The sequence below is a fragment of the Chlorocebus sabaeus genome, chromosome 9 (assembly GCF_047675955.1).
Source record: "Chlorocebus sabaeus isolate Y175 chromosome 9, mChlSab1.0.hap1, whole genome shotgun sequence".
Taxonomy (NCBI): domain Eukaryota; kingdom Metazoa; phylum Chordata; class Mammalia; order Primates; family Cercopithecidae; genus Chlorocebus; species Chlorocebus sabaeus.
Window position 1 is genome coordinate 21,529,181 of NC_132912.1, and position 246,984 is coordinate 21,776,164.

The 246,984-nt window shown below is 40.5% G+C and overlaps 2 protein-coding genes, 2 non-coding genes and 1 pseudogene across 23 annotated transcripts; 1 reads left to right on the forward strand and 4 right to left on the reverse strand.

The window, feature by feature from the left end:
• Positions 1-9,459: 9,459 nt before the first annotated feature.
• On the reverse strand, positions 9,460-20,646 carry SKIDA1 (SKI/DACH domain containing 1). Of its 4 annotated transcripts, none has more exons than XM_037983394.2 (5): positions 20,521-20,646; positions 18,248-18,436; positions 15,948-16,038; positions 13,392-14,221; positions 9,460-12,476 (listed from the first exon to the last, which is right to left on the reverse strand). In XM_037983394.2, exon 5 carries the CDS (start codon positions 12,361-12,363, stop codon positions 9,634-9,636), a length of 2,730 nt encoding a protein of 909 aa, XP_037839322.1. In that variant the 5' UTR covers positions 12,364-12,476; positions 13,392-14,221; positions 15,948-16,038; positions 18,248-18,436; positions 20,521-20,646; the 3' UTR covers positions 9,460-9,633. The 4 variants fall into 4 exon arrangements, with proteins under 4 accessions (XP_037839322.1, XP_037839321.1, XP_072874871.1 ...); XM_037983393.2 differs by having other exon boundaries at positions 20,131-20,646; XM_073018770.1 differs by having other exon boundaries at positions 18,705-20,646.
• Positions 20,647-28,370: 7,724 nt separating this feature from the next.
• LOC103237988 (protein AF-10) lies at positions 28,371-240,905 on the forward strand. Of its 17 annotated transcripts, none has more exons than XM_073018774.1 (25): positions 28,371-28,456; positions 29,269-29,428; positions 33,804-33,883; positions 48,645-48,750; positions 80,289-80,343; positions 89,271-89,380; positions 111,745-111,848; positions 114,165-114,258; positions 116,436-116,531; positions 144,733-144,828; positions 163,759-164,014; positions 166,627-167,196; positions 174,628-174,672; positions 175,517-175,549; positions 182,130-182,177; positions 210,412-210,590; positions 222,553-222,670; positions 224,138-224,210; positions 227,496-227,650; positions 229,776-229,964; positions 230,383-230,471; positions 230,603-230,964; positions 231,920-232,016; positions 237,317-237,523; positions 239,222-240,905. In XM_073018774.1, exons 3-25 carry the CDS (start codon positions 33,810-33,812, stop codon positions 239,264-239,266), a joined length of 3,201 nt encoding a protein of 1,066 aa, XP_072874875.1. In that variant the 5' UTR covers positions 28,371-28,456; positions 29,269-29,428; positions 33,804-33,809; the 3' UTR covers positions 239,267-240,905. The 17 variants fall into 17 exon arrangements, with proteins under 17 accessions (XP_072874875.1, XP_008000654.1, XP_008000660.1 ...); XM_073018772.1 differs by lacking the exon at positions 28,371-28,456 and adding an exon at positions 28,850-29,137; XM_073018773.1 differs by lacking the exon at positions 28,371-28,456 and adding an exon at positions 28,850-29,111.
• LOC119618840 (U6 spliceosomal RNA) lies at positions 59,720-59,826 on the reverse strand. Its single transcript, XR_005235205.1, has one exon. It is a non-coding gene; the product is annotated as a U6 spliceosomal RNA (small nuclear RNA).
• Positions 123,937-125,813, reverse strand: LOC103237987 (heterogeneous nuclear ribonucleoprotein R pseudogene; annotated as a pseudogene).
• Positions 155,006-155,112, reverse strand: LOC119618838 (U6 spliceosomal RNA). Its single transcript, XR_005235203.1, has one exon. It is a non-coding gene; the product is annotated as a U6 spliceosomal RNA (small nuclear RNA).
• Positions 240,906-246,984: the final 6,079 nt, after the last annotated feature.

The following is a 246,984-nucleotide window of genomic DNA, read 5'->3' on the forward strand; positions in this document are numbered from 1 at the left end:
GGAAAGGGGAAAAAAAAAAGAGATCCCACCTCTCTTTAAAATCAGATAAGAAACATTCCGGTAGTAGTGATGTACACCCTTTTAATTATCAATCATAAATGTTTAAGTTTGTTTAAAAAGTCTTTATTATTAACAGAAAAAATAAAAATTGGCTTCCTGAAGGCCAATTTGCCGCATGATGTATAACACTGGGAACAAAATTAAAAGCATCTCTTTACATTTGCATCTGGCAATGTGCTCCATGTTAGAACCATAGCCATGTGTTTATGGAGTGCAGCTCTCCTGGTCTTGAGATACATGCTGTTTTTTATAGCCTAACCAGAATAGCTCAGCACATGCAGGACAAGAGGCTGGAAAGCCCTGGCCCCTCACCCCAGCAAGGAAGCTCAGGATCACTGCAGGCTCCCACACTGCTTCTCTCAGCATTGGTTTAAGTCCAGATCTTACCCTCTTTCCACTTCTAGGGCAAATATTACTAAATATGGGTATTTCCCAACGTAGCCTTCACCTGGGTGCAAGGGTTAGGTAGGGGGAAGGGAAGAAGGGGAAAAGCTGAGAGAATAGGAGGAGAGAGAAAACAGAAGATACAGGGAAAAGGAGAGAAAGGTAAATAAACCTGTTCAAGGCAATTCCCATTATATCATGCAGGTTTGACTTTGAATGGATAGGATAACTAGACATCTGAAAGCTTAACCAGCCACACTGGTCTGCATATTTGGACCCAACGTAGAGGAAGAAAACTAATCTCAGACATTTGCACCACTGACAATCAGGGTATTCATTTGAAGGGAGGCGGTGGCAGGGCGGGGTGGGTGGGGGGGGGAGAGATGAGAGAATGAATGTAAAATGTGTCTTTATTCCTAAATATCCAATAATCTAGGCCCTTGCTGAGAATGAAACCCCTGCCTACTGACCAAGTGGTAGCCTTCAGAGCTCTTATATATCTAACTTTCACAGGAAAGGGGGAGGAGGTCAGCTACCTCCACTCAGTGCAGCCTCTCTTCCACACAGTGTTTCCTTTCTACTGCTCATCACTTACCACAAGTATTGTGTTTTTCCTGGAACCAACTTAAACTGATCTTAAAGAGGGCAAGCACTAACAACAGAAATTCCATTTCAACCTCCGGTGCCCTACATGTGCTTCTCCCAGCCTCCCGGAGAATTCTGAGTTTGTTTGTTTGTTTTGGTGGCTTGAGGAAGAGGAGGGTAAGCTGCCACTCAGGTGGTTTCTCTTTTTTTCTTTTCCCTCCCTTCCTTCTGTGCACTGGGGCTGGAGAAGGCCTTTGCAGAGCTGCCCTCTGCTAGCCTGGTGATATTTTAGGGTCTAAGTCAACTGACTGCTGAGCCTTTTCCATGCAAAAAGGGTCCAACACAAACGTGTTGATGGCAATGATTAGATGAATAACTGCATCTTACTGGAAGGCCTCTAGACTGCCTGCTACTATCTCTCCACCTTTTTCTTTCTTGTTCCAGTTATCTACTCTGAAGGAAGATCCAGAGAGCAGGAATTAAGGAATCAGGGACACCCTGGTATCCTAGGTATTGGGGTTGTTTCCCATATATTCTTTTAAGACTATATACATACACATCTGTGGGCAGCAAGCTCTTCTGATTCTCTTTTGGAATCTCTCCCACCGCCCCCGCCCTCACACCTCTACGGCCTTAAACATTTCTTGCAAAAGGGGACAACCACTGCCCTTCCCCGCCTTGTCCCCCTCGCGCCCGCGCCCCCGCCCCCGCCACACGCACACACCCGGTTAGGCACCAGTCGCCCCGCAGCCATGGCCGCAGCCCGAAAAGAATAGAGAGCTCGCTGTGCTGCAATCGAAGCAGCTCAGCTCTGGGCGAAGAAGACAGCGTGGGAGCTAAGTAGTGGCACAGGATAGGGCTGCTCCCTGACCAGTAAAGCATTTATTCAGCTGAGCAAACGTTTTCGGAGCGTGGCACTGCTAGGTGCTGCTGTTCGGTCCCAGGAAAATAAAGAAAGGGAGATGGTAGTCCGCAAGGCAAATGTGAGAGGAGACCTGTACGGAAGCCATCGACAAGAGTTTCACACCACAGGTTTTGGGGTCGTGTTTTTCCAAGCAAACCCGAGTGATCTTTAGGGAAAGCCAAATACACTAGACGAAAACATCCTGTTTTGAGAGGCAGGAACGGTGGAAGCACAGCTATCTGAGAGTGCGTTAATCAGTCAGGATAGGGGCTTGGAAGCCCAGGGCTTGAATTTGGTGAATTCGAGCAATTTGGAGCATTTCGACTTAGTATTGATCCCTAAACTCAATTTTGAAAACAGCCTCCATTGCAGAAGTGTGGGTTGTGTTATCCCAGTATTTGCACGCATCGATTGGGCTAAAATAAAATGCATCATACTCTCCGCAAAGAAGGAAGAGGCAAGGACAGTCACAAGAGGAATAGCAGAAAGTGCATAGTTAATATGGGTTGTACGCGAATCCGTGAAACAAGTGCCTTAAACCCAGGGGGATTTCACGTAATAGCTAATTTGGTGAGAGCTAGCGCGCAAGCAAGCAGAGGGCCATCTTAGAAGGGAAGGAAGATAGCTGAATATAGGCTTTTCCGACTGGAATTAACATCTCCTTGTGATTTGCATTAGCTGATGTCTAAACCCTCACATGCAGCCCACCTAACCCAGGTTTTCTTCCACCCTTGTAGGCCCAGTAAGGAATTGTCTTGCTTCTAACTGCACTGCCAGAGCTCAGAGGCTGCGGAGAGGCGGCTGCTGCTTTTCCCCTGACCCACCGGGTCCTAAATCCCGGGAAAGGCCTCGGGGCCGAGGCCGGGGAGGCACTCTCCGCTTGTCCTCTCCCGTCCTGCAGGACCCCAACGGGTCGTCTCCTCAAAGTTAATCCAAGGAATCCAGCGCCTGCCTGGTTTTGCCCATACCCTTTCCAGGTCCCAACTGGGTGGAAAGGGAAGTGGAGGAGATGGGAAAAGGAGATAGGAATATTTTATCTTAAAAAAGACATTCTTTTTCCTTGTTCAACACACAAAACCAAAACCCCTTTCTCTTATTTCTCGTCTTCCGATTCCATTTTAGTTTCTAATGGAGTGTGTGTGTGTGTGTGTGTGTGTGTAAGAGGGAGAGAGAGGGAGAAAAAGAGAGGGCGAGAGGGGGGAAAGAAACAGGGGGTGAGGGAAAGAAGAGAGAGATGGAGATCCCTTTAAACAAAAGACAAGAGGCCTGAGCTGGGGTCTGGAGCTGTCCCCGGAGCCTGCTCTGTCCCGCAGACCCTGCGGTCTCCAGGCCCGGTAGGCATTTTTGGGTTCCGCAGACCTGGCCGAACCGGCCCGATTCCGCGTTCCAAGCGTCTGGAGAACTGGAGACAAAGCCCAAGATCTAATCCCACCGCAGCGCGGCTCGAGCCGTTGTCCTGGACCCGCAGGCCTAGGCGCGACCCCCCGCGGCCTGTGACCGAAGAGGGGAGCCGGGGCTCCCTCCGCTTCCCCGTTGCCCTCTCGGCCGGGGTCCCCCCGGCGCGCCCAGTTCCCCCTGCCGCACTCAACCAGCTGCTTTTGGGGGCCTGCGAGTTCCAAACACGCCTTCCCATTAATTAAAACCTGGAAAGCCTGACCACTTTCTTCCCAGGCCGAGGCAGCATCTCCAGAGGTCCCCGAGGCACTCTCGGCCGGCGACGGCTCCCGCGCGGGACCTTGGAGGCCGAGCGGCCATTTACTGCCCTGTGATTGCGCCGAGGACCAGGTTAGCTCATAAAGCCTTTCACACTCAACAATGGGGATTTTCTCAACAATTAACAAGAAACAACATAATAAAGCCATTTACAAAGACCTTGCTATTTACTATAAATTAGGCACTCTTTAAGAGACCAGTGCGTAATTTCACACACTTTACAACTGGGGCTGCATTTTAAACACCCGGGAAAACAAGCTTGTTGCACTTTCCTGTGACCTAGCTGCGGTGCACCTCTGTTTCCCCTCTTCCCCAGTAGCAGCTTTGTTTGCATTGCTGCACTCCAACCTCCCCAACCGAGGGTGGCTTTCCAGGTCAGTGTCTCACGTTTCCCGTTTCTAGGCCATCATTCCCCTTGCAGATGCACGGAGAGGTACCCAGGGACGGGAACCACGCGCCAAACCCAGCCAGCCGGGCCTCATCCCATTTCTCCCACTGTGGGAGTTGCGCCCGGCCCTGCCTGCCCCCCCCGCGCCCTCCCCACCACCCAGGGCCTCTGGTCTTGGGCCACTTCCCAGAAGGCGTTCGCGGCCACGCTGGCCCAGGGGAAAGCCGCAACCCTTTGCCACTGGCGATCCACACGCGCCTTTTGGAGGCCTTGGCCAGCCCTCCTCCCAATGCGAAGAGCTGGGCCCCATTTGCCTGGGGAGCGGAGATGAGGCCTAGGCGAGAAGGTGAGAAACGGCGAGGCTGCGTGTGCGTGTGCCAGGGTGGGCGATGACTTCGGGACACACAAAAGGAGCGCCAAGTGAGGGGAGGCGTTCCAGGCCCCGAGGGCCGGCCCCCGCGCGCCCTGCGGCCCCCCGCTCCCGCCGGGCCTGGTCCCAAGGCCGACTGGCCTAGAGGCTGCGCGGGAGGTGCCGCGGCGCGGGCCCTGTCGCCCGCCCCGGGGGTCGACATCGTCACCCATTTAGAGGACAGCAAGATCTGGGCGGGAAGACAAAAGTCACAAAGAAATTTGTTTGCCACCATGCAAAATGGCGGCACTTAAACATCTTTCTTGTGGTGGTGGCCCTGGCCAGAGAGCCCGGAGCTGCCCTAGGTTTAGCGCGGTGCGTCCTAGAGCTCGGCGGCCGGGGGCAAGCGAGGGGTAAAGGGACCCCGAAACCCCCACGGCCCCCAAGCCGGCCCTTAGCCCGCAGCCCATCGCGCGATCAGCCGGCCCCTGCCTTCCCTCCCAGCTCGCCAGGCCCCAAGCCAGCGCCAGCAGCCCCCGGCCACTGACCGCTGTTTACAAACACAGCCTGAGGGCGGGGTGGGCCGGCCGGAGCGCGGGCTGGCGGGGTGGGGGCGGCCGCGCGCCCCGGAGGACGCCACCAGCAGAGAGGAACGAGGAGTTGGTGCGAGCGAGCGGGCCCGGCAGCTGGAAAGGACTGAACGCCTTGTTTTTGAAACTGTCAATTCCCTCAACCCCTATTGTGAGGGCTTCATGCAAAACATCTCAGGCCTTTTAAAGTAGGAGCTTGTGAGGCCGCCACAGTTTGAAAAGGAGCGAGAGAAGAGCGGGGGCCCAGGGCATGGGCGAAGAATGATAGCTGAGTCCCCCTAAGCCCTCCCCACCTACTCTGTGTTTTTTTTTTTTCTTTTTTGCAAAGGAGGGCCTGCCAAACAGGTAAAATACAGCCCTCCCCCACCTCCTAGATCTGCCCTACGTCCCCATCCCCCAGGCTAGTTTGCAAAATGCCCTTTGGCCTAGGGAGCAAACCAAAACCAAAGCTAGCATCAAAAATAGTTCTTCCTTACAGGGAAGGGGAAAATCCTGGAATGACTGGGGTGACCGGGTGGACTCGCTAAGGTGGATGCCCTGTTCCTCCTTGCCAATTTCCTGAGGTTAGTTGATGGGAAGCATTTTTTTTTTTCCCTTCCTAGTTTGGCTTTGGGAACTCCTTCTTTTTACATCCTTCCCAGCAGGAAGTTATTTTTAAGGTGAAGCAAAACTCACCACATTTTCTTTATTTTTTTTAGATGCTAATGCTTTATTTAAAAAAAAAAAAAAAAAAAAAACTTTACCATGAAGGATTTTTGTTTTTGTTTCTGAAAGAAAAAAAAAATGCTTTTGAGGAATTAGTTTCTACATCTCTTCCTGCATGCAAACAAAACTGTCATTCTCATATCAGCAGAAACTCCCAGTTTTTGTTGATTAGAACTTTGAGGAATTTCTAGACCATTGAAAGTCACCCAGACACACAAAAGATAAAAATCCAACACCAGCCCCATGTAGTTTGTGTTATTGTTGTTTAGTGGTGGCTCCTTGTTGATTTTCAAGTAAGCAACCATTATTGAGATTACTCCACTGTAATCAAGTAAGCCAGCAGAAAAGAACACCCACTTTAAAAAGTAAATAGTTGAAAAAGACCAAGCTGCATTTTCTATAAAGGCGGATAACCTAACTGTGGAAGACAGAGTACACATATCTCTTAAAAAAAATTTAAATTTTCATTTCACAGTCTTACCAGGAAATTACTTTTATAGGAGACCAAAAATAAGTTTGTTAACCCAAAAAGTTAGAAAAAAAGCCTTTTCCTGCTTTTTTCCCTCATGTCTCTGAATGTTGGACTTGACTTTAGACACAGGAATCAGTCACCCTGGAGCCATATAGTGCTTGTTTTTTTGTTTGTTTTTAATTCTATGCCCTGAAAACATCTAAATGTAAAAATGTAATCTATCAATGGAGTTAACTTGTTTTTCTCTCAATAAGGCTTAACTTTCTGAACAAATGGGACATTTATAGCAGCTTAGAAAAGTCTAGATATTGTCATTAATCATAAAACAACCAAAATAATATAAACAGTACTGAGAATAATTCCCACATCAGAATGGGGAAACAACTAAGGGGCTAGCAGGAATTGAAAGAATACCTTGTATTTGCAAGCTACTGCATACTATTTGGTACTCTTTCCTTACGGAAGCACTAACTCAGGTTTTGCTGTGGTTGGCTGGCTTATAGTAGTACTGTGGGGTGAAATTTGTGTTGACTATTTAATTTCTTTCCTTTTGATGGTATCACCCCGGAAAGCCTCGGCCTCCATGCTGTTCATTCTCCAGCTCCTATAAACTGAAACTATTGATTCTATGAGGGTTACAGACTAAGTGTCAAAGCTGCAGGCCAATATTTTATGTCAGAAATTCCATAGGGTATATTTGTTTTAAATTGTGCTTATTCCATCTTACAGTCCTTCCACACCCAAGATCTGTAGACTTCAAATATATTCTCGCTTTATAATTTAGGAACAATGAGTCCTTAGCCAACTAGAGAAGTACTAGTGTACATGTAGTAGTCACCGTACTTTGAACTTTCTTAACTTAGAAGTAATTAAAGAGTAGAAATTACACACTTCCAATGTGTGTGTCACACTTTTTACCAGATTGATTTTTCAGGACAACTTACTGCACCTAAATTCTGTATTGCCTTCCAAAGAGAAAAGAACTCAGACTATAAAGCCAATTGTTTAGCTTTCTGGGGCTTTAACTATAACATGGACTGGTCTTTGGAATTATATACAAACAAGAATTCAAGGATACCATCCCCAAATTTTTACTTTGACCATATCTACCATTCCAATAAAAAATAATCCAGTGAATCTACACCTGGCATGGCAACATTCAAGAAGGAAAGAAAGGAAGGCAGTTGAAAGCATCTGTTTACTCCATCCAAATATATTTGGATGCAGGTATTCTCAGCCTCAGTCCTTTACAATAAGAGGAAAACCACACAGCATATTCAGCAATTAGGGGCTGAGACCATCCAGATCTATCTGAAACATTTATAGACAAAAGGAAAATTTCAAAGGGAATAGGAACTAAAAGGTTAAGGAAAAACAAAAACAATAGACTGAATTTCCATGAGAAATAGTGACTTAAATTCACACAGTAAACATTTCATTGGTGTTTTGTTTTGTTTTGTGATTTATGATCTATAGATGCAACTTCTTAGATTCAAGATAGCAAGGATCTGAGATACATAAGTTGTCAGACTAAAGGAGGTGGGCCAGAAATTATTAGATTCAACTTTCATTAAAACAATCACTGATCTCTGCTTCACTTTCTTAAGCCTGAAACTTTTCCTACTTGATTTGTAACAAGTTTGTAAAGGTTTGTTGTTACTTAGAAAGAAATCCACCAGTGTTTTGCACAGAACCTGACTGGCCTCGGTCACATAATATTACAACAAAACACTACACCCAATAAATGCATTTCTTTCAGGTAAAAACATTACAAGTGAAAATGTCAACAAAACCATTCAATCCTGTTAACTGTTCTTCAATCTGGAATAAGTAGAAATGTATGGAACCAGGAATTTTAAACAGTGTTTTTAATTGAAAATAAAGCTAAAGCATGCTTTTCAACAGTGCAAATTTCCATAATTTTGATTTACTGCTTCCATCATCACAACACAGTACACCAGCATGGCCCTTATCCAGGGCTAGACCCTAGCATTTGCATGTTGAACTACTTTGATTTTAAGTGCAAATATAGATAGTCACCTCTGATTGTCACTTGCAGTAGAAACTCTCCTGCTCTATACACAGGATGGTCTGAAAACAGAAGTTCTAGAGAGATGCAGAAAAAATATAAGGTAATAAAATCCAAGTGCCTGAGTTCTGGTACCAAAAAGCCCTGAAAAAACTGTTATTTTTCATTTGGGGTATTGCAACTCTGACCTCTCATTTTCTTTTTCTTGGTTGTATTTACTGATTTGTCACTATCAAGAGTTCAACCATAAAATATTCTGCTATTAAGAGAAATATTTCAGCCCCGGCATGGTGGATCACACCTGTAATCCCAGCACTTTGGGAGGCCGAGGCAGGCGGATCACCTGAGGTCAAGAGTTCGGGACCAGCCTGGTCAACATGGTGAAACCCTGCCTCTACTAAAAATACAAAAATTAGCCGGACATGGTGGCGCGCACCTGTAATCCCAGCTACTCAGGAGGCTGAGGCAGGAGAATCATTTGAACCTGGGAGGTGGAGGTTGCAATGAGCTGAGATTGTGCCACTACACTCCTGCCTGGGCGACATAGCAAGACTCTCTCCTAAAAAAAAACAAACCAAAAAAACCATATATATATATTTCAATTGTTTTGGGAGTTTGAAGAGTCATGTTCAGACCACAAGATAAGTAGGACTATAGTAAGAGTCACCTTATTTAAAACCTTTGGGTGAGAACACAAAACGGACTTTTCCAATTGCAAGGAGTGGCTTTAAAAGTAAAATCACACCCTTTACAAAAAAAATACAATTCCATATTTATTTTACTCAGTATGTATGAGGCAGCTTTTACTAGCATTTAATCAGGACTCACACCCCAATCTTTCCACTAAAAAAAAAAGTTAAGTGCAACTACTCTTGAAGAGAGAATGAGGGGAGTCAAAAGAAAAAGATACCCCACAAACAAGAGCTCCAGAAAATAACATTTTGGGCTCACAGAAACTTCTTGCTACCTCACCTCACCTCACTGTGTAACCATGTAACCTAACAAACTTTCACTGAATTAACAGTTACACTTTCAGCTCTGAAATCTAGTGCATAAACTTAATGGCTCATTGTAATATTTATTATTCAACCTTTTGACATTTATTTGTAGCAGTTGAATTGAGGTACCGGGTGCATTATTAGCATTGAAACAGTAAAGTGTTCCAGCTCTACGGTAATAACTGAGTTTTACTTGAGTCTTTAGCCTGAAGTAGTCTGTGGAATGTAAACCAACCCTTCTCCCACCCCACCCCCACCCTACTCCAGAAAAAAAAAAAAAAAAAAAAAAAAAAAACCCACAACGGAAAAAAAGTAATCCGATTTCTGTCTTCAAAATGCGATAAACCAGGACTCCAAAGGGGGTGTAACACATTAACGGACTTGTACAAACCATCCTGTGCAGTTTACAACAAAAGGAAGGTAATATGCTTCAAGAAAATATCTTCCAAAACATTTTTATGAATTAAATTTCCTGAATTTGTGACTAGGTGGAAGAGGTATTGCAGAACCGCCCAGCTGCCATTTCCATATAGGATGGGCCTTGTGAGGAGTTTGAGAATCCTTAGTGGTGTTTAAGGAATACGCCGGCCACAAGTCCCCATCTCTCCCAATAATGAGTGATGGTGGACAAGGAAAATTTGCCATGAAATTAAATGGCCTTTTCACTGCTGATGCTACATTGCTGGCTACCTTTTTGCGTCTGTTTATAACTGTAAAATCATCCAGTGTTCCTTCATGTGTCTCAGTTTTACCTGTAGGACGAGGGCTTCTAGCTGATTTCAAATTTGGTTTGACTGGAGGTGTCTGAAGGACAGGTCGCTTTCCCAGTACTAGTGTCCGGTAATTTTTTCTTACCCTGGCACCAAATTTATATTCCCCATCCTCAGGTTTTGGAGAACCTAAAGTGCATGAAAGGCCCTGACTTTGAGCCAGTGGATTTAAGGAAGGAGTGTCTTTTTCAGGGCATGCAAAACCTTCCTTGGCTGTGGTTAACAAGGCGTCCTCCTCTTTACTCTCAGTCACACTGTAAAACTCACCCTTTGTATCATTGCACTCGCACTTTAGCTTATTTGTAAAAAGGTGAGGTTCATATTCTTCATTAGCACTACTGTCTTCTACTTTGATTTTAATATTGTGCAGAAATGGCAATGTCTTGTCACCTGTGTCAGTGCAGGGATTCTCGGCTTTAGTTGCTGCTGCTCCTGCAGCGTTCACTTCAGGATCAGTCTGCGAAGAGGGCAAATCCGTAGCAAATTCAGGACAATGAAGGATTTTGGAATCTTTTTCTGAATTTGCTTCTGCTTCTGAAGAATCATTATTTAAGAACCTAGCAGCTATTGTGTTGTTATCTGCACAGTGTGTAGTAGGAGTTGCTTGTAGGCATTTCCTAGCCTCCCGGAGTATTCTTTGTTGTGGAAATGCATTGTTTGTCTTTGGGCTAGGTGAAGAGGCCCCCTCTGCCAGGCAGTTAATTGTCAGGTCAGTTCTCTTTACAGTATTAGAAATTTCAGAGTGTGGGAATGTAATCTCAGATACCCTATCGTTCCTTATCTCTGCGAAACAACTCCCCAGGCTGGCCGGGCAGTACACCGGAGACGCTTTGGGGGCCCAGCTCTGCAGATTCCACTCCTCCGGCGACTCCGCTTTGACACTACTCTTGAGGTCGGGAAGTCTGCCGGCATCCTCGAAAGCAGCGGGTTTGGTTGCAGCGGCGGCGGAGGCCAGATGGTACAAGAAGTTGGCCTGCGCCTGCACGCTGGGAGGCTTGCAGAAGCTTGTACGCCTGAATCGGATGCTCTGCACTGACACTTGGCTGGAGCCGGAGCTGGAGTCCGACTCGGTGGACGAGTCCTCCTCCTCCGAGCTGACTTCACTGGAATCCGAGGCCCCGCTGCCCCCCTCCTCCTCCTCCTCCTCTTCCTCCTCCTCCTCCTCTCCCTCCTCCTCCTCTTCCTCCGAGGACACAGAGTTGCTGGAACTGGACAAACTGGAGCCAAAATCCGAGTCGTTGGCCGCGTGGTCCGAGTAGGAGCTGGACTCGGAGTCGCTGCTGCAACTCTCGGGAAAGCTGCCCAGATGGGGCTGCGGCCGGTGGTGGTGAGGGGGGTGGTGACTCTGCTGCGGCGGCTGGGCCCGGTGGTGGTGGTGGTGGTGGTGATGGTGGTGGTGGTGGTGGTGGTGCGGAGGCGGGCAGAAACCGTTGACCAGATGAAACCTCTCCAGGCAAGTGGCCCCGGCGGCAGCCGCAGCCGCCGCCGCCGCCGCCGCCGCCGCCGCCGCGGCCGCCTTGGCTTTGTAGGACCTGGGCAGCAGCAGCAGGCGCCGCGCGCCGGCGTGGGGCGCGAGCAAGCAGTCCTTGGTGCCGCCGCGCTTGCGTTTGCAGCGGTAGCTCAGGCTTCCCGGGCCTCTGGCGCCCGCCGCTGCCTTGGGCTGGGGCCCGGCCGCGGATGCCTGGTAATAGGCGGCAGCGGCGGCGGCGGCGGCGGCGGCGGCGGCGGCGGCGGCGGCGGCGGCGGCCGGGTGCTTGCTGCACAGCAGGCTCCGAAAATAAGCCGGGTCCGAGGGGAAGGCGACGTAGTTTCCCTGGAGCGGGGCAGTTTCATAGTTTAGAGGGGGTTTGCAGGGCGAACGCACGATCTCCGGGTAGTGCGAGCCGGGGTATTTGCTAAAAATCTGAGGTAGATGGGCGGCGGGGCGCGCGGCGGCGGCGCCCGGGCGCGGGGACTGCGCGCTGATTGGCAGGGGCCGCGCGGCTCCGCTCAGGCCCCGCCAAAGTTGGTGCTTGTCCTTCCAAAATCCCGGGCGGGGGCTGGCGGCGGCGGCGCGCTCTGGCGGCGGCGCCTTTGTGGCCAGGGCCCGGCCGACCCGCCTGCGCTTGGTCTTGAGGACCCGCTCGGTTTTGCAGGAGGTGTAGAGCGCTTCCACGTCTTCTCGGGAGATGAGTGTGCATTTGGCTGCGTGGAAGGCGATGCTGTTGATTGCCTTGAGTTTCCGCAACTCCTCCAGATCGCAGTGGTGCTTCTTCACTTTCAGATGATCCATGCGCTTGTGCACGGTCGTCCTCGGGATGTTTTTCAGCAGATCTGTGAAGACTTGGGAGAGGGCAAACATTTGCTTCCCTTTAATGATGAGGTAGCCGAGCCTCACGCCATCCACCTCTTCAAAACCTGACTTCAGGTCTCCCATCTCGGGCACTAAATGATCCCCACCATTTGCAGTAAATATATACGTGACGCATACATACACATGTATGTATGTTAATCCTCCGCCAGATGCTGCGTGTGTCTCAAGGCATCCTGCTAATAAAATAACAAAGACTGTTATTCCCGGCGAAGGAAGTGCCAAACTCTAGGCGAAATTATTGGGGGGGGGGGGGAACCCCATGAAATTACACTGACTTGATTCTTGCTTTTTTGTTGTTGTTGTTTTCGTTTTTTTAAAAAAGAGGGAAAAAACCATCCGGTTTCTGATCTGCCAGTGTGTTGGTCTGAGTCCCCGATGCAGATCAGTACCTGGGCCCCTCTATTCCTTCCTTCTCCATTGGAGCACTATGATAATGGAATGTGAAGGGAGAAAGAGAAAAGAAATGCAGCTGCTATTCCCGCCGCTGCTTTAGCTACAAATAAAATGACAGAGTGAAGTGAGCTCGTCCGGAGACACCTTCATCAATTAATTCCCCTAAAGCCAGCGCTGATTGGACACTCCTGACAGGTGATGCAATAAAAATTGATATTCCACCCCTTCCCCCCAAAATCTCCCACTAATTAGCATACCCTTATACTGCCACCTCCCCTCCCAAAGTAAATAATACAGTCGGTATATAAATCTTTCCATTAAACTATCGGAGCTCAGAAACAGCCTGACTCACAGACTTCATCAGAAGCAGTGTGTGTACGGTTAAGGATGGAAAAAAAAACCAAAAAAAAAAAAAAAAAAAAAAACCCGCACCGTATATTCGCCTTTAAAGAAATACTGCCTATTTTTTCCTTTATTTGCATTTTACCGATACAGCTATTATCATTTCAAAGAAAAGCATTTAAAAAACATTATCAAGCCGAAAGAGATATACCCCACCCCCTTTTCCTTTTGGAAAATGGAGCTTAAGCGAAAATGTGCAGAATAGCCTGGTATTTCCCTTACAGGAGTGGGGAAGAAGACCGACTAGGAGCTCCAAAGTTAAACCCGCCCCGTGAACCACCCCAGTGCGGACTTACGTTTGGAATTTCTCTCGATTTTCCTTTTTTTTTTTCCCCCCCCTGAAATGCCTTTTTACAACCAGAAACAAAGTTATTTGACCAGGGAAGCAGTTCAAGGCTCCAGCTCTGAAACACTGTAACAATTCAACTAGATTTCGGTTCTCTGCTGGGGGGTGGGGTGGGGAGGAGGTAGTTTCACGTCAGACCCATAACAAAGCATAGATAAGCCAGAAATGTGTACACTTTTCCACAATTAACCGTACTGGATTGGTGGCGGGATCGTCCAAGAGTCCCCAGCAAAGCCTTTGCCAGGGTCCTGTTCACCACAGGTCAGAATTCCAGGGAGCAGATTGCTTCCTTCTGCAGCAAAGAAAAGAAAATGTCAAACGCCCAAGGTGCTTCCAGAGGTTTTACGTAATAACAATGAAAAGAAAGTGCTGATGTACGATGCAGACTGTTTCAGTGGTTTGTGATGCTTTGGGTTGGTAGTTTAGGTGAATCTTCCACAACTCCCAGTTTTTCCATCAAAGTCAAGCATCTGCTTTAACAAATCACTTTGGATGAAAATCAATGTGGTTTAACCTCTTCTTAGTCAAATTAAGGCATATTTTGGTGTCATTTTCAAGGATATCCAAAATATTGCCAAATGAGAGCAAGGGTCCTCCCAGTCGCATTACCACGATCCCAAGGCGGCTCGTTGGCTGCTTTGCAAAATTCGGCAAAATCTTCTTAACTGTTCGGTCTTTGCAACTACAACATAAATGCAACCCAGGCATTTATGTGTTTCCTTGTTCCTCCAAAAATAGACACATCCGCGTGATTAAAAGAATAAACGGATATTTCTGAGCCTGCAAGAAAAAAAATTATACAATAATTTCTTTCTTCACATTCAAAAGTTCCAGCTTCCTCTGCTCTGGTCTGGCTGGCACGAGCAGGTATGGCCCAAAAAAGAAAACAGAAAGATAAAAACAGAGGAATCAGACATACAAAAAGGTAGTTTGCTTGACAAGATGAAATCTCGGCCATAATTCCCCACCCCCACTCTCATCTCCTTTGTAATTTCCCAGGAATTTTGAAGAGAATTGGGAATTTCAAGAAGTGCATCCGGAAATTAAGGAAGTCTATTTAAGACAGTCTGTAACTCAGGAGGTTGGGATTTGAAAAGTCAGCCCCTGAACTACTGTTGCACTCAGCACAGATGTAATCGCCGCTCTTCAACTTAATCAATGTGTGTACAAACCGCGATGTCTAGTTCTTGCCTTTGAAATCTAAGGCTAGCATTTCCATCCAAGAAATCAGAGCTACAGCAAATTACATTTTTGTCCCTTGAATGAAAGAAGGATCATTGAATGGATCTCGTGATATTTCAGGCTTTAAACGTAACCGAGAGGCAGCAATGAACAATGCCTCGTCACAGCTAATACCATCCACCGAGTTGGCTTTCTTTTGCATCTGGATCTATTACACCGCGTTTTTCTCTTTCACTTTCACAAGAGGCAAAATGCACAAGGTTTAAGCAGAAAGCGAAGTTTTCAGGAAAAGCAGATGCTCGTGTTTGTTTCTAAAAGTAGAATGACCAGAGTCTTTCTATTGCCAGCAACAATAATGTCGTTTTAAAATTCCTTCTGATGCACTTATATAGTACTGCCAGCCCTCTCCCTCCCACCCCCACCCCCGCCCATTCCCCTCCCCCAGCTTTAAGATTTAGACCAAAGAGTCAGCCAAGAAATAGTAAACTCAGAAAAAGCCTTTGAGAAGACAGTACAAAAGGTTGGCTAGAGCATCTTTTTTTTTTTTTTTTTCCAGGTAGTTTTAGTTGTTCTCCATTCCTGTTTAGAATTTCTCTCTCTCTCTCTTTCCCCTCCCCCAGTCCTCCTACACATAGCAACATGATTTAGTAGCCATTTCAAAACTACCTTCTTTTCCTTTCTCTTCCTCTCTTTCCACCTTTAAAATTATTGGCAATATAGGTAGTTTTGAAAACTAGCAGCTTATTAAGTTTTTTTTTGTTTGTTTTTTTTGTTTAACTAAGGGCAAATCTGTTGGGTGAAATAGAGAAAAATAAAGGCTAGGGGATTTGACTTTGTGCAAGTATCTATATGTACACTCAGATACCTTTACACTTACACATTTTTAATACTACTATTACACATCTTTCTTCTTAATACATTCTTTTGTTCCTTTAACTTCCCCATCCTTGTGTGTATGTGTGTGTTAGGCTCCAGCACTCTTGCTCGAGTGAGTGCATACGCACACGCACACATACACACACAAACACAGAATGTGACAGACAGCTTTCTTGTGGCCATCAGCACACGTTGCATATCCGGGGTCTTCTCCAGGCACATTGGGGGTCGATCCCGATAAAAAGATCTAGCAGAGGCCCCTGAGTGCTCACACATGAAAGGCAGGGGACTTTAAGATGGATTTGCATGCACACCGGGGATTTCGATCAATAGCTACCAACATTTATGGCTTAGATTATTAATGCGAAAGCTGGCCAAAAGAATGGGGATGAAAAATTAAAGGTGTCTGTTATCAATTATGCTTAAAGTTATGCAATAATTTACTTACTTTGCCTGATGTGCAGATCCAGAGTATAAAGTACTATTCTTCAAAAGCCAGGGGGTTTCTTTGATAAATTTGTTGACCATGTCAGCTGCCTCTACAATCAAAGATGAACCCAATTCAGATAACGGACTGTATTCAAATTCTTTTTAAGAAAAGATGTATCAACTTCTATGTTTTTCAAATGCATGTACATATGTGGATAGATATGTCCAAATTAACATTTATATCTATATCCTTCTCTGTGGGTCCAGGGAATTACTGTGAATTTAGGCACATGTATAATATGCATTGAGTTTAATTAAATGTGATTATTTACTCAGTGAGGAATGCCTAATCTACACACTATTGTAAAAAGTGCTTTAGCTTTGAAAACAAAGCTGCTTGCAAAAGGAAAATCCTCTTTAGCAAATACAGATTGAAATATATTCCTAATGTTCACTTACTTCTGCATTTATTGTAAAAAATCAGCACTTTCAGTTTTTAAAGTGAAGGGCCATGAAAATATGAACATATTTGTCTTTACTTATCCCATATGAATGTGCTAGATTTACCTTCAGATGCTCTATTTTGATTTATTTTCACTGTATTTTATGTTTAAATACCATTGCAATTCAGTCTGACCTCTTTCCTCTGGAGCGAAGTAATGCACACGGCATTTACAGTCTTTTAAATGGTTAGCTGGAAAATGCAATAGCAATTTGCAGGAGTAGTTTACTAATGGGGAAAGTTCTTTTGAAAACCTGAAGGAAAACCTAAGAGTACTTTTGCATTTCTACACTACAACTGTCATATAATTAAAGTATTGAAGAGCATTAAAATAATCCTTTTCCTTCCAAGCTTTCACCCATACATACATAATTTAAATGAGGATCACCGCTCCCCCCCCCACTCCCCCCCCCCCCCCCCCCCGCAACTCTTCACCATATACATTTGTTTTAGTGATTGCTGGGCACATTTTGTTCAAAGTGAATTCAGACAGAAAAGAGTAAGGAACATCACAAAGGCCTCAACAATGTAAGTATGCTGGTTAAAAGAATAAAAGAAGCCCCATGTGCTGTTAACTAAAAGTAACTATAATATTCACAAGATAAAAGTTTAAAATAATCATAAAGTCTCATACGGCTCAATTAGTTGAGGATATAAGACAATAAAATCTTAACAATTCTTTAGCTAAGTTTGTCTAATATCACATCTTCTCTGCTTTTTGGGACGGGAAAATGGGAATGGAGGAGTAGAAAATGGCTAAATTGAGAAACAAATGATAACTTAGTATATTTCCCTTAATTTTTTTTCTTTCTGGTTCATTTAAACAAATCAGGGTAAGTTTCCAAAAGGGCCCATCCCTCTGTTCTTAGGCATTTAAAAACGCTGTCTTTAACAGAAGTTTGGGACACAGGGTATATGCCATGTTGTCTACTGACCCATAATCAAAATGCAGTGACCTTCTACCCTTTTTTTGCCCCCTGACCCATCTTGAATTCAATGCAGCCTTTATAAATTTGCAAATCCTTGGAGGTAAAGGGGTTTTTGTGAGGCTTTGTTCTGAAAAAGCCCTAAGAGTGTGCTCTCTAAATTAGACAAAGGTAAAGCAACAAATCCTAGTGGATGAGACTTTACACAGGTGAGCAATAGGCACCTCCAGATAACATATATTGCAAGCTAAAAACCAGTTATATACATAGGAGACAAGGAGGTTATGGATTGCATCAAATTAGAGAGAGGTACAAATCACTTTCATGATGTAAGAAACAGGCTACAATCTTCCTGCTCTTCTCATCTCAAGGGCTGTGGGGGACCCTAGTGACCAAGGAAGGAATGGGGAGGGTGGGGGGAAGGGGACAGGGAGGAAAAGAAAGAAAGGAGTGAGACTTGATCTGAATCTGCAAGCACATTCCCTTATCTTTCCTGCTATCAGCCAGTTTAAAGGACACCATAATTATGATGGTGATAAAACAATGCCTGCTTATGTGTGCTGAATAAATAAAGAATGTTTACAGCTCAAGAATCTTTTAATTCCAATTAAATGCTATCAAAGAAAAGCCACTTTTCCTACTGCAACCGCCTTTCCCCCCAATTATCTTGTTTTGTTGCAATATTTTCCTATGAGACACAAGGGCCTTTCACAATTGATCCTGAATGCAAAAGAAAAAAAATCAGAGAAAGTAGAGTTTGACCTTCAGATATTAAATAATACACAAATACCCAGAACCACAATTTGTTAGGGTTGCCCAAGTTTTTGTTTATTTTACACAAGGGCCAAACATGTAGAGACTGAAGTGGTGACACCAAGCATTGAGGCCTACCTATGGGCTGCTCAGCCATACTGAAATCCTGAGCCACCACGAGGGGAGAGAGGAGAGACAAGACATGAGGAGCCTGATGGTCTCTGGAAAGGGAATCCTCTTCTGGTTCTGTTCCCCTGGCTTCAGCCCAAATCCTTCTAGGAGCACTGGAGCCAATCACTGTCCTTCACTGCTGCAGCTACTGGGAACCTACAAAAAAGCGGGAGATTAAAAAAAATAAAATAAAATAAAAATAAACAAAAAAATCACAACTTCGAATTTATGGATATACAAGTATCATTTCATATTCATGACATCAGCAAATCACATCATAATCAGATTTGAGCAAGGTTTGGGCACTAAGGCCCAAAAGGCTGGACACTCAACACTGACAGTATCACATATTAACCAGAAAATTCGCTTTTTTATTATGGAATCATAGGGTGAAAATTAAGTCTTTTAACTTTGAAAAGCTTACTTTTCACTTCTGAGGCCAATTTTTACACTAATAAATTTCAAGTAAACGTCTCCTTGAAAGTTGTTCCACAACATTTTAATTCAAACTTCTACTTCCTTTCTCAGTTGGGGTAGTGTTTTGCTTGTTTAAAAAAAAACACATGGCACAACAAACGTTAGGGAAAACGCACTCATTCCGTTAAATGCCGATACAAACCTGCCTTTTACTCCATCTGTCTAAGTAGCGCATTGCTAAGTATAAAGTTAAAAAAATACTTTTCTCAAAGACATATCTATTATTTACTGGCAAATACTGTTTGGTAATGTGGTGCAAAAATACAACGGTAAAAAATCTCGGGATATTTGTAAGTTTTCTGGAGAGTTGCAGGCCCCTTTCCTTTTGAAAGTTTAGAGCTCCAATATCCTCAATTCTACTGGCAGAATTAGGATGGACTTAGAGGGTCCTAAACGTGACCGATTCACTAAGGCGGGGGTGGGGGTGGGGGGGGCTACAGCTTGCAGCAACGTGCTCGGCAACTTAATCCTACGCTAAAAGAGGGCAGAGAGCGAAAAAGAATGGAATACAAACTCTCCCGACATCCATAGTTACTTTCAAGGTGGATTGTGTATTTTAAGGCTGATGGGAACGTCTGGTTTTTGGAGCAAAAAGAAGAGAAGGTAAGTGTTTGTCCTTGTATCCACCAGTTCGTAGAGAAACAATGAAAGAACAAAGGGAACCACTTCCCCATCTGAACATTTTCTGTATCTCCCTCTGTTTCAAGCCAAAAAGCTTGGGAAGGGATGCGCTTTACTCTACCTTAAGTAGTGGTTGCTGGCTTGTTGAACTAAGAATGAGAAAAAAGTTGAGAGGCAGATATAGACTAAATAACAATAAAAAAGGCTTGCTGTGGCGGATCTCCACCGCGCCAGTCTCAGCAACTTGCAGCAGAAGTTGCTCAATGCACGGAGGCAAAGCCCAAGGAATACCCTTTGCACACCAGATTTCGAACTCAGTCATTTAAATAGTCTTTCTTGCTGTTTGAAGGGGTTTCTGCGCACAAAATGTGTAGGTAGTGGCTATGGGAGAGATGTACTATCTAGGTCGAAAAATGAGCTTATGGCTATCTGGAAAAGAATTTTTAAAAAGGAAAGGGGATTCAAGTATCACGTTACTGTTTGCTAATAGAAGACATGGCAGCTCTGGCTGGGAAAGGAGACGGATTCGTACTGAAATGCATTTGCTTTGGGGTACGCTGGTTATCCGCGTTCTGGCTTTGTGGGTCTGCGTGGCTGAATAAGTGACCGAGTGCCTTCGGCATTATATAAATGGATCGATGTGTGGGAGAGTCCCCAAAGCCGTCGAGCACGTGAAACGCGATTTTTTACTGCCCTCCAAGCGGCGACCAAGCCCCGCTCCACCCCAGCCCACCTCAAAATCCGTATATTACCTGCCCTGTTACAGTGACACATGTTTATGTTTATAGCCCTGGTTTGTAGTAGTGTCAAGAGCCGCAGCAAGAGGAGGGGGAGGAGAGAGGAGAGGGAGGAGTAAATTCAACCACCCCCACTTGTTGTTAAAGCAAATTTACTGCGTTATTGCAAGCTCGGGACGGGGGGCTGGGATGAGAGTTGAGAGGAAGGGTTGAGTTGGGAAGTGTGTTGGCGGTGGAAGAGGGGGTGGGGTTAGGAGATCCGCAATGGAGCTCCTCTCCCCAGCAGCCCAGGAAAAGCAGCTCGGTCAATAGGGGAGCATGCTGGCGCGGTTGAAAACAAAAAGGTTCCTCCTGCTCGCTGCGTTCACGTGGGGGGCTCTACTCGCGGGGCTCCAGGGCCCTGACCTCTGACCCCGGCTCCTCTCCGCGCTCTCCCGGTGCCGCGCGGCCACTTTTTACCCAGGATCCCTCGCGCGGGCCGCGCTCGTGCCGAGCTGGAGTCCTTCCTAATCCTCCATTCCCGGCTCTCCGTCCCCGCCCCCGCCCCCGCCGCCAGCCCCGGGGGAGGATTCTCCGGCGGGGAACCCCCGCCCCACCCCCACCCCGACTGCCCCGGCGGAGTCGGCTGCAGCGAGTCCGCGTGGGGCGGGGAGGGCTGGGCCTCCCCTGCCGCGCCGGGCCTGCGAGGGAGGGGAGGGACGGGGAGCCGAGGGGAGGGGGCGCCGGCCTCCCGGCTCAGCTGCCCCACTGAGGCCTGGACCTGTTGACTGCGATTGCCCCGCCTCATCCCGCGCCCTCTCTCTGCCCGCCGCGGCCCCATCCCTTCCGCGGCGTCGCGGGGAGGAAATGGGAATGGCTGCCCTCCTCTCCGCCTCCCTCCAACTTTCCTTTTTTTCTTTGGGTGTGGAGTTGGGGGGGTATGAGAAAGCCCAGGCAACTCCACCGCCGCCCCATCCTGCCTCCAAAAGTCTCGTCACGCCCGACCCGCCGCCGCCCTCCCAGCCCCCACGACTTAAAACCGCCTCCCCTCCTGGCAGCGGCGCCCCGGCCCGGAGCCCGAGAGCCCTCGATGCCCCCGCCGTGCCTCCCCCGCCTGGCCTGGCCCAGCGGCGTCCCCAGCGAATTGTGTCGCTTTTCTGCCCTGGAAGCTCCCTCGGCCACGTTCCTCTTTTTTCCCCAGTCCCAGGAGGCGTAAGATAAAACCTCTGATTTGCTGCGTGCTGCCGGGCACATTCTCTGCCGTCTCGTCCGAAGGCACTGGATGGAGAGTTTAAAATAATAGCATTTACAGGAGGAAATAAAGAGCGAGGGGATGGTTCTTTGGCCGGTTTTAAGACATACATGCGTTTATTATTATTTTTAAAGACAAGATGTCTTAAGGGTTAAAAGCGTTCTGGGGTTTGCTGTATTTCCTTCTAGATTTGGGGTTTCCTGAGGAAATCTTTTCCGGAGGGAAAATAGCAAATCAACATTAAGATGGAAGCGAGACTTCTCAGCCACTTTTGGAAATCAAGGGGGAAACTGTAAAAATACATTCAGAAAAGGGCGGGAAGGCGGCGGCTGGGGGGAAGAAGCTGGAGTCTTGGGAAGAAGCGCCGTGGGTCGGTGTCGGGGAAAGGAGGGCCAGCCAGGCCCGGGCGGGGAAGAAGGCGTGCGGGTGGCGGGGCAAGCGTCGGGCCGGGCAGCTGGAGGAAGGCGCGGCGGGACGGGCGAGCGCGTAGAGGCAGGCGGGGAGGGCCTCGGGGGGCGGGGGCCGGTCGTGGGTCTGGCGTGGCGGAGGAAGCGGGACTCGGCTCTTCGCGCCCGCCGGGCCGCCCCCATTGTTCTGCCCTAGCGCCGCCGTTAGCCGAGCGCGTCCTGACCGAGGGAGGGGTCCAGCGGGCCAACCCGACCCCCGCCCGCACCTCCCCGGGCTCCTGAGCTCCGGCCGGGTCGGGTCGGGCCGGCGCGGCAAGTTTTATGGTCAGACTCAGCCAGCAAGGGGGTTCCCACTTGAAGACATCGGAGGAAGGAGCCTTTACAGCGTGCTGCGAAATTGAAGGAAGCCGGGCAAGCCTGCAACGCACACATTATGAGAAAACGGGAAAGCAACGTAGATATGTTTATAAAGTGATAAATAGATAAGAGACACACGTGGGCAGTTGTTGTTCTGGATCCGGAAAGTTACAGTTGATTATATAGTGTTGGAAATATCTTGAAATGTATGGATTCAAAAACCCATTTTAAAAAAAAGCTTCAAAGGAATTCGAAAAAGCACGTTTCGCTATCCTTATTACCGACTACGCAGCTCTTCTTTGTACACAAGAAGTCTAGTTTTAAAAGGAAAGGCTGAGCTAGCTCTTTCAAAAACGGGCTTCCTTTAACGTGAAGTGCGTTTTCAAAATAGGGAATTTCAAAAGGGAAAAACGTTTAAGTTGCTTTTAAGCCACGTTTTGGAAACAAATAATTGCAATCCACTTAATAAACTGTTTTCCTTTGTGAGGCATGTGGAAGAAATATTTCTGGCCAAAGTCACAGTTGTTTTTTTTTTAAATGAAGATTTCCAACAAGTGCTTGCGAGTCTTGTCGACAAGACCAAAGTCATCGTGCGTGAAAGGCCAAGAAGAAATAATTTCAATCCTGTGGTCCAAACCTTTGTAGGGCAAGAGGGTAATTTCGACTTAGGTTTATGATAGACTTTGCGGAAATTCCTTCTAAAATACTCATTACTAGTCTGTGTGTTATGAAGCACTGTTTCCCAAGGTAGATTTTAAAAAACCAATTAGAATTGATCTTTAATGGAATATTATATTTACACGTCATCATGAAAACATTTGACAGAGTTTTGAATTACAAGAAAGAAGTTAACAGATGATGCTCATAAATAGCATCTGTTTGAAAAGACCCCTTAAGAGTCAGTTAAAGGTAGTGATGGTTGTATTTTTGCATTTGAAATGCTATAGAAGTTGCTTGCATTTTAACACTTTCATTTTGCGGGTCTTCTTTCTAAACTTGCATTTCCTCATGGAAATCATTCAGTTATTTCGAGATACAGGGAGAAATGCTTATGCAAGAAATCATTTGAGGCGTAACTATGGAAAGGTTTGAACAGAAAAAAAAAATCGGTGTTGAAAATCAAGTATTTTCAATCTATTCATTCGTTCCACACTCATCCTCCCACAGTTCCTCCATCAATTTACATTTTTTATTTGTAAGTCTTTGAATATTTAGAATAGCTTTACATGTTTATCTGTTATGTAGTTGATAGTAAAAGGTGAATCGTTTTATATCATTCACTGTTTCAGACATTTTTTGTTTCATTTAAAGTAAAAATATGCTTAGGAGTCATGATATTCTTGTGAGAAAAACAACAAATGGATGGAAAAAGGGCATGAATGGGGGTGGGGATGGAGAGGGACAAGTAGCATTCCTGGTCAGTCTTTGTGATACCTTTCTTTAATTTTATGTCATTATATTTTCCACTTCTGCTTGTACCAACGATCATTGCTTTTTTAATTGGGGTAAAGTGCCACCATATAAAAATTACCTACCTTCTGGCTCTCAAGCGCCGCAGTAAAATAAGGCTGACAAAAAGTGATCCGAGGCTTGTGTGTTTAATTCGCCAGGAATGTTAAGCTTCATAAGATTCACCCTATGGGGTCATGTTGGTCCTTGGCACTGTTACTGTACAGTTTCAAGAGGTAAATATGCACATTATAGATTTAAAAAATCTAAGATGTACTAGACAAACAGTTTATTAATCGAAGGAATAAAAAATGAATTTGTCAACCTCATTCTTTCTGGGACACAATGCACTTAATTAACATATTCTTGGGCTTGTTTCTGGATTTGGTAAGCAGTGGCCCCTTTTGGAGAGGAAAACATTTAAATCTTAAAAAGTGATCTTCTTTGGTCCCAATTGTATTTATAAATTCAGTTTAATTTCTTCTTTTTTTTCAGTCTAAGATATGTTGCATTTCTTTCAAGGTTCTCTTCCATTTCAAAAACTGATTTTCCTCTTTTCCACGTCCAGAATCTTTTCACTTAGATAATCTTACGTAGCCTATAAACAGACACCTAAATATGTCACTTTAATCACACTTTAATTATAACAGAGATGCAGATCTTCAGTGTCAGTAAAAAATGAGAACATGGACCTTACAATACACACTGTATTGATGATACTCTGAAAAGTCAAAATATAACACCTTTCAGTATTGCTGCATCATGGAAAAAAAAAGTTCAACTCTGAATCGTTACGAGGTTTATGTAACACCTAGAATACCTAAAGGCATCTTTTAGATAGCATTTTTATGTTGATAATTACATGGTGTTTTACTCAAAAAATGTAAATACAGCCATTTGATATCAATTTTTGTAGCAAAACAAATAGCTCTGAGGCCAAACACAGTTAACCAAACCAAACCTTTTAAATATTAGACCTTGATTCTTAAAAATATTTTTATTTAGATTACACACAATTTAAATTTCAGAATTATCTACCAAACTTTCAGAAAATTAAGTGTATCTAACAACAATATTAATTATAATTGATTCTAAGTTGGAGCCTGTTTTGTAATAAAATGATGACTTTTACATGAAAAGGTGGCCAACATTTGAGGGCTATTTAGAATAGCCAATTCTAAACTATCTGGTAAATAAAAACTGATACTAATTTCAACTACTGAAAATCTTCAGAGAAACCAATTCACCTGAAAATTTTTGTTAATCATTACTTACAAATTTTAGTTCAATTGTACATACAAAATAAAATCTTGCTTTACTTTGAAGAATAAAACTCAGAGTGTAATTAGCTTTTAAACACCAATTTAGGACATTAAACAAACATTTACTCTGGACCTACTACGTGCAAGACACTTGCTAGGTGTGATGGTGAGTAAAAAATAATCACCTAGTAAGATTTACAAGTTTCATTAAGTAGATTTTTGAAAAAGCTGTTAACAGAATCTCAATTCAAAACCTAATTGCAAAGAATATTTTGATATGAAATTTCAAATAGTCCTCCGTGATATAGGTGCCATGGTGGTTTTGCATCTATAAAGACACAATACTCATTTATGGTGACATAAATAACAATGCTAGTTTCAGAAACACTTCAGTATATTAATCGTACTAGCATAAATATATGGCTCATAATAAACTTTTAATGTAAAAGGTAAAAACTCTTCGGTACCAAATGAGCAAAACAAAAAACAGAGATTCCTTTATGTAAAAGAGGATATATCTGAAAGTCTGCACAGATCATAAGAGAGTGTCTTTTTGAGTTTTCTAACTAATTTGTTTAGAGACAAGATGATAGATTTCAATGAGGTTTAGCAGATGCAGGAATTCTAATTGCTTTTTGTTTAAAAAACTTAGTCGCAGAGCCAATATAGAATTTTACACACTATGGAAGTCAAGAATCTGAGTTCAGGAAAGTGTATCTAGCCTCAGCATTACAGAAGTATACCTCATATGGATGTAGAAATAGACCTCAGTTTCTACACCCCATTGTAGAAATTTATATACCTTGACAATGGGTACAATAGAATAAATATAATATGCACAAATAGAAGGCAAATACAACTTTAATTTACAAAGGAGATAAATATGAATAGTACTAACCTCTGAACTGAATATGGTTTTAAATATTTCTTTCATAATACCTACTTATGTAAATATGGAAAAGCAAATACAGAAATTTGGTGCCTACCTTAAAGAATAAAGAAAATTATCGGAAGATATATTACCCATAGAGCAAAAATACATCTTCCCATTATAGTAGGGTTAGAGGTTACATCATAAAATACTTTTACTTGAGTTTTTTGTGGTTTCCCTCAGATGATTAGTTTGGAGAGACAGACGGGCTGGTACTGAGTTAGCTGCTCTTATGTGAAGCAATATTTAGAGACAATAGGGTTTCATTTTATCCTAGAGGTACTACATATACTTTTTTGAAGGATATTTTGAGAATATAAAATATTTTGAGAATATAAAATTTTAGGTACATTTTATGACTGAAATTGTTCTTTTTTACAGTTATTTTATAACTCCTATGGTAATTTATTTTCATATTGCTAAGTGTTTTAAAAAAGCATACTTGCACTTTAACAACTCTGCCAATGTAATTACAAGTTTTATCCATTTTGAGGTAGGAAAATTAGCATATTCAGCCAATTGTTACATATATGACTATATATATATGTCTCACAAAGGACAAATACAACTTTTTCATTGCTATATTCCCCATATCCAAAACAGTCCCTAGTACACAGTAAATGTTCAATAAATATTTACTGAATGAATAATTAATTGCATATTTGAACTGTTTTACTGTTTTATACTGTCTGCTTTTCTTCCTTTTCACTTAACATTTTATTGAAATATACAAAATATTATACTTCAGATATATAAGAAAAAGTTTGGTATCTGGTACATGACTTAAAATGAAAATGAGTTATTTACACGCATGTTTTTTCATATACTTTTCATACTCAACGTACGAAACAACATACGTTATTTACACGCATGTTTTTTCATATACTTTTCATACTCAACGTATGTTAAAATTTGTTTTGAATAATTTGAATTATATTTTGTGAACACTTATGTATACATCTTTAACAAAATTTGTTTCAGATAGTATTGTTTATATACAGGCCTGTTATGAAATAATATATTTTCCCTATCTTTAAAAATGTCTGAAACCTCTTACAAATGAAAAATTTTTTTGTTTTGTTTAGGAAATAGCAAGTGTTTACTTACATTTATTTTAACTGTTAAAGAATAGGGCAAGGTACCCATCCTTCTTTACATACAAATTCATTCCTTCACAAGAACTAAGCTCCAATGCATTAAAAATAAAACAAATGTATTTTTAAATAATTTAATGGATTAAGGCTTGGCTGCAGTGTTTGGGAGGGGAAGTTTCACACTGATTTTTAACTCAAAATTGCTCTATAGTAAGAGTCTGAACAGGACTTGGATATTGAGCTGGTGTCCTTTGTATAAGGGTGAAGATAAAATATATGGTTAAGATACACAAAACAGTATAGTTTTGTTTGAAGGCCGTTTTACTTTTATACATTTTTAAGGCAGTTAAAAAAATATAATTATTATATATCCAGAAGTGTATTGTTGTCCCATCCCAAAAAAGAATTCACATTATGTAGTCTTATAGTCACCTTTTCTAAATGCACTATGTGAATTCTCATTGTTTTAGTGTACGTTTTAATTGCCATTACTTTGTATATTTCAGCTTTTAAAACCTCTGAATTTGCTATATATGCTCTCATTGTGCTGTATACCTATTATTACTCTTGCACAGATTTCTAGCAATTTGAAATAGAAAAACAGTCATGATACCTTTTCTTCCCCCCTTTATCAGAAGAACATTTAGAAGGCTTTTAAAGCCCAAACCATTATATTATCTTTTGGTGACCGACTAGGAGAACTTGGATTCTCTATGCTTTAGCACTGCAAAAGTGCATCTTCCAGATCAGCACATTTATAATGCGAATTCCTGAGAAAGAACCATTTTGTAACTGCAACGTATTAATCAAAAGTCATGAATTCGCCTTTTAACTGGGCTTGTCATTTAAACAATCTATACATAATTCTGATTTCATGCTAAACTTTTCTAATTAGACATTTTTTGCTTAAACATCAATATTAGGCTTATACGGATGCATAAGGAACAGGGCGACAGTGGAAGATTTTAGTTTAAAACTGCTCAGTATCCAGCTAATTAATCTATGCAGATAGGCCTAATCCATTTTCCATTTGTTTGTGAGGTGGGAGCTCTCATCTTTCTGCCACTTTTAAATGACCTCACATTTCCAAGTGTAAATTTGGAGAAAAGACCCGGATCAGAGGAATCCTCCATCATAACTGGACGCCACTGTCTGATGGCGTTAATTATCTTTTAGCGACTGACTAGGAGGGCTAGAGTTCCTTCTTCCTTTTGGTGTAGGACAACTGCATTTTCCAGATCATCATACTATATTGCTAATTCCTGATAAACAACCATTTGTCCTGCACAGCGAGCTGAGGGGCTCCTTGGTGTTCCCTCTCCGAGTGCAGCCCTAACCCGGGCTTTTGACCTTCAGCCTGTGATGCACTTTCGTTTGCCACTGGGGCCCATGTAGTGCGTAAATGGGCGGCAGATTTGTAGGACTTCCAGCGGGAGAACTTTGGGAAGAGTCCAGGACGTGAATTTAATGGGTGGAGAGGCTGCGGCAGCCCTGTGAAGTTAGCGCGGCCAACTGCAGGAAGCCATGCTTCATTACACCCTTCATGGGAGCTGGCACACTCGCCCCACCCTCGTTACCCACGGGCCAGTCCTGGAGGAAAAGGCCGGCAGGTAGGTTCCCAGGGCAGGGAGATGATGCCCCCCGGGGAGGCCCCTCTGGCGATTCTGAGAAAACCCCTTCCCAGCCCTGGTCGTCCGCCTCCCCCGCCACCTCCCAGGCCTCTTCCCGACTAGCACACGCGGCCCGCGCCACCAGCGCTGCAGAGGGCGGCCCTAACGTCCCCGCCCCCGCGTGCGCGCCCCCGCGCCCTCGCGTCGGCTCATTCCGGCCTCCGCGCGCCGCCGGCTCCCCTCGCGCCCACCCCTAGCACACCTCGGCGGCGGCGAACGGCGCGGGGGAGGGGGACGGGGCCCCAGAGGTAGGCCAGGGGCAGCCGGCCGGCCACGGCGGCGCGCACGCAGGGCTCGCCTCGCCCGGGCCTCCTCCCTCACGCCGGCCGCAGGGCGGGCGCGCACGCCGAGTGACGCTCGGAGGAGGAAGCGCAGCCCCCTTCCCCTCCCTTGCTACCCCTGGCCCAGCGGGAGCCCCCCCAGTGCGCCTGTGCGGAGGCCTACTTGATTATGTGTGCCCTCTCCGGGCGCCCGCGTTAGCGGCCGGGTGGAGGTGGGGAGGGAAGACGCTGAGGAGGAGGAGGAGGCGGAGGAGGCGGTGGAGGGGAGGTGGGGGGAATCAGCAAGGACATGGCTCCTGACTCCTGTGCGGAACGTGAGTGACTGAGCGGCAAAGCCCGAGTGAGCGAGCGGTGGGCGGCAGGGCCGGGCCGGGCGGGGGACGCCGGGGCGGGCGCGGGGGGCTGTGTGTGGGGGGGAAGTACTAATCGCCTTGCATGTGTTTTTTAATGGTCCCCCCAACTCCCTCTTAGATGGTCTCTAGCGACCGGCCCGTGTCACTGGAGGACGAGGTCTCCCATAGTATGAAGGAGATGATTGGAGGCTGTTGCGTTTGCTCAGACGAGAGAGGCTGGGCCGAGAACCCGCTGGTTTATTGCGACGGGCACGGCTGCAGCGTCGCGGTGCATCAAGGTAAACACCCAACCGCCCGCCGGGGTGCGCCGGCCTTCGTCCAACGGTCACCGCCGCCCCAACCTGGGCCGCAACCGTCGGCGCCCCTGCCCCGTGCCGCGGCCGCGGGAGGGACGCGGAGGGTCCGCGCTAGGGCGCGGGGGGTGTGGGCCGCGCATGTGGGAGAAAGTGCGTGTGGCCCGGACTGTCATGTGATTCCGCTCTCACTCAAGTGTCATTCGGCCGCCGCCTGTGCCTGGGGCCGGGGGCTGCTGACTCGGCGGGGCGGGGCAGGGCGGCGGCCGCGCCCTCGAGATCCGGGCTGGTTGGGGGCGGGGGGGGGGGCGGCGCGCGCCCCTCCTGGGGTCGCTGGGGCCATGGGGGGTGGGTTTGGGAGAGTGGAGCGCCCTTCTCTCCTCTGGCCTGCCGCCGCCTGTCTGCCGCAGTGTTTGCAGACTTCCTGTGGCGTGGAGACGGGCTCGGGAACTGGGCGCTAGGGCGGGGAGGCCGGGAGTCGCCTCGCCTCTTTAGATGGGTAGGGATGCGGGGCCCGTTGCACCCCGAGCCAGGCTCGGGCCCTACCGCCGCCGCCCGGTAGCTGCCTGCGGAGGAGATGGCAGAGTCCGTTGCTGACCGTGCGGGAATGGCGGGGCTGCTGCAGCGCCTGTGGGGTGGCCGCGGCAGGCCACCACTAGCCTAAGTGGCTGAAGAGAAGAGGTGGCGGTGCTAAGTGATTTTTGGGGAGCCTCTTAGTTTATTTCTGGTTGTTAACAGTTGGTGAGGCTTTTGGATATACAAAAAGGCCGAGGACACTAATAAGATACTTTTCTGGCCTTTGAAGTGGCCGACTTGTCCCCATTTCCCGTGGTAAGGAATCCAGGACAAAACAGTCTACGTTCTTTTTTGGTGGCTCCATGTCCTTTCGCATTTCTGAATCTGGCATTAAGTGATGCAGATATTTTTAGTCGTCTATTGGAAAGGACTACCACCAAAGGGAAGACAGAAAAATTTGAACATGTGCTAAAGTGCATTTTGTAGAGAAACGAATGTCACACTTGGGAAGGGAGACTTAGATGCAGTGGTGATGATTCTGAGGTAGTGAACTAACTTACTCTGAGAATGCTGTTGTTCCCAGACTTTTATTTTTTTACTTTTTGTTTTGTTGAGACGGAGTCTTGCTCTGTCAGACGGAGTCTTGCTCTGTCACCCAGGCTGTAGTGCAGTGGCGCCATCTCAGTTTACTGCAACCTCCGCCTCCCTGGTTCAAGCGATTGATTCTCCTGCCTCAGCTTCCCGAGTAGCTGGGATAACAAGCACACCCTAGCACACCTGGCTAATTTCTTATTTTTTTTTGTAGAGACGGGGTTTCGCCATGTTGGCCAGGCTGGTCTCAAACTCCAGACCTCAGGTGATCCTCTTGCCTCGGCCTCCCAAAGTGCTGGGATTAACGGCGTGAGCCCCTGCGCCTGGCCATAGACTTTTAAAGAAGAGCAAAGTTGCATGTCTTGCTTTTTTAGGGAGTGAGTACAATGTGTGACAAAACCAGATACTGATTTTAAGGTCATCTCGTGTTCACTGGCATTTTGAAGGCTATTTTTTATGAATTGGATGATAAACTATCAAAATTTGATAGTAATTTCTGTCTTTCAGTATAGAAAATTTTCATTGAAATCTTAAATTTTCCTTCGTAGCAGTACACCTGAATAAAGTTTTGGGGCACTGACGCTGTGTTTTGGATACCTATGCCGTGTTTTTGATACCTATGCCGTGTTTTTTGACTGATAGAACATTTATAGTCAGACACATTTTACAAATTCTCTTTTTTGGAGACAGGGTCTCACTTTGTTACTCAGACTGGCATGCAGGATGCTATTACAGCTCACTGCAGCCTTGACCTCTCAAGCCATCTTCCCACTTCAGCCTCCCCGGTAGCTGGGACCACAGGCCAGGACAGCCATGTCCGGCTAATTTTGCATTTTTGGTAGAGATGGGGTTTCACCACATCACCCAGGTTGGTCTCGACTTTTTTTTTTTTGGAGACGGAGTTTCGCTCTTGTTGCTCAGGCCGGAGTGCAATGGTGCCATCTCGGCTCACTGCAACCTCTGTCTCCCAGGTTCAAGTGATTCTCCTACCTCAGCCTCCCGAATAGTTGGGATTGCAGGCATGGACCACCATGTCCAGCTAATTTTTGTATTTTTTTTGTAGAGATGGAGTTTCTCCATGTTGGTCAGGCTGGTCTTGAACCCCTGATCTCAGGGTGATCTGCCCGCCTTGGCCTTCCAAAGTGCTGGGATTACAGGCACGAGTCACTGCGCCTGGCCTAGTCTCGAACTTTTGAACTCAAGGGATCTGCCTGCCTTGGTCTCATAAAGTGCTGGGATTACAGGCATGAGCTGCCTTGCCTGGTCCTACAAATGTTTAATAGGAAATAGAAGTTTAGCTTTTGGAGAAGTTTAACTAGTTGGAGTTTTAAAAAGTTATACTGAATTCATGTTCTGCCGTGATCATACAGGGGGTAGTACTCCGCTTTGTGAATTTATATTCTCTCTCTCTTTATATTTTTTTGAGGCAGAGACACCCTCTGTTGCCCAGGCTGGAATGCAATGGGGCAGTCTTGGCTCACTGCAGCCTCTACCCCCCAGGTTCAGGTGATTCTCCTGTGTCAGCCTCCTGATTAGCTGGGACTACAGGCACCGCCACTACACCTGGCTAATTTTTTTTTTTTTTGAGATGGAATTTTGGTCTTGTTGTCCAGGCTGAAGTGCAGTGGCATGATCTCGGCTCCATGAAACCTTCGCCTCCTGAGTTCAACTGATTATCCTGCCTCAGCCTCCCAAGTAGCTGGGATTATGGGTGCCTACCACCTTGCCCAGCTAATTTTTAAAAAATTTTTAGTAGAGACGGGGTTTCACCATGTTGGCCAGGCTGGTCTCGAACTCCTGACCTCAGGTGATCTGCCTGCCTTGGCCTCCCAAAGTGCTGGGATTACAGGCATGAGCCACCGTGCTCGACCTGAATTTATATTCTTTAAATGCTTTCCAATATTTAAGATATTTTCAGATTTTTGCCTAGCAAGCTCATACAAAAGTCTGCTTGGTTATTAGTGTTTTTAGAATTTTGGAAAATTTTCAGTTTTGAGCTAATTATTAACTTTGAAAACCAATTTTTTTTTTTTTTTTTTTGAGAAGGAGTCTCACTCTGTCACCCAGACTGGAGTGCAGTGGCCGGATCTCAGCTCACTGCAAGCTCTGCCTCCTGGGTTCACGCCATTCTCCTGCCTCAGCCTCCCAGGTAGCTGGGACTACAGGCGCCCGCCACCACGCCCGGCTAATTTTTTTTGTATTTTAGTAGAGTCGGGGTTTCACCATGTTAGGCAGGATGGTCTCGATCTCCTGACCTCCTGATCCGCCCGTCTCGGCCTCCCAAAGTGCTGGGATTACAGGCTTGAGCCACCATGCCCAGCCTGCAAACCAATTTTAAAACAAGACTGTGATTAGATTTGTGATGTATACTTAGATCATTTGGAGCATTCACATCATTATGTAGTTAGAAATAAACATACTTTTTTTTTTTTTTTTTTTTTTGAGATAGTGTCTCCCTGTGTTGCCCAGGCTGGAGCACAGTGGTGTGATTATGGCTTACTGCAGCCTTGACTTCACAGGCTTAGGTCAGCCTCCTGAGTAGCTGAGACTATAGGCACATGCCACCATGCCCAGCTAATTTTTTTTTTTTTTTTTTTTAAATTTGAGACGGAGTTTCACTCTTATTGCCCAGGCTGGTGTGCAATGGTGCCATCTTACCTCACTGCAACCTCTGCCTCCCGGGTTCAGGTGATTCTCCTGCGTCAGCCTCCTGAGTAGTAGGATTATAGGCATGTGCCACCACGCCTGGCTAATTTTATATTTTCAGTAGGGACAGGGTTTCTCCACGTTGGTCAGGCTGGTCTTCACCTCCCAACCTCGGGTGATTCGCCTGCTTCAGCCTCTCAAAGTGCGGGGATTACAGGTGTGAGCCACTGCGCCTGGCCTAATTAAAAAAATTTTTTTTTTTTTAATGGAGATGGAGTCTCACTGTATTGCCTAGACTGTTCTGGAACTCCTGGGCTCCAGCAGCCCTCCCACCTCCACCTCCCAAAATGCTGGGATTACAGGCATGAACCATTGCACCCAGCCTTGATTTGTTTAGATGAGGTAACACAAAAGAGTTGCATTTAAAATTTTTACTTTTTAATTAAGTAAGCTGTATATGTGATAAATAGGATATGAACTGTTTTACTTTGTAAAGAGGTAGTTTACTTGAATGGTGACAGGTAGATTAATAGGGCTTTGAAAGGGTATTTGATTTTTCCATAGTTCTTCAAATCTTAACATTTTAATACATTTCATTTTTCAACAGCTTGCTATGGCATCGTTCAAGTACCCACTGGACCATGGTTTTGCAGGAAATGTGAATCTCAGGAGAGAGCAGCCAGAGTGGTAAGGACTATTTATCAAAAACATTAAACTTTAGTGAGTAGCTTTGGAAATTAGGAACTGCACTCCTGTTGTAGTTTGCGGGGTTGTCCGTCATTTCTTCAGATATCATAATGTAAGAGATAATTTAGGACAAATATTGACTTGGAGTATTAAACAGATTTTGTAAAACTGAAAAACAAATGGAATCAAGTGAGTATATTTTGGATACTTTGAAAACATAGAAATATGTAGTCATATTTGGACTTTGTTAACTAGTTACAGAATCAAGAAAGCTTGAAGTTTGAAGGTTTCTCTGGCAAATCATAGTTAAAATATAGTGGAAATAGAAACATAAGAAAGTTACATTGTTAATTCTGTTAGGTTTTGTTTAATGGGAAAAAAACAGTAATTTCAGTGACTATCATATTCTTTTTACTGTATCTTTGGGTGTATAGTTTAACTTTGAACAGTCACTGATTTCAGGCATTCATTCCCTTTGGCAAACCAACATAATAATATTTTTTGTTGTTGTTGTTTACTTGGGTGGCTACCTTATTTCAGAACTTTTGTAAACCTCTTATAAGAATGAAGGAGGTGCCGGGTGCAGTGGTTCACACCTGTAATCCCAGCACTTTGGGAGGCCAAGGCGGGAGGATCACGAGGTCAAAAGATGGAGACCTCTCTGGCCAACATGGTGAAGCCCTGTCTCTACTGCAAATACAAAAATTAGCTGGATGTGGCGTGCACCTGTAGTCCCAGCTACTCAGGAGACTGAGGCAGGAGAATTGCTTGAACCCGGGAGGCAGAGGTTGCAGTGAGCTGAGATGGCGCCATTGCACTCCAGCTTGGGCAATAAGAGCAAAACTCCGTCTCAAAAAAAAAAAAAAGTTGGCCGGGCGCGGTGGCTCAAGCCTGTAATCCCAGCACTTTGGGAGGCCGAGACCATCCTGCCTAACACGGTGAAACCCCGTCTCTACTAAAATACAAAAAAAATTAGCCGGGCGAGGTGGCGGGCGCCTGTACTCCCAGCTACTCGGGAGGCTGAGGCAGGAGAATGGCGTGAACTCGGGAGGCGGGGCTTGCAGTGAGCTGAGATCCGGCCACTGCACTCCAGCCTGGGCAACAGAGCCAGACTCTTGTCTCAAAAAAAAAAAAAAAAAAGTTAGAAAAATTAGCTGGGCGTGGTGGCATGCGCCTATAATCCCAGCTGTTTGGGAGGCTGAGGCAGGAAAATAGCTTGAACCTGGGAGGCGAGGTTGCAGTGAGCTGAGATTACGCCATTGCACTCCATCCTGAGCGACAGAGCAAGACTCTCAGGAAAGAAAAAAAAAAAGGGAGATAGGCCGGGCGCAGTGACTCACACCTGTATTCCCAACACTTTGGGAAGCCGAGGCAGAGGATTGCTTGAGTCCAGGAGTTTTAAACCAGCCTGGTCAACTTAGTCTCTACAAAAGAAAAATTTTAAAAATTAGTTGGCTCATGCCTGTAATTCCAGCACTTTGAGAGGCTGAGGTGGGCGGATCACTTGAGGTCGGGAGTTCGAGACCAGCCTGGCCAACATGGTAAAACCCCATCTCTGCTAAAAATACAAAAAATTAACTGGATATGGCAGTGCGCATCTGTAGTCTAGCTACTCTGGGGGCTGAGACAGGAGAATCACTTGAATGAGGGAGGTGGAGGTTGCAGTGAGCCAAGATTGTGCCACTGCACTCCAGCCTGGGTGACAGAGTGGCACTGTTTAAAAAAAAAAAAAAAAAAATTAGTTGGACGTGGTGGCTTCCACCTGTAGTCCCAGCTACTCTGAAAGCTGAGACAGGAGGATTGCTTGAGCCTGGGAGGTTGAGGCTGCAGTGAACCATGACTCCAGCCTGGGTGACAGAGTGAGAGACTATCTCACAAAAAACAAAATGAGGGAGGTATGTTTATCCTTTGTGGCCACAAGCATTTTTCCCATTTGCATTTCTGGAAATATCAGAAATAGATTTTATTTTTGTTAGTTATGCAAACATACTACCATTTAAAATGTGATAGTTCCTTTTTTTAAATCTTACTATGTTTATCGATGTATTATTTATTCTAAGACGTCTTGTTATAGCAAGTCCTTTCTTTTGATGGTGATTATGGAATTAGACTGAAGGCAGAAAACAAACATTACAGCTTCTTTACCTAGGCATATGGCAAAAGCAGAAGCTTTTGTATTTGCCTGGGCAATTTTTGACCAGTAGAAATAATGAGCTGGGTGCTGTGACTCATGCCTGTAATCCTTGCACTGTGGGAGGACAAAGTGGTTGGATCACCTGGGGTCAGGAGTTTGAGACCAGCCTGGGCAACATGGTGAGACCCCACCTCTACTAAAAATGCAAAAATTAGCTGGGTGTGGTGGTGTGCACCTGTAATGCCAGCCACTTGGGTGACTGAGGCAGGAGAATTGCTTGGACTTGGGAGGCAGAGGTTGCAGTGAGCTGAGGTCGCACCACTGTACTCCAGCCTGGCGACAGAGCGAGACTCGTCTCAAAAAAAAAAAAAAAAAAAAAAAAAAAGAAATAATGCTTGAGTAGCTTATAAAAGTACGTTGAGTCTCAGAGCTATTTTTATTTTATTATTTTGAGGCAGTGTTGCTCTGTTCTCCAGGCTGGAGTGGAGTGGCGCAATCATGGCTCACTACAGCCTTGAAGTCCTGAGCTCAAGTGATCCTCCTGCCTCAGCTTCCTAAGTAGCTGGGACTTATAGACCTGCAGCGCTACACCCAGCTAATTTTGTTTTTTTAAACAGTCTTGCTCTGTCGCCCTGGCTGGAGTGAAGTAGCGCCATCTCCGCTCACTGCAACCTCTGCCTCCTGGATTCAAACGATTCTCCTCCCTCAGTCTCCCATGTAGCTGGGACTACAGACATTTGCCATCACACTCAGCTAATTTTTGTACTTTTACTAGAGATGGGGTTTCACCATCTTGGCTAGACTGGTCTCGAACTCCGGACCTCAGGTGATCTGCCTGCTGCGGCCTCCCAAAGTGCTGGGATTATGGGCGTGAGCTACCACGCCCGGCCTGAATTTTATTAGAAATGAGGTCTTGCTGGTCTCGAATTCCTGAGCTCAAGCAGTCCTCCTACCTCAGCCTCCCAAAGTGGTGGGATTACAGGTGTGAGCATCCGTGCCTGGCCAGAGCAATTTTTTTATAGTTCTGATGGTATGTTTCGGTTCTGTGTGAGAATGCACTTTAGTAGAATTACAGCTGTTACTCTAATGGGATTTAGCAAATGGAGGATGAAATCAATCATAGAAAGTTGGGGACTTGGTGAAACCTTTTTTTTTTTTTTTTTGAGACGGAGTCTCGCTCTGTCACCCAGGCTGGAGTGCAGTGGGGCGATCTCAGCTCACTGCAAGCTCCGCCTCCTGGGTTTTATGCCATTCTCCTGCCTCAGCCTCCCAAGTAGCTGGGACTACAGGCGCCCATCACCTCACCCAGCTAGTTTTTTTTTGTATTTTTTAGTAGAGACGGGGTTTCACCGTGTTAGCCAGGATGGTCTCGATCTTCTGACCTCATGATCCGCCCGTCTCGGCCTCCCAAAGTGCTGGGATTACAGGCTTGAGCCACCACGCATGGCCATTCTTTATAGAGCTACTCTGACTTTTTTTTTTTGTGTCATGTTATGGTTTGTGGTGAATAGGTCACTACACAGTGGAACCTATGGTTTATTAGTAAACACTGACAAGGAGATGTGGCTGTTCCGGGGGGTGTCAGAGTAGATTGAAGGCTAGAAGAGATAAGAAATTAAGGTGGGTATTAAGAGAGAGAAGATAATGAATAGGGAGTGTCAGAATGCCAGCATCATTTGCCTCAAATGCCACTTGTTACCTGCTTCTCTTTTATTCTCTCTAAGGACATGGTCAAAGTGTCAATGTGAATAAAGTAGTTATCTTGAAAGGTGTATTAGGGCCAGGTGCAGCGGCTCAAGCCTGTCCCAGCACTTTGGGTGGCTGAGGTAGGCAGATCACATGAGGTCAGGAGTTTGAGATCAGCCTGGCTAACATGGTAAAACCCCGTTTCTACTAAAAATATAAAAAATTAGCTGGGCATTGTGGCATACACCTGTAATCCCAGCTACTTGGGAGACTGAGGCAGGAGATTTGCCCAAACTCAGGAGGCAGAGGTTGCAGTGAGCTGAGATCGTGCCATTGCACTCCCGCTTGGGCATAAGAATGAAAGTGTCTCCAAAAAAAAAAAAAAAGTATATTAGATGCTGCTGGGTGCCATGACTTGTGCCTGTAATCCTAGTGCTTTTTTCTTTCTTTCTTTTTTTTTTTTTTTTTTTTTTTTTTGAGACGGAGTCTTGCTCTGTCGCCCGGGCTAGAGTGCAGTGGCCGGATCTCAGCTCACTGCAAGCTCCGCCTCCTGGGTTGACGCCATTCTCCTGCCTCAGCCTCCCGAGTAGCTGGGACTACAGGCACCCGCCACCTCGCCCGGCTAGTTTTTTTGTATTTTTTAGTAGAGACAGGGTTTCACCGGGTTAGCCAGGATGGTCTCGATCTCCTGACCTCCTGATCCACCCATCTCGGCCTCCCAAAGTGCTGGGATTACAGGCTTGAGCCACCGCGCCCGGCTAATCCTAGTGCTTTGAGAGGCCAAGGTGAGAGATCACACCTAAGTTGGAGATCAGCCTGGGCAACATAGTGACACCTTATCTCTACAAAAAGAAAAAAAAAATTAGCCACATGTGGTGGTAGTCCTAGCTATGTGGGAAGCTGAGGCAGGAGGATCCGTTGAGCCCATGAGTTTGAGGTTGCAATGAGATATAATCACACTACTGCACACTAGTCCAGGTGACAAAGTGAAACCCTGTCTCTTTAAGAAAAAGAAGTTTTTGTGGGAGGGCATTTTATTTTAACATCATTTGGTGGGATGTGGGTGACATTAAGGATTTTTTTTTTTTTTTTTTTTGAGACGAAATTTCACTCTGTTGCCCAGGCTGGAGTGCAATGGCGTGATCTTGGCTCACTGCAACATCCGCCTCCTGGGTTCAAGCAGTTCTCCTGCCTCAGTCTCCAGAGTAGCTGGGGTTACAGACACAGATGCCTGCTACCATGCCTGGCCAGTTTTTTTTTTTGTTTTTTTGTTATGGAGTTTCGCTTTTGTTGCGGAGTTTCGCTTTTGTTGCCTAGTCTAGAGTGCAGTGGCGCGATCTTGGCTCACTGCAGCATCCGCCTCCTGGGTTCAAGCAGTTCTCCTGCCTCAGCCTCCAGAGTAGCTGGGGTTACAGACACAGACGCCTGCTACCATGCCTGGCTAGTTTTTTTTTTTTTTTTTTTTTTGGTGGAGTTTCACTTTTTTTTTTTTTTTTTTTTTTTTTGGGGACGGAGTCTTGCTCTGTCTCCCAGGCTGGAGTGCAGTGGCCGGATCTCAGCTCACTGCAAGCTCCGCCTCCCGGGTCCACGTCATTCTCCTGTCTCAGCCTCCCAAGTAGCTGGGACTCCAGGCGCCCGCCACCTCACCGGGCTAGTTTTTTTTTTATTTTTTAGTAGAGACGGGTTTCACCGTGTTAGCCAGGATGGTCTCGATCTCCTGACCTCGTGATCCACCCGTCTTGGCCTCCCAAAGTGCTGGGATTACAGGCTTGAGCCACCGCGCCCGGCCGGAGTTTCGCTTTTGTTGCCTAGTCTAGAGTGCAATGGCGCGATCTCGGCTCACCACAATCTTTGTAATATACATTATGTATATATGCATATGTACATACATATATATGTATATTGTGTATATACATATATATATTTTTTGGAGATGGAGTTTAGCTCTTGTTGCCTAGGCTGGAGTGCAATGGCGTGATCTTGGCTCACTGCAGCCTCCACCTCCCAGGTTCAAGCAATTCTTCTGCCTCAGCCTCCAGAGTAGCTGGGATTACAGACAGTTGCCACCATGCCCGGCTAAATTTTGTATTTTTACTCCACAACCTCCGCCTCCCGGATTCAAGCGATTCTCCTGCCTCAGTCTCCCCAGTAGCTGGGGTTACAGACACGTGCCAACATGCCTGGCTAATTTTTGTGTTTTTAGTAGAGACAGGGCTTCTCCATTTTGGCCAGGCTAGTCTTGAACTCCTGACCTTAGGTGATCCACCCACATCAGCCTCCCAAAGTGCTGGGATTATAGGCGTGAGCCACGTTGCGTGGCCATGGATTTTTAAAGAAGAGGCAAAAGCATAACCTTTTCTACATTCCTGTAGTGTGTGATTTTTTATATATATATATATATATAAAATATACGTGTGTTATATATATACATATATTTTGGAGACGGAGTTTAGCTCTTGTTGCCCAGGCTGGAGTGCAATGGCATGATCTTGGCTCACCGCAACCTCTGCCTCCTGGGTTCAAGCGATTCTCCTGCCTTAGCCTCCCGAGTAGCTGGGATTACAGGCATGTGCCACCACGGCAAGCTAAGTTTTGTATTTTTAGTAGAGATGGGGTTTTTTCATGTTGGTCAGGCTGGTCTCAAGCTCCTGACCTCAGGTGATCTGCCTGCTTCGGCCTCCCAAAGTGCTGGGATTACCATTGTGAGCCACTGTGCCCGGCCTGTAGTGTATAATTATAAAAGGCAGGTGCTTTGTAAGAAACAGATAAGCAAAGAAAGGGCATTGTCTTATAAGGACACAGGAGCCAAGAACCCTAACATGGAAATGTATTTGACCCAGAAAGGGACTTGAATTAGTCTTAGGAATCTTTTTTCTACTTTCGTCTGCATACCTGCTTCCATTCTTTTTTTCTGCAGATTTACTGTGCTACTTGTTCCAACAATGAGTAGCTAACTTTTTAAGTGTTTACTATATGCCACATACTGTGCTAAATGTTTTTTTGCCAGTTATTTCATTTAAGCATCCTATCACATCTATGAGGTGGATGTTATTCTCATTTTACGGGTAAGGATACTATAGTTTTAAGAGAAACAGATGTTTTATGAGAGTCTGGGATGTGATTAAGCTCTTAACCACTATGTTACCTCTTAACCACCATGCTGCCTCCTCTGGTGAAAGATGACGATAGCTCAGCTCCTGATCCCCTTTTCCATCTCCTGTCTCAAAAGCGAGTAAATTTGGTCCCAATCTCATGTTCCTTTAAGAAACAATAAAACAAAAACCCAACTTTGGTTTGGCTTGGATGAGGTACCTAACTCTGGACCATTTTGCTATGGTGAGACAATAGGGTCAAGTTACTCAGACAGAGGAAGAACTCTGTGGACTGGAGATAGTTCACTTCTCAGGGAAGGGGGATTATGACCTGGCAGTACCCTGACAGATACTGAGCAGTAAAGGTTCAGAAAAGTAAAGGAGCATTTTCAGAAAAGTAAATTGGTGCTATATAGAATGAACTTGAAAGGGAAGGTTAGAGATGGATTTAGGATGCTACTACTATAAAGATGTGGGAATAGAAAGGGAGTAGAAAAGAAGGGAGCATTTTGAAGGATGAAATGACAGAAATGGATATTAGGTAAAGGGAAGGGAATAATCAAAGATGATTCTTAGATATCAAGGTGCTCACTCATTAATGGTGATACCATTAAAAAATATTAGAGCAGTTGTAGTAGAGAAAGGAGAGCAAGTGAAGAGTAAAGAAAGACCTGTTTTGGGCATGTTGGTTTTGATGCTGCTAAGATTTTTGTATTGGAGCCCAGGCGTGGTGGCTCATGCCTGTAATCCCAGCACTTTGGGAGGCCGAGGCGGGCGGATCACCTGAGGTCGGGAGTTTGAGACCAACCTGACCAACATGGAGAAACCCCGTCTTTACTAAAAATACAAAATTAGCCAGGTATGGTGGCACATGCCTGTAGTCCCAGCTACTTGGGAGGCTGAGGCAGGAGAATCGCTTGAACCTGGGAGGCGGAGGTTGTGGTGAGCCAAGATCACGCTATTGCACTCCAGCCTGAATAACGAGCGAAACTCCATCTCAAAAAAAAGAAAAAAAGATTTTTGTATTGGAAATTTAGGATACAGTTACAGAGTGAAGTCAGAGTTGAAGCTGCATAGAGGGAAAACTGGGAACCACATGCCTTTTTTTTTTTCTAGAGAGGAGAAATGTTTACATTTGGGAGAGTAAGAGAACTGATTACCAAGGATTGATAGGGAACTGTCAGGAAAACAACCTAAAAGGTATAGTCACCACAGAGACAGCCACAGAGACAACTAGGTGTTCAGGAAAGAAAAGTTGGTAGTAACGGTGCTGCCAGGAATGCTGAAGGGCTAAGAAAAGTTTTTGAAACAGCCAATACAGCTTCTTTGTTTGGGTAGAACCCTGGTTATAGGGCATGGAAGACGTAGAGGATTTGATTGTTGTGTGGAAAATATAAGGAAAGAGAAAAATGAGAGGAAATGAGGTTGAGGAAAGTTTGGTTTTTAAGGGAAGTTCTTTGTAGATAGACATTCATTATTTAGAAAAAGCACCCTGTCTCCCAAAATAGAAAATTAAACACACTTTCTCATGACTTTTTTTGTATTTATGTATTTAGAGACAGGGTCTCGCTCTTTGCCCACACTGGAATCAGTGGTGCGAGTTTAGCTCACTGCAACGTCGAACTCTGGGACTCAAGGAATCTTCTCACTTCAGTCTCCTGAGTAGCTAGGACTGTAGGCACGTACCACTATGTCCCGCTAATTTAAAAATTTTTGATAAAGACAAGGTCTTATTATGTTGCCCAGGTTGGTCTCGAACACCTGGTTTCAAGAGATCCTTCTGTGTTGTCCTCCTAAAGTGTTGGGATTTCAGGCGTGAGCCACCATGCCCGACCTATTTTTTATTTAGTGAGCATTTATTCTGAATTACTGCAGGCTGAAGTGACTTACTAGAAATTTTATCTACTGATATAATTTTGATGAGGTACAGAGGAATTTTAAAAAATTAATTTTTTTTCAAGACAGTCCGGCTCCCTCACCCAGGTTGGAGTGCAGTGGTGTGATCTCGGCTCACTGCAACCTCTGCCTCCTGGGTTCCAGTGATTCTTGTGCTTCAGCCTCCTGAATAGCTGGGATTACAGGCATGTGTCACGATGCTTGGCTAGTTTTTGTATTTTTAGTAGAAACTGGGTTTTATAATGTTGCTCAGGCCGGTCTCGAACTCCTGGGCTCTAGCAGTCCCTCCTGCCTTGGCCTCCCAAAGTGCTGAGATTACAGGTGTGAATGACCGTTCCTGGGCAGAGAGGACATTTTAGATTTTAAATATTCTAGTTTGCTTTTTTTTTTGAGATGGAGTCTTACTCTGTGGCCCAGGCTGGAGTGCAGTGGTGCGATCTCTGCTCACTGCAACCTCCACCTCCCAGGTTCAAGCGATTCTCCTGCCTCAGCCTCCCGAGTAGCTGAGACTACAGGCACACCCCACCACTCCTGGCTAATTTTTTTTTTTTTAGACAGGGTCTTTGTCCTCCAGGCTAGAGTGCAGTGGCACAATCTCACCTCACTGCAACCTCTGCCTCCTGGGTCCAAGCGATTCTTCTGCCTCAGCCTCCTGAGTAGCTGGGATTACGGGTGCCCGGTGAATTTTTTTGTTTTTGTTTTTGTTTGTTTTGGGATGGAGTTTCGCTCTTATTGCCCAGGCTGGAGTATAATGGCGCAATCTTGGCTCACCACAACCTCCGCCTCCCAGGTTCAAGCTATTCTCCTGCCTCAGCCTCTGGAGTAGCTGGGATTACAGGCATGCACCACCACATCTGGCTGATTTTGAAGTAGATATGGGGTTTCCCCATGTTGGTCAGACTGGTCTCGAACTCCCGACCTCAGGTGATCTGCCTGCCTCAGCCTCCCAAAGTCCTGGGATTATAGGCATGAACCCCCATGCCTGGCCCTACTCCTAGCTAATTTTTGTATTTTTAGTAGCGATGGGGTTTCACCATATTGGCCAGGCTGGTCTTGAACACCTGACCTCAGGTGATCTGCCTGCCTGGGCCTCTCAAAGTGCTGGGATTACAGGCATGAGCCACTGTGCCCAGTCCTACTCCTGGCTAATTTTTGTATTTTTAGTAGAAGTGGGGTTTTTACCATGTTGGCTAGGCTGGTCTCGAACTCCTGATCTCAGGTAATCCTCCTGCCTTGGCCTCCCAAAGTGCTGGGATTACAGGCATGAGCTGTCCCGCCTGACCCCTTCATTCTTTTATTTTAATTGTGTGGTGATTTGGAGGTCATATGCTCTGTTTCTTTTCTTTTAGTGATTGCACTTAAAAGTTCTAACATGCATACTTAATGTTTTTCTGAGTCTTAATATCCGTACTCCTTTTCAACAAAGCGAAGGTCCTTGGGATGCCTTGATTCCCTTTGTTCTTTTTCCCTTGCACAATCTGTGTTATTGTTGTATTGTTGTCTTTATTATTCTACTGTTTTGTTTTGTGTTTTTTTTTAAGATAGGGTCTCACTGTGTTGCCCAGGCTGGTCTGAAACTCTTGGGCTCATGTGATCCTCTCACTTTAGCCTTCTGATTAGCTGGAATTGCTCCTTTTTTTTTTTTTTTTTTTTTTTGGTGATGGAGTCTCACTGCTGCCCAGGCTGGAGTGCAGTGGTGTGATCTTGGCTCTCTGCAACCTCCGCCTTTTCATGTTCAAGTGATTCTCATGGGTTCAAGTGATTCTCATGCCTCAGCGTCTCGAATAGCTGGGACTACAGGCACATGCCACCACGTCCGGCTAATTTTTATATTTTTAGTAGGGACGGGTTTTCACCATGTTGGCCAGTCTGTTCTTGAACTCCTGACCTCAGGTGATTCTCCCTCTTCGGCCTCCCAAAGTGCTGGTATTACAGGCTTGAGCCACTGTGTGTCTTACTTTGAATCTTTTAAATAATAATGTGTTTACAAAAAAAAAGTTATTTATAATTAGGCTTAATATTACTGATGTTTTTGTTCAACCTAGCCTTTTATTTTCCTTGTTTATGGGTTCATTTTTTTTCTTTTGAAGGTTTTGGTATTTTTTCTCAGGGTCTGAGGCTAGTACGTAATAAGAAAGAAAGCTATATTAGTCTTTTTGTGTCTACGAATTTCATTATTTTGCTCTCTCGGGAGCTAGTTTGAATCCTTTGATAATAACTATTTTCCTATAACTAAAGATTTTATTCTAGTTTGTCTTCTGGTGTCTGTTGGTTGATAAACAGTCTTTTGAGTTTGTTTATCCTGTTTGAGACTTGGTCTGCTTTTTCATTCTGAGGACTCAGTGTCCTTCCATTTTTTATATTCTACTCTATCTCTTCAAATACTGTAACCTTCTCATTAACTTTTTTCCTAGAACTTTTAGGTGTATGTTTGAGATTTTCATTCTGTTTTTCGTGTCTTTTAATTTGTTTTTCGTGTTTTCTACCTTATCTTTTTTTTTTTTTTTTGAGATGGAGTCTCACTTTGTTGCCCAGGCTGGAGTGCTGTGGCGCGATCTCAGCTCACTGCAAGCTCCGCCTCCCGGGTTCACGCCATTCTCCTGCCTCAGCCTCCCGAGTAGCTGGGACTACAGGTGCCCGCCACTACACCCGGCTAATTTTTTGTATTTTTAGTAGAGACGGGGGTTTCTCTGTGTTAGCCAGGATAGTTTCGATCTCCTGACTTCGTGATCCGCCCACCTCAGCCTCCCAAAGTGCTGGGATTACAGGCGTGAGCCACAGTGCCCGGCCTTTCTATCTTATCTTTGCATTATGGATAGTATCTTTAACTCTGTCTTCAGATTTATGCTTATTTTTAATTCAATGAATTAATTTTTTTCTGAGTAAATTATTTCTAGAATTTTTGTGTGATTTTATTTTTCAATTTGTCTCTTTTTTCAGGGTATCTTGCTTTATTGTTTGAAGAATTATATTCAGTTTTTTAATTTGAACATTTAAAACATAGTTATTGTAAAGATTCTCAGATTTTGGAATTCTTTCATTTGTTAACTCTGGTGATAGACGTCTTCATATATTGTGCAATTTTTGACTGCAAGCTAATCTTCAGGTGGAGTTGTCTTTCTTGGGATTGCTGTTCCTCTACCATGAGTTGTGAAGATGTCACTGTGGGGTTTTTGCCTTTGCTCCCTGTCTTTTAAGAATTGTATTTGGCTGACCAGATTATAATGGTTTCTAAAGTCAGGAGGTTATTCCTTTTTTTTTTTTTTTTTTTTTTTTTTTTTGAGACGGAGTCTCGCTTTGTCACCCAGGCTGGAGTGCAGTGGCGCAATCTCGGCTCACTGCAACCTGCACCTCCTGGATTCAAGCAATTCTCCTACATCAGCCTCCCCAGTAGCTGGGATTACAGGTGCCTGCCACCATGCCTGGCGAATTTTTTGTATTTTTAGTAGAGATGGGGTTTCACTGTGTTTCCATCTCCTGACCTCGTGATCCGCCTGCCTTGGCCTCCCAAAGTGCTGGGATTGTAGGTGTGAGTCACTGTCCCCGGCCAGTTATTTTTTTACTTAAAAGTGAAAGACATTTTGAAGCTTTTATGACAGCTCTCTTAAGTCATTAGGGAGTATGCTTTTTCTTTCTTCCTACTGTATTGTCCTTAGTGCATAGTTTTCATATTCAGGGTTATCCCATGGTCAAAGCACAGCAGCTGGAACTGCAGTCATTGTGACTACAAAATAAGTTCCAGGCAGAAAGAAGGGGAGAAAGGGGAGAGAGTAAGGTTCGAGTGTGCTTCTCTAACTGAGTTGTACTCTTTTTTTTTTTTTTTTTTTGAGAGAGAGTGTTGCTCTATTACCCAGGCTGGAGCACGGTGGCTGTGATCCTCTGCCTCCCGGGTTCTCCTGCCTTAGCTTCCCGAGTTGCTGGGATTACAGGCATGCGCCGCCACGCCTGGCTAATTTTTGTATTTTTAGTAGAGATGGGGTTTCACCATGTTGGCCAGGCTGGTCTCGAACTCATGTCCCCAGGTGATCTGCCCTCCTTGGCCTCCCAAGATGCTGGGATTACAGGCGTGAGCCACCGCGCCTGGCCCTGAGTTGTACTCTTAAATTAATTCTTGAGGCTCCGCTCAACAATTTATGTTTACTTTTACTGGCTCTTAATTGTTATGGAGCCTGCAAAATGCGGTCATAAAGTTGGACCCATTGATAAACTGGTTAAAGTGAGAGTTTTGTTAGTAGGGAAGAAGGAGAAAATGGACTGGGATTGGTAGCTGCAGAATCTGTTACAGTTTGCCTAATGGGGTTCATTGCTCCAGGCCAGTCTCTTAAGTTTTTTTCTTGACTTGAATTTCTGCATCCTTTAGATAATGGATTTTGGGCCCCATACCTTCTCTCAGCATCCCCTTGGATTTCTAGAATGACTCGTCTACTCATGTCTGGAGCAAGCATCTAATTTCTGTGCAGCTTCTCTAGTCTTAGTAGTCCAGGGCATGTTTTTCTAGAGTCTCTTCCTGTTATGACATGGGCCCTTATCAGCTCTTGTCCTTGTGTAGGGAACCCAGTTAGAGCTTTTCTCCGTATCTTTAGTCTATGTTGCTGTCATAGTCAGTCCTACCCTCTAAAGTATTGTTTCTGATAGCTTCGTTAACTGCCTCAGCTTCAATTAATACTGATTCCTTTAGCTGTTTGTTTTTGAGACAGGGTCTTGCCATTACCCAGGCTAGAGTGCAGTGATGCTATCTCAGCTCACTGCAACCTCCGCCTCCTGGATTCAAGCGATTCTTCTGCCTTAGCCTCCTGAGGCACTACAGATGGGCACCACCAAGCCCAGCTAATTTTTGTATTTTTAGTAGAGATGGGGTTTTGCATGTTGTCCAGGCTGGTCTCGAACTTCTGACCTCAAGTGATTTGCCTGACTCGGCCTTCCAAAGTTCTGGGATTACAGGCGTGAGCTATCGTGCCTGGCCTCATTTAGCTTTAAAATTCTTTTTTATTTCTGACACCTGGAGATTTACCTTTATTCACATAATTAAAAATTATGTGAAAACAATTAAAAATTGTTTTCAGATTTATTTTTGATTTATTTATTTTTTTGAGATGGAGTCTTGCTCTGTCACTCAGGCTGGAGTGCAGTGGTGTGATCTTAGCTCACTGCAACCTCTGCCTCCCGGGTTCAGGGGTTCAGGTGATTCTCCTGCCTTAGCCTCCTGAGTAGCTGGGATTGCAGGTGCGCGCCACCACACCCGGCTGATTTTTGTATTTTTAGTAGAGACGGGGTTTTACCACGTTGGTCAGGCTGGTCTCGAACTTCTGACCTCATGATCTGCCTGCCTCAGCCTCCCAAAGTGCTGGGATTATAGGTGTGAGCCACAGTGCCCGGCCAACTTATCTTTGATTTCTAATTGCAAGAAGCCAGGGTGAGTACCAAAAAGTACTCAGATTATATATATATATTTTTTTACATAATACAAATAACTTTTTTATTTCTGTACAAGCTTTTTAGCCTGTACACTTTAAATAGAATGTCTTTAAAGTTGAACATTTACTAAATTTTTTTTCGTTACTGCTGACTCATAATCTAGTATTCGATTTTAAATTCAGCATAATATCCTAAGTTCCTATAGCTTTCAAAGAGGTGGTTTTCAAAAATTAACAGATTTGGTGCTTACCATCATAGATAACACAGCCAGTTTTACTAGCTTGTTTCTTGAATTCCTTTTCCTTTTAATGTGAGAAAAGCCTAGCATAAGGGCAGGAATGATGTAGGTGCTTAATACTTGTTTGTATTCTTTTCTAACCTGCCTACAAAACTAGTAAGAGAGTTGAAAACATAGATATACTTTGATAAATTGCCTAGCATATGGTGTATCTGTTTATTCTGTTTTTGTGTTTAGACTTTTTTTTTTTTTAATAAGTCTAATGGTTTCTCTCTCTCTCTCTCTTTTTGTTTTTTTAAGGCAGAGTCTCGCTCTGTTGCCCAGGCTAAAGTACAGTGGTGTGATCTCAGCCCACTGCAACCTCTGCTTCCCGGGTTCAAGCGATTATCCTGCCTCAGCCTCCCAAGTAGGTGGGATTACAGGCATGCACCACCATGCCTGGGCAATTTTTGTATTTTTAGTAGAGACGGGGTTTCACCATGTTGGCCAGGCTGGTCTCGAACTCCTGACCTCAGGTCATCCTCCCACCTCAACCTCCCAGGTAGCTGGGACTACAGGTACACACCACCATGCCTGTCTAATTTCTAAATTTTTTGTATAGATAGGGTCTCACTATGTTGCTAGGCTGGTCTTGATCTCCTGGGTTCAAGGGATCCTCCAGTCTTGGCCTCCCAAAGTACTGGGACTACGGGCATGAGCTACTGTTCCTGGTTTTTGCTAATTTCGAAGACAAAAGTATACAGCAGTGTTATTACTTTCTGGTGTTAATTTTTCTTTTTTTCTCTGTAATTAATATTTGTCCTGTATTTCAACTTTCCTCGTTTTTTTTTTTTTTTTTTCCTAAGGCTATAAGATTAAATCTTTATATCTTTATATATCTTCTCACTGCTTTTTGTTTGTTTGTTTGAGATGGAGTTTTGCTCTTGTCACCCAGACTGGAGTATAGTGGAGGTAATCTCAGCTCACTGCAACCTCCACCTCCTGGGTTCAAGCAATTCTCCTGCCTCAGCCTCCTGAGTACCAAGGATTACAGGCGCCAACACGTCCGGCTAGTTTTTGTATTTTTAGTAGAGAGGGAGTTTCACCATATTGGCCAGGCTGGTGTCGAACTCCTGACCTTAGGTGATCCACCTGCCTCGGCCTCCCAAAGTGCTAGGATTACAGGCGTGAGCCACCGCGCCTGGCCTCTCTCATTGCTTGCTTAAATAATCTGCGTGGTTATTGTATTAGGTAGTTTATAGATTCCCTTTTCCTTTCCTTCCTTTTATCATCTTTCCTGTTTATTTTCTTCTTCCTCTTCTTTCCCTCTCCTCTTTTTCCTCTCTTTGATTTTATTCTTCTCTCTTCTTCCTTACCCCTTCCTCCTCCCTCTTTCCTCTCTCCTCTTACTTTCCCTTGTCTTACTCTCCTCCCCCTTCCTTTCCTTTTTAAACCAGGGACCTTCTTCTGGGTACCATCTGCTTGCTCCCATCTGGACTGTTTGCTCTTTAGGTTTGCTATATAGATACTGGAACATCCCTTCACCATTATCTTGGCATTTTCTTCTTGCTTATATTGGATTCCCTGTTTTTTAGCCCCCTACTCCCCTGTTTCTTTATATTTAAGAAGGCACATCTTCTGGCAGCTTCATAGGAAAAGGCACATGAGAAATAAATTAGGGTTTGCATGGTTAATAAAATGAGATTGCTATCTTACTTGATTGTTTGACAGAATACATAGAATTTTTGGTTGGAAATCATTTTCCTTCAGAATTTGAAGGTATTTCTCTACTGCCTTTTAGCTGTTAGTGTTACTGTTAGCAAGTCCAAAGCAGTTCTACTTTCGTTTTTTTTTTTTTTTTTTTTTTGAGATGGAGTCTCACTCTATCACCCAGGCTGGAGTGCAGTAGTGCGATCTCTGCTCCCTACAACCTCTGTGTCCCGGGTTCAAGAGATTTTCCTGCCTCAGCCTCCCTAGTAGCTGCGACTACAGGTGTGTGCCACTACGCCTAGCTCAGTTTAGTTTAGTTTAGTTTAGTTTTTTTTTTTAGATGGAGTCTCGCTCTTTTGCCCAGGCTGGAGTACAGTGGTGCAATCTCGGCTCACTGCAACCTCCACCTCCCAGGTTCAAGCAATTCTCCTGCCTCAGCCTCCTGAGTAGCTGGGATTACAGGGTGCCCGCCACCACACCCAGCTAATTTTTGTATTTTTAGTAGAGATGGGGTTTCACCATGTTGGTCAGGCTGGTCTCGAACCCCTGACCTCGTGATCCACCCACCTCGGCCTCCAAAGTGCTGGGATTACAGGCGTGAGCCACCACGCCCGGCCAGTTTTGTATTTTTAGTAGAGATGGGGGTTTCGCCATATTGGCCAGGGTGGTCTCAAACTCCTGGCCTCAGGTAATCCACCTGCTTTGGCCTCCTAAAAGTGTTGGGATACAGACGTGAGTCACTGCACCCGGCTGCAATTGTGATTTCTTTTTCTTTTTCTTTTTCTTTTTCTTTTTTTTTTTGAGACAGGGTCTCTCTCTGTCACCCAGGCTGAAGTGCAATGGCATGATCTTGGCTCACTGTAAACTCTGCCTCCTGGGTTCAAATGATTCTCTTGCCTCAGCCTTCCGAGTAGCTGAGATTACAGGCGTGTGCCACCATGCCTGGCTAATTTGTATTTTCACCATGTTGGCCAGGCTGGTTTTGAACTCCTGAACACAAGTGATCCACCCGCCTCAGCCTCCCACAGTTTTGGAATTACAGGCATGAGCCACTGCACCTGGCCTATTCTGATTTCTTTTTAATTGTTTGTGTGTGGTAGTTCTCTCTGGATTTAGTATTTTTCTCTTTAACCTGGTTATTCTGATATTCACGATGATGTGCTTTCTTTTACACATTGTACTAGGTACACAGTGATCCTTTTGATTTGTTAGCTCACGTTTCGGAATGTGAGTTTAGGTCAGAGAGAAAGTTTTTGAATTATTCCTTTGAAAATTTCCTCAATTCTGTTTTGTTTGCCTTTTCTGTATTTTTAAAAAATTTTGGATGTTGGAGTTTCTAATTTGATCCTATAATTTTTGTATTTTCTGTTTCAGTTGTATAGCTCTTTTTACTCTACTTTCTGAGGTGATTCCCCACTTTCTCTTCCAACTCTTTACTTAAAAATTTTTTTGTTTGTTTGAGACAGCATCTTGACAGTGTAGCCCAGGCTGATCTTGACAAAGGTGATTCTCGGGGTCGGGCGCGGTGGCTAACGCCTGTAATCCCAGCACTTTAGGAGGCTGAGGCGGGCGGATCACGAGGTCAGGGGATTGAGACCAGCCTGGCTAACACGGTGAAACCCTGTCTGTACTAAAAATACAAAAAACTAGCCGGGCGTGGTAGCAGGTGCCTGTAGTCCCAGCTGCTAGGGAGGCTGAGGCAGGAGAATGGCGTGAACCCGGGAGGTGGAGCTTGCAGTGAGCCGAGATCGCACCACTGCACTCCAGCCTGGGCAACAGAGCGAAACTCCGTCTCAAAAAAATAAATAAATAAATAAAAAGAAAGTGATTCTCTCAGTCTTCCATAGTGTTGGGATTATAGGCGTGCTACTACTCCTGGCACTCCTTCACTTAATTTTTTTTTTTTTTTTTTGAGACAGAGTCTTGCTCTGCCTCCAGGCTAGAGTGTAGTGATGCTATCTCAGCTCACTGCAGCCTCTGCCTGCCGGGTTCAAGCGATTCCCCTACCTCAGCCTGCCAGGTAGCTGGGATTACAGGCACGTGCCACCACGCCCGGCTAATTTTTTTTTTTTTTTTTTTGGTATTTTAGTAGAGACCATGTTGGCCAAGATGGTCTTGATCTCCTGACCTCATGATCTGCCTGCCTCGGCCTCCCAAAGTGCTGGGACTACAGGCATGAGACATTGTGCACAGCCTCAAATTTAAGACAAATTCCTAATGAGTGGATTGAAAGTTCTGTGTGAGGAGACATTATTGAGTGATAGACTTCATTATAAATGATCTTGTGGGGTTCTAAGCTTATTAAGAGAGAAATACATCTGATCATGATCACCTGTTTGGGGTTGACAAACCTGGTTACCAATATTCCTTCAGCCGGATGGATGTTGGAATTTGAGGATTTAGAATTATACTTTTATGATTCTTGTTTTTCTTCAGCTGCTCCTGGTGTCCCTCAGTCTAGATTTCTTACATTTACCCTCTCTAGAAAATTAACCTTTGCAGTTTTCTAGGACAAGTGAGAGCCAGTTACGTGTTAGTATGTAGTGGATAAGGGGATTGTTTTGATTGCTTTTCAGATGATATGCAATTCCTCTTGGTTAGCCTCATCTGGAAACGTCCCTCCTGGATACATAGAACATCACTGCGCATGCCCATCTCCCCTCTCCCCGATGCCTGGTATCTAATGTTCTTCCAGTTTCTGGTGCTCTAATGCATTGCTTTTGGACTTGTCTTTCTTACTGCAGCGGCTTTCTTTGCTCCTAAGTCATTTACCACTTGTCATATGTCCTTTCAAGTTTCCAGGGATAGTCTTTTTTATATTTATGACTTTATGCCCTTTATCTCAGTTGTCATTTGGCGTTTCAAGAAGGAGAGGTGGTAGTCTTTAAGTGGAATTAACTACTTGTGTTTCTGATGTGGTCTTTTTATGTTTCTGACAGGGTCTTGTTTTACCAAGTACTAGTCATCAGTCTATCCTGTTTACTTGATTTTTTTCCCATTCAGCTCACAAACATTTTTGAATCGTCTCATGAATTCTGCTTTCCATTTACATTTTTGCCCTTTTATCTTTTCCTCTTCACTGACAAGCTTCCTGAAAAAATAAAACTAGTTGATGTATTCACTTCTTCAAATGCCTACTGTGTTGTTATTTTTTCCCTTGTGCTTAATGATTGAGATATAACTCAGTTATTATAAGTAATAGCATATAAAATCTGTATTTGATGTAACACTTTCATCATGGACACTGTCCATTTTGTTCTTCAGTGACTCTTAACATAAAAGATCCATGTACAAGAAGTTCTTTTAATAATAAAGCATCAGGAAAATTATCTCCTTTGCATATCTGGTATATTTCCTCCTTTTTGATAGATCTGTGAAATACATTCTGTTTATCTTTTTGTCCTGGTTACCAGGCAGCCTAGCACCAAATCTGGTCTTTAGTTACATCAGCTGTATTAATATCATTATTAGTATATTTGTTCCCTCTTTCTCCTTCCATGGGGTTTAGGACTTCACCTCTTATCTCTGTTTCTCTGCGTGTTGATTTCATTCTCTCACACTACAGACTCTACTTCATGAGGCTGGAACCATGACTGCTGGCAGCTCTTGTTTCCAGCCCCTTCTACCAGAAGAAGGGGCTTTCTTGAAGAATCCTGGAAAGGACTCTGATTGGCCTGTCTTGGATCATGTGCCCATCATCTCTGTGGCTGGAGTGGGGAGGGTACTGTGAATGGCAACCCTCACTAGAACTACATAGTTGGAGTCAGGGGTAAGAGCAGTTTCCATAATGCAGGGGGGTGGGTGCTGTTTGCAAAAGAAGGGGATGCTTATGAAGCAGAAAAACAATAGATGTCTATCATACTGGCTCTTATTATTTTTCTTTTTTTTTTTTGGAGACAGAGTCTCGCTCTGTTGCCCAGGCTGGAGTACAATGGTGCGATCTGGGCTCATTGCAACCTCTACCTCCCAGGTTCAAGCAATTCTTCTGCCTCAGCCTCCCAAGTAGCTGGGATTACAGGTGCCTGCCACCATATCTGGCTAATTTTTTATATTTTTAGTAGAAATGGGGTTTTGCCATGTTGGCGTGACTGGTCTCGAACTACTGACCTCTGGTGATCCACCCACCTCGGCCTCCCAAAGTGCTGGGATTACAGGCGTGAGCTTCTGTGCACGGCCTTATTTTTCTTCTTTTAATTGTTATAATACTTGTCCTTTATTGTAGACTGCCTCAAATCCTTTTCTAGAAATTTTAGGTTTCAGTACATATAAATATCCTAAAATAACATAAACTCCTATTCATTCACTCATCAAGGGTGCAGTGAGCTATGATCCTGACACTGTACTCCAGCCTGGGTGACAGAGTGAGACCCTATCTCTAAGAAAAAAGAAAAAATCAAAGAGATCATGGGCTTAGATGAACTAAATATATGACTGAGCAAGTTTATTATCTTCTTTTTTTAAAAAAAGTTTTTTAAAAAAAATTTTTAGATTTTTTTTTTTTTCAGGATCCCCTTGACTGATTTATTTATTTTTTATTTTTTATTTTTTTATTTTTATTTTTTTAATTTATTTATTATTATTAAACTTCAAGTTGTAGGGTACATGTGCACAACGTGCAGGTTTGCTACATATGTATACTTGTGCCATGTTGGTGTGCTGCACCCATCAACTCGTCATTTACATCAGGTATAACTCCCAATGCAGTCCCTCCCCCCTCCCCCCAAATTTTTAGATTTTTAATTAAAGAACAGAGGTGGGGTTTTGCTACGTTGCCCAGGCTGGTCTTGAACTCTTGGCCTCAAGTGATCCTCCCTCCTTGGCCTCCCAAGGTGCTGGGATTATAGGCATGAGTCATCGTGCCCAACCTCTTTTCAAAATATTTTTAGTTTTTAAAGTTTTAAATAGAGACATCTATTTGTTTTGACACTATTCCTCTCAGTTCCACAGTGGCACTGTCATAAATCAGCTGTTAATATTTGTATGGATTTCTTTCTGGACTTTGTATTCTTTTTATGTGCCTTTGTGGGAGAACCACAGTTTTAAAATTACTATAGCTTCATATTAATAATAACTGGATACAAGATATCAGATAGAATTAGTCCTTCTATATTGTGTTCCTTTTTTGTTGTTATTTTAAGTATCTTGCCACTTCTTAGCTCTTTGCATTTGATAAATATTTTGAACCATAATGTTCCACAGAAATGTTGCTAGTGTTTTGAGTTTGCATTGATTGTGTATATCAATTTGGGGAGAATGGACTTCTTTCTTTTTGAGACAGAGTCTTGCTTTGTCACCCAGGCTGGAGTGCAGTGGTGCAATCTCGGCTCACTGCAGCCTCCGACTCCTGGGTTCAAGCGATTCTCCTGCCTCAGCCTCCCAGGAAGCTGGGACTACAGGCGTCTGCCACCATGCCTGGCTGATTTTTGTATTTTTAGTAGAGAAGGGGTTTCGTTATGTTGTCCAGGCTGGTCTCGAACTCCTGACCTTGTGATCTGCCTTGCCCTCCCAAAGTGCTGGGATTACCGGCATGAGCCCCTGCGCCTGGTGAGAATGGACATCTTTATAGTTTTGAATTTTTCAATCCATGAACATGGTAATCTGATTATTCAGATTTTCCTTACTCATTGTGGTAAAATACACATAATACAAAATACAGCATTTTAACCATTTTTTCTGTATGCAGTTCAGTGGCATTAAGTACATTCACAGTATTTTATAATCATCAGCAGTATATATTTCCAGAACTAATCCCAAAGAGAAATTCTGTACCCCGTAAGCATAACTCTCATTTCACCCTCTCTGTAGCCCCTGGTAACTTCTGTTTTCTATCAAGTTGCCTAGTTTAGCTACCTCATGTAAGTGGAATCTTATATTTGTTCTTTTGTATGTAGCTTATTTCACTTTGAATGTTTTCAGGGTTCATCTATGTTGTAGCATGTATCGGAATTTGAATCTTGTTTATAGCTGAATATTACATAATCCATTATTATGTATATACCGTATTTTGTTTAGCCATTCATCTGTTGATGGAAACTTGGGTTGTTTCTACCTTTTTGCTATTGTGAATAATGCTAAGCTGAACATTGGTATTCTAGCATCTGTTTTAATCTCTCTTTTTTTTTTGAGTGGGGGGGTATACATTAGGAATGAAGTTGCTGGATCGTATGGTAATTCTGTTTGGCTTTTTTTTTTTTTTTTTTTCCTGAGACGGAGTTTCACTCTTGTTGCCCATGCTGGAGTGCAATGGCATGATCTCAGCTCACTGCATCCTCCACCTCCCAGTTTCAAGTGATTCTCCTGCCTCAGCCTCCCGAGTAGCTGGGACTACAGGTGTGTGCCACCACACCTGGCTAATTTTGTGTTTTTAGTAGAGACGGGGTTTCTCCAATGTTGGTCGGGCTGGTCTCAATCTCTTGACCTCAGAAGATCTGCCGGCCTACGCCTCCCAAAGTGCTGGGATTTGAGCCACCGTGCCCGGCCTGTTTGGCCTTTTGAGGAACTGCCAAAATGTTTTTCACAGAGACTTCAGCATTTTGTATTCCTACCAACAATGCATGAAGATTCAGTTTTTTCCCACTCAAGTCTTTTTCAGTTTTCTTCAACTCTTGTTATTTTCGGTTGTTGTTGTTACTGTTTTTGAGACAGGGTCTTGTTCTGTCACTCAGCATTGAAGTGCAGTGGCTGGAACATGGCTCACTGGAGTGTCAACCTCCTGGGATCAGGCATTTGTCCCACCTACACTCCTGTGTAGCTGGGACCACAGGCACACACCACCACCACTGCCACCTCATTTTATTGATTTTTATAGAGAGGTAGCTTCACTATGTTGTCCAGGCAGATTTTGAACTTCTGGACTCAAGCAGTTCTCCTGCCTCAGCCTCCCCAGAGTATTACGATTACAAGTGTGAGTCATGATACCTGGTCAGTTTTCTGGTTTTTGATGATAGCCATGCTAATGATGTGAAGTGGTATCTTGTTTTGATTTGCATTTTCCCAGTGATTAGTGATACAAGCATCTTTTCATCTGCTTGTTGGCCATTGTGTGTATTCTTTGGAGAAATGTCTGTTCAGGTCCTTTGCCCTTTTTGTGTGACTTTCTGTTGTTGAAATATCAGTATTCTTTATCTACTTCTAGATCCTAGATCCAGTATCTAATTTTAGATTCCAGACCGTTCTTAGATATATGATTTGTGAATACTTTATCCCATTCTGTGTGTTGTCTTTTCACTCTGTTGATAGTCATGTCCTTTTATGCACAGAGATTTTAATTGTGATGAAGTTCAATTTATCTTTCCAAGAAATGATTGTCAAATTTAGTGCAGTGAAGATTTCCCCGTGTTTTCTTCTAAATGTTTCTATAATTGTTGCTCTTTTTTTCTTTTTATATGAGATGGATCCTTGCTCTGTTGCCCAGGTTGGAATGCAGTGGCGTGATCTCGGCTCACTGCAACTTCTGCCTCCTGGGTTCAAGCGATTCTCCTGCCTCAGCCTCCTGAGTAGCTGGGACTACAGGTGCGTGCCACCACACCCAGCTAATTTTTGTATTTTTAGTACAGACGGGGTTTCTTCGTGTTGGTCAGGCTGGTCTCAAACTCCCAATCTCAGGTGATCGCCTGCCTCGGCCTGCCTGGGATTACAGGCATGAGCCACCGCACCCAGCAACACTATTTTGATTACTGTAGCTTTGTAGTAAGTTTTGAAATCAGGAAGTGTAATGTCTTCACATTTATTCTTCCTTTTCAAGATTGTTTTGACTATTTGAGGTCCCTTGAGATTCTTCATGAGTTTTAGAATGTATGTTTTTTTTATTTCTGCAAAAAGCATTCTTGGGATTTTGATAGGGATTTGATTGAATGTGTAGATTGCTTTGGAGTGTAACATCTTAACAACATTAAGGTGTTACAATCCAAAAACATGAAATGTCTCTCCATTTATTTATGTTGTCTTCAGTTTATTTCAGTAAAGTTTTGTGATTTTTCTAAACAGAAGTCCTGCATTTTCTTCATTGCTGACTTATATATACTTGTTTTTTCTTTTTTTTTTGAGACGAGTTTCGCTCTTGTTGCCCAGGCTGGAGTGCAATGGCACGATCTTGGCTCTCCGCAACCTCCGCCTCCTGGGTTCAAGCGATTCTCCTGCCTCAGCCTCCCGAGTAGCTGGGATTACAGACCTGCGCCACCATGCCCGGGTAATTTTGTATTTTTAGTAGAGATGGGATTTCTCTGTATAGGTCAGGCTGGTCTTGAACTCCCGACCTCAGGTTCTTGGTGCTTCCTATTGCACCATCTTCCCAGAATCCTCTCCCTTCCTGTTGTGCTTTTATAGCCACACCCGCTTTCCTCCTGCCACCAGACTTAGTCATAACCACTAATGTATTCCTCATTTTGGTAATTTTGTTATCTCAAGGATGTTATATATTACATAAATGGGATGATAGAACTTGTAATTTTCTGGAGGCCGGGAGCGTGGCTTAAGCCTGTAATCCCAGCACTTTGGGAGGCTGAGGTGGGTGGGTCACTTGAGGTCAGGAGTTCGAAGCCAGCCTGGCCAACATAGTTTAACCCTGTCTTTACTAAAAATACAAAAATTAGCCAGGTGTGGTGGCACACACCTGTAATCTCAGCTGCTTGGGAGGCTGAGACATGAGAATTACTTGAACCCAGGAGGCAGAGGTTGCAGTGAGCCGAGATTATGCCACTGCATTCCATCCTGGGTGACAGAGTGAGACTCTGTCTAAAAACAAAACAAAACAACATGTAACTTTCTGAGATTGAGTTTTTTAACACTAGGTTTAATTCCTTGGAGATTCCTCCAGGTTGTTGCTTAGTATTTGTTACAGTTATACTGCGTTTTGTTTAATTACTTATTTGCTGAAAGATAATCTCAGTTATTTCCACTTGTAGGTTATTAAGAATAAAACTGCTATAAACGTTACACGGGTTTTCATGTGAACATAAGTCTTCATTTATTAATTTTGATGGGCATTAGTGATATCTCATTGTGTGCATTATTATTATTATTTATTTTATTTTATTTTATTTTTTTTTGAGACGGAGTCTCGCTCTGTCGCCCAGCCTGGAGTGCAGTGGCGCGATGTGGGCTCACAGCAAGCTCTGCCTCCCGGGTTCATGCCATTCTCCTGCCTCAGCTTGCTGGGTAGCTGGAACTACAGGCGCCTGCCACTGCACTTGGCTAATTTTTTGTATTTTTAGTAGAGACGGGGTTTCACCATGTTAGCCAGGATGGTCTCGATCTCCTGACCTCGTGATCCTTCCGCCTCGGCCTTCCAAAGTGTTGGGATTATAGGCGTGAGCCACCGCGCCCAGCCTATTATTATTATTTTTTTGAGACAGGGTCTTGCTCTGTTACTTAGGCTTTGAAGGGCAGTGTCATGCTCATGGCTCATTGCCGCCTTAACCCTCCGAGTAGCTGGGACTATGGGTGTATGCCACTACACCCAGCCAATGTTTTTAAAAATATGTTTTTGGAGAGATGGGGTCTTGCTATGTTGCTTAGGCTGGTTTTGAACTTCTGAGCTAAAGCTGTGCTCTAGACTGGTCTCCTAAAGTGCTGGGATTACAGGCCACTACACACGCCTCATTGTGTTTTTAATACGTATTTACTTAGTGGCTAATGATGTTGACCATCTTTTCAGGTGCTTATTTGGTACCTTTTTTTTTTTTTTTTTAAATATGGAACACTTTAAGAATTTGCATGTCATCACTGTGCAGTGAGCATGCTAATCTTCTCTGTATTGATTCAATTTTGGTATATGTGCTCCTGAGACAAGCACTAATACTTTTATATATCCTCTGTTCATCACTTTTGTCTATTTCCTTTTTCTTTCTTTTTCTTTTTTTTTTTGAGACAGAGTCTCCCCATCTCTACTAAAAAAAATACTAAAATTAGCTGGGCATGGTGGCACATGCCTGTAGTCCCAGCTACTTGGGAGGCTGAGGCAGGAGAATTGATTGAACTCGGGAAACAGAGGTTGCAGTGAGCTGAGATTGCACCACTGTACTCCAGCCTGAGCGACCGAGTGAGACTCTGTCTAAAAAAAAAAAAAAAAAAAAGGTTTGGCACGTTGGCTCACACCTGTAATCCCAGTACTTTGGGAGGCCAAGATGGGAGGCGGAGGTTGCGGTGAGCTGAGATCACACCATTGCGCTCCAGTCTGGGGAACAAGAGCAAAACTCCGTCTCAAAAAAAAAAAAAGTATTCCACCCTTGATAGGTGGAATGTTCTCTAAATGTCCATGGATCCAGTTAGTTCATGGGGTTGAATTCAATATTCTTTCTGTGAATACATGTGTAGTTTTAACAGTTGTTACAGAGAAATACTGAAGTCTCTATAGTGGATTTATGCGTTTCTCCATTCTCTTCCATCAGTTTTTCTGTCATATATTTTGTATTCTTGTTTTGGTGCACACACATTTAGGAATGTTATGTCCTCTTGGTGGATTGACCTCTCTCTCAATAAATAATTTCCTTCTTAGTCTCTAGTACTTTTTCTTTGCTCTGAAGTATGCTGTTCCTGATATTAATATAGTCACTCCAGTTTTTCTTTAATTAATGTTTGCATCATATACCTTTTTAATTTTTTTTTGCTTTCAGCATGCTTATTCGAAGTAAATTTCTTGTACACAAAATAGTGTTAGGTTATGTTTTCTTTCTTTTTCTTTTCTGTTTTTTTTTGAGATGGAATCTTGCACTGTTGCCTGGGCTGGAGTGCAATGGCGTCGTCTTGGTTCACTGCAACCTCCGCTTCCCAGGTTGAAGTGATTCTCCTGCCTCAGCCTCCCAAGTAGCTGGGATTACAGGTGCCCGCCACCATGCCTGGTCAATTTTTTACATTTTTAGTAGAGATGGGGTTTCACTATGTTGACCAAGCTGGCCTCAAACTCTTGACCTTGTGATCTGCCTTCCTTGGCCTTCCAAAGTGCTGGGATTACAGGTGCGAGCTACTGCACCTGGCCTTTTTTTTTTTTTTTTTTTTTGAGACATGGTCTTGATCTGTCACCCAGGCTGGATTGCAGTGGCATAGTCATGGTTTATTGCAACCTGGACCTCCTGGGCTCAAACAGTTCCCCCACCTCAGCCTCCCAAGTAACTGGGACCACACATGTGCACCATCACACTTGGCTAATATTTTTATTATTTGTAGGGACGAGGTCTTGTTATGTTGCCCAGCCTGGTCTCGAACTCCTGAGCTCAAGAGACCCTCCTGTCATGGCCTCCCAAACTGCTGGCATTACAGGCGTGAGCCACCATGCTTGGCTTTAGGTTATGTTTTTAAAATCCAGTTTGTCAATCTTTGTCTCTTTTTTTTTTTTTGAGATGGAGTATCGCTGTCACCTTGGGTGGAGTGCAGTGGTATGATCTCGGCTCACTGCAACCTCTGCCTAGTGGGTTCAAATGATTCTCCTGCCTCAGCCTCCAGAGTAGCTATTACAGGCACGCACCATCACGCCTGGCTAAAATTTTTTTTGTATTTTTAGTAGAGACGGATTTTCACCATGTTGGCCAGGCTGGTCTCGAACACCGAACCTCAAGTGATCTGTTCTCCTCGGCCTCCCACAGTGCTGGGATTATGGTCATTACACTGCACCTGGCCAGTTTTTGTCTTTTATTTGCTGTATTTAGGTATCTGGGTCATTTACATAGTTACAGATGTTGTCAGACTCTCCTTTTGTTTGTTTTTTTTTTTCAGACAAAGTCTTACTCGCCCAGGCTGGAAGTGCAGTGGCTCAATCTTGGCCCACTGCAACCTTTGCCTCCTGGGTTCAAGCAGTTCTTGTGCCTCAGTCTCCCAAGTAGATGGGATTACAAGCATGTGCCACCACACCTGGCTAATTTTTATATTTTTAGTAGAGATGGGGTTTCACCATGTTGGCTAGGCTGGTCTTGAACTCCCGGCCTTAGGTGATTCACCCACCTTGGCCTCCCAAAGTGCTGGAATTACAGGCCTGAGCCACCATGCCTCATTTTAGTTTTTGTTTTTTGATTGTTCTTTTTCCTGCTTTCTTTTGGGTTACTTGAACATTTTTGGAATTCCATTTTTCTTGTCTTTTTTTTTTTTTCCTACCCCAATTCACTATGCCAAAACCATTTTTCTTTATTGTGTTTTATATCTGTTTATTTTAGTTTGTTAATATGGTTTGGATATTTGTTCCACTGAAATTTTGTTTTCTTCTTCTTTTTTGAGACAAAGTTTTGCTCTCGTTGCCCAGGCTGAAGTCCAGTGGCATGATCTCAGCTCAGCGCAACCTCTGCCTTCCAGGTTCAAGCGATTCTTCTGCCTCAGCCTCCCAAGTAGCTGGGATTACAGGCATGTGCCACCATACCCAGCTACTTTTGTATTTTTAGTAGAGATGGAGTTTGTACATGTTGGTCAGGCTGTTTTTGAACTCCCGACCTGAGGTGATCCACCCACCTCGGCCTCCCAAAGTGATGGGATTACAGGAATGAGCCACCGCACCTGGCCTAAACATATTTTTTGGGAGGCCAAGGTGGGTTAGTCACCAGGGGTCAGGGGTTCGAAACCAGCCTGACCAACATGGTGAAACCCTGTCTCTACTAAAAATGCAAAAATTAGCCAGGTGTGTTGGCGGCACCTGTAATCCCAGCTACCCAGGAGACTGAGGCAGGAGAATCGCTTGAACTTGGGAGGCGGAGCTTGCAGTGAGCTGAGATCATGCCAGTGCTCTCCAGCTTGGGCAACAGAGCGAGACTGTCTCAAAAAACAAACAAAAAACAACAAACAAACAAAATTTGTTTCGGTTAATTCTGATACATCTGTGAGATATTAGAATTAAGATATCTCGATGTTTGCATTTGTTTATTGCCTTTTTCCGTTCAATTTGAAATCTTCCGAATTCTTGGTATCTTTTTTTTTTTTTTGAGGTGGAGTCTCGTTCTGTCGCCCAGGCTGGAGTGCAGTGGCACAATCTTGGCTCACTGCAACATCTGCCTCCTGGGTTCACGCGATTCTCCTGTCTCAGCCTCCTGAGTAGCTGGGATTACAGGCACCCGCCACCACACCAGCTAATTTTTTGTGTATTTTTAGTAGAGATAGGGTTTCACTATGTTGGCCAGACTGGTCTCGAACTCCTGACCTCGTGATCCGCCTGCTTCGGCCTCCCAAAGTGCTGGGATTCACAGGCGTGAGCCACTGCACCCCGCCAATTCTTGGTATCTTTTTGGTATCACAAATTTGAAACCTGGGCATTTTTGTATTATCATGAGACTATGCCTCTTACTTAAACAACTGTTTTAACTAGTGTTCTCTTACACTTATCTAATGGGTAGAGTGTTGGTGCCACCTTGTTAAGCCAGGTAGGGAATGAAGTTCAGGTTCTCTGCCTTGTCTGTGTTGACGTTTGAGGCAAACTCCCTTTTAGTTCTTTGCAGAGTTGGGAGTTGTGGCTCCCCACCTGATCTCTGTGGTGGATGTGGCCTCGTTTGTTACTGTGTGTGGGTGAAAATTCTGACTCTCTGCTAGGTCTTCTCTGCTACCACTCCAGTAGGGACAGGGAGAGATGCCTTATTACTGGCAGATGGTGGTGGAAGTCAAGGCTTCCCCACTTCTCTCCACTGATACAGTAGGGAGTGGATGCTCATTGACTAGCCAATTGGAATGAAAGTTCCAGTCTCCTGCTTAATTTGCTCTGACACTACCTGGTGGGAATCTTGGATTATTTTCATTACAGTCTTATAAGGGTGAATATCTAGGTTCTCCATGTAATCATTGCTGGTATGGGTGGGGCTAGTTTTTCTGTGGTGTTATCCTGGATTAGAGCAGTTACTCTTCAAAAGTTTTCTTTCTGGTTAACGTACTATTAACATACCACTTTACTGGTAATTTGGTCTGGAGAGAGAAGGCTTTTGTTGAGGCTTCTTTTCTTTTTCTTGGAGACAGAGTCTCTTTCTGTCACCCAGGCTGGAGTGCAGTGGCGCAATCTCTGCTCACTGCAAACTCTGCCTCCCGAGTTCAAGCTATTCTCATGCCTCAGCCTCTGGAGTAACTGGGATTATAGGCACCTGCCAACATGCCCGGCTAATTTTTATTTTTAGTAGAGATGGGATTTTGCCATGTTGGCCAGGCTGGTCTCCCAACTCCTGACCTCTGGTGATCCACCCACCTCGGCCTCCCAAAGTGCCAGGATTATAGGCTTGAGCCACTGTGTCTGGCCCTGTTGGCGGTTCCTTTTTTTTGGTCTGTGCCCATTGGTGTTTCTGATGTACTCACTTCTTCCATTCCAGGAGTAGTATACATTAGGCAAAAAGAAGAATACCCAGGGAATTTACTGCTATATTGTGCCTTGTGCCCTGTGATCCTGAGCTAATTTGCCTTCTCTCCACCTTTCAGAGAATATTCGTTTTATTTGTAATGTTCACATTTTAAATTTGTACTTAGGGGGAGGAATAGGGAAAAGTATGTCCATTCCGTCTTCCCAGAACTGTAAGTGTAACCTTTGATTTCATTGAGTGTGCCCTATTTTTCTGTTTCCTATTTCATTGACTTCTGCTCTGATCTTTCTTTTGCTCTTCTAGTTTCTTAAGGAAGAAGGTGAAATCACTGATTTCTTTTTTAATATAGTCATGTAATTGTATAAATTTCTCTTTCAATTACTGCTTTAACTGTCTTAAAAATACTTGATATTTTTGTCTTTTTTTTTTTTACCCCATGGTTATTTTATTTCATTTTATATTTTGAGACAGATTCTCGCTCTGTCGCCCAGGCTGGAGTGCAGTGGCGCAATCTTGGCTCACTGCAACCTCCGCCTCCCGAGTACAAACAGTTCTCTGCCTCAGCCTTCTGAGTAGCTGCAGTTATAGGCGCCTGCTACCATGCCCGGCTAATTTTTGTATTTTTAGTAGAGATGGGGTTTCACCGTCTTGCCCAGGCTGGTCTTGAACTCCTGACCTTGTGTTACACCTGCCTCGACCTCCCAAAGTGCTGGAATTACAGGCGTGAGCCACGGCTTCCGGCCCCCATTGGTTATTTTAAAAGTATGTTTTCATTCCAAATACTGGGATTGTCTATTGATTTTTTTTTTTTTCCTGTCACTGATTTCTAAATTAATATAACAGTGGTAAGAAAAAATTCATGGTAAGACCTGAAACCTTTTAAATTTACCAAGAGTTGTTTTTTTGGCCTGAATATGGTATATCTTGGGTGAATGTTCCAAATGCACTTGAACAGAATGTGTATTCTGGTAGTTTGTGTAGAGTGTTCTATAGTTAGGTGCGTTTGGTTAATGGTGTTATTGAAGCTTCTGTATCCTTACTGATTTTCTGTCTACTGGTCCTATTATTATTATCATTCCTTTTTTTTGAACATGATGTCACTGTGTCACCTAGGCTGGAGTGCAGTGGCATGCACAATCATAGCTCATTAAGCCTCCACCTCCTGGGCTCAAGTGATCCTCCCACTTCAGCCTCCGCAGTAGCTGGGTCTACAGGCATATGCTAGCACACCCAGCCAATTTTTTTTCTTTTTTTTTTTTTTAGATGGAATCTCGCTCTTGCCCAGGCTGGAGTGCAGTGGCGTGATCTCGGCTCACTGCAACCTCCACCTCCTGGGTTCAAGCGATTCTCCTGCCCCAGCCTCCTAAGTAGCTAGGATTACTCTTGTGCGCCACCATGCCTGGCTAATTTTTGTATTTTTGGTAGAGACGGGGTTTCACCATGTTGGCCAGACTAGACTCGAATTCCTGACCTCAGGTGTTCTGCCCGCCTCAGGCTTCCAAAGTGCTGGGATTACAAGGTATGAGCCACCACGCCCAGCCCACCCAGTTAATTTTTAAAAATCTTTTTGTAGAGACAAGGTCTCCCTGTATTGCTCAGGTTGGTCTTGAACTCCTGTGCTCAAGAAATCCTGTCTTGGCCTCCTAAAGTTCAGGGATAACGGGTGTGATTCACCACGCCTGGCCCTGGTTCTATTACATAGAGAGGTTTGCTGAAATTTTGAAATATAATTGTAGATTCTTTCATTTATTCTTACAGTTCTCTCATTTTTGCTTTATTTATTTTGAAGCCCTATTATTAATAGGTAAATAAATGTTTAGGATTTTTGTGTGTTCTTGATGAATTAAACTCTTAATGTATATAAAATGATGCTCTTTTTTCCTGATAACATTTTTATTTTTGTCTACTTTACATGATAGTATTACAACAATTTCAACTTTCTTTTGATTTTGTAGTGTGTAATAAGACCTTTTTCTTTGGCTGCATTAGAATCTAAGTTTCTGATTTTAGTCATTTTGGTCATAGTTTACCTTATTTTTTGGAAATGGGCTTTTACTCTGTCGTCTGAGCTGGAGTGCAGTGGCACAATCATGGCTCACTATGGCCTCGACCTCTTCCTGCCTTAGCCTTTCTGAGTAGCTGGAAGGACCACAGGTGTGTGCCACTATCCGTGGCTAATTTTTGTGTGTATGTTTTTTTGTTTTTTGTTTTTGAGACGGAGTTTCGCTCTTGTTGCCCAGGCTGGAGTGCAATGGCACGATCTCGGCTTACCGCAGTCTCCGCCTCCCGGGTTCAAGCAATTCTTCTGCCTCAGTCTCCCGAGTAGCTGGGATTACAGGCACTGCACCACCATGCCCAACTAATTTTGTATTTTTAGTAGAGACAGGGTTTGCCCATGTTGATCAGCCTGGTCTCGAACTCCCAACCTCAGGTGACCTGCCTGCCTTGGCCTCCCAAAGTGCTGGGATTACAGGTGTGAGCCACCATGCCATGCCAATTTTGTGTGTGTGTGTGTGTGTGTGTGTGTGTGTGTGTTTTAAGAGATGGGGTTCTGCAATGTTGCCCACACTGGTCTTGAACTCCTGGCCTGAAGTGATTTTCCCACTTCAGCCTCACAAAGTGCTGGGATTACAGGCGTGAACCACTTTGCTCAGCCACTTTTCTTCATGTTTCTAGTGACTGATAGTTCATTAAAAGATTGCCTTGTTATATATGCTTACAATTTCCATCAAATATGTGAAAGTTGTTGTCCATGATTTCTAAAGTTCTTTTTTCTATATTATTTCCTGTTTTGTGACTCTAGTTACAAGTATGTTTGGCCTCTTTAAAGTTATTTCTGTTATCATGTATTATATTTTTTAGTGTTTTTTTCTTTTCTGTGTTTCATTTAGGTTAGTAATTTTGGTTTCATGTGTTGTAAATCTCAATGTGTATTTTTCATCTTAGACTTTGTAATTTTCATCTTTAGAAGTTCAAATTTTAAAAATATTTCATATTTTTACTTAATATGTTTCTTCTAGCTTTCTGATCATATGATATATCATCATACTTGTTTTAAAGGACTTGTCTACTAATTCTATTTTCTGTTTCATTTCAAAATTGGTTTGTTTTTTGTTTCATTATGGGGCGTAATTTCCTGCTTCTATGTAAGTCTTACAAATTTTGATTGACTTTTTAGCCAGTGTGAATTTTACCTTGTTTTCTAGTTTCTCTAGTTTTGTTTGCCTTTTAAAAGTATTTGTGGACTTTGTTCTGTGGCATTATTAAGTTGCTTGAAAACAGTTTCTTTCTGTTGGGTCTTTTATGTTTTCTTTAATTGGACCAGGGCCGTGTTTAGGGTTAATTTTTCCTCCTTCTGAAGCCTTTTCTTTCGTAGTACTCCGATGTCATATCTCCAGTGTGATATAAATTGTATCACATCATTTCCTTTTGGACTTTTGGGTATGGGTACTATTCACATCCTTATATCAGTTCTGGATGCTGTTACCTCTAATTCTTTTGGTGATTTCTCACCTTGCCCTTGGATAGCTCCTTTACATTGCGCGTGCTGATTTGTCATTCAACCAAAAGTTGTAGGGTGAGCCTTTGTAGATCTCTTCATTTCTCTCTCTCTCTCCAGCTCTCTACTCAGTGCTGGTCTCCCTTGTGAGCTCTAGGCACCTTGGCCTGCTTGGACTTCCAGCTCCATTTCCTCAACTTGGGGAGACCACAGGCTCTGCCTGGGTTCCTCCTCCCTGTTCCACGACCTGGAAACTCTCTCAAGGCAGTAAGCTGGGCACACGTGTGGCCCATTTGTTTTTTGTCTTCCAGGGATCACTGTCTTTTGTTACTTGTACAATATCTTCAGTGCTGTTGTTTCATTCATTTTATTAGGCTTTTATTATTTCGCGCAAGGAGGCTAAAATCTGGTCCCCTTCATTCACTCCATCTTGACCAGAAGTGGTATCATTGTGGTTTCAATTTACATTTTCATGATAACTGGTGATATTGAGCACGTTTTAGCTTGTGTGTTGACCATTTGTGTGTTCTCTTTTGTGATGAGTTTGTTCATTTAGCCTTTACTGTTCTTTATTTTCTTTTTTCATCTGTTTGAGTTGCAGAAGGTGTTTATATGTCCTAAATACTGATCCTTTGTCAGATAAATGTTTTGTAAATACTTTCACCAAGTCTGTGTGGTTTACCTATTTATTTTACCTGTACCTTTTGATGAGCAGAAATATTTATATCTGATAAGTTTAATTTATCAGTGTTTTCTTTTGTAGTTATTGCTTACTGTGAGCTAAGACACTTTTGCCTAACCTCGAAGTCATGAAGGTAATTTCCTTTATTTCCTCTAAAAGGTTTTGCTTTTGCTAATTTATATTTAGGTCTGTGTTGCATCTGAAATTATTTTTGTAGGTTTGAGTATTTTGCATATGGCTATCCAGTTGTTTTTCACCATTTGTTGAAAACAGTCTCCTTTTCTCACTGGGTTGCTTTGGGAACATCACATGACTGCATAAGTGGTATCTCTTTTAGAAATCTTTCTTCTGCTCCAAAAGTCTGTTTGTCTAGCCCTGTTAGAGTATTCTGATTATTTTGTCACTTTATATTTGAAGTCAGAATTGCAAAACCTAAAACCTTTTTCTTCTTTTTCGGAGTTCTGCATATTCTATGTCCTTCACCTTTCCATATAAATTTTAATACTCTCTTTTCTGTCTTCTCCGAAAAAGGCTGATGGGATCATGATTGTAATTGTCTTGAATCTGTTCATCAGTTTGAGGAGAACTGACATCTTAACAACCATTGAGTCTTAATCATTAGTATAGTATATCTCTCCATTTATTTAGGTCTTTTTTGTTTTGTCTGAGCAGTCGTTTGTTGCTTTTAGCCTTTGGTCTTGCATGTCTTCTGTTTTTAAAATTACTTATTTGAGACAAAGTCTCACTCTGTCGCCTTGCTGGAGTGCCGTGGCACAATCTTGACTCACTCCATCTCCTGGGTTCACACAATTTTCCTGTCTTAGCCTCCCAAGCCACTGGGATTAGAGGCATGTACCACTAAGCCCAGCTAATTCTTATATTTTTAGTAGAGATGGTGTTTTACCATGTTGGCCAGGCTGGTCAACTCCTGACCTCGAATGATCTGCCTGCTTCGGCCTCCCAAAGTGCTGGGATTACAGGCATGAGCCACCAGTATTTTATCTTTTTTTGATGCTATTTTAAAATATTAAATACATTTTTTAGCAATTATAAAGTATTATGAAAATTTATAATGTTTTATTGGAAATAGAATTTTTGTGTATTGACTTCTTACAACCTTAAGTCTTATTAATTCTACTAAGATTACTTAGATTTTTCTAATAGATGATTGTCATAAAACACTGTTTTATCTCTTTTTTCCCCAGTTGTAATTCCTTTTATTCTCTTCCCTTACAGAATGGACTTAATCTTGTTTTCATTCTTTGAGGACAGCATTCAGTGTTACACCATCAATTATAAGTTAGCTGTAGGGGTTTTACTGATGAAGTTTATCAGATTGCTTTCAAATACAGGTCTTATTACTATTTAGATATGGCAAGGCCAACAGAACCCAGCATGACTGCCATTGAAAAGATAGTTTGTTATAGTCACAGACCCCAAGAGAAATAGTCATGCAATGCCATGGAGAATACACAGTTGAGTAAGGGCTAGCCCTAGCTCCCTGAGGGTTTGTGTCATGAATGGATATTGAGTTTTCTCAAAAGCTTTTTCTGTATCGAGATAATGCTATATATTTAAAGATATTAATGTAGATTTCATTGTTTTTTTTTTCCAAATGTTATACTAAATGCCATTTGGTGTCATGGTGTATTTTTTTTTTTTTGGAGATGGGTACAGTGGCGCAATCTCTGCTCAGTATAACCTCTACCTCCTGGGTTCAAGTGATTCTCCTGCCTCAGCCTCCCGAGTAGCTGGAATTACAGGCATGAGCCACCATGCCCGGCTAATTTTTTTTTGTGGAAACAGGGTTTCACCATGTTGGCCAGGCACGTCTCCTGATCTCAAGTGATCCTCCTGCCTTGGCCTCTGAAAGTGCTGGGATTACTTTCGTAATCCATGTGAGCCACTACAACTGGCCTATTCTTCCTATATATTGTTGGATTTAAATTGCTAATAGTAAATATTTTTGCGTCTTTGTATGTGAGGGATTTTGGTGCAGCCTTGTTACTTTTTGTCAGGTGCTGGTATTTTTGGTATATTCATTGGTATTCTTCATGCTAAACTTAGAAAATGATTTGGGAAGCCTTGTCTTCTCTGTTTTCTGGAAATGTGTGTGTGAGATTGATGCTATTTTTCCTTTAGTGTTTGAAGGAACTTAGTGAAAAAATCTGAGTCTAGAGTTTTCTTTGTGGGAAGGATTTTGATAATGAATTCAACTTAAAATGCTTCTCAGATTTTGTTTTATCAGTTTTGATAAGTTTCATTTTCAAATAATTTTTTTTTTTTTTTTTTTTTTTTGAGACGGAGTCTCGCTTTGTTGCCCAGGCTGGAGTGCAGTGGCACTATCTCGGCTCACTGCAAGCTCCGCCTCCTGGGTTCACGCCATTCTCCTGCCTCAGCCTCCCGAGTAGCAGGGACTACAGGCGCCTGCCACCACGCCCGGCTAATTTTTTTGTATTTTTAGTAGAGATGGGGTTTCACCGTGTTAGCCAGGATGGTCTCAATCTCCTGACCTCGTGATCCACCCATCTCGGCCTCCCAAAGTGCTGGGATTACAGGCTTGAGCCACCGCGCCCGGCCTCAAATAATTTTTTCTTTTCATCTAAGCTGTTGAATTGGTTAGCATAAAGTCATTAATAATAATCTTTGGCCCTCTTAATATCTTTGGGATCATAGAGGTAATTCCCATTTTATTCTTGATATTGGTAATTTGTATTCTTCCTATTTAAAAAAAAATGAATTTAGCTTGCAGATTGTCAACTTTGTAGGTCTTTCCAAAGTGCTACCAGAAAGGGGATCCCATTCCAGACCCCAAGAGAGGGGTTCTTGGATCTTGTGCATGAAATAATTTGAGACGGATTCATAGAGTAAAGTGAAAGCAAGTTTATTAAGAAAGTAAAGGAATAAAAGAATGGCTACTCCATAGGCAGAGCAGTGCCATGGGCTACTGGTTTCCCATTTTTATGAGTATTTCTTGATTGTCTGCTAAACAAGGGGTGGATTATTCTTGAGTTTTCTGGGAAAGGGGTAGGCAATTCCCAGAACTAGTGATTCCTCCCCTTTTTAGAGTATATAGGGTAACTTCCTGGCATTGCTATGGCATTTGTAAACTGTCATGGAGCTTGTGGAGGTGTCTCTTAGCATGTTAATGTATTATGATTAGTGTATAATGAGCAGTGATGACGACCATAGGTCAGTTTGGTCATCATCTTGGCTTTGGTGGGTTTTGGCCCCCTTCTTTATTATAACCTGTTTTATCAGCAAGGTTTTTATGTCTTGTATCTTGTGCCAGCCTCCTATCTCATTCTGTGTCTTAGAATGCATAACTTAGTGGGAATGCAGCCCAGCAGGACTCAGCCTTGTTTTACGCAGCCCCTGTTCAAGATAGAGGCACTCTGGTTCAGAGGTCTCTGACAAAAGAACCAACTTTGACTTGAAATGTTCTGTTACTTTTCTGTTTCATTTCTTCTGCTCTTATTTTTACTATTTCTTTTTTTTTTCTACTTACTTTGGGCTTACTTTACCCTTTTATATAGGTTCTTTAGGTAGAACCCTACTTATTTTGTTTTGTTTTATTTTGAGACAGAGTTTTGCTCTGCCACCCGGGCTAGAGCGCAGTGGTGCGATCTTGGCTTACTGCAACCTCTGCATCCCGCATCCCGCATCCCGGGTTCAAGCGATTCTCCTGCCTCAGCTCAGCCTCCTGAGTAGCTTGGATTATAGACACCCGCTACCACGCCCAGCTAATTTTTGTATTTTTAATAGAGACGGGGTTTCACCATGTAGACCAGGTTGGTCTTGAGCTTGCGACCTCAGGTGATCCGCCTGCTTTGGCCTTCCAAAATGGTGGGATTACAGGCGTGAGCCACCACACCTGGCTGCTAGTCATTAATTTTATATCTTTTTTTCTAATGTGGTTAGGGAATATAATCTGTATGATTTCCATTATTTTCATTTTATTGTGTCCTGCTTTGTGGCTCAGTATGTGGTCTTTCATGGGGAATGTACCAAGTTTACCTGAAAAGAACGTTTATAGTGGTTTTAACATTGCTTAGATGATGATGATGATGATGATGATTATTTGGTCTGGTTTTGTCAGTCACAAAGAGGAGTGTGAAAATATCTTACCTTGTTTGGGGCACTGAGTATTCCAAGTGTTTATGCCTTATGCTCATTTTTGCTTCATCTGTTTTGAAGCCTTTTTTTTAGGTGCATACATTTATAATTATTATGGCTTCTTCATTGTCTGACTTACTGTGAAATGCCCCTCCCTCTCTTTACTATGTAGCCACTCACCATCTTTTTTTGTTGTTGTTTGTTTGTTGGTTTGTTTTGAGATGAGGTTTTACTCTGTCACCCAGACTAGAGTGCTGTGGTGTGATCTCGGCTCACTGCAGCCTTTGCCTCCCAGGTTCAAGCAGTTTGACTGTTTCAGCCACCCTGGTAGCTGGGACTCTAGGTGTGTGCCACCATGCCTGGCTAGTTTTTGTATTTTTAGTAGAGATGGGGCTTTGCCATGTTGGCCAGGCTCTCGAAACCCTCAAAACCCTGGCCTCAAGTGATCAAGTGCCCGCCTCGGCCTCCCAAAGTGTTGGGATTACAGGCGTGAGCCACCGCACACCGCACACCCATCCTATCCATTTACTTTTGACCTGTTTGTCTCTTCACTTAAAGTGTGTTTCTTACAGATACCTTGTGATTGAGTTTTACTTTTCTATCTGTGCTAATAAACTAATTTTTAAAATTATTTATTTATTTATTTATTTTTTTGATTCGGAGTTTTGCTATTGTTGCCCAGGCTGGAGTGCAATGGTGCGATCTCAGCTCACCACAACCTCCACCTCCCAGGTTCAAGCGATTCTCCTGCCTCAGCCTCACGAGTAGCTAGGATTATAGGCATGCACCACCACGCCTGGCTAATTTTTGTATTTTTGGTAGAGATGGGGTTTCTCCATGTTGGTCAGGCTGGTCTTGAATTCCCAACCTCGGGTGATCCGCCCGCCTCAGCCTCGCTAACTGCTGGGATCGTAGGCATGAGCCACGGCACCTGGCTGAGTTTGTTTTTTTTTTTTTTTTTTTTTTTTGAGACAGTCTCTACATCACTACAATCAATTTGAGAATACTTGGATCCCCTCAAAAAGAAGCCCTTTGACCCATTAACAGTCATTCTCTATTACCCTACTTCCCCAGCTCCTGGCAATCGCTAATCTTCATTTCTGTCTCTATCCCTATTTGGACATTTCATATAAATGAAATCATATGATATATGGTGTATTGTGAGTGGCTTCTTTCTCCTAACGTAATGTACAAGCATCTGTTTTGTAGCATTAGAACTTCATTCTCTTTTGTTGTCAAATAATATTCTATTGCATGGCTATACTACGTTTTCTTTACTCATTCATTAATTGATAGACATTTAGGTTGTATATACTTTTGCAGTATTATGAATAATGTTATTATTATGAACATTTGTCTGCAAATCCAGACATTTGTTTTCAGTTCTCTTAGGCGTAGAATTTTTGTTTCATGCTGTCTTTGAAAAATTGATGAAGAGGCTGTAACATTTTAAATTACCAGCAACAATATATGAAGGTTTTAATTTCTCCATCTCTTTGCCAACATTTTTTATTGTTTGGCTTTTGATTTTAGCTATCCTACAGGGCATGAGGGTAGTATCTCATTGTGGTATTGATTTTTATTTATTTTTTTCATTATATTATTTTTTAGATGGAGTCTCAGTCTGTTGTTCAGGCTGGAGTGCAGTGGTGTGATATCTTGGCTCACGGCAAACTCTGCCTGCCGGGTTCAAGCGATTCTCCTGCCCCAGCCTCCTGAGTACCTGGGATTACAGGTGCCCGCCACCATGCCGGCTAATTTTTGTATTTTTAGTAGAGACGGAGTTTCACCATGATGGCCAGGCTAGTCTCAAACTCCTGACCTCAGGTGATCCACCTGCATAGGCCTCCCAAAGTGCTGGGATTACAGGCGTGAGCCACGGCACCCGGCCTGGTGTTGGTTTTTAATCCTTAATAATTAATGACGTTAATCATCTTTTCATGTGCTTATTGGTCATTTATATATTTTCTTTGGAGAAGTGTCTATCTGGATCCTTTGTTCAATTTTTAACTGGGCTGTATAGCTTTTTATTTTTGAGTAGAAGAGCTCTGTATTCTGGTTACAAACTATCAGACATGCGACTTGTAAATATTTCTTCTATCCTTTTACTTTCCTGATAGTTTTGTTTGTAGCAAAAAAGTCTGTAGGTTTGGTAAATTCTAGTTATTTTTTCTTTTATTGCCTCTGCTTTTAGTGTTATGTCTAAAAACTGTTGTTCAACCAAGTCCTGAAGACTTACCTATGTTTTTTTCTAAAGTTTTATAGTTTTAGCTCTTACATTTAGATCTGCGATTCACTTTTGAAGGGGTAATTTTTAAATATAATATTAGGAAGGGTTTCAACTTAATTCTTTTGCACATTCCTGTAGCAATTTCTTTTTTCAGTCTGTTTTTATAGTATTACCACTTATGGGTAGTATTGTACAAGTCATAAAGTATACAAAGGTTGTAAGTTGTTCTTTTATATCACCTCTTTGTTGTCAGTTTGATGCTTTTGTCATGTGTGTTGGAACTACGTATATTATAAGCCCTGGAAAACAACAATGTAATTTTGGCTTTCAATAATCATGTAATGTTAAGAACTTAAGAGCTAAAAGTCTTCTAAGTTTACCCAGATATTTACCGTTTGTGGTAGTCTTCCTTGTCTTCTGAAGATTTGCATTTTCTAGCCTCATTTCTCTTAATTCTGAAGAATTTCTTTAGCCTTTCTTGCAAGGCGTATCTTTTGGTGATAAGTTGTGTTTGCTTTCTTTTATCTGACAGTACCTATTTCACCTTTATTTTTGAAGGGCATTGTGGTTGGATATAGAATTCTGTGTTGACAGTGCTTTATCTTTTAGCAATTTAATTATTTTAGTTTCCTTTCTTTTGGCTTCCGTATTTTATGATGAGAAATCTGCCATTTATCCAGTCACTGTTCCCTCTGTGTAATGTGACATTTTCTTTTGGTGCTTCAAGATTTCTCCCTCTGTGTTTGCTTTTTAGCAAGGCATTTGACTCTTTGAGGTTTGCTGAGATTCTTAAATCTGTGGATTTGTCTTTTTTCAAATTGAAGAAATTTTCAGCCATCATTTCTTCAAAATTTTCTTTCCTGCCTCATATTCTTTCTCTCTTCTTTTTTAGGGCCTTTGGTTATGCACGTAAGACCTTTTGGTACTGAACTGTGGGTCCCTGAAGCCCTGTTTTTTTTGTTTCTTTTTTTAATCTGTATTTTCTTTTTCAGATTAGATTCTTCTTTTTTTTTCTGAGATGGAGTTTCGCTCTTGTTGCCCAGGCTGGAGTGCAATGGCGCGATCTCGGCTCAACACAACCTCCGCCTCCTGGGTTCAAGTGATTCTCCTGCCTCAGTCTCCTGAGTAGCTGGGACTACAGGTGTGTGCCACCACACCTGGCTAATTTTGTATTTTTTAGTAGAGACGGGGTTTCTCCATGTTGGTCAGGCTGGTCTCGAAATCCTGACCTCAGGTGACCCACCCACCTCGGCTTCCCAAAGTGCTGGGATTACAGGTGTGAGCCACACCTGGCCTCAGATTAGATTCTATCTATTGATATAGCTTCAAGTTCACTGACTCTTTTGTCATCTCAGATTTGTTGTTTTGAAGCTTGCCTAGTGAAATTTTCACTTCACATGTTGTATTTTTGGTATTTAAAAAATTTTTTTCTTTTTTTTTCTTTTTTTAAAAATTTGAGATCAAGTCTTGCTCTTTTGCCCAGGCTGGAGTGCGGTGGTGCGATTATATTACTGCAGCCTCAAACTCCCAGGCACAAGTGATCCTCCTGCCTCAGCCTTCTGAGTATTTGGGACTGCAGACTGGTGCTACCATGCTTGGCTTATAGTGTCTTTCTTTCTTTTTCTCTTTTTTTTTTTTGTTGCTGAGACATCCTGTTTTATTTCTTATAGGTTTATCTTCAGTGGGCAGATTTAATTAGCATTTAGAGACATTTTTCTATAAAACTTCACATTATAACGGAAATGGTATAGTTTAGAATAGAGGAAAGAAATCATTTATAATCTTACCATCCTTACCACAATCCTATTAATGTTTTTTTGTTTTGTTTTGTTTTTTGAGATAGAGTCTCGCTCTGTCACCCAGGCTGGAGTGCCGTGGCGCGATCTTGGCTCACTGCAACCTCTGTCTGCCGGGTTCACACCATTCTCCTGCTGCAGCCTCTTGAGTAGGTGGGACCTCAGGCACCTGCCACTACACCCGGCTAATTTTTTTTGTATTTTTGGTAGAGACGGGGTTCACCGTGTTAGCCAAGGTGGTCTCGATCTCCTGACCTTATGATCCGCCCTCCTCGGCCTCCTGAAGTGCTGGGATTACAGACATGAGCCACCCCGCCCGGCCTATTTTGTGTATTTTCTTTTCTTTTTTTTGAGATGGAGTCTTGCACTGTCACCTGGACTGGAATGCAGTGGCGCGATCTTGGCTCTCTGAAACCCCTGCCTCCTGGGTTCACGCAATTCTCCTGTTTCAGCCTCCAGAGTAGCTGGGAATTACAGGTGCACACCGCCATGCCCGACTAATTTTTTTTGTTTCTTGTATTTTTAGTAAGAGACAGGGTTTCACTATGTTGGCCAGGCTGGTCTCGAACTCCTGACCTCATGATCTGCCTGCCTTGGCTTCCCAAAGTGCTAGAATTACAGGCCTGAGCCACTGTGCCCAGCCTATTTTGTATATTTTCTTTTAATGTTCAGTGAATTTTTTTTTTTTTTTTTTTGAGACAGAGTCTCGCTCTGTTGCCCAGGCTGGAGTGCAGTGGCGTGATCTTCAGCTCACTGCAACCTCCGCCTTCCAGGTTCACGCCATTCTTCTGCCTCAGTCTCCCCAGTAGCTGGAACTGCAGGTGCCCGCCTCCATGCCCAGCTAATTTTTCGTATTTTTAGTAGAGACGGGGTTTCACTGTGTTAGCCAGGATGGTCTCAATCTCTGGACCTTGTGATCCGCCCACCTCAGCCTCCAAAGTGCTGGGATTACAGGCATGAGCCACCACACCTGGCCCAGTGAATTATCTTTTTTAACTTGTTTAAAAATCTTTGTAAGTAGTGTGTTAGTTACATCATTGTTATGCCGTTAGGCTTTTTTTTTTTTTTTTTGGAGATGAGATCTCACTCTGTCACCCAGGCTTGAGTTCTGTGGTGTGACCTCGACCCCCTGGGCTGAAGTGATCCTCCCATCTCAGCCTCCCGAATAGCTGGACTACAGGCTCGCGTCACCACGTCCAGCTAATTTTTTGTATTTTTAGTAGAGATGGGATTTCACCGTGCTGCCTAGGCAGGTCTTGAACTCCTAACCTCAAGTGATCCACCCACTTCGGTCTCCCAAAGTGCTGGGATTACAAGTGAGAGCCACTGCAGCCAGCCAGACTTTTATAAAAAAGTGTTTTGGTTATAAATGGTTATATAAAATATCTTTGTACATACATATTCATGTCTTGAAAGTAAAGTATATAAATGATACAAAAGACACAAAGGTAATTTATAAATGCTGTATCTTACATTATTTGCTTTGGCTCTCTAGAAGTGAAGTAATTAAATTGGATTTTTTTCTTGATTCATATTGCTTAATTGCCTTCCAAAAGAATAGGATTATGGTGTCATCGAAATCATATAAAAATGAATATTGACTGTTTTTTTTTTTTTTTTTTTTTTGACGACAATCTTGCTCTGTTGCCCAGGCTGGAGTGCAGTGGCTTGATCTCGGCTCACTGCAACCTCTGCCTCCCAGGTTCAAGTGATTCTCGTGGCTCAGCCTTCTGAGTAGCTGGGATTACAGGTGCCTGCCACCACGCCTGGCTAAATTTTTTGTTTTTTGGAGCTGGAGTCTTGCTGTGTCACCAGGCTGGAGTGCAGTGGTGCGATCTCAGCTCACTGCAACCTCCACCTCCCAGGTTCAAGTGATTCTCCTGCCTCAGCCTTCCAAGTAGCTGGGACTACAGGCATGTGCCACCATGCCCAGCTAATTTTTGTATTTTTTGTAGAGATGGGGTTTCATCACGTTGCCCAGGATGGTCTTGATCTCTTGTGATCCACCTGCCTTGGCCTCCCAAAGTGCTGGGATTACAGGTATGAGCCATGGTGCCCGGCCTCATTTTTGTATTTTTAGTAGTGATGGGGTTTCGCCATGTTCGCCAGGCTGGTTTTGAACTTCTGACCTTATGTCATCTGCCCGCCTTGGCCTCCCAGAGTGCTGCAATTACAGGCATGAGCCATCGCACCTGGCCTATTTTTTAAAATTCAATTTTTTTTTCTTTTTTTCTTTTGGTTATAGCATCAATGGGATGTTTGTGATTTTGTTCCCTTTATCCCTTCATCATGTAGTTCTTGAGTTATTGTGCCTGGAGACTGTGTCTGATTTTAGGAGTGGCTAGCTATAGCCATAACATGGAGCTTGTAATCTAGCAGAGGAGTTAATTGCATAGTTAATTGTAATTGTAATACATCCCAAGAAGGAAAGCATAGGTAAATCATAATATGTCACCTAACCTCATCTGGAGATTCAGAGACATTGTCTTTGATGAAGTGACTTTAAGCAAGGACCTGCGGGATAAATAGAAGTTATCCAGCCGCAGAAGAGGGTGTAGTGAATGATAATATTCCATTTAGAGTAAAAACAATCCATTAAAAACCTCTGAAGTGGGAATGAGCTGTGGAGAATTTATAGAATTGAAAGAAGAAAAAGCCAGCGTTGCCCATAACGTGAAATGTTGGAAAGAGGGAAGGTTGTGGAGATAGGAAAGGGTTATATGATGCAGGAAAACTACTGGAGTGTTTTTATTGTTTTGTTTTGTTTTTTGTTTTTGAGATGGATTCTCGCTCTGTCACCGGGCTGGAGTACAGTGGTGCGATCTCGGCTCACTGCAACCATAACCTCCATCTCTTTGCCAACATTTTTTATTGTTTGGCTTTTGATTTTAGCTATCCTACAGGGCATGAGGTAGTATCTCATTGTGGTGTTGATTTTTATTTATTTTTTTCATTATATTATTTTTTAGATGGAGTCTCAGTCTGTTGTTCAGGCTGGAGTGCAGTGGTGTGATATCTTGGCTCACGGCAAACTCTGCCTGCCGGGTTCAAGCGATTCTCCTGCCCCAGCCTCCTGAGTACCTGGGATTACAGGTGCCCGCCACCATACCGGCTAATTATTAATGTAAGATTTAAAAAACTGTGGCAGGAGTTTTTTTTTTTGTTTCTTTTAGATGGAGTTTCCCTCTTGTTGCCCAGACTGGAGTGCAGTGGCGTGACTTGGCTCACCATAACCTCCGCCTCCCAGGTTCAAATAGTTCTCCTGCCTCAGCCTCCTCAGTAGCTGGGATTACAGGCATGTGCTGCCACACCTGGCTAATTTTTTATTTTTAGTAGAGACGTGGTTTCTCCATGTTGGTCAGGCTGGTCTGGAACTCCCAACCTTAGGTAATCCTCCCGCCTTGGCCTCCCAAAGTTCTAAGATTACAGGCGTGAGCCACTGCGCCTGGCTCATGGCTGGAGTTTAAAAGTTAAAATGTACTTTAAAAAAATTACTTGTCCTCTGAAGGAGATCATATGTCATCGAGAACAACTGTTTGTGAAGAATGTTCTGAAATATTCTTGGGGACAAATAGTACAAATGCTGCTCTCACATTTTCAGTAGTTTTGACGTTGCAGGGAAGCTACTACATTTTGGATAATCTGAAATATTTCTTCATTACCTGTTTCTTTTTTTTTTATAGAGATGTGAACTTTGTCCCCATAAGGATGGAGCTTTAAAAAGAACAGATAATGGGGGTAAGTGCAGAGATTTCTTGAAAAAAATGTTACTGAAAACTGGGGCAGTGGCGTATTTTCAGATACCTGGTAGTTTATTTTATTTCATCAAATTAAACAGCGTTTTCTACTCATTTTTAACAGTAGTGGCTATAATTTATGAATCCTTATTGTATTGACCCACAAGTTTTCTACTTTGTGGACAAACTTAAGCATTGGCTGTTTTATGCAGAATGATCTATTAAATACATACTTCTAATTAAAATTCTTACTTTTTTGGCTGGACGAAGTGGCTCACACCTGTAATCCCAGCACTTTGGGAGGCCGAGGGAGGCGGATCACCTGAGGTCAAGTTCGAGACCAGCCTGGCCAACATGGTGAAACCTGGTTTCTACTAAAAATAGAAAAATTAACTGGGTGTGGTGGTGCGTGCCTGTAGTCCCAGCTACTTGGGAGGTTGAAGCAGGAGAATCACTTGACCTCGGGGGGCAGAGGTTGCAGTGAGCCAAGATTAAACCATTGCTCATTAGCCTGCATGGCAGAAGGCGACTGTCTCCAAAAAAAAAAAAAAAAGTATATTTTTTAAAATGGATATAGTTTATGTTAGGAATTTTTTTTTTTTTTTTTAAATGAGCCACTTTTTTTTGTTGTTGTGGTTAGACCTAAAATCTGTTGTTTTGGATTCTTTTTTTTCTCTTTTGTGTATCTCTAGACAGATGATGTTTCTAGTGAATGCTAATTTTATTTAACTCTGAGGATCTTTGTTGCTTGAATATAAAGAAATGTTGACTTTTAGGCTGGGTGTGCTGCCCAACACCTGTAATCCCAGCTCTTTGAGAGGCCGAGATAGGAGGCTCACTGGAGCATAGGAGTCTGAGACCAGCCTGGGCAACATAGGGAGACCTTGGTCTCTGCAAAAGTAAATATAAAAAATAAAAATAGAAAGACTTAGTTACACATGGTGGCACGTGCCTGTAGTTCCAGCTACTTGGGAAGCTGAGCAGGAGGATGGCTTGAGCCTGGGAGGTCGAGGCTGCAATGAGCCATGGTCACACGACTGTACTTCAGTCCCTGGGATGGGTGAGAGTGAGACCCTGTGTCCAAAAAAAAACAAAGAAAAGAAAAGAAAAAAGAAATGCTGACTTCTGTATCACAATTTGGCATACTTTCCTATGGACCCTTGTGTATTACTCATTTTCTTCTCCACTTTCAGTTATCTTTGTCAGAAAAATCATATTTTTCTACAACTCAGTACTATTCTCAAATGTGTAGACATGAGTTTATTAGACCATGGCATGTATGATGAGGCAGCTAAAAAAAGTAGAGGTTTAGCTACTGTTACTATACTCTTCTCCATTTTGGGTAGCCACCTCTAAAGTAGTTTTGGCATAAATTAGAGTAATGGTATTAGTAAATAAAAGGTAAAAATACAATGATTTTGGTTAGCTATATATATTTTACAGTTGGATCTTCAGACTATGTTATACGGTCAGATTGTAGAAAATTTAAAAATATATTGAAAACTCTTCCTGTTATTCCTGTTCCCCATCTGCCCAGTTTATCAGTAGCTTTCCTGCTACCATGTAATTACTACTTTCTTGCATATCTTTCTAGGTTTCTTTTGCATATTCAAATGTGAATAGACAAATACTTAATTACTCCCTCCATCTTTATACAAATGGGTTAATATTATATACTCTTCGGCGTCTTAATTTTTTTCACTGAACAATTTATCTTATTTTTTTTCTTTTTTTTTTTTGAGACTTTTCTTTTCTTTTTTCTTTGATTTTCTGTTTTTTTGAAGCTTCACTCATTTGCCCAGGCTGGAGTGCAGTGGTGCAGTCTCAGCTCACTGCAACCTCCATCTTTCGGGCTCAAGTGATTCTCCTGCTTCAGCCTCCCAAGTTGCTGGGATTGCAGGTATGTGCCACCACGCCCTGCTAATTTTTATATTTTTATTAGAGGTGAGGTTTCACGATGTTGGCCAGGCTGGTGTTGACCTCCTGACCTCAAGTGATCCTACTGCCTCAGCCTTCCAAAGTGCTGAGATTACATGTGTGAGCCACTGTACCCGGCGTCAACAATTTATCTTGTTTTCAGTATAGAGCTTTTTTTTTTCTTTTTAACCATGTTATCTAATATCTAATCAGTGTTGATGCACTTTTTGATCTACTTTGATGACTAACTCTTGTATATATGTCACATTGCTTGTATACAGTTTGTATACAAGCAATGTATACAAACAGTTTGTATACAAGCAATGTGACATATATATAGGATTATTAATTTCCATAGGTGGAAACATTGGGTCAAAGGAGTTTTGTAGTTAATTTTGATAGATAGTCCAAAATTATTCGCCCTGTAGTTTTACCAATATGTGTTCCCAGTTTTACCAATATATGAATAAAAGAGCTGTTCTTCATACCTTTGGTAATCTAACAGGTAAAAGTTTGTATATCCAAGCAGTAGTTTTGCATTTCTCTTAATATTAGTGAAGTTCACATCTCTTTAAAGTTTGAAGAGCAATTTGTTTTTTCTCTTCTTTGGTCTGCTTTTTGACTTGGTTGTGGATCTTTTTCTTTGTTTTTTGAGACAGTCTCCCTCTGTCACATAGGCTGGAGTGCAGTGGCTTGATCTTGGCTCACTGCAACCTCTGCCTCCCCCGTTCAAGGGATTCTCCTGCCTCACTCACTTGAATAGCTGGGATTATGGGTGCATGCCACCATGCCCAGCTGATTTTTTTTGTTTTTAGTAGAGATGGGATCCACCCACCTCGGCCTCCCAAACTGGTGGGACTACAGGTGTGAGCCACCGTGCCCAGCCACAGTTGTTGATCTTTTTAGTTTGATTTATTGGAGTGTTCATAAGGAGAGCCCCTCATATATTATTATGCTGTTTTGATATGAATTGGACTAATTTTTACCCATCTGGTTAGTCTCTATTTATATTGTGCTTTAAAAAAATTTTTTTTTTACCATGCATGAGTTTTTTATTTTAATTTTGTTCAGTTTATTAATCTATCATGACGTCTGTATTTTGAGTTATTAGTTAGAAAGACCTTCACTATTCCGAAGTTTTGTTTTTTTTAAGTGACAGATTTTCATTCTGTAGTTCAGGCTGGAGTGCAAGTAGCAGGATCCTAGCTCACTGTAGCTTTGTAGTCCCGGGCTCAAGTGATCTTCCTGCCTCAGCTTTGAGAATGTTGGAATCTCTGCACCTGGTATAAACCTTCCATTAAATGTTTTGTATTTGTCTTTCCTATTCTGATTTGTTTCACTCATTCCATTCTACCCTCTCTATTAGCTTAAAAAAAGTTAACGTTACTATGTGCTTTTTTTCCTTTCTGAATCCTCTAAAACTCTTAGGATACTGTAAATTCACTTGCCCATATCCTGACATATATTTTATTTTTGTCATGTACTTTAATTCTCTGTTTAAGAATTATAGTGGTTTTGTCAGGTGTTTGTTGAGGATTATGCTGGTCACTTAAAATGAAACAGTTTGTGTAAATTTGGTGTTATTTTTCTTTGAATTCTATATAGAACTTCGTGAGAAACCGAAACTTTTCTGGGAAAATTTTTGATAAATTTGTTTTTTGGCAAAAATATAGGGACATTCCTTTTTCTCCCTTCCCTTCCCTTCTTCCTTTCCCTTTTTCCTTTCCCTATTTCCTTTCCCTTTTTCCTTTCCCTATTTCCTTTCCCTTTTTCCTTTCCCTTTTTCCCCTTTCCTTTTTCCCCTTTCCTTCCCCCCTCCCTCCCTCCCTCCCTCCCTTCCTTGCTTTCTTCCTTCCTTCCCTCCCTCTCTTCCTCTTCCTCCTCTGCCTCTTCCTCTTCTTCTTCCTCTTCTTCCTCTTCCTCTTCTTCTTCTTCTTCCTCTTCTTCCTCTTCCTCCTCTTCTTTTTCTTCTTCTTCCTCTTCCTCTTTGTCTTTGTTGCCCAGGGTAGAGTGCAGTGAAGCAGTCATAGCTCACTGCAGCTTCAAACTACTGGGTTCCAGTGATCCTCCTGCCTCAGCCTCCTGAATAGGTGGGACCACAGGCACACCATGCCTGGCTAATATTTTTTTCTTTTTGCATTTTTTGTAGAGACAAGTGGTCTTGCTTTGTTGTCGAGGCTGGTCTCGAACATCTGGGCTCAAGCTGTCCTCCTGCCTGATCCTCCCAAAGTGTTGGGATTACAGGCGTGAGCCCTTGGGCCCAGCCTATTTTTGTATACTTAAGTCAATTTTGGTGCGCTCTGTTCTTCCAAGAAATTTGACTACTTTGTATAAGTTGCTGAAATTGTTGGACTGACGTTGCCAGTATTATTATTATTATTATTATTATTATTATTATTATTATTTTGAGATGGAGTCTTGCTTTGTCACTCAAGCTGGAGTGCAATGGTGGCATGATCTCAGCTCACTGCATACTTCACCTCCTGGGTTCAAGTGATTCTCTGCCTCAGCCTCCAAGTAGCTGGGATTACAGGCAGGCACCACCACGCCCAGATAATTTCTGTATTTTCAGTAGAGATGTCACCATTTTGGCCAGTCTGCTCTCGAACTCCTGACCTCAGGTGATCCACCTGCCTTGGCCTCCCAGAGTTCTGGGATTACAGGTGCAAGCCACCACGCCTGGCCGCCAATAGTACTTTATTATTATTTTGCTAATTTTGCTAGCATTGGCAGTAATTACCTCATTGTTATTCCTGATGTTGGCGATTTGTGTTCTGGTTTTTTCTTTGTTTTTATTTTTATTTTTTTGACCAGTCCAAATAGAATTGTTCAATTTTGTTGACCTTTTTAAAGAAAGTTTTGGGCTTTGTTAATATTTATTTCATCTCCCTGTTTTCTATTTTGTTAAACTTCTGCTCTTTATTATTTCCTTCCTACTACTTACTATATGTTATATATTCCTCTTCTTTTCTAACTTATAAAGGTGGAACCTTAGGTCTTTTAATTTAGATTTTCTTTTCTAATGAAAATATATATGCTGTAAGTTGTTCTTTATTGCTTTTATTGAATCCCAGAAGTTGTGTTGTTGTTTTTTTTTTGCTGCTGTTGTTATTGTTTTGAGACAGGGCCTTAGTTTGTCACCCAGGCTGGAGGGCAGTGGGGTGATCCCGGCTCACTGAAGCCTCGACCTCCTGGGTTCAAGCGATCCTCCTACCTTAGGCCCTAAAGTAGCTGGGAGTACAGGTGCATGCCACCTTATCCAGCGAATGTGTTTTGTATTTGTTGTAGAGACAGGGTCTCACCATGTTGCCCAGGCTGGTCCCGAACTCCTGACCTCAAGCGATTAACAGGCGTGAGCCACTGCCCCCAGCCTACCTCTGAAGTTCTGATAAATTTCATGTTTGTTGCCATTCCATTCAAGACATTTTCCAGTTTCCCTTGTGGCTTTCTCTTGAACATCTTAGTCTATCTTGGACAGAAGTAGAAGTCTTCTGCTATTTGTTCTTAACATTGATTTTCCCTCTTATTTCTTATTTCTCTTTGTTCTTTTTGTGATTTATTTTAGTGCTGTATTTTAGTCAGTTTAACAATGCAACTGGTTAGTATTGCATGTAAATTTAATTAATTATATTAAATTGCCTTAAATTGCCGCCTTGGCCGTATCTCTTCCTATATATATTCAAGTATTTATATTTATCTATATAGTGGTTGTGGTAGGGATTATAATTTTCTTATCAGTAAATTCAGTCTACCTAGTGTACCACTTTTTTTTTTTTTGTCTTTTTGAAATGGACTCTTGCTGTGTTGCCCAGGCTGGACTGCAGTGGCACTATCTCGGCTCACTGCAACCTCCATCTCCCGGGTTCAAGCAGTCCTGCTGCCTCAGCCTCCTGAGTAGCTGGGACTATAGGCACACACCACTACACTCAGCTAATTTTTGTATTTTTAGTAGAGACATGGTTTTGCTATATTGGCCAGGCTTGTCTGAAATTCCTGGCCTCAAGTGATCTGCCCACCTTGGCTATCCAAAGCGTTGGGATTACAGGCATGAGCCACCGCACCCGGCCTGTGTGTACCACTTAACATGAAATGTAGAATGAAACCATATAGACTTCTTTTATCTGTTCCTTTTCCAGTCTTTGTTATAGTTTTATACAAAAACCACATACATTCACAAACCTTTCCAGTGTTTTAATATTTAATGGTCATTTGTATTGTAAATGAGTGTGAAGGCATTATTGTTCTATATGTTCATCATATATTAAATGTACCTACATGTTTATCGCTCTTTATATTTTTCTTCAGTTCTGAACTTCCTTCTGGAATCATTTTCCTATTACTCAAGGAAAATTGTTTGGTGTTTCCTTTAATGGAAATCTTTTTTTAAAAAAATGTTTTCTGGCTTTATTTAGTTACCTAGTTTTTCGTTTGATAATTTGCCTTTTGTCTTTAAGATTTTCATTTCTTTCCCTTAGTTTTCTGTAGTTTTATTAATGTTCCTTGGTGTATATCTTATATTACTCTGATTTATAGTGGTTCTTCAGTCAGTGGCTTTGGGTCTTCTGGGAAATTTTCAGGTATTATCAATTCAGATACTGCTTTCATGCCATTTTCTCTCTTATGTTTCTCTGAGATTCTGATTACGTGTGTGTTAGACCCGTCTGCCTATTACATTTTTCATGTGTGTTATTCCATTTTTTATATTTCTTACTTTTGTGTTTTATGCTAACATTTTGGATTTCTTCTGACCTGTTTTGTTCGTACTTATTCTCTTTTCATCCATGTCTAAACCATTGTTAATCCCACCCATTGATTTTTTTTTTTTTTTCTTGAGATAGGGTCTCTATCACCTAGGCTGGATTTCAGTGGCACAATTATAGTTCACAGCAACTTCCAACTCCTGGGCTCAAGCAATCCTCCTACCTTAACCTCCTGAGTAGCTGGGACTATAGGTGCATGCCGCTGCACCTGGCTCATTATTTTTTTTTTGTGGAGATGGTGTCTCACTTTATTGCCTAGGGTTGTCTTGAACTCCTGATCAAGCGATCCGCCTCAGCCTTCCAAAGTACTGGGCTTACAGATGTGAGCCACTGTGCCTGGATGATTTCTAAATTTGCGCTTTACTTCTGGAATTTTAATTTATTATTATAGTTTTCAGTTCTTTGCATCAATTTAGAATTTTGCCTTGTGTGTACTTGATCATAGTAAGCATACTTATTTTAAAATCTTTATCTGATAACTCAAATACTGATCTGTTTTGATTTTCTTGTTTCTCCTTATTTTCGTTCATATTGTCTTGTCCATGTGTTTGGTACTTATTGTGCTGGAAATTATATGTAATTAAGAAATTTTAGGCTGGGTGTGGCATCTTATATCTGTAATCCCACCACTTTGGGAAGCTGAGACTGGCGGATCACTTGAGGTCAGGAGTTCGAGACCAGCCTGGTCAACATAATGAAACCCCGTCTTTACTGGAAATACAAAAATTAGCCAGCTGTGATGGTGGGCACCTGCAATCCCAGCTACTTGGGAGGCTGAGGCAGGAGAATTGCTTGAACTGGGAGGAAGTTGCAGTGAGCCGAGATTACGCCAGTGCAGTTCAGCCTGGGTGACAGACCAAGGCTTTGTCTCAGGAAAAAAAAGGGTAGAAATTATTTGTAGCCAAGATGATACTATTTTCTTTTAGAGAGGATAGATGTATATTTGCATCTGCTTGGTGCCTTGGGGGTTGTAATTTAAGATTATCTTGGTCAAATTTCAGAGTTTGAGATGGTCAGAGCCCTGGTGTAGTCTCTTTGAGGGTCTATGTACTTTTAGTGTATTCTTACCCCTGGTTTGCCCTTCAGTGTTGCATCTGAAAGGAGAGGGGTTTACTTGTTCCCTTTTTCTCTTGGTTGTTTGTGAATGTACATCCTTGTACTGTTAGGCCTCTGAGTCTGTCAAAAGTACCCTTCAGGCCTGGCGCAGTGGCTCACGCCTGTAATCCCAGCTTTTTGGGAGGCTGAGTTGGGCGGATCACCTGAGGTCGGGAGTTCAAGACCAGCCTGACCAACATGGAGAAACCCCACCCCTACTAAAAATACAAAATTTAGCCAGGTGTGGTGGTGCATGCCTGTAATCCTGGGAGGCGGAGGCAGGAGAATTTTTTGAACCTGGGAGGCAAAGGTTGCAGTGAGCCGAGATTGTACCGTTGCACTCCAGCCTGGGCCACAAGAGTGAAACTGTCTCAAAAAAAAAAAAAAAAAAAAAGTACCCTTCATCCTCACCACTGCTTTCTCTGAAATAGGCAAATGTCCCCCGGGCAAAAGTGGCCAGAAACTATACCTAGGACTTTCGTTCTCTTCCAGTTTTAGCCCAGAAACTCCTCACTATCATATCAGCTCTTTAATACCTTCAGTTGGGAGGCTGAGGCAGGAGAATTGCTTGAATCCGGGAGGCAGAGGTTGCGGTGAGCCGAGATTGCACCATTGCACTCCAGCCTGGGCAACAATAGTGAAACTCTGTCTCAAAAAAATATATACATATATATTTCATATGAAATTTAACACATTTCAAATTAAAATAGTGAAATGATTGTTATTACTAATATTAAAAATATTGACACTAAGATAATTTCATGTTGACGTTTAAAATGATTAAGATTAAATTATTAAATTTTATCATAAGTATTAAATTTTTAAAAACTCCTTTTATAGTGGTTCTCAGAGGTAGTGTTGATGTGAATATTTGGTCGCCTGTATAAGAAGTGTTAGTGCCGACATCTGAATTTATGAATGTTTCCCTTTATTTATATTACTGTACATCACAACTGGGGAAATGATTAAGAATGCTTTTTTTTAGTAGTGGTTTGAGTATTCTCAAGCAATGGAAGTAAGACAGCAATGAGAATTTGTTAATGTCCTTGTTGTGCGTTTGTTTCAACAGACATTTGAGGGATCTGTTAAGGAAGTTAATAATGTTAATTTGCTTTTGATAAAACTGAAAATATGACATTTATTTATTTATTTTTAGGTTGGGCCCATGTGGTTTGTGCCCTGTATATTCCAGAGGTACAATTTGCCAATGTTTCCACAATGGAACCAATTGTTTTACAGTCTGTTCCGCATGATCGTTATAATAAGGTACAGTGGATATTATTTTATTACTGTTTAAATATCCCTGCTGGGAAGTAGAAAGGAAGTTTTTGTGTTTTTAAAATTACAGGTCTCCATCAAATTTAGGGGAGATTTGGAAAAAAAATTACTACACCAAACTACAGTTATTAAAATGTTATTAATATGTTACTAAGGTCACAGGAGTACAAAGCAAGCAAAACTGTCTTACCTTTTATAGTAACTTAGGTATTTAGTATTCTACGATTTACAGGATATTTTAATCCTTAGAGATCGGCCTTTTGTGAATTATCTACTTCTTTTGTTCTTTCAAGTATCAAGAGTCTGTTAAATTTGAATTAATTATTATTTTGCATAATATTCATTACAGTGTATCCCATTCATTTTTGAAAAACAGTCCTGTATTAGAATGTTACTTGTCTCCCCTGCCAAAGTTATTTGTACCCCAAGATATGGTTTTTATTGTTGACCTTAAAAAAACAAAAAAAGTGTGCTTTTTTCCTGTATATTTTTCTTCATTTAGTACATACTATATTATTGTTTTATTCTCCTCTCCATTTTAGGTTTCACCATTACCCAATGTGCCTTTAAATATAGTTTTACCATTTAATTGAAGGTACACATTCCATCCTTGGAAGAAATAGCAGCCAGCTTTAAGATTTTAAATGTTTTTGTGTAAAAAAACTTCTTGTTATGTAATTAATATTTATTTTAAAAACTTGAAAATACAGACAAGTAAATAAATATAAGACAAAAATCATTCATAATCTTCTCATTCAAGCTCATCCAGGTTTTTTCCTGTGTATTTTTGCTTATAGTATATACTTACAAAAAAATTGAATTGTTTTTGCTTATATTTTTTGTTTGCTTTTAAAACTTACACAGCATCTTTTTTGTCAGTAAATTGTGTTTCTGCTGTATTTTTAATAGATACTTAGTCTGTAATACAGAATATCATGAGATTTAACAAACTGTAAATTTAATTAAGCAACCCTTTGTGGTTGAAGGGCCTAGTTTGATGTCTGGCATTTAGTATACACTGCTAGCATCTGTGTTAAAGTGTGTGGACATTTTGGAAGCTTCAGTAAATACATTGTGTGAAATTGTCCTCTAGAAGTTACCCTGTATTAGCTATATGTGAGATTGCTCATAACTCTATATTATGTTAGGTACACTGTGTTACCCTTTTAAAAACTTTGCTATTCTTTCTAGTAAAAAAAAATATTAAAATGTTGAATGAGTTTATTTGAGTACTGGTAAGGTTAATTATTTTAAAGTTTTTTTTTTTTTGAAGATTATTCATGTATGTTAATTGACCTTTCCATATCTGTTTGTTTTAATATTATAATTTTTTTTACAAAGTGTTTTAGAGATCATATTATTTTGTCTTATATATTTGTTGTGCGTATTTTTTCCCATAATTTAACGTTTGGTTTTTAATTTTATTATGTTTTCATAGTTGTTGGGATTCTAGCAGGTTAATTTTTTCTAATGCAGAAGTTTACATTTTTGAGGTCATTTATGCAAATACTCTTTATTGTTTCTGCCTTTGATGCTGTGCAAAGAAAATCTTTATATTAATGTACTTTTTGTTTTTTTTTAGTGCTTTGGAAGTTCATTTTTAAAAACCTTGTTTTTGTTTTTAATTTTAAAAGCATTAAAACTTACAAACAGGTTGCAAGAATAGTACAAAAGAACTCTTCCTTCCCTAAACCGTTTGAGAGTAACTTACCAATATAATATGCTGTCGCCCCTGAATACTTCAGAATTTCCCATAAAGAAGGGTATTCTCTTGGGAATATACGATATGCCATCAAAATAAGGAAATTAACAGCGATACATTATTACTGTCTGATCTTTGGAACCCATTCATGTTTCTGTAGACATATTTATAGCAAAAGAATCAAACTGCATTTTGACTCTTTGGCCTTTTTATTTATTTTTATTTTTGTACAGAGTCTCGCTCTGTCACCCAGGCTGGAGTGCAGTAGTGCAATCTCGGCTCACTGCAGCCTCCACCTCCTGGGTTCGAGTGATTCTTGTGCCTCAGCCCCCGAGTAGCTGGGATTATAGGTTTGCACCACCACATCCAGCTAATTTTTTTGTGCTTTTAGTAAAGACAGGCTCTTGCCATATTGGCCAGGTTGCTCTTGAACTCCTGGCCTCAAGTGATCTGCCTGCCTCAGCCTCCCAAAGTGTTGGGATTACAGGTGTGAGCCACCCCGCCTGGGCCTCTTTGGTCTTTTAAAATCTCAAATAGTAACTCAGTCTTTCCCTGAGTTTCATAACTTTGATACTTCTGAATATAACAGGCCAGTTACTTTGTAGAATGACCCCCTATTTGGATTTGCCTGATGTTTCATCATGATTAAATACAGTTATGTTTTTAGCAGGAGTATCGCATGTATGATTCTGTGTTCTTTTGTTTGCATCCTATCAGGTGGTACATGATTTCAGTTTTTCCTTGATCACTTGGTTAAGGTGTGTCTGTCAGGTTTCTCCACTGTGAGGTTAATCTTTTTTCTCTTCATAGTCAGTGTGGATTTTGTGGGGGAAGTTCTTCGTATATAAACATGTTGTTCTTGTGCCTTTTCCTCACTAATTTTAGCATTCATTGATGTCTCTTGACCTAATTTATGACTAGGATTGATGGCAAGTAGTGGTTTTCTAATTTCACCCTTTCTTTTACATTCATCAGTTGACATTCCACTGTAAGGTAAAACTTTCTTTACTCCCTAGTATTTCTATTAGTATGGACTTATGCTATTTTATTTTAATAAGTCATATTCCACTAATGTCATTTATTTTGATGTTCATACTATCTCAGGTTTGCCTGGTGGGACCTCTTTAAGCTGACTTCTGTGTCTTTTGACCTATCATTTCAGAGAAGCATTTCTCTACTTCTGACACAGCAGTATAATCTAAGCTCATCTTGTATTATTCCTGCTGTAGTTCTGAAATCACCATTTCTCTGAGGAGCCTTGATTTCTTTTAGGTGAGAATAATATTTAGGAGCCATAGTGGGTGCTAGGTGTGGGTTATTGCTACTCTCAGTCAGCATGGCTAGGAAGTGTGTGTGTATGTGTGTGTGCATTCCTGCAGAGATACGTATTTCTATAAATTCACATCTATATTGTTTCTATATCTATGTAGAAAACTGTGGGCCAGGCGTGATGGCTCAGGCCTGTAATCCTAGCACTTTGGGAGGCCGAAACCAGCGGGATGACTTGAGGTCCAGAGTTCGAAACCAGCCTGGCCAATGAAACCCCATCTCTACTAGTCCCAGTTACTCAGTAGTCCCAGCTACCCAGGAGGCTGAGGCAGGAGGACTGCTTGAACCCGGGAGGTGGAGGTTGCAGTGAGCTGAGATAGTGCCACTGCAGTCCAGCCTGCGCAACACAGCAAGAGTCCGTTTCAAAAAGAAAAAAAAAAAGAGTGGTACACTCAGTAGACTGAATTTACTGATAAGAAAATTATAATCTCTACCACAACCACTATATAGATAAATATAAATACTTGAATATATATAGGAAGAGATATGGCTCACGAAGTGAGATTCTGTCTCCAAAAAAAAAAAAAAAAAAAAATTGGCTGGGCCCGGTGGCTCACACCTCTAATCCCAGCACTTTGGAAGGCCCAGGCAGGAGGATCATGAGGTCAGGAGTTTAAGGCCAGCCTGGCCAAGATGGTGAAACCCCGTCTCTACTAAAAAATACAAAAATTCGCCAGGCATGGTAGTGGGCGCCTGTATTCCCGCTACTCAGGAGGCTGAGGGAGGAGAATTGCTTGAACCTGGGAGGCAGAGCTTGCGGTGAGCTGAGATCACACCACTGCACCTCAGCCTGGGTGACAGAGTGAGACTCCATCTCAAAAAAAAAAAAAAAAAATTTAGCTGGGCATGGTGGTGGACACCTGTAATCCCAGCTACGCAGGAGGCTGAGACAGGAGAATTGCTTGAACCTGGGAGTTGGAGGTTGCAGTGAGCCGAGATTGTACCACTGCACTTCAGCCTGGGCAACAGAGTGAGACTCTGTCTCAAAAAAAGAAAAAAAGAACAAGCTGTGAGGTCACACAATACTTTTGATTCATTATGTGAATATACATACACATTTACCATAAGCATATGGAGTTCAATATATAGAGATGGTTATACAGTAATAGTAACCATCTCTATATATTGAACTCCATATGCTTATGGTAACTTCTCCAAATCTAGCCCAACAAAACAGGGTTCATTTTAATTTTTTCCCCCATGTTTATGATTCTCAGACAGAAACCTGACTCTTACTATTTTTAATAGTTTATTTATTTGATCAACCTCCTGTTTTGACATACCTTCTGTTGCTGCTCCACCTAATGCAGATGCTATTCTAACCCAGTTCAGGGTTGCTGCTGCTTTCCTGCATGCCAGTCCTTTTCACCCCTCTTGGGATTTGATATTCAGCTTCAGTTCACTACTTCCACTTTGGTTGATCTTCTCACCTTGCTCTGAGATTATCCCCACCACTATCCCCAGCCCCTTAGGGGAGCCAACCTTACTCAGGCTCTTATACTTGTATTGGACTGCCCCCTCCTCCCCAACATGGATAATTACTATGCTTGAACCCACCTCGTGGCCTTTTTTTTTTTTTTTTTGAGACAGGGCTCACTTTGTCACCCAGGCTGGATGCAGTGGTACAGTTTTGGCTCACTGCAGCCTCGACCTCTTGGGCTCAAGCAGTCCTTCCACTTTAGCCCTCTAAGTAGGTGGGACTACAGGCGCACCCATCACACATGGCTACGTTTTTTGTATTTTTTTGTAGAGTTGAGGTTTCATCATGTTGCCCAGGCTAGTCTTGAACTGCTGAGCTCAAGTGATCTGCCTGCTCTGGCCTCCCAAAGTGCTAGGATTACAGGCGTGAGCCACCATGCCCAGCCCCATCTCATGGCTTCAAGACTAAAGTGTTCAAGTAGAAAAGGAGCGAGGGTAGACCAAAGAAGGAACTATTTAGATATAAGTATTTTATTAGCCTAGAATTAATTTTAGAATAGGGTAAGATATGTGCCTAACTTTCCCCTCCCACCTGGTTAGTCAACTTTTCCAACACTATTGCTGAATAATCTATGTTTTCCAGTGTGATTTGAAATATTGTTTGAATCATTACTAAATTCTTCAATGCCTGAGTATGTTTCTGGACTTTTTTTGTGTTCCATTGGTGTGTCTATTTTTATTCTGGTACCACACTATTTTAAATTGTTATGGCTTTATATACGTTTTAGTACATGGTAAGACAAATATTGTCATGTATTTATTTTTCTAGATGAACATTAGGACTAATAAAAGCACAATTTAGACTATATTAGAGTTACAGTGAAATACTGTTTTAGGGATGAATATTTTTATAATATTGACTCTTTCCTTCCAGAAACATGGTGTATCTGTTTATCAAGTTTACTTTTTTTCTTCTTTCTCTTTCTTTCCTTTTTATAGCTTTTCTTATATGCGATCACTTTATGTTTGTTGGATTTTTGTTGTTGATTTGTTTTGTTCTACTTAGTGTTAGAATAGGCTCAGTGGCTCATGCCTGTAGTCCTAGCACTTTGGGACGCCCAGGCAGGAGTATTGCTTGAGTCCAGAAGTTTGAGACCAGCTTGGACAACAAGCAAGACCCCTTCTCTACACAAAAGATAAAATTTAGCCAGGTGTGGGGAGGCACATGCGTCTGTAGTCCAGCTACTCAAGAAGCTGCAGTGGGAGGATCCCTTGAGCCCAGGAGGTCGAGGCTGCAGTGAACTGTGATTGTGCCCCTGCACCCCTGCCTGGGCAACAGAACAAGACCCTGTTCAAAAACGAACAGCAAGCAAAGAAACAAAAAACAAAAAAGAAAAAAAGTTAATGAACTGGGTGTGGTGGCTCACACCTATAATTTCAGTACTTTGGGAGGTTGAAGTGGGAGGATTGCTTGAGCCCAGGAGTACCAGACCAGCCTGGGCAACATTCTGCAACCCCACCTCTGCAAAGAAGAAAAACAATTAGCCGAGCATGGTGGTGCTTGCCTGTAGTCCCTCCCAACTACTCGAGAGGCTGAAGTGCGAGGATCACTTGAGTCTGGGAGGTCAAGGCTGCAGTGAGCTATGATTGTGTGACTGTACTCCAGCCTAGGTGACAGAGTGAGACCCTGTCTCAAAAAATAAAAAAAGTTAATAATAAGATTTTGTTCATATATATTCTTTATGCCTAATAATGGGGCATGCAATTCTGAAATGACAGGAATGATTGCAAAATGGTTTTGAAGACATCAGTCCTTAATGGATGATAGGTAATAAAGGATACGTTTGGGAACATTTATTTACTGGGCATTTGCTATGGGCCTACTTTGTATCAAGCATTGTGTTAGATACCAGGAATTCAAGGATAAATAAAATAGGGGGTTTCCCCTCCTCAAGTAGGAAGACAAGTAAATAAATGTATGAAAATTAAAATATATATTACATAACAATAAGGCTGAATGGAGTATTATGGGTAAATATTGAAAGGAGGGATTATTCTTGTCTCAGGAATTGAGTAAGGCGTACAAAGAGCTTCTAGGGCTTTGCAGAATAATTAGGCATTTGACCTGTGCAGAAAAGGATCAAATAAAAATTCCAGACAGAGAAAGTGACATAACCTAGGGTAGCAGGTGCAAAGGGAAGAAGTGGTAGGCATGTTCAGAGAATAAAAAATAGTGCTATGTGACTAGAACGTTGTGGAATTTAGAAAAAATGAAATTTTGTGAGTACTAGGAAAACAATTTGCTGGAATATCTTTATTGTATATCTAAATAGCAGAGAATTCACTGTATTGACCTGTGAAATTTTTTACATGTTGTTAAATATATAATGGCCAGTTTTAAAAATATTTATTAATTTTAATAGGTTTTGGGGGAACACATGGTGTTTGGTTACATGACTAAGTTCTTTAGTGGTGATTTCTGAGATTTTGGTGTACCCGTCACCCAAGCAGTTTACACTGTGCCCAATGTGTAGTCTTCTATCTCTCATCCCATTTCCACCTTTACCCCAAATCCGCAAAGTTCGTTGTGTATCATTCTAATCCCTTTGTATCCTCATAGGTTAACTTCCTTTGTTTATTTGGTTGGTTGGTTGTATTTTTTGAGACAGAGTCTTGCTCTGTCACCCAGGCTGGAGTGCAGTGGTTCACTCTTGGCTCACTGCAACCTCTACCTCCTGGATTTAAGCAATTCTCATGCCTCAGCCTCCCAAATAGCTGGGGATTACAGGCATGCATCACCACTTCCAGTTAATTTTTTTTGCATTTTTAGTAGAGACAGGTTTTCGCCACATTGGTCAGGCTGGGCTTGAATTCCCAGCCTCAAGTGATCCGCCCGCCTTGGCTGCCTCCCAAAGTTCTGGGATTACAGGTGTGAGCCAGTGCGCCTGGTCTATTTTTTTTTATAGAGACAGGATCTCCCTTTGTTGCCCAGGGAGGTCTCTAACTCTTGGTCTCAAGGAATCCTCCTGCCTCAGCCTCTCAAAGTGCTGGGATTATAGTTGTGAGCTGCTGTGGCCAGTTTTTGTAAAATTTAAATCATTGGATCCTATTTTCATATTTTTGACTGCTAATATTTTCTTCTGTTACATGCATTAACTCATGATTTCACTGACATGTTTTGTTAAAATTACCCTTTTTTTTTTTTGAGACGGAGTGTCGCTGTGTGGCCCAGGCTGGAGTGCAGTGGCGCGATCTCGGCTCACTGCAAGCTCCGTCCCCCGGGTTCACGCCATTCTCCTGCCTCAGCCTCCCGTGTAGCTGGGACTACAGGCGCCCGCCCCTATGCCTGGCTAATAGTTTTTTGTATTTTTAGTAGAGACGGGGTTTCACCGTGTTAGCCAGGATGGTCTCAATCTCCTGACCTCGTGATCCGCCCGTCTCGGCCTCCCAAAGTGCTGGGGTTACAGGCGTGAGCCACCACACCTGGCCTAAAAATTACCTTTTAATAAGTTTTCAGAAATGTGAAGATTGTGGCAGCAAAGGGATTTGGGAACTTTTTTGGGGTAGAAGCTTGTATCCTTCAGAGTCAAGGAAGCATTCATTTTTAGAAAGCTACAGTTTCCATGGAGAGTAGTTAGCAGATGATGATGAGTATATCATTTGTATTTGTATATGTGTATGTATATTCTTAAATAGTCCTTCTTTATAGTGGATGGCCCTGTAGTAAAGAGTGTTTATAAGTATAGGAAGGATGAGCTAGGCCAGAGAAACAAACAAAAACATCAAAAAACATGATGTCATCTAATTGTAAGATTAAACCTAATGGAAGTCGTAGAAATTGCTAACCTGTTTCCGCCTTATTTTTTTCCAAAAGTAATAGTAGTGGATAGCAATTAAGTTTTTATCAGTATATTTAATGTCTGTGTGAACAATTTTTTTTTTTTTTTTTTTTTTTTTTGGAGACGGAGTCTCACTTTGTGGCCCAGGCTGGAGTGCAGTGGCTCAGTCTTGGCTCACTGCAACCTCCATCTCCCAGGTGCAAGTGATTCTCCTGCCTCAACCTCCCATGGTCTCAATCTCCTGATCTCGTGATCCGCCTGCCTCGGCCTCCTGAGGTGCTGGGATTACAGTTGTGAGCCACTGCGCTGGCCAGAACTTTTTTTTTTTTTTTGATTGAGTCTTGTTCTGTCGCCCAGGCTGGAGTGCAGTGCTGAGATCTCGGCTTACTGCAACCTCTGCCTTCCAGGTTCAAGCGATTCTCCTGCCACAGCCCCCTGGAGTAGCTGGGATTACAGGCATCCACTACCACACCCAGCTAATTTTTTTTTTTTTTTTTTTTTAGGCGGATTCTCACTGTATCACTCAGGTTGGAGTGCAGTGGTATGATCTTGGCCCAGTGCACCCTCTCTGCCTCGCAGGTTTAAGTGATTCTCTTCATGCCTCAGTCTCCTGAGTAGCTGGGATTATAGGCGTGGACCATCATGCCCAGCTAATTTTTGTATTTTTGGTAGAGATGGGGTTTGCCATGTTGGCCAGGCTGGGCTTGAACTCCTGACCTCAAGTGATCCAGCAGCCTTAGCCTCCCACAGTGCTGGGATTACAGGTATAAGCCACTGTGCCTGGCCAAGTAAAAGATATTTTTGAAAGCACTAAATATTCTTTATGGATTTTAGGACTCCCCAAAATGAGGTTTCAGGTAAATAGAGAAGCGAAACATTTCATCTATCTGCCTGTTCATCTTGTCCTCATTTATGGCTTGTCCTCTTATATGTACCAGGTCTGTATAGTGGATAGATGTGCATAAATCAGTGATTGTTAAACAGTAATATGTGCAAGGATTTTTGAGGTACAGTGAATGTCCACCGAACCTTTAACAGGACTGAGGAAAGAGGGAGGAGGTATCTTAGAAAAGGTCGCAGTTTTTCCTAAGAGTAAGAAACCTCCAGGTGCTGACTGTGAAGAGAGGAGAAAGGAAGGAACACATGAGTGGCTGTTAATTTTACAGATTGAAGGAGCAAAAACTTTGAAGTGGGAAATAACAAGTACAGTGGTGAGCAGGGGGAGGGATTTGGGATGGTGGCAGGGAGAAGGGTAGTATTGTTAGGACCCTGAATGTGCTAGGCAGAATGCTGAGAGAGACTGTCAAGGGTCAGATGTTCAGGCACCTCATGCATGGTGTTAAGGAGCCTAAAGCTTATCCCTATTGAAGGGTTTTTATGTTCAGAAAGGATTTGCTTAGGTCTGTCATTCTAATGGATCAGGGGAAGGAGGATTGGGAGATGGAAGATAGAAGAGACAAGAGACCTAGAATCTGTTTAGACTCTGACAGTGTCCCAGAGGTACTAATGAGGATCTGAAGTAGTAGGAACAACAGGACAGAGACATTCAGTAATATGTAAGAGCTTCAGCTGACCAGCCTGGTGATCAATTTAATGTGACAGAGAAGAGGGAGGAAGAAATAGCAGAATGAGTTTTCCATTTCGAGAATATATGTTCTAGGTGCATCACCACTACCTGAGATAGAACACACGCGCGCACACACACAGTGAGTTAATTGAACCATTTTCTTAGAATGAAGAGATAGACACTAAGTTTTAAATTCCCGGCTTACGTTCATGGAACATATTACCCTGTTTGTAAAACAAGTCTTGTGTCTACAAATTGTTCACTGGCATATATTAACAAGATGATAATAAGGCCCCAGATATTCCCATTTGTATGAAAGCATTGAATATATTTGCATTTGTCTATATCTAATAAATGTTTAGTTTTGCTTGGCACTTTATACTAGTTACTTAGATGAGTGCTTAAATTAATTTTTCTTTTCTGGAGAATTGAATCATTTTGAAAAGCAAAATCTTGCAGTTCTATCTGTAAAAAAACTCATTTGTTCTTTTTGATATATCAGCTGATTCTCATTTTGAAATTTCCTGTTTGACTTCTCTCTGTTGTCTATGTGTTCTCTCTCTCCAGCCCCCTCTCCCCAACCCTTAGTTACACATTCTCTTATACTTGGTATTCTCTTTTTCTCAGGAATAGTAAACTATTATTCATTATATTTGTTTCTTGTGGTCTCTCCTCCCCTCCCCCACTTCTTTTTTTTCCAAGATGGTCTCTCACTGTTGCCTAGGCTGGAGTGCAGTGGTGCAATTACAGCTCACTGTAGCTTCGACCTCCCAGCCTTGAGCGATCCTCCCACCTCAGCCTCCTGAGTAGCTGGGACTACAGGCATGCATCGTCATGTCTGGCTACTTTTGTTCTATTTTTTGTAGAGATGGGATCTTACTATGTTGCCTAGGCTGGTCTTGAACTCCTGGATTCAAACAACCCCGTAGCCTTGGCTTCCCAAAGTGTTGGAATGACAAGCGTGAGCCACCATGCTTGGTCTCTTTGTGTCTTTTGTGCTTGTCAACCTGATATATTATTTGCTTTCTTACTCCCAACAATTCCAAGACTCAAAGGCCTATTTATCTGATAAGGACTGTGGAAGAATGGCACTATAATATCCCTCATTGTTATTTCTTTTCTCTTAGCTACCAAAGGCAGCAAGCATTCCAATCTAAACTTTTGAAAATGGCAGTGTATAGTAGCTAGCTTAAAATTGTTCATGAGATTAAAATCTATAATCTCACTCACCAATATTACCTGTCTCAATGCTTTTCTTTTTGTAATATTTATTTATTTATTTAGAGACAGAGTCTTACTCCGTCACCCCATGGTGGAGTGCAGTGAACAATTACGGCTCATGATACCCTCAAACTGCGGGCCTCAAGCAGTCAGTCCTCCCACCTCAGTCTCCCAAGTAGCTAGGAGTACAGGTGCCACCACCACACCCAGTTTTTTAAAAATATTGGTAGAATTGGTAGAGAGACAGCATCTTGCTATATAGCCCAGGTTGGTTGTGAACTCCTGGCCTCAAGTTGTCCTTCCACCTCAGCCCCCGAAAATGCTGGGATTATAGTTAGCCACTATGCCTGGCCCTATCTCTGTTTTTTTTTTTTTTTTTTTTTTTTTTTTTTTTTTAATGTTCGTTTGGCTTCTGGAGTACTCTGGATGATAGGTATTTATATAATTGATAAGAAATCGATTAGGAGATTTTACAAAAACTGATACTTAAGGGGAGGTTACATTGCTGAGCAACATGGTATCAAAATAAGACAGGTCAAATTTGAGAAATCTGTGATTCTTTTTTTTTTTTTTTTTGAGACGGAGTCTCGCTCTGCCGCCCAGGCTGGAGTGCAGTGGCCGGATCTCAGCTCACTGCAAGCTCCGCCTCCTGGGTTTACACCATTCTCCTGCCTCAGCCTCCCAAGTAGCTGGGACTACAGGCGCCTGCCACATCGCCTGGCTATTTTTTTTTTTTGTATTTTTAGTAGAGGCGGAGTTTCACCGTGTTAGCCAGGGTGGTCTCGATCTCCTGACGTCGTGATCCGCCCGTCTCGGCCTCCCAAAGTGCTGGAATTACAGGCTTGAGCCACCGCGCCCGGCCGAAATCTGTGATTCTACAGGTTACCCTACAGGTAACTGACTCGATGTCTCAGTCCTAAATTTCCAGGAGAGCAATTCTGGTGTAAGCACCTGGACTTAGAAGCTATTTTCACCTAGACAAACATGAGTACCTAGGCACCAGTCCATTATTAGAAATTGAGCACAGATGCTAATTTCTAGAAAAGAGAGATGGGTTGTCCAGGTGGGCAAGAAGTTGCAGTTTTGATCAGGCTGCTGCTGCTGGTAATTTTTTTCCAGCTACAAAGTTCCAGGATACACAGTTTGCCTCTTTCTCCCCTACCCCCGGCTGGCCCCCCCATTATAGGTCAAATTTATTTTTTTTTTGAAAGTTGATAGCATTGACGTATCCTGGAATTGTGACCATATAAGTTCCCAGGTAATATACCATGTGATAATCTTTTTATAGGGTTGTGTCAAGAACCTTTTGTATGTACCACCTTTTCCCCACAGTGATGAAGAAACAAAGGAATGCATGTTAGTTGCAAAAAGTCTGAGTGAGTAGACTCCTAGATTAACGAGTCTTATGTGACACTAGGGGCATATAGATCATTTTTAAGGGAATATAAGTAACTGTGATGATTAATGTTTACAAATTGGTTTTAATTTTTTGAAGCTGTTGTTATGCCATGTAATCCATTATGGTTTTCTTCACATAAACATTTAAATGGAGTTTTTTCCTTTATCTAAACTCTTAACCAAAAATTTTTTTTTCTTTTTTTTTGAGATGGAGTTTCACTCTGTTGCCCAGACTGGTGTGCAGTGGTGCGATCTTGGCTCACTGTAACCTCCTCCTCCCGAGTTCAAGCCATTCTCCTGTCTTAGCCTCCCGAGTAGCTGGGATTATAGGTGTCCACCACCACGCTCAGCTAATTTTTTTTTTTTTTTTTTTTTTTTGGTATTTTTGGTAGAGGCGGGGTTTCGCCATGTTGGCCAGGCTGGTCTCAGATTCCTGATGTCTGGTGATTTGCCCACCTTGGCCTCTGAAAGTGCTGGGATTACAGGTGTGAGCCACTGTGCTGGCCTTGATCAATTTCTTTTATCCCTGATGTAAAGAACAGCTTTGGGGCTTATTTCCAATTTTATTCAAATGTTTTCTAATTTGTTTGCTTCTGCTTTTAAAACTTTAATACTTACTCTACTTAAACATTCTTTTGTTTATTAAGAATTTATTTCTGAAATTGTCAAATATGTAAAACAGTAAGCAATAATATAACAAACACCCTGCATACATTCATCACCCAATTCTGAAACCTGACCAGCTCATAGCCAATTTTTCATACATCTCCTGTAGTAGTTTCCTAGGGCTGCTGTAACAAAATATCACAAACTGGGTGGCTTAAAGCAGCAGAAATTTCTTCTCACAATTAAGGAGGCTACAAGTCTGAAATAAAGATATCAGCTGGGTTGGATCCTTTTGAGAACTCATAAGGGAAATCTATTCCATGCCTCTTAGCTTTTGGTGATGGGTGTCAATGGTTGACAGGTTTTTTTTTTTTTTTTTTTTTTTTTTCTTTTTTTAATCACCCTAATCTCTGCTTCTGTCTTCACATTCCATTCTTCCTTTGTTTCTGTCTCCATATGGCTATCTTCTTATTAGGAGATGAGTCATATTGGATTAGAGGCCTGCCCTACTCCATCATGTGACCTCATCCTAATTACATTTGCAATGATCCTTTTTCCAAATAAGGTTACTCTCTAAGATACTGGGAGTTAAGGACTTCACATACATTTCTTGGGGACCACAATTCACGATTCAACCCATAGCAGACTGCCTTCTGGCCCCCCCAAAATTTATATTCTTTCCACATACAAAATAGATGTGCTGTATCCCAATATCTCCCAAAAGTATTAATCCATTTTGATGTAAGTAAGTCTCACATCTTACCTGAATATAATAAACTCAGAAAGTCCCAAATCTCATCTTCTGAATCATCTGAATTGGCGATAGGTTAAGACTTTGGTTAATTCTGAAGCAAAATTTCTGTCTCTGCTGGGCATCTCTGGTGGCTCGTACCTGTAATCTCAGCACTTTGGGAGGCCAAGGTGGGCAGATGACCTGAGGTCAGGAGTTCAAGACCAGCCTGGCTAACACAGTGAAACCTGTCTCTACTAAAAATGCAGAAATTAGCTGGGTGTGGTGGCACCTGCCTGTAGTCCCAGCTATTCGGGAGGCTGAGGCAGGAGAGTCGCTTGAACCCGGGAGGCAGAGGTTGCAGTGAGTCAAGATTGTGCCATTGCACTCCAGCCTGGGTGGCAAGAGTGAGACTCTGTCTAAAAAAAAAATAATAATAACAACTTCTATTTCTAAACCTGTGATACATAGAAAACAAGTTATCTTTCTGAGATGCAGTAGTGGGACAGGCGGAGAAGCATTCCTATTCCAAAAGAGATAAATTGGAAGGAAAATAGGGATTTAAAGCAGGTTTATAAGTCTGCAGGACAAATTCCATTCAGTTCTGAGACTTGAAAATAGTTCTCTGTGGCTTGATATTCTGTTCCCTAGGCCCATTGACATGGCCTTACCCCTTGGTCCTGGGTTGGCAGCCTGCCCTTTTTTTTTTTTCCTTATGCCTACATAGTTCCTATTTTTTTTTCCTACCTTTTTAATCTTAAGTACAGATGCTTCTTGAGTTATGATGAGCTTACATTCTAATAAGGCAGGAGGATTATTTGAGCCCAGGAGTTTGAAGCTTTGGTTTGTGATTATTGCACCTGTGAACAGCCACTTCACTGCAGCCTAGGCAACATAGTGAGACCCCATCTCTAAAAAAAGAAAAGAAAGAAATACACCTTACTTATCTAACATCTTGGCTTAGCCTAGCCTACCTTAAACATGCTCAGAACACTTACATTAGCCTACAGTTGGGAGAAATCATCTGGCTACACGGTTCACTGGACAAGCAAGCATTGGTTGTTTAGTCTCATGATGGCATGGCTGACTGGGAGTTGTGGCTTGCTGCCGCTGCCCAGCATCACAAGAGAATATTGTACTAATGTGTGTTGGGTTTGCATCATGGTGGTAAAGTTGAGAAACTCTAAGTAGAATGATTTTAAGTTGCATACCACCTACAGATACTTTCTAGTATACCATTTTAGTTTCTTTTATTTTTCATTTTTCTTTTATTTTATTTTATTTTTGAGATAGGGTCTTGCTCTGTCACCCTGTCTGGAGTGCAGTGGCACTGTCACGGTCACTGCAACATCAACCTCCCAGGTTCAAGTGATCCTTCCTGCTCAGCCTCACAAGCAGCAGCGACTATAGCCATATGCCATCATGCCTAAGTTTTTTTATTGTTTGTAGTGACTGGCTATGTTGCCCAGGCTGGTGTCAAACTCCTGGGCTCAAGCTATCCTCCTGCTTCAGTCTCCCAAAGTGCTGGGAGCTACAGGTGTTTGGCTTACTGGCCTGGCCTTTTTTATGTTTGAGATATATATCTCTCTCTCTCAACTCACTCACATTGAGATATATATATATATCTGTCTCTCTCAATCTCGACTCACTGCAGGCTCTGCCTCTGGGTTCACGCCATTTTCCTGCCTCAGCCTTCCAAGTAGCTGGGACTACAGGGGCCTGCCACCACGCCTGGCTAATTTTTTTGTAGTTTTAGTAGAGACAGGGTTTCACCGTGTTGGCCATGCTGGTCTTGATCTCCTGACCTCGAGATCCGCCCGCCTCAGCCTCCCAAAGTGCTGGGATTACAGGCGTGAGCCACCGTGCCCGGCCCTTTATGATTTTTAAAACGATTTTTCTTGAATTATTTTCTTAGTGGTTGTTGTAGGGCTTACTATCTTTATCTTAACTTACTTTACTTAATTTCAGTAAGATGTATGAGCATATCTTTTTTTTTTTCTTAAGCATATCTCATTTTATTGGGCTCCTTTTTATTGTAGTTCACAGGAATTGCATGGCTTTTTTCTTTTTTTAACAAATTGAAGGTTTGCGGCAACCCTGGAGTAAGCAAGTCTGTTGGTTTCATTTTTGCAACAGCATGTGCTCACTTAGTGACTCTTTGTACCTTTTTGTTAATTCTCATAATATTTCACACATTTTCAACATTATATCTGTTATGATTATGTATGATCAGTGACCTTTGATGTTACGTACTCTAAGGTGAAGTTAATAAATGTTGTATGCATTCTGACTGCTGTACCAACTCGCTGTTCCCTCATCTCTCTCTACTCTCCTCAGGCCTCCCTGTTCCCTAAGACACAACAATATTGAATGTAGGCCAATTAGTAACCCTTTGACAGTGTACATAGTCACCTAGGAGCTCTGATGAAGATGAACAAGAAAATGTTCTTTTCATGCCTGCTAACACAACATCCATCCTGCAGTCTGTGGATCCAGGAGTCAATTTGACATATAAGTCTTATTTAAGAAACACATTTCGAAAGGCTATGGCTGCTATATAGAGGGTGATTCCTCTGATGGATCTGGACAAAGTACATTGAAAATTTTCTGGAAAGAATTCACCATTCTAGGTACCATTAAGAACATTTGTGTTTTGTGGGTGGAGGTCAAAATATCAACATGAACGGGAGTTTGAAAGAAGTTGATTGTATCCTTCATGGATGACTGAGAGATTCAAGACTTTGATGGAGGCTGCAGATGTGGTGGCCAGTAGCAAGAGAGCTAGAATTAGAAGTGGAACCTGAAGGTGTGACTGAATTGCTGCAATCCCATGGTGAAACTTCAGTGAATATCTTCTCATAGATGAAGAAAGAAAGTGCTTTCTTGAGATGGAATCTATTTCCTGTGAAGATGGTATAAACATTGTTGAAATGACAACAAAGGTTGTAGAATATGCCCCTATACTTAGTTGATAAAGTGGCAGCCAGGTTTGAGATAATTGACCCCAATTTTGAAGAAAGTTTTACTGTAGATAAAATGCTGTCAAACAGCAGCGTATGCTACACAGCAGTGTTTTATGAAAGGAAGAGTCAATTGATATAGCCAACTTTATTGTTATTTTAAAAAATGGCTAAGAGTGGTAGTTCACACCTCTAATCCCATCCCTTACAGAGACACTAGTATTGCTTGAAGCCAGGAGTTTGAGACCACCCAGGGCAACATAGCAAGACCTTGTCTCTACTTAAAAAAAAAAAAAAAAGAAAGAAAGATAGTGAAAGTGCCACAACCACCACCTCAGTGAGTCAGAAGCCATCAACTCTGAGGCAGGAGTTTTTACCACCAAAAAAATAAAGACTTGCAGAAAGCAGTATTCTGTAAAGCTCCATTGTCCTCTTCCACCTTTTGCTGTTGTTATAATAAACATTATATATGGTAAAAACTCAACAATATGTTGGTAAACTTACTGTTTTATATAATCTGTGCTTTTTTTTTTTTTTGAGATGGAGTTTTGCTCTAGTTGCCCAGGCAGGAGTGGAATGGCGCGATCTCGGCTCACCACAACCTCCGCCTCTTGGGTTCAAGCAATTCTCATGCGTCAGCCTCCTGAGTAGCTGGGATTATAGGCATGAGTCACCATGCCCAGCTAATTTTGTATTTTTAGTAGAGACAGGGTTTCTCCATGTTAGTCAGGCTGGTCTGGAACTCCTAACCTCAGGTGATCCGCCCACCTTGTCCTCCCAAAGTGCTGAGATTACAGGCATGAGCCACCCCTGCCTAGGTATTAATTCTTCATTATAACTTTGACCCAATCTTGTTTCATTGTATTGTCATTGTCACATTGTTACGTTTGTATATGTTACAGTCTTGGCAATACAATTTGTAGACATTGTTTAATTCAACTATTTAAATTAAATAGATAAGAGAAGAATGAAGAAGAAATACCTAATCACACTGTTTTACTTCCTACATGGTCTCTGTCAGAGCGTTTGTTTTTCATGTAGATTGCAATTACTGTTTGGTGTGTCTTGATTTTAGCTAAAAGAATTTCCTTTAGTCTTTCTTTTTTGTCACATCTGGAGCAAGAAAATCTCTAAATTTTTATTTTAAAATGTTTGTATTTTGCCTTTATTTTTGAAAGACAGTTTTGCTAGTTATAGGATTCTTGATTTACAGGTTTTTTTCTTTTCTTTTCTTTTTTTTTGGGTATTTTGAATATGTTATTCCACTGCCTTCTGACCTCCGTAGTTACTGATTGGATCTCAGGTGTTAATTTTATTGTATTTATCTTACATGTGGCAGGTCATTTTTCTCATTCTGTTTTAAGAGTTTTCTCTTTATTTTTGGCTTTTTTTTTTTTTGAGACAGTCTTGCTCAGTTGCCCATGCTGGAGTGCAGTGGCACAATAAAGGCTCAGTGCAGTTATTGATCTCCTAGGCTCAAGCCATCTTCTCAACTCAGCTTCCTGAGTAACTGGGACCACAGGGTTGCGCCATCATGCCTGGCCTGGCTAATTTTTTTTTTTTTTTTTTTTTTTAAAGTAGAGCCTGGCCTGGCTAATTTTTTTTTTTTTTTTTTTTAAAGTATAGGTGAAGTTTTGCTATGTTGCCCAGGCTGGTGTTGAACTCCTGGGCTCAAGCGATCCTCTTGCCTCAGCCTCTCAAAGTGTTGGGATTGTAGTCATGAGTTACCACTCCTGGCCACTTTCATAATTTTTAGTGTGGATCTCTTTGTTTTCATCTTATTTTGAGTTTGTTGAGATTTTTGGATGTATAATTTTTTTTTTTAATCAAATTTTGGAAGTTTTCAGCACTGGACTTTCAAATGTAGTTTCTGTCTCCCTTTCTCTTCTCCTTCTGGTTGTTGATACATATGTGCATTTAATGGTGTCCCACATTTTTTTCAGGCTATTCTTTAGGTTGTATAATCTAAGAAAAAAACTGTCCTTTAGGTTATATAATCTGTTTTGATCTCTTCTTAAGTTTGCTAATTTTTTTCTTCTCCCAATTCAATCAGCTTTTGAGTGTTTTAAATAAAATTTAAACTCTAGATTTTCCATTTGTTTGAGGTCTTTGTCTCCTGAGTCCAACATCTGGGCACTCTCAAAGGCAGTTTCTCTTCCTGTTCCTTTTTCCTGTGTGTGTGATTTTTTAATTTTTTGTTGAATACCTATTTTAGGTAATATAGCCCGTCTGGATAATGATTCTTTTTCTCCCTGTATGTCTTACTATTGTTTGTTTGGTCATTTATTTGTTCAATCACTTTGCCAGACTGATTTTCTGAAGTCTGTTTTTCCAATGGTATACACCCTCAGATGGCCCTGCTCAAACAATTGAAAAGCAAATTCCCCCCACCATTGCCCCATTTTTTTAGCTTTACCTCCTAGGATTGCCACACCTTGGGGCCACATAAACGACTTATTGTACTTAACCTTTTAGCCAGTTATATTTTCACCCTTTCCTTTTGGAGGTGATTGTTGCTTAGAGACTATTTTCCAAGGATATCAGAGGTTATTTTCCAGTCATTTCTTAGAGGGTGTACAATTGAGCTTGTACACAGTCTTTTGACCATTAGTTATGAATGTGATTTTGCTTTGAAATTTGACTTTTGAGGAATTGCCCCTGGGTCAGAGTAACTAATTTTTCAGCCAGTTTTTGATCAGAGGTTGTACTGTAGCCCCTTGAGCTTTATTGATTGATGCATTTGTATTTGGCTTGGGGAGTGCTTTTAGGTAGGTCACAAATCCTGATACAATTTCTCCCCATTGGGTGCAGCCTAGTTCATGTGCACAACATTCTAGAACCCCAGGGATGAGTGTGATCCCAGGAGGGCCCTTCTTGCTGTCTTTCTTTGTTCACTCTTTTAATCTTCTGGCTGTTCAGTTGTTGTACTTGTTTCTCCTTGTAACTATCATTCTTGTCCTAATTGCTAACAAGTCTCCATTGTTCAGTTTTTTCCCTCTGACTTTACTTAAATTGTAGTGAGTACACTGGAAAATAGACTTCAGGTACTCTTTATTAGTTTTCTTTTTTTTTCTTATTTGTTTTTGTTTGACAAATCATAATTGTATATGTTTGCAGAGTACAGTGTGATGTTTTCACACACACGCACACACACAAATTGTGAATTCTCCATTATTTTTGACAACACCCTTAAGCATGAACTCTAAGCCCGTTAAAAAGCAAAGTCTGTCCTCTCAAGTAGAACTGCTGAATTCTTTGGTTCTTACAGTCCCCTTAAGTGTACACCCTCTGCCCTGCTGCTCTGGAACTGGGGATGGGATGAATAGCCTTCTTCTGAAGAGATACTCTTGCTCTACAACAGGGTATTGAGAGAAGGGAAGGATATGATAGCTTCTTGTTTTTTCAGTTTGTTTCTCATAATACGGAACTTTCAACTCTACTAAAAGCTGGGGCAGGGATGATAGGGCCCTAACATTCTTGACTTTTTGTGAGGATGGGGATCTGTGAATGGGAGCTACCAGGTCTGAGTTGGATCAGAGACACTGGCAGCCTGGCCCTCATAGGATGAAACTATAGTCCTAGACTAGAAGCTGAGTTGGAGGGAGCCCTCATCTTCTTGGCCACGCCATCTAGAGTGCACCATTTGTCATAGGGAGCTGTTGGTGTGGGGATGCTGGGAGCAAGTTGTGGCTTAAATGCTACAGACTCTTAGTGTTATTATTGAGATTTAGTAGATTTACTTGGGTAAATTTTTTTTCTGTATGTCGGTAGGACAATTCCAGAGACAACTTGACTGTTTTTCACCTGTGAAATGGTTACTTCTCTGGGGAGATCTCCCATTCTGGATATTTCACTCCCTTTCTTTTTTTAAAAAAAATAAATAAAAATTATCATATTTTTAAGTTTTATGGGCTGGTTAAATAATGATTTTTATTCACTGTCCGCTCTTTGGAAGTTACTGAGGTATTTGAGGCCTCTTTTGCATATTTTCCCCAAATTTTGCCATATAGAATGTTACTGTTTCGGTGTGCTCTATTCTTTTTAAAATTTTTTTGATCATTTGTAGGAAAAAATGCATGCAAAATTCTTCCATTGTAACTGATACTTAGAAATACTTTTATTCAGTGTGTCTAGACAGGTTTTGTTATTATTTGGGATTTTACTTTTTAGAGGTATAAAATGATGTTTGTAATTCAGTTGAGTCTGAATCCTAGTTTTTCTTTTTTCTTTTTTCTTTTTTTTTTTGAGATGGAGTTTCTCTCTTGTTGCCCAGACTAGAGTACAATGGCATGATCTTGGCTCACTGTAACTTCCACCTGCCTGGTTCAAGCGATTCTCCTGCCTCAGCCTCCTGAGTAGCTGGGATTACAGGCACCCACCACCATGCTCGGCTAATTTTTTTTTTTTGGTAATTTTAGTAGAGATGGGGTTTCACCATTTTGGCCAGGCTGGTCTCGAACTCCTGACTGCAGGTGATCCACCCGCCTTGGCTTCCCAAAGTGCTGAGATTACAGGTGTGAGCCACCATGCCCAGCGAATTCTAGTTTTTCAATAGAGGGGTTGAAATCATGTACCTAGTTAGATAATTAGTTTTTTGTTTTGTTTATTTTGTTTTACTGTGTCCTTGTAAATATTGTTGCATGGTGTTATTTGGCACCACAGTGCAGAGTGAATGAAACCATGTGGTTGTACTGAAGTTGGGCTAGGTTATACTTTATTACTATTTATAAATTAATTTCTTTTTTGACATGTATCACCTATCATATGTAGTTAGACATAACTTTTTATATCCTCTACTTGCAGTCTGCTGATTTTATTAATTATACACTGATACTTACAGATTGTTGTTTTTGCAATTCAGTCTTCTGTCACATGACCAGTCATGATTTTGAGCTGTGAAAAGTTAATATTGCCTGTTATTTGCACATGGGAAATGGAAGATGTCAGTCAAAGTTTCTGGGAGTGTTCATTGACTTTGTATCTCTTGGGCATTTCTGACCTACTTAGGTAAAGTATCTTCTTTTGTAGCCTACATATATCAGCTTGGTGGGGCTGAATGACAGGATTCCTCACAGACAGTTGAAATAAATGACCTAAACCTTGCTCATTCATGTAGGGCTGTTCTTTGTCTCTTAGGTCCCAACACCCTATTTCAAACTGTCTTAGATACGATTACTTCCTGCAGAGGGGAAAGATAAACATTGTTTTTACACCCTTCGTACAAGAATCAGTTTTGATGACAAGGTGTTGGGAAGAAGAGGTGTGGTAGATTGTGTCCTGGCCCGTGGCCTCAGTGCCTGGGAAGAGTCTTCCTGTCTTGGAAAGTTTGTGAGACTGATGAAGATAATGCCTTTGTGAATTTTTTTAATAGGACTATTTGTATGTCTTTGTTTATATTTTTCTGTTTGTATTATATGCAAAAATTAGATTCTTGTCCAAAATGAATTCATATTTTGAGTTAAGGTAGGTTAGTTAGTATACCTGATCTTTATTTGTGAAGATAATTGTAAAATTCTGATTCATGTTAAGAACATGTATGATTTTTGTCTTTTTTTTTTTTTTTTTTTTTTTTTACCCCAAGACTTGCTACATTTGTGATGAACAAGGAAGAGAAAGCAAAGCAGCCACTGGTGCTTGCATGACATGTAATAAACATGGATGTCGACAGGCTTTCCATGTAACATGGTAAGAATGTTTCCATTGTTGCACAGAACTGAACTTGGCAAATACCTTGCATAACAATCATAAGTTAAAGACTTAGATACTCAAATATTAATTATGGTAAACTTTATTGGTGTAGTTTCTATGTTAACATTTACTTATTTGTAATAAAGATAATTCTAATAACCAAATGTATTTACCAGAGTGATTTTGCAGTAAGTGGACCCTGGTTCTGATGTCTTATTCTCTGTAAGCTTCAGTTTCATCTTATTTTAAATTTTGATATTGATTACCTATCCTTCAGTTTGTTATTATGATTAAATGAGCTAATCTAGGTAAGCTTAGTGCAGCGTCTGAATACAAGGATTCAGTGAATGATAGTACCTCCTTACCTTCTGTGTCTCAAGTGAGAAGTAGTGTAACCATTGTCATTCTGAATATTACAATGGCGACTTCTCAAAAATTTACTTAAGATATTCTTTCATGCTGGGTGCAGTGGCCCACACCTGTAATTCCAGCACTTTGGGAGGCTGAGGCAGTTGGATCACTGAGGTCAGGAGGTCCAGACCAGCCTGGCCAACATGGCAAAACCCTGTCTCTACTAAAAATACAAAAATTAGCCAGGTGTGGTGGCAGGTGCCTGTAATCCCAGCTACTCAGGAAGCTGAGGCAACAGAATCGCTTGAACCCAGGAGGTGGAATTTGCAGTGAACCAAGATTGCACCATTGCACTCCAGCCTGGAGACAACTAAGACTCTGTCTCAAAAAAAAAAAAAAAAAAAAAAATCCTTTCAGCAACAAATTTCAAGGGCAAAAATTATTTACAACAATATATTTTACATAATAGGTAACAGTTCCAAATAAAAAGGTCAGGAATAATCTGTGCACTTACTAATTTTAAGAATCAGTCTATGCCTCACTGCCAGTGTAGGTACATGCTCATTTCCTGAGTTTTTAGTGTTTGATTATATGAAATCTGTTTTATACTACTATTGTGAAATGGAAAATGGTTTTTGACTTTTATAAATTCTCTTAATGACTGTACCAAATTTCTCAAAGATGAAAGTAGTTTTTGGGGTATGAGGTCTGTATACTAATATAATTTTGGAATGTTAAAAGTGTGAAAGGTCAAATTGAAAAGATGATGATTAGAAACTTCAGCGTTTTGTTTTCAAAAATGAATATTCCAGGCACGGTGGCTTTTGCCTGTAATCCCAGCACTTTGGGAGACCGAGATGGGCAGATTGCCTGAGCTCAGGAGTTCAGAGCCACCCTGGGCAACATGGTAAAACCCCATCTCTACTAAAAATACAAAAAAATTAGCCAGGCGTGGTGAAGCGCTCCTGTAATCCCAGCTACTTGGGAGGCTGAGGTGGGAGAATTGCTTGAGCCTGGGAGGCCGAGGTTGCAGTGAGCTGAGATCGTGCCACTGTACAGAATGAGACTCCATCTCAAAAAAAAAAAAAAAAAAAGAATATTAGCTGGGTGCAGTGGCTAGCCTGTAGTCCCAGCACTTTAGGAGGCCAAGGTGGGAGGGTTGCTTGAGCCCAGGAGTTAGAGAGCAGCCTGGACAACATAGCAAGACACCTCATCTCTATGAAAAATAAAAACAAAATTAGCCAGGTGTGATGGTGTACTCCTGTAGTCCCAGCTATTTGGGAGGCTGAGGTGGGAGGATTGCCTGAGCCCAGGAGGTCAAGGCTGCAGTGAGCTTTCATTGCAGCACTGCACTCCAGCCTGGGTGACAGAACGAAACCCTGTCTCCGAAAAAATAAAATTGTGACATTAGGTTTCATTTTCATTTCTTCCATTGCTTTTGACTGAAAAGCACAATTTATGTTTATCTTGCTTATTGTGCTGTGACTTAAAGCACTTAGAGTCTTGAGTGAATGCATGTTTTCCTTGTAATGTTATGTAATCTGCATCCATGGGCTAAATACCATCACTTTAGCCCTTTAGAGGCATGGCCTTTCCGTTTGTACCTGTGACAGATTGAAAAAATAAAACAAAGTGTTAACTGATGGGGTGGGATTGAGGGGGAAGAGAATGGATCTTAATGTCTATTTGGAGACATAAAACATGTATACATCTTCATCCCAATAGAGATGTATGAAGAGTTTGTTTTAAGCCATAAACATAACTTTAAAAAAAGATCAGTTGCAGGTTGGGATGAAATATACTTGGTCACAGCTAGAATAAAGCTTTTTATTTTCTCATTTTTTTTTTCTTAGGAGTTATATTTTCTCAGAACATGAATGATTGGAAGTAAATTTTATTTGCTTATATATACAGGTACCGTGATTTTAGAATATCAATAATATACTTGACTTTTATTTTCAGCGCTCAGTTTGCCGGACTGCTTTGTGAAGAAGAAGGTAATGGTGCCGATAATGTCCAATACTGTGGCTACTGTAAATACCATTTTAGTAAGCTGGTAAGAATTTGTCTTGGATTTAATGAAGTGATTATGATTAGTGTTGACAATAGAATGACACTTTTATTAAAAAAAGCATGTAACAGTTCCTTTGTCCTTGAGTTTTTGGCTTGAGATTGTGTTTAGCATGTTTTTTATTGGAAGTAAAAAGATCTATTAATAGTAATTTTAAAAGATTTTGCTTCTTTCAGTGTATTTGTAAAAGGTGAATATTCTTAAATACTCTCATTTAGAATAAATATTAATATTAGGCCGGGTGTTGTGGCTCACACCTGTAATCCCAGCCCTTTGGGAGGCGGAGGCGGGCGGATCACCTGAGGTTGGGAATTGGAGACCAGCCTGACCAGCATGGAGAAACGTCGTCTCTACTAAAAATACAAAATTAGCGGGGTGTGCTGGTGCATACCTATAATCCCAGCTACTTGGGACTCTGAGGCAGGAGAATTGCTTGAACCCGGGAGGTGGAGGTTCCAGTGAGCAGAGATCGTGTCATTGCACTCCAGCCTGGGCAACAAGATTGAAACTCCGTCTCAAAAAAAAAAAAAAAAAAAAGAATATATATTAATATTAATAGTGAATGTTGGTATGTTGGTGTACATTTAGTGAAAAAAATTAATCTGTAGGAAACTGTTTATATTTTTAACACCTTTAGTTAATTGGATTTTTGGCACCAATTATACATTTTGTGATTATTGCTTTGTTTCTCATTTTCTGCTTGATTACTATTACCCATTTACTTATTTTCATTTTTATTTACTGGGAAATAGTAAAACTGAAGTAAGGCTCTTTTGTAACTTGCTGAAAAACCTTCAGAAAAATTTATTTAAATACAACTTTGGGAATTCTTTACATTTGGTCACTGCTGTCACACAGGACCATGGTGATTGAGTTAGTAATATTTGATTGGGTGTTACATATTTGTATCCATGTTCCTTTGAAGGGTCAGTATGTCTGATGTCCCAAGTGTCTATTTCTCATTCTTTTTAGTGGTAGATATTCATACACTGAAGATTTAAGGCTTATTTTTCTTTTAGTTTCTGAGTTTTAAATTATTATATTTCCCTTGTGAATGGTGCTATTTCTTTTGAAAATAAATACCACAAAGGGCTCCTGTCTTACGAAATGAGCAGCTTAGGCCTCTTAATATTTTGGTTTTTGTATATGAATTACTTAAGAGTGTGTATCTGTATATCCTTTGATGCTGAATGCTTTGATTTATTTTAATGACTAATAAAAATTTTGAGATTGTAAAATTGAAAATTTTTCTTCCTAGGTGTTACAAGCATAGTGAAATGTTCATTTTCTAAATGAGAGATGATATAAATAAAAAAATGGATTTTGAAGTTTGTGCAAATAGAATTTTCTTATTGCTCATTATAGACTTGATGTTATCCGATTTGATAGTTGGGAAAAATGTCTTTAATAAGATTGTATAATCTTTACATTTGCATGGAATTTAAACTTTTTAATAGTCATTTTTGTCTCGTTTATACCAATTAGATGTGGTACCACCAACTTTTAAGCACCTCAAATAACTCTCACCTTCATACTTAATTATGCAGTGGTACAAGTGTTTTAAACAGAAATGTGTGATGCTTTTTAGTAATGCTTTGAAAAATGCATGAGTCTAATACTGACATTTCCTTTAATTTTTAAATTTTTTTCTTTATATGTTCTATCAAATATAATGTGCAGGGATTATTTATTGAACTGCAGAGATAAATTTTTAGAAAACTGTATACCTTAATACTGATGGTATAAGATTAAAAGTCTTCTTGCTTTTCCTAGTGGCATAAAGTAACACTTCAAATGTTTACTTTTCTATTCTAGTCTTGGCACCCTTTTTTAATATGGCATTTTCTCTTTTTGTTGAAACTTTTTATTTTTAAGCTGATGTTGAAAATATATAGTAGCTTATTTAAAAATAGATGATCTATTTTCACACATTTTAATTAATTTACAAAAATATGGCATTAATGTTTAGATATTCTTTTATAATGCAATGGATAATATATGAATGGTGTCTAAACTGGATTATATAGATTGAAATAGACTTTAAAAAATTTCAGTAGACATTAAAAATACTTCATAGTTGAATTGGTTTAAGCCTAACACAAAGATTATTTTAAAAAGTTTTATATACATATACATATATGTATATATATTTTCTTTTTTAGAAAAAGAGCAAACGGGGATCTAATAGGTCATATGATCAAAGTTTAAGTGATTCTTCCTCTCACTCTCAGGATAAACATCATGAGAAAGAGAAAAAAGTAAGTGGATTTGTTGTTGCTAAATTTGTAGCACATTTACTTAATAGAATTTTTTTTTTTTTGCCTTTTTAGATAAAATACGTTCTTGATAGTTAAATGGAAACATTGAAATATAGAAACATTTTGACTAATGAGTATTTAATGAAAGGATAGGTTTAATGCCATATTTGTGAATATGGTTTTACCCATTGCAACTGAAAATTTAGATTATAGCTTTATTGAAAGCATGAGAGAGATTTCTTGCATGTGTTACTGTGGTCATCTTGTGAAATCTTTAGGTGACTTCAGCAATAATAGTTTGTTGCTATATATTATTAACTGATTACTTCACCTGTAAGTAATTATCAGCTTTTTTCCTTTATAATAGAACAGTTTTGAAGTTCTATATATTCTTGGCTATTTTTTCTTTTTCAGTGGTGCTAATGGTTTGTTTTTTCCAGTGGCTAAATGTCATATCTTTTGTTTGAGAATATTTTGTCTTTTAATTAAAACACTAAAAGCTTGCCTAAATACTAATCTGTCTTTTTCTGACTTGCCTGTTTTCCTGCTTACATTTTTACTTGCTTTATAGGAAATACTTTTTAATAAACTAAAAAATAATACTGGAAAATCATTTGTACTTAATTTGTTCTTTAAGAACATATTGCCATTAGCTGAGCATGGTGGTGGATGCCTGTAGTCCCAACTACCCAGGAGGCTGAGGTGAGAGGATCGCTTGAGTGGAGGCTATAGGGTGCTGGGATTGTGCCAGTGCATACCAGCTTGGGTGACAGAGTGAGACCCCTGTCTCTTTAAAAAAAATCTATTATGAATTGTTTTTAAGGAAGTGAAGATAAAAAGGACATTGTCAATTGGAAAAGAATATTTTTCTTAGAAAGTTGGTATATGCTAGTTTTAGAAATATTTCTGCAGACTGTATTTAAAATTTAGATCCTGTGTCTTTTTCATATTTGTAGATATGATTTGGTAAATACCAACAAATAATTGTTTAAAAACATTTTGGGGTGGGCATGGTGGCCCAAGCCTGTAAGCCCAGCACTTTGGGAGGCTGAGGGAGGTGGAGGAGTTCGAGACCAGCCTGGCCAACATGGTGAAACTGTGTCTCTACTAAAAATATGGAAAAAAAAAAAAAAAAAATTATCCGGGCATGGTGGTGGTTGTTTGTAATCCCAGCTACTCGGGAGGCTGAGGCAGGAGAATCGCTTGAACCTCAGAGGCAGAGATTGCAGTGAGCTGAGATCGTTTCTCTGCACTCCAGCCTGGGCGACAGAGCGAGACTGTGTCTCAAAAGAAAAAAAAAAAAGAAAACAAACATTTTGGTTTGACTTTGTGCCTTTTCTTGAGTTAAACATTTAAAAAACGTAAGTAGTTTTGAGAGTAAATTATCTATTATGAGTGAAATAATTATAACTTTAGGGTCATTGTTAGGCATTTATTTATTTGGAGACACAGTCCCACCCTGTCGCCCAGGCTGGAGTGCAGTGGTGTGATCTCAAGTTACCACAACCTCTGCCTCCTGGGTTCAAAGGATTCTCGTGCCTCAGCCTCCCTAGTAGCTCTGTTGCCCAGACTGGAGTGCAGTGGCGTGATCTCGCATTATTACAACCTCTGTCGCTTGGGTTCAAGCGATTGTCATGCCTCATCCTCCCTAGTAGCTGGGATTACAGGCACATGCCACCATGCCTGGCTAATTTATTTGCATTTTTAGTAGAGACGGGGTTTCACTATGTTGTCCAGGCTGGTCTCCAACTCCTGGCCTCATGCGATCCGCCTGCCTTGGCCTCCCAAAGTGCTGGGATTACAGGCGTGAGCCACCGTGCCTGGTGACATACCTACATACATACATACACGCACATAAGCACACATACACACACATACACACACTTTTTTTTAGCTCTCAAGTAGCAAGTAAACATATATATCTTGATTTCTTTTTGAAGTGGTTTTGTTATAAAGTGACGATAGTAGGAGCCTGTCTTTTTTATTGTTGATTAGATTGCTGATAAAAAATAGCGGGGTTGGTTTAATTAGCAGTGTTAGTAATAAGCACCATGAAAGTTTATTTAAGCTTTTTAAGCCATCCACTAGGGATTCTTACGCAGGACTCATTATAAATTGTGAAGAGGGAAACATTACTATTAATGGTCTTCTGTTCTGCCATTTCATGCATATTATCTTGTTTAAAAAGCACTTACTATATGATCGTATTTAAGATATGCCCTGTCATGTTATTTGAAGGACAGTTATTAAATATGGTATGGTATTGAGTGAGTATAGTGCTGATGACTACGTGTATAAATCTTTTTTTGCTCTGGGAATGAATTAAATTTTGTATTTTAAGAACTTTTTGTGGTCGTCGGGTGGGTGCTAGATTAAAAAACATTGGTTTAGTCAAACTTGTTTAGCTTTAATATTTAGAAGTATGTAAATACTATTTGGATTTTACTTTTGGCATATATAAGTTTAACATAACTTGATTTTTTTGCTGTCAAACTTGAATCTATTTTTACATTTTGTTTTTAACAACAGATTTACTGGTCGGCTATAAAGTAGGCACACTGTAAATGAAGTAAACATACTATAAGTTTATTGTTAGACATGCTTGCTTGGCTTGGGAATATTTGGGAAAGGACTTTAAAAATATGGGATGATTATAATGATATAAGTGATACTATAGTTAAAAGATTGAGTGTTACAGACTGTCAGACTATCTTTTTATCCTTCTCTCCTTACCTCTTTTAAGCTTTTTTTTTTTTTTTTCCTCACTTAGGCTGGAGTGTCGCCTAGGCTGGCACTCTTGTTGCCTAGGCTGGAGTGCAGTGGTGCAATCTTGGCTCACTGCAACCTCCATCTCCCGGGTTCAAGCGATTCTCCTGCCTCAGCCTCCTGAGTAGCTGGGATTACAGGTGCACACTACCACACCCAGCTAATTTTTGTATTTTTTAGTAGATATGGGGTTTCACCATGTTGGTCAGGCTGGTCTCGAACTCCTGACCTCATGATCCACCCACCTCAGCCTCCCAAAGTGCTGGGATTACAGGCGTGAGCCACTGCACCTGGCCCCTCTTTTAAGATATTTTATGTTCAGTACAGTTGTCTTGAAAATATGCCCAGTATGTTTTTAGTGTTGCATTTGAAAGGTAATGCTCATAATCCAGTCAGACATTAGTATTTTTAAAACAGACAGTTCCCAACTTGAAATGGTTTGAATTACGGTTTTTAGACTTTACAGTGGTATGAAAATAATACGCATTTATTGTGCTTCTTGATTTACCATGGAGTTATGTCAGGATAAACTTTTTGTGAGTTGAAAATACTGTGAGTTGAAAGCACATTTTTAACAGGAAATTTTCAACGTATGATGGGTTTATTGGGAGTAGCTGCATTGTAAGGTGAGGAGCATCTGTGTTGTATATTATGAGCTAAATTTTGGTGATACATTTCGTAAGATACACATTGAACCACTTTGTGAATTTTTATCTTTTATCTGCCTTCATTCTGGCACCTATTTTTCTTTTTTTTAATTTACAATTTTAAGATTGTTTGTTTATTTATTTATTGAGATGGAGTCTTGCTTTTGTCGCCCAGGCTGGAGTGCAATGGCTTGATCTTGGCTCCCTGCAACCTCCGTCTCCCTGGTTCAAGCGATTCTCCTGCCTCAGCCTCCTGAGTAGCTGGGATTACAGGCCCCTGCCACCACGCCCGGCTAATTTTCTGTATTTTTAGTAGAGACGGGGTTTGGCCAGGCTGGTCTGGAACTCCTGACCTCAGGTGATCCACCCGCCTTGGCCTTCTTGAAGTACTGGGGTTACAGGTGTGAGCCACCATACCCTGCCAAGGAATTTTTTTTTTTTTGAGATGGAGTCTTGCCCAGTCGCCGAGGCTGGAGTGCAGTGGCTCAATCTCAGCTCACTGCAAGCTCTGCCTCCCGGGTTCACACCATTCTCTTGTCTCAGCCTTCTGAGTAGCTGGGACTACACAGGCGCCCGCCACCATGCCCAGCTAATTTTTTTTTTTTTTTTTTTTTTTTTCGTAGAGACAGGGTTTCACCGTGTTAGCCAGGATGGTCTCCATCTGCTGACCTCGTGATCCCCCCTTCCCCCCTCTTTTTTTTTTTTTTTTTTTTTTGAGACGGAGTCTCGCTCTGTCGCCCAGGCTGGAGTGCAGTGGCGAGATCTCGGCTCACCGCAAGCTCCGCCTCCCGGATTTACGCCATTCTCCTGCCTCAGCCTCCTGGGTAGCTGGGACTATAGGCGCCCGCCACCACGCCTGGCTAATTTTTTTGTGTTTTTAGTAGAGACGGAGTTTCACTGTGTTAGCCAGGGTGGTCTTGATCTCCTGACCTCATGATCCACCCGCCTCAGCCTCCCAAAGTGTTGGGATTACATGAGCCACCACGCCCAGCCAAGAATTTAATTTTTAAAAAGGAGGTGAGCGAGGGGTGCCTGCTGTGTTGGACGACCCCTTCTCTCCCCCCCCGGCCCCCGCCATCTCAACTGGTGCCACAAGGGAGATGGCAGAGGCAGGGAGGTTGAGTGTGATTCCACACCCCTGCCTCATGTACTGCCCATGGGGGTAAACGAGAGATGAGAGGCCCGCAGGGCAAAAGAACACCAGTTTCGTTTTCCATGAATGTGGGTCCCTTTTCTGTCGTGCCTCAGGCCTGGTCCACCACATTGATCCTGGCATCTGTTTCTCTTTGTGTATTTAAAAATACTATTTATTGAAGTATAAATAAGTGATATTGTTATTTTATATTTAATATTAAATACTGTGGTATCCAAATTATTTAAAAATGAAATAAACAACAACTTTTAACATAATTTCATATGGTTATAGAAAAAATTTAAAAATATATAGCCTTTGCTTTGCAGAGAAGTGCTGTGTGATTCAAGCTGTATTAGCACTGGTTAGATACTACCTATAGTGCGAGCAAGGGGAGAAGAAAAGTTAATGGTGAAATATGGCTTTGAATAAGGAAGGGATACTTTGTTTTTTCTTGTTTCTTTCTTTTTTCTTTTTTTTTTGAGATGAAGTATCGCTCTGTGGCCCAGGCTGGAGTGCAGTGGCACTGCAATAGTTCACTGTAGCCTTGATCTCTGGGGCTCAAGGGATCCTCCTCCCTCAGCCTCCTGAGTAGCTGGGACTGCAAGCATGTGCCACCATGCCTGGCCAATTTTTTTTTTTTTTTAATTTGTAGAGAGGAGGTCTCCCTATGTTGCCTAGGCTTGTCTCTAATGCCTGCATAGAAGCCATCCTGCTTTGGCCTCCCAAAGTGCTGGGATTACAGGCGTGAGCCACCACCCAGGCTGATTTAAAGGATAGTTTCTGCAAAAATTGAAAATTTGGTATATATTTTAAAAGGAACCAGAGTATATATTTGAAATTAATTAAAGCCATGTCTGTCAGGGTTAAATTCAGTCACTAAGAGTTCAAATTGTGGATTATTATTTCAGTAGAATGTCTTCTAATATTTATTATGCCTGTTAATGTTAGTTGATATTGATTAGTAAAAGGAAAGCGTACTGTTGTTCTATAATTACACTTTTGACAACAATCATGTGGGTTTTTTCCTACACCAATTAATCACCCAATTCTCTGTGGACACCAACTGGGTGTCCTACAATTCAGTTCTGATATTACCTAGACTTAGTGCAGATTCCATAGATACTGGGTCCCATGAGACTGCCTCCATTTCAGTGGCCAGTTGTGAGTCCCAGATTGTCGTCTGTACTTTTGACCAGCTGGTTATGAATTAGGGATTCCACACAACCTTTTCCTTAGATTAGGTAATTTGCTACAGTAGCTCACAGAACTCCAGAACACTATTTATTATTATTTATTGTGAAGGATACAGCTCAGGAACAGCTGGATGGAAGAGACACATAGGACAAGTTATGGGGAGGTAGGTAGAGCTTCCATGCCATCTCCAGTTGCTCCACCCACACAGCATCTCATTGTGTTCACTGACCAGGAACCTCTCAGAACTTCAATGTTAAGATTTTTTGTGGAGATTTCCCATTATGTAGGCACAATTTATTAAATGTTTGGTCATTGGTGATTGAATTCAACCTCCAGCCCTTCACCCCTCCACAGAGGTACTAGGGTCCAGAGCTTAAAGTTCCAAATCTCTGATCACATGGTTGGTTCCTCTGGTGACCAGCATCTATCCTCCAAGATTTACCTTATTAGTGTAAACTCAAGTGTGCTTGAAAGGGGCTTATGATCACTAGGGGAATTCAAAGAGTTTTACAAGCTCTGTGCCAGGAATCTGAGAATAAGACCAACTATTATAACAAAAAATGCTCTTACCACCCCATCACTCAGGACGTCAAAGGGTTTTTAGAAGTTCTGTGCCAGAAACTGGGGGCGGAGATCAATTACACACACAAAGACACACACACACGCACACACAAAATATATGTCACAACTGTAAAACAGAATTGTATTTTCCTTCAGTAACACAAGTGATACATAGAATGCACAGTTGATTTGACTGTGGTCAAAATCACTAGGAATGATCTTTAGTAAGGGAGTTATTGCTGTCAAAGGACTTTGTTAGTTTTTTCTAATTCTTTTTATACCTGTTAGAAAGTTTTAAAAGCACCAACCTCACTTCTACCCCACTCAATTTGAAATGTTTTAGAAAGCCCTCTAAGAATTGTGAAGCTGTGTTTTCATGGAGAGTTTAAATGACTTGTTCAGAGGTCAATGATTTGCAGTAACTCATAGTGGTTAGAAGAAAATGGAGTTGTGTTGACTTTTAATCTATGGTTCTTTTTTTTTTTTGAATAGATTTTTTAGTTTTATTGAAATCGTACATGAACAAGAAATTGAAAATACAATCATATCAAAGAACAAATTGTCATGGCTTTTGATGTTTAAGCCAAACAAATTTTGTAGGGCAGATTTCAAAATTGCGTGAAGTTACAACAATTTAAAAACACAGTTAACCTACTTCTAAAAATGCAAAACACAATCATAGGTTATTTTCGGTACAAGAAAACTTAAATGTGTTTGCTTTAATTTCTTAAAACTACTAAGACATAGCACTAGCTTATATTTTTATTTACAGTGTACTTCATACTTCTACGTAATTTATCCTAGATCCAAAAAAATGAAACTCTTCGAAAGCGAAGGTTCTGCAAAATCATGACTTAACAGTGTGCTCAGTTTGTTTTGAAGCTAAAATGAAGCCTGAAATGATAAAAACATTATAACTCCCAGAATAAGAGAACTCTGTAAGCCTAATAATGTCCAAGAGCATTTATGAAAAGAGGAAAAATAAACGTACTTGAATATATACACAATAGTGATGTATTCAGCCCAATACAAATGGCAGCAAATTGCTACTTAAAGATGAAACAGTTAAGCAAAAAATTTTTTGAAGAATGTAGATCTAGAGCCAGTCGTATCTTGCCATTATCATTTTCAAGCACTTACTTGTCTACTTCCACTGTTGCCCATGAGTATCCTGATAAAATTCCTGGTTGTCATTATTGTAACCATAGTTACCAGAATAGTCACCACCTTGCTGAAGTGGCTGCTGAGCGATGGGTTGAGAGACCCAGTTCTGCTGGTTGGTCTGACGATGCTTGGAATCAGGTTGGTTGTAAGCATCTGCCTTCGCTTGCCTCCTACATTGCCTCCTGATTGCCCCAAGATCCACGGGAACCGCAGCCATGGCCTCTCTGCTGTTGTGCAGGACCCCCTCTGCCACCCCTAGAGCCTCTTGGTGGTCCCAAAGGTGCCCCCCTTTGTTAATAGCCAGCTCTACCTCTTGGAGGTGGTGCTCCCCTCCCCCTTGGTGGTGGTGGAGCACCCTGCCCTCCCCTTCCTCCTCTTTCTGTTACTGCATAGCCATCATCATAGCCGTAGTAGGGAGTTTTCATAACCTCCATGATAGTTGTGATAATAATAACCATAGTAATCTTCATGCCATAGTGATCTGGAGGGTAGCCATATCCACCTCTCCCCCACCCTCTAATCGGAGGCAGCATGTGAGGAGGAGGGTGTAGTGATAATCTTCATATGCAGTGCTTCTGGAGGCCTGTCTAGCAGCTTGGCGCTCTTTCCTTTTCTTGTCTGGTGGCTTGGCTAAGACTATTTCAAGTTCTTCCCCTTCTATTTCTTTGCCATTCATTTCATCCATAGCCTTAACGACTGCTCCTCTGTCTTCAGAATGAACAAATTCATAATCTTTCAACTTTTTTACTCTTTGAAGTTCTCCAAATTCAGAAAATGACTTTTCCAATATTTCGTCTGTGCCCATATTTCTCACAAACAATACTTTTACCTTAGCTATGACTTCTGGATCTGGTTCTTCACAGGGTCAGTCCATTCAGCTGTAACTGCATTTCCCCATACTTTTACTTTTCCACTCATGAGCCAGCATCTGGCTTGTGATCCTCATATTCCAGGAAGCAGAACTCCCATTTCTTCTTTTTGTCATCAGGTTGATGATAGAGAATAACGTCCACCGAACCCTCTGTGACTTTACTGAATTCTTCCAGAATATTTTCTTTAGTGTTATTCTTCAGAATGGATCCAACAAAAAGTCTGTTGTTTGCCACAGAAATGCACACTCCATGTTGTTTACCAAAGGGCAAATTTCATAGCTGTCACAGTTTCACAGCTTCCTGTGCAGCTTCCTTTCCACAGAAAGTGATAAATGCATACCCTCTATTCTGACCAGACAGTGGATCTATCATAAGACATAGATCCCAAATGGGACTGGCCTTCTCAAAAAGGGGCACCAACTCATCCTCATATAAATCTCTTGGTATTTTACCTATAAATACCTTTGTTCCAATTCTAGGTTGCACGCCAGAGTATACACTGTTTGATGGAGGCCCACCATACTTCCTCTGTTCTGTGGTTACATTCAGAGTATAACCAGTTCTCTCAAGCAAGGCCTTGATCTTTGCTTCATCAGGTCCCTTTGTGAACTCTTGCACCTAGCTCCCCTGTTTCTCTCTCTGCCTATAGGTCTTCATAACTCCACATAAAAATGCACTTTTGTTCTAAACATGTGATAAGTCACTTTCCTTGAACTGCTGTAGTACAGACAGAGCTCCTTCATTAAATTCCCTGAGAGCATCAATTGCTCTTTCATCAAGATCGATACAAGCTGTCAATCCAGGGCAAAGCTGGGGCAGATGTCTAGGCCCGTGAGAATCAGCACAAGGCACTTTGAAAATTACTAGAAATCACGTGTGCATGCTACCCTCCAAGTCTATGATTCTTATGTTTACATGGCAAAGAAGCTGAAGGGGAAACAGGTACACATGTGCAGAATGGGAGACCAAACATGAGAGGCAGCCTTCTAATCTATTCCTGCAAGAATCAACCCAGCCTCACGAAAGCTGCATTAATACATTCATGAGGATAGTCCCGTAACCCAAATGCCTCTTAAAGGCCCCATCAGCTCTCAATACTATCACTTTGGCAAATTTCAACGTGAGTTTTGGCAGGAACACACCACACTTAAACCATAGAATAGGATTACTCGTCTCTTTGAAGAGAGCTAGACTACTTTCTTCTGTGGCCCTCAGAGGAATAAAACTCTCAGTCAAATCATTGGAATGACTTTTCTATGTCTTTGTAAAAGTTTTCTAGCATTGAGTGTTACCTGGTACCTCTGTCCTTTTTGTGTACTTTCCTTTTGGAATCTTGCGCTCAAGTTGAACCTTTCAGAGTCTATTTATGTGAAGAGTTAAGAGAGGACAGGTCTTTTCAGGAACATCAGTTTAGAATGTGAGGGTAGGTTGGGTGAGACTGAAGAGTGTGGTAAGATGAGACTAGCTAAGAAGAGGCCAGTTTATGAAGAATTTATAAGGAGTTTTAGACTTCATTCTTGGGCGTTGAGCCAGACAGCCAGTAGGATTAATTTTTTTTTAACTTTTCATTTTTCAATAATTTCAAAGTTAAAGTTGCAAAAATACTACAAATAATAATGCTATACTACTCACTCATTCCAAAAATGTGAACGTTTTACCATATTAATGTTACCATGTCCTTCCCTCTACCCTCTTTTGCTGGCTTTCTTTCTCCTCTACTCTCTATAGAATCTTTCTGAACCATTGCAGGGTAAATTACAAATACAATGCCTCTTTAACCCAAGTACTGTAGTGTATAGTTTTAAAGGGAATTTCCTAAACAAAGTATAGTGATCAAAATCAATAAATTAATATTGTTACAGATTATTATCTAATCTACAGATCATATTCAGATTGCACCCGCTGATGTCATCTACACCAAAGGGGGAAACCTTTTACTCTTCCAGGTCCAGGATCCAATCCAATCACAAGTTGCATTTAGCTGTCATGTCTATTCAGTATTTCCCAGTTTGGAATATGTCCTCATTCATTGTTTTTTATGACCTTGACATCTCTTAAAGTCCTATTTCAGGTTATCTGAGGTATTGCTTTCTGTCTTTCTTAGGTCGTAACAAAGGAGTTTACAGCCATACTCTTGTTTTAATCTTCATACAGCTGTTTTCTAACAGTGGCCGAGATTTTCTCTGGGAGCCATTCTTTGATTTTAGCGTTGTTTGCTATCTGGAGAGACTGGGAATTTTTAAAACCAGCAAGGCTTGGTTCTTTTTTTGTCAATAGTCTTTCCATTAGCTTATTTCTGTACTCCTGCTTTTTACTATAAACAGTAAGAAGGAGTTAGACTGCATCTCCCACAGAATACCTAGAAATCTCCATGTTAAATTATGCAACTCGTTAAATACATTTTCTGTTTTTCATGTTACCACAGGCAATGTTGTGCCTAAACTTTCAGTTACTAATTATGAAGTATTCAGCTTCTTCCAATTTTCAGTTACCTTTTTCTCACTTTCATTTAAAGCCCTTAGTAGCAGCCTCCTAAGGACCATGAGGCTTCTAGTGACAGTGTCTTCATTGCTCATCAAGCTTTCGCTAATACTCTACTGCAAATCCTGTCAGCTTCTGTCTACTACCTGATTCCAAGCAGCACCTGCATTTTCAGGTTTTATTGTATGGGAACACCCTTCTCCTGGTAACATATACCCAGGAGTAATCTGTAAATCTGTGTTGTTAGTTAACTATTGTAGCACAGTAATTTACCCTAAAATATACTGGCTTAAAACTGCAATAAACATTTATAGTCTCATAGCTTCTGTGGGTCAGGAATTTGGATTTGGATTTAGTGGGTGTTTCTGCCCCAGAGTCTATTATCAGATTGCCTTCACGTTGTTGGCTTGGATTATAGTCATTTAAAGGCCAGACTAAAGTTGAAGGATACTCTTTTTTTTTTTTTTTGGAGACGGAGTCTAGCTCTGTCACCCAGGCTGGAATGCAGGGGTGCAATCTTGGCTCAGACTCACTACAATCTCCACCTCCCAGGTTCAAGCAATTCTGCCTCAGCCTCCTAAATAGCTGGGACTACAGGTGCGCACCACCACGCCCGGCTATTTTGTATTTTTAGTGGAGATGGGGTTTCACCATGTTGGCCAGGCTGGTCTCCAACTCCTGACCTCAGGTGATTGCCCATCTTGGCCTCCCAAAGTGCTGGGATCACAGGAGCTACCACACCCAGCTGCTGGAGGATATTCTCTAAGATGACTTATTCACATGATTGACGATTTGGTGGCTGCCTGTTTTTTTGCTGCATGAATTGTTTCTTAGGGACTTTTGAGTGCCATGTGACATGGCACCTAACTTTTCCCATAGTGACTGATGTAAGAGCAAGGCAAAAGCTGCCATGTGTTTTATGGCCTGGCCTCGGAAGTCACACAGTATCATTTTCTTTTTCTGGCTGACTGTGTTTTTATTTATTTTTTTAAAAAGGTGTTTTTGAGGTAAGAATATATAACATAACATTTGCCATTTTAACCACTTGGATTTAACAAAAAAAAATACTGTTATTTTTACTCTCTATTGGATGCATAGGTAAACGTGTTCAGTATGGGTAGGCACTGCATAGGTGCAAAGATCATTGGGGGCATGGAGGCTGTCTACCACACCCTGAGATTTGGGCACATATCCTGTTTCTTATTAAATTTTTACCCACAAGTTTTAGCATTCACTGATGAGTCTAGCCTGAAATAAATAATAGCTGACAAAAGGTAATTTTCTAATTGTATCCTTCTCAGTAGCGGGGAGGGGTGGAGTCTACAGAGGAAATAAAAGAGTAGTTTGAGTAGTAGAAGGATAAATGTTATATCCTTTGGTTTTGGCACAAAGGAAGTCGTTGAAGAGGAGTTTCAATGTAGAGTTTCAGTATATTTATTGGTAGATAAAGTGGGTGTGAGGAAGTACAGATAGTGAGAGTACTAAACTCTTAAGAATCTCAGATTTGCTGGGCTTGCATCTGTAGTCCCAGCTGCTGGAGGGCTGATGTGGGAGTATCTCTTGAGCCCAGGAGTTAAAGGCTGCAGTGAGCTATGATCATGCCATTGCATTCTAGCCTGGACAACAGAGTAAGACCTCATCTCTTAAAACAAAAAATTAAAAAGAATCTCAGATTTGAAGACAAAAGGAGTAGGCAGGAAAAATAATACTGTGTCTTCTTCTGTTTTGGTGGGGAAGAAAGAAGAGAAGCATGTAGGTGAATAACTAGGTCACTTAGATAATAGAGCAAAGAAAAGTAGATGTGGGTAGAACCCTATCAGAGATACTGCTAGGCAGATTGGGTATACAAATAAGGAGGCCAAGTGTGTTATTTTCAAAAGTGTTTAAAATAATGGATCATGAGATTGAGGTGGGATAATAGATGTAGTGGAACTAGGGAAGGGCTGGAACATAGAGTTGTAGGAGATGTTGGAGCATGGGCCTAGAGGACTCAGTGAGGTTCAAGAATAAGTATAGTAAGAGTGTGAATTAATTGCAGGATTATGAAGAAAGAGTAGATCATTGTGATTTAATGATCCTTAAACGATTGGGATATGTTGAGTGATGGCACCTTCCAGGTGTTGGAAGACAGTTCTCCATGGTTCTCACATTTATACACATTTTGTGAGTGTCAGCCCTGACTGCTTTTGTTCTTTTCAAGGTTGTTTATATAGCAAGCAAACAGCCTTGGAAAATGGAGGCACTGTCATTCAAATTTCTCTTGTAATTCAGTCCACTGTGTGTATACATGTCATCTGGCCCCAGGTCACCCTGTCAGAAGGGGGAATTTAGGCAAATGCTAACAGTCTGGCTTTTGCTATTGCCATGAGTATTAAAGTCCTCTGTGTCCAATGCAGGAGTCTTGTGTCATCTTCTGCCTACATCCATTAAACTGTGGTAGACTAACTTGTCACTTTACAAGTAGAGTAAGATAAGTCTAAGACAAGTAACTTGTCACTTTACAAGTACAGTAAGACTCTTCGTAGTTTTTGACACTGAAATGTGGTTTTAGGCATAGTGAAGAAGAGTCTGAATGAAAGCCATTGAAATTGAGAATATTTGAGGACTTTGTGAGTTGTTCATACAGTTGGCCTTAACTCGCTGGCACACCCACTCTTGTGGTCCAGGGGTGTCGGGATACTGTGGTTGAAGGTCTTACCAAGATCACATGCAGTAGGAAAGAGTTACCTAAAGAAAAGTAATGGGCAGACAAAAAGAAGAGATAAAGAGATACCTATTAATAAATGATAGAGCTGGGATTTAAAAATGAACTATGTCTGATTACAAAGTCCGTGGATTTTTTTTTTTTTTAATACGTCTTTCTGCCTTTGCTTGGAGGCTGTATTAGTCCATTCTCACACTGCTGTAAAGAACTACCCTGAGAATGAGTAATTTAGGAAGAAAAGAGGTTTAACTGACCCACAATTCTGCAGGCTGTACAGGAAGCATGGCCAGGAGGCCTCAGGAGACTTACAATCATGTCAGAAGGCAAAGGGGAAATAAACACATCTTTACCATGGTGGAAAAGGAGAGAGAAAATGAAGAGGGAAAGTTTGAAAGTGCTACATACGTTCAAACAACTAGATCTGGTGAGAACTCTTATCAGGAGAACAGCAAGGGGGAAGTCTCCCCCCATTATTCAATCACCCCACCATCAGGTCCCTCCCCCGACACTTGCAGATTACAGTTCAACATGAGATTTAGGTGAGGACACAGAGCCAAACGATATCAGAGGTAGTAATAATCATATCCCCTTTGAAAGATAAATCCATATTACAACTTCAAGGGTGTTTTTTTGTTTGTTTGTTTTAGTACAATAGTGAAGTTTTCACATGTTCTCAAAAGAATGCTAATACAGAGTATGCCTTATCAATCCTCTGTTCTGTTCCAGGAAGTTATTATTTAACTGAGTAGTATTTGGGAGAAGAAATTTTAAAGACCTCCTTGCTTAGAAGGGATAAATAACTTGTTAAAAGAAGATAAAAAGTGAAAGTAGATGTGAATAGCCTTTTTGAAATGTAGCTTGAATTCAGATGTTGAAGACAAACAGTAATAGTTTGCATCAATTAAATGGCATGTCCATGAAATAGAATTTTATGACTGAATTGGCTGAGGATTAACTTTATTTAATAGAGTTATTTTTTGCAACTTGGAAGACTGAGATGTAATGCAAAGACTCAGGTCTAATTCATTTAGGTGTTTAGAATTATATTCCAGCTATCTAATTATAGCATCATGGAGATGAAGTAATGATAGCCAGTTGTTTTCCATTAATAATATAAACTTTTAAAATGTATTTATCACCTGTGGCATTTCCATTTCTAGTTTTCATTTCCAGTTTTATAGATAAAGAATAGGGACATGAAAGTTTAATTAGATTTGATAGATGTTTACAAAGTGTCTACTGAATTCAAGACACCATGCTTAATTCTTGGGAAAACAGAATTTAAAAATCTGGAGAGTCACAATCAATATTGAACAGTTTGTTTAAAGTTTTGTATTTTGGGGGCATAACACCAGTAGAATCCAGTTTATTTTTAAAAACTTTTCTGCTCCTTTCTATGGCTTCTCTTGTTTATTTTTTCAGAAATGTAGCTATAAGCAGTGAGAGTGTTAATAGTCGATAGGTCTGATTTATCTGAAAAGCCATTTAACTGTGGTATATAATCTAATCTGCTACTGATTGTAGGATGCACCTTCATTTTATGTGCCACTAAGAAAGAAAAAAATCATGCCAAGTAAACTATGACACAGCAATATTATAATACATAACCTGATTTTAGAGATTTATTTAAATAAATAAATATCTTAGGATCTGTTAAATATGGCATGTCAGAGAACTTAGAGAGAGTTCCTTTTAACTCTTTCAGGTGTTGCATATAAAGTTAAAAGATGTGTATATGATTGTTCATTACTATAGTAGCTCACATTTAGAAATCATGTAAATTGCCCGTAACAGATGAATAAATTATGGCATATCTGTAAAATGGGGCATTATGTTATGTCTCAGTTTCTTCATCTGCATCAAGTTGATTTTAGTGCTTACCTCATAGAGTTGTTAAAATTAAAGTAGTTAGTACATGTAAAATGTCCTGGCACATATTAACTGAAAACCTGATTGTTTAGACAGAAAACACAGGAGCATCTTAGTATTAACCAACATTATTATTGTAACACTTGTGATTTAAAATCATGATTTAGAAGACTAATGAACTGCAAAGATGTTTTTAATATAAGTGAAAGATACATAGTATATTCCCAATTTGGTTAGATTTTTAGGCCAGGCATGGTGGCTCATGCATGTAATCCCAGCTGTTTGGGAGGCCAAGGCGGGTCTAAGAGTTGGAGACCAGCCTGGGCAACATGCGAGAAGCTATGTCTACAAAAAATACAAAAATTAGCTGGGCGTGGTGGCATGCACTTGTAGTAGTCCAGGAGGCTTAGGTGGGAGGATTGCTTGAGCCCAGGAAGTCGAGGCTGCAAAAGCTGAGTGAGATTGTGCCACTGCCCTCCAGCCTGGATGACAGAGACCGTGTCTCAAAAAATTATTATGGATTTATTTGAGAATTAGTTTTTCACATTGTGACACTTTTTCTCTACACAGTTAGGCATGTTATCACCTAAGAAGTTGATTCTACATAGCCACAATGTAATTATCTTAGGAAATTTAACATTAATACTGTTAACATATAATCCATATCCAAGCATCTCGTTGTTCAGGTAGTGTCCTAATTGGTAGCCAGTTGAAGAAGAAATTGATGCAGGAGTCAGGTATCAAACGTTGCATTTAGTTGTTGTCTCTTTAGTCTCCTTTAATCTAAAATAGTCCCGGCACTTTGGGAAGCCGAGGTGAGTGGATCACTTGAGGTCAGGAGTTCGAGACCAGCCTGGTCAATATGGAGAAACCCCATCTCTACTAAAAATACAAAAATTTGCCGAGTTACGTGACTCATGCCTGTAATCCCAGCTACTTGGGAGGCTAAGGTAGGAGAATCACTTGAACCCAGAAGGCAGAGGTTTCAGTGAGCCGAGATCACACCACTGCAGTCCAGCCTGGGTGACACAGCGAGACTCAGTCTCAGAAAATAAAATAGTTAGCAGGATTTTCTGCCTTTCATGACATTGACATTTTCTTGAGTTTAGTAGTTTTGCAGAATGTTCCTCAACTGGGATTTGTCTGATTTGTTTCCTCCTGAAAAGATTTGTGTTAAGCATATTTGATGGAAATATCACATTGATGATGTCTTGTTCTCAGTGTATTATATCAAGGGACACATGATATTATTTTATCCCATCATCCGTGGCACTAAGTTTGATCACTTGGTTAAGGTGTTGTCTGTCAGATCTACTGTGAAGCTTTCGTTTCCCTGTGAGATGTTACTTGAGGCTTTGAAATGTCTGTTCCCCAGTAGTCTTTCATGCAGTGTGTTTGATATATCCGTTGATGATCTTTGCCTGAATCTGTTATAACTATGGTGGTAATAATGTGATGATTTTATATTTCTATCAATGCTTCCATATTTATTTCTTGGCATGCTTTGATTATGAAGAACTTCATCTGTCCATCCAAACATCCATCCATTGACTAATCTCTCCATTATCAAGTAGACTCAAGTTTATTTTTTTAAGTTCACCGTGTTATGTAATTCCTATTGTTATTCATCTCAATGCTCAGATTGTCCCACATTAGGCCAATGGGAGTCCTTCAACTTGGCAACTGTGCCCTTTTTGAAATTTTTCAACAGTTTATAAGCATTTCCTTAATTTCTAGTAAAACAGATAATGTAGGCTTATCTTGTCTTCTTTTCTGCCCCAGACCTTGAATCAGCTCATTTTCTAATGCTGGTTTCTTTTAGTGGAGGTAGCCTATCTACTTGGAGTGTATCTCTGTCCTAGAATGGACCCTTCAGCAGTTTGAGAGGTCATACCAGTCCTTCTTACTGTGTGCCCCATACGCTTACCTGTTATTGGCCAGTGCAGAACTCTTCCTGGTTTCAGCTGCCTTTCTCAAATTGGCTCTCAATGCTTTCCAGTAAGTACTGTTGACTAAATATTTAGTGGTTTTCTTGTGGCTTCCTTCTTCCTCATGAATGCTGTTACCATGTGGGCGTTGTAACTCTTTTCCTTACCTGCTTGTATTTTGGGGTTGATGGTGATGCTTTTACACTCAGTTTTGTTGTATTATTCCATGAGTTTTTGGTTTTATTATCTATTTGCTTTGTTTGTTTGTTTTTTTGAGACAGAATTTCACTCTATTGCCCACGCTGGAGTGCAGTGGCACGGAGTCGGCTCGCTGCACCCTCTGCCTCCTGGGTTCAAGCAATTCTCTTACCTCAGCCTCCTCAGTAGCTGGGATTACAGGTGCATGCCATGTCACCTGGCTAATTTTTGTATTTTTAGTAGAGATGGGGTTTCACCATGTTGGCCAGGCTGGTCTCGAACTCCAGTCCTCAAGTGATCTGCCCACCTCGGCCTCCCAGAGTGCTGGGATTATAGGTTTTTTGCTTTGTTTTTTATATTTGGGATTCAGAAAGGGTGAGAAACTATGTTGCTGCCACCATTTTCTCTTGCTGTTTTTTTTTGTTTTTGTTTTTGTTTTGAGATGTGGTTTCGCTCGTCTCCCAGTCTAGAGTGCAGTAGTGCAATTTCGGCTCACTGCAACCTCCGCCTCCTGGGTTCAAGATACTCACCTGCCTCAGCCTCCCAAGTAGCTGGGTGATCGCCTGCCTCAACTCCCCAAAGTACTGGGGTTACAAGCGTGAGCCACTGCACCTGGCTTTTTTTTTTTTTTTTTTTTTTTTTTTTTTTACATTGCTCTGTTTACTCCTCTTCTGTCAAATCATAGCTCTCTTTGTTTTACTCTTTTCTTGCTCCTCTTGTACCCAAATTCAGCACTTAACCTAGCCTTGCCTTTCTGGTGAAGCTAGACTTCCTTTGACTTATATGACTCATACTGTATCTCTCTTTTTTGCATGGATTTTGTTGTTGTTGTTGTTTTTGAGATGAGAGTCTCACTCTGTCACCTAAACTGGATTGCAGGGGCATGATGAGGGCTCACTGCAGCTTCAACCTCCTGCACTAAAGCAATACTCCCACCTCAGCCTCTGGAGTAGCTGGGACCACAGGCATGCACCACCTGTGCCTGGCTAAGTTTTTACATTTTTTGTAGAGATGGAGTCTCCCTATGTTGCCTAGGCTGGTCTTGAGCTCCTGGGCTCAAGCTATCCTCCTCCCACCTTGGCCTACCAGTATTGAGATTCTAGGCTTGAGCCACTGTGATCGGCCCATGATTTTCTTCTATTTTCATTTCACTTTTATACTGTCTTTATATATGTATATGTCTTACTGTCAGACTGTATCACGTCTCAAAGCCGATCTATATTTTTTATGTTTTAATGTTCTTTTACAATGTCGAATATGATTTCTTTTCTTTTCTTTTTTTTTTTGAGACGGAGTTTCGCTCTTGTTGCCCAAGCCAGAGTGCAATGGCATGATCGCAGCTCACTGCAACCTCTGCCTCCTGGGTTCAAGACATTCTCCTGCCTCAGACTCCCAAGTAGCTGGAACTACAGGCATGTGCCACCACGTTGGCTAATTTTTGTATTTTTAGTAGCTTTTTAAAAAAAATCCTGAGTGTCAGGTGTGAGGTAATAGAAGAAAGGTAGTGTTGTTGACAGCTTGTGAGTACTTAACTAATTTTAGTTACATTGACTATAATATGATAGTTGTGTATACATTTATAGGCAATTAGGAATAGGAAACACAATCAGGAGGTACTAATGGAGTAAGAAATGTTTGCTGAAGTCCTGGAAAGCCATCATTTCTTTTTTCTTCCTTCCTCAAAAGGCCTTCATGGGTTCAGTTTCAATAAGAACTCTGTAGCAAGCTAATAGCTCCTTTTGAAAATGGAGTGCACTTAATAGCCATGTCATTGGAGCATCAAGTCTAAATGGAGGGCGGTGGGCGCCTGTGGATGGAGGCTTTTTTGCCAGAGGATTCAGTTGGCAAAATCATAATTCAAACAAACATGTAGCTTAAAAGCATAATGAGGACTGTGGGATTCCAAAGGTAGAGAATGTGCTTCATCTTGCTGCCTAGCTTCCAACACAGTGTGTTGGTTTTGGGCTACTCTGATATGATGCGTATTTGCAGGATAGCTGACTTTTAAAGGATAAGCAGAATGTTGAAGTGACCGTCATAGAGCCCCTGTTATTGAAAGAGTTCAGTAAGGTGTTCAGCCTACTTTTCGATGGTGAGAGTCTGAAGAGACCAAAGCTTTTCCTTGACTTCCAGAGGAATTTGGTGTTGTAAATCTGTTTCTATATTTTCCAGAAACTTGTTGAGCAGGTCTTTGATTTTTATTGGAGTTTTTCCACCAGTTGTGCTGACAGAGGAGATAATATTACAGAGCTATTGAGACTGACGCTTCTAATTTAACAGCCAATAGTGAGAGCTTTGGCAATCATAGGATAGAGGTACCGAGTCCCGACATACTTATCTGTGGCAAGTGGCAAGGGAGTTTAGGTCACCCCTCTGGGAAAGCACTTCAGACATATTGGAGACTTTGACACATGGATGTAAACTGATCTTGATCCTTGGGCATGAATGTTATGGCAAAGAGGCATTAGAAATGTCCAGAATAGCCTACCAAGTACCATCAGTCTGTGTAGTGAATTTAGTCTGTAACAGCTGGGGCTATAAGAGCAATAACTAAACTCACTTGGCACTAATTCACGGTTGGCTTCCAGCTCTTTTTAGCCTTTTTTCACTGGCCTTGTAGGGCTTTTGTGTTGAGGTATTGCATCTCTTCCTACCCCTGGAACCTTTGAGTCGTTTATTGAAGCTGTGGCTTCCCTTTGTCCTTCTGGAATCCTATGCTGTTTCTATTGAACCATCCAGGAAAGAGACATGGTTCGGAGAGTGATTTATATGTCTCATTAGTATTTCTACGTGTTGCTCTTCTTGATTGGGGGAATACCTTTTGCACTTATGGATGGGTAAAGATAAGCATATAATACAGGGGATGGCAAACTTTTCCTCTAAAGGACCAGATAGTAAATGTTTTCGGGCTTTGTGGACCGCATTTAGTCTCTCTCATATATTCTTCTTTTTTGGGGGGGGAGGGTGGGGGTGCTAAGGAATATTTTAAAGATACAACATTACTCTTAGCTCAGGTGTCATAATTTGCTGACTTCTGTTATATCATTTTCTCTTATACTATACTTCAGATGTCCAGGCAATAATGAATATACAGTTTAATTGCCCAAAGACCCCACCTACAAAGTCATGTTAGCTTCCTTACCCCCTGAGAATCCTGCCAACTGAATCCTGGGTAGGATAGTGATCTGGGTGCCTGTATCCAACAGTCTTAAAAATTTGTGTTTTCTGGCTGGGCACGGTGGCTTATGCCTGTATTCCCAGCATTTTGAGAGGCCGAGGTGGGAGGATTGCTTGAGCCCAGGAGCGTGAGACCCCATCTCTATTTAAAAAAATAAATCGTATCTTTTCCTCTCCTCAGATTCCTTTTAGCATTGCTTGGATGAGTGCATGTGGCCATTGAGGCCTCTTGGGGATAGTGAGTGCACATCCCCATCTCTAATTATTTTTCTTCTTAAAGCACTGAGGTCACCTAATTGTTACAGTGGGGTAGAAATGAAGCTGACTGCCAAATTGGTGAGGAAGTCCTCTCCACCTAACCAGAGTAGGCTAGCTGCCAGCAGAGCATCCTTGGGCAGCTCTCTTTAAACATAGTTTCTAGTGCTTAACCTGCAGCCACCTCTTCAGTTTCTCTTCATTATTCAGGCACTAAAATGAAGACCCATTAACTGCCTAGTTGACTGTACAATTTTTCATTTTTTGACTTTGCTCAGATCCCATTAATTGGCCTGTGAGGCCTTTAATTTTCCTCTTCCGAATAGCCATGCCCCTAAAGCATCATATTCTCTCATCACCAAACTGTGAGGAACTATGAAAGAGGTGGAGCAGAAAAAACAGTTTCTCCTGCTGTAGTCTCACCATACAGAATGCTTCTGTGACCCATAAATGTAGAGTGATTTCTCCCCACCAACAAGCAAGCTATCAGTTTTGCAGCAGACATCAGCTGCTTATCCTCTAATTCTGTTCAGTTTGGACGCTGTCTACCTGGAGATGGCATCAGATTACACAGTTTGGGAACTCAGTCCCACAGGACTGAGCCTCACTTTTGAAACTGATTCTAAGCCCCAGGTGCTTCTGTCCACCTGGCTATGACTTGGGGTTCAGCCCCCTCCTTGGGTTGGATTAATTTGCTAGAGTGGCTCACAGAACTCAGGGAAACCCTTACTTATGTTTACTGGTTTATTATAAAGGATATTACAAAAGTATACAGATGAATAGTTGAATAGTGTGCGGTATGTCAGGGGATAGGGAGGCAGAGCTTCCCCATCCTCTTGGGCCTTTTATATAGAGTTCACTGGATAGGCATGCTTGAAGCATGGACACCTGTATAGAAATGTGATTGGACAAAGGTATGATCTAACACTAATAGACTGAGTAGGGAAACCCAGGCAGGCCTGTATGTTCACAATGCTTCTTGGCCTCTCTGTGCAACATTATTTTCTTCTGGGTATTGGGGCAGAACCCCTTCTGAAATGGGGGTTTTATGACCCACAATCAGACAGGGTAGGTCAGAGAATTTCTTTATGTCCAGCTCCATTATAGAAAAGTAGGAGAAGTTTAGAGCATATTTTTAATTTTTATGGCCTGTCTTGGGGAGAAAAAGGAGGGCAGGAAGGGTCCGAGAGAGATTCTGTTTTCTGAGGCCTAAAGCACCCCATTATAATAAAGGACTGTCATTTCACCTTTGTTACTCTGATGCTGTTATGAAGCTGCATCAGGAACCAAGGACAAAAGGCCAAATACTTTAACAAAAGATACGCCTGTTTTTTTAGTTACTTAAAAAATAACAAGGACTATGGGAGTTGTGACTCAGGGACTGTGGACAAAACCAATATATGTATACATATATATGTGTGTGTGTATGTATGTGTATATATGTATATGTATATATCATAATATCACAGAAGTCTGTCATTTGACCTTACTTGTAAAGTATCTAATTAAGAGATGCAACTTCTGGGTCAAGAGATAGACAACTTATTACTTAGAGCAATAGCTGTAACCAGAGTATCAGTAATTTTTGGCCATTTCCCATAGGGCACTGCAAAGAGGGCCAGATAAATTCTGTTCGTGCTGTGTGTTGCATTACAGGAGAGGAGCCCTGAGCTTAGGGCACCTGAATCTTTTGTAATAGACAGTAAGCGTAGCTGACCTTTGCTTTCTGTCTTCTGAGGCTATTCACTATATGAGCAACCTTGAAAAGATAGTTCAGAATAATGGGCTGCCATTAGCCTAACTCAAACGACATGCAGAAATAGGAAAGACTCATGCAGTATGGTTTCCTGACACATGAATGATTCTCAAATTATGATTGACTTTACACAATGTTTTTGATTCACAGCTAAGTTCAAAAGAGGTGTCCTTGATGGATAGCCAACATTCTTCCAAGCTGTGAATCACAGGCTTAGGTTTCTTCCATCTTGTGACTGCCTTCTTTAAAATGCTGCCTCTATGGCTTTAATGCTTATTTTTGTTATCTATGTAACAGTTATCTATGTAACCAGTGTGGATACCAGAAATTTGGGGCTACTAAGGACCAGGCCTAGAGGTGACACACATCATTTTCATTCAGACTGCACTGATTGGAACCCAGTGCAATGGCCACATGCAACTGCAAAGGAAGCTGGGAAATGTCTAGTTACATGCCAAATAAAAAGAAATGAGTTTGGCGAATAGGCTGTCTCTACCTCATTTTCGCCCATTCTTGTTAATTTGTATGTAATTACAGAGAATGACAGAAGACAGAGCATTTAAAAAATGAAAGTTAAAAAACAAAATCCCACTACATATCTCACCATTGAGAAATAGCTATCACTTACTACTAAGTAAATATCACAGATTTTTTCTATGCATAGAGATATACATACATACATAAAAAGGATAGAAAAAAATTATTAAATTGAGTGAAACCTAGTGATGTTTTAAACACCAAAGGCAGATTTACTTGACTGTATAGAGGGAAAAGAAACCCTTTTTGTACAAAAACAACAACAACAAAATTTAGCTGAATGTGTAGTGTGTGCCTGTCATCACAGCTACTCTGGAGGCTGAGGTTGGAGGATGCCTTGAGCCTGAAGTTTGAGGCTGTATTGAGCTATGATCATACCACTGCACTCCAGCCTGGGTGGAAGAATGAGATCAAAAAAACTTTTTCCCCCTTTACCACAAGAAATACTATTTCCTCAAAGATACCTTTATGTTTAATAATAGAAATTACAAAAGCAAACAAGACGTTGAAGAGGTAAGACTGTCTGTCTAGTTGGGGTGCTTTTTAGCTGTAAGTGATGAAATACTCAGAGTGGCTAAAGCAATTCGAAATTTATTACTTCATAGAAGGTTCAGATGCTAGGCTTTTCTAAGATTGGTTAATTTAACAATAGCCAATTCAGCTGTAACACAGCTTTGTTGACTTTTTTTGTGATTTTCTTGACTTTTGCAGTCATGGTTACCAGGTCACTGCAGTTGTTCTGAGGATCATGGTCTAATGCTTGAGCATCTAAAGGCAGGAAGGGAAGACCTTTAAGAATGAGGAGAACAGCTAGAAAATTTCAACATCTGGCCTGGTGCAGTGGATCACCCTGTAATCCCAGCACTTTGGGAGGCTGAGGTGGGCAGATCACTTGAGGCCAGGAGTTCGAGACCAGCCTAGTCAACATGGTGAAACCCAGTCTCTACAAAAAATACAAAAAATTAGCCGGGTGTGGTGGCGGACACCTGTAATCCCAGCTACTCTGGAGGCTGAGGCAGGAGAATGGCTTGAACCCGGAGGCGAAGGTTGCAGTGAGCTGAAATCGTGCCATTGCACTCCAGCCTGGGCAAAAAGAGCGAAACTCTGTCTAAAAAAAAAAAAAAGAAGCAGTAGCCAGGCGCGGTGGCTCACGCCTGTAATCCTAGAACTTCAGGAGGCTGAGGTGGGCAGATTACCTGTGGTCAGGAGTTTAAGACCAGCCTGGCCAACATGGTGAAACCCCGTCTTGATTAAAAATACAAAAATTAGCCGGGCGTGGTGACACATGCCTGTAATCCCAGCTACTTGGGAGGATGAGGCAGGAGAATTGCTTGAGTCTGGGAAACGGAGATTGCAGTGAGCCAAGATTGTGCCACTGCACTCCAGCCTGGCCAATAGAGCAAGATTCTGTCTCAAAAAAAAAAAAAAGAAAGAAAGTTTTAACTTCTGTTTTATTATCCTGATTGAAACCTATTCCAGGCCTAAAGCAGTCAGTGGCTAAAGAGAATGGTTTTTTAAAATTACTTTTAATTGCCTTGGACTCTTCCATGTTTGCCTCTAGGCTGGGGAATAGATACACTTTTATGAGGACATGAGAAGGTGATTGTGAATTTTCTTAAGAAATCAGGACTTTGTCAGCAAGAAAGAGGTTTATGTTTAGTCACTGTTTGGCAGACTTATGTTTTGTTTTAATTACATGCGTCAGATTTTATATTGAGCTTCTACAGTGAAGGCTGCTAGTATCCCTATAGTCATTTTGGTTTTCCTGCTATCCAGGTTGTTTGTTTTAATTTTTATTTGTTCATTATTTATTTTTTTGAGACAGAGTCTCATTCTGTCACCTAGGCTGGAGTGCAGTGGTGCGATCTCGGCTCACTGCAACCTCTGCCTCTCCCGTTGAAGCGATTCTCCTGTCTCAGCCTCTCATGTAGCTGGGACTACAGGCACATGCCACCATGCCCAGCTAATTTCTGTATTTTTAGTGGAGACGGGATTTTACCATGTTGACCAGGCTGATCTCGAACTCCTGACCTCAAGTAATCTGCCCACCTCGGCCTTCCAAAGTACTGGGATTACAGGTGTGAGCCACCATGCCCTGCCAGGGTTTTGTTTGTTTTTGAAGACATTTATATTTTTTCAGGTAGTGACTTTCTCTTATGTAAACATAATCCTCATAGTTGTGTAGGTATTTGTTTTGTATTTAAATTTGTTAGCTGCTTACTATTAGTCTTTTTACCACGGCTTCTCCAGTAAGTTCATTGTACCTCTTAAATTGGCTGAATTTTATTATTAACTTTGTTCAAGAATAAGTTGTTAGGACTTGTGTTCTCTGATTTCTTTCATAATGGAGGGCATTTTCTTTTGCCTTAATTTTTGAACTGTATCTTGGCTGTATATAATATTGTTGGGTCACATTTTATTTCTCCTAAAAACGTAATGGTCCTGGAATATTGCTGTGGAGATGACTAACGACACCTCCCTCTCCCTGTATTCTGCTAAGTTTAACTACAGTAAGTCTTGGTGCTGCACAATCTGTAACAGAACTGTTCAGAATTTTTGTTTTCCATTTTCATTTTATGGAATTTTATGTTTGAATATACCTTCTGTTCCCCACTCATTGAATTATCTGCTTGAGGGACACATGTTATCCTTATGTTTGATTATCTCTGTTTTTTATACCTATCAGATGCTGTGTGCCTGCTTTAATACCTTTTTTAAAATTTGCATTACTGTGATTATTTCAAACCTTTCTTTTAACACTTTAAAAATTTCCGGCAATGCGTATTCCTTTCCTTGCTGTTTCTATTTTATTTGCTTATTCTGTAATGATACTGTTTTCGTCTTAAATTTATTATTTTGATTATCTCCCTTCTTACCTTTTCCTGTTTTATCTCATTCTTGAGCTTTGTTTGAACTCCTGTTATATTTTTTATTTGGCATGCGGACAGTTTTGAGAAATATCTTCATACTCAGTTCTTTATGCTTCTAGGTTGTGATTTTTGGCTATCTCATGCACGTTAGACTCTGTATTTTTTTTTGCCTGTAGTTTCTTTGCCGTACAATTTTTAAAATGTTGTTTATGCTTGGTAGACTCACTTTTGACACTTATTCCATTATAATTTAGGTAATTTTTTGAAAATTTTCTCATCGTTTTTGAGATGATGGTTTAAGGGCTATGTATTTTGCATTTTTCTGAAGCCTGTGGGAATGGGAGGGGTACAGTATAAAAGCTTGGGAGGAGGGGTGTAGTATAAAGAGCTTGGCTTAGGGCAGTATGCACTTTTTGGTATAACTCCAGGCTGGGCTCCCTTTTTTTAACACAGTACGTTATTAAATGTCTTGCACCAGGTTCTATATCTCAGGTGTTCAGGTGTATCTTAGTCTTATGGGGAATACCCTAGGATTCTGTTTTATTTTTTATTTTAATTGTGACTTTTTGAGACATGGTCTCACTCTGTCCCACAAGCTGGAGTGCAGTGGCACGATCATGGCTCACTGCAGCCTCCACCTCCTGGGTCCTCCGCCTCAACCTCCCAGTAGCTAAGACTACAAATTTGCACCACCACACCCAACTCATTTTTGTGCTTTTTGTGGAGATGGGTTCTCATTATGTTGCCCAGGCTGATGTCTAACTCCTGGCCTCAAGTGATTCTCTCACCTAGGCCTCCCAAAGCACTGGAATTACAGAGGAGAGCCACTACACTGGGCCCGCTAGGATTTTATGTAATTAGTTCTTAGCCTTGATACTTTACTTCCAGTTAGCACCTCTTCACTTTTCCTTCTCTCATCTTCAGTTTTTCCTGTTTCTCCCCTGAAGCTAATACTACTCTTTAGGCAGAAAAAGTAGTTTAGTAGATAAGAACACATGAAATTGCCTCTCTTCAGATTTGGGACTTTTGGTTATATTCTCAGAATTTTCAGGAATTAAGGGGTAGGATTAAGAGCTGAATCTTATAGCTCAGTCTAGGGCAATTTCTACTCTAACCTGTATAACTCTACAGTAGTTAGTGATTCACACAATAGAACATTTTGGTTAAAATTATCTGACATTAAGTTTGACTTGCAATATGTAATTAATTTTTTATTTTATTGAATTCCTTTTTATATTTAGCTCATCAGTTTTAGCACTTTAGAGCACACCCTAACTTTATCTAATTTTGTTGTTGTTGTTGTTAGAGGTAACTAATTCATCTATTTTTTGAGTAAACCCAGGAAAGAATTTTTTGCTGGAGTTTCTGTGCCTCTAGTTTCTGGAGAAATTCTCATGGTAGAGAAAAATCTGGTACTGTTCAGATGTGAAGTGCTATGTAAACTTTAAAGTGCTATTTTTAATTGTTCACAAAAGTATTTGGTGGTTTTTTTTTGTTGTTGTTGTTGAGACAGAATCTCTTACTGTTGCCCAGGCTCAGGTGCAGTGGCACGATCTCGGCTCACCACAACCTCCGCCTCCTGGGTTCAAGCAATTCTCCTGCCTTAGCATCCTGAGTAGCTGGGATTACAGGCGCTCGCCACCATGCCTGGCTAATTTTTGTATTTTTAGTAGAGATGGGGTTTCACCATGTTGGTCAGGCTGGTCTCGAACTCCTGACCTCGTGATCTGCCCACTTCAGCATCCCAAAGTGCTGGGATTACAGGTGTGAGCCGCCATGCCCGGCCGTATTTGGTGTTTTTAAGAAGAAAAAATATATATTTTGCTAAATGTAAATGTGGCAAATAATTACAGACTTCAGTTGTTTATTAGTATTATTTTAGACTGATCAAGAATAAAAGAGATGAACTTACTTAAAAAGAAACTCACACTAGTATTACTTGTTTGTAAAACAACACGATGATCAGAGAAAGTGATTTTTGATAGAAGTATTTGTTAATATTTTAAATTACTAGTTATAAAAAAATTATTGTATATATGGGGTTATAGTTCAAATTTAAATTGCATTTTACTTATATTCGTTTTTAGAAATATAAAGAGAAGGACAAACACAAACAAAAACACAAGAAGCAGCCCGAACCATCACCTGCATTGGTTCCATCCCTGACTGTTACTACAGAAAAAGTAAGTTTTAAGAATCATATTTTGTTTTATGTAATAAGTAGGTATTTTGCTGATTTTTACCTCTAAAAACTGTTTTCATTCCCTAACTTTTCCCAGCTTTTCAACCACATATCATTTTCAACCACGTAACTTAGAATTCTCATTTCTTTCTTTTTTTTTCTTTTTCTTTTTCTTTTTTTTTTTCGAGAGACGGAGTTTCGCTCTTACTGCCCAGGCTGGAGTACAGTGACACAATCTTGGCTCACTATGACTTCGGCCTCCCGGGTTCAAGCGATTCTCCTGCCTCAGTCTCCCAAGTAGCTGGGATTACAGGCACCTGCCACCATGCCCAGCTGATTTTTGCATTTTTAGTAGTGAAGGGGTTTCACCATGTTGGGCAGGCTCATCTTGAACTCCTGACCTCAGGTGATCCGCCTGCCTCAGCACTCCCAAAGTACTAGGATTACAGGCATGAGCTACCGCACCCGGCCTAGAATTCTCATTTCTCTCTTTTTTTTTTTTTTGAGACAGAGTCTCGCTTTGTCACCCAGGCTGGAGTGCCGTGGCACAATCTCAGCTCACTGCAACCTTCACTTCCCTGGTTCAAGTGATTCTTCTGCCTCAGACTCCTAAGTAGCTGGGACTACAGGCGCGTGCTGCCGCGCCTGGCTAATTTTTTGTATTTTTAGTAGAAACGGGGTTTTACTGTGTTAGCCATGATGGTCTCGATCTCCTGACCTCGTGTTCCGCCGGCCTCGGCCTCCCGAAGTGCTGGGATTACAGGCGAGAGCCACTGTTCCTAGCCTGAATTCTCATTTCTTACCTTATTCTACCTTCTGTTTATTCTGTGCTTGTCTCCAAAGCCTGTTGTTAAGTAAGGATAACAAGTGGGAACCATCATTGAGACAGATAATTTTGGCTGTGGGTGGACTTCATTCACCTGAGATTTTGAATTCTGGCCTTGCCACTTACTGATTGAGTCTTGAGGTTAATTAACCTTGGTGTAACTCAATTTTATCATTTGTAAAGCGGGGGAAATTATTAATGAAATTGAATGATAGACTACATGTAAAGCAATTAGAACAGTTTTTGGTTCATAGTGAGAATTAGTAATTATTAAGTATTATTAGAATTATTATCTCGTGGTTAATATGAAAACAGAGGGAGACTGGGACAGAATAAGCAAGTCGGGAACTGCAGTAGGAGATGAGTCTAGGGTGAGGGGCCCATTATGCAAAGCTGTATAAACCAGTGTGAGGACTTTGTGTTTAGTTTGATCGAAAAATGAGCTGTTGGGGGTTTCTGAATTGAGATGTAACGTGGTCTGACTTATTTTGAAAGGACCTCTGGCTGCTTTGTTTTGGACAGGCTATGGAAAGTCAGAATGGAAGCAGGCAGGCCATTAGCAAGGTATTTAGTCATCCAGAGAGAGATGGCGGTAACAATAGAGGTAGTGATAGGTGATCAGATTCTGAAAACAAAGGTTGAGCCCACATGATTTTCTTACAGATAAGTTAGAGGCATATGAAAAAGAGAGGGTCCATGGATGATTCCAAAGATTTTGGGTCAGATCACTAGAAGATACAGAGTTACTGTTAACAAAGACAGGAAAGATGGGGGAGCATACCAGGTTGAGGGGAAAGAGAGGAATTCAGTTTGGGATACTGTTTTAGTTTTCTATTGCAGATAAATTACTACAATATACCAGTTTAAAACAACATAAACTTACTAGTTGTCATCTTGTAGGCCAGAAGTCTCGGTGGACTCAGCTATTTCCTCTAATTAGGGTCTCTCAAGGCCAAAATCAAGGTGTTGGATGGTCTGGGTTTTTATCTGCAAGAATCTGTTTCTACCATTAGTCAGGTTATTGGCAGAATGAATCTGCTTATATGCTTGGTCAGGTTATTGGCAAAATTCGATTCCTTGTGATTGGTTGTAGGATTGAGGTGCCCATTTCTTTGCTGACTGTCAGGTGGGGGTCAGCCCTTGGCTTCTAGAGCCTCTCTTTATTTCCTTGTGCCATGTGTTACATGATCCCCTCCATCTCATAGGTAGCAATGGCATGTTGAATTCCTCTTGGAATTTTTTTTGCATGTCTTTTGCTTTTAGTTGGAGAAAGTTCTCCTTTTAAACTCATGTGATTAGATTGGGTCTACCTGAAAAGTCCAAGATAACGTCCTTATTTTAAAATCCATAAGTTTAATTACATCTGCAAAGCCCCTTTTGCCATGTAATATAACATATTCACAGGTTTCAGGGATTAGAATGTGGACATCTTGGTTGAGGGGTGCTGTCCTGCCTTCCACAGATATGTTGGGGTTGAGATATATCTATTAATATTAGACATCTAGGTAGATATACTGACTAGCCAGCTGAATACCTGGTCTGGTATTCAGAAAAGAGGTCTCAACTTTGAATATTAAATGTGGGAATTGTATGCATATGGAGTTATTTAAAGTCATAAGACTGAATGATACCACTAAGGGAGAAATGAGTGCAGGTAGAAAAGAGAATAGGTCTTAGGAGGCCCAGGACCTCCTATGTCGAAAGGTCTGGAAGAGGAGGTACAACCAACAAAGGAGACTGAGAAGAGGCCAGAGTTTGGAAGAAAACTAAGAGGATGTGGTGTGCTGGAAGCCAAGTTAAAGAAAGGTGGGGATAAGTGAACTGTGTCATACATTAAGGACTAGCCCTTTGATTTAGTCATTTGGAGGTCATTACTGACCTTTAACAGTTCTAAAGTACTGATTGAGGCATAAGCCTGATTGGAGTGCTTTACAGAGAGAATGAGATAGAAAAGTCAGACAGTGTGTATAAATGAGGAGTTTTGATATGAAGAGGAGCAGAAGAATAGGGAAGTGGAGATAATGAAGGGTATTTTTAAAATAACATAAATAATAGGATGTTAGGTACACTAATAGGAATGATTCAATAGAGAGGAGGAGTAATGAAATGATAGACAGGAATATTGCTACAGTGATGTCCCCTAGAATATGAGAAGGGATGGGATTTGGGGGAAAATATCTTTTGATAAATCCAGAGTTTTTTCAGTAAAAAGCAATGCTTTTAGTTGTGATGATTTGAGTAGTATTAGATTTGAGCGAAGAAAAAAAGGCATGAGATAGTTAACTATAATAATGCAAAAGAAAATTGCGATGATGTTTACTATGATTTCTGGGTAGTCACAATATTCCACCTGAGGTTCATGGTCAAGGCTTAAAAGTGAGGCAGATTTACACAGCTTTTTGTTTTTCTCTGTTCTTGTCCATCTCTATGGATGTGGGCACAAAGTAGGATTTGGTCAGGTTGTTATTTTACCATCTGAATATAGCGAATGAGTGAGGGTAAATGCCAGGGGGGTTATAATGATGGATCATTATATTTAAACCCAATGGGTAGGGAAATGAGGACAATAGATGAGGGATAGTATATACTGGTTAATGGTTTCTGGTGAAATTAAAGGATTGTTGAAGGCTGCACACAGTGGCTCATGCCTGTAATCTCAGTACTTTGGGAGGCTGAGGCAGGAGGATTGATTGAGTTTGAGACCAGCCTGGGCAACTCAGTAAGACCCCAAAGATTGTTGAAGTAGTAAAGAGTGAATTAGAAATATGAAGTGGTATTTAAGAGTATGATGTATAAAATGAAAATTATTGAGGGTTTGAGATTATTTAATCGTATCAGAATCCAGGATGTGATCAGGTCATGAGGGGCTCATGTGGGGCAGAAGAGAAGATCGTTGGAAGAGAGGCTGTCAAGGAACAGAGACTGGAGGTTATAAAAGATTGTCTAGATGTATATTGAATTCTCTAAGAAGTAAAATAATAGTAGTGTTGAAGACTGACAGTAATGTAGGTCCTAAGGCAGTGGTTGGCAAACTTTTTCTGTCAGGGGCTGAATACGAAATATTTTAGGTTTTGTAGGCCGTACTGGCTCTTTTTAGTGCTCAGACCTTGGCTGCCGTAGAACAGAGTAGCCATAGACACTTTGTAAACAAGCGAATGTGGCAGTGTTCCAGCAAAACTTTGTTTATGGACACTGGAACTTAAATTTCATATAATTTTCATATGTCATGAAATAGTCTTCTTTTGATTTTTTAAAACTATTTAAACGTGTTAAAATCATTCTTAGCTGTTGAGCTATACAAAAACAGGTGGATAGAGGGCCTGTAGTTTGCTGTATCCTACCCTAATGGTGAAACCTAATGGTTGCTAATGTCTGGTGACATGAGAATTTTTTGCTGGAAGGTTTTAGAGAGTTATAGAATTAACACTGAGGAATGAGGAAACTTACCTCATTTCCAAACCCAGTGATACAAGAGCTGTGGGAGCAAAGTAACATTGAGATAGCTACAGATTAAACAGTGGGTTTCAAGGTCGATCTACGTTTTTGTTGGAACAAGAATCAGAAGAGATGTTCAGAGAAAAGGATGGAGTACATTGCACCTTGTTCTCAGAGCACAGTGGAAGGCTTTCAGCTGTTGAAGGGGAGGGGTGGCAGGTGTGGACATAATAGGGGAGGTTCCCAACTGTGTGGGGATGAGGCAGGTGAAGATGGACCTGGAGTCCTGATGACTGACATAAAAACAGGGAGAAAGTCATTATCAGATTGACCCTAGTAGACTTCAGGCAAATAAGATGAGGCCTTGAGTGTTTGAAGAGGTTGGGTAGAGAGGTAGTATGGGCTCCTTCTTGATCCTGATGGCTGGTAGAAGACTTCAGTCATAGGTTCCTTTTGGGGGAAGGGTGTCATTTTACTGTTGGTTCACCACACTCTTCTCTTCTCTTGATGGAAAGATAGGGGTAGGTCAGGGAAAGAAAGGCTGGGGTTTTACCCAGATCTTTAGGGCTCCTTCTAGACTGTATGGATTTTTAAAAATTACTGATATATTGTAGTTGTACATATTTTGGAGGTACATGTAGTATTTTGATAGATGTACACAATGTGTAGACTCCATGGTTGATGGTGGTAGAGCACACGTAAATTGAAAGTCAAGGGAACTTTAATTCGCTACTGTAATTTTTAAATGTCTGTATCATGTAGTGTTTGCACATTTTTAACCTTAGTTTGCCATCTGTTTTGCCTTAGTAAAAAATTCCATTTCATTTATTTCTTTATTAACTTAGATTATACTGCCTTATATTTTTTAGTGCACTTTTTCTGTGACTAACCTTTAACCTTTTTGTGCTATAAATGTTTTAAAACTAGAAATTAGCAACAAGTATCTACTTCAATATTATGTTATATTAATATGTTATCACTATCACCTTTTAAATATTGCAACTGTAATTTGCTAGTATAATATTTTCACACAAATCTTTGGCAATGATGGTAGTGGACCACTGGTGATACATAAGCATTGTTCACTAAGGTTGTTATCAAAGGGAGTAAAAGTGTAAGTGTCTTTTCCAGAAACCATAGCTCTTTGTTTCTATGATTGGGGGATTTCAGTTCTTAGGTAAAAGATAATTAGATGGAACACACAGGCTTCCGTGTCAGCAGGAACTTGATGTAGGGAGTCCTTTAATATGACAAAACAAGTAGAGACAGCTTATGTTTTTAGGGAAGTGTGGTTACTCCCCTGATTTCCCCAATTTATAGTATTTCTAAGCACTTCAGACTGGTTTCCTTCTTCCCATGGTAGAAGAGGATATTGCCAAGGAAAAAAAGGGGAGATGCCAGGTGGGGTAGCTCACGCCTATAATTCCAGCACTTTGAGAGGCCGAGGTGGGTGGACCACTTGAGGCCAGGAGTTTGAGACCAGCCTGGTCAACGTGATAAAACCCTGTCTCTCCTAAAAATACAAAAAATTAGCTGGGCATGGTGACACGTGCTTATAATCCCAGCTACTCGGGAGGCTGAGGCAGGAGAATTGCTTAAACCCAGGAGGCCGAGGTTGCAGTGAGCCAAGATGGCACCACTGCACTCCAGACCAGGCGACAGAGTGAGACTCTGTCTCAAAAATAAAAAGGGAGAAAGTCTTCGTTCTTGACCAAATAGCGATTTGCTTGCTGTCAGTGTTATTTTGGTAAAGAAATTCGTAGATGCTTATAAGCCACAGTTCTGTTTTTAAATTGACAAAATTGAACATCACACCTTGTTAAAAGCAGTCTTTAACACGTTACCTTTCATTGTTAGAAGACGTCATTATTTCTGAGCATCATTATAAATAGCTCACAATTTTTAGTTGTTTGAATTTTGAGGTAATTTAGCTTTTAAAGTACAGTTTTTGTTTGTTTTAAGGAAGTTTTTCGTGCACCAGAGATACATGATCAGGTTTTGTCTCTTTCTCTTTGCAACATTTTTAAAAGAGGATAAAGTAGAACCTAATTTTAAGTAAATTTTTTCAATTAGCTGTTAAATTTTATACTGATTTTTTAAGACTTTCAGAAGAAAATTTTTGGTAAAATAAGTTAATTTTTGTGTAATTTAAAAATTTTAATGTTTCTTTAAGGATCATCTTTTAAAGAAATCTTTAGAACTTTAAAGTTATAATGAAATCCAAGTGGAGATTTAATATTTGCTTATTAAGTCACTTTATCTCTTTGTTCTTTTCTTGTATTTTACAACACAATTATATTTGAAAGTTAAACTTTTTTAAAAAGTAAATTTGATTTTGAAGGAAATACACACACGCACAATCTTAGGGCCATAAGGTATTCAAAAGTCTAATGTATCATAAATATACATGAAATGTTGCACATATTTAAAATAGAAACATTGGTAACATTTTGACATATGTACACATTAGTGAAACTATAACCACAATTACAGACAAGAGTTTCCTTGTGACTTCTTTTAATCTCCTCCCTGTCTTCACATCCCTTCCCAGGTAACTACTGATCTGCTTTTTGTCACTTTAAATTAGTTTGAATTTTCTATAATGTTAAACAATGGAAAAATATAGTATGTATGCTTTTTCTGTCTGGCTTCTTTCAGCATAATTATTTTAAGATTTGTTCTTGTTGTATGTTTTAATAGTTCAATTTTTGGCTAACTACAATTCTGTGTATGGATATACTATAATTTGCTTATCCATGCAACAATTGATGGACATTCAGGTTGTTTTCAGTTTTGGGCTGTTACAAATAAAGCTGCTATGAATATTGTATAAATCTTACAAGATATATGTTTTTATTTCTCTTGCATGAATACCAAGGAGTGGAATGGTTGGGCCACATGGTAGGTGTGACTCACCATGGTAGGTATATATGCTTTTTTTGTATGTGTGACGGAGTCTCGCTCTGTCACCCAGGCTGAAGTACAGTGGTGTGATCTTGGCTCACGGCAACCTCTGCTTCCCGGGTTCACGCCATTCTCCTGCCTCAGCCTCCCAAGTAACTGGGACTACAGGCGCCCGCCACCACACCCAGCTAATTTTTTGGTATTTTTTTAGTAGAGACGGGGTTTTGCTGTGTTAGCCAGGACGGTCTCAATCTCTGGACCTTGTGATCCACCCACCTCGGCCTACCAAAGTGCTGGGATTACAGGCATGAGCCACTGCGCTTAGTCAATATCTTCATATTTGTTATTTGTTTATTTTTAGTGAAGTGTTTTTTAAGATCTCCCCACCACCTGCCTTTTTTTATTGGCTTGTTTTCTTATTACTGACTTTTGTAAGACTATGTATTCTGGATGCAGGTCCTTTATCAGATACACATTTGTAGATATTTATCTCACTCTGTGGCTTATATTTTCATTCTTTTAATCTTTTGAAGAGCAGACGTTCTTTATGAAATTTAGTTTATGAATTATTTTGTGTTTTCTTTTATAAGTTTTTAAACTATAATTCAGGAGTATATAGTCATGAAGCCTAGACCGGTTAGCCAAATCTAAAAGAAACTGGCTTCTTATCACAACTAACATGTGAACATTGCCACCCTTCTTCTCTCCAGAATGACCATAAGAAAAGTTACTGTGGAGAAACAGAAACCTAGATTTGAGGCAACACGTAAAAACCAAAGGAAAAATAGCAATTCAGTGGTTCGTTGGTAAAAGCAGGAAAGTTGGTGCCCTTCACTGGGCTACTTTGCTCTTCTTACTCTTGCGCTTTTTTTTTTGGAGACGGAGTCTTGCTTTGTTGGCAAGGTTGGAGTGCAGTGGTGTGATCCCAGCTCACTGCAGGCTCTGCCTCCCGGGTTCAAGGGATTCTCCTGCCTCACCCTCCCAAGTAGCTGGAATTAATAGGCGCCGACCACCACACCTGGCTGATTTTTGTATTTTTAGTCGAGATGAGGTTTAACCATGTTGGCCAGGCTGTCCTCGAACTCCTGAGCTCAGGTGATCACCCTCCTTGACCTCCCAAAGTGCTGGGATTACAGGTGAGCCACAATGCTCAGCCTTATTCTTGCTCTTTTTGTTTCTCTTCTTCAGCCCATCCATGTTAGACCCCCAATAGGTTTGAACAAACCACCTATTAATTTCTTTGGAGGTTACCACAGTGCTGATTGTTCCTTGCTAGTGTATAAAAATCCTGTTGAAATTTCTGTTTATTTTGTATTCTGCCACCTTGCCTAAACTTTTTTCGAGACAGTCTTGCTCTGTTGCCCAGGCTGGAGTGCAGTGGCTCACTGCAGCCTTGACCTCCCAGGCTCAAGCATCCTCCCACCTCAGCCTCCTGATTAACTGAGACTAGAGGTGCACACCACCATGCCCATCTAATCTTTTCTTGTAATTTTTTGTAGAGATAAGTTTCGCATGTTGCCTAGGCTGGTGTTGAACTCCTGGGCTTAAGCCATTTGCCCCCGCTTGAGCCCCCAAAGTGCTGGGATTACAGGCATAAGCCACCATGCCTAGCCACTTTAATTTTTATTTCTGTGCTTACATTGGGCTTAATTGGCTCTTCTTTTTCTATTCTGAAGGTTAAGGACAGGCGCAGTGGCTCACGCCTGTATCCCAGCACTTTAAGAGGCTGAGGCAGGCGGATCACTTGAGATTAGGAGTTCCAGACCAGCCTGGCCAACATGGAGAAATCCTTTCTCTACTAAAAATGCAAAAATTAGCCAGGCATGGTGGCGCAGGCCCATAGTCCCAGCTACTCGGGAGGCTGAGGCAGGAGAAGCACTTGAACCCGAGAGGCGGAGGTTGCGGTGACCCGAGTCCTCACCACTGCACTCTAGCCTGGGTTACAGAGCAAGACTCCATCTCAGACACAAACACACACACACACACACACACACACACACACACACACACACAAACACAACCTGGTGTGGTGGATCCCCTGAGGTCAGGAGTTTGAGACCAGCCTGGCCAACATGGTGTGAAGCCCCGTAGCTACTAAAAATACAAAAATTAGCTGGGTGTGGTGGCAGACGCCTGTAATCCCAGCTACTCAGGAGGCTGAGGCAGGGAATCACTTGAATCCAGGAGGTGGAGGTTGCTGTGAGCCAAGATAGCGTCACTGCACTCTAGCTTGGGTGACAAGAGCAAAACTGTGTCTCAAAAAAAAAAAAAAGATGATTGTTCTATCTTTCTTCTTTTCTAATACATACATTCAGTGCGATAAATTCCTCTTTAAATGCTGCTTTCCCAGCATCTCACAAATTTTTATGTTTTGTTTTCATTTAGTTCCAAATATTTTTAAATTTCTCTTTATATTTCTTCTTTTACTTATATGTTATTTAGAAGTGTCTTGTTTAATCTCCATGTATTTTTGGATTTATGGCCACCTTTCTGGTATTGATTTCTGGTTTAATTTCATTGTGGTCTGAGAAAGCAAGGCACTGTATGATTTCTGTTCTTTAAAATTTGTTAAGGTGTGTTTTATGGTCTAGAATGTGGTCCATCTTGGTTAATGTTCCATGTAAGCTGGAGAATAGAAGAATGTGTCGTTTGCTGTTGTTGGATGAAGTAGTCTACAGATGTCAATTATATACAGTTGATTGATAGTACTGTTCAGCTCAACTGTGTCCTTAACTGATTTTCTCACTAGTGTATCTGTTAATTTCTGGCTGCGATATCAATTTCTATCAGTTTTTGCTTCATGTATTTTGACCGCTTTTGTTAGTCACATACACATTAAGGATTGTTATGTCTTTTTGAAGTATCAACACCTTTATCTTACGTAATTACTCTCTTTAGACCTGATCACTTTCTTTGCTCTTGAGTCTGTTCTGTTCATAATTAATACAGTATTTCTGCTTTTTAAAAATCAGCATTAGCATGGTATATCTTTCTCCATTTCCTTTTTATTTATTTTTATATGGAACACTTCACGAATTTGCGTGTCACCCTTGAACAGGGGCCATACTAATCTTCTCTGTATCATTCTAATTTTTGTATATGTGCTGCTGAAGCGAGCACTGTTTCCTTTAAACTCTACGTGTCTTTATATTTAAAGTAGGTTTCCTCTAGACAACATATAGTTGCTACTTGGTTTTGGATCTGTGACAATCTTTATTTTTTAATTGGGGTATTTAGACCATTGCCATTTAAGGTGACTATTGATATAATTGGGTTAGTATCTACCATGTTTATTACTAATTTTCATTTTTACATTTTTGTTACTGTTTTTGTCATTCACAGCTTTTGTGGTTTTTATTGAGTATTTTATATGATTGCATTTTCTTGTCTTTTTTTTTTTTCCACCCTGTCATCACACTTTAAGTGTTTTATTTCACTCTCTCCTTGATTGCATGTTTTCTGAGGCAAATTCAGATATAATTCTTATACTTGTGCCTGTGTGGGTAAGGTGTTTTCCTCTGGCTTCCTTCATGGATTTTAATCTTTGAGCGTGGAGGTGTACTTCCCTTTCCCCCTCCTTTTTCGCATTTATCTTGCTTGGCGTCCTCTAAGTTTCTTTGATAGCTGGTTTGGCTACTGACATTTGTTCGAGGGGAAGTTTCTGGATGTTATGATTTCAAATATTGCTTCTCCTTTCTTCTCCTCCTTGTATTCCCATTTTAACTATGTTATGCCTTTTGTATGCATCCCAGCATTCATGGATATTTTGTTTGCTTTTGTTTTCCAGTCTTTTTCTCTCTTTCCGTTTCAATTTTGGAAGTTTTTATTGTCATATCCTCAAGCTTAGAGATTTTTTTTCTTGAGTTGTGTCCCACTCTGCTGATGATTCCCTGAAAGATATTCTTCATTTCTGTTTATTTTTGATCTCTCTGGCATTTCTGATTTGCTTTCATTATGCATATGTTCTTGCATGTTGTCTGCCTTTTCCATTAAATTCCTTATCGTATTAGTCATAGATTTAAAAAATTCTTGGTCTCATAATTCCAACATTCCTGCCATGACTGACTTAGTTTCTAATGGCTTTTCACTTTGTTTAAACTGCATTTTTTGCCTTTTGTGTTGTTGTCTCATGTTGAACATTATGTCCTGGCAAAAGGAACTATACTATAAATAGACCTTTAGTAACACACTAGTAAATTGTGGGGAACAAGAGGCATCCTATACTTCTATAATTTTCAGTCTTTAGGTGAACCTCCCCTGGAATGTGAACTGCATAGGGGCTTCTTAGTTATTTTTTTCTCCTGCAAGTGGAACAGGATGATGGTTAGAGTCGCCTGAAGTTGTACATTTCCCTTCCCTAGGTTAGTTAGGTTCTGACAAAAACCTCCACAGGTTAGAATCTCGTTAAATAGTTTCTCCTGAAAGCAGGCCTTGTTAGGAAAAACAAAGCTCTGGTTATTTCAAAATGGTTCCTTTTCCCCCTTTATTGGAGGGATCTCTGGGGGACTCTTTCTCCGGTATTCACTCTGCGGGCCTGCTAGAGGTCCTAGAGGTAAAATTCACAAAAGTGTGAGAGTCCCCCAAGACCGGGTCCCCCTGGAGGTTTTCTTTTTCATCCTTGTCCACAGTGTGCCTCTAGCAGTTTATCAATTAAAATAGTTTAGGTTTTCTTTCCCTGGTACTGGTTCCTGCAGAGGTTTCAGCTGCTGGGTTTGCTTAGGTAAGTTGTAAGTCTCTCTGTGCATTGATTTGTCTTTCTGGTTTTTTTTTGTTTTGTTTTCTTAATTATACTTTAAGTTCTAGGGTACATGTGCACAATGTGCAGGTTTGTTACATAGGTATACATGTGCCAATGTGCCATGTTTTTTTTTTTTTTTTTGAGACTGAGTTTCACTCCTCTTGCCCAGGCTGGAGAGCAATGGCCCGATCTCGACTCACTGCAACCTCCGCTTCCCGGGTTCAAGTGATTCTCCTGCCTCAGCTTTCCAAGTAGCTGGGATTACAGGCATGTGCCACCACACCCAGCTAATTTTTTTGAGACGGAATCTCGCTCTGTCACCCAGGCTGGAGTGCAGTGGCGTGATCTCAGCTCACTGCAGGCTCCACCTCCCAGGTTCACACCATTTTCCTGCCTTAGCCTCCCGAGTATCTGGGACTATAGGCACCTTCCACCACGCCCGGCTAATTTTTTTGTATTTTTAGTAGAGATGGGGTTTCACCTTATTGGCCAGGATGGTCTCGATCTCCTGACCTTGTGATCTGCCTGCCTCTGCCTCCCAAAGTGCTGGAATTACAGGTATGAGCCCCAATTTTTTGTTTAGCAGTTTGCCCTATGACCTCTCCATTCACTAATGTAAGAGTTGATGATTTTCAGTTTGTTGAGATTTGTATTTGTTTTAGGGTAGAGCAAAGACTTCTCTCTCCTCCTCATATGCTCAATGAGTAACCAGAATTCCTAGTATTGGCATTTAATGATATAAACTTCCCTCTTAAGTAGGGCTTTATGAATTTTGATATGTCGTGTTTTCATTTTTATTTAGTTTAAAAAAATGCTTTGTGGTTTTCCTTTTCTTCTTTGACCTATGAGTTACTTAAAAGTGTGTTATTTAGTTTAGAAATATTTGGATATTCACTTTGTTACTGATTTCTAATTTAATATTTTTATATTATATCATTCCTTTTAAGTTTATTGATGCAGAACATGGATTATCTTGTTAAATATTCTGTGTGGCTTTTTTTTTTGGGAGATGGAGTCTCCCTCTGTCCCCAGGCTGGAGTGCAGTGGCGTGATCTCAGCTCACTGCACCCTCCGCCTCCCGGGTTCAAGTGATTCTCCTGTCTCAGCCTCCCGAGTAGCTGGGACTCACCCAGCTAATTTCTGTATTTTTAGTAGAGGCAGGGTTTCACTGTGTTGGTCAGGATGGTCTCGATCTCTTGACCTCATGATCCGCCCCCTCAACCTCCCAAAGTGCTGGGATTACAGGCGTGAGCCATTGCGCCTGGCTCTGTGTGTTTTTTAAAAGAATGAATGTGTATTCATTTGTAGTTGTGTGGAGTTTTTCTGTAAATGTCCATTAGGTCAAGTTGATTTATATTAAGTTGTCTATATCTTTACTTGTTTTTTGCCTGTTTGTTCTGTCAATTATTGTGAGCAGGTGCAGAAACAATTAGGATTTTTGTATCTTCTTGATGAGTACGCCACTGTATTTTGTTAATATTCTTTGTTGTGAAATCTACTGGCTGATATTAATATAGTGAATTTAGCTTTCTTTTGATTAGCTTTAGCTTGATGTTTCTTTTCCCATGCTTATACTTTCTTTGTGCCTTTATATTTAAAATAGATTTCTTTTTTCTTTCTTTTCTTTCTTTTTTCTTTTTTTTTTTTTTGAGATAGAGTCTCACTCTGTCACCCAGGCTGGAGTGCAGTAACATGATCTCAGCTCACTGCAACCTCTGCCTCCCAGGTTCAAGTGATTCTCCTGCCTGAGACTTCCAAGTAGCTGGGATTGCAGGTGTGTACCACCACGCGTGGCTAACTTTTGTATTCTTAGTAGAGATGAGGTTTCACCATGTTGGCCAGGCTGGTCCTGAACTCCTGGCCTCAAGTGATCCACCTGTCTCGGCCTCCTAAAGTGCTGGGATTCCAGGCGCAAGCCACCACGCCTGGCCTGAAGTTAAATTAACTTAAAATAGGCTTCTTTTTTATTTGTTTGCTTGCTTGCTTGTTTTGAGGGGGTTTCACTCTTGTTGCCCAGGCTGGAGTGCAATGGCATGATTTTGGCTCACCGCAACCTCTGCCTCCTGGGTTTAAGGGATTCTCCTGCCTCAGCCTCCCTAGTAGCTGGGATTACAGGTGTGAGCCACTGCACTGAGCTAAAATAGGTTTCTTTAAAGCAGCGTATAGTCATGTTTTGAGTTTATTCATTCATTGTTGCAATCTTTGCTTTTTAATTGGGATGTTTAGAGAATTTACATATAATACGATTCTGAGTGGTTGTATTTTACTATAATACTGTTGTTGTTGTTGTTGTTGTTGTTGTTATTATTATTGAGACAGGGTCTTCATCTGTCTCCCAGGCTGGAGTACAGTGGCTTGATCTCAACTCATGGCAACCTCTGACTCCTGGGTTCAAGCAATTCTCCCACCTCAGTCTCCTGATTAGCTGAGACTACAGGTGCATACAACCACATGTGGCTAAGTTTTGTATTTTTTGGTAGAGATGGGGTTTTACCATATTGGCCAGGCTGGTCTCGAATTCCTGACCTTGGTTGATCTGCCTGCCTTGGCCTCCAGAAGTTCTGGGATTACAGTGTGAGCCACCGCACCTGGCCTCTGGGTAGTTGTATTTTAATCTAACATTTGCTAATCCTTTTCTTTTTGCCCATCATTTCTCTTTCCTTCTCTCTCTCTCTTTCTCTTTCTCTGCTGTATGTTTGATTGAACCTTTTTTGTGATTCAGTTTTGCCTGATTTGCAATAATTTTTTGTTCCATTGCATTGTTTTAGAGACTACAGTATAGCATCATTAGTCTATCAGAGTTTACCTTCAAGCAGAATTATACTAGTTTACATATAGTGTAAGAACCTTGTAGCTATATACTTCTACCCTTTTGGTTTCGTGCTATTTTTATCACTTTTTTTTTTTTTAAACATATGTTACAAAACTCACAATTTATTGTTACTCCTTTTGCTCTACATCAGCTATCTTATAAAGAGTTTAAAATAGGCCAGGCGCGGGGGCTCATGCCTGTCCTCCCAAGCACTTTGGGAGGCCGAAGCGGGTGGATCACGAGATCAAGAGATCAAGACCATCCTGCCCAGCATGGTGAAACCCTGTCTCTACTAAAAATACAAAAATTAGCTGGGCATGGTGGCATGTGCCTGTAGTCCCAGCTACTGGGAAGGCTGAGGCAGGAGAATCGTTTGAACCCAGGAGGTGGAGGTTGCAGTGAGCCAGGATCGCAGCACTGCACTGCAGCCTGGCAACAGAGCGAGACTCGTCTCAAAAAAAAAAAAAAAAAGTTATGAACAATTCTTTATTATTTATCATTTTTACTATATTTGTCTGTTACTCCTTCCTTATCCCTTTTCACAGTTTCAATTACCTTCAGTCAACTGAGGTGTGAAAAATATTGAATTGAAAATTCCAGAAATAAATAAATTATAATTTGCACACTGTTTTGAGTGGTGTGATGAGAAATTTCACATCATCTTGCTTCATCTCTCTGTACTACATTTACCATTAGCAATTAATATTTCTAATGCTTGGTATATTCACATTTCATTTATTATTTACCTGAAATAGTTCTTTTAGCATTTATTGTAGTGCTGGTCTGCTAGTGATTAGTTCTTTCAGCTTTTATATCCAAAAAAGCCTTTATTTTGTACTTGTTTTAGAAAGACATTTTATAATAGTTGCCCGTGGAATTCTAAGTTGACGGTTTTTTCTTTTAGTACTCACCTGTTTTCTAGATTGAATGTTTTTAGGGAAAATTTTGCTTTCATTCTTATCTTTGTTTTTGGCATGTAAGACATCCTTAAAAAAAAAAAAAGAAAAGCCTGGTTTCTTGTAACATTTCCTCTTTATCATTGGTTTTTAATGATAAACAATTTGATAATGAACTGAGTTCATTTACTTTTCTTCATATTTATTTTTCTTGGGGTTACTTGAGGTTCTTAAACTGTGAGGTTTTTTTTTCCTCATCAATTTTACAATTTTTCCTACTATTCTTCAGTTTTGTGGGGATTTTTTGTTCGTGTGTTTTGATCCCCCCATTCTTTTTGAGTAGTCTAGTAGCATGTAAATTAGGCTACTTAAAGTTGTTCTACAGCTCACTGTTCTTTTTTTTTTTTAATCATTTTTTTGGTGATTTATGTTAGGTAGTTTACATGTTGTAGTCTCAAGATCGGCTTGGTACAAGTTTGTGGGTTTTTATGGGACACTTGAATAGTACATAATTTTATTTTAAAATTTTAACCAGTGCATTATGTTTTCTAATGGTTGAAGGCATAGCACTTCTTGTCACCAATTTAGATGACAGAGCCTTGTAGACTAATCTGAGGCAACCATACCTTTTATAAATAATCATAGCTGCTTTTTTTTTCGGTTACTTGTTATAGAGTTGTTATTTAATTTTGGATCTAGTTTTAAATTTTTGTTTGAAGTAAATAATTTTTGTTCCCACTTGATGGTATTGTGTAGGTATATTGGTGTTGCAGCTTATCTTTGGACTAATAGTTGGCCATGAAATAAAAATTACATGTATTCTGAATTAGCCTTTTAAAAGATTAAGTTGCCTATAAATCACAATGTAGAACAAAGTATTTATGCAGCACTTCAGAGACTCTCAATACAGCCAGATATCCAGTTTTATCTCCAGTAGAAAAGAACAACTACAAAAGAACTTATATTTTTCAGTAGAGCAGCAAATGAAGTAGGTTGCATTTTGTGGTCCAATTTGCATGAAAAAATTATTATGTACAAGAATTACACTCAGAGCAGTGAGATGTTCGTACTATGATAGACATTTAGAATACAAAAGTGAGGAAACAAGATTTTGTGAATTTAGTCTTGGGCTTACTCATAGTGTGTCTTTCAGCCATCTCCTACCTCCCTCTGGTCTCCTTTTACCTGTCTTTTCCTCGATTTTGAGTTGATTGTTGTATGTTTATAATGGAGTTCCCTAGGGCCATATTGTCCCAACAGCACATTATGGAATAAGTACTTTTAAAATCACTTTTAAACGTGGAATTAAAATAGAGGTTTCTCTTTGAATGAACCCTGCATTGCCTTAGTGAGTGTCATTATGTATAATTTAAAAATTGTTAACATCTAAAGCTAAAATTCATTTTTTTCGTATTAAGTCTGATTATGTTCTGAAATGTAGGTTTGGACATTTTGAAAATGTTCAGTTATGGTTTTAATATGATTTTTTGTCACTGAAATTTGATTGCTTTATTCATTGCTTTCTTTGTAATACTGTTTCTTCCAAATGTCATGTTTTCATGGGTTTTTATGGACAGATTTATACTTGAGGGTTTGAGCAAGGATGTTCTGTTAAATAAGTGGGAAAAATGACCATCTCTAATGTAGATTGTCATGTGGAAGTGAATAGTGTATTTTCATTGTAGTACTCTACCCAATTTTCTCTCCATTCTTTATTTGATACATGAACAAAAATACATGAGTGAAGAACACCACTGTGTTTTCTTAGATGACTTTTAAACTTCACTAGGTCATGCAAGGATCAGATGTGAGAGGAATGGAGAACCTCAGGATCAACTCAAGTAATTGGAAAAAGTATTTGAAAAATGAGGTGGGGTGGTTTCCAAATTGACCTGCCCAGCATGGAAAAGGTTCATATTTCTAAAGTAAGCCATGAAGTTTCATCAGCTTAAATGTGATTGGTTTGTAAAATGGGATTTTTTTTCCTTTTAAACTTACTTTGAAACGTTTGTTCTTGTTTGTGGATTGTAGTTTGTTAGAATAGTGGAATACTTTGTTTTTATGAAATATTTCTTCTATTTAATGATGCATATCCGTTATTGGCACTGAGATAATGGGGCCTGGGGATGGCAACAGGTTGATAGAAAAGCCGCAAGAAAGATTTGGTTTTCCAAACACTTAATTTTTTCTCTTATTCCTCTTTTTGAAATTGTTTTTGCTAAAAATGCCAGCCATTTTGAAACTTGATTTTATTGTCATGTTCTCGTTTTTCATATTCATCTGTTTGTGTTGAGTGGTGGCTGTATGTGGGAAAATTCACTTTTGCATATTTTCAAATTTTTTTATTTTTATAGCAGAGATTTTAGATACATACAATAAAAAAGTATTCACTTATCCAACAAAAATTTAGTGCCGATTATGTTGCAAGCACTTCGTGAACTTTATGCTGTCCATGCCTCAGATACTTTAGTGAACTTAATGGCGACATCAAAACCTTTGCCCTAGTGGACTTTATAAACCTTTGATTTCAAAACATGGTGATTAATGTGCATCTGGTATAATACACTTTCATGTATTCGCCATTATTTGGGTATACTTTGTAATAAAAATGATTGCTAAAACTGGAAACTGTTAATACAGATCTTCATCCTTTTTCCTTAACAAATGCAGATCAAGGGAATAATTGAGAACCACTTTTAGGGATAGTTATAAAATCTTACCTTTGCGATATATAACTTTTTCCTCAACATAACAATTGGAAAAATGATTTCTGTTTCAAATCTTTCTGTTTTTTTGCAAAGGGACCCTCACCTGAATTCTTTAAAAAGTTTCGCTCTGTCCTCCGCTAGCTTTATAAACTCATGGATATGGTCCTCTAATGGATTTGTAGCACGTTAGTCCCTTATTGTCACCTTCCTGTGTTGAACACTAAAGCTTATTTTAATTTCATGTCTAAGAAGTGTAGACATTGTTAAAAAAAAAAAATGATGTTGCTTGACAAATGCTTATCTTCAGTATTACTGTGTGTCACTTCATAAATATAACTAATACATACTTTTACTAGTTGTTGCAATTTGATCCTGAAACAGCCATCTTTAAATTATCTATGCTTTTTCTTTTCTTTCTTCTTTTTTTTTTTAAGTAATTATAATAGACTTAAATTGTTTTTGGATGATTTTCTTAGGTGAACTGACTTATTTTTAGAACAGAAACTTTGTGTTTATTCTGCAAGTTCTTATTATTAATGTGTCACCTATTGTTTTCTGTAACTAAAATGTAAATCAACTCTTTTTCCCTCCCTTTTTGAATCAAAATGTTAGACTTATACAAGCACTAGCAACAACTCTATATCTGGATCACTGAAGCGCTTGGAAGATACTACTGCACGATTTACAAATGCAAATTTCCAGGAAGTCTCTGCACACACCTCTAGTGGAAAAGATGTTTCAGAGACTAGAGGGTCAGAGGGCAAAGGGAAGAAATCTTCAGCTCACAGCTCAGGTCAAAGGGGAAGAAAGCCTGGTGGTGGAAGAAATCCAGGAACAACTGTGTCAGCAGCTAGCCCTTTTCCTCAAGGTATTAGTGATGTTTTAGTTAAAATACTTGTCTTTAAGATGGTTAATAATAGTTATGCTTTGTAAAAGAATTTTTTTTTTTGGGAACTTATAACTAATGGATGTTCTGGATTATTATATGATTAGTTGCTATAGTAAGATTACTTTAAAGATAGTGTTTCCTATTAAATTTTTCTGGTACTTTTTCTTTCCTTTTATAATATGATTTGTGTTTCCGGAGTTAAATTGTAATTTTAATGTTTAACTAGACGTGGAATAATGCTTAAAATTGGGGAGAAAAATAATAAAAGCTGGAGCTTTGCTTTGAGTTCTATAGAACAGCCCTTCTTTTTGTTTGAGATGGAATCTTGCTCTGTTGCCCGGGCTGGAATGCAGTGGCACAATCTCGGCTTACTGCAACCTATGCCTCTCGGGTTCAAGTGATTCTTGTGCCTCAGCCTCTTGAGTAGCTGGGATTACAGGTGCATGCCAGCATACCTGGCCAATTTTTGTATTTTAGTAGAGATGGGATTTCACCATGTTGGCCAGGCTGGTCTCGAACTTCTGACCTCAGGTGATCCACCCGCCTTGGCCTCCCAAAGTGCTGGGATTACAGGCTTGAGCCACTGTTCCTGCATCTTTTCTATGAGTGTTTTTTATTTATATTTCCTGAACATTAAAAACAATTAAGGTTGGCCAGGCATGGTGGCTCACATCTATAAGCCTAGCAGTTTGGGATGCTGAGGCGGGCAGAACTCTTGAGGCCAGCTTGGGCAACATGGTAAGACTCCATCTCTATAAAAAATTTAAAAATTAGCTGTGTGTGAACTGGGCACAGTGGCTCATGCCTGTAATCCCAGTATTTTATGAGGCTCAGTCAGGTGGATCATCTGAGCTTAGGAGTTGGAGACCTGCCTAGGCAACATGGCAAAACCCCGTCTCTCTAAAAAATACAAAATTAGCCAGGCATGGTGGCATATGCCTGTAGTCCCAACTACTTCAGAGGCTGAGGTGGAAAGATTGCTTGAGCCCAGGAGGTTGAGGCTGCAGTGAGCTGAGATTGCACTACAGCACTCCAGCCTGGGTGACAGAGTGAGACCCTGTCTCCTTGGACAGGCAAACAAAATTAGCCAGGTGTGGTGATGTGCGCCTGTGGCCCCAGCTCCTCAGGAGGCTGAAGTGCGAGGATTGCTTGACCCAGGGAGGTTGAAGCTACAGTGAGCCGTGATTGTGCCACTGCACTCCAGCCTAGGCAACAGAACAAGACCCTGCCTCAAAAAGCAAACAAACAAAAAACAAAAACAAACAAAACCCACTAAATAAATAAATACAATTAAGGTTTACATTTTTTAGTAGATAAATACTGGACAATTTTTAGGGGATTTACATAGGTCTCAGTAAATAAGTTGTTGATTAATAATGCATTTGTTACAAAGTTTGAGGTTTAACAGGTTAACACACTAACCTGTTTTCTAGGTTGTGTGTGTGTGTGTGTGTGTGTGTGTGTGTGTTTTGAGACAGGGCCTTGCTTTGTTGCCCAGGCTGGAGGGCAGTCGTGTGTTCATGGCTCACTGCAAGGTTGACCTCCTGGGCTCAAGCATTCTTCCCGCTTCAAACCCTCAGTTAGCTTTTGCCTCCACCTTTGTCTCCCAAGTAGGTGGGACCACAAGCATGCGTCACCATGCCCAGCTCATTTTTAAATTTTCTGTAGAGAAAATTAGATTAGAGGCCCGTGCCACCACGCCTGGCTAATTTTTGTATTTTTAGTAGAGTCGGGGTTTCACCATGTTGGTCAGGCTGGTCTCGAACTCCTGACCTCGTGATCCTCCCGCTTTGGCCTCCCAAAGTGCTGGGATTACAGGCATGAGCCATTGTACCCAGCCTAAGGTTCTTATATCTTAGAATGGCATGGTGGGGTACTGATGTTCTTTAAAGAAAGAATAAGCAGTGATGGCTGATGTGTTTATGAAGTTCCATGAAAATTGGATTGGGAGAATGTGAGGCATAGATTAGATTCCATATGATCATTATTTTGTCAAATCCATTTTCTATTGTGGTAGATTCAGCTGAACAATAACAATGACTGGTATGTCTTAAAACTTAGAACTCATAACCTAGGGAACGTCTTTAGGTTCTTATTGTATATTGGGAACATTTTCAGTCATACCTTCAATATTCAAGAAAGAAGTTCCCCTATACATTTAGAGTCAGATTATAGTCTTGTTAACATCTTCTTGCATGACTGTGGAAAGGAGACTACTATTCTTTAGTCCTTCCTCAGGCATACATGAGGTGTTAGGGGGAGAATTGCGGATGTTGCTGTGGCAAAAGGTAGGTGAAATAAAAAACATCTTATATCTTATAAGTAATAGCTTGCAATTCCACAGTAAACATTTAATACCATCTATAAAATGACACATATTTTTAAAGGTAATTTTAGGGATAAATTTGACTTCAGTAATAAGTTTTCAAGTCTTAATATACTGATGTCCTAAGTGTTGTAGGTAATTTTTTTAAAACTCTCTTCTCTTTAATGATTATATCATGTCTGCTGCTTATGGGAACTTTAGCATCCAATTTTTCTGTCCCCCCTCCCCCGCCTTTTTTTTTTTTTTTTTTTTTTTTTAACTACAGGCAGTTTTTCAGGAACTCCAGGCAGTGTAAAATCATCTTCTGGAAGTTCAGTACAGTCTCCCCAGGATTTCCTGAGCTTTACAGACTCAGATCTGCGTAATGACAGTTACTCTCACTCCCAACAGTCATCAACAACCAAAGATGTACATAAAGGAGAGTCTGGAAGCCAGGAAGGGGGGGTAAATAGTTTTAGTACCTTAATTGGTCTCCCTTCAACCTCAGCTGTTATTTCACAGCCTAAAAGCTTTGAAAATTCACCTGGAGATTTGGGTAATTCCAGCCTTCCTACAGCAGGATATAAGCGGGCTCAAACTTCTGGCATAGAAGAAGAAACTGTAAAGGAAAAGAAAAGGAAAGGAAATAAACAAAGTAAGCATGGACCTGGTAGACCCAAAGGAAACAAAAATCAAGAGAATGTTTCTCATCTCTCAGTTTCTTCTGCTTCACCAACATCATCTGTAGCATCAGCTGCAGGAAGCATAACAAGCTCTAGTCTGCAGAAGTCTCCTACATTGCTCAGGAATGGAAGTTTACAGAGCCTCAGTGTTGGCTCATCTCCAGTTGGTTCAGGTAGGGGTTTGCCTATTGTTTTTTTCCTTCACTCCCACCACCTCCCTTCTTCTGTCTCAAAATGTTTTCAACTGTTGTTACGATAATACTTGGAATTACTAAATGACATTTAATTAAAGTGAAATTTTTTAGTTTTTAAATTCTCTAATGGAAAATACAAAAATGTCTTAAAATCTTAGATGATTTGGTTTTTGGGAAAGATGTTCGGCACTAATTTGATTTTACTTGTGTAGGCTAAACAGTCTATTGGTCGGTCATTCATTACTTACAAAACACTTAGAATTTATTTCCTATTTTTGTTTCACCTGCACAGTATTTTTAAAAAACCAATGCAGAATTTTCATTTAGGGTGTGAGTGTTTTTACCCTTTGTTTTTTGTTTTGTTTTGAGCTCCCTTTCTCTAAACTTCAATTTTAGTCATCATTTTCTAAATGACTTCTCACACAGATATTACTTGAATTACTCTATCCTGGGACATTTTTATATCAGTGATAAATGATTTAAGTTTGTGGAATCTAGCAGTCACATTTTATTTCAGGAGGTATCCGAAATGATTTAATTTTGTTTTCAAATATACTTCATGATTTTACCATTCTTTTTATTATACGACAAGTGAGTTGATATACATTGTTATTCACACCATTGGGATGTTTCTGTAACTTGCAATTTGTGTTATGAATATTATTTTCAATTCAATTTTTAAAAATTTCTTCAAAATGCATGTTTTTAGACAGACCCTTAACAGTTGATATTAACTGAAATGTCAGCATTTATCTTTTAAATTGCATCTTGAATTTAAGATAAATGATTTTCAATAAATGTTGAAACCTTCTAGTTTTAGATTTCTGATTGTTGAAATAACAAGAAGTTAGCTAAGATAAATTATGGATTGTATTTGTTCTGTTAGTTGGTGGCAAGGGTAGGTAGGAAATGGTATGGAAAAATGATACAATTTAATGAAGAATGCTCATGTTTATTTTATAAATACAAAGTTTTAGATTGTTTTAATAGTTGTGAATACAGAGTACTAACTTCAGTAAACAAACAGAAAAAAGACCACTCCAAGAGAGAAAATATTATATGTAAAGGTCAGATGTGAGAAATGGTAACTATAACTGTGATTTGTCATGTGCCAGTTATGTTAATATTTATTATCTCATTTAACAACAGTTATAAAATGTCCTCATTTTACAGCTGGTGACACTGAGGCTTTGAAAGATAAAATAAGATGCCCAAGATCACGTAGCCAGGAGTTTCTTTGTATTCAGAAATGAGTGGAATCTATAGATGCATTAAGGATGGTTCTAGAGCAGGATTTATCAATCTTAGTGTTACTGACAATTTGGATCCGACAAGTCTTCATGTGTTACCCTGTGTATTGCAGGATATTTACCAGAATCCCCAGTCCCTGCCCCCTACAGGCCAAGAGCATCATCACACTCTCCCTTCCCACAGTGGGAATAAAAAATGTCTCCAAGGCTGGGCGCGGTGGCTCAAGCCTGTAATCCCAGCACTTTGGGAGGCCGAGACGGGCGGATCACGAGGTCAGGACATCGAGACCATCCTGGCTAACACGGTGAAACCCCGTCTCTACTAAAAATACAAAAAACTAGCCGGGCGAAGTGGCGGGCGCCTGTAGTCCCAGCTACTCGGGAGGCTGAGGCAGGAGAATGGCATAAACCTGGGAGACGGAGCTTGCAGTGAGCTGAGATCCGGCCACTATACTCCAGCCTGGGTGACAGAGCGAGACTCGGTCTCAAAAGAAAAAAAAAAAAAGTCTCCAAACATTGTTTAATGTGTTAAATGTGTCTCGGGGACCAAAACTACCTCTGGTTGAGGCTCACTATTTTAGAGGGGGAAAATATATATAAATTGTAGTGAGAAAGAAGTTCATAGAAAAGGTTTAAATATATTGCATATTTGAATGTATGCTTTTATTTATATGTTTCCTTGGAGACTAGAAGGGCTTAGCAATAAGCCCCTTTGTCACAAAAAGTACCTTTAGACAAATTTAATAAAAAAAATCGAATTTCTCTTCATTTTTAGCAAGAGGTGTAATTAATCACGTGGAGTACCTTACTGAGAAGATAAAGCTAGATTTGCTTTTGTAGGGAGACCTCTTTACTGATTTTCTGTAGTTTTGAAGCATAGTCTGAGAATTTCTAAATTTCAGAAATTACATTTGAATGCTTATTTGAAACACGTCTCCAAATTAATAAAATTAAGATATTGATTTACATCCCTGAAAATATTTTCCTATCTGTTACCGATTTGGGGAGATGTTAGGTATAAGGAGTAGTGTTCCTCATAGGATGGTTGCTTTCAGAGGGCAGTGTTTGTGCTACTCCTGTGGCAGTAAAAAAGGATTTGTATCTCTTACCATTAGGTAAATATAGTAATTTAGGGGGAAATTCTTATAAGTATTAGTTCACAAAAATAAATGACCTAAGAAATTTATCTGCCAAGAAATTTTTAAAACGTTGTGTTTAAAAATTACTCTGAGGCTGGGCGTGGTGACTCACACCTGTAATCCCAGTACTTTGGGGGTCTGAGGCGGGCGGATCACCTGAGGTCAAAAGATCAAGACCATCCTGGCCAACATGGTGAAAACCCGTCTCTACTAAAAATACAAAAATTACCTGGGCGTGGTGGCACGCACTTGTAGTCCCAGCTACTAGTGAGGCTGAGGCAGAAGAATTACTTGAACCCGGAAGGCAGAGGTTGCAGTGAGCCGAGATCAGGCCACTGCACTCCAGCCTGGGAGACAGAGCGAGACTCCATCTCAAACAAACAAACAAACAAAATTACTCTGAAGATGTTATATGTCTTGTTAAAGCTATGATCATGGAATAAGATTATTGAAAACTATTTGAGATATATTCTTTAGTTTTACATATGTTAATAAACATTTTAAGACTTACTGCAGAACATTTATTGATAATAGTAAAAAGTGTATCCTTATCCAGAAGAGGCTTGGCTTCATGCCATGAATATTTAGGAATTACACTGCTTTAGTCATAATAAGTTAAGAATTGCTAACTGCTGATGAACACTGAGTGTGTGCCACACACTGTGTTAAGCAGTTAATAAGCATTAAGTGTTATTCCTTCTTATATAGGACAAGAAACTGAGACAGAATTCTCTTAGGTTTTAAGTGATGGAGATATGCATTTTCCCTGGGTCCAGAGCCGTTTAATTAGACAGTTTAACAGGTGTTTGCTGATGAGTGTCTAACACCACACTATTGTAACGTCAGTTTTACTTTAAGCAAAGAGATCCCTGAACAAATTTGAACCAATAATTTAACTTTCGGCAATAGTGTTTCTTACTAGTATGAAAAGTTAATTTTTCCTTTGAACTAATTTGAAATTGAGAAATCGTTTAGTAATTGGGGAAACAAGAAGCTTCCCCCCCCCCCCCCCCATAATAAATAACTAGGAAGGAGAAAATGTATACAGTCATCCTTTGGCATCCATGGGGAATTGGTTCCAGGACCTCCTGCAAATAAATGCCAGAGTCCAAGATGATCAGGTTTCTGTTATAAAATGTCATAGTATTTTCATATAACCTATGCACATCTTCCTGTGTACTTAGTCGTTTCTAGATTTCTTATAATATCTAGTATCATGTAAATGCTATGTAAATAGTTGTTATACTGTATTGCTTAGGGAATCATGACAGGAAAAAATGTCTGTACACATTCAGTACAGACTCAATTTTTTCCTCCAGATATTTTCTATGCAAGGATGGTTGAATCCCCAGATGTGGAATCCCACAAATACAGAAGACAACTGCATTATGTATTACATCATCACAAATTGTTTTTCATGATGCTCTTTTTAAAAGATTGACTTTCTTGAATGACAGGTTGATAATTTAGTAATGTCAAAGATGACCTTTGTAAGCACGTTAGTTAAACTGTAACATTCACTATAATAGTCCTGAGGCTAGGGGCTGTTTCTGACATTCACAACTGTATCCCCACTTCCAACACAGTGCTTTGAACATAGTAAATGTTAAACATAATTTTTAAAAATGAATGAATACCATTAGTTTTCTCATGAGTGTATGTCATGTAGTTAGTAGTATCCTGTATGATTTTGTACTTGCCCTCTGAGTGTTAATAGCCAAGCTGTAAGACAAATTACTTTATTTGTAAAACTTTTCTTTTTTTCTTTTTTTTTTTTTTTTTGAGTTGGAGTCTTGCTTTGTCACCCAGGCTAGAGTGTAGTGGCCCAATCTCGGCTCACTGCAACCTCTTCCTCCCGAGTTCAAGCAATTCCCCTGCCTCAGCCTCCCTAGTAGCTGGGACTACAGGTGCGTGCCACCACGCCCAGCTAATTTTTGTATTTTTAGTAGAGACAGGGTTTCACCATGTTGGCTAGGATGGTCTCCATCTCTTGACCTCATGATCCACCTGCCTCAGCTTCGCAAAATGCTGGGATTACAGATGTGAGCCCCTGGGCCTGGCTATTTTTAGAACTTTTCATGTAGTATTTATTTTGCCAGTTTGTGATGAAAAATATTAAGTTGGAAAAGATCATGGAGAGGTTGAATTGTACTTTGAAGTAGGCAGAAAATGAAGGCCAGCATTACCTGAGAAGAAAGTAAAGGTCTGTTTGAGGGAAAAGCCTAATAGGAACAGGAAGCTTGTGTTTGTGGCACTGTGAAAGTAATGTTTATAGGGTAGGATGGGTTCATGGAGAAATGAATGCCAGACTGAAGAAATCAGACTGATAAGCTAATGATCTTTTTCTTAAAACAACTATTGTGGCTAATTATCGTTATTAAAGAATTTCATTAATGGAAAAGAAAAAAATCCTGTCTCATTCAGCTTACCAATGCTTATATAATGTCTTATTTGAGTACGTTTAAGTTTCTTAGGAACTCTTTAGTTACTCTCTCATTTGATCCTTGGAACAGCCTTGTGAAATAGGATAGCTCCTGTTGATGTTATTTCTCCTTTACAACTAGGATGTAAAGCAGGAGTAGAGTCAGGTTCTAATGTTGTGATTCCCTCTTGAAATTATTGGCTAGAAGTACTAGTTTTAATAGTAATCAAAATTCTCTCATGACATGTTCAAATTGTAGCAGAGTACATTTTTTTCTGGGAACCGTAGATCAAATTAGAGTAGAAGCCTAGAAAACACCTATAAAATGTTTGATTCAGAGTTTAGATTGTAAAATTTTTATTATGGATTGAAGTGTGTCCTGATAAATGACCTGTTTTATAGTGACTTGTACAAAATGGAAAATTAGTGTGTTTTAAAAAGTGATTTCTAAGAGTTTTAAGTTTGGGGCTTATAGGTTTTGTTCTTCTTTTGACTGAACTCTTTTCTATGTACGTTCTTTTGAGTTCTGAACAGTTAGGCATGGGGTCTTTTGAAACATCAAAAACCGTTTTGGAAGAGTCGACAATCTGTCCTTTCCTCCTTGCTATTTATCTTCACCACATTACAAAAATTTATGATTTACTAAAGTGAAAGTTGAGAACATCTTTTTCTTCACTAGAATCATCTTGTTATTTTCTCTGAGAAAAGTCTGATATTCATTAACCCATTTATGCCGGAGGTTGCAACTTTTTCTGTGTGAAAAATCAGACCCTGGTGATGACCTTGAGCAGTAGTATGTAAATAACTCCCACAAATTTAGGTTCCAGTAATGGAACAGGAGGCATAAAGAACTCAAAGTGCAAGAGGTTGATGGTTTAGCATTTCCTGGGACGTACTATGTCCTTTCAAAGTACAGGTTGAGTAACCTTTATTAAAAATTCTTGAGAGCATAGTGTGTGGAATTTCAGATTTTTGGGGGATTTTGCAATACTTGCATTGTATATACTTACCAGTTGAGCATCCCTAATCTGAAAATCAGAAATCCAAAATGCTGCAATGAGCATGAGAGTCATGGGAGCACTCAAAAAGTTTTGGATTTGGGGGCTACGTTTTTGGTTAAATAATATCCAAGGAATTTCCAGGTATCCCTTCTTTAAAAAACTTTTGCCAACAGTGTTAGCCATAAGGGAATACCAGTTGCTTCCAGAATTAACAAACCCAGGTCCTTTGAGTCACAGCCTTGGTCCAGTTTTATCAGTTACATTTCCCTTAGAAAGCCATATAGAAATTAAGTTCTCATACTCTGAGCAGATTTTGCTTTTAGTAGTGTTTTATTGCCTTGTTCTCTGCACCTTCTGCTTGTTCTTGTTTCAGTGGAATAAAAGAGTAAGGGTAATAATGTCTTACTCATTTGTTACCTTTCTCTTTTCTTGTTTTTTTTTTTTTTGTTTTTTTTTTTGAGACCGAGTCTTGCTCTGTCGCCCAGGCTGGAGTGCGGTGTTACAATCTCGGCTCACTGCAACCTGTTTTCCACGTTCAAGCGATTCTTGTGCCTCAGCCTCCCAAGTAGCTAGGATTACAGGCATGCGCCACCATGCCCGGCTAATTTTTGTGTTTTTAGTAGAGACAGGGTTTCACCATATTGGGCAGGCTGGTGTCAAACTCCTGACCTCATGTTCCTACTTTGGCCTCTCAAAGTGCTGGGATTACAGGCTTGAGCCACCACACGCAGCCATCTTTCTCAAAAATGAATGGTTCAAGATAGTGAGCTAAGTGTAACTTAATGAGTTTTATGCTGCTATGTAAGTCATAATGTATTTATGCTCACATATCAACTAAATTATCATACTTAAATTGTGATTTCCACATGAAAACAGTATTCAAATGTTTTTGGCAAACTCTTCCCATCTAATGAATGACCTAGGCCTAGAGCGGTGGCTCACATCAGTAATCTCAGCACTTTGGGAGGTCGAGGCAGGCAGATCACTTGAGGTCAGGAGTTCCAGACCAGCCTGGCCAATATGGTGAAACCCTGTTTCTACTAAAAATACAAAAATTAGCTGGGCGTGGTGACGTGCACCTGTAGTCCCAGCTATTTGGGAGGCTGAGGTGGGAGGATCACTTGAACCCAGGAGGCGGAGGTTACAGTGAGCTGAGATTGTGCCACTGCACTCCATCCTGGGCTACAGAGTGAGACTTTGTCTCAAAAAAAAAAAAAAAAAAAAAAACCCCGAAAATCTAAAGCGTATTAGCGTATCATGTTGTGAATCATACTTTCTCCCATTAATGAAGCCTTAAATTCTCAGACACTTGTTATACAGATTCATTTGTAAGCCCTTATGTCTTTTCTTCACTCTTTGTAAAAACACACAGATACATTCCACACACTGCCATTAAGATTTATGAGAATTCTGTCACATTTGGCTCTCCCCCTCACATCCCAATTATTAGCTTATAATTTTTGTTTTTGAAGTTCTAGTTGGCCTACTTAACTACACTTTTAGGTGAATTTCCCTCCATTTTTCCGGCCTATTTCTTTTTTTACCCTTGAGTCACTGACAATTTATTCACTGATTTCCTTTTTCCTTCCTCTCAACAGAAATTTCCATGCAGTATCGGCATGATGGAGCTTGCCCAACAACTAGTAAGTTGTCTAACTGGGTTGATAACCCAGGCCTTTTGTCTCCTCTGGTGCTCTTTCTAGTATGTTATGCCACCTGGGAACCTCTCAATTTTAATTTTCCAAAATGCAAGTTTTTCTTAATTGAACATATTTTTTCTCCTGCAGAGATAATATACTGCTTTGTCTTGTTACGGGCCCATAGTACAGTCAAATTGTGTATAAATTTTAATTATTGTTGGTCCTTTATTATGGTGCTTTTATTGCAGAACTGTAACTTCACCTCCTTCTTGAAATAATGTTTTTTTTTTTTTTTAACATTTTGTTTTCTATTCTTAATATAATGTTTCAATATTTGTATATTTGCACTAGGTGGCTTTCTTGATTAGTCTTCTACATGTGTTGAGGCTTTCTTATACTGAAGTCTAGGAAATGAGAATATTCGATAGGGTTAGATGATATAATGAGGTTTTTCTTTATGATAAATATTGTTAAGTGTGCCCTAAGGCAGATTTACCTATATAGAATTGCATCCTATAGTGACTCGCTTTTAGCAAGACATTACATTGACATAAATGTCTTTTAAAAAGTGATTTGAAATACATATTTATTACTAAGGAAATTATTGTCATGGCAATATATCTAACATATCTCAATTTAGTTGGTAATGTGTTGGCAAGTGGAATACAGTATTTAAAAATTTATACCATGTAAAAATGGAGCCAAGCTTGCAGTTTTAATGATTCAAACAATGATACATGATAGACTTACTGAAATTTTATTATACTGATTCAGTCTATGGCTATGTATTTCTTTTGTGTGTTTGAGAATGATCTTAACCTGAAGTCCTTTTTTCCTTACTTAAAAGCGTTCTCAGAGTTGCTGAATGCAATACACAATGGTAAGTTTTATTAGAATCTTCTCTAGTGGTTCGTTTATCACAAAGGTTGCCTTTTGTAGAGAATCTCGATTGAAAGCTGGCATGTTCTATTGATTAGATGAAATCCAGTGCTGCAGTGAGTCAATTGTTCAGCACCTTAGTGAAAAATTTTTGTAGATTGCCAATAAGAGGATGATAGGTCAATATGGTTCATCAGTTTGGCTTTTATTGTTTCTTTTTAAGGCAAAATGATAATAGCATTTAAAGTTTCTGAAAATCTTTTTATTTTTACAAATGGTTTTTCTAGTTCTTTTGAGATCTCTCTTGCCAGTGCAGGTAATTATTGGTACCTACGTGAAGAATTTGCTTGGAATATGAATTTTATTTTTTAGGGTTTGGGTTTATTAATATATAGAATACTTTAATTATTTAACCCCATATTCCACATAGTGAATAAATGGAAGATAGTATTTTAAATTACATCTGGTTTGGTATGAGGTTTTTTACAGTGGAGTTGTATCTTTTGCTGCATTGGGTTCTGAAATCAGCATATAAGGCAAATACTGTCTTTGTAATGTAATTATAATGAAGATTATTCTTGCAAAAAATGTTTGAAAGTTTCTTCAGTTTCCTCAAAGAACCTTCATAATCCTTTGATGTTCAAAAATTCTCATTTTGAGGGTAGTGTCAACTTTGTTGATTTTCTTTTTCATTTATTAACTGATCTCATTTATTCAAGACTGTTTATGTTCAAGACTCATTTGTTCAAGACTGCTTGATTCCAAGCAGTTTTTCAATACATTTTTCATTAACTTCATGAAATCTTGCATATTTTGCTAATGTGGTTTAATTTGCAGTCAGTATGTCTTGCGCTTGGATTTTATTGTCAGATGTTTACAGTATCTACAGCCAACAAGAGACTAATGGCATAATGAGCAGGCATAGACACTCTTGTTGCTTTAAGAGTGGGCGCTGTTAGGGTGGGAGGCTTATCTTATAAGTTATTTTTTATTAATTAATAGATTGATTCATAATTCTTACCTGCCTATGCAACCTGTGCTTGTGGAAGCTTAGATAATGAATACTCTTGATAACAAGGAGTCCCTCAACACTAGGTATCTACAGGGAAAAGTGATTGGCAGCATCCTTGAAAATAAAATAAACTTGTTACTGTTCTTTGGGAGAGAAGTATAAAAGCTGAAGTTGTTTAACATCATCTTCAGTTTGCATAAGTAAATTTAGAATTGTTCTTTTATTCTTTAATCCTGAACATCTTTAGAAAATAAACTTGGGATTCAAAGAAAGTAGACATCATGGGACCAATGTAATGGAATTATATTTTTCATTGCAAATGCAAGTGTAGGATTGACACCTAGTGAATGATGTTTATCCTGTGGGTGATTGAGGGAGAGTCTCTTGGACTTCGTTGGAAAAATTTGTACTGTATTTTCTCTTTTTTCTCCCCCAACAGTTAGCTTTTCTTTCTCTTTATTTTCTTTTGAAATGTTTTGTGTTTGGGTTTTTTTTTTTTTTTTTTTTTTCTTTTGAGACAGAGTTTTGCTCTTGTTGCCTAGGTTGGAGTGCAATGGCATGATATCAGCTCACTGCAACCTCTGCCTCCTGGGTTCTCCCAGGTGGACTCCCAAAGTGCTGGGATTACAGGTGTGAGTCACGACGCCCAGCCATACCCTTTTCTAGTTACTTAAGATGGATGGTTGGATTATTGATTGGAATCTTTTATCTTTATGAACATAGTTCTTTACAGCTATATATTTTTAGGTTATTTTTCTAAGTTTTTATTTTTTTTTTAGAAGTAAAATCTTGCTTTCTTACCAAGGCTGGCGTGCAGTGGCATGATCATAGGTCATTGCAACCTTCAACTCCTGGGCTCAAGTGATCCTCCCACCTCAGTCCCCTGAGTAACTGGGACTACAGGTGTGTACCACCATGCCTGGCTAATACATTTCTTTCTGAGATTATATCTGCCTTTTATGATTTATTTGATTAGTCCTTGATTGTTTTTCTCACAGTATTTTCTCCTTGACTCTTTTACATACTCCCTTGGAAAATCTGCATACCTACAGCTTCAAATATCTCCTGTGTTTATTAGCTTTCCAAATCTATGCCTCCAATTTAGACTTTTCTCCTGAGTTGCAAATTTATATTTCCAAAAACCTAAGAAGCTTCATTTCCGTATGGTACTCAGCCACCTCAGCCAGACTTATGCTAGGAAGTTAACCTCAACTCTGCCCTCTCATTTTCGTAGTCATCTTTTTTAAAAAAAACTTTTTTCTATTATTGATCAGTTTAACTTCCTTTTCTTTTATATTTCCACTGCCCACTTGGTTATGTCCTATATTGTCATCTGAACTGTTTCAGCAAACTCCTAACCTTCGTTCCATTATCCAGTCCCTTTTCTAGATGCTACTGGAATTAATGGTCAATCTAAAGTGCAAATCAGACCATGTCAAACTGTCTTACTTAGAGAATTTTCTGGGACTTAATGGGATAAAATTTATACTCCTTCACATGGCATGTGGAGTTTTTCTTCATCTCGTTGTAATCTGACTCTCCAGTGTCATCCCTTCTTCTCCCCAACTTTACGTTGCATCAATAGAAGCTATTTGTAGTTTCCTAATACATCATACTATTATATGCAACATCTCTGACGTAGACCTTGTTTGTATCTGTTGATGTGGACTTCCAACTTTATCTAGTAAAAGTAGTCATTAAAACTAAGTGTAGTTTTATTTACTTCCTGCAAAGTTTTTTCTTTTTCAGACTCTTTGATAGAATTAACCCTTTCTGGTCGGGTGCAGTGGCTCACACCTGTAATCCCAGCACTTTGGGAGGCCGAGGCGGGTGGATCACCTGAGGTCGGGAGTTCGAGACCAGCCTGATCAACATGGAGAAACCCTGTCTCTACTAAAAATACAAAATTAGCTAGGCATGGTGACGCATGCCTGTAATCCCAGCTACTCAAGAGACTGAGGCAGGAGAATCGCTTGAACCGGGGAGGCGGAGGTTGCGGTGAGCTGAGATCATGCCATTGCACTCCACCCTGGGCAACAAGAGTGAAACTCCGTCTCAAAAGAAAAAAAAAGAACCCTTTCTTTTTTCAATACTTTTGGGTTCTCGTATGTGATGTTCTAATACTTCCTCCAGTTGGTTTCTACTCTTTCTCTAGGCACTTATTTTTGTTTCTGTGAAATATATCTTAGTCATATTTATCTCACATTTGTGAAACTTCAAAAAAAAATCTTTCATTAGACAGTTGAAACTCTGAATTATTTTCATCATTTATTCTGGCAACTGATGCATTTCAAAATGTTTTAAATAGAACTTTATAAAACTAAAATTTATTACTTCACAAAACTTATTCTGGAAAAATTAATACAAGTGTAATGACCAAGAAAATATTGACAAGAGTCTCACTCTGTTGCCAGGCTGGAGTGCAATGGTGCGATCTCAGCTCACTGCAATCTCCGCCTCCTGGGTTCAAGCGATTCTCCTGCCTCAGCCTCCCAAGTAGCTGGGATTACAGGTGCCTACCACCACGCCTGGCCAATTTTTGTATTTTTAGTAGAGACGGGGTTTCACCATCTTGGCCAGGCTGGTCTCAAACTCCTGGCTGCAAGTGATCTGCAAGTGATCCACCTCGGCCTCCCAAAGTGCTGGGATTACAGGCATGAGCCACCGTGCCCAGCCTCTTTGGCTACTTTAAACCAGCATTTCAAAATAGTATTAAAAGTGAGAAAGGCCAAAACAAATGTGTGAAACAACTCTGTTTAGCAAAGAACCAAGTTACTATACTGAAAGAGACAAGACAGTCTAATACAAAGTTAATTCCCAAAGAAAATGAACATATTCCCAAGAATATATATGGAACTTATTCTAGGACAATGTAGCAATTAACAGCTGTTTCCATTCTTTCAACAGTTATGGCAAGCCTATTAGATGATTAGCTAAATACTGACAAAATAAGATGAATAAAAGCCAACTTCAATCCTAAATGAGTTTATAGTCCAGTCAGGAAAAAAAAAAAGCTCGTAAATAAATTATTAAAGCACCTGGCAAACACTAGAGCAAAATCATCCCTGAGACATGACAATGAAAACTAGGAGGATGATATGCTAGTTTTCAACTGGACTATAAAACTAAACTATAATCTTTTAATACATACTACTTGTTTCATCATTTTTACAAGCATTTAAAATACTTCTATTAAGTGAAATGGAGAAATTAAACTTACAATTTATTAAGATCATGAAATCTCTTAGGCTGCGTCATTCCAAGGCACCACCACAAAACCAAACATGAAATACAAGGCACTTTCTTTTATGGGCATCTGTTCAATTCTCCATATAGTATTCTTTAAGATATTTAAATAACTATGTTTTACCCTTTCCAAACTGCCTTAAAAGTTTCCGGAATTTCCTTTACGTAATATATATTTGCATACCTTTAAATATATCTTTACTTTATATAATATACCTTTTGTAACGTTTCTGTTTCCTTTTTCCTCTGTTGGGACAATAATTTTAATATTATTTCTTCCATTTTTTAATTTCCTAAATTTCTCTGATCGTATGCAATTTATCCTAGTGGACCTAAATTGGTTTTTGAAATTAGTAAGGTGTTTTCCTAAAGTACTTTTCTTTGTATCAATATTATCCTTAATTCCTTACCTGAAAACACCCAATTTCAAAAGTTTATGAAGTTATTTCACATACCGAAAAGAACCACCTTAAGTCCTAAGATCCTCTCTGAGAAAGAACAAATCAAGACATATGCTTTAATCTCAATATCTATGACTGTTAATATATAATATTTCCTTGGGGCCGTGCATGGTGGCTCATGCCTGCAATCCCAGCACTTTGGGAGTTTGAGACCAGCCTGGTCAACATGACGAAACCTCTTGTCTGCTAAAAATACAAAAATTAGCCAGGCGTGATGGCACATGCCTATAATCCCTGCTACTTGGGAGGCTGAGGCGGGGAGAATCGCTTGAACCCAGGAGGTGGAGGTTACAGTGAGGTGAGATCGCACCACTGCATTCCAGCTAGGTGACAGAACAAGACTCTGCCTAAAAAATAAATGAATGAATAAATAAATAAAGTACTAAAGAGCTTACTTAGGTCAGTTTTCACAGCAGTATATTGCTAATTGAGTTCCACGTCCCATTTATTGTGCTTTTAAATTCCCTTTAATTATGATGCTTCTGGTTCGAGACAGCTGTGCTCACTAAACAAATAGGGTTTGTTGGAGGAGGTAATGTTAACCAATTATTCATATATATGTGCTTTATGATGAGTATACATATAAATGCCAGTTGATTTTAGAGGTGAACTTCTCCCTCAAGAACAGGGTTCTACGTAGGCTTGTCAGACTAGTTTATAAGAAGCTGAATCTTTGTCCTTCATATGTGTCCCTTTTTTATTTCAGGGAAGCATTAAGTGGATAGGATTCCATGGAAGTGGGATGAGTAATACTCATATAATTGTTCCAAAGCCAATATCATTTGAGATTCACTATGTGTAATGAGATATTACTGATGGGGGATGAGTTGTCGCTGTGAGCAGTATGGAGATTGAGAATCTACTCATTCTAAATCTGATTTCCTTTTAATCACAACAGACATTTTTTCTTCTTATGAGTTAGTGTGTTCTTTGTGCTTATACAGTAAATTGTCACATCCTAGGATATATCAAGTGCTACTAAGTTTGTTTCAATACACGCAAACTGAATCACTTGGTAAGGGATAATTAGGTTAAAAAAGGGGAAGGGAACTAGGCCTTGGGCATAGTAAAGAGCTGCAAAGCCCATTGATTGTACGGGGTTGAAATGAAATTCTAAAGAAAGGCACCTGATGGGTAGTAAACCTAGACCTTAGAATTGCTGTCTTGAATCAGAAAAATGGTAAGGAGCTATGATGAGTTTGTGGGAGACAGAACACATGATGAAATGATATGAAGTCTTATGGGCAGGGCTGTGATTATGCCTGTGTAGGAAAGAGTTTGACTAATATAATACAGCCTTGATAATAAGATAGTATAAGACTTACACTATAGATAAGACTTTCCATTTCAAAGTATCCAGGCTACTTTGTTGCTCTTGGTTCCTTGAAGATAGGCTTCAAAGACTTAAGGGGTAAACACATTGGGCTGGTGAGTCCTCCACTGGGGAGAAAAAATAGTTTTCACATTTGGCTGGTGAGTCCACCACTGGGGAGAAAAAGTAGTTTCCGGTATCCAAGTTAACTTTTATAATGGAAAATGAATCTACACTGTTTCATTGAGACTACGAGAGGGGTGGAACCTGAAAAGTTCCAGCTGAGTGAGGGAAGCAGTGCAAATGGGAATGAGTTGTATAATAATTACTTTTATGTTAAATGGTAATGCCATTAGTACTCGCTTTATTTGGAGCACTGCTATTTTTTAAATTTACATAGGTTTCATGGGGATTTTAAACCCCGATGATCCACCCCCACACTGCACCCCTGCCCCCATCATAATATCTTCAGTTTTTCAACTTGTCTATCATGATTGTTTTTAGGAAGTGGTGATTAAAAAGCTGAAATTAAAGTGTGTCTTTTCTTTAGACAGAGATGACAGTTCTACACTAACAAAGCAAGAACTTAAATTCATAGGTATGTACCAAACTCCAGCATGGTTCTAAACATAATAGTGTTAAATTAATCCTATTGTAGCTTGGAAACCTTCCCATACAAAGCAATATTAGCAGTATGTACTCATTAAAAAAATGATGCCTCAAAGGAATTATCTTTAACCTTGGATGGTAGGTGGGATGAACTATAAGTTCTTATCGTTGTACTTATTTGGATTTGTCATGTTGCTTAAGTCATGGTAGATAGATCTTAGAATTTCTAAAACTTTACTTGTAAGGGCCTAGGCTCCTAGGTCTGATTTTGTAAGGACCACTTTCTACACCCATGTCCCTTCTCTCACTGAGGTCAGGAAGAATATGAGACCATATTTTATGTTTTATAATCATGATAATTCTCTGATTCTTTAACATATATCTCAAATACTCTGGATCAGTTCAGAGAGAACATGTGTATTCTGATCTACAGAATGAAATCTACTACTCTTAACCACTTGAGGTATGCATCTGCTCATTTCCCTCCCCTAAAATCCTCATTTTTAACATGTTGATAAAGCTAATTTTATAGGCTGTATCTTCAATATGGCACTTTCCTTCTTGAGACTGTCTTAGTTTTTTATCATTTGACAAGAATATATTATGTTCTTTCTTTATGTCTATATGTAAGGTCCTGGTTAGTTGCTTTGGGGAAATAAGTATACTGCAAAAGATAAATATGTGGCATATGAGTCCTCCCCTTGAGAACATACACTCTAAAAGGAAAAGAAATATATATATATATATGTCTTTTATATATATACACACACATATATATAATGTAAAAAAACATATATCTACACATATATATGCAGTAATTTCAAGGGATGTACTTATAAGAAATATAAAAGGATGTACTTATAAGAAATCTAAAATAAATATATAAGTAATAATTTCAAGGGATGTACTTATAACTTCTTTAATGGTCAGGAGGAGTTCAAGGCCAGGGAAAATTGCTTTCAGCTGAGGGAATGAGCTATCCAGGTAATGTAACATTTGACCTGATGCTTAAAGAATATGTAAAATTTTGTTATTTGGAGATATAGGGATCAGAGCTAGATTCTTAGTCTGAGCTATATACAGTTAGCATGAGCAATGGCATAGAATGAGAATACACAGGCTGTGTAAACTAATATATGTCATATGTGTGTTTTTCATATATATACACATTTTTTTTTTCTTGGCATGTTTTACCTCCAAGATACTGATATTTGACATGAAAAATAACAACATTAGCTATTAGTCCAAGGAATTGAAAGCAGTTGGTGTTGAGTTGGAAAAAAGATAATCAAACCTGTACTTTAGGAAGTTTCAACTGGTGGGTAGCATGTAAAAAGATGGAAAAGAGCTAACACTGAAACAGAGTAACCCAATAGTTTTTTGTTATAATCTAACCAAATTTATTGATGGCCTGAATGAGGATCCTGGAAGTCAAACTGATGAGATGTGTATTACCCAAGAAGAACTAGTGATGACAGAAGCTGGAAAGGACGGGTGTTCATTTACTAACACAGTATTTAAGTAGAGATGTTTAGCACAGAGCTTGGGCACCAAAGAGAATTGAAAGCCACTTAGGGGGTAGTAACTGAAACTCTGAGACTGGTATAGGCTGAGAAATGTGGATAGAGAAGACAGAGAAAGAGGTTGAATCAGGTGTATTGTAAGATAGGGAAATCTTAATAGTAGGAAGGAGATTAAGATTCAAGGAGTGATATTTCATAGAATCTGGAGCAGATGGGAAGAGATCAAGTGAACATGTAGAAAAATTAAGTTTGAAGGAAGACAGGGAATCACTGTGGAAACATTCACTGTCAGAAAACCCCCGACCAAACCGAATTAGTTTTCTAAAACCTTCGTAATTTGAATTAATGAATTTTTAAATTATTATAAATTTTAAAAATAGATTCTCCCCAAAAGAACTGATTCTTTCAGGTATGTGTAGTAACTTGAATGTGTTTACAAAAGCGTTTTCTCTTTAGTGTACTTCAGAATAGGGCTTTAATGACTAAATAGGAGTAAAGGTTATGCATCTCAGCTAGTTATTTTATTTTAAATTCTCAATATCGCCTGAGAAGTGATCTCTCTCCTCTCCTCTTGTATTTTTTTGTCTGAAATACCTCTATCCTGGAGTTACTGTTTGTGCCTGCCTATGTGTCATTTTCTCTGCCTGTTCCTTACTATTACATAAATCACCAAGTGCTGCCTTCTGAACATTTTTTCTAATTTACTAATTTGAGGCTTTCTAGACATGACTTTTATATTTAATTTTTCTTCATTGTTTTCAAAACTCATCTTTTCTTCAATGTTGGTTCAGGTGCTTATCATTTCTTGCACAGGTTATTCTACTATCCTCTTTTTACTTTTGTCAGTATACCTAGAGTTCATCAAATGGGCTTACTCAAGCCAGAATCTCAGAAATGAAGGTAGGGAAGAATGTCATTTAATCATCTATGATTTAAAAAAAAAAAATAACATAACTGCCAAGAATGCCAAATGTTGCTTGTCTTCTTCCTTATGGTAATCTTCTTGGGAAAACAAATTATAATTGGAAAGTGCTTGCTTAGTGAATCGGACATCAGAATAAAGGCAGTTTGATCATGTTTAAATATTATAATCTTGATAATACTTTTTTTTTTCACTCTTATAATGTATTTGACTGCTTTGCAGCTTCCTTTCACATTAACTCTGGTCCTGCATTTGTAGAAACTATGTCCCAATCACCTTCATTAAACCTGGAGTTGTAGACCATGTCCTCGGTGCGCTGTTTCTGTAGATGGCTGATATACTTGTTTCACACTCAGAGGGTCATTTTATTTCAGGATCTCTTGATATATATATGGATATATATCTCTGGATATATGTATGTGTCCATTCCTACCAGAATAGCATATTTATATAATAACAGCTAGGTATTTGGAATTTTTCTTCTCATACTTTTTTCCATCATGCATGCATTAGTAGCAACTAATATTTTTATTTCAAAGGTGTATTGAAAGCTTATAGCTTTGGCTTAGGAAACCAAAAAACTTTATTTCATGTTGCCAATAATATAAAATCTGATTTTCCACCCAGATTAGGTCCTTTATAGAACTATAGAGAGAAAAAAAATCAGCATAATAAACATAAGATTGAGGGAAGATAGTAGTAATTTGAAACAAAATTTTAAAAGAGAAATTTTATATATTCAGCTATATTTTATAATAGTCAAAGCAAAGAACACAGTAAAGGGGTAATAACGCAATGGTTACAGCCAAGAAACAGAATAATAAATGGGTAAATCAGATGAAGAAAATTTCCTTGAAAGAAGGAAAGTACCAAGACTGTGGTGCCAAGGACTTAATAGACTGGGCACGGTGGCTCATGCCTATAATCCCAGCACTTTGGGAGGCTGAGGCAGGCAGATCACTTGAGGTCAGGAGTTAAAAGATCGTCCTGGTCATCATGGTGAAACCTCATATCTACAAAAAGAAAAAAAAGAGCCAGGTGGGATGGTGCACGTCTGTAATCCCAGGTACTTGGGAGACTGAGGCATGAGAATTGCTTGAACTTGGGAGGCGGAGGCTGTAGTGACCTGAGATCATGCTACTGCACTCTAGACTGGGTGACAGATGAGACCCTGTCTCAGAAAAATAAAAAGCCGGGCATGGTGGCTCAAGCATGTAATCCCAGCACTTTGGGAGGCCGAGATGGGCGGATCACAAGGTCGGGAGATTGAGACCATCCTGGCTAACACGATGAAACCCCGTCTCTACTAAAAAATACAAAAAACTAGCCGGGCGAGGTGGCGGGCGTCTGTAGTCCCAGCTACTCGGGAGGCTGAGGCAGGAGAATGGCATAAACTCGGGAGGCGGAGCTTGCAGTGAGCTGAGATCCGGCCACTGCACTCCAGCCTGGGTGACAGAGCGAGACTCGGTCTCAAAAAAAAAAAAAGAAAAAAGAAAAGGACTTTAATAGAAGTGACTTCCGTTCTAAGGAAATGTACAAAATATGACAAGACTAGACATACAGAGATATTTATCATAGCAAAAAGTTGCAAGTACTGGGGATTGACAAAATTATCACAGTGGTTATATTATTATTATTTTTTTTTAATCAGTGTCTTGCTTTGTTGCCCAGACTGGTTTCAAATCCCTGGCCTCACGTGAATCCCCTACCTCAGCCTCCCAAGTTGCTGGGATTACAGGCATGAACCACCGTGCCTGACCTATTCTGCCACATCTTTCTATTATTTTTGAGACAGAGTCTTGCTGAGTCCAGGCTGGAGTGCATTGGTGCCATCATAACTCACTGCAGTCTCAATTTCTTGGGCTCAAACAATCCTCCTGCCTCAGCCTCTTGAGTAGCTGGGAATACAGGCGCACACCACTACACTCAGCAATTTTTTTTTTTTTCCTTTTTAGTAGAGATGAGATTTTACTAAGTTGTCCAGGCTGGTCTCCAACTGCTAAGCTCAAGTGATCCTCCTGCCTCGGCCTCCCAAAGTGCTGGGATTACAGGCATGAGCTGCCACACCTGGCCATAGTGGTTGTATTAAAATCAATAGTTCAAGAGTATTGTGTTGTCTTGTCTCGGTTTTCTAAAACTGAATATGGCCGTTCTTTTTTGTTTTTATTTAAAACAAAAATATTCATGAAGAATGGCAAACGATGTTGATAACCACCATATCTGATAAGATTATGTTCTTCGGCCAGGCGCAGTGGCTCAAGCCTGTAATCCCAGCACTTTGGGAGGCCGAGATGGGTGGATCACGAGGTCAAGAGATCGAGACCATCCTGGCTAACACGGTGAAAACCCGTCTCTACTAAAAAATACAAAAAATTAGCCAGGTAAGGTGGCAGGCGCCTGTAGTCCCAGCTACTCGGGAGGCTGAGGCAGGAGAATGGCATAAACCCGGGAGGTGGAGCTTGCAGTGAGCTGAGATCCGGCCACTGTACTCCAGCCTGGGTGACAGAGCGAGACTCCGTCTCAAAAAAAAAAAAAAAAAAAATTCTTTATTTTACTTGATACTTTTTCCCCCACTAAATCTTTCTTTTAATCTTTTTAAAGAAACAGAAAAAAAAAATCACTGTGTAGTATATATGTTTCATGATGCTTCTTGCTTAGGCTTATGATTGTACTCATTTAGGTGTGCCTCATCTCTTAGTTGAAGTACTCTCCTTCATTAACCTGGTGACTCATATTTTTATACTTTATTCGAGCTTACTGTTTATAGAGAAAAAGATCACACTATATAAAAATTCCTGTCATTCATTGATTCATAACAGTCGCAGCTGACATTTAAATTGCTTTGCAATGTCAATATACTTCTCTAGGAAACTTAGGGGTGTTTTTTTTTTTTTTTTTTTTTTTTTTTTTTTTTTTGAGACACAGTCTCGCTCTGTCGTCCAGGCTGGAGTGTAGTGGCGTGATCTCGGCTCACTGCAGGCTCTGCCTCTCAGGTCCACGCCATTCTCCTGCCTCCTGAGTAGCTGGGACTACAGGCGCCCGCCACCATGCCTGGCTAATTTTTTGTATTTTTAGTAGAGACGGGGTTTCACTGTGTTAGCCAGGGTGGTCTCGATCTCCTGACCTTGTGATCCGCCCGTCTCGGCCTCCCAAAGGGCTGGGATTACAGGCGTAAGCCACTGTGTCCGGTCCAGAAAATTATTTTTTAATATTTTCCTACTGATACGAAATTTTAAATTGGAAATTTTCTGAGTGTTTTCCTTGTCCAACCATAAAGCCCAATTGTTTCTGTTTTTAGTTATTTAACAGCTTCTTGAGGGCTGCACCTTTAAATTCCCAGATTGTCAATAGCCATGTACAGTATATGGAATAAGGTGAACATGAGTACATATATAAATAAAGTAGTCTTCTTAGGACTTTTAAACATTCATTTCTAGTAGGAGAGTATCTAGAAATCATCATCTACAAGTCATAATTAGGTTGTGTGCCTACTATAGTTTTTTCTATAGTGTGTGGTTTTAAGCTGCTAACTTTCTGATAATTTGTTATGTCAGCAGTGGAAAACTAATGCACTTACAGTGTCAGAAAGTAAGGAAGCAGTCAAAGAATAGCAGGGATATGTCAAAAGAACAGAGAGCCAGCTCAAGGGGGCTCCCACTGGCTAACCTGAACAATTTTGAGCACTACAATAAATCATGAATAGTAAATTATAGCCCGTAGGAATCCTTAAACACATACTGATATAAACTGAAAATCTGATGAGGAATAGAATATTACATATAGTGTCACAATTTATTCCACAAAATAATTACTAATTGTAAAGGGGGAAAGAAAACCTTTACATTGGGAAAGCCTGATTATGTGTCATTGATGATATGCACTGCAAGGATCATTTCTATAAAATTAATGCTGGGATTACAGGCATGAGCCACCGTGCCCGGCCTGGAAACTTACTTTTTGCTATGACTGTTTAATATATATATATTTTAACTCCTCATACTCTTCCTTCACTTTCCCTGTACTCAAGATATTAGATGTCTTTCCCAGGGGGGAAAAAAAAACCTTGTCATTTTTGTTTCCTCACCCTCTTTTTTTCACCATCTCTTATGTTTTCATTAATCATGCTCTTAGTATCTTTCCTCTTGAAAACAACCCCCCCCAAAAAAAAAAACAAAAACCAATTTACTTTAACTTATTCCTGTTTGTGCACCTACCCCTGAAACTGTTCTACCAGCACACACTCGTTTAAGATCATTTGTTTTATTTTTGTGATATGTCTATGTGTGACTTAAGTCTTCCTTGGACTTATTGTGCTTCCTGATTGAGAGAATTCATGTGTTTCACTGATTCCCTATGCAGTCTTAGCCATTATATTTCAAAATACAGCATCTTACCATTTTCTCCGTTCTTTCTTCCAGAAGTTTTGTTAGGCATATTTGGATTTGAATACTGCCCTTAATGTTCTTTAAGTTTTTGTAATTTCCATTTTTTAAATCTCTCTTTTATATCTGAATAATTTGTTTAGGTTTTTGTTTTTGTTCACTAATCATCTCTTCAGCTCTGTTTAATTTATTGTTTTATTAGAGTATTGAGTGAAGAATTTTAGTGAACATGTTGTTTTCAAATTTGAATTCTTTGAAGTCTCTTTTAAAATGAACCGAGTTTAGTTTTCTGTTTCTTTCTTTTTTAAAAAAGAACTATGTAGTTTTTTTCCCACATCTGAAAATATTTTTATTTTGAAGCAATCTCAAACTCATGGAAAAATTGCAAGTGTAGTAGAGAGAACTTTATTTTTCTGAGCCATTTGAGAGTAAGTTGTGCACAGTATCCCATCAGCACTGAACACTTATGTATTTCTTACAAACAAGGACATTCTCCTACAATATCACAGTATAGCTGTTAAGAACAGAAAATTAACACTGCTATATTATTACCATCTGGTTTTCAAATGCCATTCAAGTTTTGATAGTTGTCAATGTTTTTGGAGATCACGGGGTAGTTGTTTTGGATTTCATTTTTTATTACTAAATTCAGATTATGTTTTGGGGGGCATTAATTTTATAGAAATGATCTTTTTTTGTAAAGGTTTTCTTTCCCCCTTTACAATTAGTAATTATTTTGTGGAATAAATTGTGACACTATATGTAATATTCTATTCCTCATCAGATTTTCAGTTTATATCAGTATGTGTTTAAGGATTCCTACGGGCTATAATTTATTATTCATGATTTATTGTAGTGCTCAAAATTGTTCAGGTTAGCCAGTGGGAGCCCCCTTGAGCTGGCTCTCTGTTCTTTTGACATATCCCTGCTATTCTTTGACTGCTTCCTTACTTTCTGACACTGTAAGTGCATTAGTTTTCCACTGCTGACATAACAAATTATCAGAAAGTTAGCAGCTTAAAACCACACACATTTGTTAGCTTTCATTTATCATATTTTACCAGTAGAAGTTTGGGTTGGCTGGGTTCTCTGCTTAGTGTCTTGCAAGGCTGAAATCCAGGTGCTGGCCTGCTGGGCCTTTATCAGGAGGCTTCGGAAGAAACCCTTAGCTCTTAGAGGCTTTTATAAAGACCTTGCACATGTCCCTACGTCTTCAAGCCAGCAGTTGAGTTGAATCCTTCTCACACTTAGAATCTGTCTGACTTCCACTTCTGCCACATCTCTCACTTTCTCTTCTGCCACATCTTTCACTGACTTTCTACCTTCTCTCTCTCTCTCTTTTCTTTTTTTTTTTTTTTTTAGACAGAGTCTTCCTCTGTCGCCCAAGGCTGGAGTGCAGTGGCCCGATCTTGGCTCACTGCAACCTCTGCCTTGTGGGTTCAAGCGATTCTTGTGCTTCAGCCTCCCGAGTAGCTGGGATTACAGGCGTGTGCCATCACAGGCGTTTCGCCCTGTTGGCCAGGCTGGTCTCGAACTCCTGACCTCAAGTGAGCCACTGCACCCAGCTCCTCTTCTGCTTTCAAAGGCTCATGTGATTACATTGGATGCTTCTAGATAGCCCAGGATAATTTGTTTCAAAGTCAGCTAACCAATATTCTTAATTCAGTCTGCATAGCAGTACCTAGATTAGCATTTCATTGAGTAACTAGGGGACAGGAAACACCAACCTGTCTTTAGAATTCTGCCTACCACTGCAAGATATTCTTTGTTCCTCTTTTTTATACAGAGTATTCTTTTCTCACATTTAAAAAATGCATCCTCTTAGGTTCTTAATTATTTAAAATATTTATCTTATAATCTTTATTTGCCATTTCTATTTTCGAAGTTTCTTAGAGGGCAGTCTAAGTGTTCGTATCTGCTAATTTGTCTTCATGGAGATTGGTTGCTTCCATGTTTCCTTATTTTGGATTGTGAACTTACGTTTTATCCCAGGTTGAGGACATATTCCTTCAGTCAAGTTTGTGTTTGCTTCACCACCCTGCCCCTTCTTATATTAATTTAATGTTGGGATTTATCAAACCAAAGTCTACTTGAACACAGACTATGTGGCTATAAATTCATATGGCATACTTTTTGCCACTTATCCAGAGCATAGACCAAATTGGACAAGTTATTATTTTCTCCCTCTGATGTGGTTTTTGGGTGATTTTTGTGTGTGGGTTTTTTTGTTTTTTGTTTTTTTTAAGAGTGGTCTACCCTTCCACTGAAAGTGTAGCTTTTGACAGTCTCAGCCATATAAACAGGATCTCAGTTTCATCCTTCCATCCATCCATTAGAGGCCCGAGATCTCATCTCTTTTCCTTTTGGGCATTAAAACCAAAGTTCGTACATTATTGAGACAGGCTGACTCTGCTAAGGCAGTCTGTTTGACCTTTAAGTTTTATTGTTTATTTTTTGAGTATTTATTTTTTTGAGTATTTATTTATTTATTTTTTGAATTTTAAGTCTTCAAGTTTCCTTTTTTATTCTTGACCCCTAGATATTCCCTTTTCTAGTGGACTCGGGTATTCGTTTTTAGGTAATATTGTTTTCCCTATGACACAGCCCTCAGGAGATCCTGAGAACATGTACCCTCATTTTTAGGTAATTTTAATTAGGAAGGGTGTTAGGTTGTCTGGTCTGCGTTATTGCTAGAAACAGAAATTCTCCTATTGATTGATTTTTTTCAATCACTTTTTAGTGACCTCTACAACTACCACTCCAGTCAGGTCAGGAATGGCTCTCACATTGACAAGTCAGTGGGTATTTTTAGTCTTCATCTTAGATGACCTTTATGCAGATTTGTCTTTGCCTAAGAACTTCTTTTGGAAACACCTTCTATTTTAATGTTATTTTAAATTTTTTTGCTTTTGTAACATTATGCTTAGCATGAGTGTCCATCTCTTCCACAATTTCTTTTTGGTTTTCTGGTGGCTTCCCTGTATCCAAATTTAGTATCAAAATTCCCTGAGCTGCTGCTTTTCTCATTCCATAATTCTGGCCAGAATTTGGTACTTAAAATATTTTGTCTACAATATTACAATAGCTACTTAAGTCATCTCCCTGACTCCACTCTGTTGTCTTTCAGGGCGTCATCCACACTATAGCCAAAGTGATCTTATAAAACCGTAATTCTAATCATGCCACTCTTCTGGTTTTCCAGAATGGCTTTCTGTTAGGTTCAAATTTAAAAGTCCTTTATAGCCTGCGAGACTCTACACGAGTTGACTTCGTGGTTTCATCTTTGAGGATCTTATTTCTTTACTTATTATACCATTAATTAGAGTCAATTGTTACCTAATCCACAGAAGGGAATTCTGTCCAATTTAAGGAAAAAAAGAGAGAGAATTTATTAGGTGTGTATAGTTAATTTAGAGAATTAAAAGACAGAAATAGGTCGGGCATGGTGGCTCATGCCTGTAATCCCAGGACTTTGAGAGGCTGAGGCGGGCAGATCACCTAAGGTCAGGAGTTTGAGACCAGCCTAGCCAACATGGCGAAACCTATCTCTACTAAAAATACAAAAATTAGCCAGGCATGGTGGAAGGCCCCTGTAATCCCAGCTACTCGGGAGGCTGAGGCAGGAGAATCGCTTGAACCTGGGAGGCGGAGGTTGGAGTGAGCCGAGATTGTGCCATTTTACTGTAGCCTGGGCAACAAGAGCAAGACTCCATCTGAAAACAAACAAAAACAAAAGAAAAGTTTGTTGATGATTTTTTCCTACTTTTGCATGCATTTCAAATTTTAAAAATGATTGTGTTCAATTTTATAGATCATGTCAAAAGAAGCAATACATAATGAATAAAAATGTCCATCTTTAAATAAAGCAAAAATAGAGCAGCCCATGAAATAGTTAACGCTTGCCTAGAGAGATTTAGGAACACCAGTATTCCACTGAGATTGCTGAGAGTCTCAGGAAAGAAAGGTCTAACTTAAATAGTATTTTACCATTTCTAAGTAATGAATGGATTATCTCTATGGTGATATACTCTACAGTCTAGAAAGGGAAAACCAAAGATAAAGACTGTTGTATTTATTCATTAGTTGCCAAAGGAAAAGGGAAGACTAATTAACAGCAGAAGTGTTTAGTTATTGTATATATTATTCTGTTTATTTTAAAGATACTTGCTTATTTACATTTTCTTTATCGCTGTGTAATAATTTACCTATTTATGGGGGACATTTGAGTGTTTGTTACACGCATAGAATGTATACTGACCAAGTCAGGGTCTGTGGGGTATCCATCACCTTGAATGTTTATCATTTCTGTGTGTTGGCAACATTTCAAATCTTCTCTTCTAGCTTCATTGAAATATTCAATGTATTGTTGCTAACAATAGTCACTCTAGCCTTCTGTCGAACATTAAAACTTATTTATTCTATCTAACTGTTTGTACCCATTCAACAACCTCTCTTCATTTCTCCCTCCTACCCTCACACTCTTCCCAGGCTCTGATATCTGTTATTCTATTCTTTGTCTCCATGTTTTTCAGGTCTTACATATGAATTGAGCACATGTGGTATTTGTCTTTCTGTGCCTGGCTTATTTCACTTAACATAATGATCTCCAGTTGCATCCATATTGTTGGAAATGATTTCATTCTTTCTTATGGCCAAATAGTATTCCATTGTGTATATATACCATACTTAATTTATCTGTTTGTCCATTGAAATACACTGAGGTTGATTCCATATCTTTGCTTTTGTGAATAATGCTGTGATACACATGTGAGTGCAGGTAACCCTTTGATACGCTCATTTCTTTTACTTTGGTTTTAATACCTGATACTGGGATTGCTAGATCGTGTGGAAGTTATATTTTTAGTTTTTTAGATAAATATACGTACTATTTTATATAGTGGTTGTACTAATTTTACATTCCTACCCACAGTGTATAAGAAGAGTTTATTTTTCTCCACATCCTCAGCAACATCTATCATTTTTGTCTTTCTAATCATAGCCATTCTAACTGGAGTAATAGGATATCTCATTCATTGTGGTTTTGATTTGCATTCCCCTGATGATTAGTGATGTTGAGCATTTTTTCATGTATGTATTTTCCTTTTTTTTTTTTTTTCCCCCAAGATGGAGTCTTGCTTTTCTGCCAAGATTGGAGTGCAGTGGCACAATCTTGGCTCACTGCAACCTCCGCTTCCCAGGTTCAGCAATCCTCCTGCCTCAGCCCCCCTAGTAGCTGGGATTACAGACACGTGCCACCATGCCCAGCTAATTTTTGTATTTTCAGTAGATACAGGGTTTTGCCATGTTGGCCAGGCTGGTCTCGAACTCCTGACCTCAGGTGATCCACCCGCCTTGGCCTCCCAAAGTGCTGGGATTACAGGCGTGAGCCACCATGCCCAGCATTTGTATGTCATCTTTTGAGAAATGTCTATTTATGTCCATTGCCCACTTGTTAATGGTATCTTTTTTTTTTTTTTTAATTGTTGAGTTGTTTGAGTTCCTTGTGTATTCTGGATGTTAGTCTGTTGTCAGGTGAATACTTTGCAGATAATCCTATTCAACAGTTAGTCTCCCTCTGTTGATTATGTCTTTTGCTGTGCAGAAGGTTTTTAGTTTAATGTAGTCCGATTTTGTCTATTTGTGATTTTGATGTTTTAGCCATAAAATCTTTGCCTAGACCAGTGTCATGAAGTGTTTTCCCTGTGTTTTCTTCAAGTAACTTTATACTTTCAGGTCTTATGTTTAAGTCTGTAATCCGTCTTAGGTTGACTTTTCTGTATGGTGAGAAATGGGGTACAGTTCTATTCTTTTGCCTACAGATATCCAATTTTCCCAGCACCATTTTTGGAAGAGGATATCCTTTCCCTGGTGTATGTACTTGGTGCCTTTGTCAAAAATCAATTGGCTGTAAAAAAGTTTATTTACTGGATTCTCTATTCTGTTTCATTGGTATCTGTTTTTATACCAATACCATGCTATTTTGGTTACTGTAGCTTTGTAATATATTTTGAAGTGAGGTAGCATGATGACTCCAGCTTTGTTCTTTTGCTCAGGATTACTTCAGCTATTCTGACTGTTTCTTGGCTCCATACAAATGTTAGAATTGTTTTTTCTATTTCTATGAAAAATGTTATTTTGATAAGGACTGCATTGCATCTGTAGATTGCTTTTGGCAGTGTGGTCATTATAATGATACTGATTCTTCCAATTCATGAGCATGGGATGTCTTTAAATTTGTTTGTGTTCTTTTCAATTTCTTTCGTCAGTGTTTTGTAATTTTCCTTGTAGATATCTTTAACCTACTTGGTTAAATGTGTTTGTGGTTTTTTGTTGTTGTTGTTGTTGTTTTTAAAACGCTATTGTAAACAGGACTGCTGCCTTGATTTCTTTTTTGGCTATTTCATTATTGGTGTATAGAAACAATACTGGTTTTTGTATGTTAATTTTGTATCCTCCAAATTTACTGAATTTATCAGTTCTTATAGTCTTTTGGTGGAGTATTTAGGTTTTCTGCATGTAAGATCATGTAATTTGCAAAGTAGCGAATTTTACTTCCATATGGAAGTCAACTTGAATGCCTGTTATTTCTGATGGCAGATTGCTCTGGTTAGAATTGTCAATATTATGTTGAATAAGAGTTGTGAAGGTGGGCATTCTTGTTTTGTTTTGGGTCTTAGAGGAAAAGCTTTTAGCTTTTCCCTGTTCAGTATAATGTTAGCTGTGAGTTTGTCATATATGGCCTTTATTATTTTGCAGAATGGTCGTTCTGTGCCTAGTTTCAGAGTTTTTAATATGAAGCGATGTTGAATTTTATCAAATGCTTTTTCTGCATCTATGAGATGATCCTATGGATTTTGTCCTTCATTCTATTGATGTGATGTCTATTACGTTAAACCATCCTTGCATTCCAAGTGTAAATCCCACTTGATCAGTGTATTACCTTTTGATGTTTTGTTGAATTTGGTTTGCCAGCATTTTGTTGGGGATTTTTGCATCTATGTTTATTAGGGATATTGGCCTGTAGTTTCCTTTTTTGTTGTTGTTGTATCCTTGTCTGGTCAGGGCCTTGTAGAATGAGTTAAGGAGAATTCCCTTCTCTTGAATTTTTGGAATAGTTTGAGGAGGATTGGTATTAGTTCCTTTTTATACATTTGTTAGTATTCAGCATTGAATCTATCCAGTCCTAGGCTTTTTTTTGGTTGGGAGACATTTTATTACTGATTCAGTCTGATTACTCATTGTTGGTCTGTTCAGGCTTTCTGTTTCTTCCTGATTCAGTCTTGGTAGGTTGTATGTTTTTTGGAATTCACCCATTTTCTCTAGATTTTCCCATTTGTTAGCATTCGTAATATTCTCTGCTGTCTTTTGTATTTCTGTGGTATCAGTTGTAATGCTCCTTTTTCAATTTTGATTTTGCTGATTTGGTTCTTATCTTTTTTTTTTTTTTTTTGCCTGCTCTAGCTAGCAGTTTATCAGTTTTGTTTACCTTTTTGAAGAACCAATTTTTCAATTCATTGATTTTTTTGGGGGGGATAGAGGGGGGGTCTCTGTTTTTGTCTAATCTTCATTATATCTTTTCTTCTGCTAATTTTGGGTTTGATTTGTTCTTGCTTTTCTAGTCCTTGAGGTGCATCATTAGATTGTTTATTTGCAGTCTTTCTACTTTTTTGATGTAGATGTTTACTGCTATAAACTTTTTAGTGCTGTTTTTGCTGTTTCCATTTTCATTTGTTTCAAGAAATTTTTAAATTTTCATCTTAATTTCTTCATTGGCGCAATGGTGGATTGTGTTATTTTAAAAAATATATGTATATTTAAGATCCATCTTGCTCTGTCACCCAGACTGGAGTGCGGTAATGCGATCTCTTCTCACTGCAACCTCTGCCTCCTGGGTTCCAGCAATTCTCCTGCCTCAGCCTCCTGAGTAGCTGGGACTATAGGCATGTACCACCATGCCTGGCTAATTTTTTGTATTTTTAGTAGAGATGGGTTTCAGCATGTTAGCCAGGCTGGTCTCAAACTCCTGAGCTCAGGAATTCCACCAACCTCAGCCTCCCAAAGTGCTGGGGTTGCAGGCATGAGCCACTGCATCTGGTCATGTTATTTAACTTCATTTCTCTTCTCTTCTCTTCTCTCTCCCCTCCCCTCCCCTCCCCTCCCCTCCCTCTCCCCTCCCTCTCCCCTCCCTCTCCCCTCCCCTCTCTCTCCCCTCCCCTCCTTTCCCCTCCCTCTCCCTTCCCCTCCTTTCCCCTCCCTCTCCCCTCCCCTCCCTCTCCCCTCCCTCTCCCCTCCCCTCCTTTCCCCTCCCCTCCCTCTCCCCTCCCCTCCTTTCCCCTCCCCTCCCTCTCCCCTCCCCTCCTTTCCCCTCCCCTCCCCTCCTCTCTTGTTTCTTTCTTTTTTTTTTTTTTTAAAACAGAGTCTCACTCTGTTGCCAGGATGTAGTGCAGTGGCATGATCTCGGCTCACGGCAGCCTCCACCTCCTGGGTTCAGGTGATTCTCCTGCCTCAGCCTCCCGAGTAGCTGGGACTACAGGTGCCCACCACCACGCCCAGCTAATTTTTGTATTTTTAGTAGAGACGGGGTTTCACCACGTTGGCCAGGATGGTCTTGGTCTCTTGACCTCGTGATCCGCCCACCTCAGTCCCCCAAAATGCTGGGATTACAGATGTGAGCCACCGTGCCTGGCCATGTTATTTAATTTTTATGTATTTGTGTAGTTCCCTAAGTTCCTCTTTGTGTTGATTTTTAATTTTATTCCATTGTAAATTGAGAAGATACTTGATACGATTTTGATTTTTTAAAGATTTGTTTTGTATCCTGACATATAGTCTGTCCTGGAGAATGTTCCATGTGCTGATGAGAGCAGTTATTGGATAAAATGTTTTGTAAATGTCTGTTAGGTCCATTTGGTCTAAAGTCTAGTTGGAGTCCAGTGTTTGTTTTTTGATTTTCTGTGCCAGTGATCTGTCTAATGTTGACAGTGGAATGTTGAAGTCTCTCACTATTTTTATCCCTCTCTTTAGGTTTAGTAGTACTTGCTTTCTGAATCTGAATTTTCCAGTTTAGTGCATGTATATTTAGAATTGTTATATCCTCTTGCTGGATTTATCCCTTTGTCATTATATCATGACCTAATCTTTTTTACAGTTTTTTTTTTTTTTTTCTTAAAATCTCTTTTATCTGATGTAAGTATAGCTACTCCTGCTTACTTCCTTTGGTTTCCCTTTGCATAAAATATCTTTTTTCATACCTTTACTTTCCATCTGTATACATCCTTACAGGTGAAGTGTGTTTCTTGTGGACAGTAAGTAGTTGGATCTTTTTTTAATTCATTCACCCAGTTGATATCTTGTAAGTAGAGAATTGAATCCATTACATTTAAGGTTATTATTGATATGTGAGGTTTTGTTTTTGTCCTATTGTTAATTGTTTTTTTGTGGTTTTGTATACTCTTTTCCTTTCTTTTTGTCATTGTGGTTTTCTGTAGGGGTGGTATGAGTCCTTTTCTTCTTTCTTTGTGTTTTTGCTTTGCTCCAGCGAATTTTGTACTTTTTTATGTTTTCATGGTGGCAAATGTCATCCTTTTGCTTCCAGGTTTAGAACTCCCTTGAGCATTTCGTGTAGGGTGGTCTAATGGTGATGAATTTCCTCAACTTTTGCTTGTCTGGAGGACTTTATTTCTCCTTCATTTATGAAGGGTAATTTTGTTGGATATAATATCCTTGACTGAAAGATTTTTTTTTTTCTTTTTTTTTCCAGCACTTTTGAATATATCATCCCCTTCTCTGTTGACTGTAAGATTTCTGCTGAGACATCTGTTAGTCTGATGGGGGGTTCTTTTATGGGTGACTGGATCCCTTTCTCTTGTTTTTAGAATTCTTTGTCTTTGTCTTTAGACAACCTGAGTAGAATGTGCTGTAGAGAAGACCTAAATTTATGCATTGTTTTTAGGGATCTTAGAACCTCCTATATCTGGATGTCTATATCTCTTGCCAGACCTGGGAAGTTTTTTTTTTTTTTTTTTTTTTTTGAGACAGAGTCTCTCTCTGTCGTCCAGGCTGGAGTGCAGTGGCATGATCTCCACTCACTGCAACCTTAGTCTCCCGGGTTCAAGCAATTCTCCTGCCTCAGCCTCCCAGGTAGCTGAGATTACAGGAACATGCCACCACACCAAGCTAATTTTTGTATTTTTAGTAGAGACAGGGTTTCACATGTTGATCAGGCTGATCTTGAACTTCTGACCTCGTGATCCACCTGCCTCGGCCTCCCAAAGTGCTGGGATTACAGGCGTGAGCCATCATGCCCAGCCCAGACCTGGGAAGTTTTAATCTAGTATTTTGATGAATTGGTTTTCCATATTATTGGAATATTTGGTCACTATATTTTGACTGGGTTATTTCAGAAGACTGGCTTGAAGTTATGAATTTTTTTCTTCTGCTTGATCTAGTCTATTGTTGAAACTTCTGAATACATTTTGGATTTCAGTTGATTTTTTTTTTTTTGTTGGAGTGTTGCTCTGTTGCCCAGGCTAAAGTGACCTCAACTCACTGCAGCCTCTGCCTCCTAGGTTCAAGCGATTCTCCTGCTTCAGCCTCCTAAGTAGTTGTGATTACAGGCATGTACCACCACACCTGGCTGATTTTTGTGTTTTTGTAGAGATGAGGTTTTGCCATGTTGGCCCGACTGGTGTTGCAGTCCTGTACTCAAGTGATCTGCCTGCCTTGGCCTCTCAAAGTGCTGGGATTACAGGCGTGGGCCACCGCACCCAGCCTCTGTTTTGTTCTTTTTAAATTCTCTCTCTCTCTCTTTCTCTCGATATCTCTCTCTCTATATATATATCTCTCTCTCTCTTTGGTTAATTTAGTATTCATGTCTTGAATAACCATTCTTATTTCTTTGTATTTTCAGAATTATTTTGTATCTCACACAGCTTCTTTAGTATTAAAATTTTGAATTATTTTTCCAATATTTTTAAAAACTGTTTTTAATGTTATCTATTGGTATGGAATTATTGTGTATCCTTTGGAGGTGTCTCTCTCTCTCTCTCTCTTTTTTTTTTTTTGGCTTTTTAATATTTCCTGTGTATGTTGATATCTGTGCATTTGATGTGATAATAGCTTCTGCCAGTTTTTTAAAATTTGCTTTCATAAGGGAGAACGTTTTCTTGAAGATATATCTATGGTGTTGCTTGGGTAGGCACTGTAGTTTTGATTCTGAATCTGTGCAGTCATGTAATCTCTGGATGATTTATTTGGCTTAAAAAGTATCAGCAGTGTCTATGATTTTTCTCAGTGGTTTAGGGTGCAATTATTAGTGGAGGCAGTGGTGAAGTTTTGCTGGGGACTAGGATGCCAAGTAGACCAGCCTTTGCACCACATTGGTGGACCAAGCATGCCTGACCTTGGGCCCAGGGTGGCATATGCTGGTACTGGTGTTAGTGGATCCAGGTAGGCTGATTCTTGTGCTTCTAGGTGGAGACCCATACTTCCTCAGATGCCAGTAGCGGTAGCAGTTGGCTCTGTAGGTTGGACGGTTCTCGGGTCTTTGGCCAGCCAGTGTGGTGCTCGTGGACAGTGGCAGTGATGGGACAACCTTCTGGATCCCAGGAAGAGTGTGCTTGTATTGGCGGTGGCTACAATGGGCCGGGCAGGCCAGTCTCCAGGCCTGCAGATGGTACATGCAGATAGGTGCCAGCTGTGGCAGTAGCAGCAGGGTGTGGGTAGGCCTAACCTCAGATCCCCAGGACAAGTGTTCAGGTGCTAATGATGTTGGATTGCGCTGGGCAGTCCCCTGTACTCCGGACCTGTGTGCTCCAGACTTGGCATGGGCTGAGGGTGGGGCGTTCAGGTAGTGCGGACAGCATTGGTCACACTGTTGCCCTGTGCTGGAGAGCCCAGGGCCGTGTTAGTGGAGGCAAGCATAGGCCAGCAGATGGGGAACACTCACGCATCAGCCCTAGCAGTGGTACCCCACATCTCAGCCATGTATGCAATAGCTCACGCTTCGCTCCTTCATGCCTCCTCCCTGGGAGCAGCAGCTGGTGTATCTCTTGGCCTCAGTCCTAGCACTGCTGGGCGCTAGGACAGTGCGTAGTCTGTTGGGGAGAAGACTCTTAAGTTGGTGCCTTGCTGTTGCTGCTTAGGTCTTAGAACATGTATGGGATACAGCACAAGCATCTTTCCTGTGGCTGTGCTGTCAACACAATCTCCTCGCAGCTCCCTATGTTTATTTCAGAGCCTGCAAGGATCTAGGGGCTCTCCCATGGCTAGGATTGCAGAAGTCCATGTGGGAACATTGACAGCTGAGGGTCTCTAACCTGTCCTTTTCCTGCATTAGGGAGCCTCTCTTGGTTCCTGGCCAAGCAGGCTGCCTTGCTTCCCTTTCCTTCCTTGTCTTATTAGTTTTCTGTTGAATTCCAGTGTTTTCTCTTGGACAATGTGTTCAAATTGTGATTACCTACTATTTTCATTCTTAGTGGAGGAGACAAGTACAAAATGCCTCTAGTCAGCCATCTTGAAATCCCTCTCTCAATCCTATTTAATTCTTAATAATGAATTCATAATAATAATGGACACTGTCAAATGTTTACTATGTGGTAGACGTCTACCATGACTGATGCCTGCACATACCATCAGGGGCCTGAGGACAATATTAGTGTATGCTTCGCATATGTAAGCTCATCCTTTCCCCAGCCCTATGAAATCGTTGGTACCACCTTCACTTTATAGATGAAGTATATGAGGTTGTGTGAGGTTATTTGCATGAGGGAGCAGGATTTGGACTTTTTTTTTTTTTTTTTTTTGAGATGGAGTCTCGCTCTGTCGCCCAGGCTGGAGTGCAGTGGCGCAATCTCGGCTCACTGCAAGCTCCGCCTCCCGGGTTCACGCCATTCTCCTGCCTCAGCCTCCCGAGTAGCTGGGACTACAGGTGCCGCCACTGCGCCCGGCTAATTTTTTTCCATTTTTTAGTAGAGACGGGGTTTCACCATGGTCTCGATCTCCTGACCTTGTGATCCGCCCGCCTCGGCCTCCCAAAGTGCTGGGATTACAGGTGTGAGCCACCGCGCCTGGCCTAGGATTTGGACTTTTAACTATTTTCACACCATATTAACCTCTAGGAAAGAATAAATAATTCAGTCTCTCGGGATGTGGGTTAGGGATAACTTACAGGCTTAATTACTTACTTGGTTAAATACTCCTCAAGACTGTTCCATTCACTGTCTTTTTCCTGAGTAAGCCACTGGATGGGTACTTATTTGACCTCCTAGGCAGTTTGAAAGTGGGAAATAGGAACTCAGGTTGGTGAACATTATTATTTCTGTCATTAGACAGGTATACTTCTGTCTTATTTATCAATCTTGAGTAATTGCCTTGGCTTACTAATAAAAACTTAAGTCTAAACAAGTAGAAGTCTTTTGACTTCTACTCATACTATATTCTTCTCCTGAGATCACTGTTTGTCTCCATCTTTTCACATCTGGTGGACTGAAAATGCAGCATTTGAGAAGTCAGTGCCATCTCTTTCGTCAGGCTCTCTTTCTTTGCTTCAGTGACACCACAGTCATGGTTTTCTTCTTATCTCACTGGTGTCAATTTTCTGTATGAACTCCTCTTCCAGGACCCATCCTTGAAATGTTGGAGAGTCTCAACACGTGGTCCTAGGCTGGCATTTAAGAAAACTTCCATTCCTCCTGTTCCAGTTTTTTTAATTTTTTAATTTTTTTATTATTTATTTATTTATTATTATACTTTAAGTTCTAGGGTACATGTGCATAACGTGCAGGTTTGTTACATATGTATACTTGTGCCATGTTGGTGTGCTGCACCCATCAACTCGTCAGCACCCATCAACTCGTCATTTACATCAGGTATAACTCCCAATGCCATCCCTCCCCTCTCCCCCCTCCCCATGATAGGCCCCGGTGTGTGATGTTCCCCTTCCTGAGTCCAAGCGATCTCATTGTTCAGTTCCCACCTATGAGTGAGAACATGCGGTGTTTGATTTTCTGTTCTTATGATAGTTTGCTAAGAATGATGGTTTCCAGCTGCATCCATGTCCCTACAAAGGACACAAATTAATCCTTTTTTATGGCTGCATAGTATTCCATGGTGTATATGTGCCACATTTTCTTAATCCAGTCTGTCACTGATGGACATTTGGGTTGATTCCAAGTCTTTGCTATTGTGAATAGTGCCGCAATAAACATACATGTGCATGTGTCTTTATAGCAGCATGATTTATAATCCTTTGGGTATATACCCAGTAATGGGATGGCTGGGTCATATGGTACATCTAGTTCTAGATCCTTGAGGAATCGCCATACTGTTTTCCATAATGGTTGAACTAGTTTACAGTCCCACCAACAGTGTAAAAGTGTTCCTATTTCTCCACATCCTCTCCAGCACCTGTTGTTTCCTGACTTTTGAATGATTGCCATTCTAACTGGTGTGAGATGGTGTCTCATTGTGGTTTTGATTTGCATTTCTCTGATGGCCAGTGATGATGAGCATTTTTTCATGTGTCTGTTGGCTGTATGAATGTCTTCTTTTGAGAAATGTCTGTTCATATCCTTTGCCCACTTTTTGATGGGGTTGTTTGTTTTTTTCTTGTAAATTTGTTTGAGTTCTCCAGTTTTTACCACCTCAGTAATGGCACTTTTAATCACTAGCCAGAAACCCATGACTCATCATCTTCTACCCTGTACCAAATCTAATTTGTCATCAAGTTTAGATGATTTTAACTTCTAGATGCACTGCAAGTCCTTGTCCCTGTTCAGTACTACTACCATCTTTGTCTGGTGGGACATAATTTTTAATCCAAATTGTGAAATAGCCTCCTAAAAAATATCTTTGTTTCCACTCATCCCCGTCAGTCCCTTTGCTACATAGGAGTCAGAGGGATGATCTTTTAAAAAAGTGAGTCCTACTGTTTTCCTTTGGTGTCTTCCTATTGATCTTAGCAAAAATTCTGAACACCTCTACATGGCTCACAAGGCCTTATGATCTTTTCCTTCCCCTCTCTCCAACTTTGTCTTTTTACCAGCCTCTCCACAAGGCTTTAGCTGAATTACCTGTTTTTAATTCTTTCAATATTTCTGGGTCTTTTGAACAAGATTTTCTGTCTTACTCTTTGTCCAGTTAACACCTACCTAACCTTTAAGCCTTGTCTTAAATATTTTTTTAGACAGGTCTTTCTTGCTTCCTAATATTTCACTCTTGTGGTACCTTTTTCTCTTCTGTTATAGTATGTGTTGGAATTTATATTCATGTGTTTGTTTTAATGTTTGTCTCGCTCCTTAAATTGTAAATTCCCAGAGAGCTAAAATCTTCTGTCTTGCTCCCTACATTATCCCAGCTCCTAGCCTGATTCCTCATACCTACTGAATATTTGTTTGATGAAAGGAAGGAAGGAAGGAAAGTAAGGAATCAGTATGTCATTGCCACCCTCTGTATCATTCTGCAGCTTTGTTTCTCCTCCCTATCCTGAACAGATGAATTTCAGTGTATTTTCCTAGAGCTCATGCATTGTAACATTTAATTGTTTAATTAAACAATTATTTAATTAATTGAATACCACCTTGATTTTAGTTAAAAACAGTGTATGACTTAAATAAGATGAAAATAGAGTGAAGTTAAATAGAAAGCAGATACAGAAGAATTTAAGGTGGATGTTGTACCAGTCCTACCTGAGGAGCAAGAAAGTTGAAGGGAATACTTACTTTCATTTTCAAAGAAAGATTTAGAATTTTAAGCTTTCCTGCCTTGATAGGAAAGAGCATTTTGCTCTGTTGTTTTTTTTTTTACCGGTAAACTGAGTACCAGATATTGTTCCATAGTGTGATTACTGGATTGCACATTTAGCTCCGTAATTTCCTATGTAAGTATAGGTTGATGTAATAATATAAAAACAATTTTAAGTTTTGAGATTGAAGATCCTTAATCACCATGATTTTGCTTCTCAATATTATTCTTCCAAGATGTTTTACTGCATGTTGTGATGGTAATTGCAGCTTTCAAAGTGTAGTAGAGACATTGGAGGACCTGGTAGTTAAAACATTGTACTTTCCTGACTTACAGGTACATTTTTAATGAAAGCATTAACACCAGAATGGCTCTAGCTACCATTTATTGAAACTTACTCTGTGGTAGGCATTGCTAGAGCTTTTTTATATGGATATTCTCAAAATCTCACAAAAAGTCTTTAAGGTAGCCATTTTCTTTGTTTTATAGAGAATAATAATATGGAGGCTCAGAAGGGTTAAGTAGTTTGATTAAGGGTCACATAGGTGACAGATCCAGCATTTGAACCCAGTTTTGTCTAAGTCAAAAGCTTCTGCTGTTTCAATTTCAGCATGCTGCCTCCAGCTAACTTTTGTCTTCTAATTTTAGAAGTTGGAGACTCCCTGTGTAGTATACTTTTCACTTCCAAATTAACTAGATAATCAGCATTTTATCTTTTTTTTTCCTTTTTTTTGAGATGGAGTCTTGCTCTGTTGCACAGGCTGGAGTGCAGTGGTGTGATCTTGGCTTATTGCAACCTCCGCCTCTCAAGTGATTCTCCTGCCTCAGCCTCTCGAGTAACTGGGACTACAGGCATGCACCTGGCTAAGTTTTTTTTTTTTTTTTTTTTTTTTTTTTGAGACGGAGCCTCGCTCTGTCACCCAGGCTGGAGTGCAGTGGCCGGATCTCGGCTCACTGTAACCTCCATCTCCTGGGTTCAAGCAATTCTCCTGCCTCAGCCTCTTGAGTAGCTGGGACTACAGGCGCCCGCCACCACGCCTGGCTAGTTTTTTGTATTTTTTAGTAGAGACGGGGTTTCACCGTGTTAGCCAGGATGGTCTTGATCTCCTGACCTCGTGATCTGCCCGTCTCGACCTCCCAAAGTGCTGGGGTTACAGGCTTGAGCCACCGCGCCCGGCCAAGTTTTGTATTTTTAGTTGAGATGTGTTTCGCCATGTTGGCCAGGATGGTCTCAAACTCCTGACCTCAGGTTATCCATCTGCCTCGGCCTCCCAAAGTGCTGGGATTACAGGTGTGAGCCACCGCATCTGACTGCAGTATTTTATCTTCTAAGATACTTTGAAAACACTGAATTCAATAGAAACTCAGTATTTGTTGAATTATCTATGGAGTAGCAACCTTTAAAAATGCATATCTTTTTCTCTGCTATGTGTTATTTGGAATAATAAGGTTTATAAATAATCACTTCATTAACATGCTCTTTCCTGTCCTTCTCAGCCAAACTTGTTTCTTTTTCTTCCTTTCTCCTTTTCCTTTTCCCTTTCCCTTTCCCTTTCCTTTCCTTTCTTCTTTGTTTCCCCTTTCCCCTTTCCTTTCCTTTCCTCTCTTTTTCTTTTTCTTTTTTGGAAACAGGGTCTTGTTCTGTCACTGAGCCTGGAGTGCAGTGGAACAATCTCAGCTTAATCTCAACCTCCCAGGCTCAAGCAATTGTCCCACCTCAGGCTCCCAAGTAGCTGGGACTACAGGCACTCACCACGACGCTTGACACCACACCCAGCTAATTTTGTATTTTTGGTAGAGGTAGGATTTCACCATGTTGCCCAGGCTGGTCCTGGGCTCAAAGGGATCTGCCCACCTTGGCCTCCCAAAGTGCTGGGATTACAAGCCTGAGCCACTGCACCCAGCCATTCCTTTGAAATTCTTAGAGCAGTTTTATAAGATTCTCTATCTTAGTTTTCTAAGTTTGCCCTTTGTGATCTAATTTTGTTTACCCATTAAATGGTAATGTTATTTAGGGTTCTGTCTTTGGTTCTCTTCTCTTGATCATGCTGAAAGCTTTCCCTGGGCGATCCCATTTTTGTTCCTTGGCCTTGACCATTGTGTTCATATCAAGAGTTGTAAATAAAATACTTACGGGGCCACGTAGGTAACATAAATGAGTGACATGGTCAGGGATGATGGAGATGCTGGATTAGAGTCTCCATGCCCTGTTCAGAGCTCTGGTCATATTGCTGCTTTTTTATAATATAGTATCCAGTGTTGGCAAATCTTCAGTTTTTCAAGAGATATTAGACATCTAGAATTCTTAATGGGAAATTTCTTATTTCTATGATAATTATGAGCAACTGGTTAAAATTTCAACCATAGTGCAGACCAATAGTAAGTATTTTTAGTTTGCAAGTTTACTTACTGTAACTTACCATGCTTCTCACTCCTAGATTTTATTTGTCTTCAAATCTGAATTTTCTGCTGGGTTTTAGGCTTATTCCATTGTGTGCTATATATAGGAGTTCTGTCACCCACAGGCATCTCAAAGACCATGACCCTGAACTTCTAGTTTGTATTAGGAAGTGATTTCATTTATAGGACACCTGTGAGTTTGAATCAATATTTCACCACCTACTAGCTCACCAAGCAAGTTACTTTATTTCTTTAAACTTGTTTGCTCATATGTGAAATGGGAGTAATATTTACTTCATTGAGTTCTTATGCTAGCACAGTTACTTGCGTACAGTAACCAAACACTGCTTTCAGTTGCTGTTCCTGTTTCAGTGAATGGTATCACTACATGCACTTACTGCTGCTTAAGAGTCATTGGTGACTCTACCCTTATTTTTATTTTTCAGGTCTAATTAGTCACCAAGTTCTATTAGTCTAATAGAGTTTTCAGGTCTAAGTAGTCACCAAGTCCTTAGAATTTATCCTGCTCTCTACTGCATATTTCTTCCCCAAACCATCCTTCACCTGTGTTCTGCAGTGCCTTTAGAAATTAGCTTGAGAGGCCAGGTATGGTGGCTCAAACCTGTAATCCCAGCACTTTGGGAGGCCAAGACGCGCAGATCACCTGAGGTCAGGAGTTTGAGACCAGCCTGGCCAACATGGTGAAACCCCATCTCTAGTAAAAATACAAAAATTAGCTGAGGGTGATGGCACGTGCATGTAATCCCAGCTACTAGGGAGGCTGAGGCAGGAGAATCACTTGAACCTGCGGGTGGAGGTTACAGTGAGCCGAGATTGCACCACTGCACACCAGCCCGGGCAATAGAGTGAGACTTCACCTCAAAAAAGAAACTAGCTTGAGGCTGGGCATGGTGGCTCATGCGTGTAATGTCAGCACTTTGGGAGGTTCAAGTGGGAGGACCACTTGAGCTCAGGAGTTTGAAATCAACTTGTCAGCATAGTGAGACCCCATCTCTTACTGCCCCGACTACCCCCGCAAAAAAAAAAAAAAAAAGCCAGGTGTAGTGGTGTTCACCTGTGGTCCCAGCTACTTGGGAGGCTGAGGCAGGAGGTTCGCTTGGCTCAGGAGGTCAAGGCTGCAGTGAGCTATGATTGCACCACTACACTCCAATATAGATGACAGAGTAAGACTGTCTCAGAAAACAAAAGATAGAAAAGAAATTAGCCTGAAAAGCAACAACATCTCTTCCAGTAAGTTTTTTGGCTCACCACTTTTCTCACTCCAGGTCCGAATTAGATACCTCTTTTTCTGTGCTCCTAGCCCCCTGAGGATGTCTCTGTTGTAGTGCTCTTCACAACTGTTTGTAATGCCTTTTTTTTCTACGCAACTTCTTGAAGGCAAAGACTACCTATCTTGAATGCCTTTTTATCTCCAGGGCTTGGAATAATGCCTGGCAAATAATGAGTTCAATGATGTTTGGAGTATGAATGCATTGGATAAATGAATATATTTTTTCTGGAGAAACTGTAGATATAAAAAAGATCTCGAAGCCTTAATTATAGCTCTAAGGTCTTTTAAAATATCCCAATTGTTTTGTTTTCCCTGTTTGAATAAGATTGTAGGTGCTTTAATTTATTATATGTCAGCAACATTATTTATTTATTTATTTATTTATTTATTTATTTATGACAGAGTCTTGCTCTATTGCCAAGTCTGGAGTGCAGTGGTGCAATCACAGCATGGCTCACTACAGCCTCGAACTTCCAGGCTCAAGTGATCCTCACACCTCAGTCCCCATGATAGCTGGGACTACAGGCGTATGCCACCATGCCTGGTTAATTTTTATTTTTTGTAGAGACAATATTCTCCCTTTGTTGTCCGGGCTATGTTGATGTTCTTTAGAACAAAGTAAATTGTATTGTTGATATAAATTACTGATTATTGTTGCCCTCTAGGGCTACAATTGGTAATTTTTATTTATTTATATATTTTTTTCTACAGCCCACTTAGGTTCATTCTTTCCTCCTGTTTCTGTACCTGGGTCTCAGGCTCTTCTTCCCTCTTGGCCTCCCAGGAGCTCTGGTTTATAGCAAGTTTTCTTGGCCGCCACACTATTAACACTATGGGCCAGTTATTTCTTATAGAGGTTGTCCTGTGCATTGTAAAATGTCTAGTAGCATCCCTGGTCTATACCCATTGGATGCCAGTAGCACCCTCCAGGCTTGATAACTAAAAATGTCTCCAGGTATTGTGAAATGTCCTACAAAATCACCCCTCTTCGAAAACAGCTGGTTTATAGATATTCCCATTTCTTTATCCTGAAAGCCTCTCCTTGTCTATGCTGAGCATGATTTTGTTTTTTTTTTAAAAATCAGCACTTCTAAAAAAATTAACTTGTTTCCTATTAACTTATGCTCATCCTCCCCTCCCCCCGCGCGCCCCCCCCCCCCCCCCCCCCAATCCTCTTTTCTAGAATGAGTAGCTTCCATTTCCCACCTTATTTCTGGCTTTTATCCCCATGGTTCCTCTCAAAGTGATTTCATCAAGTCTCCCATGATTTTCACCTCTTATGTTCTCTGGAGTAAATGGAGCTGCCAACTCATAGCCCAGTTCATCATGTCTTAATCCTTCCTCCTCTCCTATCCCTGCCCCATACAGTCAGTCACAAAGTCCTGTCTGTGTTATCTCTGGAATGTCTCTAGAATCTACCAACATTCTTTATTCCCACGCCTGTCTCCCACCAATGTCATCAGCTCCTCTGTTGGTTTCTGAATTTCAAGTTGGGTCTATTCCATTTTAATTTCTACCCGGTCACCTTTCTAGAACAAGGTCTCTTCCTACTTCAGACTTTCTCAGTCATGATTTCTGGGGCCTTAGTATTTGCCTTTTGGAAGGCCCATTAGGTGATTTTTATGGAACTCTAATTGCTTCATTCCTCTACTTAAATGTTTTCTTGCTCTTAGAAACTCCTAAAATCCATTATATATTTTTTACAAAGCTCTTCCTGCTATCCCCTGCTTTTAACAAAAGCCTTTTTGCTAAATAAAAATGGTGTAGGTTCTTTTAGAGAACCGCTTCATGAAAAGTCAGTGTTTATTTGTTTAATTACTAGCACAATATTTTTTAAATACCAACAATAAAATTTGTAATTGGAGGAGGGATCCAGGAGGAAATGCAAGTTTACTGATTATGTGTGTCTGTAACAAATTTGACTGCTAAGTTATATTTAAATAAAATTTGTTTTTTTTTGGCAGGTATTTATAACAGCAATGATGTAGCAGTATCATTTCCAAATGTAGTATCTGGCTCGGGATCTAGTACTCCTGTCTCCAGCTCTCACTTACCTCAGCAGTCTTCTGGGCATTTGCAACAAGTAGGAGCGCTCTCTCCCTCAGCGGTGTCATCTGCAGCCCCTGCTGTTGCTACAACTCAGGTAAGTTGTTACACTATGATGTGAGAGGTAGTAGGTGGGTTTCTCATTTTGAAAGTGAGTTTCATTAGAGGAGAAACAAATGAAATAGGGCCTTCTACAGGAATTTATGAAATATCTCAATTTGTATTAATGTGTTAGTGAAAATGATAGGTATTTTTACATGGTATTCATGAGAGAGGATGGATGAATGTATTGGCACCAACTAATTCTTCTTAATTTCTGGGTTTTAAATTTTGTCCAAATGATATAAAATATAATTTCAGGGGAGCTTTTACTTTTTCTTTAAAAAAGTAGGATCCACAAAATATGAGCCAGTTTTGGACTCTTGTGATTTTTAAAATTCCTTTCATAATTTTTAAAATTACACAAATAATATATGAAATCTTTTTAAAGTTTTAAAAAAACCAGTGTAGGAGAATATAGGTTAAAAGACTGAATGATCGCTTCAAGCACTAGACATTTTTCCTCTTAGTGGGAGAGAACAGTGTTTGTAAATATTGTAAATAATGATGAATATACAGGTTTTTTCATTTGTGTACCCCTTTTATCTGACTTTAGATTTGTAGTTTGATAGGTGGCCTAGTCTATAGGATGTTTTTGGGGACAGAGTCTCACTCTTGTCACCCAGGCTGGAGTGCAGTGGCTTGACCTTGGCTCACTGCACCTCTGCCTCCTGGTTTCAAGTGCTTCTCCTGCCCCAGCCTCCTGACTAGCTGAGATTACAGTTGCATGCCACCTTGCCTAGGTGATTTTTGTATTTTTAGTAGAGGTGAGGTTTCGCCATGTTGGCCAGGTTGGTCTTCAACCCCTGATCTCAGGTAATCTGCCTGCCTCGGCCTCCCAAAGTGTTAGGATTACAGGTGTGAGCCAACGTGCCTCGCCAAGATGTTTTAAAAGTAAGAGTCAAATAAAAGAAATTGTAATCCTGTTTTATAAACAGGACAGTGCAGAGGGAAAGCTGTACCCAACCCGCCTGCATTACACCCCCCTTCCCCAGAGGTAATAATTTAAGATTTCCAAAGTATATATTTTTATTTATTTGGAATTATGTATAATTTTATTTTCATTTCTCCAAAGCTCTAGTAGTCTTTTAATGGTCAAGAAAATGATCACAGGGACAAATGTCTAATAATGAACAACTAGTTAAAATAGTTGTTTATAAGTTCCTGTCAACTTAAGCTTATGGATGTGTGCATAATTTCCATTGCGTGTGTCGTTAGGATACATACGCTTTTCTGGCAAGCACAGCATTAGGTTATTTTGATGCATTTGTGTGAATGGCACAGTGCAAGCAGTTGCTATTAAAATTACGTATTAGAATCAACCCCAGACAGTTCAGCACAGAAAATCAATGGCATGATTTTAGTAGTATCATCTTTGAAGTTGAAAGTGAACTATTTGGTGAACCTCCCATGAGTTAGAGGAGTTTGACTACTTTAGCAGTTTTTTTCTGTGGTTCATTTCACTAAAAGTGAGGTAGCCATAACAGGGGTTTGGGGTTAGAGAAGGTGAAAGGATAAGTGAAAGAATGGCTCTTATAAATGGTTTTATATCTTTTAATTAAGTGTAACCATATGCTGTTGATAGTTTTATATCCTTGGACAAAGTCTCACATGAACATTTTCAATGTGCTTTTTTCTTTTCTGTCTTTATAAAAGTCTGTTTAATTATTCTCTGGTTAATTCCCAGCTGAATTAAGCAAAAATCTTCATTTCTTCTCATTCATTGTGTTTGTGAGCCAGGGGGTTGGCATTAGGGAAGTGGTAGTGAAGAGAAATTTATAGCTAGAGGGAAAATTCCACTTAACATGTGACTCATCTGAAGAACAAAGAAATCATAGTTGTAAGTAACCCAGGATTCAGTTCAATTAAAATCCCCTCTCCAGTTTTCAGAAAGATGGGTCTCTTACAAATGTGATCATCCAGTTAGATTTACATGCTGTGTACTGAGATACCTGCATCTGTGTTTCTGTTCAGCAGTAAATGCTTTCTGTCTTCAAGCTGAAGCTTATTTAGCCTGGCTTATCTGGTGCTGCTGTAGCAACCATCAGTCTCCAGGCAACTGAGGCACGTTGACCTCTCAGTTGAAGTGAGTGCTGAACTACTTCAATTTAGCTGCCTGAGACAATAATAATGGTGTCGAATGTGAAAAATGTGAAATTTTCTAGGCAATGTGCAAAAGAAAGGATACAGAAATATTTAAATAGAATTGATAGGACTCTTAAAATTGATAGGACACTTAGCAATTGAATCTTTTTTTTCAAAATGATAAAGTTTATTCCTGTTTCACTCTCATATAGACCCTGTTTGTTTTCAAGTCATACATTAATTGTGTTTAGATAGTCACATCGTAGTGTTTTATTTAGGGTTGCTCTAAGTAGTTGATTTGAGAGCAATGCAGTAAGATAAATGGGTGAATAAAAATTATCAATATTTAAAATGTAATTCTAGGCCAGGCATGGTGGCTCATGCCTGTAATCCCAGCACTTTGGGCAGGCCACGGTGGGTGGGTCGCTTGAGGTCAGGAGTTTGAGACTAGCCCGGCCAACATGGCGAAACTCTGTCTCTACTAAAAAATTAAAAAATTAGCCGGGTATAGTGGTTCACACCTGTAGTTCCAGCTACTTGGGAGGCTGAGGCAGGAGAATCGCTCGAACGCGGGAAGCGGAGGTTGTAGTGAGCCAAGATCGCGCCACTGCACCCCAGCTTGGGCCAACCAACAGAGCCAGACTCTTGTCTCCCAAAAAAAAAAAAAAGGAATTCTAGAAGTCTTACCACAACTATTAAGAAAACCATCACACTTGCAAGCAAAAACTTTAATAATATTGATAGATAATGGAAATATTAAACTTGAATACCGTTTTGTGCCCCCATGCCCTTAATGAAAGTAGTAGTTTTTATTGATTGGATTGGTGCCAGCAGGATAAAATCCAGAGGTCATTTTTGCTTTTTGTGATACACATTTTAAGTAAACAGACCTCTACATTGCCTTATTTGGTATCTTAAGAATTGTTTCCCGGAAAGTGGTAAAGGAGCTAAGATTGGGAAGGGCTAGTAGAAGTTAAAAACTTATAGAATATGTTGATTTATGATTTTAATTGGGGGGAAAGGGAGACACTTGTAAAATTGGGGGTGGGGGGGAGTCTGATAGCAGCACAAATTTTGGGGGAAAAAACTTTAAAAAACTGTTTGATAAACCTATTTTATATTCTTCTTCTTTTATTTTTATTTTTTGAGATGGAGTCTTGCTCTGTCACCCAGTCTGGAGTGCAGTGGTGCGATCTCGGCTCACTGCAACCTCTGCCTCCCAAGTAGCTGGGACTACTGGCACCCACCACCACACCTGGCTAATTTTTGTATTTTTGATAGAGATGGAGTTTCACCATGTTGGTCAGGCTGGTCTCGAACTCCTGACTTCAGGTGATCCACCCACCACGGCCTCCCAAAGTGCTGGGATAACAGGTGTGGACCACCACGCCTGGCCTCTATTTTATATTACTAAGTGTTAAACCACCCCTCCCCACCCCCCGCCTTTTTTTTTTCCTTTCAACAGACTTGTTTTTAGAGTAATGGTTCTTTCACAAATAATTGATAGGAAGCCTGCTTTACTACATAATAGTGTATCAGTAATAGAGTAGTTTCTTAACATTGCGGGAAGCGTGGACTCCTGTCCATGTGACTGTTAATAATGTGCTCTGCCCTTGTTGGATCAGGAGTTAGAGGTATAAATTCGTTTTTGTAGGAGTGTCATTAATTTTTCATTTTGCCTTTCAAATCCCACTGTTTCATAGTTCTACAGTCATTCTGTTCTGTCTTTGGGAGAATGCAGGTGCTTTTTTTTTGTTTGATGGATGATTTCTTTAGTAGAAGAACTTAAGACTGAATGCAGTGAAACGTAATTGCATTCTGTTACATCCTACTTTCTGAGTTTTGCTTTTGAAATACAATCTTCATGTGATAATCATGGCTTCTTGTCCTATCCCGTGTTACTGTTAAACAAAATGATGTAGACTTAAACATCATTTAAAGTAAAGTAAACTTCCAAGGTTTATTTATGTGATATTTAGTAAATGCAGATATTTCGTGTTTCTTTTGTTGTTGTTGTTGTTTTGTTTGTTTGTTTTGAGACGGGGTCTCACTCAGTTGCCCAGGCTAGAGTGTAATGGCATGATCTTGGCTCACTGCAAACTCTGCCCCTGCCGGGTTCAAGTGATTCTCCTGCCTCAGCCTCCTGAGTACCTGGGACTACACGTGTGCACCACTACGCCTGCCTAATTTTTGTATTTTTGGTAGAGATAGGGTTTCACCATGTTGGCCAGGCTGGTCTCAAACTCCTGACCTTGTGATCTGCCCACCTCGGCCTCCCAAGGTGCTGGGATTGCAGGTGTGAGCCACCTCACCTGGGCATATTTTGATATTTTAAAGATTCAGTTGGCCAGGCACGGTGGCTCATGCCTGTAATCCCAGCACTTTGGGAGGCCGAGGTGGACGGATCACCTGAGGTCAGGAGTTTGAGACCAGCCTAACCAACATGGAGAAACCCCATTTCTACTAAAACTACAAAAAAAAAATATATATATATATATATATATATATATATATATATGTATATATATATTAGGTGTGGTGGCGCATGCCTGTGATGCCAGCTACATCCCAGCTACTCGGGAGGCTGAGGCAGGAGAATTGCTTGAACCTGGGAGGCGGAGGTTGCGGTGAGCTGAGATCGTGCCTTTGCAGTCCAGCCTGGGCAACAAGAACAAAACTCCATCTCAAAAAAAAAAAAAAAAAAAGATACAATTATTGACTAGAGTTTTGCAGATTTCTGTGACACTTTCATCTCAATTAGCTTTGGATATTTTGTTTTCCAATATTATTATGTATGTGTGTGTTTATGTAGGGGAAGTTGTCTTAGATGTAGTCTCCGATTTCTTTTCAGATGATGTCTAATAAGGACCTTAAATTCTACTTGAGAAAATGGTTTAGTTTCTCAGGCAGATGCAGCTGACTTTTGGGGTGACATTTGTGTTTATACTTAATTAGTCAGAATGTAAATTTCTTCTGATTTAAATAATATAATGGCTTATAATTTTAAGGAAATTACCTTTCTGAGCAGTCAGTTTTTATAAGCTTGGTAACATCTCTTGTTATCAGATGATAAAAAGGTTCAGTCACAGTGACCGTCACGTATCTGTAAGTCTGGAATTAAGGCAGCCTGATTCCTTAGCCTGCTCTCTTATTACTAATTGTTACTGTTAAAATGAATTTCCCAATTATGTACCTCTTGTGCTAAGAGGTACCTCGTTGGAAAACATTGTTATCAGTTTTACTGTGTCCATTTGTGTGATGCAATGCAAAAGAGCAGAAATTTGAGTCAGCAAAAGTCCTGGGTTCCAGGAGTTTTGCTACTCATTCATATAACCTTGGGCAGGTCTTGTAATTTTTGTGAGCCTCAGTGTTTCCATATGTAAAATGGGAATACTTTAAGTACCTGTTGTACCTGCTGTACAGATACTTTATGAAGTTCAAATGCAGACCATAAAATACTTTAGAATTCATGGTTATGACTTCAATTGTTACTTTTCAGCCTGATTACCAGTGAGAAAAGAAACTGTACAGGAACACTTTCTGTATTGGAAATAGTATTAACAATTTCTGTTAAAACTCATATAATTTCATGCTAACATAGATAAATGAATTTTAGCCATTATAGGTTCAGCTGTGTATTAAGGTCTTTTCCAGTTCCAAAATTATTTCAGAGCTGCCTTTGTCCTAAAGTAATTTTTTCCCAGAAAGGTAAGACCCATATTGATATTAACCAATTAAGAAACCTACTTAGAATTGGTTGGTTAATCTATACAGTCCTGTTGTCTGATCATGAGTGTTCAGTGATGGTTTAACTACACTTCATTCCCTCCTACTACTTTATGGAAACTCAATTGTGGGGCATTTTGGCATTAGCCTAAACAATGGTTTTGAATACGTTAAGCTCCTAACAATTAGGGAGCAGTTTGGAGCATTGAATAATGTGGAATGATGCAATTGAACCTGACAGCTTCAACAGTCAGCCTACTCATGGGACCTGAAAGTTGTTCACACTTGGTTTCACCTCTCATCACATGCTGAGTATTGAAGCCTTGCTGGTGGTAGCTGACACAGAAATGGGTCTGCTATCAGAATATGTTCTTAGTAAATATAAAGTTTGAATTGAGCTGGAGAATATGTGAAACTTTCCATTGTTCCCTAATCCATGTCTAATGTTCATTCATGTTTTTCCTGGAAACTTTTCTAATCAAATATATTGTGTTCTGAAATTCAAACAGTAATATAAATTGGATCTAGAAACATTCAAGTCCTTGCATTCTATGTGCAGCATTGCTGTATTATCAAATACATAGTTTAAAACATCACTGCCTAATGAGGCATTGATGCTATCTAATTTTTCTTAGGGAAATAGGTTTTAATCTTTGAAATATAGCCACAGTTCAGAATATAATTGGTAAGTTATATTTTCTAATGATTTTAATGGAAAAATAGAAACCACAATAACTTGTGAAAATAATTTTTAAAGTTAAGCTAAAATGTGAGCGCTTACCATGTGTCAGGCATTATTTAAGCCCTTTGCGTATATTAACTCGATTCTCACAGTGTTTCTATGAGGTTATCCTCATTTTCCAGATGGAAATTGAGGACAGAGAGGTTTAATAATTTACCCAAAGTGAGATAGCTTGGCTTATATGGTGATAATAAAATGTTTTTCCTCCTGAAAGTATATATGAATTAGGAATTTAAAAAGTAAATACTCAATTTAGTGAGCCTGAATATTTTTGGAAGATTGCATTTTTTAAGTCATGTGTCAGGGCTGAAAAACCTGAAGCAGCTACTTTAGAGCTTTTTTGAATCACTTGACTTTAATGTTTATTGACAGGTTAATTGTACATTTAAAAAAAATGCTTGCTATATATAACCTGTTCCTGTATGATTGAAGTATGAAGTTTCAGATCTATCTCTAGATGATACATTGCTATTAATACAGTGCTTTCCAAAGGTGAAATATTTTCATAGGTGAGTCTTTTGAACCTAATTTTTCTTATTATTCTGCCCTTATCAACATTAGGCAGGAAAAAAATCTACCAAAACAGTGCCCACTTTTAAGTTTCACATTCAGATAATTGAGGAGACTTTAGCCCTTTTCCCCATGCAGTCGACTCCTTTAGAATGAGCCAAGTTCCTAGGAATTTGACAGTTACTACTCTTTATAAGCAAGTTCTTTTAAAACATCTCTGTAGTCATAGGCAGACATTTGAAAATATAAGAGGTAAACTGTTAATAACAGGAGAAATTTCAAGCTGAAATATATTTTTATCTTGTTAATATTTTAATATGGTATGCCAGTCTACTTAGGAAATACTAAGTTTCTTTTATTTGTTTTGAGTCTGAATACTGCCTTGGTAGAGACTTGCAGATGTTTAATATATTAAGTTATTCTAAATTTGTTAAGGATATTATTCTTTAACTCAGACACCTGAACATACATTGTTTAAAAGTGACTTAAATTTACTTCAGTAATTATTGAATTTATTCTTAATCTACTGGTCTTTCAGTCCATCTTGTAAAATAATTACACTTCTCTTAATGAGGTTTTTACTAGAGTGTTAGAATAAATGTTAGATAACATCTTGAGCAGAAGTGATTTTTGTCAGTTACTGGTCTTGGGAAAGAGGAAGGATTCTTCTTTAAGATATTATATGAAGGATGTATACATCCATATATATATATATATAAATCATATATTCTTATATATATGATCCTTACATAATTTTATATATATATTTGAAAGATTCCTCTTTAAGTTTGTTATGGCAATATTCTTGATTTGAAATAATTTTAGATATATAGAAAAGTTACAAGGACAGTTCAGACAGTTAGATATATCATGGATATCCTTCAGTCAGCCTCCCCTAGTGTTAACTTATATTCTTACAGTACCAACAGATCCAAGGAGAATATTCACAATAGCCATTCTCCTTACCTGGGCAGATTAAGATTGAAATGTCATATAATAGGTACTTCTTTTCCAAAAAGAATTTCTAGTCTTTATACCAAATCTTCTGAAACAGTCTTCTGGTACATTAGTAATTCGCTTTCAATGCACTTTTCAAAATCCATTTCCAAAGTATGCTGTAGAGAAGTATGTGTATGTTAATGTTTCCTTTATTTCTTCTTCTAGTTTTTTAATATAAAAGCTTTCATGCCCTTTATGCTTCATAACCCTTCCTTCTTTTGGTTAACATGGACTTCCTTCCTTTCTGCTGAATCTTAGTGCTTTCACTTATTAATGGCAGCAAAGGTTTTTGAGTCAATGAAACGCCAGACACTGTGTGTGTGCTCTTCCCTGCTCTTCCACGTCTCCATCTTCAGTGCTAAGAAGGTTCAGTATCTTTCCACTAAAAGGTGGGGATTTGTTGGCTTGGAGGCACCAAGTCTTTCCAAAAGACTCATTGAGGGTCCCAGTATTAACTGTTCCAAACATCAGTTAAGAAATGTAGGCTAAGCAGTGATAGTCATTTGTGTAGTCTTTGGTATCTCATCTTACCAACCTTAAAATGATGTTCATGATTTGAGTTTCCCAGCAGAAATTGATATGGAATGTAGATGTTTTTATACACCAAAATGACTCTGTCTTGTCAAATTAATAACTTATAATTTCTCTTTTGAAAGTCTCTTGTTTAGATAAATGTCTTTACTAGAAAAACAACTGCCAGATTAATTTTAGCTATCCCGTTTGGGAAATTGGTCGTTTCCAATAATACTTTCATTTATTGTATTAACTTTTGCCAGCCATCTTTTAAAAATAGATACTTTCCTTCTTTAGCATATGCTAAAGATACTTTATCTTTCTGATGATCTTCATGCAAATTAGTTGTGCCATAGTCCTTTCTAGTTTGATCTTTAGTATATATAGCGGGCATAATAGATAGGGAAACTAAGATAATTCAGAGACTAGATCAAGAAAATGCCACCCCTCTGAAATTTGAAGCTAATAAGGATAAATATTAATATAAAGCCCTTGGCAGAAGGAACCCTTCCTTTTTTTGAGACGGAGTCTCGCTCTGTCGCCCAAACTGGAGTGCAGTAGCCGGATCTCAGCTCACTGCAAGCTCCGCCTTTCAGGTTCACGCCATTCTCCTGCCTCAGCCTCCCGAGTAGCTGGGACTACAGGCGCCCGCCACCTCGCCCGGCTAGTTTTTTGTATTTTTTAGTAGAGACGGGGTTTCACCGGGTTAGCCAGGATGGTCTCGATCTCCTGACCTTGTGATCCGCCCATCTCAGCCTCCCAAAGTGCTGGGATTACAGGCTTGAGCCACCGTGCCCGGCCTGAACCCTTCCTAAAAAAGAGTATATTTCTAGTTCTAGTAAGAGTTGGATCTTTAGGTTCTTATCCGAGGCAACTGATGAGACTGATAATTGAAAGTAAAAAGGTATTCCAAGTGGTATATTGATATGTAACATAGATGACTGTATGAACAGGAGTCAAAAGGCTGAGAGTGTTTCCTTGCTTTGGAAGTGCTAAGGCATCTAGAGGTACCCTTTATAAAGTTAATAATAAACTCAAATGAGAATGCCATCCTCAGTGTCTTCTTTGAGGACCACCCCATTCGCATTCTGTACTGTGCTTTCTCTATTGGTCATACTTTCCTCTCCCCTGTCCTGTGGTCAGCTGTTACTTCTTGTTGCCAACAGACTGTCTCAAGATAAGACTTTTTCTTCCTCCGTCTAATTAATTTTCCATTTCTAATCTATTAAATGTGTAGTGGATCTTTTTTAGAATTGTATCTACAGTAAGAGTAAATTGGCTCTACAAAAGCTATTTTTAAGTATTAGGATCTGAGACTTTAATAGACAGGACTGGTAATATCTGTTTTTTTTTTCTGTTGAATTGTTTGTATTTTTCGTATTCTATATTGTTTTATGAATAGCTAAGATTCCCAAAGAATTGACTTCTGGAGAGAGAAAAAAAAAATCTTAACCGTATCTCTATTTATAAACTGTGTGTTTTATGTGCCCTCTACTACTAAATACATGGTAAGTGAATAGCACGATCTTCATGTTGAAGTTATAACTTACCTTTTCCTGAGGGACAGTTGATTGTTAAACAGGACTGCAGAGTACCAACTTACTGACTTTGTCTGCTTATTTTTAATAAGAGAAAAAACAAAACCCAGAAATTGACAGATTTAATTTACACATTAAAGTGTGAACTATAAAATACCTGCTTTGAGATAATAGAAAGCAAGGATGGTACATCCCAGAGACTGTTTCTGTGAACTGTAAATGCACGTTTTCATGCTTTGTAAGTGGGCTAAAGGCCAAGATGCAATGTCATGATGTGAGTCTGTCCAGAAATACAGCTTATTCTGTTATTTTGCTTATTATAACTACTGTGTTGTCTTAGTCTCTAATGTGCAGTTACACATGTCCAAATGTCCTACATCTTTTGTTCTTGTTATTCAGCTTCTTTATGATAGAAGTGCTTTAGTTCTTTGATACTTTCAAGAGTTTTGTTCTGAAATAACTATGCAATGATTTTAGTTTATAAAAGCTTCAGTTGATTTCATTCATGAAAAAGAACAATTCTACTTTAACATTTGTGGTTCTGTTAAATCTGAAAATTATTTCAGGCCACTGGGAGTCTTCTGTGAGTAACAGCATTTTGTATACAAGAGATTTGCCTCCAAAATGTCACATTTTAAGGTCATAATATTCTTGGAAAGTGGGAGAGAGCATGCACATCAAAGAAAGCATTTTTATTACAGTGGATTACGCAATAGTTTGGCCAGCCTCCTTAGCTTCATCTGTTTAAGGGTTCATTTTCGCTTGTTTGGCACAGGTCCCAGTAGAGGCCTTCAGAATTGTGGTTAGCAACATGAATGAATTACAAACTTTGGACGAGCTCTTCAGTTAGTAGAGCTGGCTTGCTGCCAAAAAGACAGTGCCTTATATGGGGTCAGGGCAAAGCTGTGATTCGTTGAGTCCTGCATTGTATAGAAAACATACTTGGGATGCCTGTTTGCTTTCTTTTAAAATAAAAACAAAACAAAACAGAAAAAGCAGCAGGCTTCCAAGTCTATCAAAACAGGAAGTAACAAAATAGTGTGCAGGTTTTACTAATGACAGAGTTAAGCAATGGAAATACAGCTCCGTGTAGTTAAAATACTAGAAGTAAAAGTTGGACTTTTGACCTCCTTAGCCAGCTTGTGATACGAGAGATTGAAGCATTTTGTTAGATACCTGTTGTCTTCCTGCTTTTATGTTATAGATGGCTTAATAAGATTAATTAGTCACATGTCCACATGGCTACTGTGCCACTGGGCTTTGGTATCTGCTAGATACGTTGAAAATTAAAAGTAGGAATAGTTACCTTTGAATGTGCCAATCCTTCTTTTTAAAAAATTTGTAGTTATGGCCAGGCGCGGTGACTCACGCCTGTAATCCCAGCTCTTTGAGAGGCCGAGGCGGGCGGATCACCTGAAGTCAGGAGTTTGAGACTAGCCTGGCCAACATGGTAAAACCCTGTCTCTACGAAAAATACAAAAAAAAAAAATTAGCTGGGCATGGTGGCAGGTGCCTCCTGTAATCCCAGCCACTGGGAAGGCTGAGGCAGGAGAATTGCTTGAACCCTAGAGGTGGAGGTTGCAGTGAGGCGAGAACACGCCATTGCACTCCAGCCTGGGTAGGGGTGAAACTCTGTCTCAAAAAAAAAAAAATTTGTAGTTATGTAACTTTTTAAAAAATTGACATGTTGAAATGGTAAAACAAGAATGAAATTTGCTTTTTCAGAAGGTCACACATTTTGCTTATATTCTTAAGTTGGAGAATATAATTACTAGATCTATTAGAAGGGAAAACTTTAATATATTTTCAGATATAATTCATTTATCATTGTAATTTTTTCCATTTAGGCAAATACCCTATCTGGATCTTCGCTTAGTCAGGCACCGTCTCTTATGTATGGCAATAGATTAAATCCAAATTCATCAATGGCAGCTCTTATAGCTCAGTCTGAAAACAATCAAACAGGTAAGTTTTCAAGAATTATTAAACTCTAAAACTCTACTCTCACCTACTTTAAGTTTTTTCCCCTTTTGGTTCATTTTATTTGAAAACATTTAGGGATGTGGTTTAATAGAGGATTGTACTTAAAAAAAAAGATTCACAGTTGGAAAATGTTAAATATTTCAGGTGATGGATATGTTAACTAGCTTGATTTTATTATTCCACATTCATATATCATAACATCAGTTTGTACTCCAAATTTATATAATTACAAATTGTCAATTTACAATAAAAAAAGAATCACAGTTGGAAGTCAATAGTATGCTGTGCTGCAAAATAGCGATGTGCTTTTTTTTTTTTTACTGTCTGAAATGGAAATGTTTCAGCAGAGCCATCAGCAGGCAGGAATGCAGCAGTGTCTCCTGTGACTTTTGTGATTGATGTGTTCAGTTTTCAGTTCTATGCAATGAAAGTAACATAACACTGGGCTTGTCTGTGAATAGCCTAAACCTTTATTTGCATAATTCATGAAATTGTATTACACAAACTTGGTTAAAAAATCCTGTTAGAGAATTTCTGCAGTGTTTAGTAATCCTGTGAATGTTCACCAGTTGACGTTTTGTCGCATTTGTCTCTTGTACTGTCTTAATGAGCCACTGGATTTGCTTTGTTTCATTCCATCCTTAAGGATTGGTTGACATGTCCAAGTAGTCATGCCTGTTTGGGGGAAGGGAATGGATTTAGCAGTTCACCAAGAATGGATCAGTCTGTCTTTACTCTTTAAGGGTCAGAGGTTACCTGACTCAGAATAAGAGGACAACCTTGAAAGAGGCCAGATAAGGTGATCTTTATAAGGAAGTAACTGCAGGGGAAATACAAGTTACTTTCCAAGCAGAGATATTTGATATTACCTAAGGAATATTTTGAAAAGTTAATTTTTTTTTCTTTAAAATTCAGGATTCTGTATTCCTGCTTGTTTTTGTCAATTTGGAAATTTAGTGTTGTATGTGATTTTATTCTTGGGTCTAACACCATAATTTTAGTCTTGGTGTGCAGCTCTATGTAAATGTGTTTTATGGCTTGTCTTGGGATGCAAAGTGTTAAAAAATACAAAGCATACGGAGTTGCTGTGATAAGCATACAGATTAGCTGTCCACAGCTGTGATTCATTACTTTAACCGTAGAAATTAAAAGTGGCTGAGGGGAGGGTACAGCAAATGCAAACCACGCTTCTGTGCTGTAAAATTGAAAGGAATGAAAGAACAGAACATAATCCATGGCCTTCTACACCCACAAAAACGTGTAGGGACAACGCCTTACATGCCACAGTTCAGCAATTCTAAACTAGCAACATGCTAGATCTTCTTTCATGGGAACTGCAAAGATAGTGGTAAAGGTTTAATGTATGTTTTAGGAAAAATCAGGGCAAGAGTTTAAAACCTCTTATCTAGTGAGAGTCACTTTATCAGCTCTGAAATATTTACACTACAGATCAAGATCTTGGAGACAATAGCCGCAACCTAGTTGGCAGAGGAAGCTCACCCCGAGGAAGTCTCTCACCACGGTAAGCACTATTTACACTGCAAAGTATAGGCAAAGGAAACTGAGATTTGGAAACTTTCTTATCTCATATCAGTAGAGTGTACATTTGTGAGGTTATAAAAGCATTCTACAGATAAGAAGCATGTCTAGACAAGAAAAATGATTCCAAATTAATTTAAATACTAATTTAAACACCATTAGATTTCTAAGTAAAACAAATCCCTTTCCTTTGGTTTCCAATCAGTTCGAACTCTTATTTATTACTCGTATATTGATTTGAATAATTCTTTTTGATCATAAAATAGTTTTAAGATCTCTTAAAGTTGTAGACCCAAGACTTTCAACTTTGGGTTCGTTTTAGCTCTGTTATAGGTATAGCACTTAATCCCTTAGTCTCCAGTTCCTAATTCAGTAAAGTCCTGTGGTAGATCACTAAATTCCTACTAGTTCTTAAATTGTTTAAATCAGTTATAGCAAATGTATTACAAGTTTTTTGAAATTATTTTATGACAGTATTCAGGTACCATTTATTAAAATATAATTAGTATATTTGGGGTTACCGAACTGCATATTCCTTCTGTTCTAAATGGGGAGAATGTTGTATGAGATACTGTGTCTGTTTGTAGGGGAGAATGGAACTTTGGTGATGGCTATCTATTAATTTTATTTCCCTTCTGTGCCTTCTCTTTGTTTTCTCCGTGTTCTCTAATTTAGGAACCCTCCCTCAAGCATGGTGTTAGACTGGGTGAGAATGGGTGAGAATGGAGAGTAAGAGAAAAACCCATTCTAGGGTCTTTCTTCTAAGTAAGGGAGAAATGTGATTAAAAATGAAAACTTTGGTCAGGCGTGGTGGCTCGTGTCTATAATCCCAGCACTTTGGGAGGCCAAGTTGGGAGGATTGCTTGAGGCCAGGAGTTCAAGACCAGCCTGGGCAACATGGCAAGACTCCATGTCTACAATTTTTTTTTTTTCCAAAATGAACTTTTTCATGTGATGACAGATCGTGAATAACAGTATTGCTGATATATTTGGGGAATGTCTGTTAAGGAACATCTTTTTTTTTTTTTTTTTTTTTTTGAGAGGGAGTCTCGCACTGTCGCCCAGGCTGGAGTGTAGTGGCCGGATCTCAGCTCACTGCAAGCTCCGCCTCCCGGGTGTGCGCCATTCTCCTGCCTTAGCCTCCCAAGTAGCTGGGACTACAGGCGCCCGCCACCTCGCCCGGTTAGTTTTTTGTATTTTTTAGTAGAGACGGGGTTTCACTGTGTTAGCCAGGATGGTCTCGATCTCCTGACCTCGTGATCCGCCTGTCTCGGCCTCCCAAAGTGCTGGGATTACAGGCTTGAGCCACTGTGCCCGGCCTGGAACATCTTCTTTATCATAGAGATTAGTTCAGTAACCACTAACTTTATTTTCTAATGGTACATCTCTAGTGGTGCCTTTTTTCCTATATAATTCCTGGGTGAACTAAAAGTAGTGTTATTTTCCCTGATTGAACTCTGCAGAAAATCAAATATTCATTCTTTGGAAACCAGGAATCTGAAGAACACAGTGATAAAATTATCTAACTAGCCTGTGATTTTATGTTGTGATTACTTCTATGTTGTTTTTCTTTTCAAAGAAGAAAGTTAATGGATGTTTGCTCAGTGTTTAGTGGAAGAGCACTTCTCTGTCACCCTTTTAAACTTGAAATACTACAAGCTACCGAGAAATTATTAAAAATCTCTTAGTGCTATTTTGCTTAGTACAGTGTTTCCTTTTCATTAGTGAAATGGGACTTAACAAATGGTACTAAATTATTTTTAGCATATTATTTCCAACTTCATATTACTCTTTAGAAATCAGCCTGAAATGTAACAGCCTAAATTATTCTGGCATAATGTACTATTTGCAGAGGGATGGCCAATTGTATGTAGCCCATAATGTTTACATATGGAATAAAAACCCCATTTGTTTAACATCTTACGAAAATTTTGTAGAGCAGCATATTAAGGCAGTGTCAAGAATTCTAGTGGGTTGTTAGAAGACCTGAGTTGTGTAGCCCAGCTCTTGTCACCTCACCAGCAGTGTGTCTTTGGACAAGTCACTGAAACTCCATCCTGTTTCCTCATTTGAAAATGGACCAGGCTTCGACTTCTCACTAGGTTGTTGTGGAGATCATATGAGATATATACAAACACATTGGAAATTCTAAAGCTCTTTAAATGTATTATGTTAGCATGGTAGCTGGAGATCAGAAATGGCCACACTTACTAATTTAAAACAAAAAGTGGAGTGAACATTACATGTTCATCTTAATACAAGTACTATTTGTTTTAGAAGGGTTGTTTATCATTTCAAGTATAGATCTAAGACATTTTAGAAATATTCATGTAAAAGGATCGAATAAAAATTGCTTTGGGGGCTGGGCATGGTGGCTCATTCCTATAATCCCAGCAGTTCGGGAGGCCTAGGCGGGAGGAACACTTCAGCCCAGGAGGTGGAGACTAAGCTGGGCAACGTGGTGAAATTCCGTCTCCCCTGCCCAACCTCCCCGCTACCCCCCCCCCCCCCCCAAAAAAAGCGCTGGGCGTGGTAGCGTGTGATTTTGTGGTCCCAGCTGCTTAGGAGGCTGAGGTGGGAGGATCGCTTGAACCCGGGACCGAGGAGGTCAAGACTATAGTGAGCCATCACTGCATCACAGCACTCTAGCATGGCTGACAAAGTGAGACTCTATTTCCAGAAATGAAAGAAAAAAAAAATGCTTTGGTCTTATTTCTTAATTGTGAAAATACTTGAAAATGAGTAATTTTTAATTTATAACAAAAGGCTGCTTCAAGATTGTTAAACATTTCTTTTTAGTGATATTTGAGATTTTAGTTGGTTGTAAATTCAAATATCTTTCACAGTATTATAATTGTTCAGGGTTATTGTGATAGCAAATATATCAAAGCAGAGTGGTGGAACTCTTTTCTCTTCTGGAAAATTATTTTTAAGTCTAATTTTGTCTTTCACCCTTTTGTCTTATGCCATACCAAGTTATTTTACAGCCTATTTCAGAGATTGTTGGTGGTGTGTTTATATTTTCTAGTGGTTTTTAATTATCTATGATGGCTAGCTATTCCCTTGATTCTATAATATTGAGAGGAAGAATGATAATTACTCAATTTTAGGGTAGATTATGGTTTTCTAAATCCAGGAACCTGATACTTCTGGCATAGGCAGCTTGATGTTATAACTCATACAGGAGAAAAGGGATCAGCTTAGGTAAGAAACTGCACTCTCTTAAAAGCATTCCCCTTCTTTTTAACTTGAGAATTGTTTTCAACAGATCCCCTGTAAGCAGCTTACAGATTCGCTATGATCAACCAGGCAACAGCAGTTTGGAAAATCTGCCTCCAGTAGCAGCCAGCATAGAACAGCTTTTGGAGAGGCAGTGGAGTGAAGGACAGCAATTTTTATTAGAACAGGGTACTCCTAGTGACAGTAAGTATTCATTTTCTTACGTGTAAGTCAAGACGGATGGGCAGATGGACAAACAGGCAGATGGATGCAGAAGTCACTTTTCATCCAGAGTAGTAATGGGATTATGATATACATTTCATATAATACAGTGAGAGAAAGTATAAGGTAGTGGTTTAATAGAAGAGATTCTATAGTGTTACTGCTTATACTTGAATCCTGTCTTTACCTGTTATTAATAGTATAATCTTGGGCATGTTTTTTAAAGTTCTTTAGTCTCCTATTTTTACAATTGGGAATAATAATGCACCCATATCAGAGGGTTATTGTGAGGATTAAATGACATAAAAAAATATTAGGACCACTGCCTGGCTCATATATAGCATTGTCTCGGTGCTTACCATGATTATACATATTGGTACTTTGTGTCTCCACTGTACTTTGTTCTTACCAGTTTACTAAAATATATGAGCACTGTCTTCTCTTAGCCTAATTGTTTGAAGAAAACTTGCTCACCTCTGGAAAACTTACTTTAAAAAATACATATAGTCGGCCGGGCGCGGTGGCTCACATCTGTGATCCTAGCACTTTGGGAGGCTGAGATGGGCAGATCACGTCAGGAGATTGAGACCATCCTGGCTAACACGGTGAAACCCCATTTCTACTAAAAATACAAAAAAAAATTACCCGGGCATGGTGGCGGGCGCCTGTAGTCCCAGCTACACGGGAGGCTGAGGCAGGAGAATGTTGTGAACCCAGGGGATGCCAAGATCGCGCCACTGCACTCCAGCCTGGGTGACAGAGTGAGAGTCCGTCTCCAGAAAAAAACAAACAAAAAAAACATATAGTCAAGTATGGCCGGCTAGCTTCTTCATAATTTGGAGGAAGAATAATAATTACTGAATTAAGTCTATAATTAATATATATTATGCTTATCATCTGTTGGATTATATAGAGCATGTACTATATATCTAGATTTCAGTATCTTCACCATTTTAAGTATTAGGGCCATGGGTGTAAAATGCAGAGTTAAAATAGGTGGTGGTTAGCTGGAGATGTGGCCTTGTCTTAATTTTAGGGAAAAATAGGTGATTTTCGTCATTTTGGAGTATAAACTTTTGCTGCTTCATTTTATTGAAACATTTTGCTTATTGTTGGCTAAGTGCCATAAATTGGTATTTTGTGAATGGTAACCTGACAAAAAATGGTAATTGTGAGGAAATTTCATGCCAGGCTAATCCTTTAAACACGATAGCTGGAGGATAGGTTTAGCTTAGTCTTATTGCATCTCATTTGGGCCCACTAAGATCTCTTTGTGGGATCTTGGAGGGAAGGGATAAAAGCTAAATCCTTGGGAAATGGCCAGATGTGTCTGTACCAGAGGAGTTGTATCTTCTGAAGGCCCTGAGGTCATGTTAAACAAATACAACTTTTTAGTACGTGATGGACACTTCAAAAATCTTGACAGTAACACTCTGTGTTGTTAGTTGGGAGGTCCAAGTTGTGGAAGGAATTGAAGTACCTGAGGTGATGGGGGCCAGACCGAAAGCCAGCCTGTTCACAGGGGATGCGCCTTTCTCCAGGACTGGAGACGTGGCTGGGCGCACACATAGCGCTCCCTGCTGGGTGACCTGCAGAGCAACATGCTGAGCAGCTGGGATTAGGGGCTTCCTGCCAGGAAGTCTGATGGCAGCACTTCGTTTAAATGGAACAACAAACAAAAACATGTGCTTGTTATTTTGGTAAAGGGTATTGGTGCGATCCTTAACCATTCTATATATGACTTCAATGAAAAATAGTGACAGGCTCTTGAATTTTTAATAGGCTTTTATTTTTACAAAAATAAAATGACATCACTTTTCACTGAGAATGGAAAATTACCTGAAGCTGGTGTGTGTTTTTTGGTGTGGCAACAAAGTTTCCAGAAGGTACATCCAGGAACACTTTGCCTTTGTGCTTATAAAAATACAAACATAGATAGGAAATTTAATCCCACATACAAATTTAGGAACAAAACTTAATCATTTAGAAACACTTTACAGAATTTCTACTGTTCTATTGTAACTTATTTCTAAGGTTACTGGCACTGTGTAAAATACTTAGTCTCATGTGTGTACTTGTTATTAAAAACTATCCAAATGTGTGCTAGTTTTAGGAATGCTGAAGTCATTACACCAACTTCAAGTTGAAAACCGAAGATTAGAGGAACAAATTAAAAACTTGACTGCCAAAAAGGAACGGCTTCAGTTATTGAATGCACAGCTTTCAGTGCCTTTTCCAACAATAACAGCAAATCCTAGTCCGTCTCATCAAATACACACATTTTCAGCACAGACTGGTAAGTGTGAAAATATTTATTTTGTATCTAAAGAAAATAGGCTTTCAATGTTATTTGTATTATAAGTGAGTAATAATTGGTCACCAGTTATATGAAGATGTAGAAAAGGAATGATAGGTCGTTTTTGAAGGGCATAAAGAATCCTGTTAAGTGATCAACTTGAATTTACTTTAACTTCCTTAGTCCATAATATAATGGTAACATTTACTTAAATGTCTAATGATCTCATTATTGATTTAAAGTGATGGTATTCAGTATAGATTTTTTTTCCTGTTTAAGTCAGTTAGGAATAGCAAGACTTGGTATTTAAGTGGTTTTGATATGGGCTTCAGCATAAGCTTTTAAATAAGCCTTTAATCTTACACATAATGTAATTTAATAGGGTAAATAGGTTTCTTTTTGTCTTTTATTATTCTAGCTCCTACTACTGATTCCTTGAACAGCAGTAAGAGCCCTCATATAGGAAACAGCTTTTTACCTGATAATTCTCTTCCTGTATTAAATCAGGTAATTTTTGTGTGGTTATTTTCATCTGTGTGATTTACTTGTAAATAGTATATTATGTCAGATGGTTTTAAATTATTTTAAACAGTTTTGCTGTGTTCTTTAAATTTAGTTTCTCTTCTTTCTTACGCTAGGACTTAACCTCCAGTGGACAAAGCACCAGCAGCTCATCAGCTCTTTCTACCCCACCTCCTGCTGGGCAGAGTCCGGCTCAACAAGGCTCAGGAGTGAGTGGAGTTCAGCAGGTCAATGGTGTGACAGTGGGGGCACTAACTAGTGGAATGCAGCCTGTAACTTCCACCATTCCTGCCGTGTCTGCAGTGGGTGGAATAATTGGAGCTTTGCCAGGTAACCAACTGGCAATTAATGGCATTGTAGGAGCTTTAAATGGGGTTATGCAGACTCCTGTCACAATGTCCCAGAACCCTACCCCTCTCACTCACACAACTGTACCACCTAATGCAACACATCCAATGCCAGCTACACTGACTAACAGGTAAGAAACTTAAGTATGTTTTGGGTTTTTTAGTGTAACTAACGGAGTACCAGTGTTGTCTATGCCTTAGATTGGGGCTTTCAATGTATTCCTTGAAACTTAGATTTAAATGAATTCACTTATAGTGACAGCATTAAATATGTTCTGTGCTGAAAATTAGTCTTAATCTGTGATGTCTATTTTTAAATACTAGTTTTTCTTATTTGTATATTGAATTCATATATCAAATTCTGAAGAAAGGTAATATAGTGGAGATAACATGAATATTAGTTTCTTAAAATGTAATATTTTTAATATTCTAATCAAAGATTTTGGTATAGGATAAAGGTCATTTATTTATCTGAATTCCCAGAAAGTGAGACTCACTGGTTTCACTGTACTGGAACTGCATTTGAATGCTTGTTCAAAACTAGGGGACTAAAGCTATGTTGTTATTAAACATACTGTGTTGTTATTAAACATACTTTTGGGGGAATAAATACTTTTAAATGGATTTGCAGTGGGTACTAGAAAGCTGTTTCCTCTAGCTCTCTTCATTGGTGTTTAGTTTTACCATTGGGACCATTAGAAAAGGATAAGTCAAATCAGTAGTATGTTTGGATTCTTTGTTTCAAATATGTGTTTACTTAGTGTGAGTTAAATTATCCTTGAATAATTAAAGATAAATTATTACATATGCCTGTTAGAAACACATGTAAATTTCTATTCCATAAAATAAGGTAGGGCCTATTTGTTTTATAATAAAAACATTTCTTGACAATGTGAATTCTTGTTTAGCTATACACATACATATATATATACACACACACATAATTTGTACATAATTGTTTTCAAAGTGTTTGGATTAAAAATTGTACTTAAGTTATAAAACATCAAATTGAAAAGTTGTCTTTCATGCTTCTAAAAATGCATTAGAGGTGTGTAGTAAAAAGTAAGAATTGTAATCATTTTTCAGTGCCTCAGGACTAGGATTACTTTCTGACCAGCAAAGACAATTACTTATTCATCAACAGCAGTTTCAGCAGTTGTTAAATTCTCAACAGCTCACACCAGTAAGTTCTTTCTTTTGATAATATTTTATTAGGAGCATGTGTTCTAAGCTGTAATATTCAGTGTGGGTATAGATTTCTCCTTGTTAAATAACATTATTGAATGCATAATCCAAAAAGTTTTTCTTGCCATGTGGTATACAGGCTGTGATACCTGCAGTGATGTCACATTCACTCCTGAACTTAAAAGTGACAGGGCACGTGGCATGGTGCTGCCATAGGCTCTGGTAACACAGTGCCGAATGAGATGTGGTGTGTGTTTTCCCGGAGCTTCATTTTGATACAAGAGATGGATGGACACGATGAACGCTTTTTGGTTCTAATAAATGCTGAGAAGAACAAGGAAGTGGAATAAGGGGGGAAGAGCATAGGGAACCGAGGACCATTTTATATAGGATAGCCCTGCCTCTGCAAGGGGTGACTTTTGAGCACAGACTGACCTGAGAGCTCAGGGAGTATGCCACAGAGAGAAAGCATGTTGGAGGTAAAGGGGCAGCTGCTGTCAAAGGCCTGGGCATGCTTGTGTGTGGAAGAGGAGGCAGCAGCAGTGTGGTCAGGGTGGGAGAGGTCAGAGCCAAGCAGGGAGTCTCAGATGATTGCATACAACCTTTCTTGGCTGTGGCAAGAAATTTGGACTTTATCTTGAATACGATGAAAAGCCACTGGCGATTTTTAAAAAAATCTATTACGGAGAATTTCAAGTGTACCAAAAGTAGAGCGGAGAGCACCCTGAAGACCTGTGTAGTCCTCCTCCTCTCACCTGGCACTGATAATCTCAGTTTTGTTTATCTTATTTCATTCACCATTTTTTTCAGGATTAAGAATTGGAGGGTTTTGAACAGAATAGTGAAATAATGATTAATTTACATTTTGAAGGATTAGTTTTGCTGCTATATGAAGAATAGTCTGTGTGTATAGGGTGTGGGGGAGTGAAGACAGGCAAAAGTGGAAACAGGGAGGGAGTGACCCAGGCAGGAGACGTAGGTGTTAAAATAGTATAGACTATGTATTGAAAACTGCCTGGAATTGTGGTATATATAGTTATATTTTTGAGATGGAGTTTTGCTGTGTCGCCCAGGCTGGAATGCCGTGGCACAATCTGGGCTCCCTGCAACCTCCATCTCCTGGGCTCAAGTGATTCTCCTGCCTCAGCCTCCTGAGTAGGTGAGACTACAGGCATGTCCCACCATGCCTGGCTAATTTTTTTTTTTTTTTTTTTTTGTAGAGACAGGGTTTCACCATGTTGCCCAGGCTGGTCTTGAACTCATGACCTCAAGTGATCTGCCCTTAGCCTTCCAGAGTGCTGGAATTACAGGTGTGAGCCACTGTGCCTAGCCCAGATGTTTTGAAGATAGAACCAACAAGACTTGTTTGCTGGACATACAAGAGAAAGAAGAATTCTGAATGGTTGGATAGTGACTTTTACTGAGATGTGGAAGAACAGAATCCAGCCAATTTTGGAGAGAAAAATAGGTGTCATGGACACACTAAGCTTGAAATCCCTTTAGATGTGCAAGTCAAGTGGAGATAAGACAGTTGCATAGTAGGTGTCTGGAGTCCCAGGCAAAGATGCAGTTAGAGATAGAAATCTGGGGTTAGTGCTGCACAGGTGTTGAGAGCCATGAGATTTGATGCAGACTCCTAGAGCATGAAGACTGAGTCTTAGACACCCTAGAAAAGAATAAGCCAGTAAAGAAAGGCTATTGAGAAACAGTGGCCAGTGAGCCTAGACAAGGACACTGTGGCATCTTAGGGGCCAGGTGAAGGAAATGTTTTCAGAAAGGGAGGAGTCAACTGTGTAAAATGCTTCTGTGGTAGGGTAAGAATTGACCAGCCGGGCCCGTGGTGGTACATACCTGTGATACCAGTTAACTGAGGGGCTGAGGTGGGAGGATCACTGGAGCCCAGGAGGTTGAGGCTGCAGTGAGCTGTAATCATGCCACTGCACTCCAGCCTGGACGGCAGGAACTGTTTCTTAAAGGTTGTCTAGAGACGTTTTACAGTTTGGGTGTGATAAAAGTAAAAACCTCGTAAATGGTTCAAAAGAAAATGGGAGGGAGAGGAAGTAAAGATAGCATATGGGCACCTTAAGACATGTCACTTTGGAAAGCAGAGGAAGGGGAAGGAGGAGGTGGATGTGGTAGTACCACGGGACAGTTTCGACTCATTTTGAATGTGACAGCATGTGTGTATGCTGATGGGACATTTCTGGCATAGGAGAGAAGAAAGGTGCTAGCAGAGGAGGAGATGAGAACAGTATTTCACTGCACCAGCAGGGCAGGCAGAACAACTGGAGGTGGGTTTTATGTGGAGAGTTGAAGCAATCCCACTTTCAATGCTTCTGATTTTCTTAATTAGAAGTAAAGGGAGGGGCCGGGCGCGGTGGCTCAAGCCTGTAATCCCAGCACTTTGGGAGGCCGAGACGGGCAGATCACGAGGTCAGGAGATCGAGACCATCCTGGCTAACATGGTGAAACCCCATCTCTACTAAAATAAATACAAAAAACTAGCCGGGCGAGGTGGCGGGTGCCTAGTCCCAGCTACTTGGGAGGCTGAGGCAGGAGAATGGTGTAAACCCGGGAGGCGGAGCTTGCAGTGAGCTGAGATCCAGCCACTGCACTCCAGCCTGGGCGAGAGAGCGAGACTCCATCTCAAAAAAAAAAAAAAAAAAAAGAAGTAAAGGGAAGGAGATGGGTGTTAACGGTTAGATGAGAGGGGAGATGGGAAATAGAGAACTTGGAGAAGGGGAGAAAGTATGGACCGAGACCCAAGTGGGGTTGTGGCTCAGGTGCAGGGCAGGCCTGGCCCTGTGGACAGTCATGGGGCTTCCTCCAGACCCATTTCCCTAGCACTCTTCATGTAGTTGGGCTGCTTGGAGAATGATTTTCAGTCTGTTTTTAGAGGGGTGTTAAAGGCATACTGCATATGAGTGTATATAAATTCTTAATTGCTGGCCGGGGATGGTGGCTCATGCATGTAATCCCAGCACTTTGGGAGGCTGAGGCGGGCAGATCACAAGGTCAGGAGTTCAAGACCAGCCTGACCAACATGGTGAAACCCCGTCTCTACTAAACATACAAAAATTAGCTGAGTATGGTAGCGTGTCCCTATAATCTCAGCTACTCAGGAGGCCGAGGCAGGAGAATTGCTTGAACCCAGAAGGTGAAGGTTGCAGTGAGCCGAGATCACACCACTGCACTCCAGCCTGGACGACTAGAACGAGACTCCGTCTCAAAAAAAGAAAAAAAAAAACTTAAATGCTGACACTAAGATTGGGATCTTGTTTTTCTTATCTGTTGCCTCATCTTAATATGAGTACTAAAACTCCATTTGTTTGGGTGTCTTCCTATTAATCAAGATTTTACTCTAATAATAGCACGTGTAGATGTCTCATTTCCAGAACTTGGTTAAGGAATTTTCAGCACAAATTGTTGCTTGGAGACCATGAGGACTAAAGGACTGTACTTTTTCCTTCATCCGCCAGTGTTGTGGGCTAAAGTTTGTTCATTTACAGGGATCAAACGATGTAGGTGAGAATTTGTTGGAAGCCTCCGCACAGCTTCCGCCCGACACTCTTGCTTGACCCTGCTTCCCCCAGATGACCTGCATGGTGCTAAATCCAGTGGTCAGTTCTCATTCTTCATCTTATGTGACCTGGCAACAGCATTTGACAGAGTTGATCACTTTTCCTCCTCCTTGAAACATTTCCTCCCCTCAGCTTCCAGGATACCACATCATCTTGGTGTCTTCCTATAACTGGTCATTCCTCTTTAGCATCCTTTCTTGGTCCTCTTCTTCAGCCTCTTGAGTGCACCCAAGGTGGAATTCAGTGATCTCCTATCGCTGTCCTTAAATAGCATCTCTGTGCTGATTTACATCTCCAGCCAGACCTCTCTGTGGAGCTTCAAGCTCCTGTAATCCATCTGCTCATTCAGTAGCTCCACTGGTTGTTTTTTTTGTTTTGTTTTTTGTTTTTTGTTTTTTTGAGACGGAGTCTCGCTCTGTCGCCCAGGCTGGAGTGCAGTGGTGTGATCTCGGCTCACCGCAAGCTCCGCCTCCCGGGTTCACGCCATTCTCCTACCTCAGCCTCCTGAGTAGCTGGGACTACAGGCGCCCGGCTAATTTTTTTGTATTTTTAGTAGAGATGGGGTTTCACCATGTTGGTCAGGCTGGTCTCGACCTCCTGACCTCGTGATCCACCCGCCTCGGCCTCCCAAAGTGCTGGGATTATAGGCGTGAGCCACCACGCCGGGCCTCCACTGGCATATCTTAAAAGACATTTCTAACATGATGTGTCCAAAACCAAACAGCTGATCTTCCTGCACAACCCTGCCCCACCCATCGTTTTCCTCACCTTAGCTGATTGCAGCTCCATCCTCACTCTGACACCCCACATTGACTCCATCCTGAAATCAGACTCTGCCACTTCTCAAAACCTTCCCATTTTACTATGAATACAAGCCAAGCTGGCCATGCCTTGCCACTGCAAGCTCTGCGTTCTTCTCACTTCCTCCTGGCTCCCTCCACCCTCCCCAGGTCCTTGCTGCTACTGGATCCTGCTGGACCTGCCCCTCTGGAGGCCCTTGGCACTGCCTGGAAATCCTCGTCCACCCCCATATCCACCCAGCTAATTCCCTCATCTCCAAATCTTCATCCAGATGTTAACTTCGCAATGAAAACTGCCCTGGCTAATCTGCTTAAAATTACAACCTGACCATTCAACCCTACTCCCTCCAGACTTTCTCAATCACAATTCTGTTTCCCTTGACGCAGAGCAGTAATCACATTCGAACGTTTTCATTTATTTGCCTTTCCCTGCTCAATGTGTTTCAAGCACCAAAAGCAGTGCCTGGCACCTAGTAAGCGCTCAGGAAATCTATAAATATATGCTGCATGAAGTATATGCTTGCTGTAAAGAGTGATCTGTAACTGTCAAGAAAGCACCCTAATGACAGGCAGGAACGGGAACTTTAAAGTTGTTTTAAGTTTGGAAAGGGTAGGACCACGCATGATGCATTCAAATGTCCACCTTGATTTCTCTAAGCTGCTGCATTCCCTCATTGATCATCACGGATAACCTAATAGAAGTCTCCTATGTGTGTTCTGTTTTAAAAATAAGCTGTTCACTGAAGATATTGACATTTTATAGCAGATAGTTATTATCTAGTGCAGCATATTTTCCTAGATGAGATACTTGTTTTCTTAGCAAATATCTAATATTAAAGGAAAGAAAACATAAGGCAGATTCATCTGACTGCTGAATTCTGTGCTCCCACTCACTTTCTCTCACGTTTTTCCCTAAGGAACAACATCAAGCCTTTTTGTATCAGTTAATGCAACATCACCACCAGCAGCACCACCAGCCTGAACTTCAGCAGCTGCAGATCCCTGGACCAACACAAATACCCATCAACAACCTTCTTGCAGGTACACAGGCACCCCCACTTCACACAGCTACTGCCAACCCATTTCTCACAATCCACGGAGATAATGCAAGTCAGAAAGTAGCAGTAAGTATGTTTTCCTTACTACATCTAATGAAACAAGAACTGTATTGAATAATCAGAGATGATCATTTTCCAGCCTAATTTTGTTCCCCTGATTATTTCTTCTTAAAACCCGTTGCTTTTAGCAGATGGATATTATAGGCAAAGGATCTAAGCCAATTTATACATCCCCTAAGTGTATCAGTTTGAATTTGCACATTAGGTTTGAAGGCTGTTTTATAATTCAGCAGTTTTCAAGATGACAGTATATTTTAGTTAGCAAGTCATATGGGACAATCAAATCAAAAGACAATGGTTGGTGCTTTCTGAGAAGCTTTGTTTAGTTATAGAACCAGTCTATGTAACTTGAAAATATTTTTATTTTACTCTAAAGTGCTTTTTACTGATTAAGTATATTTATTACCAAGATTAATACATACATTTTAGGGCACACAATCCAATTATTTTACCAGATTACTTTAGAGAAAGTAAATCAGTCACATCTGTAATGGAATTCAAATTTTTAGTTATTTTCATGTAAGTGATGGCATCTTACCCTTTCAATGTGAAAGTTAAATTAAAAATGGATGCAGGAACAGTATTCTACACATACAGGAGAACCCATTTTAAGGCCGTTTCTTTCTATTAATTCTCCCCTTCAATTAGATCTACTTTACTGGAGTATAAATGTTTCCCCTAAATTCCAGTTCAGGGCAGAACCCTGTTAGAGGAAGGCTATGGGGATGTAGAATGGAGACTGGACATCAGGAAAAGGAAGAAGGGAGAGACTGAGGTGGGAGACTTGGCAAATGAGTGTTCAAAGTTGCAGTGTTTGCTGTTTCCCGTTACTTTGAAAATTTTGTTTACTGTGCTTTTAGTCTTCAGAAACTTTAGTTTGTACTTAGTAATGAGAATTATTCAAAATAGAGGATTGTTTTTCATGAACTCTTCAATGCTTTCTGTTTGCCCTCTTGTCTCGCCAACTTCCTGTCATCACACACGGCGTTTACCTCTCCAGTGTTCTGCTGACATGGGCAATTTTCAGTGATTCTGTATTGAGTTCTTTGGTAGCATTTTTTCCCTCTGTGTTTCACAAGTTTTTTTCTTGTGTTAAGAAATGCACTAATTACAAACTTTTCCTAGGTTATACAATATGAAATGTATTTAATGGAAAATCACAGTAATTTAATGAGATAATAGAGGAACACAGTGCTGGGGGGTGCTGTTTGCTCAGTACCCTGCTATGTGCTGGGGTCCTTGCTAGATACCGTGACATCTGATTTCAGTCTTTAAAGTAATAATAGGCTGTAACTCCATTTTTTATAGATTAGTAAAAGGAAATGCAAAGAAAGCCCAAGGACAAATAGCAAATGTGGAATCACAGCCCATGACTTTCTTGGCCCATAAAAATTTTGTTCTCTACAGTACCATGTTACTTTTGTGGAAAAGTTGATTTTGGAAGAAGAATTCTGCATTCATTCATTTAGAAGTTCTGTCCCTCAGATGGGCCCACCTCTTTGGTCTTTTTATACTGTTGAATTTAATGTTTTTGAAGTATTTACTAGTAAATTCATGTCTATATATTATGTTGCAATTAGCCTTGCCAACTTAAAAGAAAAAAGGGAATAACTTTCTATACCACATTTTATCTCAGTTTCAAATTGGGAGGATATTATCAAAAGTTGATTTAGCTAACGCATCTGCTCTTTTGTTTAACTGCAGAGACTTAGTGATAAAACCGGGCCTGTAGCTCAAGAGAAAAGTTGACACCTGAGAAACATCTAGAAATTGCCTGTCCTGCTGTTCTAGCACTTCATCTGGCTGCCTTTGCAGTCCTTTTACTACAGCTATGAAGAAACGCAACAAGAAACTTAATGCACAACAAAGGATTAATTGCCGCAAGGACATTCTTGTAAGGGTTTGATTAGTTTTCTTGTTGCTTTGTTGCACTGAAATGGAATTCCCATGCCCCTACCCCTTACCCCAATTTTTTGAACATGGAAAGAAAATTTAATACGTTTTTAAAGTGATATAATTTACAGGCAATATGTTTATCAACTCAAGAATATAGTTGGTACACAACTAGGTTTATAAATTGGAGATATGAATAGCAAAACTAAATACTTGTTCCATTTACAAACTACTTGATTTTATTGTACAAGTTGAAATATGCTCTTTTGTTTGGGTTACAGTATGCTTGCTCTAAGTCAAATTCCAAGGAACTAATTTCTTCTGGAGTTCCATTGATTCAATATTACAAATATATAGCGCATCACCTGGGACTTGGCAATCTTTGTTAAAAAATATTTCCTTTCTAATGGGATTTAGCCAGTTTTGGTAATCAAGTTAGGATGGTAATGTCTGCATCTGCTAAAGGTAATTTTCTTTTGAGAATTGCTTTCTTTAGTGTTAAGAGCTACTCATATTTTAAAGAAACCTTGAGTTAACTGAGTTCTGAGGCTGCTGGGGGAACCAGATCAATTCAAAGCGAAATACTTCTTTCAGAAAGGGGCCACTCTGGAAAGTGCTGGTGGGGTTTGCCCTTGATCAAGTGCCTCCATTGTGCTGCAAGGGCTCTAGACAGCAGGGTGGGACAGTCAGTCCTCCGAGCAGCAGGAATCATCCCTTCACACCTGCAGCCTTCCCATGCTTCCGCCTTTATTCAGAACTTTCTGTGCCACTGTAGATAGCTCAGGCAAAACTATTACCTGGGTATTTATCCACTAATGAGTCACAAGAAAAGGAGTGGATTTGGTAAGAATAGAGGGTTGTTTTATTTTAACCACTTCCCATTACTGACCATTAAAACAAAAGCTCACCACTAGAGTTCCTGAAAACAGGTGAAACCTGTATGACAGACCTTCCACTTTGGGGAGCCACACTTTTGATGTGACAGTACCGCAGAGTGATCCACCATGGGGCATGTAATCACCAAACTGTTCTTTGGTGTGTGAATTATTAGTGGAAAAGACCCAGCTGTAATTAGACCTCCACTGTGTACTTAGCTGGAAGAACATGTTAATTCTGCAATATGTCTCTTGGTTAAACATTGCACAGTTCTTACCTCATTTCTGTAAATAAAGTTTTGTGAATCTGTTTTGTATTGTGAAAAATTCATAAGATAACATTGATATTTTGATTTGTAATATTTCTAATTGGTAGATTTAATTGAAAAGTAAAATTAATTTATTTTTATATGTTCAGGGGAATTTTAAAGTCAAGTATTTTGTAGATAATTTAAAAAATCAGTGTGGTTTATTTTACTTATTTAACCCACTGGTTGTTATTCTGTAACAGTTTGTATAAATGGTAAATTTTGAATGTGTTGTTATTTTACCTAGATGTAAAATTCCACATGTATTAAAGTGTACAAAGTTTTGTTAATAAAATTTAATAATGTTTATAACTCTGTGCCATTCTCATTTGGAGAGGATGGAGGGGGTACATCCATGTTCCTTCCTCAGGGAGTCTTGGCCTGTGTTTTGTGTTTGGAGCACTGTTATATTGCCCCGGAGTTAATGGAAACTCTCATGAGCAAATGCTATACGATGTGCAAGGCATTCTGTAAAGCAGTGTGCAGTACAAACCCACCTCGGGCTCAGAGATCTTGGATCATCCTCAGATGAGAGGGAGACTGAAGAGGGAAATAGCGTCGGTGGAGATAAAAGGAAACAAAGTCCAGATAAGATAATTAATTAGAGCCCATTGATAAAGCAGTACTCACACTTGGTAGAGATTGGATTCCTGTTACTTACAGTTAGCTTTAACTAGAGGCATTCCATGAAAGAGAAGCCCAATCTATTTAGTGGGCTTGGTAAGCATCAGAATCACCTGTGGTACTTTTCAAAAATATAAATGCTCAGACTTTATCCCAGACTTAATTGAATCCAAACATACTGATCTGTGTCAAGTGCTCCTGGTAATTAAGAGGCAAATGAACAAGAAAAACTGGTCCTAGGCTATAAACTTTATTAAGGAGCGAGTTTTGGGTTCCTGGAGATTTTTTTTTTATGCACATGAAAAAATTACTATTCTAGAAATTCATCTGTCTCCCAAGGTGAAGGATTACCTTCCCTCTAGAATGACAGGTGACTCATCCATCAATTCCTGCGAGTTTAGTTTCTTAACACGTGTCCTTTGCCTTAGCTGCGTGTTTGTAAGCGTCCACTTCTGTAGCTCTCTGGCTTCCTGGAGGCTCCAGGACATTGACCTCGTCATCCTGCGTTGCTGCCCTGCAAGGCCCTGGCAGCTGCTGGTTCACATGTGCGCCTTGTGTTCTGGAAGGGCTCTGAAGAGCTACTGCCCTGCTGGTGGCCCTGAGCCTTGAAGAAGGTCGACACTGACTGGTTGCCATCTGCACTTCTGTGCTTTAGTCCTGTGGTTGTGCAGTCCATGCTGTGGGTCAAGATCAAGCACTGGGCCAAGACAGAAAAGCCAAGTTGTCGTCTTATGCTGTCTACCAAGCAGAAGGGAAAGATGATCCCATAATCCTCCCAATAGGCGGGAGAGACCCTTGGAGTTTGCAAGGGAGGTACCACCTTACAATGAAATGTAATTTTGCTCTCATAAGTGGATTATGTACTTAGGTTTTAAAAAAGATGGTCTCACTCTGTCGCCGGGCTGGAGTGCAGTGGCAAGATCATAGCTCACTGCAGCCTCAAACTCCTGGGCTCAAGCAATCCTCCTGCCTCAGCCTCCTGAGTAGCTGGCACTACAGTTAAGAGCCAACGTGCCTGGCTCTCTGGGTCATGTCCTTCCAAGTAGAAATCTCAGACAAATACTGTTCATCTTAGTTTTACTTGTTGAAAATAAAACATCAATGATACCATCTTTTCATATAAACTAGGCTTTTCAGAATGAAATCGGGGTGAACTTTTATAATTTGGAAGTCATTTTTAAAATAATTTGTTAAAATGCATGTCAATTGTTTTTCCATTCCCCAATTTGTTATTTGCAACAAAAGAAATGTCCTTTTCGCACCACTTACTAATTTTTGCAATTCAGTAAAAATTTATGTAAAAATGTAAGTTTCGTTTGACTATGACTTAGGTCACAGTTCAAGTTTGGCAGGTCTTTCTTAAGGGACAGATTCCCCATTGAGGTAAACGAACAGGGGCACACATGTCCCTTCTAGCTGTCTGACATATCTCGGCCTCAGATCCCTGGCTGCATCAAGGTCTGGAGGTCCACAGTCACATGTGGAGTAGACAAAGTGCCCATTTTCCAAGTGTGTGATCCACATCCACCTCAGGGCACTGGTGACACTTTTAGGTGTTAGCATTAACCTATTTAATAAAAATTAGCATGACCACTTTTTAAAAAATTTGAAACCAGAAAAAAAAAAAAAAGTCCTGTCACTGTTTTTTGAGACTGAGTCTCACTGTCACTCTGGCTAGAGTGCAATGGCACAATCTCAACTCACTGTGACCTCCACTTTCTGGGTTTAAGCAATTCGCCTGCCTCAGCCTCCCAAGTAACTGGGATTACAGGCAACCACCACGCCTGGGTAATTTGTATTTTTAGTAGAGATGGGGTTTCACCATGTTGGCCAGGCTGGTCTTGAACGCCTGACCTCAGGTGATCCACCTGCCTTGGCCTCCCAAAGTGCTGGGATTACAGGTGTGACCTACTGTGCCTGGCCTTTCACTTTTTATAAAATATGATACATCTGTAATTTTAATATTTTCTTTTCCTACATGGTTGAGTGTTCAAAGTTACGGCCTGCTTTTGTCACTTAAATAAAAAGTGACAGGAAAGATCTTAGAAATCAAATTTTGTGTTTTTTAAATTAACCATTTTCTGGGCCAGATGGGCAGTTTCGCACTGGCATGGTTGTCACAGCATGAGCTCTAAATGTTGTTCCCTTGTCTTTTAGGGGAAGGGGGTCTCAGGGGATTGGAGGAACGGCAGCATAAAGGGCAGGGTTGGGAAGGACCAGCGCTAGTCACAAGGGATCAGGTGGGCACAGGAAATGAGGCTGGAAGAGGGCTGTGGGTTTGGAAGAAAGATGATTGGTGCTGTGCTGGAGCGTGGTTTCTGTAGTTCTGTGGCCACAGAAGATTGTAAATGCACATTAAGCCAGCAAGCGGCGTGTGGATAGGGCAGTGAGGCGCCCTCTCTACAGAACAAAGTTAGCCAGGCATGGGGTATACACCTGTAGTCCGAGCTATTCAAGAGGCCTAGGTGGGAGGATCATGTAAGTCCAGGAGGTCACGGTGGCAGTGATCATGCCACCACACTCCAGCCAGGGTGACGGAGACCTCATCTCTTAAAGGGGCGGTGGGGTGGGGGGCAGCTAGCAACTGGTCGGGCACAATTACTCACACCTGTAATCCCAGCACTTTGGGAGGCCGAGGTGTGTGGATCACCTGAGGTCGGGAGTTCAAGGCCAGTATCAAGACACCCCGTCTCGACTAAAAATACAAAATCAGGCATGGTGGCACATGCCTGTACTCCCAGCTACTTGGGAGGCTGAGGCAGGAGAATCACTTGAACCTGGGAAGTGGAGGCTGTGGTGAGCTGAGATTGTGCCATTGCTCTCCAGCCTGGGCAACAGCAGCAAAACTTCATCTCGAATAAAAAAAGGTAGGGGGATTGGCTAGCAGCAAGGTGCAGAGTGGGTAAATTCAGGGGAAAGGCAGATGGAGAAGGTGGATACTAGGAGACAAGTGCGTTATTTCTAGATCTGGGTCCAAATATTCTAGATGAGCTCACTGCCTCTTCTCTGGCCTGCTTTTTGTTGGAAGCTCCCAAATTCCACGAGGTTGAATTTTCAGGTTTTGTTCACAACTCTTGGTACATCTGGTTTACTTCAGGTACAACCAGAGCTAGGCCTTTGGTTGGTGAGAACTCCAGCGCCCCACCCTCCAGGTGAGCCATCAGTGTGGCCGCCACCCTTGTCTACTTTCAGATGGCAGAGACATGTCCTTCGAGTGTGGGCAGTTGGCAGCGGGTGTTGCCATGGGTGGTGACCCAGGCGTCATGTCAAGCCCTTCACCTGCCTTACCTCACACCTCCACTTCACACAACCCTGTGAGGGCTGTTTTGTTTCCCCCATTTTGCAAATTAGGAAGTTGAGGCTTAGGAGGGTACAGAGTCACATAGCTGCCAAAATGTGAATTGGTGCAATTAAGAACAAGAATGATCTGAGGCAGGTAAAGTAGCAGCGCCCCATGATGCTCTTAGAGCCCCTCCCGACTCCGAGTTCACTAAGGAGTGGTGGAGGCTGGGACACCTCTTCAAGACTGAGGCCTCTCAGGGTGTGGGCTCGGCTCATCCGTCCAGTGCTGGCTCCCAGCACAATTCCACCCCTTGCTGTGCACCCCAGCAAAACCCAGCCATGCTGTTCTCGAACATGCCACGTCCCTGACACCTCTGTGCCTTTCCCAGGCATCACTGGTAACTAGAATCATAAAGGCCTGGACATGGCTATGGCCGGAGTTTGAGCTGTCCCTAGCTCTGCATTCATTTGTAGTCTTTCCAAGGGGTGTGGGGGTGTGAGAGCCTTAGCCTGGCTGCAGACCGGAAAGGAACTAGGGAAGAAACCAGAGACCCCTCGGTGGACCTGTGAATTGAACTGGTTTGGAGAATTCAGGTGAGATGATGTGAGAGGATTGGAGAAGAGAGAGAGACAATCCCTCCCCGCCCCCCCCCCCCCCCCCCCCCGCAAAAAAAAAAGCTGGGGATGTTTCAACCCCCTGGAGGCTTTCAGGGCAAAGGAATTCACCTTTTCTAAGGCCCTAGCTCCAGAAAAGCTGCTTTCTCAACTCCGTGGGAGGGACTCGTACCCTCCAGCTTACTGGAGAGGAGACCACACCGGTCGTTTGCCATACCTCTGCTCTGGCTCTTTTGGACATCAAGGAAGCATCATAGCTCCCTGGATAGAGTGGAGGATTCTGCCAGGTATGCCAGTGGAGGATTAGAGCAAAGGGCGCTGGAACCATAAAGTTGGCCCTCACCAGAACCCTAACAGAGGGGGGCAGTTGAAGTCAATGGGATGGAGAAGGGCGAGGACAAGGAAGAAGACTGCAGACTTTGGGGACACCAAGACTACCAAAGCAAAAGATCAAACATCTGGAGAGGAATCTGAGGAGGAGCCAGGGGAACTCTTGGTTTGATTTATATCCATTTCACTCCAGAATGTGAAGCTGCAAAAAGCTGGAAGATGTCACACACTGCCTTCAGGATTAAAGGGGTAAGGTCAAGCCTGAAATCACCTTTTGGACGTGGGACTGAGGTATTTGGTGACATGAACAGGAGCAGCTTTGGCGGTAGGAAGAGGGGCTAATAGGTAGGAGACTGTCTAAGGCTCCCAACGCGTGCCCTTAAATACTTGATTGTACACTGAGGTTGTATCAAGCCAGTGTCAGTTCAGCTTGCTTTAACAAAGTGCCATAATCTGGCTGGGTGTGGAGGCTCAAGTCTGTAATCCCAGGACTTTGGGAGGCCAAGGCAGGAGGCTCACTTGAGGTCAGGAGTTTGAGGCTGCAGCTATGATCACTCCACTGCACTCCAGCCTGGGTAAGACCAGGACCCTTTCTCAATGAAATAATTTAATAAATGCTGTAGTCTGGGTGACTTACATACAACAAATGTATTTCTCCAAGTCAGTGAGGCTCTGTTCCAGAGGCAGAAGGCTGACTCACAGGGAAGGGGGCAACTCTGCTCTCTGGCCTCCCATTAGTGGGGGCTCCACCCTCTTGACCTAATCACCTCCAAAGGCCCCACCTCCTGATCCCATCTCCTTCAAGGTTTGGGTTTGAACACATGACCTTGGTGAGGGGAGACACATTCAGTCCACTGCAACCAGTGAAAAAGAAGTTACCTCATGGTTTGCAGCAAACTCAACAGCGTTATCTTCATTTTGCTAGCACCTTCCAAAGTTTAAAATTAAAGCATGACATTTCACTTTGTGCCGATCAGGTTTGTTTTCCTTCAAACACTGATGGTTGCATCTGGGGGTTTCTCACTTGGCTCCCGTAACAAGCAGATGGATGAATTAGGGGATTCCATCTTGGCAGCGCCGCCACCTTGCTGGTTCCCCCGGGCTCTTCCAGAGCAGGCAAGGTCAGGTGCTCTCTGCAGCTAAGTTGCCCGCGTACATTGGAATTGTTGAACAAAACAGGGTCCCATTTGCTTTGCAAGCTCTTGGCCTCATGCAGTGGTTCTTCCTGGCTGGCCAGTAGAATTACCTGGACATCAGCACCTTCATGCAGGGATTCTCTACCCAGGACCCATTATTTCCCCGCCCCACGAAACAGGGTCTCACTCTGTCAGCCAGGCTAGATGGCAGTGGTGCGATCATAGCTCTGTGCAACCTCAAACTCCTGGGCTCCAGTGATCCTCCCACCCCAGTCTCCTAAGTAGCTGGGGCTACAGGCATGTGCCACCGCATTTGGCTTTTTTTCTGTAGAGACAGGGTTCATGTTGCCCAGGCTGCTCTCAACCAATCCTGCCTTGGCCTCCCAAAGCGCTGATCACAGGTG

Coding starts and splice junctions, on each gene's coding strand:
- SKIDA1 (XM_037983394.2), bottom strand. CDS start 12,363: ATGGGAGACCTGAAGTCAGGTTTTGAAGAGGTGGATGGCGTGAGGCTC.
- LOC103237988 (XM_008002463.3), top strand. CDS start 29,269: ATGGTCTCTAGCGACCGGCCCGTGTCACTGGAGGACGAGGTCTCCCAT. Junction 227,651..229,775: donor ACAGGGTACTCCTAGTGACA/GTAAGTATTCAT, acceptor AATGTGTGCTAG/TTTTAGGAATGCTGAAGTCA. Junction 232,017..237,316: donor ATTCTCAACAGCTCACACCA/GTAAGTTCTTTC, acceptor TTTTTCCCTAAG/GAACAACATCAAGCCTTTTT.